This window comes from Necator americanus, chromosome IV (assembly GCF_031761385.1).
Source record: "Necator americanus strain Aroian chromosome IV, whole genome shotgun sequence".
Lineage (NCBI taxonomy): Eukaryota > Metazoa > Nematoda > Chromadorea > Rhabditida > Ancylostomatidae > Necator > Necator americanus.
The window spans coordinates 34,667,404-34,953,023 of record NC_087374.1 but is presented as its reverse complement, the minus strand read 5'-3'; the positions used below and the strand labels follow the sequence as shown (position 1 = coordinate 34,953,023).

The window sequence follows — 285,620 nt, the reverse complement described above, 5'->3', positions numbered from 1 at the left end:
TGTTGTTACACCTCCTTTTCTCCTTTTTTCTCTTTTTTGCCACCACTCATTGAGTTTGGTAAATAAGTAAACAAGTAAACAAATAATAATATTAGATAGAATGAACCGCTTGAATCAATGCATATTTTTTCTTTTTCCTTTTAGCTATGTTGACTTGGCACTTATTTACTACGGTGTCGAGAAATTGAATCAGGGCATACACCTGGCTCGTGAATAATATGTTGTTAATTAAGTATTGACTTATTTGGAAAATACTGCATTTTATTCGAATATACTGTGATTCCTAGTGGTCTGCTTTTTTTAGTTATTTTAGACTTCCAAAATTATTGTCTATTTTGTAGCTATCATTGTAATTAAGAATAAATAATTTTTAATTAACAATAAATACTACTTGTTTATAATACCTATGGCGATAAGTAAATATTTTAATAATTTGACAATGATTTAATTTTAGTCTTTTAAGTACGGGCAATAATAAGAAATAAAAAAATAATTACATGAAATGATAGCAGAGAAAATATTGAACAATTATAATAGAATTTATCTTTTCCCTAGTGAAAAAAGAAACAAATTCCTTGGCTGAGATGGATCCTATTTCTCTGGAAACCGTAATCACAACTCTGGAAATTTTCTCTGGAAATCATAAATCACAACTAATTTAGAGAATTAGTTTTTTGAAGGTGTTTTCAGTGACTGAACCCTAAAAGAAAAGCTCAAAAAAATAAAAGCGGAAATAGTCCACTAATTTTTCTTTCTACAGACAGATAATAATAAATAATTTTCCTATAATCACCAATTAAAGAGTTCATTATGGTAATTTCCAGTGTAGACAATTCTGCTAGTTGCTAATTTAATGCATCAGACACCGACTGAATTACGGTGACCAGTGAGATGCTCAATTAAGGACTTACTACTGTCTAGATGTCTTGAATGTCTCCTGGAATACTAATCCAATGGTTAAGATGAAATTATCGCACTCTACGTCAGTGATTTCATTATTGCTATGAAATTGAAACACACTAAAGATATCGAAAATTCAATTACCAGTCAATGAGATCAGAACGAGTTGCTATTGTTTACATGGTTGTTGTCATGTGACGATTTTGCAAAAAGGACCAATAATTCACAATTCTATAGAAAGGAACTTACTGGAGAAGTAAATAAACTAATAATTAGTACTACTAATAACTAGTAAACTAATAATTGTGATTCATACGGAAATAAATATAATTAATGGAAATATATGGAAATACAAACGGATTTCTACAAAACACAGAATATTTTATGTATTTTTTATTGGACAGATAAAGCGTGTGATCCGATTAATCACATTCGATTTCACTCTTTCAGACTCTGAATAAGAAATAAAAAAATAATTACATGAAATGATAACAGAGAAAATATTGAAGAAATATGCCGATATTGCCAGAACGCTGGCCAGAAATAAAGAACAATAACAACTTCGTATCTGGCTTAATTAATGAAATCAAATACTTTAACATCATTTATTTTTATTCCGGAGAACAGTTGGAAAAGAAGGCGAAGTGGGGCACAAGAAGACATATTGCATATCCTGATGCGTACCAGATGGACCTCCGATCCCTTCCAATGAATTTGATGTTCTTCTTTTTCCTTAGCATCTGGTGGCAAGGTCCGCTTTCCTGCTTAGATGTCACTGTCTCACTCGATCGTTCATTTCATGATCGGGATCGCTTCGTCTCTGCGCGAAATGTTCCTGGAAAGCGCTGTTTCGGCCGTCCTGTTGGTTGCTTTCTGGATACATCTACGTATGTACGTGGTTATCAAACCGTAGAATGTCAACGTACCATCCAAAGCGTGCTTCACGCGTTTTTTTTTTTCGGATTCACGTCTTTCTTGGAGTTCATGAGAGTCACATCTGGTCTCTGCTGGATTTCTTAGTTGAGGATGTACCTAAGGGGAGTGAAGTCAATCGCCCAATCTCCCCTTCGATCCCTTCCAGGAGACGTTCCAGTTCTTTGGATGCGGGACCGCAGCTACATACTGCGCTACAGGGCAATCAACGGTACTATATTTCATGGAATTGAGGCGGTCAGGCATCCTCTTTCATCCGGAAGAATAAGAGGACCGAGCAGTGCGATGGTTGCTCACCGCTTCAGCGTTTACTCAAGCGGTCCCATTCCACAAGCAAGACTTCCCTCCGACGCTATATAGCCCTACAGCCGGACGACGGTTCTGCGCATCTTCGACTTGAGGCGGTTGAGGATCCTCTTATCACAGAGGACACCAACGGTTGTTCGCCCTTTTACCCATGCAGCGTCTACTGAAGCGGTAACCTCACCTTTAAAGGCATCACTCCACCAATCTGACGTGGTATGGATTTCCGATGGACAAGCTCTTTACGTGATCGTAGATTGCGGGATCAGGAGTGGTTCCGCTCATCTCTCCCTTATTGTCGTTAAAAAAATGGCGTGGAAGACTACACTTTTTCACGACGATTTCAGTTGCAACGCGCCACCTTCGTACACGCGTCGCATCCAGCTGCGCAGCGGTCGAAAGCCAGTGAGCTCTCCTTGACTGCTTATTCAAGTGAAACTTGTGAATAGGTTGTTGAGGGGACCACAACGTATACATAGAGGATCGTTCTAACATTCGTCGTAGGGAATAAAACGGCTCTCACGCCATTTTAGGACGGTTGGGGAGAGGTGAGCGGAGCCACCCCTGGTCCCGCAATCCACAACACCATCTCTAGCTTTTGTCGTGTATTCCCTCAACACCTCAGATTCGTGTTATGCTGCCTTTGAGTCGGATTTGATCATCTAATCGAGATATTCGAAGGCGACGAGCGGTCCTCGGAATGCCTCCGTGGCAAGTACTGATGGATTTACTGGATTTGATAGCACCAAGGATTATTTTTTTTACTACTTATTTACTTTATTTATTTATTTATTTATTTGCTTGTTATTCCCACTCTTCAACTCAAATGTGTACAGTTTGAGAAATAGAAAAATCCTTCAAAATCCCCCTGAAAAAAATCCTTCAAAATCTCCTGAAAATATCTATTAAAACAGATTTTGAAGAGATGAAATATGCTAAATGAGAACACCTCATAAATGCGAAGAGTTGCTTTTTAAAATTCACTAAGAATCCACTAGGAGCGAAGACATTCCCTGCAAAAATGGAAAGTTCTGTGACAGTTTCCACGCTAGCCAAAATCACATCCCGTAGTTACCATGGAAAACTTGTACTGATCCCACAACGTTGCATTTTTCTATTTTTTTTCCCCGGAAAACCTTAAACGTTGCAAATTTCCAAGGAATATTGGCGAACGTAATAATAAAATACATATCCACAACACATCTTGTTTCCCTCAAATCTTATTACCGTCTCATTTATTATTTATTGTTTTATGGAGCATTTTCGCTTCCGTCGAGCTGTGTATTTGATTTGGATGCAAATGGATTGTTGTTCAGATCTTGAATATTTGCATATTTATTGTCCAATTATTTATTTATTAATAATTACTCATTTAATTACTTACTAATGAATTAGAAGAAATGATTTAGGGTACGAGTACGTCAGAGAAAAAAAAAACCAAAAAAAAAAGGCTAGATCGCTTTTGAAAATGTTCCAAACTTATTTAGTAATAACTAGAAAGGAGGATTTCTGATTGAGAAAAAAAACTTCAAATTTTTGACAATTCAAATAAAACAAATTTACTTTTTTAACAGAAAATTTCCTACTTTTGGATTTGTGGGGGCTCTTGCAGTTTTTCTTTTCTCTCCTTTCTGTCTCCACATTTTCTCTGCATATAAATATTATTAGATATGGACACGTTACAATGAATAGTTATTGGGTCCCATGTTTATGGAAACGAAAGACGAGGTGTTATTTTGAGGTATACTCACACAATGACGCCTCAACTTTTTTTCCGTTGAGATCCTTTTTACTTCAGTTCTTTGAGGCGTTAGTAACAACGCATTGAGTACTCTTACTTTTTACGAAAAAAAAAACAAAACTTCTTTGAAAATATACAGATTTCTTTAATGTCACTTGTTATTTTTTCTTATAAATAAATTCTAAATGACAGCTACTATAGCCCGTCATAAATAGCAGTGAGTATTTAAAAAAAAATGTCATAGGGCAGTCAAGAGGAACAAAATAGCTTAATTCACCGCAACTCAGTAGAAAGCAAGTACTCAGACACGCAAAAACTTTGGCTCGCTACGTTACACATTCGCGAGAACTGGTCCTCATTGAAATTGAACCCCATCTACATCTCATATAGAGGAGCTACTACATATGTACTTACACAATTTTACGGCAATGCCATGACGGCTACCATAACTACAATAATGTTGAAATAATCAAGTAAATAAGTTAATAAATGCGAATAATTCACTAAAGTCAAATTTTTGGTTTTCTTCGGTACCAGTTTTCGCTTCATAAAGGTCTTCAAAGAGAAATTTGTATAAATATACATTTCATTTTATTGCTGAAAAATAATCTTTTTGTTTGCATCTCTCCCACAACTCTATCTTAGCACAAGAAATAATGCGTTCTGTACTTTATGACAAATAGAAAAAAATAATGCAATAAATTCTGTATTGTTGCCTACGCGTGAAATAAAAACAATTGAGATTTAATGCCAATATCAGGTCATACGGTAAACATCATAAAAATCGTCTAACAGGGAGAAAAAGAGTCTGCGCGAAAAATCAGGCGAGATGTTTCCATTTATTTTGAATAAGTATAAACTTTTCAAACATTAAATCTCTTCTCGTAAATTCATTTCTATTGTACTTTAAAATTTACAAGCCTTCCAAGGAACATTTTTAAAAATGCAGGTAATTTGGCTATATAAGCAATCATCCCACGTTTTAGAATATCTGCAACTTTCAAAGACCTAATCGAATCAAATTTAAGACCTAGGAAAAAGAAACAAATAAAAATAAATAGGTAACGAGATTTTAAAAAAAGTAAAAAAAAATAAATAATGAATGGAATTTTTTGCTTCGAAAAATTATTTGTTTGCACGACAAAACCATGTAGATATAACCTATGATATTTAAGCTATTCTCATTACTGGAGTCAATGTATCCACTAGTGAAAGGATACTGTATGGCTTTCTCTGGTACAGTAAGATTTGTTCTTTGTGAGAAACTTTTGCTCGCGTGCGTTTTACCATCAAGAATTTGGTTATTTTTATGTAAACTCTCGCAATGTAAGCGTAAAATTTTCTTAAAGTTGAGTTTTTATTCTATATAGGATCTAAGTCGATAAAATCCTTGTTACTACTAATGGTTTACTGCTTTTCTTGGTTTTCCAGACATCATCGTGTCACTTTCGATCAGGCCCCAATCACATGTGTGTAATTACGGAAAACGCAAAGAATCTACAAATAGCGAACCCAAAACCGCGTCGAAAAATTGAGACCTATTTCTTTCTATTATTCCATTGCGTAGTTTTTCCTCTCTACTTCTATATTTCTGGAAAGTTAAAGTCCACAAAAAAACGCAAACTAAAAGGGGGATTTGGCTTTTTTTTTGGAACCACGGACATTTTCATCTGAAATGTTAATAAAAAATATTAAATCATTCATCATTTCGTAGATATCGGTGAGGTTCAAGAAAACATTATGGGTACGAACTAGTTAAAGTGAGAAAACGTTCCCCCATCAAGTAAATTTAGATATTTTTTGCAAAAAAGAGTAAAATTTTAAAGAAATTTTCAAAAGTTAAAATTTCAAAAACTACAGTGAAGGAAAAAAACGAAGAAATTTAGAATATTTTTTCCTGAAATTTCTCGCATCATGCAGAATCTTTTTGCTGCAAAAGAACCTTCCCCTCACGCATTTTGCCTTGCCGCTTCATAGAGACCTCCTTTGGGACCTTTATCTCTGAAACAGAAGTTGAAATGGTCTTCAATAAAATAAAATAAAATCCTTGCTTTTGAAATTTTTTCTGAAATCATTAGGTGGAAATTCCTCCTTCAACATCTAATTAGAGTCAGTTCACGTTGCTCGTGGAATGATCGACCATGGAATAAGACCAGTGCTTAATGTGATCTTATTTAATTATTCAATTAAGGCAACATTCGTATGGCGGACAACATTCTAACAATTCATTCACGTCATACTTTTAATAGACTCGTGGAATTCTAAACAGATCATAGGTCATTGGTTCTTTGAACATCTCCGAAGTAGCCGTAAGAAAGCCATGTGGATTTTCTGATTGGAATGGAATTTCAACGTCGTTTAAAATGCGTCATTTGCCTTCCCTGACAACCGCTTTTCTCAATAGGAAAAATTTTAGGATGTGTAAAGTATTGAATTGTTGCTAAATTTCATTGGTTGTAAAAAAATTGAAAATTTAAACCTTCAATTTCTAGCAGAGAAGTTAAGGATGCCGGAGGCCATGCTGTGCACAGTTTTTTTCCTGAAAATTTCCATTGCTAAAATAATTTCCGACGCAAAATTCTAATATATTAATAACGTTGCAGCTGGTTTTTTTTTTCTGAGAATCCTACAAAGTGTTCTCTAATTCCTGAAAAATTTGTTGTTTTCTTTTTAATTTGACAATTTCTTACCAGCATCATTGTTCCAAATTTTCTTGAGGCAGTGTAATGTAAAGAGTGAAGGAACCTTAGAGGAAACTCCAGAAAAATCTCAAACTTTTCGTCTTTTCTGACAATTTTTTCCGCTCTAAAAAGTTATTAGGAAAAAAAAACGACTCGACTTTTTTTCTTAATTCTTTTTATTTTTTAATACCTATAGCAATACGACAACCAAAAAGGCATATTTTTCAACAAAGTTATTTTTCAATAGGCCAAAATGATGAGGAGTGCTTATTGCTCCAGTAACATCTCGGCATTTTCTTAACTTCGGATTATTTTTTCTCCCTTTTTAGTTCAATTTTGAATGGTTCTTCAGATGTTTTCTCATTGAAGAAATTAATCCAAACGAGCGCAATTTATTTTCCCAAGCGAAGAAAGTTTTCCGCTCATTCTTTCTCACTAGATTTTTGGCTGTAACGTAATTCATGCTTTAGTAAGTGGTCATTTTTTCCATTTCCATTTCATCCGCTTGTGATTTTCTTTCAAGCTTGAGTAAAGATTTCTTTTCCACTTTTAATTAGTGGACTAAAATAGGACTGCAACGTAACTCAGTACTTTTTGTGATATACACACGTATGCAGATTTTAGCCGCAACATTTGTGAACGCCGAAAGAAAAAAACTAACTGACTAAAGTAACCTCAGTGAGTTTTGTTTGAGGTAAGTTAGAGTTGAAAATGGCATTCTCTATCGCAAAAAGTGAACGATCAACGGGTTCTGTAACGAAAAGGAAGTGAAAATTTTAGAATTGTGCGGAATCGAGGCAGACATGCCCACAATTCTCTTTTAACCCGTTCAAAGAACGAGTGAGGCCAAAAGTTTTTAAAGGACCTAAATCTCATATAACTTAGACGTTTCTTATTTCATATCCAAACAAAGGAAATTATGGAGTCTAATATCCTAGACTGTTTTTTTTCTCGTCGATGAAGCGTGCCAATATACCAACTGGGTCAGTCGACAAATGCATGATTTGAATTGTGAATTTTGGATTCTTACTTTGTTAATTTACTCTTAACTTTTTTAACTCTATTTTTTTAAAATAATTTGAATGCGACTTCAAAAGCGGAATCAGTATAAATAAGACTTTATGTCGAAAAAAGTTCTTTTTACTTCAAACTTCCAAAGAAAAGGAAATGTAGCAAAAACAAGTGCAGCGTGTTATTCTTCAGGATGACCTTGACGTATTTAAATTCCTTGAATAATCCGTATTTCAAATATTTTCAAGTATTTTCTTGTTTTCTAAGTATCTGGGAGTAAAAATTTAAGAAATAAACCAAGCTAATTTTTTGAGTGATCTAAATTCTAAGTGGTATAAAATTTGACTTGTAGAATCCACAAGCTAATCATTCTGTGCTTCACAGAATCCTACGGAAAAATTGCCGTTTTCAAACTTTCAAATAAACGTTTCTAAGTTGGAAAACTCGTTAAAAATTGCGTGGGAAACATTTCCACTACAATTAATTTTTTTTAATATAATACTTGGGCAAAGATAGCAAAAATAGTACACTCTGGAGCGAAAATTCCTGAAAAAGAGTGTTCATATAAAAACATTGTAGCGGTTTAGCCTAACCTTACGATACTGAGCCTTTTTCCAGGAAAATGCTCAACCATCTTAACAATCCTTGGACCCAACCTAAGATAATCTGATGGTATTTTGTACATTTCATGCATATCCTCCACAGAAACTCGTCCGTGAAGCGTGGGCGGAGAGTCGGATCGAGTCGGATCGTTGTGCAAATGATTCTAAACGAGGCCTCTTAGAATTCAAAGACAAGAGGTCATTCTCAGATTTCAAATGTAGACATATCTTCATTATTTTAGATGATATGCGCGGAAAAAATCTTCCAAATACATCCACGAAATTACGTTGAAAAACTATTTGACCTGATGGATAAGAATCTTGTGTAAATACTGTAGCTTATAGAACGCCGATAAATTAAATTAATTTTAAATGTTGATCGGATCAGTTTCTTTTAGAATTATTTTAATTACACGTGACCCAAATACAATCTACTGAAATTGCTTCAGCAAATGTCAGAAAGAGATCCGGCAGTGCAAAACATTTCTGCATCACATCACATTCATTTATTTCGTTCCACTCCGCCCCCATCCTAGCAGTCCGGCTTTGATGAAAATGAGGCCAAAAGTTCTTCTAATGCTTCTTCTTTTATGTATTTTAACGCATCTCTTCTGGATTATGCTTTTTTTTAACCAATTTCGATAGATCTCATGTTCACATTGGATTAGGACGAGTTTTTTTTTGCTTTTCCTTCTCGGCTATCTATGGATTGTTTTCTTTTACGAGAAAAATATTAGGACGATATAGAAGAAAATCAGATTTCTTCTATGCTTAAGTGCTGGTTTTTGGTGACAAATTAAAGAATTAAAGAAACGCAGATTTTATGGTCACAAAATTTCTTGGAACCAGCCTTGAGTTGTGCATTCTTTGACATTTCCCTGGTCCAACTGTAACTGGTCCCTATTACTACTGTATCGATGTTTCTTGCGGTTTAAGCGACAGTCTGGCCAAGTATGAACTCGTAGATGTAAATTTAAAGAAAATGTACAATAATGGACATTTGAACGTGAAGATCAAATTATTCTAGAAGAAAAAATTCGACTATTAAAAATTGGAAATACTAAGTTAGAATTTTTCATACACATTTTTGGAAAGTGAATGAATCAGGCTTTCCAAGAATACATAATACATGGTACAAAGGTCCTTTTTTTGCTATAAATAGTATTAAAACTAACTAAGCAGAGAAAATGCTTTCCTTTCGCATCAACTTAGTACAATTTGTACTTCAAACCTAAAATAGCTGCTCCTTTTTGCGTTTTGTATCGTACTGAGCACTTTCTAAAAATTGTATTGTACTTTTATTTACACTTTCCCTACACTCAACGTATTTATCTCGCAATACTGGAGGATGCTTACTGAATGGTTGGTGGGATGTTGAGAGGAGAATTTTTTCTGCATTTTTCATCGTCGCCTAGGATTAACTTTTGATGGAGAAAGAATCTCCTGCTTTCCAAGCAAGGGAAAGTGAATTTCCCACTCATCTTGTTTTTCTTTTCTTGACAGTCATTGAGAAATGAAAGAGAACTTTTTAAACACTACCATGTTTACTTAGTACAATCTTCCCTAAGATGTCCAGGATCAGTTTCCTCAACCAATTACGGGTTTTCATAAATTCTCCATCCAAAACTGTGTGGTGCTGTTAATAACTAGATAATGGAGGAATGCAGGTTTTCTTGACATGAAGATATTCTACCCAATACGAAAATTTTGTGTTTGTTTGTATCCTCTAAATTTGGTTCTTTTAAATTTAATAAAAACTATCCTCCGATATAATTTTTACTTGTCCAGATATCTCTTTCTAAATTAGCAGAAGATTAAATCTTTCATCTTTCTCTAAATTGAGTGACAACGATACTCATGCTAGAAGGGAATGAGGAAAGAAGAGCTAAATTTACTTTCACCTGCTCTTCGATTATAACGAGGAGGAAGTTCATTTCTTCTCGCCTCTGTTAATCAACATAACCGCTTCCTCGTTCCCTTGTCTTCTGTGATTTCCGTTTTTTCTTCACTGCCCTCCTCTTCTGAAATTTTTTTTGCTTCATTACTGCCAGTTTTCGTTTTGATACCTCGATAAATATTTATGATATTCGTCGAAATTCGATACAGAAATAAATAAACAAATAAATAAATAAATAAATAAATAAATAAGTAGTGACAATAAAAATGACTGTAAGCCAAGTAGAAATTGTTCTGTTTCTATACTCAACTAACTCCTCCGCTGTTGTTATGATTAGCGTAAGATTAAATTCCAACACAGGCAGCTCCAGAAATATATGTACGTTCAGTCGGAAAATTTCATGATCTATACATATTTACATAAACTTTGAGAAAAAAAAACTTGCTAAAAATGGCATTTAATGGTAAGAACAAACAGAACAGGATTTTATCCGTGTTCTAACATTTCACGAAATTACAGCCGTAAGAAGAAGAAGAAGCTTAAACTCTGCAATGCATCGCTGCACATGGTACATACAGCGATGAAAAACCCAATGATCTATGAACTTCTATGGTTAACAATATTGCTACGAACTAAAAAAAATTTCATCATAAAATTTGAGAAGCATTTCTCCGTTTATTTACGTCAGATGCGCTGGCAGGAAAGAGGTCTTCAAAATTAATGACGTAAGCACAGTCGCACGTCACGCAGTAAAAATCGCCTTTTTCCTCATGTGTTGCGCTTCAACTCTGGATATCTTATTCTGCAAATCCTTCACGGCTGCTCTTTTCCAATCATGCGATCTTCACAAAACTCTACGAAACTCAATAATATACTCGAACGTCAACAAACGGACAAGGTTGTGTTTTTTTCAATTACTTCAAGTAGTTTATCCGTGTAAACACAACATTCACGTCACAAACTAAAAACATATTTAGCATCACTAGCTCGTAAATTATTTATTTAGTTTCAAAGTCAACTAATGCAATGCAAAAACAGCGTAGGCGTGGGAAGCTTAAGCTGTTACTGAACGGGGTCATTGCAGCTTGACATAAAATGAATTTAATTTGCAGCTCTTCAATTATCCTAGGCAGTATGGCGCAGTAATTCTTTTTTTTAAATATAAAATCCGAGATTCGAACACGTTGATGTCAGCCTAAGCGTACTGGTACTGGTAAGCACTTCGTTCTTTTCATCTTTTCGTGGTTATTTGTGGGATATTGCATGTGAAGCGTCAATATCCGGGGTTCCAGACTTGTTGTGTTTCATGCATCGAATGCCGCACAAGTAGTGTGGACCTTCTGGAATCTAAGTGGACCAGCTCCGCCTACTCGGAACATAGATTTGGAATAAAATTTCATACAAGTCTGGATATGCTTGCAACATCTTGGTGGACATGCAACTCCAAATGAGGTTGCAACTCCCGGATGGACATGCAACTCCGGGTGAAGTTGCTGGATCAACTGGAATTGCAACTTCATGTGAAGTTGCGGCCTCTCACTGGTCTTGCAACGTCGAGTTTCGGGTGAAATCGCAACACCTATATGGATTTGCAACTCCAAATGAAGTTGCAGCTCTTTCTGTAGACGTGGAGCTCCATATGGTGTTGCAATTCTTACTGGTTTTGCAACTTCATCTGAAGTTGCCATTTCTAAGTGGACTTTCAACTCCGGACAAATTCGCAGCTCACTTGTGGATATGGAACTCTTGATAAAGTTGCAATTTTTATAAACTTCTATGTGGATTTGCAACTTCAGATGAAGTTGCATCTCACCGGTGGACATGTGATTTCGGGTGAAGTCGCAACTCCTGCACTGGGCTTGCAACGTCACCTGGAGTTGCATGTCCATTTGCAAGCCGCAAAACCACTCAGAGTTCCTGGTTCTTCCCGGAGTTCCAGAAGCAATTAGATGTTTTCAATTCTACCTTATCCAGAATTAGTTCTGAAAACTCTAAATCAATTCCCTTCCTTTCAAACCTTCTTATCCATTTATCCAACTCACTAAATCCCGCCCCTTGCGATTTACAACTGCTTCATTTCGAATGTTGGAAACCTCATGTGCCGCTTAGCTCATTAGGAACTCACTGGATCTTTCTTCGCTATGAGTTCGGAACCAATTTAGGGCATATTACGTTTTCTATGAGCACCGTCATCATCATTAGGAAGCAAAGAGTGTGAGTGATTGCTATTTCCATTCCTGAAAGACTGCATCAATCTGATCATCTAATGTGAACCATCGTTAACAGAGGACCTTATTGGTGCTACAATACGTGCTATAAGAAGTTTTTTTTCCAAACATTTATCAATCTTTTCTAAAGTGGTATGAAATTGAATCATTATCCTTAAGTTTTGACAGTATTTTAGAACTGTTGGTAGATTCCAATCAACACTAAGCTACAATTAAAAAAAATGTTAGTAACAGAACCTACATCGTATCAGATGCGTAGGAGTTTCGTCGGGGCTAAGCCTGGAAAACTTCACTTCTCGCAGATTTTTCTACAATAATAATGATGAAGTACTTGAAAAAAACTCTTAGCTTTTTTCTCCAAAACAGTTGATGGTTCAACAAACTTTTGATATATCCCAATGAATACTAATTCAACTACCTTAGCAAATTTTCATTCTTTGTAAGTAACAAAAAGCTTTAGTTGTCTTAAGTTATGCAAAATATTGTACTGGTAGTGGAAATTATTAGAAAAAGTTTAGGTCAAATATATTATTGTGTGCTCCGCCCCCTCTTTCAGTGTTGGTGACAGCTTTTACGCAGAGAGCGAGACACATTATGCTCATTTGCGGCTCACTTGCTTTTGTCAAGTCATTTCGGAGCTTCGGAGCTTTCCATTAGTTTTCTTTCCTTCACCTTTCTCTTCTTTTTTTAGCTTTTTCTTTTTCGATCTTATTTCAGCGAAAGTAGGAGAATTTCCTAGCAAGATTATGTTTCTATTGAAGCTTATGTAAGACAGTATAGTAAGAATATGAAAGAGACGACTGCGAAGTGATAAACCTATCCAAAAAAACTGCCAAAGAAGCATGATTCAGCCATGGTGTTGGGGGTTTCGGTGTGCTTAGTTCTGGAGTAGTTGGGAATTTTTGGATTTGAAAGCATCGCTGATGCCCAATGCTGAGAACTAAGTTCGTAAAAGTTCCCACGAAGTCGTCCAGGTAGGAGCCAGGAATGCCAAATGAATTAAGGAAAAGCAGAGGTAGCTAAGCCCCGTAAACTTTGCGGCCTGCAAGTAATGCAAGTAACCGCAGTAAAAAGTAGCTGCAGCAGATCAGCCACTTTTTCCTCTCTACACTATATGAACATTTTTGAGGCAATATTGATCCTTCCAGGAAAAGTTCCCAAGCCGAACTTTTTCTGCGTGATTCGTGTTTTTATCGTATAGTTTCCTTTATAGTGATAAGCTCCTCCCTAAGTTTATTAAATTTATAAGCGCGGGAGCACGTTGAAGGTGTCATTGTCATTCATTCAAGAGTACTTCTTTTTTCTCAGGCCTCGCCATAACATCTGCAGCTGCTAAGTGACTAGATTTTCTGGATTTCTTCTATCAATCTTAAATAGGTTGGAGACGGCTGTTAGCGGAAAGCGAAGTAGTTCCGTTCCTTTATGTTTTATTAAGTCATCGTCAATTGAATATTGATCTAGTGAGCTGTGTTCCATCTTTTTTTTTTTCGTTTTGTTCTATGGCACACTTGCAGGTGTTTTCAATAAATAAATAAATAAATAAATAAATAAACAAATAAATTAGCCACACGATCTTATTAATATAATTGCAGCAGCAGATCTAGGTAAAAAAAATTCTTGTATAGAGAGAAGATATTGTAATTCTCAGAAAGCGGTTTTTTTCCACTTCAAGGTGAATAGAGCGAGAATGTTGTTTTCTGTAATTGCGTACATCATCACTGATTTGGCACATTTCCTATTTCATTAGACGCATACAAGAGCAGAGGGAACTGTGTGTACTGAAAGCATCAAATAGAGAAAATTTTGAAGAGATCGAAATGATGTGAGAAAAACACAAAACAAAAACAAAACAACATGGTGAAAAACAATGCAAAGGATATCGAGTGTTAAGTCACTGTTTTTATCCTCCCGAACCAGTCTGGTACCGATTTATAGACTCGGGAGGGATGAAAAGTTTGATTTGCACTTGGGCGAATTCGAACCTCCAACCGATCACGCACCATGCACAGCGGAACCTCTTACCGTCTGCGCTACACAGCCCAAAAACAAAACAATGTACGGTATCGAAAATCTTTATTATAGTTGGGTAGGAGTTATTCGAAGCAACGAACAGTGAGCTATTGATTCTTTTGCATTGGTTTTTTTGTTTATTTCAAAAAAAATTGTGAGAAAATAAATTTTTAGTGAAATAACTTTCAATTTCTCAAACGTTGTGTGATCCTTCTTTGTGGTAAAAGTTCCCATTTTTTGATGGTATTTCTACTTGAATTGGGAAGCGGTTGTTCGCCAGGTCTAACACATGAAATGAGACCATATGATCTGACATTGCACCAACCTTAGCTTTATGGTGCTTATTGTACGTACCTTACCTTACGGTCTCGATTAACTTTTGAAAAAATTGTTGCCGAAAAATCTTTGTTCCCCACATATGGCGCTTAACTCTAAGTATCTAAAAAGCCAGAGAATTTTTTTTAAAAATTAAACCCAAATTTTTAAATTTAACTTTCACATATAACAAAAAGTGCTTCATAAAATGGTTCTATAACATTTTCTAATGTTTTCTATTTCTGTGTGAAATTTTAAGCTTAAAAGAAGTGACCACGAATTATTTCTCAACCAAGTACTTAAAAAAGTTTTACTCTTACCGAAATAGCTTTTAAAATTAATGTTTTAGAATGTTTTCCAGTTCTTTGACGTGTTCAAATCAGAAAACATTCAATTTTAAAGCTATAATCATAGGTATTGTAGGTATTCTACCTTGAACATAACTCTACCGTAATATACGGTTTCAAAGCACCAATTTTTTCCTCTTTTAATAAGAATCTTTTGTATTTCTTCGAAGAATCTAACGTAGTGCAAGTTCACCGCTAATTTTCGCCGAGACATCCCGAATTTGTTCCGAGAATTCACAAAAGTACTGGCAGCCATGAAGATTAATTTCTTCTTACCACATAATCCGTCCGTTTCGTTTTCAATTCACACAATTGCTAGTAGTAATGCTGCTTAGGAAAAAATTTTTATGAAATATCAAATTCGCACGCAACGAGAAGTTAATTATTTTGAGGAAAATTTGTTTACCCTTCTTCAATTTCATTGCACTTGAGTTGAACTTTCTTAACATTTAGAATAAGTCTACTAAATCTACTTTACTAAATTCTACAGTATTTATCCATTAATTAATTTATTTATGCACTGAGATCAAAGATACCCCAAAGAAACAGAAGGAAAGTACTATCAAATTCGACCTAAGAATTTTATTTTATTTGTTTATTTACGACTTTATATTGTTGAATGTTTATTTTATTTTTTTTATTGTTTATTGTTTTGTTAGGACTTTGTAAAATTCCCATACAACAATGTGACCAACAAAAAAGATCGGAGCTAAGAATACGAACTACATCAATAATCAATACGTACATCGTATCCTAAGGATATTTAGAAGAGAAAATTTCAATTTTTAAAATTTAGACGCTTATTTTAAGCTTCTTGACGGAACGATTAATTTGTGGAAAAATCAAGGATTTATCCAGGAATTCTGTACTAACTAGGATTAGGTGCTGAAAAAGATTTCAATATATGTATTCTTTCCTATTTTTCTCCTCTCGAATTATCTTTATCTATTTATTTTGTCTCTCTCCACAGTATCCATGTCTTGACTTCAGGAATAGAATCTGATCTAGTGGAAGAGGAAGAATTGAAAAGGGAATCTTTTTTTGAATTTTTAAACCAAAACGGAAATTGGATGAAGCCATTGAAAGAGATTTATTATTTTTTTCCTTGCGATAGATTCAATTTAACGGTTATAAAAATATAATTAACCCTATTTATTCATCCACATAACCGCTTTCAAACTGGTGATTTTAGTCGTTCTGCATTTTTTTTTCTGCAGAAAAATAACACTCAAACGACAATACCGTATTCTTTCTGTACGAATGAAAATGGCTAACCTACTATATAATGTTACTTCGGCGAAATTTTCGTTGTCATTGTGAATTTCTTTCGATGAACCGGCTAGGATAGTTCATTTTTCATGTATCCATAGTGATCGAATAGTCGGTTGACAAATTCCAAATGGGTTCTCTTGCACCATTTTCATCAAATGTGAAAAATGTTGCGATGAAATTAAAAATAGACGAACAAATCGCTCGGTATCCAGGTAGTTAGAGCGAAAACTGGTCCACATGAATGAATTCTTTATGATTTCTCCACTTATTTCATAAATTCTGCGCTGCAAATTTTTTTCTGGTTTGTTCTCTTGCACATTAGCAATAAATAAGGAAATAATAATTTATGGACAATAAATCAGAGAATAAGAAAAATTCTAGGAAGGAAAATCTGACACACTTAGTTTCACATATATAATTTATCTTGAACCCACTGAAGTGAAAAACCCACCGCTGATCGAAAGGACAAGGTTGTAAGGCCTTGAGGAATAGAAAATTTATAATAAATATACTGGTTATATTTTTGTTTGAAAAATATAAAATTAAAGATGCAAAATATAATATAGAGGACAAAAGTATAAAGGGGCTCTTTTATTTTATTTTCGTAAAGGAAATAGCAAGTTTTTTTTCTCTGGATTTTGAGAGCATATTCGATGCTGAGAAGATATGTATGTACGTCTGTACCTTAGACGTGATGGTTAGAAAGTAGAGGAAAAAATCCGAGAAATTCCCCTCTCAGACTTTTCTTCCGGCTGAGAATTTTTTTTATCTGTAATTATGTCCTAAGCTTCGCTTTTACTAGTGTATCAAAGTTATCAATCCTACTCCACCAAAGCTACAGTACTCGTTTCTATACCGTACGTATGTATGAAGAAAATACATGGGATGAGGAATTTTAAAACTATTTCCTTTACTTTTCTTTATTTGTAATTACTTCGACTTCCTTGCTCTTTTTTTACCACTTCTTTTTGTATTTCAAGTCTATTTACAAATTATATAAATTTCCAATAAATGAATTTTTACATGACAGTTGTAACCTATTTATCTCCTGATTATCCAGCAGAAAAATTGCCTTTCGTGCCTTTCGGAGAAAAAACTTGATCCACTATTCTTATTACTTTCGTCTTCTGATCTACAACTTATGCACCAGAGCCCGTGTTCTCCTGCCACGCCATCGATGATCATATTTTTCTCAACTCGCTCTACAACTGCCACTGACATATGTCCAAATAGAAATACCCATCCGATGAAGTGCCCTTCTTCAAAATTTTAATAAATTCTAAGTAGGAAAATTTGTAAGCGTTTCTTTGAGCGTTTTCCTTTATTCCTGTAACTTACATTTTCTGACTTATAACATTCGGGGATCTATCTCTTTTTTCTTTTCTCCAATATAAAGGTCTTGCGGAACGTCCAAAAAAGGGCCTACAACGGGAAACACTTATTTTCTTTGACCACAACCTGCGACTGACAGGAAAATTCAATCAATATAGCTCTGGATCAAATCTTACGCCTCTCTCCATTGGTTTTCCAGGGACGCGTTAGCGGAATCCCATGCCTCTTATCTACTTAATCAAGCAAAATTTTCCACGACTGTGAAAATTCCCAATATGATCGCTTGGCTCATTTTACCTCAAAAAACAAATTTACGTTAGTACATTTTTCTTTTTTTCTTACTACTTCTCTATTTCCATTTTTTTTTTGTTTTTGAAGTGAATAATTGAAACCATTCATAAGGCCTTTTTTCAGAGAAATTAGTTTTTATTTTCTCTTCTTAGAGAATAATCACTTGCTATTATTTCTATTATAACCGCAGCACCTCTGGTAAAAACAGCAAAAACAGCCACACAAAAATAGTAAAAGTCAAAATCTCAATCATTCCTGTATGATTTTCGCATTTTTCCTTCCTCAAACACGATGAAGAAGAGTGAATGTTGAGTTAGATCATAGCGGGGAAGACATCAATGATCCAATCATGACATCCTTGCCCCGCCCCTTCTTCTCTCACAGACCACTACATATGTAGCGTTAACCTCGTTTGACTGCAGTCAGAATATTTCGCGCTTTCCTAGGTTCAGATTTGAAATTTGTTTATGAGTTCACAGTAGCTTGCAGCGATTCGTAGCAGGCGTTTTTTTTCTACCTGCACTGCAAAGACCACCCGAAATTAAAAAGGAAAGAATAAATTCTGACTTAAATTAATTAAAATTAAACCTAATTCAAATTTAATTAAATAAAATTAATTAGATCCAGTTTCAGGCAAAATGCGCTAAACTCCTCAGCATAGGAACTGTTTTTTCTTTCTTTCAGATAGAGATTTTTATTCTATATTTTCTTTTCCAGAACCTTCCATAATATTTTGTCGAATTGCAGAAACTTCTTTTTTTAGTCAAATTTCCATTAGATAACTAACATATCTAACAATTTCTCAACATTTTTCGTTGTTTACAATTAACTGCTCGCCAGCAACGTTGTCATTTTAATAAGGACTTCAAGGAATAAATTTGTTCCTCCTATTCACAGACAGATACGGTAGCTGGATCTATTGAGTACGTTTCGAGAGTAAAAATGAACTCACGAGTTCTCCACCATCATACGAGGATTTGATCTGAATGGGTCTAATTATTGTATTCTTACGAAGAATTCACATACGTGCCGTTCCGTTTGCGCGTTCTTTGAATTGTTTACCAATATGATTCCTGGTAAATATAGAATAAATAAGCATAGTTGGTCAATTTCTATTGACAGATGTGTTGGTGCTGCGCTGCGCTCATGCACAAAACGTCATTTATGAGGCGCAAAGTTCGAGGTAGTGTGAGGTTTTGATTTTTGATTCGTCGCATATCTGAACGTGTCGGACATCTGTCACAAGGAACTGCGCAACTATTTCCGCTACTCTCAACAATTAACACACATTTCCGCTTCTTTTGAAGAGGTTAAATATTGTAAATAGGTTACGTCTAGACGGATGAAGGGCATAAATTATTCGGATTTTAGTTCCGCTAACTGTGCTGTCTTTTTAGTTCGAAAAATGTTGGGGAAAAAATAGAGGAAATAAAAAGATCAATTGGTGTGAAATTTTGAAATTTATTTACTGCCAGATGATCACTAAAGCAGCTCACAATTGAACTCCTACTGTCACAAATCCACCTATTTGACCAAATTTTTATGATGAACCAGTTCTCAGCTCGTAAACCTACAGAAATGTATGTAGAAAGAAAAGAACCACTGTGTTTTCCTCATTTTTTTCTCCTTTCGTGTAGGTACTTGGTTTTCTTTACACGAAATAGTGGAATTTTTGTCGGCGATTATGACGTGCTTGCTTTTTTTTTCACTATAGAACTATAGCACATTATATAGGTTGTAATCTACCGTAACCGCTCTATCGTACCAATTCCGACTCCACCAAATGTTTAACTAATTTCGTCTACATTTCTTATTGAAATTCTCAGGCGATAAAGACGTATTCGCGGTGTGTCCAGTGGATCAAGAAAAAAAATTCCTCCTGCTTTTGTTATCAGTGGTCGCAAGTACTATAATGAAGGGAAATAGTACGTTGCGCTTTCCGAATACATGCTTCTGGATACAGGAGTACGAATGAAACCCCATAAAAGGGGAAAATTACACTAAATCTTCACTTATAGCGGAAAATGCTCATCTCCGCTGTTTTTCCTAGAAATCAACGGACACTTATCGTCCACAGATCCAAATTTCGGAATCCAGGAATCTTCATAGCTTCATCTTATCGTCTCGCTAGCTAAATTGCTGTGTTTTTAACTGTGACGCTAATATACCGCCGCGATCTTCGACTCAACGTAATCACAAGAAGTGTGATTTTATTATTTTCTCTACAGTATTCCTTGAAGTTCATCCGTAAGATTCGTTTTATGGATGGCTTCGAGGTAGTATTTTAGTCTTTCTAGCATCGCAGTTAGTTATCGGATTCAGATTGATGGCTTATTCCCACTTTTCCTTGAATCCTTATTTGTTTATAGGTATAATTCTAAGGGTGCAGAGTTAATCAGTGTATCTTCTTGGTCTTATACATTTCCCGCGACCACCTGGTTTGTTCACGTGATTTCCATGCGGATACGTACTAGATCTACATTTTTTTTTTGGGGGGGGGGGGGGGGTTGCCGCTGTCGAAATAGCCACTTCGGAAGTTCAATGCTGATCCAGAGTCCCATAAATACTATAAATATGTCATTATGTTCCCTTTATTGGTAATAAACTCCGCGAATGTGATGCTATTACATGCTCATACCTCCTCAATAGGCTAACTACCCTCGTGTACAGCTAGTATCCATCCATAACCGTAATCCATACCACATTCTTGGAATTCTTTCTGAGGGTTCCTTTTTCCTTGGCTAGTGAAAAGTTCCTCGGATTACGCAAAAAACAAGTTTCTATCGATTCTTCGCATTCGATTTCATTTCAGCGAACTCCGACAGTTACACTCAGCACTATGTTCTGTACAGTATGCGGGTAACCGATGAACAGATAAAGGATCTACGATATGGTGGTACGGTACATTTGGGGTGAGAGATCAACGGAACTCACACAGATATCACATCATTGGTCTCCAGGGACATCTTGATGCTCTCTCAAATTTCTTCTGGGGGCATATTTTAGGGATTGGGGACCTACGTTTCCTCCTGGCTGTGGTGACGAGTAGTGGGTTGAAAGGTTTTGGGGACAAAATCTAGCCGATCTCTAATCTTTCCTCCTCCGGAATACATCCATGTACTTCTATATTCACTTCGTAACAACTTGCAATGAAATGACCATGAAAAGAACAGGATTTCAATGATGGAACATTGAGGAATGCAACAACAAAGTTCTTGAACACGAAAAGAAGAACTGGGATCTCCTGGATTCCATCCGAACGTCGTTGCAAAAGTCAACGTACTGCAGTCATACTTTCTAAGAAGAGAATTTGTGAATAGGGTTTCTCCGAGAAGTTCTTCAGAACACGCGGTCCCTGAATCTCGTCCGTATTTGTACAGCTTTAAGGCAACTGTTCACAAAAATGGTAATTTTGGAATCTTTCCACGAATAGATGGATAACAAGCAGAGATGTATCTCACGAATATGAACGTGAAATTGCGCAATTTTCCCTAGTAATCCAGGAGAAAAAACGTGTGAAACAGCCTTATGTGGTCTGGTCACTCCAACGACGCAACTTATTACAGGCAATAGAAAGGGGACTATTGGCAGCATATTTCCACGGCTAGTGCGAATAGGTCAATTTTTAGTGTTTATTTGAGTTATACTACTTGTGTTGCGGGCGTTGAACAATGACACAGTTACAAACACTGTTTTAAAACGTAATAAGTTGCATCGTTGGTGTGACCAGATCAACGATGCAACTTACTACGTTTTATCGTTGGGTTGATAGTCACACCTAACTACTATAAAGCAAAGTTGATGAGCCCTTGCGCTTGAGGTCCCCATACCCGTTCGCCCAGGGTCCCTAACGGATTCCTCCGTTCGAGGTTAAGTTGGTCACTCAAACCCTGGCATCCGTTTATCTACCGCAGTGTTCTGGGTCTGGGAAAAGGATCTCGCGTGAGGATTTCTCACCTTCTGTAGTAGGAGAAGGACCTGCCAACCCACCACTCTTCATGCTTTGAAGGGTCAGTCTTGTTGGAGAAGGACCTGCCAACTCATCACTCTTTATGCTTTGAAGGGTTGATGTAAAATTTAGGCGAACTTCTATTGAGCTCTGCTCCATCTTGTTTCTTTTTGTTTTATGGCACACCTGCAGGTGTTTTAATAAATAAATAAATAAATAATATGCGCATTTTCTGTGATACTAGAGGGAATTGAGTCGGATCATTCCTCTCATTTTCCTCTATATCTACCTGTTCGTGGGCAGCTCACAACATGGTGAATTCCGTGAGATGCCGTCGTTAAGATGTTTACGGCTTATAGTGGTAAATCTCAAAACGTCAATAAGAGTGGACTACTTTCACGATGCTTACGTCAATGGAATACAGCTTATGCTGAAATACTTTTCGCTTATTTCTATGTTGCTATCCAGCATATCTTCACCGTTTTCACCGCTTTCATCAACAAGTCTTCTCCTTCTCAGGTCTGTTAAAAATTTTTAACGTCATACATAGCTTGTCGTTCTTCAAGCAGATATTTCCCTGTAGAGGCAAGTACCAAAAATTTGTTCCTCCACATCTTGACCGGGCGTTATCTATGAATATTAGACAGTGCATAGAAGAAAGAAGAGAACCGAAAGGTTCTTCCTAAGCAGAATTATTGAGTTGGTGCAAAAATAATGCGCGTTTTTCGTTGCCTTATCTTCACGACAAATTTTTCCCATTGACACTCATCTTTAATTTTAAAAGCCGTACTGGGTTTTGTGGCGCACTTCGTTGTAGCTATTACTGATAAAATGAGTTTGAACGAGAATCAGTTTTGGGTCAAAACTAAGACTCAAAAAATAATATGTTTAGGCAAGATTTTCACCAAATTTTCTTCAAGGAGTTGAAGCGGGGCAGATCTGCGACGGGGAGAGCTGGGAAATCAACGCGTGTTTGGGGTGAGAGAATCATCGCCGAATTTATGTTGCAGCGGTGGCGATATGAGCCTTGAAGGTAAGAGAGATCGCGGCAGCATTTCTGAAGCTGACGACCATCTGTTAAAGGCAATCATCGGAGACGATCCGCTTAAAACAACACGAGACGTTGCCCAAGAGCAGTCGTTTATCATTCAACAGTCAACCGCCATTTGGAAAAAAAATGGAAAAGTGAAAAAGTTGAACAAGTGGGTTCCGCATGAACTGAGCGAGTCCCAAAGAAACCGCCGTTCTGAGATCTGCTAAATGCTTCTGTTACGCAATAAAATCTATCCATTTCTTTATCGTGTTGTTACGAGCGATGAGAGTGAATCTTTTACGACAACAGGAAACGTCCTGCTCAATGAATGGACAAAGATGAAGCTCCCAAGCACTCTCCGAAGTGCACCCAAAGACCATGGTGACTGTGTGGTGGTTTGCTACAGGTGTAATCCACTACAGCTGTATGGAACCTGGCGAGACCATCACCGCAGCGAAGTACTGCAAAGAACTGGACGGAATGCACAGGAAGCTCCAACTTTTTTGATCGGTGTTAGTGAACAGAAAGGCCCCGACTCTCCTACACGACAATCCTCGGCCGCACATTTCAAAGGTTAAAGGCATCACCCCACGAATGTGGAGTTTTACGGATTTTCAGTGGAGTATTCGTATACTGGATCGTAGATTATTGAGAGAAGGGTGATTCCGTCCATTTCTTCCTAACTGCTGTAGAAAACGGCCCGAAAGATACGGCTTCGGGCGTTCCGACGCACTATTTTCCAGAAGGTGTTCGATTGGAGCGCACCAGTCTTGAGCACGCGCGCATCTTCCGGACCGTTTTTTACGGCAATTAGGAAGAAGTGGACGGATTCACACCCCCCCTCCATAATCCTCCATAATCTTCTATCCCGTGTACGAGACCCTGCCTCCCCCATCATATTCGCCAGACCTTTTGCCTACCGACTATCACTTTTTCAAATATCTGGACAGCTACCTAAGAGGTTAGATCTTCCAGAACCAAGATGATGCCAAGTACGACTTCGGAAGTTTGTGGACTCGAAAACCTCGGACTTTTATACAGCTTTTGGGCGAGTTATGCCGCTTCGAATGTTTGCCTTTCGATGTTTGAGGCATTATTTTTGCTCCAACCTAATATTATGTAGCATGTTTGATAGTGGAGGGCTTACATTTCAAAACTTTTCATCAATTTTATGCACCACTGAACAGTGAATAAACCTGACAGTTCAGCGTTTCGAAGTGAATGTTTGAAAACGTGCACTAATTTTTCCACCAACCTAATAACTCATGGTTTCAGTCCAATCCTCAAAAATATTGGAGCATTCAGAAAATGAATGGGTCACTTTTTTGTGACCTGAAGAGCATATTCAATGCATAAGTCATTTTTTAGTGCATATGTCTGTCAATCAACTCTAAACGGCCGTTTTCACGAACTTCAGTTCACTGTTTCCGTCCGGTTGATGTAACACAGAATTTCCTAGAGCCATTTCCTCCAGAATTTCGTTTTAAAAAATAAATACTACTCCTTGATATGTCCTTCAATTGCACTGACGAGTACATCAAGGAAAATCCTCTCTGATTCTTGAACAAGAAATCATTGCATCATTTGACTGCAAAGTAGCTCCCATAGTAGGCGAACAATTCACCCTTTGTTCGTCTTTTTTTACGATGTATTCTAAGATTTTATATATTTGTAATTCCATATTATATTTGACTTCATATATTACCATATTTACGACGCCGTTGTTTCGCAATTGCTTTGTACTTAAAAAAAATCACTCATTCCATTCCACAACACATCCCACATTTGATTCTACATCTCCTTTTTGAAAAAAAAAACCAAAGAAATCACTGCTCAAGTGAATCTTGCGCTACACCTGAGGCTAAGCACAGCGATGCGTCTGCAAGGAAGCAAGTAGAGTCCCTGAAGTAGTTCGTTGACTACATTTTCTGTCTAAGCAGATTTAGAATAAATATATTCTCTCTCCCGTCTCTCCTCCCTCCAGATGTGGAGAAATGCTGACGAGAAAAATATCGATGGAGCACAACGAATTTTCTTTTCCATCGGACTAATATTCTGGATTTCTTTCTCCTTTGATCAATGTCTTCCTGGAATACCAGTAGAACAGCACCAGTTCATCGGTGACTTGTCGAAAGTTTTTACTTTGCTTCTGTTCGAATGCGCGATGTATCATGTCAACTGCAATTCTTTCTTAATTTGTGTTTTTCCAGATTTTTCTGTCCCCAAGCGTTCAATGTCTCGTTTCTTTGTCACAAAATTCACTTAACATTTTTTGAATGGATTTCAGGTAACATGCTCGGACCACTATTGCTGTCCGTTGCGGCTTTTGTACCCGTTCTCTCGTCAATAATCTCATCCTCGCAGGACAGTCAACTGATGAATTTGCTCGCGTAAGTTTATCGTTCTAGAAACAAATAAAGTGGAACTTCGAGACAGAACAAACATTCCCACTGAATGGTTCCTCCAAGCATTCGCTGAACGATCGATGTCTTGACACGGCTACATTCTCGTTTCTAAATTTTTTTGGAAAATTTCTCTTTTCTTAGCATTTGTGCGGTATTCAGGTGAACACGACAATTAGGGTTTGCAGTTTGTATCGGTTCTAACCTGCCCCGAATAAGTCCCGAATAGGAATAGCGGGCATGGGTGGGTAGGATCCGGTCACGACTGCTCCGATCCAGAGAGAACTGTGTTGGGCTAAGCCATTACATAACCCTTCCCCATTCATCCCCTCAGGACAAATGGAGGGGGCACGTGGCCAGTGTCCCGTCCCTTTGTCTCTGCGCATCTCGGCGTGATTAAGTGGTTAGGGAGTTCGTTCAAATTCAGAGTGATTTCTGCCCAGCTTTTTTCTGGTCCCTTTTCCCATGATAGTTCCCCAAGTTTATTTAATTTGTAACCCAGTTAGCCTTCTCCCTTTCTCATTTTTCAACTATTTTTTCCTACTTTGGTAGCTGCAGCATATTTCACACCTCTTCATCCACTTAGTTCGATCGCGATTAAGATTGGCCTAAAGAGCTTAAGGTGGTCGTACTCTTTATATCCTAATGACGCAAAAAGTTTACACACTACCAAACAACATTCGGGGAGTAAGCAAAAATTTAAACAAAATAGCAGTAACGTTTTCAAGTAACATGTAGCAAGAAATTGCCCAAATTTTCCTCCATTTTTTGCTCCAAACAGAAAAAAAAATCGAATCTAAAAGGGATGTTATGTTGTTCTTATTTCCACAGATATAATGCTTACTAATATACAATATTTTAGATCAACGCGACCTGCTAGCGAAGGTTATCCGGAATGGATACTACAATCGTCGAGAGCGGTGAAGAAATACGACAGAAATTGTTTCTTCAGCCCCGTCCAATGTATGTTGAGCTTCAATCAAGGACAGGAACAGCCAATCGTCTTCACTTCTAAGGGGAAACGTCTATTCTACTATAGAAAGTGACCATTCCAAAAGATCTGAACGGAATCTGAAGGATAACATGCCGTGTCGAGTGTGTCTGTGTGTGTGTAGTACGCAAGCTCACTTTTTCCCATTGTGTAAAATATTTGAATTGTTGAAATTTGCAATCAGCGAGGTATATGGTCGAATAGTGTTGGCAGCTATATGATCTCGTTTATCTATTGTCAATATCATTGAAGAATGAAGGAAATCCGGATTGTTAGAAACCTGTAGAGATAGAAATGTGTATAGAGAAAGAAAAGGAAATGTATGACAACTGGGACATATGAAATGGAGAAAAATGTTATTTTTATTTAGGCACCTAAATGCTAAGAATATGAGCGGTTCAGCAGATAAAATGACACACATTTTCACAGAAAGCTAAAGAGTTGAAAATCTGGCAGGAAAACCAAACACTAGTGGAGCTTAAAGGCATCACACCACGAATCTGAGGTGGAGTATTCGTATATGGGATCGTAGGTTATGGAGAAGTTATGTGATTCCGTCCATTTTTCCCCGTATCAGTGTATCAGTGGAAACGGACAACCCCGGAACGCTGTTTCTTACGACGTCCTCAATTGCAGCGCGCCACCCTTGCAAAGCCCCCGCCTGCGATTCGTTAGAATGCTTTTTCGACGAATCGCAGGCGGGGCGGGGTTGGGCTGAGAGCAAACGTTGCGCATTCCAACATAACCCGTCATAAGAAACAGCTGTCCGGAGTCATCCGTTTCCACTGATACAGGAAGAAATGGACGGAATCACCCCCCTCTCCATAACCTACGATCCCATATACGAATACTCCACCTCAAATAAGTACCACCTTAGAGTCGTGGGATGATGCCTTTAAGTCGATCTCTTGACAGACATGTATGCAATTAGGGCAAATTAGCTGAACACCTACGGGCTATGACTCTGTCCTGATAAATGCAAGCAAATGTTGGTTTCCTCAAGATCTTCAACAAGAATCGCTGTAGACGGACAAGTGATAAGATCCGTAATTGAGTTCTGTTATCTGTGCTGAACCTTAAACTTTAAACCACCTTAAAACGGCGGATGTTAGGGAAGAGATTGGATATTTCGCGAAGATATGCAAGAGAATATTCGCGATTTAATTCCTTGTAGGCAACACATCACAAAATTAACGATGTTGTGATCTCTCAGTGACGGCGTACGGTTCGAGGTGTAGGTTACGAATATGAGCGGGTTCACGATCATTTTCCTGTGATTGTCCTGAAAAACAGCCGTAGAAGTTTCCTATGGTGGGAGACCCCGAATCCTGAAATTGTGAGAGATTTTTACAGCGTGAATTTCATGATATCCTGCCTTTAAAAAAGTGTCCGTGGTCGACTTCCTTTACCAACAAAGTCAAGTTGCCAGTCTACCTATTCACATTTCGCTCTATCACGATCTATCGGATCAGAATTGTGGGCTGAAGTGATGGAGACGTTCGATTGCATCGATGAGAAGCTGCTTAGGCTGCTAGGCTATTTCTGACCAATGCCATAACGAAAACTTTACGCAGATGTGGATATGGTGCACCAGCAAACGACGCGAACAGAACATTAACATCTAACCCCTTGCTTTAAAATAGTTACATAAAATCGTCGTTGCCTCATTGGTCACCTTATAAGAAGTCCATCCTATCAACTTGTCCGATATGTCTTGAACATTCTCCCAGGCTCAAACTGGAAGGGCCGATAAGGTGAAGAAGTGAAGAAGAAAATTAGTAGGTAATCCATTAATGACCGCGCGCTCTTTGCGTTTCTGGCATATGGGACTGCGCTTTCCCAATATTCTGCGGGCGTGGCCCACCGGCGGCCCACGTGGTCCCACGATACCCCATTTTTGTATTGATTCCCTAATTTTGAATCTTTTGTAGATCATATTGATCAGAGATCATATTGATCAGAGATATTGATCAGAGATCAGAGATAGATATAAAACTTCTGTGCGAGGTAGTAAGATTAGATCTGAGGACAATTCTCATCTTCGATAGGCAGCTCAATCGGGGCGCATCTTCTCACAAACTATGGAAGAGCGACGGATAGATAGATTTTATTCGAGTTCTAGCTGAAGAGCGAACATGGACAAAGGCAGCATAACAAAAAATTAAGGGTGTGGGATCTCTCCACGAACAAGTATCGTAAACGCGCTGCATACACGCTGCGTCTAGTAATGCGCGTAGAATCAGTGAAGTGTTGGCGCTGCTTCTCTGTCGCTTGCTGATCGATATGGCGCGTATGTTTTTGTTCTCACATACGTGACACGTTGTTAGGCGTCTCGTAAGGTGGAAAAGCGGTGCTAGACAGACAGATATTTAGCAAGAATTTGGTGTGGTCACATTCATACCTATGAACCGTACCTCTATCATTTCTATTTCTAAAAAGATCTTAAGTTCCTCAATCTCGTGGTATGGCTTGAAAATAAAGAAAAAATTTGAAAATAATATGTAAGAAAAGTTTGGAAAGTTTGCTAAACGATATTATAAAAAAGATGGAAACTGAAAAGCAAATCAAAACTGTCAATGGTTAATCAAAAATAGTCATGTCATACCAGTACATAGTAGATAAAAAGTAGAGTGGAGCGAACAAAACCATCGACGACCGCCCAAGCAGAATGAAAGGGTTCAAACAGTAATTTTCCCCACAAGGAAATAAAAACTCTAATTATTAATTTCGGTTTTTGTTGTGAGATTTTTGTCCTTGAAAAACTAAATAGGAAATAATTTGTGGTCGTTTTTTTTCAAACTAAAAAAAAAAATGCACATAAAAAAATAAATATTCAATGCAAGATTACTCGCTCTAGATGGTTGTTGTGTTTTGATTTGTTAATTTTATTTCTTCTTTTTTTTCAGCTCATCAGGGATGTGATGTGGATAAAATGGAAAATTTTTGACAAATTTTTTTGAAGTGTTTTTTCGTTCCTTTTGTTTCTTTGCCTTTCTTTTTTTGTTTTTTTTTCGTTTTTTTCTGGATTCAGTCGAGGTGATAAGGTCGCTGAAGCTGAGGTTCCGTGGAAAAAGGGCAATACAGCATGAAAGTCTGCTCGTTCTTTGTCTTCGCGCTCCACAGATATGGATTTTGATGCGGGAAAATTTCATTTCTTCACGATTTTTTCTTCAACAAAAGGAAACTGCTGCGCTATACTAATATTAAATAATTGTATACTTTTATTTGTGGTTCCTTCTATATTCCTCCATATTTTCTGCTTATTACATTTCTCTCATATGTTTTTTTTGCCACACTTTTTTTGTTTTCTCCCCTTTTTTTGTTTTTGTTTGCCACACTTTTTTTGTTTCCTCCTCTTTCTTCGTTTTTTTTTCTGGCCGATTATTCATTGTCCTTCATATATAATCTAGATTTCACAGGCACGGTCGGGGGTTTCAATCCCTCGACTAAAAGCCACAAAAAAAAAACCCAAGAGTGTCAAAAATGCGACATTTTGTCTACTGGAAACTCAGTTTCTGGTAATGTGTGAAAATCAAGAAAAATCAATAAAATTAAAAAAATAAAATAAAATGTTTATAAACTTTATTGTGGAGCAAGAAATCTTCTATCGAATACTACTGTAACATCTTGCATTCCAACTTTCTGTGAAGCGGCCACAAATTATTCCTTAATCCATTGTTTAGTGGATCTATATGCACATATTTGCAAATATAAATTTGTTTTTTTAGAAAAAAAAATGAAAACACAGAAGATTGTAAAGAGTGAGTCAGTCATTTCAGTCACTAAATAACATAAATATTTTCGGAAAAATCATTCTGAAAACAGGTTATTCTCCGCAAATGATAAATTCTCCACATTTCTGTCTGTTTTCCATAGCATATGTTTGCGATTCCTTTTCGAAAGGAAAGAAGTGGTGACCATTGATTTCGTATCCTGCCGTGGTTGGTTACTGTAGCAAGGAAATTATGGGATATTCTGGATATTTTCGAGATGTTACCGATTGTTCTTAGAGAAATGAAGTTCAAATGTGTATCAAAGATGCAGGAACCGGTTCATTCAACCCCGTTGACATCGATGTAGCGCAGCGGTCATCGCTTTGATCCACTTATTGAAACACTACTTCAGCGGGATTCCCAGAACGAAATGGACTGAAGAGCTTATTTCTTGTAGGCCACTCCAAATCGCCTTCTTTGTACCTGTACAGTAGCCGACGTAAAAGATTTCTAGTGAATCCTAGCACAGCAGAAACAGAGAAAAACCTGGGAAACGGAAAAAAAAATCGTTCCCTGAATCCACCTACGTCTCAGGATAATCGCATTGTTTTCTTCCGTCTACGGCTGGCCCCGTATTCGCCATCCAGAGACATAGCCACTCGACTAACTGCTGACCGTAATTCCTTCAACGAATGATGATCCGCGGGTAGCGCATCGATCATCCAGAAGAGAATAACAACACAAACCACCTGGTTTTTTTCACTATTTTCACGTTTACCTCAGGATTTTTCCAAATTCCAAGCATGAGATAAACGCCATCAGCTAGTTTTCTTTATGGGAAAGAAGCAAAGAAGTAAACAAACAAGTTTTACTGAAAACTGAACTGATCGACAATAATTTCTTGCTTCAGAACTTGCCGCAAAATTGTTTCTGAGAACGTCACCTTTGGCAGGTTTCCAAGAAAATCTCTTATACACAAATTCGATTGGTTACATTTTTGTCATACTGTAAAATAAGAAATATGAAGAAGAAGAATCAAGGTAGGAGTAAAATGATTTGTAAGATGATTTTAGGACTTTCCTTCGATTTTTAGTCGATAAGTCTTTTTGTTGAATAAAATTAACCTATTCCTCGACCTTCGAGGAACCATATCAAACAGGAAAACGCAAAATTTCTTTGATTAGATGGTGATGTAATGAATCGATCGCAAAATGATCGTGTTTTTCCATTGTTTAAATTTCGTACAACGGCGAAATGCGAGAAATCGACCTTACACCTTAAACTTCACATACCATTTAGATTAAATTGTCAAAATCAATTTATTCAACTTATTCACTTGGTTTCGGGTAGGTGTAGCTTAGTTGGTGATAGGTTTGGCTGCAACTTCACGAGCTGGTGGTTCGAAATCGCCCTCAGCCAACTAAGCCCTTCATCCCTTCGAGGTCCAAAAATTGCTATCAAACTTATTGCGATAAAAATGCTGACTTGATACGTCACGTGGTCCCAAAAGTCCTGCAAGCTTAGCAAAAACACGATTTCATAAATTTAAAGCGATTTTGAATTAAAATCGAACCCGCGGTGCATCCCAGAGGGTCCCATTTGGTCAGTGTACACTATATCTTTTTATCCTTTCTTTTCGCATTAACCTCCATTCATTCCTCTTGAATGAAGGCTCGCTGGATTTTGATGAACGTAGTCAGCGGTAAATTTTTTTCTTAATTTTTTTTTAAATCAAATGATTCAAAATCTTTCTCAAAGATTTTCATTACGTTATTTGCACAATTTTGACAGTTAGTTTTTAGAAGTACCTAAAATTCTCTTCTCTAAAAATTTTAAAATTAAAATCTAATTGAAAATTTTAAAAATTTATTTTATCTAAAAAAACACAAACAAACACATTTTTACTACTCAAACAAATTTCTATTTATTTGTCTATTTACTTCATTACATCCATCTTAACCTTCATTATTATTATTCTATTGTTCACTGTGGATATCATTTCCACATTTCCAGAAATTTCCGTGTAATCTTTAAAAGGGACTCGAGACGACTGAACAGTGATCAATCACACTACATTTGGTATTTATCGAAAATTTCCACCATCTTTGCGTCGATCACGTTTGGATTCGATGCGATTCGCAGTCGCAGGGAACGTAAATTATTTGAGAAGTTTATCGCCTTATTTATGTCGCCAAAAAACATTTTACCAACTGTTGGACGTACACATAGGGGGAGAGGAAGGACATTTGTTACAAAACTGATCATTGATTCCACCAAATGGTGTGAATGGTGTGACTGCCCGTGCTATGCGTGCTTACGTGTTTTCAATGCGATCCGATGAATAGCACAGAGAAAACGTCGCCGTCGTTGAATCCTATGTCACAAATATGTCAGAAGAAATTATCGTTATTCCGGAAGATCATTCTCTTTTCCATTCCTTGTTTTTTATTCCTCCCGTCTCTCTCTCTCTTATACAACTATCATCTCATTTCTTTTCTCCAGAATTTTCCAGATTTTTTTTCCAGATCTTCCAGAAAAATTTTTCCAAAATGCATTTTCTTCCTAAAGATGAAGGATAAATAGTCCTTTTTTCAAAGGAAAAAAACTAATTGCTAAAAATGAGTGAAAAATTTTCAACCATCTATTCTTGAAAATGAACAAAAATTCTCTGTAAGGTAATCAACTCTCCGGAATTCTCTGGATTTATTTTACTTACAATTATCCAGAGAAAGCAGAGAACAATTGAGAAATTCCCCTATCAGTTGTCCTCTTACTTTTTTATCTTCACTTTTGCAAGCTTCTTCTTTCTACAAAGATAAAATCTCGTACTTAGAAATTTCTAAATGTTCGATTGTTATCAACAATCAACAGTAATGGTAGGTAAGTGCGTATATAATGATATTTATTGAACTTTACTGTTCTAAACTCGTCAAACTTCCTTTATGAATTCGAAACAGAACGTTCGAAGTTTTCCTTTATAAATATCTCTTCAAGTAGGGTAAAGGTTCGTATGGATTTTTTTTCAATGAAAGAAGTTTTTTTCTTTTTTTCCAGCTCTTCTTTTACAAGCACAACCTGGATATGAGGAACACAGCGTGACTTTATTAATTTTTCAACTCGCCCTGAAGCGTAAAGTATGCAAAAATTCTATCCTTTTTTTAAAACTTTCTTCCGAGTACTGGCGCCTTAAACAGGGAATTTCTTTTAGTATTCGGACTATCGCTTACTATATCCAGTTTCTTGATTCCTCCTACTTACATATTTGATTCCATCTGGCTATTTTTTGAAGGAAATGCTTCAACCGTTTACTTTTATAAAAACATTTTATATTATTTAAGCAGGAAAGTCTTGCACCGACCAGTTATTATCTTATTAATAGTTTTAAATTGGTGACTGCGCGGCTCAGCGGTGAGGTGCTCACTTTTCACCTAATATTTCCCATGATTTCCTTGTTTTTAAGGAAAGTTCTTTTGAATCTAGTGAATTTATTGTCTAATGTCTATTGGCTAATATTTCAATTCCAATGTAGGCCAGAAAAAGGAAAAAATGGACGTCGCCCGCCAAAAATGGACGGTACGCAAAATGTGGCTGTCATCACTAGGTTGCTTATCCTACATATACAATAATCTACAGTATGATCACCACCATCTCAACGACCTTCTCCTGTTTAATAGAGATCTCTTCGATCGCATTGGTTCAAAACTCGGAGACTGAGGAAATTTTTCTGCGCAAAATTTCTCTTAGCTATCGGAGAAAAGTGGTCAAATTGCCTGAGATCGGAAGAGGGTGAAGGGCTGATCAACAGTCGAGCTTCCTTGCTAATTTCCTCTCAATGTCCAATGCTGTCTGATTTCGTATTATCCAGAAAAGAGCTGAGCAGTTGAACGTCTCCGGGGTTTTTCTCCTGACGAGTTCGCCAATTTCTGGGTTAGTTCGTTGTAGCTGAGATCTGTGACTGTGCTGCAAACAAGGAATACATTCTCCTCCCTCACCTCCAGAGAACAATTCCAGAAACCCGTCCTAAGCTCACTGCTTCGTCTAGGTCCTATGTGGAACCAAAGCTGTTGACCCAGCGTTTGACCGCCACCGGGATTCGATTGGCTCCCCAAATGCGTCGGCGACATTCGAAGCTACCGTACTCGACCTGCTCCCTTCACATCACTCACAGAACACCATAGTTTCTAGGTGTTGTTGATCATTTGAGATCATTTGATTGTCAACCGACGGCGCAACAGCCTTTATGTGTCCTTCGACTCCGATAGAGTTTCCAGAGATTTCTTCAGATACTGTAACTCCTTCAGAAACTACGAGTTTTTCCTATATTTGTAGTGCCAGACCTTCTCCTTAACCTATTGAGGAGAATAGAAGGTGATCAATGTGGCGTTAAAGGGAAATTTTGTCATATGGACCTATTTAAATGCTTTTATTCCTAAGATTGTAACCATTTTAGACTTTCTACACGTACGTAGAACATTTTGGTTGGTGAAAATAATTCTTTGCATAATTCTTCTTTGCATTCTTTGCATTTTCTTTTTCATGGATTCTTCCCCATCTCTTTTGTAAGAATTGCTATCCGAACATGCCGATTCGACCGTGAGTAACGAGGCTCCCATGAATTTTCGAGTGTGCCTTCCTTGAGCACTTAGTAAAATTTTTTTCGATTCTTCAATGATCAGCAAAGTAAAAGGAAAAATAAAAGTGTTGCTGCAAAGTGTCCCCCGTAAAATACGGTAATAGAGTGGGCAAAAGTGATAGGTTCAGAGGCTACACTCGTTTCTGATTTTATACGTTCACCTACATAATTTAGTCCAATAACATATACACGAGAAGTCTAAGATAATTTTGAATTTTTTGAAATCAGTGAATTTTTTTCTGCATGGATTTCGACAAACATTAATTCCAAATATCGGAAAACTGAAGAAGAACTGAAGCTATTTGTTATTATTTCATTATTCTTACTAAAGTTATTTTATTATTCATACATTACGAAAAGAAATAGATATATCTTTACAAAACGTGAAAAATAAACTCCCTCATTCACGTTACCTTTGATGTTCGTTCCTTATAATGTATAATAAAAACTTGCAGTTACCTGTTTACGGGAGAACGAGCGCGAGGAAAATTTCTCGTTCATTTTTTGGTGGTAAAACGTCCAAAACGTTCACAGCTGGGACAAAAATATCTTCACTTCCCCACGTTTTCTCTTCGCATTACTTTGAACTGATATTGACTGACATTTCAGTGATTTTCCCTATACTATAACCTGGAAATCGTAGAATTTCTTCCACGCGGTTCTTTCTTGCAATTCTTTAGGTTTTCTTTGTGGATTTCTGTGACAAATCTTCTTCCACAGCATAATTTTCTTTCAATCGAAAGACATTACCAACTCTAATAATAAATAGGTGTGTTCGTTTGTCACAAATAAAACTGGTATTGAAACGACCCGCGCTCTCTTATCTACATTTTTGAGGATAAAAGAGAATGTGATAAAATTTATAAGAAACTTATAACTTATTTATAAAGTTTATAACAAATTCTCAATAGTTAACAAGCTAATTCTAGATGTTATATTCCAGAAAAAAGGACTTTTTTATTACTGCTGTATATTATGCATCATAATATCACGCGAAAATACTACTATTTGTTACTAGTGACGATAAGTAGATATTTTTATTAGTAATATACTAATTTTGTTTCGCCATAAGCTAAGTGATGCTCGCTTTGTCTCGTTCGGTGTCGCTTCTTGAGACCTGAAGTGAAGGCACAGTCAGTCTGAGCTGTGACACTCCACGAATTTGGTGTGGTGCGGGTTTCAGGTGGATTATGATTATACAGAATCGCAGATTATGAAGAGAAAGGTGATTTCGTCCATTTCTTCCTAATTGCTGTAAAAACGGCCCCGAAGACGCGGCTTCGAGCTTTCCGGGGCGCTATTTTTCAGAACGAGTTCGATTGGAGCGCGCCAGCCTTGTGCACGCGCCGCATCTTCCGAGCCATTTTTTTAACGGCAATTAGGAAGAAATGGACGGAATCACCTTCCTGCCCATCATCTACTACTCCGTATAGGCATTGCCCACCTGAAATCCGTACCACTCCAGATTCATAGGGTAATGCCTTTAAGTAGGTTCGTCACGTGGTGCGTTCCAGCTAAGCCGAATGGACACATTATGATAGGACCGCAGTGAAGGAAGACCGCCAAGACCCGATACCGACTCCTTCAACAAGTACTTCAAACAGAGATATGTTGCTCTTCGGGTCCCTCACAAGAAGAGAAGCCACCGTTTTGCCCCGTTTTTCGGGAGAAATGAAAGTATTACTGATACTCACACGAGTAAATCGACGAACAACGTGTGCACAGTTGATATAAGTGTGACGTGAAATGTCGTCGTTGATCGATGTGCCTTATTTAATAGCATTAAAGTTCTAAATTGTGTTTGTGCTGCAGATTTTCAACGTGAATCATAAGGATTCTGTAACACGTGTTCGGTGCTGATAGGAGTCATCACTTAGAAGGAAGCGGTGCAACGTTTTTCAAGCGCACAGGTGCATTCCTTCGTAGATATGATCGATGCTAGCAGGGCGAATGTGTTAGATGGTAACTTTCGTGGCCTCCATCTTCTTTGACTCTGGTCTTAATCATCTGAAGTGCAGTTATTTATTGCCTGGTCGATTTCCTTTGTACTCGTATATTATTCACATAGTGTGCATCGTGCTTATTCTCGCTTAGTTGCAGTTACCCTTTTTCTGTCACTTATGATAATTTCCGCTCAATCGCTCGCGTTATTATGCCATTTATTCCTGGTCTTGAACGTATAGCTTTAACCTTCTTCCTGCCTTATATTTGTAATAATTCACTCAGTATATATAAGGGCTTAAATATCCATCTTTGAGGGCTCTTCCTGTTGGTCAAACCGCGCGTCCACCAATTTTGGTTTGAGCAAGCAAACTAACGCGTAGAAAAGTCCCGTCAAGTGATTTAAAAAGAAACACTTCGTCACATATGTATCTAAGACATGATTGATAAAAACTTAAGCGCAAGGCGTTGATTAATCCGCATAGGGTGCGCCAACGCGTTCACTTCGATTCAGAATCGTTAGGGTTACGCACGTGCCTCAGTTACGCAACGACTAGCGGAGGTCAAGCGATGTATTAATTTATATTTTTATCCTCCTAGACAAGTATGACGATAGTATGTCAACCTTGGAGCGATGAAAGGTTTGGTTGTCCCCGAAGCGGTTCCGAACCACCGAGCGTGCAGTCACGGGCGAAATTCTGGACCGACTGCATTACATCCACCCAATCCAATTTTTGCGCGGCACATATGTGTCTAAGAAGTATTTTTTCGGGTCTATTCTTAGTGTTCCGTCGATATTTCAGAAATAACGACATGCTGTGTAAAAATTCCAATACATAGTGATGACGCACCGCTAATTTCAATGATACCAATTTTTACTAAGTTCTGAATTAATTAATAAATTAACTAGAATTGACAGAATTATTGTAAATTGAATAATTACTGACGAGTTGTGTCCTAAAAGAGGTTTCCGGGGCAATAATTCTGAGCTGAAAATTGCAATTTTTTTTGTCAACCCACCAAAGATTAGGAACTGCCAATCTTACTGCGAAAGAAGAGCAGACATGGTAAAAATTAGTCATGTCCGGTTACTAGTTGTATATGCTTATAGGCAAAAGGAATCACTTTGGGCTTCTATTATTCTTGTAACCGTTTTCGATCCAAGGATATCAAACCTACAAACCTATTTTCTAGCTTCTGGCCAGAAATCTTTTAAAGCTTTTCAAAGCTTGAAATCTCCAGGCTTTTTTCTTCGTGCTGCACGACATTTCCATTCTATTCAAAAACTGAGAAGCTGTCTCAAAATCATAATTTTAAATGATCTCACAGTTTATATCTCAGGATTCTCAATACAGCTTCATTTTTAGTTTCTTCAAGCTGCTAACCTCTTCTAAGCGAATCTATAAGTATCTGAAAAGAATCGAAAGTTTGGAAAAGTATGGAGAAAAGGAAGCAAAAAAAGAGAAAAAGAAATCACTGATTGTTCTCATTTTTGTTTTACAACGTAGCGGAGTGGTCTGAAAAACCGCTACGAAGTATGAAAGGGTCCCATTTGCCTTTATACATTTAGGAAAGAACAGTTCGGTTCATTTTTGACTCTACCAAATTTAACGGTGTATCATCCATTTATCAAAATATCAAAATAAATCCATGGGATATAAAATCCCATGGAAATAAGATATGGGACTCTAACGATTTTTTAAATTTAAATGTATGTCATATTTAATAATTTTTTCAAACAAATACTCGGTATTCCGCCAAATATTTTCTAAAATCATTAAGGAGCTTTTTATTCTTTTAAAAAAGATAAATAAAAGAATCGTATTGACGTTTTTAATGGCGAAAAAAAAGCGCGAAAGGATTCATGATTACAGTTCAGCACTTACAGATTTTGCCTAGTACTCCTTCTCCTGTTTTATTTACATCCGACTGAAAGAAGAAATGGGGTCGGAAGAAGAGAAAGGAAAGAATGAGGTGAGTTTTCGGAGGGAAGTCACAGGAGTTTCGTAAAATTAGCGATTCGAAAGATCCTCTGTGGTTTTCTTCAAACCTTCAATCAATCATTTCAAGCACAACAATCAATACCTGATAGGGAAGTGAAGTTCTTTTAGGAAACTACACAAACACGCCCATCGATGCTGGTACCGAACAACTTTGAAGGTGAGAGAGCGAAGGCGAGATTCGGTTTAGTTGTTCTTCTTCCATTTATCGTAAAGTTATCATCGATACGATCATTGACGGCCTGCAATGACGGCGCACTACAGTTCTCTACCCACATTATCGAAAAAGTTTTCAGGCAAGACGTTAGTCTTCTATTTTTCAAAAAGCAAATATTATTCTCATCCTCTTTTTCTCTGGACGTTCATTGTCGAGTGAGATGATCGAGCAAAGAAATTTCTATAGTGGTCTTTTTTTCTGCACTGCACATTTTTTCACAAGTTATGTACATAGTTTCTTTTCTGGACTAAGACGAGAATTTAAATAAAAACAAGTTAGATAAAAAAAAAGTGCCAAACGGACAAAAAAGGGCATTTTCGAAATGATTCGTTTTTTTGCACTCAATGTTAATTTATCTTCAACATTTTAATTACCGAAATGTTATTCGCTTGAAAAAATTACTGCTCACCGTTTTTTTCTGCTTTTTATATTCAAAAATGTGCATAGAACTGAAAAGTACGGGGAAAATTTTGCATACCTTTTGATGGAGAATTTCTCGCTTCATGAGAGGGTTTAGTAATTTTTCAAAATTTTATTTGTCCCAAGTCTTTTTTTCAGGTTAACGGAATTAGTCAAAAAAAGTTTTTTTTCTATTTCTCATCTTTTTACATAATCTAAAAGTGAAGATTTCAGATTTTTGGTTTTTTTTTTCATTTTATCAGTCTCTGAAGCCGAAATTGATGTACAATATGAAAAACAAATACTACTAAAAATATTACCGTTCGTTATTTTTCCTTCCTGCTTAAAAATGGGAATTTTGATTATAGAGATGGATTAACCATCAACAAAGTAAGAAAGTGGAATAAAAAAGTAAAAATAAAATAAAAAAAGAGTAAAAAAATTAAACTCGGCTGTAGTGGGACTCTTTTTTCCCTAGATTTTTCTCTCTAAATAAAAAAAACCTGCAACGAATTCATCAATAAAATATAATACTCCAATTTATGTTCCATCTAACGTTTCCATGATTTTTCACTCATCATTCGACAGGTTTTGTGACGGCAGTGTCACATTGTTTTTTTTACTTTTTTTTTTTGGTTTTTTCTGTTCTATTTTGAGCTAATCATGGCTTATTTGATCAAACACTAAAAACAGCTTCGGCGGCTCACGTGCTTCGATAAAATTTGCAATAAAAAAATTTGTCCACTCAACGCTTAATCCTAATGGTCTCAGAAAACAAAAATAGAAGAAATTCGGAAAAAAATCGAAATACAACTTTGCTGTAAAGCTAGAAATTTTCCAACAAATAATGGTGCAACATAAGATTTTACAAATACCCTTTATTTTTATGCCCATTTTAAATTTGAAAATTAAAACGTTCACGAAGTGATCCTCAGCCTATTAATCATATTCCTCCCTCATTTTCTAGCAGTCAATTATTCAACGAACAGAAAAATATATTGGAGGGATTTCTTTTTTCGCCGATTCCGCCCCTGCGGAACACTTCAAATTTTTTCTCTGTTAGGTATTCGCGAAGATGAAAATGAGCCCGATAGTGGTTTCCATACGATCGCCAGCAAAAGGGAACTCCGTGATAAAGGGAACAATCTCGCCGAAGCAGGGCGTAGATTTAGGTGGGCTTTTTCTCATCTCGGATTTGTGTCCTTGAAGACTACAGTATCCCCAATAAGTATGACCCATTTGTTCAGGAAATATCGCTCGTACAGCCTTAGTGAAACACCAAGTCATAAAAATTCCTTGATCTATGGAACAGCAAAGAATCGAGCGTTGCACAGTAGGAAAACGTCAAATGAGGAACAGAATAAAAATCGAACAATATCACTTCCTCAACATAGTGCCGAGCAAGAGAAAGCCGTAAATAATTACTATGATAGACATCCGCCAAGTTTATCAAACCGTAAGTTCTCGACAGGTGAAAAGAAACTTCTGGAACATCTATTAAATCCACGCTATTCGTTTAAAAATGCAAATTTTCAGAAAAGAACTACGACACCATAAACGGATTTCACGATTATCCGCTGAAAAGAACGATTTCCGTTGTTGATCCGAAGGATTCAGGAAAATCGCCTACCATGCCCACCACAAGAAGTATGTATGTCAAAGGAGATGTCAAAGAACTGCTGAATATTGAGCATCTAATGCGGTTTTGCGAGAATTTCGCATAGAGATACTGTAGCTGAGATTTTTATTTCTAAAAAAAAAGAAACACCTGAGCAGATTTCTATGAATTTTGGTAAACCACTTTCATAAACGAATTTATTTTCCAGCAAAAAAATTCGGCATAAAGGAAGCTAACCATAAGTCAAATTCATTATACTTTTTAAAACTGTTTATTTAAGATATTAATTGTATTATTTTTATTATAATTATTTATTATATATATTATATTATTTTATTATATTTATTTTTATTTTTGTTACATTTTTTATTATTTACTTATTTATTATTATTTGAATCGTCAAGATTTATCTCTAGCTTCTCTACTGAAGGTTATTAAAACTTTCCGAGGAGTAGAAATAGTCTTGATTTAACAAAAGAAACTTCTACTTCAAGGCAAAAAGCTAAAAGTAGAATCCTATCCTCAAAAGAAGTCATTTTCTATTTTGTTTCTTTTCTTTTAGGCTTTATAAAATTAATTTGAAAGAAATTAAACAATATATGATCTACTTAATTTTTTGCTCTTTTCTTCTTTCTTCTTTTTGAAGAATTCGTGCTTATTTTTTCTTGTGCTTTCCTTTTCGAATTCTTTGCTGACTTTTTTTATGCCAGTGAAAATCGATCACTACTCTAGAATTCCACAATTCTGTCTACTGGATTGTGCACAATCGAAGAAAATATGGTTTTCGACATGTTTGCATGTTGCTCCTTGTGCTCACCTACACTTTACTAGGAGCTGCTATGTTCTTCAATATTGAGAGCAGATATGAACGAGAGGTTTGGTTCCCTTTGATTTTTTTCTTTGATATTTCCTTTTTTTCGTTTTTAGGAAATCTCTAGACACCTTTTAGGTAGCCGTTTTTAGGGAATTTTTCGCGTAGAAATCTAACCACACATCTACGATATTCTTTTAATTTCGATTCTTTTGTTATCCTTTCATTCCTCATTCATTATTTTTTTATTTTCACATCTACATTATTTTTTTATTTTTGAAATTACATTTCACTCCACATTATTTCCTTTTCCTTTAGACTGTCTCTCGACGAAAAATCGCACTTGACGCTAAAGTTGAAGCAATAGCCGAGCAAATCCTCATATTTCGAAATGAAACCATAGAAATAGTGAATTTCTCGATGTTGGAAAAATTTGTTAAGGTACTTTTTTTTTACGATTTGGAAGCGTTTGAGGTTTTTGCTTGTTGCTCTAGTACCCTAACAACACATTTTCAGAAATCTTACATTGCATTGTTGGAGGAGGAATCTCTTTTCTCTGGAAGTACCTATTATAAAACTGCAGAACCTGATAAGTATAAATGGACATACGCTAGCGCTATATTTTTCTCCATGAATCTCTACACAACAACAGGATACGGTATTTCTACTTGTTTATTATTTATAACTATTATTATTTATTATTCCTTCTATTTCCTTGAATTTGTTATTGTCATTTATTTCTTATTTATTAGTAGTATTTTTATTATTTCTTATTTTTTCTACTATTGGTTTGTATTAATACTGTCGCGGATTCCACGCGACTCTTTTATCACAGCATTTTAAGACATCACTCCACGAATCTGGAGTGGTACGGATTTCAGGTGGAGTATTCGTAGTAGGTATAGCAGGTTATGGAGAAGGAGTGATTCCGTCCATTTCTTCCTAATTTCCGTTAAAAAAACGGCCCGGATGATACGGCTTCGGGCGTTTTGGCGCACTATTTTCTACAAGGTGTTCAACTGGAGCGCGTCAGCCCTGTGCACGCGCCGTATCTTCCGATCCATTTTTTACGGTAATTAGGAAGAAACGGACGGAATCACCCTCCTCTCCACAATCTACTATCCCACATACGAATACTCCACCTGAAATCCGTGCCACCTCAGATTCTTGGGGTGGTGCTTTTAAAGGACCGTGTACATGACATGGTGCTGCAGCGCTCCTGTATATTGCTCGCGCTTTACTCCCCACCCATTTTCGCCTCAACAAAAGCCGCAGAATCGCATTTTGTCACTCATTCGAGCAGTTGGGTCCAGTGAGCGGAACGCAGAATAGTGCTGAAATCAGCGTCACGAACAACAAGTGCAATTCTCGAGCATCAGCCATCAGCCAGATGAGGAGGAGCTGCCACAGGCCGGAGGTATCTAGCGTCCTCGAGACTGTCTGGGAAAGTGTAGCACACGTTCCCGCGTTCAGGTTTTGGTCATACTCCCAGCGATCTGCACTTTTTCGGCCCAAAGTGAGAGGCTGGTTAGGCTCTGCCCCTGTTTATATTGTAGTATGTATATATGCGTAAAGCGAGATGAACAACAACTAACAACTCAGCGTGTACTGTATGCAGTCGAGTACACGGGATCCACAAGAAAGTGGCTAAGCAATCCATACCTAGAGTAATATATGTGCGTTGTAAAGGGGCTGAAGGAGCCCTCCCGCGAGCGCCTGCGGGGCGGCGGTCGACGATGTCGCACAAGTGCTCAACCATGGTGTAGTTTAGTGGCTACCATGGGGATAAACTGTAGTCGCGATCATCCACACACATCGCTTTCCCTGGTGTGTTGGGATCCCACTGCCAGTTCCTGACGGGACTGGGGGGAATCTTAAGGCCTCGAAGAAGGTGTCCCCTCTAAGAAATGAAGTGGCGAGACGTGAACCACTGATCTCAAGCTTAGTGGCTACTGTAGTCCGGATAAACTGTAGTCGCGATCATCCACACATCGCTTTCCCTGGTGTGCTAGGATTCCACTGCCAGTTCCTCACGGGACGCACACATCAACTATCCTCTGCAATTGGACCTGGGAGCCTAGTACCCGACCCATAGCGACACATACACTTGTTATATTGATTATTTCTTTGAAATTTGTTCAGTTGGAGATGAAGTCGAGCGAATAACTCTAAGTAACTATGTACTTAGAGTTGATAAAAGAACAACGAAATTAAATAAAACCATTATTACTGCATTTAAAACATATTCAAACAAAGAAATTATCTGAATTTAAAGTAAATTTGAATAATAGGAATTTAAAAGATGTTGACCGGTGTTGAGGTCTCTATGTGAGCTTTTGCCCCTTGATTACCCTTCTTTTTTCTACTCTCTTTGAAATTTTCACCACCTTATTGTAAATTTCAAAAGAAAAAAAGCATCTCTAGGATAGTTTCAAATCCGTATTGAAAACTCTTTCTCATATTAGATTGATAAAACAAAAAAAATACTGTTTGAAAGCTCCATCGCTGGCTTAATTCATTACAGTAATTGAGTAAATACTATACATATCTCGAAAAATCTATTTTCGTTATAGTAAACTCAAAATAAAAATGAAACTTATAGCTAAACTCTCAACTCACCTAACGTATAAGTTTACATATTGAGTAAGTCCAAAAATTTCCAAGGAGTGATCTCCCAGATATCTTCCAAATAATCAACGAATGTGGGAGAAGCGACAGAATAGGAAGAAATCGCTTCTTGACACATTCAACTCACTTCCAAAACATCTTCTGCAAAATTAATGCATTTCTGTTTGGAAATTAATAGAATTTGGCATCTACCGCAGTGCATGCCAGATTTATTAAATTTTAGCGGATTCAGCGAAAAATAAAAAGAAAAAGTAAATAAAAATAAAATAGAAAACGAAATAAAAGCAACAAACATGTTCTAATTTATCTTTATCTGATTCGAGCTCCGAACAGAAACACTGGAATGCACAGACAGAGATGAGCAAGCCAAGAGAGAATGTAATTCATATTCCTATACATTACTCTTTTTAGAGACGGAAACAAAGAGAAAAAAATAGAAATAAAAAGAATGGAATGATACCAAAACATTTTCGTCTTTCTTAGATGTAAAAAAATGACTAAAAATAAAGGAGAAATTGAAGAGAAACGAAGATGAGAGAGATGTTTGAGAGGAATCGAAACAAAAATTACATCAAAAATAAACCAAGAAAAAAAACGAGAAAATTCATAAATGGCTTCTAAAAGTCAACATTACAAGTGGTAGGTTAGTAACTGAACACTTTGAAGATTCCTGGTCCTGCCAGGAATGAAAATGAAACACTAATTCAAAGTTGTAATGTAGAAATCAATACAAGACTAGAAGAAGGAGAGCGAAACCGCTCATGGTGGATCGTAGTCGGTAAATCTCACGGCATGGGGTGGTCATCGATTGATCCATCGATTGCGACCGTGACAGAGATCACGAACCCATCTGGTTGATCTACCTCCGATGTGGTCCTCTGCCGACTGCTCGGAGCGATCGTACTTGAAATCTTTGCCATTATTCGGTTCATGAAGCCTCTTCGACATATTTTGCTCGGATTTGGAGTGAAATTTTCAAAAAAAAAAGAAAAATAAGCATCTATTTTCCTTTTTATTATTCTTTCTTTATTTATTTTAAAAAATATCAAATTGTAGATTTTCTGTGTTTATACATAGTACTTGCGGTTCATTACTTCCCTGATTAATGGTGAGTGATATTTGAAAAGAGGAAATGACTACGATTTTTCCTCAAAAAGGAAAAATCGATATGTGCTAAGAAATTGATCTTCGCGTTTGAGTTTCTTTTCCATTCTTAGCACCAACGGATACTTTATTTGTTTCGTTTCTTTCTTCTTCCATTATCTTATTCGTTTACTTTTTTCACACTTTATTTTCCTGCTTTCATCCGGTCTCAAGAACTATTCCATTCGATTTCTTCTAGGATCTATCGCTGCCGATTCCAAACTTGGACAAATATGCGTAATTTGTTATTCATTGCTATCCATTCCTATAACGTTGGTCGTTATTCGTGATCTTGGTCAATGGACACTTGTTTATTTAACAAAAATCTACGCGCATGTTTTGGTTTTATTCAGGTAACTAAACAATCTAATAATTTCCACTCTAATTTTTTGAATTTTCTGCAATTTCCGTATCGAAGGAAAACTTTTCTTTTTGAACACTTCTTAAGTAATTTCAGGTATTCTCTAAACACATTACAGGGAATCAACTAGTAAATGTTTCGTTTAAAATTATTTAATATTTTATTTTTTTGTTTACATATATTTTATATCTCATTCTTCTGTTTTGAGTTTAGCTGACCTTTTTCTGTTCTTAGCTGTTTGTTCCTCGTTTTTTACTTCTTGTCATTTCTTCAGGACATTCCTGATTTTAATCTCGTGAACATCTATTATTCTATTTTCTGAAAATCTATTGGGTTGGGGTGAATAGATACACCAATAAATAAATAAGTAAATAAATAAGTGAAGTAACGAGTAAAAATCACTTGTTTTCTAATGAATGTTTTCTAGTCGAACCATAAACACGTAGACTGAAGAAATAATTTTTTTTTTCATTTTTTTTTATTATCAACTATCATCAATCATCTTCAGACGAGCAATGGGTTATCAGGAACCGCACGAGGACACAATGATATCACTTCCCATCAAATTTTGTCTCTCTCTACTAGCAGGTATATGAACGGGGTTGGAATTGGCAATCATTTCTGGAAAAAGAAATTGATAATTTCATCCTTTCTCATCCGTACTATCGTACTACCATGTCCGTTGGAATTTCAGGATATCTACTTTTTGCCGCCATATTTATTTATTTGTTTGATGATTGGTATGGTGATCAGCCAAATACTGGCTTACCATTCTTTACAGCATTCTATTTTTCGTATATTTCTATTGCGACTATTGGTCTTGGCGATATTATGCCAAATAATGCGACGGTAAGTGGGGGGAATTTTTGAGAAATAGTGAAAATATTATCGCAAACAGATCCATTCTTCATTTTCACTGTTTATTGGGTGCATTAATTGATTATAAAAAATAAAAATAAATAAAAATCTACACATCTTTCTCTCTGGTCCTTTTTTTAGTTCTTTTTTTTTCATCTAAATCTTTTTTTTTTAGTTTCATCCGATCATATCGGCCCTATTCTTTTTTGGTATGCCTATTATGAAGGTGGTCAATCGTGCTACATACGTTTTTATTGAGAACGGCGTCTTTGGTAGGTTTATTTTTTTAATTTTTTTTAAATGGAAAAATCAGAAATTAGAAAAGAAAAATAGAAAAAAGAAAATAGAAAAAAATCTTGGCCATCAAAAAACAAAAAAAATCGACCAAAGCTACATATTTTTATTCCTCTAATTTATTTTGGATCATTTTAAAGTGGTCTTATTTTATTTCTTTGTTCTTTGTGTTTTTTCGGATGTCATTTCATTGTTTCCGTTTCGCCGATGCTTCAGCGGTGCGACACGCAGTGGATTTCTATGCGTACTATGGCTGCGTCGCTAGTCGCGCACACTATTCGCAGCACATGCGTCCGCCACAATTTTATACAAGCAAAGATGTATCCTGTTAGATACGGTGGCGACAACGACGTGCTCGTGCCTTGAGGCAATATGTCCACTAACTTCTGACGTGCGACAATTAACAATTGAAAAATCATAGAAATTCTTCCAAAAAAAAGTAGGAATTAATGAAAATAAAATTACTAGACTGATACATATATAATGGGGTTTTTCTAAAATTCAAAGCCTCACAAAGGAAAAAAGTGTTTGGCCTTACATAATACATTATTTGAAGGAGCATTTCTGTCGCGTTCCCGGGTGCTAAGTTCCTAGGTCCAGTCCCGGAGGCTCATTGATGTGTGGGTCCCGTGAGAGACTGGCACTAGGACCCTAACACCCCTGGGAACAGCGATGTGTGCGGACCGTCGGGGCTAGAGTGTATCCGCACGTGAACATGGTAGCCAGCCGGGCTTGCGTTGGCATCGATGGTTCCGTTCTCCTCGCGGGTCACTTGTATGGAGGCCCTAAGGCTACCGCCTAACCTCACGTACTTCTTACTCTGGCTTCTGCCAGCACGTCTGTGTTCCGTACTTGCGGGCGCCTCTGGCCGCCGCCCCTCGGGCGTCCGCGGCGGGCCTTGGCAACCCCATACACTGTGGCTTGCTCGCCACCACTGTTGTTCCGTGTATTCAACCTTAGACTGTATTGACACTGAGTACTTACTCGCCTTCACCCAAACTACATAAATACACACATACAATGTGAAGGGGCGGGGCCTAACCGCCCCACTCGGGCCCGGCAGCACAAATCCCCGGCGTTGGGAAAGTCTCGACGTGGGGCCTGCGCTCCACCGCCGGACGTCCCAGGGACGCCGGTTACTCTCTATGGCGCCTTCCCTTTGATTGATGGCATTGATGAAGAGCGCAGTTGTTCGTATTGATCGCGTCCGCTCCTCGGCTCGTTCGGTTCCGCTTGCCGGTGACATGGTTGAAGAATGAATTCGAAACACGGAACGGCCTTTTAGCGGCAGAAAAGTGGGCGAGGATTGCGCCTGCGGCCGTCCTTTGTGTTATGAAAGGGTCTGAATCCGACAATTTCCCTCTCTATAAGATAGTGTCTTCGGTTTTTTATGCTGATTTTGATTTTTTTTAACTTTAGATCAATATTATAATTTAGTAGAGGAATAGGAGAGGAAGTGAAACCTGTCAGGGCTAGGATTGAGATTCGGGTTTTAGAAAAAGTAGTCCTAGTAGTTTCTTTGGGAGAAAATTCTCAATTATGTTCATGATCCAGGAGTCTAGGAAAGAAATATATTTTGTGACTGAACGAATCCAATTAAAACACGGGGCTTTTATGAGGAATTCGCTAAGAATGTCGAAAAAAGGTTCTAAAATGTTGACGATCGCTTGTTTTCGACACAATATCTGCAAAAGTTGGTGCAATTTAACGGAAATTAAATGAAGTACCCCGAAAGGTACTGGAATTAATTGGTAATTCTGAATTTGAAGCATACTGATAGATCTCCACTCCAATACCGTAACCGCTTCACCACCTGACGCATATGTTCTCGCGAATCATATCCACAATCCTTTAAACTCATCTTCTCTTGAATTTCCTCTGTTCATTGAAAACGGGAATTAACTAGCAAATAAAACAATAAAAAATGGAATAAAAATTAGAAAAAAATTACAGAAAAAATCGATGCAACAGAAAACATCTCGTCTTATCCTCATTTTTCGATCTCAAAAAGAAATGGAATGATCCGAAACTACACCGAATCAGATTTTTATACTGTTTCTTTTTCAGGAGCGTTCACGTTACTCGAGAGCTCAATTGACCAATTAACGTCAAGAATTCAACCTAAGGAAGAGGAGGTCTGTAAATCCAACATTGAAGAGAAATTTTTTCCAGGGAAAAAACCTATGGAAAAAACTCATATATATGATGATATAAGAACTGATATAAGAGGAAATATTTCAGCCGCAAGAGACGAGGACACGAACAATTAGTCGATGTAGTTACTGTTCGCATACGATGGAAAATCCGGAAGAGGTGAATCCGCTTCAGCTCAGCTCACATTTGATGACATGGAAAATTTTTTTTGTGGAAAAAAAATCTGCTATATTACAGGATAAGGCCACTGAGCTACTTAACAATCTCACAATTCGATCGTTGGCAACTTTCGCTCGAGCGAACGCCGATGTTTATGGTGGTGGATTTGGACGAGTGAATTTACGGAAAGGAGATCTTGTACACTCAAAAACCAATGTCGATCAAACATGAAATTAGCGCGGATATAGAAGATGAATCTCACTAAATATGATATATGCAATAGAGAAATAAATACCTCTTTAATTCCAGTACCTTTTTCCAGAAAAAAAAATTTACTGGAATTTTAAACAACTCTGGGAGTTCAGTAATTTGTAGCTGCTCCTGCTTTTTTCGGATAAATCGATGTATGATATTGTGGACGAGATGTGCACACGGCCGAGATTCGGAGAGTGCTGAGGTTAAAGAGTTAATGGATTTTTTAATGTCTTTTCTACCACTTTAGAAGGAAAAAAGCTTTTTAAGGTTTTTATTTTACGAGTGCAAATTAAGGATCATCAATGTAGTTACGATCATTAACAGCAACATCCAGCAAAATTCCCAATGAGCAAAGTTTTAAAGGCTTTATGTTTTCTTGTTATGCCAACGAGGTTTAGGTGGAACTTTTTTATTGGCGTGACGTTTCCTGACTTGGAGATTTTTAATGGTTTTCTTTCTGGAAAGAAAAGAGGATCGACGATAAAAAAAATCGTCGAGTAGTAGTTCTTGAGGTCATCGAGGTCCTTCGAAGTTTTTTTTTTTTTTTTTTTGCTGCGTGCAGATGCTGCTTCTCGTCTCGAAACGATAACTTTAACTAACTAACTAACTAACAACGATAACTTTCATCACCCGGATTTGACAAATTGGTACCAGACTTGGGTGGGGAAGGATTAGAACACCATCTTAAATGCAGCATACCACTAAATCTGGGGTGGTACGAATTTCAGGTGGAGTATCCGTGTACGGGGTCGTAGCTTATGGAGACGGGGTGGTTCCGCTCAACTCTCCCTTAATCACTGCGGGCAGCCTGACCCTGAATGCTGTTTTATACGACGCCATCTATGGCAAGGGGTGCTACGCGTGCAAGGGTGCTGCGATGGAATTCATCGTACAAAACGCTGCGATGGAATTCATCGTACAAAACAGCATTCAGGGTCAGGCTGCCCGCAGTGATTCAGGGAGAGATGAGCGGAACCACCCCGATCTCCATAATCTACGATCCCGTATGCGGATACTCCACCTGAAATCCGTGCCCGTGCCAGATTCGTGGAATGCTGCCTTTAATGTAGTCGAGTCAAAACGACATGAAGATGCAGGCTGCAGGTGCTTGCACGGTTGCGTTCGAACCGGCGCGATAGGGTTAGTGGGAGTGGTCGTGGTGGGACCATACCGGGACGTTGTATCCACCAGTGGTGCCGGCAAGGGTGCCGCGTCGATTTCGGCCGCTACGCTCCGCCGCATCGTTTCCGTCGAATCATTTAACGCAGTTGCACCGAGTTTCATTTTGTTTTGAATCCACTACACATCGGCAGGTCTCCACAATTCATTAAATAGGTCATATTCGCGTTCCACTCGGATTCATTCTACCGTACACTTTGTTTCCTTGTTCTTTACCCCACTCACAAATTACTCTTTTCATGGATGATGGCGCAATGGAGACAGCTGATAAATCGTAAGAATCTCAATACAGGGTGTTGGAAAAGATTTTATTTTATTCTATTTATATTTTGGTTTGGGTTTTCTCAAACGATTAGTTTTTTCACATCAAATGAATCAGTAAAATAACTTCCTCAGATAGAATTTCTACAACTTTTACCGAGAAAAATCCAGGCGATCACCTCACGCGATCATTCCGATATTATTCCATCGATTAAGTCATATAAGTTACGTAGAATGCCTTATTGATCCGTTACACGAATAGGTTACGCGAATCTGATCCAAATACCTCTGTAAGCTCTCGCAATGTTAACAATGCTCTGCCACTATAAATTTAAACACCACGAACCTTCCCAAAAAGAGTATCGAAAACACTAAAAGGGTACACGGCTTTGACTCTCGGATCACTACCACAGTATCCATGGACTCGATCCTCAACACCGTTAAATCTGTCAATCTATGCGTAACGTTTGTATTCACAATAAAATCCACTCTACAGTCCATGTGGCATAGAAAAAATTCGAGTAACCAAAGAAATTCCTTGAGACAGACGCAGACTCGGAGGAGGACGTCTGGAGTACCTCAGAGATTTTAAAAAACTTCATTTTTTTCACGAATCTTCGTTCAACCTTCCAGAAAATTCAGCGCTACAGAACGAAAACAAAAACTTGATCAACGCAAGAAAAAAAGCAAATGATTTTAATATCACATCAATTGTATCACATCACCTCGAAAAAATCAAGAATGGCAAAGAAAGGAACCTGAAAACTGAAAAAAAACAACTTCAACCCCTAACGGATACGAGTTTGAGCATGAAAACTGGCAAATAAACAAGGAAAACAAAGAGAATTGGTGATTTTCCTGGGAAAACTGTGTTAGCTTCAGGCATTAATGAAAATATTCCGCTTTAAAGCATCATGCAACAGTAATCCCATATATCCCCGTGGGACCACTTGCGCTATCCATACGTCATCTCCACTAGAAAACGGGGAAAAACTTGTGGAAAATGACATAGTTCGAGCGGAGTTTAGTGGTTCCACCACGAATTCATGCGCAACTTTTGGGACAACCTAGAAAAAAAAGTGGTCTAAAAACATATGACGTTCTACAGTGCTATTGGAATTATATGAGATACAACAGCAGAGCAAAAAGGGGAATGGCTATGAATATTTCCTTCACGAAAAAAAAGAAAAGAAAAAGAAAACGAAAACGAAAAAAAATACAATTAATACACGTAAAGCTTTGATAACAAGGTTAGTTTATAGTAGAATTCTAAGCCGGGAAAACTCGTCCTAGTAACGCGCCGAGGGATCACCGGCGCGACGCGTTGTTGACGAGACCGAACGAACTGTGTTCTCGTTGTTATGCGGGAGTAAATCGCCGCGTCTCAGGTTAACTCGTCCGAAATCGCCACCGTACACGTCCGATTGTGATTTCATGAACGTGGCAATCGAACGAATCGTGAAATTGTTCAGGAATTGATTCGCTTGACTCTCCTGCAAGGAAAATTCGGGAAGAATGAACGACGCGATCACGATCATATCCTAATAACGAATGTCCCACCTCATCGGATGATTCATCATCTCGTTCGGGGGTGGCGGTTCCACGACTTCTTATTGACGGCCGTGGAGATACAGCTTGTGCCTGAATCCGAGAAAAAAATACCAGGTGAAGGATTTTTCCCGAGAAGAACTCTTCAAAATGGCTATAGATTCTGTGTCAGCGAACCATGCTTGTTAAAAAAAAAAACTCCGTTCATGGATTATTAGGGTTTGGAGTAATTTAATTCAGTTAAAAATTAATTTTAAAAAATAAAAAAAATTAAAATATATAAAAATATATAAAAATTAAAATACATATATAAAATTAAAAATTAAAAAATGATCAAAACAAAGTAAAATAAATAAAGTTTGGATTCACATCAAAGTGCAATCAATGAAACTCATTGAAGTTTTTGTGATACTTCCACCATGAGTCTTCTACGCAAAAATTCATAAATTTATGAATCATTGCTTTAAAAAAATCATAAAAATGCATAACTCAATTCATAAAATTCTCAAGAATGTAATTCGTTTGTTATTTCATTAATAAATTTATAAAATTTTAATTCCTAGAAATAATAAAGCTAGAAGAAAAACTGACAAAATCTAACAGGAAAATAAAATTTGAAAGTGCCTTTTTAAAATATTTTCCTAATTGTTCCTTGCAAAGATGAAGTGTTTTTGTTTTGAGATATGCTGCAAAAAAACGAAAAAAAGATCCCGGATGAGGAGAGAATCAAAGATCTCTTTTTTTTCTGGATTTAGGTATCTTCTAAAAAAATCTTGCTGTCATGATAATTTATAGCACGTGTATATAGCTGTAGCAAACCATACCTCTGCATCATTCGGTTGTACCCCGGTCCAGCAACTGTCCAGACGATTCTCAAACACTGTCATTGTGCCTGCAAGCAGTTACCTATCTACGTACAAGGAACAAAACCAAAAAGAGGTACGGTAGGAGCAGAGAACCACCGAAACTCACCAAAAACTCCATTTTCCACGCAAATGTACGTGCTTCTGTTGACCACCTTAAGGATTGGCATGCCGAAGAAGAATAGAACAGTGATGATTGGGGCAAACTAAAGGAATACAGTACCTCTTTCAAAAAAAACAGTAGAGTTAGTGCTTTAAAAGGAGAAAGAAATTAAAATAGTGCATCACTTTTTTCAATAAAGCACTAGAGTCAGTGTCCTTAGAGAACCCTTTCTAGGAAAATTCCAGAAATAATTGAGTTTTTGGAACAAGAGAGAGAGAGAGTGTGGTAGAAAGAGACATTTGATGCTTGGAAAAATACGATAAAGAAAATTTCTCAATCTCTCTCAGATAGAAATTAAGCACTAAGATCTTAAGAGCGCTCTTAAGCTCTTTTCCGGTCATAATTTTTCAGGAAATACCATACATGCCGAAGAGATACCGTAAGCAAATGATGGATACATACAAAATTTGCAGAGAAAGTATCGCACAAAAGAGGTGCTGAGAAAAAAAAAACAGAAAAATTCTAAAAATTACCGTAACATTGTTCGGCATGATATCGCCAAGTCCTATAGTTGTCATTGATATAAAAGAGAAGTAGAATGAATGGAAGAAGTCCATTCCGGAACCAGCCGGCCCAGATAACGCATCGTATTCGTAAATGAACAAGCTGGCAAATAACAGGTAGCCTAGAACACAGGACATTTTTTCCGGGAATTTTCCTCCTCCATACAATAGTCAAGAATCGCGATTTTCCTTGGAAAGAAAAGGTCTGAATGAGAGATAATTCCAGTCAGGACTCTCATTCCACACAAATTTTGCAACCTAACCCAGCGAAAAAGGAACGAAGCTCAGGAAAAGACTATCGGTCTACACTTTCTGCGATCTTTATAGTCTACAACACTCTTGTTCGGCTGGGGATCAGTTTTCGTCTAGTTATTTTTTCAATGCAATATGCGCGAAATTCGGAATTTTAGCTGTATAACTGTTCTCAAAGTGTGAAAACAATTGATAAATTAGAAAAAATAGAAATAAGATTAAAAAAGAAAATTTGAAAACCTATTTCGAAGCAGCAACAATCCTTTTTTTTCGTAATGGAGTGGAAAATTTTATAACTTACCAAGCATTATTCCCATACAGAATTTTATCGGTAAACTGATCATTTCATCGTCTTTTGTTTCTCCGTAGCCGCGGGCTCTTCTGAAACACAAGTTCTTCCTTAAATTTTCTCTAAATTTTCTTTAAATTTTTTTAGAATTAATTAGCCTAATTGATTAACACTTGAAAAATCACTAGGGATAGACCCAAAAACTACTAATTACGGGTAATTATTACCTGAACATTATTAGTAGTCGAGCGTAAATCTTTGTTGTGTGCACGAGCGCCCATTGACCGAGGTCTCGAAGGACAACAAGTGTCAACGGTACGAAAAGAAAACCATAAACCATCACGCATGATTTTCCAGCAATCGATTCCGGTGCAATTGAGCCTGTACGTTAATTGTTCAAAGACAGTGTGGTGAATTATCGATTTCCGAAACTTCAAAATACTTTTTTTTTCTAAATTTTGTATTCATAATTATATAATTTTTTGTTGACCTATTATTCACACATATTTACACATTGTTTATCATATGTTCAGTATCACTTGAATTTGGCAGGAATGAACCGAATTTCAAGGAAAAATATGGAGAAAACCACAGCTATGACAAATCTAGCACTGTTTATGCTACATACTTGTTTTAGGATTCGCTTTATTTTATTTTATTTTTCAATTCTTTGTTTTTTGCTCATTTTAGGAATATTTTTTTAGAGTAGCAAAATAATTTTTCTGAATAACTAGCAAATTTTTAAAATAAGGAGTACGAAAGAAGAGCCTAGCAGGTGGAACAAGGATCAACATTTCTATAAAATTAAAAAAAGAAATATATATATACATTAGGAAGGGAAAATGCTCAATTTTAAAGGATTTTTCTCGTGGTCTTGAAATTATTGGAATCTCCTACCGTATCCAGTTGTTGTATAGACATTCATCGAGAAAAAGAATGCACTTCCGAATGTCCATTTATAGTTATTGTCTGGATCCTCGGATTTGTAGAATGTGCTACCTTTGTACGCTGATTCTTGTTGTAAAAGGGTGACGTAAGCTCTCTGGAAAAAAAAATTGAGTTGAAAAAGATTGGAAGTTGAAAGTTGGAAAAATTTTATGATTTTTTTCTTATTACGGAGCTTTAAATTTGACTACAGTATGACAAAAAAATTTAATAATGAGCCCGATAATTTTTTTTCTATAGAACAGACCTTGATATATTCCTCCATCATAGTCACATTTACAGTTTCATCCGGATCATTGACCTTATTTGTCATCTCGGTCGCAATTCCTAGGATTGTTTTGTCAAGTGCACCTTTGCGAATTACAACGGTCTAAAAAACGTTTCTTTTTTTTTCGTGGGCAACTAGCAAAAATTAATAAAAACAACATGGTTCAGAAAACACACAAATCCTTCAAAAGAAAAAATCAAGACGAAAAGCCAGAAAATTCATTGGATTTGCAAGAAATTCGCTGTAACCGGGTGAGCGATGTACGATCGGTACTCACGTTTTTTTTTCGTGGAAATTTTAAGAGATTTATTAAATTTTACAAGGATTTCTGTTAAAAACGAGTAAGTTCAAACAGCACTCACGTTCCTCTCGTAATTCGACTCGATGAGGTAGAACATTAAAGCGCCCAGCAAAGTATAAACGAGAACCAGCAACAACATGCAAATATGTCGAAAGCCAATCTTCTTGTGATTCGCCGCTATCCAGTAGAACGATTTGTTAAAATCTAAAAGTATAAACGTTCCATAAACTTAAAAATGGAATCAATAGAGCGAGATAAAAATAAATAAATGTTGATAGAGTGAGAAAACTCCTGTTTTTCAGTAAAAGCATTAAAAAATGGACTAAACAATTAAAAGAATACAAGTATGCATATTAATGAGCGAAAAACAAACACACACACACCTAAATAAAAGCAAATATGACAGTAAATGACAAATAAATGCAAAAGTAAATAACAATAAATGAAATAAATAAGCATACTATGAACTTCGAGAGGTTCTGAATGAAAAAAAAATCATATTAAGTTTTTTACCAGTGGATCTTTCTAAAATTTTGTGCAAACAAAGTGATTTTTGGAAATGACTAGAAACTTCCGTGGCAATTTTTGAGCAGGGAAATTATTCCCATTTCCCATACGGATCTTATCGTTCTTAACGAGCGTTCTTGTACACAAAAATAATTTGACTCTTTGTTGAGATTTCTAGAAAAGCCCGAGGATTACAGGAAGTAAAAATCAATACCTCCTCGTGCTATCATTAAAATGTACTGTAAAGAATCGTATTGTCCATACTTTTTCTTTCTCTGATGTTCATCGACGGCATGACCGCTTCCGATTGTTCGCTCCTTCTCGACGCCAGCGATACGGGATGACGTCGTTCCGTTGCTCGGGCGCGGACCGTATCCATATTCCGGCTTTGAAGACCTTAAACCATCCCCATGGATTTGTAAAATTCCACTTCTTGGATTGAGATCAGTTAGTGCTCACTATTGATCGTGGCCTGATTCCTCTGGTAGTAGCGTTCGATCACGTCCATCTCGTTAGTGCTATCGTTTATCGGCCGTTCAAGCGGTAAATCGAACGATTGCCGTTTTTCCATGATCGGTCGGATTTTCGCCAGCTGAGGATTCCGAAGTATGGAACGTTGACTGTCACGATCGTCATTCGCTTCACATTCGGATATACTTCGTGGTAGGAACCTGGAAAGAAATTATTGATTAGATCATGATCATTTGACCTGAGCATCAGCGAGTTGACTGCTGCCGTGAGATTATTTCTAAAATATCCTCTACATTATTTAAAATCAGACTTTAGTGTATGTATGACTTTAGTGTATGTCCTAGGAGTTTTTCGACGCAATGTCGCATTTCCACCAATCGCGTGGCTGTGGGCGGAGCTTAGCACACGCTTAGCTCATTGGTGGTGTCGCTGTGGGCGGAGCTTACAACACGATCAACTGGGTTACCATAAAAATCGTTCAGATTGACGCCAACATAACGATTCAAAACGAGTGTAACGAATCTCGATTTTGTTTTTTTTCTTTTTTGCATGCATCATGTCAAGCTCCGCCCATTTTTCAAAATTTTCGAAATGAGATTTGGGAGCAAATTAAGTTTTTAAGTGACGAAATTATTGCGTGTAAGAGTACCATTAGCTACATTTTAAAGAAAAAAAAATCACCTCTTAGGAACTTCCGTATTCTCGACGACAATCTCCGGATTTACAGCAGATTCCTTCACATCATTGACATTTTCAGCTTCAACTGAAATGAAACAAAACGTTTACGGGTCAGTTGGCAATGGGTCAACGTTATTTCGAATTGGAGCACACATTTTTCCAATACGATACGTAGTAATCCACCAAACATACCCGTAAAAATAAAATTTGTGAACTTAGATATGGATTCCTTATTCGGAACTATATTCACTTTTCCTTTTTGTCTTTTATTATCTATTCATTATTTTCTATTGGTTTTTATTACTGTTTTTAAAATTTTAATTTTTTAAAATTCTTCCAAAATTCCTGTCCTAGTTCCCTCACCAGGATTTTTCCCCCATAATTTTTGTGACTTTTTTTCAGGGAAAATTACACAAAACGAATTTTCTGGAACGAATGGATGAACTTTATTTTGTCTGATTCCATACCGATCTTCTGACCCGTCATTTCTCATATGGCTGCTGGAACAATTTCCCGAGCGATGGTCTCTCTTTTTATATCATATTTTTGTAGTAAATTGGGTAAATTTATAGTAAAAATCGTTTTTTTTTCCATTTCCTGAATTCATTCAAAGAACCGTACTTTATTCTTGAATATTATTTATTGCACGCGTCTTTTTGTTGAGGTCTGGGTTTCTTTCGGTTTCTCCATTTTTTTTCGACTGTCAATAAATAATAATTGTTTGTAATTTGTATCTGCCAATCCATTCTACGTCGGAGACGTGTTAAACACATCTTTGGCTAACAGCGAAATCACATCCAGTACTTTTTCACCTTTTCATCTGAAAAATTTTCTGGAATTTCTTTGAATAAATACAAATAAACTCTTAAGGTCACGATATCTTTTTTTAGTCTGCACTTAAACCGTAAACTAATCCTAAGCAACTCTGGAATTAAGTCAAAACACACCTTGGCATCTTAAATCATTAAAAATAAATCAGATCAAAGTTTTCAAAGAAAAAAATGAATCTAGCATTCAGATATTTAACAGATTAATAATGAATGGACCACAATTTAATTTTCTTCACCAGGTAACCATTTCAAAAATTGACTCTTTGTTCGGCTACAAGCGAATGGATCAACATGTAAGCTGAGAAGACGAGAAAAACGATAAAAATAAATTCCTCTAACTCACTCTTCTCCTCAATTTTACTTTTTTCCGACGTTGCCGATTCCGAAGTGCTCGGCATGATTGAATCTTGCGTACTCGGTGAGGTTGACATCCGAGAATTTGCGCCTTCGCTTTCCTCGCTGATATCTGAACTCAGTCAATTTTAACGGTTAGTTACTGTAACCCGAAAGAAATCTTTACGCAACCACCAGTGATTCATTCAATAATGATAAATCAATTAAATTAATTGATGATTCAATTTGAGTTTAGCTTTTTTCTTTTGGTGCCCACATTAGACATCTGGACAGTTATTTCTCATTAATGGCAATTAGCAACTGGTTTTCGATGTCAACGCCAACACGATTTGGATGTCGACGATTTCGTTGACGTCGACGTACGGGGAGAAATGAGAATTCACCTTTTAAAATTTCATAATAAAAGTTTTCTAATGACGCGAACTATCGGCGTTGTTGATGGCGCTGATCAACGAGCAACCAAACGAGTACATGCTGTAACCTCATAGTAACTTCATAGTGCTTACTCCACCCGAACATTATTTTTTAAAAATTCTTCTACACTTACCGAACACTTTAAAACTCGCGGAATAAATAAATTTGAAATTTTTGAAAGACATTTAAAAAATAAATTCACAAATTTTCATGCGTTCAATGGGCGTAAAAATCGTAGATAATTTGTACTATTTCATGCATTGGTTAAGCTTATTGATTTTTTCTGAGAATAGATTTTTTTAAGAGCAGCTAATCAACTAATAATTAATTACTAATTTGTAGTGTTTCATGTATTCACCAAACTTATTGATTTTTTCTGAAAATGGATTCTTTAAGAACATCTAATCGACTTTTTCTAAATCCCAACATTTAAGAAATCTAATAGATAAAATATCGCATTGGCCAGGTTGTAATCAATGGAATATGTGAGATAAAATGACCAGACAAATTTCCTCGCCATCAAAGAGTAAAATATGTCAAGAAAAAAATATACATAAAATCGGCAGAAATAAAAAAAAATTCCGTTAGGTTAATGGCTTTTTTCTTCCAGAAAAAAAAACTGCAAAAAAAAATCGCTCACATTCTTCACATTCACATCACAAAAATACTTTGCGTTTATTTGGACGCTGATCAGTATCGATCGCCCCAAAGCGCTAGTATAAACAAGCGATCAAAGCCGCGTTCGCCTAAATTCTCATCCTATCGGGTCTAGATCTCTTGGGTTGACAAATCAAACCTTCATCGGGGTCTCTTCACAAACTAATCACCAATCTCTGCTTTATTTTATTTATTTTACTGCTCTGGTTGTATTTTTTAAGAAATTTTTTGAGGGTTTTCACATTTATTCCCAGTAAAATATTTACTAATATCGTCCAGCATTAACGGGATTTTTCAGCAAGCCCTTTATTTCTTTCTTTCCCCGCCAGATCGTGTAGATCACTTATCTTACGGCCAAACATTCATTCTGGGACGATGATTATTAGTGAAAGGTGATTTTTGCCACAAAATCATTTTTTTCCGCTGTCGAAGTGATCCGAAATAATCAAGGCAGCAATGCGCGAAACAAATCGATAACGATTCACGGATCTCTACAGGTAGGGGAAGTTACAGGAAGTTTTGCAGCCGTAAAAGGCTATAGCAGACTTTTTACTGCAAAAATACTCGCTACCAGTTCCTTTCTCTTCTATTTAGTGTAAATTTAATGTGTAAGTGTGTACATATGTGAAGAACTGTAGATGGGAACGTTTCCGACAACGTAATGGCGTGACCATAGCTTTACAACGAAAAAATTTAAACATTATCTAAAAAGTCTCAAATGTGCTGAAGAAAAAAAAACAAAAAAAGCCAGCTAGTATTACGGGGATTTTAAACACATAAAAACAAAAATAAATAAATAACAGCAATAAAACAGAATATTTACGGTTTGCTCTACGTGTATCGAATATTTTCACAAAAAAAAACATAGAAATCGAGGATAGCAGCAGCAGCAGAGAGAGAGAGCAGTTCATTTTTTTTTTGAGCACTCGTTTTTTGGTCAACCAGCAGTCAATTGACTCCTCCAGCCTTGAGGTTAGCGTCTCAGCAATGAATAATTTGGCTTAAATTCATTTTTTTTCAAAAATTTTCCTCAACGTTAATGGTTCTGGATAACGCTTAACTGTCGAAACATTTTTTTAGAGTGACTGAGTAATTCCGCTGGAGAATTAACGCCATTCAAATGTTATTGAGTAACGGGAAGAGGAAAAAAGAGTATTTTTCTGATCAATTTATCCAGAAAATCCATTATCGGATGTCTCTGTGGTATTCAATGCTCAGTGAATTTAAGTGAATTTTTCCTGGCTTTCTCTTCCAGATCAAGCATAGAATAGAATCAATACAGTAATATATCGATCCAATCAGCTTAGCGTAGTTGATCAAGTTTTTTCTTTTGGGATAACACCTTACCGGAGAAACTGAGGAAGATGTAACCATGTCACCGTAAAATTTCACTCTATCAGTCATCTTCTTTTAATCACTGAATTTATCAATAATTCATCAATAATTCTTTAATTTTTCTTAAATTTCCAGAAAGAATAGTCTCGAAAGAAATCTTCAACCATTGAAAAACGCCCTTAGTTGCGTCTTTCACGGATGAATCTTTTCTTTCGAATGAATTTTCGATACAGTAAGCAAGCCATTTCCGATTGAGCGATGATCCCAACATCTTCTTCGGGTTTTAAAGATACTTCCCCGTAAGCAGCACGGCTACGTAACAGTATGATACGATCGGGCTTGGTCTTTGTTTCTTAGCCCCATCACATCATCGCCAACACGGACACATCCATCAATGTTATCAGTAACTTTTGCGCTGATGATGGTTCTCATCAGCTAACAATACGGCATTATTGTGCCCGTCATTTCGCTGTAACATAAGCCCGACCGTGAAAGGGTAACGGTCGAACCGAGGGGCTTGGGGGGAGGGAGAGAGAAGTTGAAGCTGAAGTCATAAGCGGAAGAACGGAAAAAGAAAAAATATCAAATAAAAGCATCCAATAAGACCTTGAAAAGGTCAGAGAGACGTAATTGAAAAAAAAAACACACACACAGACGTAAGCAAAAAGGCAGCAGAATCGGTTGGTAACTCGAAAGAATTTAACGCAAATTTACAGTCTACTCCGACCACGTGCTACCGTATGACGCACGACCGTTAATCAAAGATGGGACGGAAAATTTACGTAAACATCCTTCGGTCCTTCGGCTAGGAGTGAAAAAACGAAAAATACGTCAAATTTGTTTTAAAATAGCTCTGGAAAGAACAAGTGCCAGTAAGCCAGAAATTAAGGGATAACAATGGTATAGTATTAAGCAAAAAGAAGGTAGAAAGTGAAAGAAAGGAGCGAGAAAGAAGGAAAGGAGCAAAAAAATGAACAGAAATGAGCTGGAAAAGCGCTAGAGGGCAGAGTAAATGCATGAACTTTGGAAAAATTAAGAAAATAAGAACAAGAATATGATTCTAAACAATTTTATTTCTATAAATATATAAAATAAATTAATATAATATAGAGACATTTCGTAACCATCTCAAAATTATCAGAGAATTTCAGAATTACCGATTCATCTAATTCAGACAACTTCGGTGAGAAATGATCCATTACGGTAAAAAGGAAAAAAATCGCTGATCACTTCTTTCTGGTTGATTTCTAACATCCGACCCAACTTACAGTAAACTATGGAGGGAAATTCCCGCGCATGGAGAAAATTCCGTGAAAATGTTAATGTGTAAACGACAATAACATCCAACATTTGCACTTTATCGCACTGGGATTGATCGTTCGATTCCCCAGTTATTGATTACATTCTTCTTTTGTCACTTCGAATCAAATGACAAGGGAGGTTACATCCAAGAAAAAAAACATTCGGAGAAGAAAAATCGGCTGTCTTCTATTGATTTTTTCCATTTTTATATGAGTTCTCTATTCGAAACAAAAATCTCGCGGATCTTCGCGAAATCCTAACAGCCCAAAACTGACAGAATGGGCCACCAACCGGACTATATTATATTATATTATATTATATTTCATTAAATATTTATTACAGTTTGATAAGGAATCGTTTCTAAAGGTTTTCTCAAGTTTTTTTTTGGGTAAAAAAAAAACAGAGCAGGGCTTTTGGAAAAAAACCTGAAAAAATAGCTCAAAAAGTCCCCAAGACAAAAAGTTTTTAGACAAATCATACTCCAGATCATATCCGCCAAGAAAACGAAGGAAAGAAAGGTAAAAGGACCAAAAATTCTGAGAAAATCACCATGAATTTGAAAAAAAACAACGAGTAGATTACTTACAAGAGAATGTGTCAGCCATTATTCGAAGATGGAAACAACACGGCGACTGAGTAGTGCACGACCAGTAATGGTGACTGACCTACGCCGCGTGGGCGGCGCGCAGACCATGAACCCCGTCGTCACCGGCTGAGTGTTCTTCAACCATCCATCCTTACATCAATGATGATGTTTAATGATGAACGGTAGGTGTTGAAGGGGGCTGAGTAACTCAGAGCGTCAGACTTATCGTAAACAATTATTTATTTCTACTTATTTATTTCTTTTTTCTTCCTTCAATTTATTTATTTCTTGGGGAACAAACTTTAAATGACGTAATCTCTGATTATTTCCTACGATGACTGTCACGGCGATCAAAAAAACCAAATGGTTAGGGATATATGGCTCATAAGACGTAAAATTGTTAGATTTTTATGAGTTTTTAACTCCCAACCGCTTCCAAATCCAAGATCATCAACAAATTTTCCTCGAAAACTGGGAGTAATTAGGGAAAAATATAGAAAATGTATGTTTGGTGGCAAATGATTCTTAGAATAATTTTTAAAAAAGGCCCAAAAGAGAGTTCTTCATGGGAAAAATCCGAAAACCAAAAAGTTTCCCTCCATATCCAGAGCTGGGTATATTTTTATCGAATGATGTCGCTGTCGATTCGTGCATTTAAATCAGTCCATTTCGGTAAATTCGCTGTTGAACGACTTTTTTCCGGCGTAGTTTGGGGAATGAACGGAAAAGAGAACACTTTTACAGACAGGAAACGATTGATCGAAGCGAACAAAGTGGAAATTTGAAAAAGAAAATGTTCCGCAGATTTATATCTCCTCAATGATACGAAAACCGATTGCAAAGTGCAATTTGACTGGACAGTTTCCTTTTCGAGAACTTAACGAGAAGTTAGGGGCGGAAAAGAGGAAGAATTCCTCCTGAAACATTGTTTTTGTAATAGTTCAACAGAGAAAAATAATGCTTCAACCGTTGTTGTACGAAAAAAAAAATAATAATAAAATAACATAAATTGGTAGGGAAAGGGAAAATACTAAGAACCATCAAGAACAAGATCATAAATTTTTTCTCCCATTATGATCTACAATTCGAAACTCGAAATTTCAACAATGAATTGAGTGGAAATTGAATTGAATTTTTTCTATATGAACTCAGACTTCGGAAAATTTGCACAGCACTATACGTTCTACAACAGTAAAAATTTTTCGGGAGCAAATTAGGGCACAATTCGGACAAAACAATGGATCCCTTGGTGCTCTCAGTACTTGAATTATTTTTATTTTTCGTAATAACGTCAAATTCACACTCTCTCCAGCATCTTTCCTAGAAACTTCATAGGTTTTCTCGTAAACAGAATACTATCACCTTCACGTGTTCACTTTGCTCATCCATTGCTCTAAACGACCGCGACGCGCCCGCCGGAATTAGGATGCGTTACGATTGTCGTCGATTGCTGCTTAGCTGCTTCTTATGTGTTGATGTCAGCACACATTTTTATTGTACTATTTTAGAATATTTTAAAATTTAAATATATTTTTAAACCAGAACAGATTCTATTTGTCAAGCAATGCTAGAATTTTCTAAGATTATTTTTTGAATTTAAATATATAAAAAAATATATTTGAGGGTGGAGGGAAGGAGGGAGACAAAGCGAGGGCCCAACCTTCGCCGTTGTTTACAGACAGTGTTGACAGTACTCACTACAAAAACCCGACTTATGGACACTGTAAATGTTGTTATAGCATTCTATCTAAGAAAAAAATATTACATATGGTTGTTACGATCATTTTCATAGGAGATCATTGAAGAAAATCAGTAATAAGAAGGCATTTCCCTTCCGTTAATTTGGTCCGCTAAAAAGTCACCAATCATCGAGTTTTTTGTTCCCAAAGGATCAAATCTCTTTACAAGTGCTATTCAGGAATCCAGAGCAAAGAAGAAGAAGACTCTACCTTTCTTAAGCACAAGAGCACAACTGACCTTTTATTGCGTTTTAAAAACAACCGAGAATTTTCTAGAGCATATCGATCCATAGAGGATCCATGGAGTCGAGGAGTACTTCTCTTTCTTGAGTTCTTCAAAGATTTTCCCCAAGAGATCCAAAAACCCCTGAAGATTTTTCCCAACACCTCATTTGTCTTTTTTCTTCACAAATTTCGGCTAAGCTCTTCAAATTAAAATTCCATACCCAGAGGTTCATAGGTGGAAACAGTTCTCGGGCACAAAAAACTCAAAAAGCAAGAAAAACACTAAAACACTGGGGAAAACACAACGAAAAATTAAGAAGTTAAGTAAACGAATAAAACAAAAACAACATGAACAGACAAGAAACAAAAAACGAAAAACAAACAAAAAATACGGCGGACTCACCTCTAAATTGCTTCACTTTGGTCGATTGAAAACGCTTTTCTCGTTTCGATTTGCAATCATTCTATAAAATCAATAAATCTATATATACATAAGACTTTATATGATTGTGATTAAATAAAATTATTTAAAAAATTATAAAGAGGAGAAAAAAAATATAAAATACTACTTAAAAAATCCTGAAAATGTGCATACACGATGATGAAGAAGTCGGGTGAGACGGATGAGCGGCATTGATTCACTGTTTCAGATCCAATGATCTACGCGTCAATTCATTTGATCCACCCCCGGATAAACGACATCCGTTAATGTTCATATTTTATGTGTAATAAATACGAAACTATTGTTATTTTTCTATTTTTATCTTTATTTCCTTGATTTTAATTTAGTTGCATAGGTGATAAACTCCACCCACTCCGTCCTCATTGGTCAACTCCAAAAAATTGACCAATAGTAGTCTCTGTAAAGTTTTCAAAGGTCACAACTTTAACTTTAACCTTGTTCTCGTTCTCTTTCATTGTTAAAAGTCAAGGGGTAGAGGGTAGGAGGTTAGGAAAAATTCACTCAAATGGCAGAAGAAATGCCGACGAAGTTTTCCGAGAATCGATCCTGGAAGATCACGGAAAAAGTGCGCGCGCCACGAGTTTACGGCCACATTTCTGCTCATCCATCCTTTATTTTTATGGTTTTTTTTTTGCATTTCTCAAATTTTCCCTCTGTTTCCTTCCCTCGAAACGCCGCGACGTCAAATTGAAGTACTTTAGTAGAGATTTTTATGATTTTGTTTTTGCACGCTAAGATTAAAGGTCAAGGTACCGTCTCATTAAGGTTAACGTTTTCCTTGAAGGTCGTATGATGGGATTCTACAACGTACTGTCTTCATCCATGCTTTCCTGTTTTTTAAACTCATTTTAGTGACATTAAGCTCCCCATAGTACTCGAATTTTGTTTCTCGTTCTCATCAATCAATAAATGATCAGTACTGATCGCTTCTTCCTTTTCAATGCGCCTTCATTCGTCCACTTAGGATTTTACTAAAAAAAACGGGTTAAGCCGGACTACGATCATATTCGTTAGCTACACTTCCCTCGCAATCTATTCGCTTCGAGATCCCAAAATCCCGAATCGATTTTGAAGAGAAATACGTTTGAAATAAATCTAAATTTTTAGTTCGAATGTTCTTTTGTCTTGAAACCTCGGCATATTCTGTCTGTGTTTTGCTATAGTGCTAGCGAAAAAGCCGAAACGTCAAGCAAATAAAGGTTCCATCTAAAAACCTCGTAGGCACACTATAGCAAAACTCTAAATTTTTACTTTTTTTCTTTGGATAGAAAAATAATTTTTAAGAATAAATTTCAAGGATAAATAAACTTTAAATAAGGAAAACCGCCCAGAGGACTGTTTCTTCGATTTTTTCCACTATCACAGTCACCCTCAAGTGTAGAAATATTCAGAAAAAGAATTTTTTCACTTTTTCAACGAAATTTTTGAAACCTGTTAATTTTACTTGGTCCTAGAAATATAAGATATTTTTGTGCGCTGAGTTGTTCGATGATCGATAGGTCAAAAATCAGATACCCCTTGCTAACAATTCCTCGACTAGGTGTCTAACTAAATACATAGTGGGGAACCGCCGTTTTTTCCTTCCTTATTTTAATTTTTTATTTTTTTCTCTCAATTTTTTTACCTTACATCCACAGTCGGCATTGTTTTCTGGCATTAGCATCTCTTCTTTCAGAGTTTTTTTATCTGCTGATCTGGAAGAAGTCCATCTTGACGACATCACGAAGAATTAACGACGAACTAGATAGAAATTGTCGAAAATACAACTCATATCTTGAAAATGGAGCTAAACAGAAAAATCCCCACGCCTTTAAAAAAAAAAAAAAAAAAGAAAAAAAAAAATTTTTTTTTTAAAAAAAAATAAAAAATTAATTTTTTTTTTTTTAAGAAAAAATTAAAAGGGGGGGGAATTGTTTTTAAAAGAATCCCAAGCAAACTTCAATAACTCGTCTAGCTTATAATAGAATTACTTTTCCGTAAAAATATAGGGGATATGAAGAAAAAATTCGGCACCATCTGACACCTCGAGCGTGTAAACGGTGACGGTGGTTGCGATGCCATATCGACAACGTCGAGGGATTTGTGATGGTTTTTTACGCGTAAATCGGGTCATACAGATCAGAGTGTGTGCACACGATTTGCATCAATAAATAATGCTTAGATTATGAATCGATTTTTTTCCAGCCGTTCCGTGGGGAAAAAACACGGGCCCGCTGACGCCATTTGGTCTTAACCAGGAAGTGAATGATTATTTACGAATGCTGGGTAAAGTTGGATGATTTGAAGGATTCTTCTGAGGAATCCATGCAAGAATCGTTCGAGAATTTTCTAACGGCTTTCCGGAGAAATATTTGCCTGATTCAATGCCAAATTTAATGGATCTGGTCACTAGTCCAAGTTCAACGTTAGCGTTTCCCAGTCATGGATGAAACCGCACAAGCATCAGTTAACTGGCTAACACTCAGACCGCGGTCACGGTGGAGGCAGTTTCTTCCCCGAATTATCTTGGATCTAGGAAATCGATACGCACTTGCAAATCGATACGCTCTAAAAAATCGATGAGCATTTTTTTGCAGCCTTCCTTCGTTGCTTCAGGTGTTATCCAAAGACAAAAACGAGACATCACGGAAACTGCGACGCTTTACAATGTTTGGATCTATGTACATAGAACAGCCTAATTATATGGAATCGCCTGGCTGTGAGGCGATAAATTTACATTTATAAATTTTACTCTTTCAGATTTTTCTTCACAGTTTTGAGAAAAGGTCTCAAAGGCGTCACGAGATGATATGGGATTCCTTCCGTGATATCGTAGAAGGACAGCGATCATAGCGATGTTCGGAAACGTCATCGGCACGCAACATCTTACTTCCACGGACTGCTATCATTGATAATTGATGTTTCTCAAAGGAAAACCACGTCTCGGGTGCGATGCGAGAATTTATACTTTCGTGTATTTCTGCAGATTTTCGGGGTCTGATTATGAATAGTCTACATTTCTTGAATTTCTTGAACAGAGGTTGTGCAGACCGAGGATTTATATTCTCCAGAGTGATTTTCGGCTAAGGATTTTTATTGCGGACATTGAATGAGTCGTGGGATTGTAAAGTAATCCATGAGAATTGAGTTTATTGTTGTGCTACGCCGAGGTAATCACTAAAATGAGAACCTTTAGTGAGAAGGAAAAAGAAAAAAATAAAGCGCTTGGAATCAGTGAACACCCTGGGGGAAACCAGCGTGTTCGATTTCATTAGAGAACCAAAAAAATTAGAAAAAAAAATCAGAAAAAAAAATTCAGAGTAATGAATGCGTGTGCCGCCTAAAGAATGACTATAGAGCAGTATCTGTGGTATATTTATGCAATAAGTGTCCTTATTCTCTTAAGGATCCGTTGCCAGCTTGTCGTTCGCGCAGGGATGAAAGGCTTAAGGACGAGGTCGAACCTTTATGCTTCCAATTCCGCCTTTAAGAAGGTAATAAAGAAAAACAATCAGGATAGGTAGTTTTTAGTCAACTGTGTTGAATAAATATGAAATAAATACAAATAAATAACTAAACAAACAGATAAATAACTAACTAAAGAAGTTTATTCTAGCAGAGTCATGAAGCACTTAAGCCCTGCGCTTCATACAGTCTATACAGAAGAAATACGGTCAGAATAGCACCGGAGAGGTGTGAACCGTTACTGTTCAGTAGTTGTAACCCGTTCACATAACCTGCCTTTAGTTTTTTTCCCTGCCATCTCACCTTGACAGCAACAGTTCATGTTACGTACATGTTTATGTTCAAACATTACTGTCCCTCTGTGACGAAGAATCGCCAGAGGAGTCACCCATTTAAGGTGTGAGATGCCTGGCAGACTGTGTCTGGGCCGCGATAACCATTCCAGCTATAGAATATCGCCTGCTCTATAAGAGGGCGGAGTCAGTGTTAAAATTTTGAAGCTTGTAAATAAAAGTGAATTGAACATCATTCGAAAGAGCGTCTTTTTGTGAGAAGAACTTAGTATTTGAGGTACTGAAAAAATCCATAGAGGCTGCAAAAATTTCTGTTTTGTGAAAAAATTTCCTCAATTTGGTCACTCGAAAACCATGTCTAGCTCTCATCCAATGTTAGCGCCCAATTCACTTCTCGTAAAGGAAGGAGAGTTCTGGGCAAGTACCGAATCGCGAGACTTAAGCGTTCATTCTAAGCTGTTGACAGCTGTTCAAAAACTGGACCAAATAACGAAATAGAGTAATGTTGTAAGTTTGACACTGGAAAAACTAGACATTTTCAAAGCTAGAAGCTTACAATATGAACTATTGTCAAGTACAAGTTGTTTGCTGAAAAATTTCCGAGAAGATTTTTCACATCTTTGAAAGCATGACGTTTTATTAATCTTCGATGGAGCACTTTCGTGAATTTCTGAAGAGAATGGAAATTTCGGACCAACATATGATGTGGGGTACCAAAATGCTCTAAATAACCTCCTGATTACGGATGTAATAAACATTTTGTCCAATTTTAAGAAATAAGCGGAAATCCTATGAACACCCCTTCCTTCCATGGAGATGTATCCGCGGGATATGCCAATGGAAGGATTGCGGAGGTGTGAAAGTAATTAACGGGGCTTTGCCCGTTTTCAGGCCACACATTTGTCAAAAGTAAATTCTCGAAGTGTATTTGAAATCAGCAGCTCATTTATTTTCGAATGGTATTTTCAGAATTTAATTTTGCCCACTTCTAAGAATTCCGACGGTTTGCGACGGATTAATCCGTCGGCGACGGATTTTGGGACACAAGTTAGTAGCGGTGTTGTAATTTATAGTGCATATTTATTATTATTTATTTATTTTTATATTTATTTATAGTTATAGTGTAATTTATAGTTTATAGTAACTGAACGATTATTTTTAATTTTCGCAAGGAATTAGAGGAAATATCCAGAGGAAGACATCCAACATCTCGCTTCAAAGTCTTTTTTTTAGCGCTTTTGGTTGAAAACGATTCCTCATGCAGTGATCGAAGAAAAAAGGTGTATTAAAGCATTCTGTAGATAATATTTTATCTGCAGAGTAATTGATCTCAGAATTTATTCAAATAATACTTCAAATCTATCATTTTATTTATCGCTAAATTTGAATATTTTTATAATTTTTTAATGTTTCTAACTGTAATTGATTGGTTTCTTGATGAAAACCGGTGTCATAGGCTTTGCACTGCAAATATATATTCAGACGAATAATAGAGGAACATAAAAGATGGAGTGCACGTCGTTGACCGTTCCCTTCCCGACCACGCATTCCACTTCAAATGAGAATCATTTGACGTCTATGAACGTATGTACGGTTTATACAGTAACTTTGTAGGTGGATCAGTGGATACATCGTGCGTTTTTTATTCTGTCAGACAAATACGGTGCTAATTTATGGACCCTTGGGGAATGTGAAGGCTTGGATCGTTATAGGACGGATCCGAACCATCAACCGTGCAGCCTATCCTCTTACCTATTGTGCTAGACTCTTTCCACTAAAGAAATGACTTATTTGACTTGAACGACGAGCGGATCTTACGACTTCATCTTCAGCTAAAGCTCGCATAGAGTTCATCCATTCGTTGTTATTCCATAATCTTCGAGAGGTTACGACTCGACTGAACTCCCCATATAGAAATTAAGAATATTTATCATTTATCATTTATTATTACTCAATCATTTATGTCATTTATCATGAAGTTATCAATTTTATCGTAACACAGATTACATTGCTTATATATACGTCAAATAAATAGTTGACGTCGCTCTGCAACACAAATAAACACAACGATAGTTTCGAATAGAGCCGAACAGAGCGATTGAAGTGAAAAATGTGCCTAAACAAGTTGAAAAGCATGTGTTGCTGGAAACTGATGGCGCTCATCCGATTAAAGCCGCCGCAGGGTATGCAAACTTTGAAAATTTTCTTTATTTATCTCCAGAGTTCACCTCGTAAGCCTTGACCCCTTTAGCTGAAGGATATGTAGACAAAACTAGCTCGTAGATGTTTGAACGGATGCATAGGCAGTGATGCTGCAAAATAAGGATCAGATAGGAGCAACAATATATTCACCAAATAATGAAAAGAATATCCTCGAAAACGGCAGACCACAAAACTGAAGACGTTGGGATCTGCCCACGAAAAGATAGAGTTAGGAGTGTAGATTACTAGCATGAACGTGTTCACACTCAATTTCTCCTAATCATCCTGAAAAACGACAAGAGAAATTCTTCTCTGTGCGATTTTTCCTACGATACACCTTATAACGTTACCCTTTGCGTATGCTTCGGTCCCCTCAGCAGCTTACCTCTTCGTTTCACATGGATGGGGTGGTGAAAAAACTTCATTCGCTGTTGTCTGCTCTCTCAGCGATGCGGCACGTGCAGAAGAATGGAGCGTTAACAGGTGCCTCGTAGGGAAATTCGTGCAGGAAGCGCTTTTTCCACGCCTCTTTCAGAACGACTGAGGAGAGCTGAGCTTCTTCACGCTCGTACTCTCATAAGCTACACCTTCATCCATTCATTTTCGTGATGTGACGCCTTTGACCGGATTTCAATCGTTAGAAATTTTTGTTAACATGTGCAAATTTATATCTAAACAAGAAGTTTAGATGTCCTGCAATGAGTTAAAATTAACTAAGATTTTTCACATCATCCTTCCTAGGTTTCTCCAAATTATTTTGAAAATTTGTACTGATATGTCAATATAATTTTCTATCACGGTAACCACTGATTTGAACAGATTTTTATGAGAATTTTTTAAAAAAATAATATGCTGTACTGCTCTACCGCGCAATCTGCTGTACTGCTACATCACTGGTGTTGAGGTGAACATTCAAAGGAGCTAACAGAACGAAAATCTCCAGTGTCGGAGACTATAAGGTTACCTCAAAACCAAGAACATCTTTAATACCTAAGATTTTTTCGTTTATTTATTTTTAATTTCGTTTTTTTGTCCTAAAATCTACCTAGGATTTGTTAATGGAGACAGCCGACATCAAGGAAGCATCACACCCTGAAAATCCTAGATTTGAATTCTGACGCAGTATATTGGCCTGTCGAGATCGTTTCCCTGACAAAATCCAGAAAATGCTATAAGCAACATTATTGTGTCACACGCCTAAGCCGCCTTTAATCGCTATTTGTAGTGCAGGGTTAGCAAATTCAGGAGCAGAAGAGAAAATAATTCTCCATGAAATCAGGCTACCTGGAACACGCGGATGCGCGGCGGGAATCCCAGAAGAAATAGTGGATTAGCGTTTTATCAAAAAAAAAAAATTGTTTTCATAATTGTAGTGCATACAAAAGCGGAAGAAATAAAAAAGAACATTCGAGTGTTAGAGTGGTTTTCTTTTTTTCATTCGAAAATTGACGATCCTCCACAATAAATTGCACAAAGTTCCAAACGTCGAAGGTGTTGTAACCACCAAACTCTTTGTATTTTCCACAAATATGTGGATGTTTATTTCATTTTCTTAAATTTAGTCAAAGGATTTTAGGCGAAATTGAATTATTCCCATAGGCTGCGTTTTCCTTCAACCTCGCTTCTACAAGCTACCAATTATTTCGATCGATCGCTTCCATTTCCTTTGCGGGAGAATCTCTGAGAAGCCCCATCGATCTATGGCGCAACACGGACCCAGGTTTCAAAATTAAAAAAAAAAAAACTTTGAAGAATAAATAAAAAAAATAGTTGGAAACAAAATAATAAATAACGAAATAATAATGAATAATAGATAAATTGTTTAAAATTTTTAAAACCTAAATATAAGTTAAAACCACAGAAAATTTTCAATATATATATATATATATATATATATATACTATAATATGCTTACTTAAAGGCATCACTCCACGAATCTGGGGTGGTGCGGGTTATGCCTATACGGATTCGTAGATTATGGAGAGGGGGGTGATTCCGTCTATTTCTTCCTCACTGCCGGAAAAAAATGACCCAAAAAATACGGCTTCGAGCGTTCCAGCGCGCAGCGCAACGAGTTCGATTGGAGCGCGCCAGCGTTGTGCACGCGCTGCATCTTCCGGGCCGTTTTTTACGGCAATTAGGAAGAAATGGACGGAATCACCCCCATCATCCCCGCACCACTCCAGATTCGCGGGGTGATACCTTCAATCAGCGAGCGGGGGTTATCGCCTAATCCACATATTCGTCGAGACGAGTGGTTCTTCAACGTTGTTCTATCTAAAATTCTAAATTTAAAACAAAAACTCGCACAGAATCCATCCATTCGTTACCGTTCCATAGCCTACGGGGAGTGGAGCCCCCACGTGGACTGTCTATCAGCACTGAGTGACCCGAGTACCTCATGGGTGACAGTATCCGGCACAGTCTGCGTAACCAACCGCAGACTTGTTACCGAAGATTTCGCGCTCTCCCTCTGGGTATTTTACCCACTTGGGTTGTGGCTTGAAGGTTTGCCAGATAACGGGAACTTTTTTTCCAGTGTTTGGGTGACTTCTGCCATATAACCGTGCAAGTTATATAGTTCGTACGTGAACAGAACGTACAGAAACATTCTTGAATGGGCCTTGTACAAGCCACACTCAGACTCATGTACGCTTATTCAAAATAAGGATAGAAGGATAACGTTTCCGGCGTTAATCAATCCACTTGGGATCTTGCGCCTCCACGTTCACTTCAATCTAGGATTCTTTGGGTTCGGGTTCACGAAGATGTAACTGACTGGCCGATGTGCAAAGTCAGTGTTCTTATCCTCCCAGACAAGATTGGTACCAATCGATTTATCGATGGCTCGGTGAGCACTAGGGCTGATTCGAACCTGCGATCAATCGTGCAGGAAGCGGAACCTCTGACCGCTACACTACACCCATCCTATTTATTCAAAATATATTTATATTATTTATTATTTTATATATTATTACTACCTATTTTTCATGTATTATTATTTTATATATTATTTACTTTGGATAATAGATAGGTTTCTGCTTACGTTTGTAGAAGTTCGTGCCTTGATGGAGAATTTTCATTAGTGCAACCTCACCAAGACACAGCACCTGGTAGTGGGGGAGATTGAAAAATTTCAGTTTCTTTCCGTTTTCTTCGGTGTTTCTTCATCAGCTATCGATCTATCATCTTCAGTTCAGTATCGGTTTTATTTGCACACGGATACATCCATCATTTTCTCACCGGGGAGCACTATAAATAAATGTAGCATACGTTACACATTTCGTACACAACCACAGCATTTCTCCTTCGATAAACACGTCCTTACAGTAACTCTACAGGAAAAAAAAAAAGAATGTTTCGTGGAAATCAGCTGTATCTGTTAAAAAAACAAAACTAAATTAAATTTTTTGAAATATGTAGCTGATTTTTTTCAGTCAAATAAGTAATAACAAAGAACGTTAACGTATATTATTTGAGTGAGATTTTTTTCGGAATTAAGCGGGATTCAATAAGAGTCGACTTAGTGTATTTTTGTTAACAGTATTAAGTAGAAGAATGATTCCTGAAAAAATTATCTCTTACCTCAAATACTCATATGTATTTTTTCAGTACAAAGAGATAAATAAATAAATTAATAAATAATAAATAATAAATAATACACATATGTAGTTTCTATCATGGTCAATTCCGACCAATGCCCCTAACATTCAAGAAGATGCAACATATTAAAATATAAATAAAAAGACATTACATATAATATTTTAGTGCTGTCATATACTGAAAGACTTATGAGAAACTCTCATTCCTTAGAAACAGTTACAGTACTGAAAAGTCTTACAATTTTTTTGGATTTTATATAATTTCATTCTTTTCGATTTTATTTGTTATGCTTCGATCAAAAGGCAGCCAAGTATATTATTAGTATTATATATATATAGAAGTATATTATTATTTTTATATATTTATACAAGTATATTATTATTTTTATATCATTATTTTTTTATTACTTACTATTTTTTTTAATAAAACAGATTCTTGAACAATAATTACATTAAAAAAACTTCAACCATTCCTCGATTTTTCATGTTTATGCTGTCTATGTTCATATGTTTATGCTTATCTATTTATTTGTTCGCTCATTAAGGACACCTTCTGGTAGTCATCGAATCCTGGGAGAACAACAATGACAACGAAAACACGAGCGGAGAAAAACACAGAAGAACAAGTTTCAAGCGCTATCATTGAAGCGCATATCATTATTACACACAATCAATACACAAAATGACAAATGGAATAAAAAATTGAATTTGTCAGAAGTCGTGGTCGGCGTGGAAATGACAGATAAATCGATCAGTTAACAAATGATATAATTTTATCACGAGGACTCTCAAACATCTCAAAAATCATCAACATTTCTATATGTAATTTCTTTTATCTTTATTACTTTATTATTTACTTTTTTTTTTAGTTTTCTTCTACACGATTGTTTAATGCTTAGGAATTCTTTAGTCTTTATTATTAATTAAAAATGGGAAGTAACTGGGAAAACTTTGGAAAAACGGAACTGGATAATCGCCCAATCACCAGCTACATACCTACCTACTTTCTCCCATTTTATAATTCCAGAGCAATTATTTGTCCTAAATTGTAATAAAAAATATTTTATATTATATTATTACTGTCATTTTTTTATATTATATTATTATTTAATTTATTGCTATTTTTGTATATTATATTATATATGTATGTGGATATTCTATTTACATATATATATATATATATATATATATAATACTTATTACATATACATATTAATTATAGTTGTATATAAATTAAAGTCAGATATTTTAATAAACAGCACTGTACAAAGTCAGAATTTCTGTAAAGAGCAAAAAGAAGCAAAAAGGTTAGGAATAAATGAGATGAGTGCACGACAACTAGTCTCTATTTTTGTTTCTGTCTTTTTTTTTCCAAATTTTGTCAATGTTCTTCTCTACGACCTTGGAGAAAGTGCTAACTGTTTCACAATTCTAATTTATTTATAAAAAATGTTGTTTCCTACCCCCTTACCGTAGTTTTCCTGCCTCTACAACTTTCTTCTAGTATCTAAAGCTATTTTCTGTGCTTCTACAAGTTCTTAGACTTTTATTTTTAAGAAAACGGGTCTACTGGATTTTCACAGTGTCCGGTAGTGACCACGAATAAAACAATGAACGAAGTCAATGTATTGGGAAAGCGTTAACGTTAGCCATCATCATCATCATCGGAACGAGTGTAGCGTAGTCGGTAAGCGGTTCGGCTGTGACTGCCCGATCGATAGATCAGCTCGAAGCCGCTCTATGCCAACCAGGCTCTTCATTCCTCCGTGATCCCGCTCATAAACTGGTACATGGCTTGTCGGGAGAGAATGAAAGCAATGACTTCACATATTGTGTAGCCTCGGGCAAATCACTGCATAGACGGCTGCACACGTGTCCATAAATTTCATTTCATTTATTTTTCAATTAATAATTTAATTTTTTCCAAAAATTTTAGTTCGCGTTCGCGTTTCTCAAACGGATCCGAATTAAATTCGGAAGTGTACGCGCATCCGGCAAGGATTCGTGAATACCGAACCACCTCATCGTTCATCTTTTAAACAACGGCGATAAATACGACAATAATTTCTTTTCGCTTCTATATTATTCTTTTTTTATTCTTTTTTTCAAACGTGTATTGGCTCAGTGAAAAAGTTGCATAAATAATTTCACTGAGAAAAAATTTATTTTACAGCAAAAAAAAAAATCTGGAAAATGAACACTCAACATTGAGGACTAGATAAAGTAAATAATAATTATAAATAATTTCACAGAGAATTTTCTTCTTTTTTTTTCTTTTCAACCCCTTTGTAGCGAAAAAAAAACTTCGAGATATGATGCGTAGGGCTCGGTCGCTTTACATATGTACCTGCAATAATACTACCGCATCTTCACGAACTGGATAAAAAGTACAGTATGCTCTGGTCTTTTGTACTTTATCCAGTCCTCAATGTCAAGAATTCATTTTCCAGAATTATTTTTTGCTCTAAAATAATTTTTTCTCAGTGAAATTCTCTATACAAGTCATTCCATGACCCAATACACCTTTGAAAAACCTCTATGATTACGAAGTGCACCAAAAAAAACGCGTGGATGCATCCCAAATGGATGGATACGCCGGAGACTTCATCCTTTACTTCTAACTTCTTTCCTTTTTCCTTTTCTTTCTTTTATATTTATTTTTTTATTAGTCTTTCTGTTATGCTTTGTGTTATATCTGTGGATTATATTTTATGCCTTCTATCACTTCTGTAAATCATTGATAATCGGATGAAAAAAAAAATTCCGACGTTGAACTGTCGCCAACTATAATTCAATGCAAAAATTATTCAAAAATTTACTCTTTGACCGTGATCGAGTAGTTTCAACTTTGGAGGTTTCAATTATTCACGTGATCTCGACAACAAACCACAAACACAGCGAACCGGATGAAATTCGTTGAATATCGGGCGTCGTTAAAGAAAAATCGTGTGCTCAATTGAAAATTTTTTAAATTTATTACCTGTGACGTGTGTGGCACACAGTGGTAAAAACATCACAGCTGAATCCGCACGATTAATGGTTTGAACCCTCCGCTCCTAACCTGGAACTTCTGTCTGATCCTTATGTGATCCAGAGTTAGGACCGTAACCGTAATTTGAAAGCTTTACGTTCGAGGTGGGACCCAGTTGCCTAAATGAGGTTCTGAACAACAGTGAGAACAAGGGTCGGGTCAAAACGACCTGAAGCTCGGTGTAGTTGCATAAACGACTGCCCGGTGCACTTTAGCGTTGTTGTCGGAATCGAAAATCACAAATCATCGATGCAGTTCGTGGTGGTCCCACCTTGATCCCAACCGCCAAATCCACGCACCGAGCTCCATGTCGTTTTGACCCCGCCTAATGTCTGGTCTTCGGTTCGGTCCCTTCGCGATGTCGCTTCCTTGCACGTTTTCCTTCTATTTGTTTTTTAAGTATGTGACGCCCTAATGGGACCCAGACCCCGAATCGCTATACAACGTTTCATTGCATGTAGCTTAGTGAAGATGTGGTTCACTTTAACATATCAACGATCAATTCTCACACATTTGAAGCGAAAAAACATACGTCATAGATCAAGTGCAGATTCCATTAACGAGGCTAACTCGTTCATTTTCTACCCTTATTCAAACATCTCTTCAACGTCTGGGTCCCATGTTCTGGATGTATCGTCAGCGAAAGTTTTGGAATGGTCGTGGTGTCATCTCTGGATTAGGTACTAAAAATCTACTATCTCTTAGTTGCAGGTGAACCCCAGGCGATTGATCGGAAGCGAATACTCTTGTTTACTTTATTCTTTATCTTAATTATGATCTGTGTCCCCTAAACTCTGACCGAAACGGAATGCATACGCTTGGAAATTCAGAAGAAAAGATATTAAAAGAAAAAGATAAAAGAAAAAAAAAAGAAAGAAAGACGGAGAAAAGTTTAATTTTCTGTAAATTACGAAGTTGTTCCCTACTACGTCCTAATTTGCGAAGCGCGAATTAGGACGTAGTAGAGAAAGCAATGAGCTCGTTTCATATCTTGTTGGCATGAGAGATTTCTGGAATTTCTGAACGCTTTTATTGGAAATTAGTAATATTTATAGTAGCCTCCAGTTATTTCCAGCGCTGCAAGCGGCTTTTCCTTTGAACGAGCAGCTATCTAGGATAAAATGGAAGTTTTTTTTAACGCATATCCTAGAAAGGCTAACTTTTCCGAAGTTACATACGTAAAAGGAACAAATTCAAGGTACTTAAGACGTTTTCAAATAATATTTTTGTCATTTAACAGCGGAAATTCTCCAGAATTTTCGATTTGTCCGATGGCTATCGGTGCAGATTTTCCAATCTATGAAAAATCTATGGAAATAAATGTAATTAAATAAAATAAATAAAATAATACATCTCTGAGATCACTGTATCAGAACACATTTTCTGATATCCTTAGATCCGAAACAATTCCTTTCACCCTCTGTTCAGTTAAACCGAAAAGGAAAGTTTGTTTTCACAGACATCTAGGAATTACGACCCAAAGCTAATCTCTTCTAGACGTTTCCGGTTCAGTGTGGAAAACTCGTACGATTACGTGGTGGTGGTGGACGTCCTTCGGCATGGATTAGCTGCAATACGTAACATACAAATCTACCATCAGGTAGGAAATTCTTCATACTTTTCCTAACCATTTTTCACTCACTGAAGTAGTAATATTTATATTCTGACCGCAGTTCTCATACCTTTCAGTCCTTTAGTGGTGAGAGAAAAACAAACTAACGGGACTTACAGAAACTACAAGATTATAAGATGAGGCGGATCCTGTGCTGGCGCTTTTTTACTGTGGATCCTGATGCCTCCATTCAACAGAAATTTTCCGGACGATTTACTGTAAAGTCCAGAACTACGTCTTCCGTAAAGGACCGGCTATATCTGCAAATAACTTGGATTGCAACTTTTTCAGCAGCGCGAGCACGTTCCCAAATAAATTCACGGATTAGCTTCCAGAACGAGGAGTGGTTTCTGGTTTTCTGGTTTAAGAAGTGATACTGTAAGTTAGGAAAAAAAACCTTTTTCCACTGATTTTCACGCTCTTTCATGCATTTTGCATTCCATTAAAATTTCTTCCTAAAGTTTTTCGTTTCCCATAACAGCTCCACGTGTTATTATGCAAGAATTTCATCAGGATTTTATGAATCTTCGTATGTTTTTGCGATGAAGGAGAGGAGATTAAAAGATAATATCTTCTAGTAGCTGTCGTCAGTTAAGGATGATGGATCGTTGCCTTCCAATGCCAATATAAACATAAATCTTTAGAATCTTTAGAATCTTTAGAATCTTTAGAATCTATGCGAATCTCTCGCTAAAGATCGCCGCCTCAGACAGTTGTGCGGTTTGCTTTTTTCGTCGGCGAATCGTCGATGTTGATCGTCGCGTCGTGTCGTGAAAGTGGTAACGTTCGCCACGCCACGAAGAAGAAGAACCGGCTTCGTACGAATCTTCAGAAATCATGGTGATGCGACTGGAAGCGAGCGAACTCGGCGCCAGGAACACGATCATCGAGCGACATCTAGCGTTCATACTTCCTTTCTTTACACATTCCCTTCAATGAACAATGAATGACTCAATCAACAACTACGTGACACAACAACAACAACAACAACAACAAAAGCACTAGCAAGTTCTGGAAGTGGCCCGGTTAAATTGAATCATCGTTTCCGTCCCAGATGGGGCAGAAGGCGATGCTCCGTGGTGTTCTACTGGAAAAATTGATGTCGCCAGGAAGATTTCCCGATGTTCCAGTGACATCCGGGGATTTTTCGACAGCTCCCACAAAACAGATTTTTCCACTACTTTTTCGACGCGTCCATATGACTGAGCGCAACGTTTAGCTACGTCCGTAAGGAAAACAAGCGTAAGACGGCCTGCTTCCGTCGAACAAGACCGTCTCAGCGTTGGCGCACAACGCTTCGCCGAACGTGATCTGTGGTGCCAATACGGTGACACCGCCGACGAGCAAAGCAATCTTCGTCGTCGGTCGGTCGGTGGGTCGGACGGACGGACGGACGGTCGTCAACGACCGCCTATTGCTTCAAACGCATTCATCGGGTTCGGCTGCTTTAATGTAATGTTCCCGAATTTATTCGTCTTCGTAGCATTCCTACAGTGTTTAGGCGCACGTTCTTTTCAATTTCTTTGACCTGAAAGGAACTGTCATCACTATTTATTTATTTATTTATTTGTTTCTATTATTTACCCTATTTATTTACTTGAATTATAGTATAACATTCCTGTATTTGTCTGTTTTAATGTAATTTTGCACAATTTATTCGGGTTCACAGCATTCCTAAAATGTTTGAGCACGTTCTTTTCAATTACTTTAACCTGGAAGGAACTGTCATCACTAGTTATTCATTTATTTATTTATTTATTCTTAATATTTGCCTCATTTACTTGCTTCTACTTTACTCTAAAATTCTTGGACTTGTCTATTTTAATGTAATGTTTCCGAATTTATTCGTGTTCACGGAATTCCTATAGGACTTTAGGCACGTTCTTTTCAATTACTTGAACCTGGGATTAATTTTTACCATTATTATTTATTTATTCTTATTATTTACCTCATTTACTTACTTCCACTATACTCTAAAATTCTTGGATTTGTCTGCTTTAATGTAATGTTCCATAATTTATTCGTGTTCAGAGAATTCTTGTAGAGTTCTAGCTTCTTTTTTGAATTATTTAAACCTACAATGAATTGCCAGCCGTCGAACAAGACCGTTTCAGCGCGCATATTATTTATTTATTTATTCTTATTATTTACTTTATTTACTTAATTGTATTATACTCTAACATTCCTAGATTTCTCTGTTTTAATGTCATTTTCCACAATTTATTCGTCTTCGTAGCATTCCTACAGTGTTTAGGCGCACGTTCTTTTCAATAACTTTAACCTGAAAGGAACTGTCACCATTATTTATTTATTTATTTATTTATTTATTCATTTATTGGTTTATTTATTCTTATTATTTATCTTTCCATTATTCATCTTCATCTATAATGTCATATCATATTCAACTTCTCTTACTTACTTGTCCTATTTGTTTACGCCACTTATTAATTATCTTATTTATTTATTATTATTGCTAATATCTATTATTTTGTTTCTTCACTTCCCTATTTTATGGCCGTTACGAGACCGGTTTTCGCGAGTTTACGAAAAATTCCCATTCAAACCATGAAACGTGCACTTGACACTGGCTAACTACGTTTCAATGCGGATTTTATTAAATTTTTCGTCTACGGAGAATTTCTCCACCGTCTTCGGGCGGTAGTTCAGCAGTTCTACTCTGTACTATACGTGTAGTTGTACTGGTAAAAGAGAATAAAGTAAATTTCTTCCCAATTCTTCTCGGATCAGCTCTGAACATTATCAAATTTCCCACGGTTTCAACACGAAACGCGTGACCATCACAGTCCAGGGGAAAGAGGTCAAGTTTTTAAACCTACCTCATAAAAAAGGCAGCTGAAATAAAAAAAAAACTTTCTTATCAGCGTAGTGGATCCCAAAAACCCTTTCCCAACAGTTTAAGCCTCGATAAAGTTTGATTTTTCTTTCCGAACTTCCTAGATGAAGTAGGTTTTTTTTTAATTTCCTCTTTAAGAGAAAAATTAAATCGAACATCACAGAAATAATTCCACCTTAATTTGTTGTCTATTAATTATAATAGTAATTTATTTGATTTACTTAATTAATTTATTTAATTTTTTTCTGCTCTATTCTATATAAGTTCACTTTCATTTTTGTGTAAGAAACTGGTGTAGTTTTTTTTTGTAAATTTTTTTATTAAAATTAAACAGAGTAAAGTGTTGACTGGTGATAAATTCTTTTAAATCGACATCAATTCAGAATTGATCAAAGCTTACGAGCGCGTATCTGCCCTATACAGTAACTTCCTGAGGTCTGATCGACGTATATGCGGTCAGCGTTGGTCCTAGCTTATCGACGTAGGAGCGATGTCTACCCGGAGGTACGGATGGCTTCCTGGAAGCGGTTCCGAACTATCGGGTCGTGCACTCGCAGCTGAATCTCTTACCATTTGCGCTACGCTCGTGTCGCCTTCTTTGTAGTTTACAGAATTTCCTTAACAGCACATGTTTTCCTAATAAAAAGCGAATAAAAGAGATTTTTTCAAGAAAAAAATCAGTATGTTTCATTATTAAAAAAATTTTCAAATAAGCGGAGAAAAAATGCGGGAGGAAACACTCAGCCATACAAATTAAGCTCTACCCGGAGTTCCAGGGGGATTTCCTCTCTAATCACCGATGACTTGGAAATTTTACTCAGCTCAGCCAACCGTCAGGAAAAATTAGCCAATAATAAGACAATAAGTGGGAATTTCTTAAACAACACGTTTTTTGCTAATAAGAAACCAAAGAAAAGATATTTTCCAGAGAAAATCATCATATTTCATCAAAAATAAATTTTCTAATTATGTATAGAGGCAGAAATTTGCAACTGACAGTAACTTCAGATTAAATACAAGGAAAAGTCAAGAAAATGTAAAATACATGGAATCACACGAAATTTTGGTTTTTTTTCGGAGCTATTGGGTTGGAAATTTGAAAAAAAAAACCATCGGATCAAGGTGATCAGCAACAATAAGAACAAATAATACTTCTGAAAATTTTCTATATAGCTAGGGAATCAGTCTCAGAAACAGAACATTAGTGGCGGTTACGGTACTGTAGTAAAGCGAAAAAAAATGACATTTTACTAAAAATTTTGATTAGAATCATAAAACGTCGACTAAGGCGATGGAAATTGCATGATGTAGTGATTTCTCGGCTGCGTAGATCACAAGTCAGTCGATATTTCCCCTCTTCCTCCTGCCATACAACTTCGACAGCTATAGGAACGCGTTGTTTTCTTTCACAGTTCTTCCTCTTTCTAGTCGTTAAAATTGAATTTTCACGTGGATTTGATATGGGGTCCGTAATTCTTCTTCTGAAAATTTTTGTTTGTTTTCAAAGAAGAAAATGACCATCATTTATAATATTTTTATGTGATTTACGTGATTCGACACCCCATTAACGTAATCTGATTTATTAGGTCCCACCCATCACATGATTTTGAGTCAGATTTTAGCGAAGAAGCGTTCGTTAGGCGGTCCATTTAACGCATCCCTCTGGGACATTACCCGCATTACGTTCCGCCAACTGCTACGGATGTTTGGTGCTGTTTTTTTTTCTAAAATGTAATTACTATTCTATTACATGACTAACGTACGACCTTTGCTAACGTCGGCAATAGTTCCTTCAACGATTTGTGGCAGTTGTCCGCTTTGCTAACGGATACGAAGAATATATCTCTTTTTAAATCAACTTTACACTTAAAAACTATTGGGTTTCTAAAAATGAGGTGTACATCATATACTATATTTATTTATCTTACTTATTTTTATTTTTTCACATATTTTTTATCTTCCATATTTTAAAGAGGAATTACTAAAGTAGCAATAAATTGTTGTTGTTGTTTTTTTTTGCAACAGTTAGCTCTTGTAATTTACAGCTCTTTGATTGAACTTTTGTTCGGTCCCGGTACGAAAATATGCTTTTTTAGAGTGTTTTTAATTTTTATTCCTCATCTTCTTCTTCTTCTTCCTCTCATTCCCCTTTTCTTGCCAGAAACCGCTACGGTGACATTGTTGAATACACAAAATAGGAATTTTTGAGTTTTTTCCTGGATCTCCTACATGTTCTCCAAATTCCTTCCAAAACCCCTCCAAATAAAAAGGGTTCCTGCAGCGAAAATGATCGCTAATTGATATTTTGCTTTCGATGAACAAATGGTGTGAAAAAAAAAACGTATCCTGCTTTGAAGCGTGACTTCCAGTTAATCTGATTTAAATCTATTTACGTCTACGTCGATAAGTTCCACTAATTTTTCTTTGAATGATCGATGAATGAATGATTCGTGCTAACGTTCATTCGATTGCTGATTGGATTGTCAGTTTAGGGGCGACCTCGGGTCTAAATAGGTGATCGATTAAGAATTCCAAAAAATTTAGCAATGGAGCACGATTATATCGTACTATCTGTGTATAAGACTGATAGGGCGATGGCGCGGATCATAGCAAAAGCTTCAAAGATCGCTGAGCAGTTTTCAGGGGTGAATTGCCTTATTCCTGTTTTTCTTCCCGATATTTTCTTTCTCGCCTTACTAAGTGAAGGACTGAGGGGGTACAGTACTGTAGATAGGTATCGATTTCCCGGGTAGTGAACTTACGAATCTCAAAGTAAAAAATAAAATTCAATTAATTATCAAAATAAATTCTTAGGAGTAATATACCTACATCGTTGAGTTTTTCACCGAGGAATGATCAGTTCACTTCCTGAGAAATCGATACCTATCTACATACCTTTTTTGACGATTGATTTTTTTTTTTCGTAGCTCAGAAATGATTTGAACTGATTATTGCTCGGTGGAACTCAGTGATGTAGGTATATTACTCCTAAGAATTTATTTTGATAATAAAATTTAAAAATTTCAAAGTAAAATAAATTTTTAAATTTATTTTACTTTGAAATTTGTAGTTAAGGAAGTCTTATGTTGTATGCATGTATATCACTGCTATAGAAATTTTTATAATAAATTCTTTATTATTTTTTATTGTTTCGAAATTTACACACAAGGAAAGCTACTGTTGAGTGGTGACACCATTAATCTTCGGTTCATCATCGCTCAAAGTTTCTCGATCGCGTATCAAGTGAATAAATTCGTTAGATTCCCGGAAAATCCTATCGTTCTTCTCAAATTACTCCTCTAATTCCTGCTCCACGAGGAAAAACTTCGCAAGGCGAGAAATTTTAAAATAGAAGCGCCCGTCGCATGTTATCAGCGCCATGCGGATGAGGTCATGTTTATTTGATCAATTGTTCACGATCAGTTGATCTGTGTTGCCGAAGTCACGTTAAAATGATAAATGCTTTTGCGGGGATACGTTGTTGAGTTTTCTTCCCGTTTGCCAAAATTCTGTAAAAACTTTCGTATCCTTTTATTCACTTCTTATTCTTCTGTATTCTCTTCAAAAATTTCAACGTAGTCTAAATTTCAAGAATATTTACATATTTATTCTTGTCACTATTTTATTTTTGTTTATTTGTTCTATGTATATTAACATTTGTATTTACTTAAGTTCTAACCTGTTTCAAATTATGGTGTGAAGCTTATAATTATTTTGTTTAAAAAAAACGGTTTCCATAAAAGTATGTTTTTGAAAATCGCCGAAATTTTCCGGAAAAGGGTGATGGTGGACGAGAAAAAGGTACGGAGCTCAATAGAACAATATAACCATCAAAATAAACCCATAAATAAAAACAAAATGAATTCAGCTGGTTCAGCAAAGAAGCACTAATATTAATGAAGAAATGGTGATAAAATTTATTTAAAAAAAATAAAAAGTAAAACGTTAAGCACATGTTTCGAATTTGTACCCAGGAAATTTTTCCCAGTTTTTTTAAATTTTATTTGGCTATTTATGTTTAATTGAGGAGACAGAACCTCCGTTTCCATCAGTAGCATACAAATGTTTGCACAGTTAGGCCACGCCCACATTTTGAAATTAAATCAAATTTAAACGGGTTTTAATCGGGAATTCTAACATTACAGTTTGAATTGTGTGATTGGATGAATGTCAAAACATGCATTCTTAAATATTCCCTTCATTTATTTTAGCTTTTATTCAGTTCTATTTTATTTATTTTTATTCACACTTAGTTTTTTTTTATTCTCTGTAATATTCTTATGAGTGTAAAAGTTTTTTCTAAATGCTCAATCGCTTGAGGAATTCTCTTTTTCACCCCTACAGAAAATTCCTCTCTGCTTCAGTTTCCCTTGGTTTCCGGTCCGATCATTCCTAGCACAGCCGACGAATTCCCTCAGATCCAGAACAGGTTTATAATCAGATACATTTAATCGTTGTTGTTTCTATAAGAAGAGGTGTTCGTTGTGTGCGGCGAAATTCATTGCTAGAAATCATGCTAGTCATTAATGTAGGAATACTGTAATATTTTCTATTCAATAAATCATTTTCTGCACGGACGAAACGAAAACTAGTTCTCATCGGGATCTGTAACACCTAAAAACTTGCTTGTTGAATTTTTGGTTTCAAATAGATTGAGTCTTTTATTGCCGCTGTTGTTTTTGGATCAATAGACTGGATCGTTTCACAACGCGATTCACTGTAGGTGATGGTTGCAAATGCAGTGGGTGTGCACTTTGTGAATGAAATGATCTCTTATCTCTTTTTTTCGAGATTTTATCGAGTGTAGATTGGGTACAAATTCCTTGAATACGCATAAGACATTAGTTTCCAGAGAAACGGGTATTTGCACACCACGTTACGCAACATATAATGCCAGTTCCCAGCAGTACGTACGCAGAAATTTCCAGTTTTTTTTTTGCCATCCTTAAACTTAACTTAAGCAACAATCCAGTATTTGTGTTCTAGATTTTGGCTAAGCAAGGGTCATCATAGGGTCGTTTTCCTTCATCCTTGTCTAACTTCTTAGTGGGTTCGCCGTTTTCAGAGCCTGAAAGTGTGAAATCGAACGTGATTTATCCAATCAAACGCCCTACCCGCCCAATAAAGAAAATCCTAAGTCTGCTGCTACAAGCACATCTAGCTTATATGCTATCATAGCTACAAGTAGAAGTATAGACCATACCTCAGGATGGGATTACTTTCTTGCCGCTGCTATATGTCTGTGGTGAGGTACTAGCACAATAAAATATCAGCTTTGAATAGGTGGAGATCCCGCGTAATATAGAGGCATTCCTCTTGGCGATTCATCTTTGGGCCCTTGGAATGGGTCCAAAACGCTTCCAGAACCGCATCGCTACGTTCGCGCGCCAACATCGTGATGTTAACCTCGAAAGCTTCTTCGTTGTGACACCGCACCCTATGATCAGCTAATGCAGTAGGGTCGCATAATTTCTTTTTCTCGTCAGGTGTTCTTTACCTCAGAATCATAGGGGTCTGGCTATTTCTCCTATGTATTCGCCATTGCATACAGGAAATCAGATAAACAACACATAAACCCATGCTATCACCTTTCTTGCCGTCCGGATATATGTATTTCGCTCTCTCCGGTCTATTGAATTGAACCCAGTACTTTCTCTGAATGAAAATGCTTTCTACAGCTTGATATACATATTCAAGTTTAGGGTCATGTCAAACGACAATGACTATCGCTCCGTTCCTGCCGAGGAAAGAAAAGAGGAAAAAGATGCCGCCGTCATTCCCGTGAAAACGGTCGACGATTTCCTAAAAATGGGCAATTACTGTTATTTAATTCTATTGATCTCTGAATTTGTGCTGTTGAGCGGCGCTGGAAATATGCTTTATATGATCTTTGCTTGTGAGTGCATCATTTTATTTATTGTTTTATTTTAGTTTCTCTTGAAAGTTACACATTTCTTCCATTTGGAAAAGATTCTATTTTTTTTTTTCAGCAAGTGCTCCACGGGTCTCATGTCGGGGTTCTAATTTCACTATAGAGGACGTTTGTAAGAAACATATCAACATATCAGCATTAACTGATTGCGATCTGCATGTGCAGTATGAATTCAAATCTTTAAATGTTGAGGTTGGTTTCTGATTGATGTGTTTCCTTTCTTCATTTTGATGGATTTCTTCTCCTTTTGAGAGTTCTGTGGTTAAATGTCCACATTTTTTGAAATTTATTACTGAAAACAAGGATTATTTCAAGGTTACTATAGTAGACTCGGTTCTTGTATTCCAGGCACCACATCGTACAATTATCGTAGCTTAGTCCGTTGAGAGTTGGAAGTTGGATTGTGTTCAGTTGTTTGGTACTTTTTTGTAATCAAGGACAAGTGCAGCGATCAATTTATCTAAGTGCTTGATGTTTTCAACGATTAATGCTGTCTCGGTAAAGTATGAGGTGAAATCAGATCCTAGGAGATCTCGATATTCTTCCAGCATTTCGTGCTAGAACTGGCATTAGTCTTATTTATTTTCCATCATGAAACAGTCATATAGTTGCCACCGAATGTGAGCAACCGGGTGATCGCAATGCGCAACAGGTCAGTCCCGAAGAGGACGAAAAGAGAGCTTGTCTCAACTAGAGAGCATGACGCGTCGCGCTCACTCATCTGAACACAATCGATGTCGACCGTACACAGTTACAGTACCTAGAGATATTTTCTTACAAAACAAAGAACAGCACCGAAGTACAAGTTCATATTAAATCAACATGACACTGAGTTCTCGGTGCCCTCTTTTTTGCGCGGTGAAAAAGAAGATTTTTCGCGGAATCATAAATCATGGAATTTTTCAACATTCCATATCACTTTTAATCATTTCAGTTCGGTTACCTTTGCTCTGAAGGACGCTGGGTAAAAAGCAGCATCTCGGTGCAGATGATCGGTGTTTTGTTAGGAACACTTTTCTTCGGCACAACTAGTGATCGATACGGGAGGAAATCGGTAAGACTCTCCCGGTTGTTGCAATTTAATCATTCCAGTTCGGTTTTTATAAGTCCATCATGGCACGGCATAAGATAAGATCTGGGGGCTATCGATTTTTCACCCCGATCTAGCAACAAATTGTGTTGATTTTTTAGTTAGCTATACACGAAGTTGTTAAATAATTTTATTGGATCGACTCTTTCCTCAACTAAACAGAAAAACTCCACGCCTGCTCTTTCACAACCACTGGTCACGAACGTAGCGACAACACTGAATGCTCGCCTTGAGTTGGAGAACCCCAGTAGTGACAGTTGACTGATCAATCACGAGGGCGAATGATTCGAGTGTCCCATTCAATTCTCCACCGAGCAATTTGAAACGACAGCGTGTTCGTAATCGCTTGTACTGTGCTGCGACTCGGGGCAATGTCCCGTGCTATGAGGTTCTCTCTAGATGTTCAGTGTACCTGCTCCTACTATCTATTTACGCTACCTGGATGTTTCCCATCTCTTGCCCTGCGACGACTGCATTTGGAAATCCTCTCCAATCCCAGTAGTCCGGCATGATTCCATGTTTATTATTTTCTTTATTATCATACACCACACTATCTTGCAATGGATGGGAACTCATAGGGAACTACGTAAAAAAGGAAAGTGTTATATAATTGTGATCATGCCATCTAGCGCTGACCGCGCAGCACCAAGGGACACAGCGACGGCGCGGCTCTCCTTATTACCAATACAGTTGGGTTCCACTTGATTCTTCTCACGCTACTGTACTTTCCCAGCACGTGGCATACACGTGCGCAACGTTCACACCAATCCACGATACACAACGCAATACCGCTGCATGCACAATCTAGTATGCTGAAGTAACCAAGTCAACTGTATCACAAAATCGAAACGAAATAGAAACAGATAGAGGTTGCTGAGAACGACTTTTATTTATAATGATTGGGCTCAAGTGGGCGGAGCTTCGCGGGAGAAGGCGGCCGTTGCGCCGGCTCGCTGGTAAGGGCGCGAGCATTTGGCTACCGCCCACGGTTGAGCAATGCTCCTAGCCAGCCCTTGATCGAGAGGAGTGATACGAGTCGCGACATGCGATACCAGCTGCACAACACCGAACAGTTTGATTTGTCCAACTGTTATACCAGAAGACCGCTTGAGATCCGATGTAATCTACCTGACTTCTTGCACGAGCTGTGGCGATGAGTATAATGGTAAAACGGCACGACCGCTTCATTTTCGCACCGAACCGCACGTGAATGGAAAGAATTGGATGCGAGAATAGACACCTTTAGGCGCCCATAGAACACAAAAACACTACGGAGCCAGTTTTGAAATCAGGGTTCAAATCTTTGCGTATAAATCTGAAACTTTTGCCGGAAAGTCGAGAAGGCATTTTGGATCCAAGCCAAAAACCCTAAAGTAATTCGCAATGGTGAATATCTCTCGATAAAAGAGGAACTCGCGCCATTTTCGAATGGCTTTTTTGAATGAGACATTTGAATCATTCGCTCTCGTGAACGATCAGTCAACGGTCACCAATGAGCTTCTCCAACCCAAGGTGAACATTCAGTGTAGTCGCTACGTTAGTTGTTGAAAAAGTAGGCTAAGAATTTGCCCGTTCAAATGTGAAAAGATTTGATGATATAAATTGTGAATTGGGTCGCCCATTTCAGGCTCTTAAGATGGCGGTTTTGCCGAAACGGCAGCCAATAAAATTATTTAACAACCTCTTGTACAGCTAATTAACACCTTACCATGCCGAGGTTCACTGAAAGTCAAACTTTTCGATGGCAACAAATCAACAAATTATAGTCTGTTTATCAATTTGGAAAATTGCGATTCTCATAAGTGAAATCCTGTAATTTTCAGAGCCTCGTTGTTTCATTCATCATGACAGCATTGTTAAGTATTGCAGTATCTTTTTCAACGAATTTATTCAATTTTACTGTAATCCGTACAATTCTTGGCTTTTTCAATGGAGGACTTCTGGGGTGAGTCTATGCTCACTATCCAACCTTTTTTTCTTGTGATTTGCATTTTTTCTCAACATTTTGGACATTATCCAGAAAATTTCCCAATAATGTCTGATCTGATCATTTCTAGACTTCCACGAGATCAAGAACTACATTAAATGTTTTGCAGAGCGGTAAAAAAATATTTTTTGCTGTGATTCCTCTTCTCCTTCCCTTGTTTAGTAAAGAGAGTGGAAATTACTGTAGAACGCGTAAATTTCTTGTGATTGGAGGTCTAACCGTAAATTTTGACCAAAATAGATGAACTGACTTAAGTCTGTCTACGGCGAATTTTTAGCCAGCATTAAACCTCCTGTTCTCGCACTGTGAGAGGGTTAGGAAAGGTCCCACTATTAATGTGCGCATATAGTTTCCTACGATAGCAATGGAACAGAACTTAGGAAGTAGACTTCATGAATGTTTTGATGTGGTTTATTTTCAGAAACGACTTGAGCATGATTTTTCTTGAATGTTCTTTTTCTTTAGTACCTATGGCGTCTACAAACTGGAGCACGTGCCGAAAAAACATCGTTTCTGGGTGGCCACAGTGATTGCATGGGCGCCGAATTTTATTTTACTCAACGTGATCGCATACATCGCACATGACTGGCGAACATTTCAACGTGTGCTTGTCTTGATCGGCTCACCAGCGTTGATTCTGTTCTTGTGGGTTGAAAAATATTCGTATTAGATGACTGTCGTTCATAGACATCTTATATTCCAGTTTTGTTCACGAATCTCCGCGTTGGTTGATACAGAAAGGGAAAATCGAGGAGGCAAGGAAGGTTCTGCAACGAATTCAGCATCTCGATCGTGCTGAGGAAACGAAAAAGGATGAAATGGAGAAAATGCTCGATATCGCCTATCAAGTGAGATCGTTACAGTAGTTTTGTTTCTAAATTTTAGGATATAAAAAAATAATAAATGAGATAAAGCGGTGTGTGGAACTCATGAAAGCTCCGAGGTCAGGAGTTCCCGCCGAATCACTACAGCTCAGATCGTAGGTCCTGCAACGAAAGTTTCACACTCCGAAACTCGTCCACTTTTCTCAGTGCGCACGATTGAAATTGCATTGTGTGCTGATTTTTGTAGAATACACTTTTGCACTTTTGATCTGTTCGATTTCTGTATCTGCTTCAATTTCTATTTTTATGAAGAAAAAAAACATTGGCCCTTGTTGTGTTAGGGTGGTAAGAAGGTCATGTCAGTTACGTAATTTCTTCCTTCTTTATTTTTTTATTACGGCGGGTGTAGCGTAGTCGGTAGGATGCAGCACGGTCGATGGTTCGAAACCTTCCTGGTCCCAACCAGGCCCATCATCCCTGCGTGGTTGATGAATTGGTGCCAGACTTTTTTGGGAGCATAAAAACACTGACTTGATCATCGGCTGGTCCCCGCAAGTAATTGTAATGGCTAACACGCGTTCCAAAACCCCAACGATTACGAATTGCAGTAAAACGCGTTGGCGCATCCGAAGTGGATTGATGCGCCATGGATCTTATCCTTTATAATTTTTCGTTCAGCATACAATGGTATAATTGTTAGTCACCTTCTGCAGGAAATGGAAATTCCGGTACTGGAAGACTGCCCTTGGTGAAAGTTTTCTTTGCCAAGAAAGTTTTGATGGAGCGGAATAACTAGTAATCAGAGGGGCTATGTCAGGAGAATAGGGAGATTGGGTACTGTCTCCTAGCGTAGCTGTTCCATTTTCTTTTTTTTTTTGACAGATCTCTGTAGCTGTAAATGGCGTTTCGCTGTGTAGTGAAGAGGATGGATGCACCGAGGTTTTTCTCCGGGACTTTTCTTGAACACTTTTCTTTTCCGCGAATTCTTGGAGTTGAATGGCGTGAATGATGGCAACTGCATGCCCTTTCTGGAGCAGCTCGTAACGCACCATTCCTCTCAGATTCCAGGGGCGGCAGAGGACTCCGTTGAAGGGTATGTGTCTTGCCTCCTACTGCGAGAAACGAACAAACCAGTGTTTGGCAGTGGCGGTGCCTTTCCCCAAAGCGCTGTTGATGTTGAGGTCTGCTGTGGTCACTCCACTGTCGGGGTCCCATTCATAAAAGATATCGCTTGAAGCTGTTATTTTGAAAATGACATAGTGCTTAAAGTTAAATAAGGGTGTCCGACATATACAGCCATTCTACATAAGTTCTCACACGTCACATTCAAAATGACCGTGCTTAGCTTCAATACAAACATCCAATCTCTTCTGAACATTTTTGAGAATGCGCTCGATCATTTCCCATGGATCATGCCCTCTCCAGAGCTCTTTCCAGCAAATCCAGTGATTTGTGCTTAAAAGAGCATGATTTTTACTCTAGAATTGACCAAACACCAAAATCCAAAAGATTGATATCGACGGTGGAACACCTTCGTCCAGAAATCTGGAAGATTGGTCTAGCACCACTCCAGAGTCTTCTTTGCATCTTAACATTTTCTTTGGCCCAAGGAATCACCGCTGGACCCTGGATTTCATATGGTCCGTCACACTTCATGTGGACCATCCTAAATTATTTCTACATCGTCATTGTGAACTAGTAATTCTTTTGTTTTTTGCTTTTTCCCGCAAATATTTATGGAAGCAGAGAATTCTGCGATGACAGTGTATGTACGTTCCATTCCGTTCTGTTTGAACAACAACAAACAAACAAACAAGTTGGCATCGATAATCTAAAACAGAATACAACTAAAAGATGTTGAACGGTAAGACAAGTGTTTTTGTGCGAGCCAATCACAACACTCTTGCCCCGCCCCTTTTGCTCTACGACCGTACCTTATATTTTTATCCAATTATTATTTATCTAATATTCTTCATATTCTCTGGAAGAAAAATTGAAAAGGAAAAAACTTTTTTTTTTAGAAAATCCAAGCACGACAAGAGAAGGCGAAAAACTACAACATACGCCATCTTTTCTACACTAAGGATATGGCAATCGCGACGATCACGTATTGTACGGGAATGTGGGTTAAACAGTACATAGTTTCCTGCGTTTCCTAAGAAATTTCGGCTGGAGGAGAATCGTCGGAATCGCCGGCACCAGCAGCGACTAATTTCAGTTTTATGACAAGTATGATCAACTATGGACTGATATTTAATATTGAAATGTTATCTGGATCATTCTTTATTAACTCAATCCTAATGGGTTCCATACGGTGGTCGATCAATATCGTATTCGGTGTTTTGGATTACAAGTACGTTATCGATTTTTTTGGAAATATGGCTTCAATGTCATTGTTCTGCTATGTGGAAATTTTCTAGGTGGAAAGCGATGGGAAGAAAGGCGGTGCATTTCGTTTCACAGACTTCTATCGCTCTCTGCCTTCTTGCAATTTCCGTCACTTATATTTCAGGTCCGTGGGGTCACATTTATGTTATTTTTATTTTTTTTGTTTTACTTTATATAGCTATATACCGTATGCGATCGGTTCACTAGCAAATCACCATTGAAATCCCTTATGATGAAGTCAATCGTGACCATTTTCAGGATTAGACGATCGCTACGCCGTTGTGATTCGAGTTTCGACAATTATTGCAGCCGCTACCACAGCACAGGTACGTTTAGAAGTGATCTCCTCAGAAAAAAGTAAACCCGACCTGGGCGAGTTCTCCGTGGTGTACGAGTTGTTACTCTGACACAATTTCAAGGAGGGAAATACGAGTGAACTGACATGAGGGAAATATTTAAGCGCATATATTCTGTTTTCAGACGTAACTCACCTTTTTTCAATTCTACGGTAGTTTACCACAAACAAATAAACAATTTGAAATCGATGATTTCAAAAAAAATGCTACTGAAAGATGTTGAACGACTAAGAAGAAGACATTGAAGACGTGTATTTTTGTGCGAGCCAATCACAACACTCTTGCCCCGCCCCTTTTTTTATCCAACCCGTCCCACACACCTGAACTCGTGATTTATTCTTTTCACTTGGAACATCCGTAAACACAGCGGGAAAAAAACGCTTCCACATTCGACTCTTAATTAGTGCTTTTAGAATGAAATAAAATAAATTTTAGTCAACATATTTTAGGACTAAATAAATCTCCGAATCAACAAATGTTTTCCTAGTTCAGTGTATCTTTCTTCCTTCAGATTTTCATCACTAAAAGCATCTCCGGTATGGAATACTATCCTACGGTAGTGAGAAATTCCGGTATGGCATTCAAATCGACATGTAGCCGGCTGGGCACAATTCTTGCTCCTCAACTCTTTCTTGTGGTCAGTAGAAGTGGATTTTTTTTCTTTGGAAAAAAAATCCTAGCCATATACCATCGAATAATTGATTTCATTCAGAACGCTTGGCAATCTCTACCGTACGTGGTGCTAACCGTTATGGCCACACTCGATACGATCGCATTCCAGTTGGTTATTCCAGAAACTAAAGGGAAACCATTGCCAGAAAATATGCCGGAGAAACGAAAACGTTCGAAAGCGATGGCGAAACGGCAAAACTCGTTCGTTAATGCAAAAGTTTGATTCGTAATGTGGACTTTAATGATTTTTTTCTTGCAAAATTTATTTTTTTTCCACGCTACGGTACTGCTGCCACAGTTGCTGCACAATCAATCTATCGCTCTTTAACCGGTCTGTTCTTGCTCTAATTGCTCTAGCGCACTAATTTTTATCATCCACCTTCAATTTTTGGAGCATTTTATGTACTATTCTGAGTATTCCGTTCAAATTTAATTTTTTTTAATGTTAGGAACCCATATGCATAGTAGAATCTTCATTCCTGCTCTGTATATTTTGTTTATAATGTTCGTTTTATTGTGCAAATATGTTTTTTTTTTCTGATGAATAAAATTGGTAAACAAAATAGAATGAAAGCTGAAATTTGGTCAATAAATCGACTTCAATATAATCACACATGATCACAAAATAATAAACGGTTAGGAAGTTGCAACGCAAAGAAAAAATCATTTATTCCTTTCAAACTATTATACGATACACTCAACGTCTCTTTTCCTAACCGCTAAACAAAACAATGGAAGTTTTCGGAAATTTACAGCCGTTGGTGTTCTGAATGTACCAGGCATATACTATTCACTATCCAGAAAACCAGTGCATGTAAATTTACGAGGATTTCCCGAGCTATCGGTTGTCAACAATCCACAATGGGCTTCTATTCCCTATTCGAGACGATCGACATGGGTAAGATGGGCATCAAATCCAGAAGGAGTACCGATTTGCAGCGCCCACCAGGGAAAAGATGCAAAATATGGTTTTTCTTTTTTGATCTACGTAAAAATACTCTTTGATAGGTAAGAATTCATCCAGAAAAATGTATGGTAGTTATTTCTCTGCTTAAAAAGAAGAAGAGGGGAAAATATGAAAAATTAACAACGAATGAGAGTAGATCGTTTGTTAGATCCATGCACAATTACGTGAATATACAGTATACTGAGGTCCGGATCACAATTATGTACAAAAAATGAATACAATCACGTTATATGTATCTGGCCAAAAGCAATACGAGTAACAGTGGAGCGATTACAGTAACCAATCCGACCAGATTCGAATTTGAGAGATTACAAAAATCTGTGGCGCAACAGCACGTTTTCCCACCATTTTGATTGTCATAACAGCCAGATGTCTGAAGATATTTCCTTCTCTTTCGAGGGGAAGTAATTGAAATGGTTAAAATTGCGTTTTTTTTTTCTGATTATGCGAGAATTGTTCCCCAGCACATGCACAGTCTGCAACTAGAAAAGAAAAGTTTGTTTTCGAGAAGCAGCAGACAGCTGAAGGAGACTGTTTCGCCCAACTAGCTCCTTTGTCATTGGTTCACGTGCAACCTATGACCCCTCGCATAGGAAACTTTCCAAAATTTTTACAAAATATTGATCAAGGAATAAAGATAAAGGATTAATAAGGGATTTAAAGGGCATAAGGATATTGTTAAGGATAAAGTGGATAGTGACTGATGAATCAGGTCAGTGCTTTTATTATCCCAGACAATTTATCGTGGTGAAAGGCTTGGTCAGCTCTAGGGCGGATCCGAACCTCCAATCTCCCGCATTGCTGGCATAGCGTAGTCGGTAAGAGGTTCGGCTGCGGCTGGACGATCGATCGGAGATTAGAATCCGCCATGGTGCCAACCAAGACTTTTATCTTCTTGAGGTTAACAAATTGATACCACACTTATCTGGGAGGAAAAAAACACCGGCCTGACTCATCAGCTAGCCCTCCCAACTCATGAGGAGGCTGCGCAAACGTTCATAAACCTCAAAGGAATTCTAAATTAGAGTCCAACGCGTAAGTATAACCCCTTAGGGATTGGGTGCCATGCACTTTATCCGATATTACGCAGTAATAATAATATAATCAATACAATATAAATATTAAAATGATTGAAGTCGATCCTGGACTTCATGACCTACCTTGCATAAGCTGGCCGACTGATCGCAACCATATGTGCTAAGCGACACGGGAATGAATGCAGTGATTCTTCAAAGAAAACGACTACTTCAAATACACAAACGATCTTAACAAAAAATCAATAAATCAATAAAAAAACACTCACTTCGTGCAATACGCTACTATAGGACATGACAGTTGATCCGTTGGCACTGCAGTGCTATTGTAGACAACCCCTGAATCCGTTTGTAAATGAATTTTTTGTGCGGAAAAGAAAAAAGATTTTTCCAGGATACTACTGGTCCTTTCCTACTTTTTTAGTCTAGTTTTGAGGAAATAATTTTTGCACAACGAATACTGTGAGAATTCGCATCTTATCCGGGTTTCATCGGATGTGAAACCTTTTGAGGTGTGATTTTTAATTTTAGAAGGTAAAATCTCTTGCTTACACACCAGTCCTATGAAGAACTCAAAGAGAAAGAGTGGATACGAGTAAGAAACTTCTGGAGCAGTAATTAACACCAAAAAAAGCACTAAACGTAAGGATAACTGCGGTAATTATCTAAAGGAGAAAATATGAACTGATAGCTCATCCCTAACTCGAAGTTTGGAAGTGATGAACGTTTTTGGATACAATCCCAGGTGAATGACTAGTTGCTTATGATGAAAAAAAAAAACTAATGAAAAAGTTGAGAATAAATATGGGGCAAAAATAGCAGAAAAATAAATTATTCATTGAAATTAAGGAAATATTTCAACTCTTGGTTTTTTTCTTCTTTTTTTCTTCTCTTTTTTCTTTGAAAAAAGAGCTGTAACGCGAAAAAACTGTGCTTATTTAACACAAAACGTGACATTTTCAGTTAGCCTTACATTTATTTGATCTAAAAAAGGGCCCGAGAATTTCTTCTCTTCTCTTATAATCCTCAAAAATAATTTATTCATGAGAATAACACCAGTTCTCTAGCAATTGTTTTTTGTTTTCCTGCTGGTGTTTTGTTTTTTTTTTCAAGTAAAAGTTTTTTTGAATGAAGAATTGTAACGCCCATCTAAAAAAATTTACCTTTCAAAAATTTTTCCTTATGCGTGTGTACCAAATGAAAACGACAAAAATCGAGGATATTATTGAATGTAAATTCGATTCAATTCGGAGGAAAAATTACAAATATTCAAAAATTCAATTTTTCTCTCTTCAGCGAATTGAATAAAAGTCGTCTGTCTATAAAACGACGGCTAATTAATGTGTTAGGTAGCAGACAATTCTATTTTCCTGAAATCCAATAAATCCAATCCAATAATTCTTGAAGTTCTCAAAGTTCTCCGACAGTGTAACGATTGCCATTGCAAAGCGCCAAAGTTGTACTAATAACACCGTATTCGGGTACTTTTATAATACGGTTGTTAAAATAAGAAAAATCATAGGTTTCAATCGTATACGTAACTAGTCCTGATGGTGTTAATTATAAGTTCGGTCCGTGAATACGTACCTTGATAACAGTTTATGGCGTAGCTGATCGAAACGTAGCTTAGCAACACAATAAATAATCGTGAAAGCATTGTAGCTGCAGCTGAAAACAACGTTAAAAAAGTTTTCGTAGACGTAAACAAAGAAAAAATCGTATACATAGATCATACATTGTTAGTCGGATTACGGATTCTCAATTATTTTGATGTTTAAAAAATTAAGATAAAGTTAAGTTCATAAATTCATGGTTACTCTATCGAGACCGATTTTTTTTACCCAATACCATTGAGTAAATCGACTAGTCAAGCGGCAGAATTTTCGAATTATTCGAATATTCACACTGAATTTAATTCTGAATCATTCAGAATCTATTTTTTAAACTTCGATTTGTGCAAATTAGAATAATATGTACGTAAATAATGTAAATAGAATAATATGTAAGGTAAATAGAATAATATGTATATTTTCTTATGTAAATAAGAAAAAACAATGAAAATTTCCGGGAGAAAGAAGCAAGTTTACAATTTTTCAAGCAAATATGAAGGGCAGCGAAACAACAGCTGAGAACGCTATTAGGAGAGCAACATTATTTCCTACAGTATTCTACAGCAGTACTTACTAATTATGTTATTGAGAAATCCAGAAAAAAAGAGAAAACGAAGAGAAAATGAATTGATAAATTCAAAAAAAAGAACAAGTAAATGAAAAATAGTAATAAATGATACAGGTGATAAATTTATCCAAAAAATATTTGGGCAACTTTCTCCACGAGGTGAAAAAAAAGTCAGTTCAACGAGGAGCGGAAATGGCCAGTTTTCTGTCGGCTTAGTCGAAGCCAACGAACATGTTTCGCTTCCTTAGTGCGAAAAATTCAACATTAATAGGTTTAGGAGGTTTTTTTTTGCAAATACCAGACATGTTTGTTCAAAGAAATGAGCTTGAACCAGTCTATAGTGAATCAACAGTACATCCTGAGTGATCTTCTTTAACAAAAATTCATGATAATTCCGATTAGAAATATATTATTACATATTCTATTGATTAATTACTAATTTTTATTTACAAGTGTTTATTTTTAATTTTTATTTTGAATTTATTAAATTATTCATCCACAGACACCAATGATGCAGCAAAAAAGAAAGTCATATTCTGTCAAAGTCGAAATAAAAAGAAAAAAATCTGCGCCTGCTTTTTTCTGCCAAGAAAACTGTCGGTTATTTTTAATAAAATAATCAATAAAAAGTTGGGTATTCAAGGTCCCATAAATCAAGGACAGTCGAACACAGGAACAGTCATTTATTTATCTATTCACATACACCAATAGTGCATCCAAAAAAAGGAAAGCATATTTTGCGAGAGTGGAAATAAAAAGAAAGAAAATTTAATATTTATTAATGTTATTATTTATTATTTACTACTATTTCACAGTTATTTTTTGCAAAAAATGGTGCATTATTTCTCGGAGTAGGTAAACAGATGAGCGGAGTCTGTTTTCTTCCTTAAAAAAGAAGTTTTTCTCAGGATAAAGACTCTTTTATGATCCTTTCATCCCTCTAATCGAGAATGATCAATATTTATACAAACAATCAATATTTTATTATTACTGGTTTTTCGCTCTCTGCTGGAATCCGCACAAGTCGGTTAGAAAGACGAGGAAATGCATGAAAAGAGTGGAACGTGGACAGAACAGATGACTATCGACGACGACATGGTTCGATTCGATGTCCAGAAAAAAAGCGTTAACGGTGTAACCGCGCTCGGTATGCAGGAGACAACGTTGAATCGACAACAACGCAACGCGAGGAGAATTGCAGCTGAGAGCGGTAGCGGTCGATTGTAGTTTCAGGATAATATCCATTCGTTGTTAGAGCTCAACGAACAGAATCCATACATCCTGAGAATTGTAGCCAGCGCGGACAAAATGAGGAATGCTTCCTTTTTGTTTTCTTATCAAGTATTTTTTTTTCTTTTTCCATGCAAACTAGTATTTCTCCCTGTTGCTTAGCTTCCTGATTCCTACCACCAGGAACTTTTCGCCTAGCAGGACTTCCGTGATCTACAGCGATCGATTCTTCAAATCAAGGTCGAAATTACTTGTTTTTCAACCAAAAAATGCTGCCTATACTGATCTTTTTACTTCTAACAAATCTAGCAAGAATTCTGCTTTGTTGTTGACAGTGTTTTTCCTTTTTTGGCGCAGATAAAGTAACAATAAATAAATAATAAACAAAATATAATAAAGTAAAAGTAAGAAATAATAAAAACAAAAAAGTGATTATAACAAATGAATAAATAAAATCATTGAAGGATAAGCGCTGAGCGTTTTAGCCCAGCTCTAGGCATTTTAAGCTCAGAAATTCTACAATGAGGTTGGATAAGAGACTTGGAAGTGTTCAAATTCAAGACAGGTGCATAAGATCAAACAAAAAATCGTAACTGGATAATTTAGGTAAGTATGACCGAAGTTTACTCAGTAGAAAATGTCTCCCTCATAGAAAAACTGCTCTAAAATACATTTTTCTCATTTTTTAGTGCAAATATGGATTTATGGCTACCATCCTGAGCAATTTTCTTAATTCCAAAATGAGCCTGAGCACTTCGTCCTCATTGAACTCGAATGAAAAAAAATTCTGATGTTTCCAGGGATTTCGTGAGACTTCTATATCTTCAGTAGAAATCCGTAAAACTAGGACCACTGCAGGATATATGAAGATGTTGAAAGGGAAAATGTTTCAAGAAGAAAAAAAACGAGAGAAGCCGGCAGCGGATCGATTTTCAGAAGAAATCCACCGAACGTTCCCTTATCAGCGACTAGTTCTGTTTCGAACACATGTTCATGTCTAATTTGAGTGGAAAATACGAAAATGCTCGTAGACAAGTAGAAATATTTGATCTCTTCGGAAATTCCAATATTTCCAGAAAAGAATTCGCTCGAAATTATTCAACTGCGACTGCAAGGAATCAATCACTAAAGACCTTTTCTACTCAAATTTCTAAACTAAATAAATAAAAGAGTAGACTAATTAAAAGAAAAAATAAATAAAAGAGTAACTTAATAAAAGTTAAAGATAAAACTTAACTAGGATTGATTAAATAAGTAAATAACGCAAACAACGTTTGAAAATAAGCTCAAGTCAAGAGGTTAAGTTAAGGTTAAGCGTTAGGTAAGGAGGAAAGGTGTGCGACTAAAAAATGTGCAAGCGCTAGCTATTCGAGCAAATCCTAACTTTCAGTCGAGAAATCCTTCAACCTTTGATCTTCGGAACTCCTTCAATACGGCGGTAAGGTAACAAATAATCATGAATTCCAAGGGAATCACATGAAATCCGCACGGAAACCAATAACTATGATTCCCCCCCCCCCCCCGTTAAATGACATTCTTAGCGCACAATCATTCACGTGAACGTGAAGGCATGCGGGAGGAGTCAGAATGAGGCCGTCCATAAATATACTTTGAGTCATCAAATCATACAAAAGGAGGATTCATCTATGCAAATGAGTTGAGCTCGTAGCCATGTCGCTCATAAAATTGTATATACAACAGCAATTTTCTCGAAATATACGGAAATTCCTAGAAAAATTGGTTTAACACGGATTTATAGGGACACAAATCCAGGAATTCGTTCAGCAGTTAATCTGGTGTTTTTGGAAAAATGCATCGATTTTTAAGGAGTTTTTAGTTTTCAACAATTTTCAAAGGCACTTCTTAGGGTTTCTTAGGGTTTCACAGGAGAATACGGTATAAATCTGCCTTGCTAAAGGGAATCTTTGCGGGAAAATGTGAGGAACAACATGTAGAAAAGAGCCACAGGGTCCCATCGCATCCTTAAATCCACAATCAACGATCATCACCGCCGATAACACATGTTCTTTGGTGGCTGCAGCCCACTTTTTCCCCCTCCGTAGGGAATTTATGACTCTGCAGCTTTTAAGGACATTTTATAAAATGAGACTCTAGAGACATTTTATAAACAAGTTGGCATTTGCGGAGCTTTTTTCATTTTTTTTTTTTTGAATTTATTCTCGTCTTCATTCACATACACTAATTGAGCACAAAAAAAGGAAAGAAAAAACTAAGTACACTTTGTCTGAGTCAGAACAAAGAAAAAAAAACGGGGAAAAATAACTTCGGGAAAAAAATCGTTATCAAGTTTATTTTGAATAGATTAAGAAAAAACAAGGGAACATTTGTAAAAAAAAATTGGTTCAATTCTTTCAAAAACAACAACAAAAAACATTCTCAGAAGTTTAAGCAACTTTTCTTTTTGTGTAGATTACGATACGCTACACTATACGACTACGAGATTCTCATTGATAGTTGTGGTTCCCAAGGTGACGCTACGCAAATAATGAGGAATGAAGAACTCACAAACTCCCTACCTCTGTATGAATCGACTGCTTATGTTGAGGTTAACCGATAAAGTTAGGTGAACTGATAATAATAGCGCTTAAAACAGGAATTTGAAGTAGAAGCATTTTTTAAAGATTTTTTTAGAAGAAAAGAAAAAGAAGAGAATAAAAGGAAAGAATTCCATGAAGCACACTGCACGATGTGAAAAAAAATTTTTGCTCCTGGTTTGGTTTCTATATTGATTGATACTATATTGATTTGTATTTTTTTTTACCACATTAACTTGTTCACTTATTTTAGGTGAACTGAAGTGATCGGTTGATAGATGATAGGATTTCCTGTAAAACGTAAGAGACATTTCCCCGTACGATCGCACAAATCCGTACGATCGTACAAATCCAGAAATAGATGGATGCTATATTTTTATTTGAGTGTTTTTTTTTGTTTTTTTTTTATTCAATTTTTGGGAAGAACAGCATGTTGTATTATCTCAGGGATCCACAAATGTAATAATGTAGAACCTCAGGAAAAATTTCAAAAGCAAAATAAGAAAATCACATTCAATTATAAAAAAAAACGGGGCCTTATGGCAACAATCGATATCCAAAAACATGGTGAATTACCAGAAACAATTTGAAATATCCGCGAAAATTAGAAATTTATTCGGACAAAATCTCCTGAAAACATCACAAATTACATCTGAAACTGAGTATTCACAGCTGAAGTATTTCAGAATTTGGTGACTTTGGGAAAAAAAAATATTCATTTTTCACTAGTTTCCGTCAATGTTGAGGTGTTGATGGATAGATACTTGGTGTTCGACTACATCAGAAAAACAATGGAGCAGTCAGGAACCGGATGACCCGGAGAAGAAAGAAAAGAAAGAAAAATAAAGAAATTTTTACATCCATAATACCTAATTGAAATGTAAAAAAATCATAAATGATATAGCAAAAGATGAATCAATCTCATTTCCTTTTTTGAAAAAAAAAATCCAGTTTTTTGAAGATTAGCATTAAAATTAAAATTAACAAGAAATAGGCGGTTATTTTTGCACTTACATAGAGCCAGACAACACACATACATATAATAGCAATTAAAAGTGTGGAAATTGATCAATTAAGGAAAAAATCAATTAATCAATTGAAGCAACCACGTAAATTACTACAAACATCTGGAAATCAACGTCTCTTTCACATTACGAGAAAAAAAGATAACGAAAACAAAAAACATTAACTGGTTTTGGATTTGCAGTGGAAGACACGTAATGAATAATGGTTTATTCCGTGCAGAATTCGATAACACTGTGTAAATAAACGATATTTGCCGCTCCAATTCTTTTTTCGCCTTAATTTTGACAGCTGATTTTAAAAACAGTGAAAGAAATTGCAATGAAAAATTATAAATCCCCAACCACGACCCCAATCAGGATCCACAAAACTTTGATGACAGGTGAAATTTGCAACCAGTCGTCAATTATTCGAATTAACTTCGAACCTAAGCCAGAAATTATAGATTAAGGTGGAAGGGAGGTTTGAAATGAGAAGAAAGCTTCGAAAATAAAGAATTTACTTAGCTATTACCTGTTTTTCTGCAACCTAACAGAATTATTCAAGAGCAGAAAAAAATCAAAATAAAAAATTCAAGGAATTTCGGACGCCGATACCGATGGAAGCCTTTAGTTTCTACAAAATAAATAAAAGCTATAGTAATAAAATAGTATTAAATAATATAATACAAAGAAAACATTTTTTAAAAAAAATTCGAAGATAAATTAAATTTCAAATATCACTGCTAAATAAATGAAAACGAATAGAAATACGCTAATACGATGGAGTTGTCAACAATGAATCCCGTAGAAATTCGCTAATCCCACAAAAACATATTTCTGCAGCTCTGCGCGTGAAAATAATTTATACTAGATCAATAATAAATTAAATAACCAAAATAACTAAATAAACTGATAAACAATAATATGAAAATGGTTTATAATAATTTCAAGATGAAGAAAAAAAGGAATAAATATGAAATGTGAAAAAATTCGTTAGTCCTAAAAAGACGAAAAATTAACCTTACAGTTCCTACTTTGCAACGAAAGATAGGTAAAAAAAAATAAAATATCTGTTTGTAAAGCACGGTGACGGATTACGGTAATTCTTGGAGAAAGCTGGGCAGTTTATCCGGACAGTGGAAAACAGTGGAGGCGGGTTGGAGGCGGTGTTTCTCTTTCGTACCGATTATTGACAGCCGCACGGCAACACGTGCACACAAACGGTGATAACGTTATTTAATTAACTCCGACTGATTGGATTTTCTCCGTAAATGTTAAGACTTGGGAATTTTACAAAAACAAACGTTACTTTGGTTTTTTAGCCAATTCCAGGCATAGCTTACGTCCCATTTTTACACTTTTAAAGCCATTAAACTAGAAAAATTTACAATTTTTCTGGACGATAAATAATAGGTGTGGCTCTAACTCTTAATTTCATTTTTATTCTTTTTTAATTTTTAAACCATAATACCTATAACAACAACTTAAACTACTTTACTTTTTAAACAATTAAGGTTTCGCAAAAGGTTTGACTGTCGTTGAATCTTGGCATGCTGAAACGTAGTTTTTAATTGATTTTCTTGTTGTTTAATACGGGAGATCAATACCAATCTTGGCTACAGCTCAAGAAAATCAATTGAAAAATAAGGTTTCAATTTTTCGAAATTTCGGAACTATCCTTGAACAAAAACTTTTTAAGCAAAAAAAAAAATAGATCAAAACCTCGAGAACGTCGGGAGGAATTGGGAAATAGGAATAGATGGGATTGATCGTAATTAGGGATGTAGGAAAATGTAATATTATCCCCAGGGGACAAATCAAGGGCATGAATCAATCAATATTTTTGCACAAACGTTCACACTGATATTTTTCTAGAACAAATGCAGCGCAGATGTTTCTCTGGAAGAAAATATTTCCTAGAACATAAACCTTAGAGTAATAATTAAGAAACTTTTATTTCTTAATATTTAAAAATTTTAAGAGGTTAAGACGTGTGTACTAAAGGCAACAACACATTTGACTCAACATTACTTGACAAAGTAATAAAACGTAAAAATTAAAAAAAATAAAAATCATAGGACAGAGTACGGTGAGACGAGCTTCAATTCCCCACACATATTTGGAAATTAATTATATATCATGGGATAAAGTGTACACGAGTTCCTTATTGATCCAGAATAACATATAACTACGAAGGAATAACGAAAAATAAAATGCCGAGAGATTTCGTTGCTGTGTGTAATGTTCAGCCAACGGCAACCAACACAAAAAAAAATCCTTTTCCATGCTGTTCGCCCCGTTTCCGTTTCGTCGTATCCGTTCGTTTTTGTGTAATCAAAGCTCGTTCCGATCCATGCGTGCGCCTCCAAGATCTCTGGCCCTCTTCAGCATTTTCTATCTGATGCATGTAGATTACCACGCACCGCATTTAGTTGGGAGTGTAGCGCAGTTGGTAAGGCGCTTGACTGCGACTACACGGTTCATGGTTCGATACCGCCGTGGTCCAATTAAGCTCTCCATCAGTTCGTAGTCCAAAAATTGGTACCAAATGGTTCGTAGTCCAAAAATTGGTACCAGGCAAATATATTGCAAACACAATAATTAATTAATATTTGTTTAATAAAGGTGATCAATACCAATCTTGGCTACAGCTCAAGGAAATCAATTAAAAACTTCGTAATTGATAGTTATTTAATAACAAACAATAATTGGTAGTAATTAACTAAAAAGAATTTAATTCACTCCTAAGCAAATCAACCAAATGTTTGTGGAATTTGCCTTGTTTTCTCGATCAGGAAAGTGATGAAAATATCTATGATATGATGATGTTTGTAAAAACAATCGATTAGGATAGAAAAACAAGTAACTTCTACTTTCCTACCACTGCTCAAACTGATTGGTTGACCCCCCTCGTATGGGATACACCAACTCCGCCGACGTCCTGGCATTACGAATAGAGGACGATCGTGAGGTTAGCAAACCATCGTAAGAGGTTAATACTTTAGTTGCAAATTTTGAATTATTCAAAGATATTCTGAAGGTGTCTACTGATTTGATCTACAAAACCAACGGAGCTGCCGCGAACTCCTGGGCTGGAAGTCCCATGTTGTGCAGAGTGACCGCTGCGCGTTCGCTGGAATTTTTCTGCGCCTGCCTGTGCTACAGTAGTCACAATAATTCCTCGGAAGAGAAACTACAAGGATACGCTATCGTATCTCTGTCTGGCGCCCGCCATCTGCTCAATATGCGCTTGAACTGAGCCACAAGCAATAAATGCACTGAAAGAATTTAAGAAAAAACGAGATCCTACCATCAACCTTGAAAAAGCAAGTAATCGATAATTATGTCCGTTGAGCAAAAGCTGAAAGGCTTGGCTTTCTGACTTCGCTTTCGCTTCTACTTCTAAAATTTTCGAAATTTAAAACAAAGAAACGGTGGAAAAACCTCAAATACGACCCACAGTCCCAGGATTTCCCCTTTATGGAAGATGAATAAGTGTGAAATAAGGGAACAACATAAATATCAACGTGATCCTTTAAAAAGAAACTAATCAATATTGGTATCTGTTACATAGAAGCTGAATAGCTCAGTGGGACCTGAATTACTGTTTTTCAGCGTTAAAATCTTAAAAAAAAACTAGGATACGGTTAAAAACGTTCGGATATGATCTGCAGCGCCAACATTATTTCACTCGAATTTCAGGTGTCCCTAAAACTATGGAACTTACATTTATTCTCTTCTGGAGCTTTTAGTAACGTATATCGTGGATTTGTTATATCAGATACTAATGTACCAAAAGAAATTGTAATCAAAAAGACGTGGTCCGGACCGAGGGAAGGTGAAGGTGTTTCGTCCTTTTTTTCCCTTCCGAGTAACATTTATTATTTATTGTATGTCGTATTTATTGTATTATTTATTGTTGTTTATTTGTGTTTTAATTCTTATTCTTGCAGCGTCTGCACTAACCTGTTATGAAATTCAAATCCTAAAGATGCTCAGTCGACTTAATCATAAGAATGTGATACGCCTACTCTATAGCTACCGTACTAGATACTCGGATAACGTGAGTTCATACGCTGGTTATTTATTGCTTATTTTCTTGCTCTTGTTTATTTTCATTTCTCTGTCATTCCTCCTCTCATCGATTTCCATACAATGGAACAAAAATAACCGCATTCGTTAGACGATCTCGTTCGTTAGACAGCTCCTTCGTCTTTGATTCCTTCTCATGAATGCATTTATTTACGCCTGCTGCCCGCACCTCTAAGCAGAAAAAACTCATTGACTCATTAAAATGGGAATAAAACGAGTAAATTAACTGAGCTATAGCGTTTGATGGTCCAGTTTCACTTGAATTTTTGCGGATTTGATCCCCGAGCTTAGGTGGGTGTAGCAGGGTCGGTGACAGGTTCCACTGTCACTGCACAATCGATAGATGGTTCGAAACCAGCCTGGAGCCAACCAAGGCTTGCATCCTTCTAGAGGCTGATAAATTAGTACCAGACCTGTCTGGAGGATAAAAACACCGACTTGATACATCAGGTCACCCCACCCCCCACCGCTAAATCATTGTATAGGTTAGAAAACCCTTTGTAGAATTTAATTATTCTAAATTCAAGCATTGGCGCGTCCTAAACGGATTGACTAGCCTCAGATACTATACCTTAATTACTTTTATTCGAACATCTACATACCTCTTTCTTTTTTCTCTTTCTTTCTCTCTTTCACCTTTTTTCTTTTAGTTCGTGAATTTTTGTTTACCCAAATCACCGTCAAAATCGTTCAGACATGCTACTCGCTCATTTTCGAATTTTTCCCACTTAATCTCTATCAATATTTGAAAAAATTCAACAGAAAAATTGGCCTGGTTGAGACGAAAATGTTCGCTTGGCAATTGTTTCGTGGACAATATCATCTATTACGAGTATGTGCAGAGTAATTTCCGCGCTATTCATAAGAACCTCGCAGGTCAATAATTTCGCTTTCTTTCTAAAGGCAGGGATCTGTCATCGTGATATAAAACCACAAAATTTGCTTATCGATGAAGAATCCGGTCTGTTAAAAATCGGTGATTTTGGATCATCGGCAGTTGAGCCAAGAAAAGCTCCACAACCGAGCTATCATGTGACAAGGTATGCGGAGGTGTTCAGCTTCAACAACGTACCTTTCCTACTTTCTTACTTCCTACTAATCCCTGTTGATATCTGGAATACAATTACATTCCCACCCAATTAAAGGTATTATCGACCACCAGAACTTCTGCTTGGAGCGAAGATATACGGTTGTGAAGTTGGTATGCAAATTTAGTTTTTTTCTTTTTTTTTTTATTGGTATGAACAGACCACACAAGGAAAGGAAAACACAAATAAACACCATAAAAAGATGGGTAGGAAGATTTCAATCAATACACGCAAAAAAAACCTCTGTTACTTTCTTGCTTGAAGAATCCGCCGGAAATTCGTTATTACTGAAAATTCGCTGGGAGTGGGAAACTCTCAGCCAGTTCTATTCGTAAGGCAGCATATCCAGAAACTGACAATGTATGGATTTCTGCAGGTGAATACGGAGTTGGAAGTGTTGATTACGAGTATGAACGTGGCCCACTCATAGCCCCTAGTCGTCCTGAAAACGGCGTGGGAACGGCGTGCATTTGTTCCTACGAGGTACGTTAGAACGCACCCCTTGTACGCGGTACCGCTTCCCCTTGTACTTCCCGGCTCACTCAGCAGCATATTCATAGATTTTACATGAATAGGCTGGTGACAGAACCTCATTGATCCTGGATCGCTCGCTCGTGAACGCAGCACGTACACAAAAGTCGGGCGTACTCACATGCCTCGTAGGAAAAAAAACACGGTTTCCCACGCTACTTTTCAAGATGATTAGGAAAATTGAACGAGGCGACGCTCACACCCATAATCTAACAGCCAATCTCTATATTTGCCCTCAGAGATCCCAACATTGTCAGTTCAGTTGCTGGTATGCTGTTTTTGACGGAGAAGCTGTCGGGATTAACAACAACAACAACAACAACAACAACAAGCGGCGCAAAGTAAAAAAATCCGAAAATTGGGTTAAACCCACAAAAGGCGATGCCTTTCAATCCGGTTAGGACCCTTTGACCGGGACACCTGCTTTCACACCGAGGAGTTAGATATCAAGGGAATATTATATAACAATAATAGTACTATAATAGTACTATGATTTAATAGGAACATAGTAGGACCGCAAGAGGCTCGATCCGTGCGAAGGTAATTATTGAAAGCAATTATCCGGATGTGATGCTATACATGCTAATTTATTGGTTGTGACGAAGTCAGAAATTATTATATTTTCTCTTCTTACACTAAAAGCACTTCTGCTCGGCAACCTCTTTTATCCAAGTCACTATTATTGTTGAGGAAAATTTCCAGATATATGGTCATCCGCATGTGTTTTTGGAGAAATGTTACGCGGTGCTGTACTTTTCCCTGGAAAAAATACTTTCAATCAGCTTGAAGTATGGAATTTCATCTTATTTTTTTCAGTAAATTATCCTGTTTGCCCTAGAATAACATTAAAAATAAAGTTTTCCCTTTTTTTGTCTGTGCCTGCTCAGTTTTTTTTTTCTACTTTTCAGCTTTACATCGATTGCTTTGGCTTACCCACTGACAATGACGCGGATTCAATGAACGCGTCGAAACGTAAATGGAAAGAATTGAAATCGGTAGGAAACTAAGGGATTCAAGGAAGTTAATCAATAAATAATTAAATCAAAAAATTGAAATTAAAGTTAAAGGATAAAGTAAAGGATAAAGTTGCTGGTGTTGATCAATCCGCTTGGGATGCGCCCCCACGTTCACTTCAATTCAGAATCGTTTGAGGTTTATGAACGTGTAACTGGCCTATACAATGACTTGCGGTGGCTAGCCGATGTGTCAAGTCAGTGCTTTTATCCTCCCAGACAAGCTGGTACCAATTTATCGACCCCGGAGGGATGAAAGGCTTGGTGAGCACTGGGGTGGACTCGAACCTCCGATCGATTCTGCAGGCGTAGAGGAACCTCTAACCGCTACACCACACCCGCCTTATTAAAAATTATTGTTAATTAGAATTAAAGTTATAATTAAAAATGAATCAATAGTAATCATCTATAAATAATATGATAAAAGAAAATTTTTGCTGCTATTTCAGCGCTATACTGATAAAAAATGTGCAGGTCATCATTTAAGTAAGGTATGGGACAATATATAAAAACGTAGCGCTCTAAAGTAGTAATATTTCTCTTTCTTTTCGTAAAATTCCAGATATTACCGAACACGAAAGATTGTCCGGCGGAAGCGATAAGTATTCTGGAACAGATGCTTGTTTACATGCCTACTAGACGATTACATGGAACGCAACTACTATGCGATCCATTCTTCAAGGATCTATTTGATAAGAACACGAGGCGACCGTCAGGAAAACCGATCGGATGTCTGAGCAGTGCTGTAAGTGGATGTACATACATACACACATATATCGACAATACTTCTGAAACGATCAATTCCGTTCAGGATGTGAATGAAGTCCTCTCTGGAGACGTTTCAATGACCGGATCCATACAGTAGTACAATACAGAGGAACCACTAAATTGATCCAATTCAAATACTAAGATATTACTCGTCAATTAACACAGAAAAATTTAATAAAAGTTGGAAATAAATGTTGGGACACGGGTAGACAACAGAAATACTAACAGAGGATGCGTAAGAGATCACGCTAACTTTACAAAATAAAAATCAATTTATTTATTTTATAAATAATCAAATAAATACTCTTAGGATAATCAACACTGCGACATAAACTGCTCCGCTTGCTTTTACTTGAATGCACAAAGTAAAAACCGCTACTTCTTCTGCTAGAGTTAATTTTGATACACCGGGACCCTGAGGAACGGCTCAAACATGCTTTAGGGTACTACACACATACATATAAATATACAAAATCGGAAACGCTTCTCTGATCCGTTAGAAGCTGCATTTAATACAGTACTTATACGGATGTACGTATAAAAGGGCTATTGCAGCGTAATGTCGATGAGAGGTCCTGGTGCGACTGTACCGTCGATGGCTCGAAACCGCCCTAGTACCAACCAAGCCAAACATCAGTTCGGGGTCAGTAAATTGCTACTAGACTTTTTTGTGAAGGATAAAAATACTAGGGCTTGACATATCATATCAGTTCGCGCCTCCGCAAGTCATTGTAAGGCTGCACACGTATCGCATAAACCTTAAACGATTCTGGATTAAGGTCGAATGCGTAAGCGCATCCCAGAGATTCATCGATGAGTGCACTTTATCCTTTATAACCTTTAAATTTAAATATTAAATAAGTGAAAGCGTATTCCCCCTTAATATAGGATCTCCATCAACCAGCTAACAGATCATTACTTCTCATCGATCATTCACATGCAAGCGTAGACCTTTACGGGATTGACTCTTGACATCCGACGGGAATACCTGTTTTATTACTCCCGACGAGATTTGGGAGGATGAATGATCGATAGCAGCTTCTAGGCGAAACTATTGCTGTCTACATTGCTACAGAACAAAATAATATTTCTTTAACTAAAATAATGGAAAAATATGCTTTATTTACAAGAGAACAAAAATAAAAAACTTTCAAAAATAAAAAACAAAAATCACTTTCCTGACTTTCATCAACATTTGTTCTGATATTCATTCGCCAACAACAACGTATTCACATATGTTTCGCTCGATAATATCTTTTTATTATATTTCATATTTTATTTATTGTTTAAGATTTTATTACGAGTTATATTTTTTTACTATATTTTATATTTATTTAATTCGTATTGTTTGTTCGTATTGTTATTATTATTCATATTCGTACTGTTATATTCTTTATTTGAAAGCAAGAATCTTGAGCAGTTTCCTTTTTTCTTTCACCTTCTATTGTACTGTTCCTAAAAAAATTTCTATTTTGTCTTTTCTGGTTACGTTTTCTTCTCGTCTCGTTTATGCCACCTTTCGAATTTCCTTTCTTATGGATTTCAAATTTATAACGCTACAGAGTTACGCTGCTTGAGAAAAGTTGTTCAACGTTCCGAATTAATCTGAGAAATTATGCAATCCCTGTGCTCTTGTTTGATATTTCCCGAATAATTTTCCTGATCAGTGTCATTGCTACGAAAAAAAAAACTTCAAAAAAAAATAATTTATTCAATAGAAGATTATCACACTGTAATTAATCAATTAGGAACAAGTTGATGATATCCCTCCAGTTTTGCATTAAAACATCTCATTTCTAGATCAATTCGCTCTCAGCCCACAAAATCACGAGAAAACTTTAATGCAGAAATCGAAGAACTTTCGAAAAAAAATTACTTTTCCTCAAGTTTCTGCGTTCATCTGGATTTCTCTACATTTGTTAATATCCAGGCGATTTTCTTCTCTTACTCATCAAACTGCTTCAGCCGAAAGATGGTGGTTCACTCTCGTTTTTTTTTTTCAGCCACTGCCTCTTCAATTGGAGGTTGAATTTTATAGAAATTGTAGAATTTTCTCGAGATGGATGTACTTTTATTGATGTTACTACAGTATTCGAGAACATTCGCATGTATTCCAACTTTTAACGACGAGAATGAGGTTGTTGTAAACAGGTGGGCCGTTTGATTTTTTCATTTTCTGAGTGAATCCCATTTTTTACGCGTTAGCATCTCAAAATATTCTTTAAGATCGAATCAACAGGGGCAGATAGTCCTAGAACTATCGCCAACATCTAGTGATGTGACGTCAGTACGCGGTAAGAACCAGGACATCCCGGATAATCAATTGTTACAAATGTCCTAACATTATTCCATTAAAAAAATTTCCCGTGTTTTCCTCCTCATTATGTGGGTCCCCCTGTATTTTCAGGTGCAACCAGTTCTGTTCCCGGTTCAGTGATTACTATTTTATCCGACACTACGGATTCCGACATTACAGGTAAAATTTTCCGATTCATTTTATTTATTTATTTATTTATTTATTCCGGTTTTATGTGCCAACTTTCCAACTGTAACTGTAACTTTTCCTCAAGCTGTTACTGCCATCAGTCCGATCAAGAATCCTGCAACTATAACTGTCATCATCGTCGGTTCAACAACAGCACCTTCTGCCGTTTCCACAGCAGTTTCGACTACTGTAATCAGTACAAGTACCGTAACGATGATGATGCCTGGATCAACAACTGTTGGCATCGTTACAACAACAACGACTACCACAGCTACGAGAGTACCTACCGTAACAACAAGTACCACAGTAACCGCAGCACCCACTACAACTACAACCACGACTCCACGTAGGTTTTTTTTTTAAATCTCGTTAGTTAAGATGTTTCCGGAGGAAAATACCCGTTATTTCCACAATTTCTATATGTTCCTACAGCAGCCAGAACGACAACTACGACTACGACGACAACGACGTACCCTCCTGCTCCACCCGGCGCAGCGGCTCTGGCAAATCCAGTGGGATGAGATGGATTAAGCTCAACTGATGACATGGAAGATGATCTTCCAATCAAGGAAATGCCATGTTTTAAGGAGATCTGTTGGAAAAAAAACCTTTAACATAAATTTGCAAAGAATAAATCTTAAGGAATGGAAGATATTTGAAAAAAGAAGGGATAAATATTACAAACAAGTAAATTTCTACACGCATTAAAGGTCAAGAAGTTACTCACCAAGCATATGAAGCGTGACTCAAACGGGAGTTGGCTGATTTTTGTTTCGAGAGGATCCTTCGAGTATCCTATCCAGATAGTATGAAAAACAAGCAAATTTTTAGACTCGAATTTTTACAAAATAATTCTACGACGTTCTATCTGTTCAATTGTTTATTGAAGGCGCTAAAATAGCGAATACCGTGCCAACATGGGCGGAAAAATAGCTGCCAAAGAAATTTTTTTAAAAAGTAAACAGCCTTATTAATAATGAGATAGGCGAGAAGACTATGTGTTAGTTTCGTGCACGATTCCACCCCGAGAGACTTGACATGGTGATCCGAACAGATTTGTGGGGAAAAAAAAGATTAGGAAAGGAAAAAAGGAAAAAGGGATAAGAAAAAATTACAGATTTGTGGGAAAAAAAGAGAATTGTGGAAGTTTTATCGAAACACAAGCAAGCTCTAGATGTTTTAGCATCCATTTACATCAACCTATGTATTCAAATACTATTATCATTTATCTGATCTAAATATATTTCTTACAATGTTACAACGTCGGTTAATTACAGTTTTTTACAATAGTTTATTTTCTTAGCAATGAATAAATGAACAAATAATGATAATAAACGAATAAATATAATGTTAATAAATAATAATAACGAATAAAACACGTCCTTTGGATATTTTGATTGAATTATGCCTTTTTCATTGACATAATTATAATGTTATTAGTATTTTATTAATTGAAAATCATTTCTCTTTAAATCACAAATAAGGATTACTGTTATAATTTTCAGAGTGTAAATCTCCGTACGTACAGGGAGGGTGGCACAGGGAAACGGGGAATTTCAATTGCAACAGCCTTGAGGGTGTTGGGAAACAGGTGGGAATGGGATCCTTCAGTTTACAACTATTTGCCATCTGTTAATCATGGACCAATGGATCGGTTCACATCGTGGATTTGCTGTGAAATAACCATTACAAAAATGGTACCAGTACAACTGCTGTTCAACGGCCGCTCAACTTTCCCATAACTTTTACATACTGGATCTTCTTCAACAGATACCTACAGACACCAACAGATACTGTGAAGTATTAAGCGAACGACTGTTCGGTTTAGGTTCAATTTCCTGCCGCACATTCACAACAAACCACATTACGAACTGACCCTATGGTCCATGGTTACTAAATGGCAAGTAGTTGTATACTGAAGGATCTCATTCCGTCCATCAACACCTCAGGACCCACACCTACATTTTAAATCCCTGGTTTCCCTGCACCATCCTGTACTTCAACTGTGAAAAATAAAATGTCTGGCGTTAATCAATCCGCTTGGGATGAGAATCCTTTAAAAAAGGACGAAGCATAACCCACACGTATTTCTGCTACGTTAAATTACTCGAGACAAAACCACTATAAATTAGGCTAGTCGTTTCTTTCTACACACGTGTAAAGTTAAAGTTAAAGTTTCTGGCGTTAATCAATCCGCTTGGGATGCGCCACCACGTTCACTTCAATTCAGAATCGTTTGAGGTTTACGAACGTGTGACTGGCCTATACAATGACTTGCTGGGGCTAGCCGTTGGGTCAAGTCAGTCCTTTTATCCTCCCAAACAAGTCTGGTACCAATTTATCGACCCCGTAGGGATGAAAGGCTTGGTGAGCACCAGGGCGGATTCGAACCTCCGGCCGAATATATATATATATATATATATCCTATATAATCTCATTATGATCTGATAACTCGCAATGAGATTATATTAGGATAGATGCGAGCTTGAGAGTAATTTCTATTTTAAGAACAGATTACTACTAGATTAAATTGTTATTTTGGATTATTATTTCAAGAGTTTTAGATTACTTCTAAACTTTCTTCTGGATCAAAACACAAACCTCGACCCTGGAGGGATGAAAGGCTTAGTGAGCGTTAGGGTGGATTCGAACTTCCGATCGATCGTGCAGGCAGCGGAACCTCTTACCGACTGCGCTACACCCGACCAATTCTGTACTTATATGTACTAAATCAATTAAACTGTCGTTTTCTTAACTTTCAAACACAGAACAATTATGAAGAGGAATAACGACTCTGCAGTTCACCTCGTAGTTACATATGTACGTACAGAGATTGAAATTGGCGACGCTTGTTGACTGACCCTGACGATGACCATTTGTCAAGGAATTAATGGGATTCCCAACGATTTGTGCTTGTAATTAGCCTAGTAAGAACATTGTTTTGTACGAATGCTATAATACCAACCTATTAGAAGTGCTATATTAGCTAGTTTGCTATTTGTTTGTTTATATCCATCCCGAAAACTATTTTAAATTTTATTTTCTTCATCCAAACTTCCTCCAGAGTTCCTACCATGAACAGCATTTAATCGCAGAGCGGACACGTTTAGTGAAGGGAAGAAGTTTTTGCTGCGAGTTTTACCACTAGAAAGCACCAATTTATGATAGGAACTAGTCCAGAACAATTTCGGATATCGATCTACATTTCCTATCGATTTTCTTGCGAGAGATTTAACAAAAATTTCCAGGAATCTTTTGAAAAAAATAAATTGTAGAAGGAAGAAGTCAGAAAAATCACAATCTTTTGTTAGTAATTGTGTTTATTTCGTTATTTCCTCTGTCACCGGTGATGGACCCGTCAATCCCTATGATCTCCTCCTACTTACTGTCTTATGTATTAGTTCTTGCATGTATACCCACTTATGTTGATGAAAATGAAGTTCTACAGAGGTGAGTGCGGTGAGTTTCATGTGTTATTGGCCAGATATTCTCTATATGCGCTCTTCAGGAACATAACACTGGTAGAAAAAGTAACTCTGAAGCAAAATCAGCTCTTTCCTTTCGAAGGTAAGCTTTTTATGAGGTAAATAAAATTATTTGCTCCACAATTTTCGTGGAATATGAGACTCGAGTTTTTTTTCTCTCTTTCTGGCACGCGTCCACACGCAAGTTCTACCGTTTCCAGCTTGGAACGGTAATACTCCTAGCATCACCCCGTAAGGTTAGGCCATAGATAACGTTGCTTGCATTTCCCTCCTGTCTACATAGATGTACGGGATCGGGGAGTATAGACCTGTGGAAAATGATGACGCCTGTTGAGAAATGCTTGAGTTTGGCGCAAACTTCCATTACTCCTAAGGAATGTTCTGGATATCGTAATTTGATCTACCACTATTGCATTACATGGTCTCTCTGACTATTCTCTCAGAGTGGTTTTAAGTTGTTCACACAATGAAAATATTCGATCCCAAGGCCACAAGGGCTATCCACAGAGTTAGTTATTCCCAGTACAATAGATTTAAAAGAAACGTGACTTTAAAACACAAAAGTGCACGTTTCTTTTAGAAGTGGTATTCGAAAAAGAAATCATAGCTGAGGAAAACGGATCCACAACGATTCTCTCAGGCAAGTATTTATTCTCGTTATTTTTCTTTCAAAATTCAGAGTTTCAGATGAATTCTTAATTACTACGCTAGTTTTTCGTTAAAGCAGTATTTTTTAAATTTACATCTGGTAATAAACATTTATTGATTCGCAACTAGTGAGCAAAAAGAAAACTGAATTGTAGTCACATTCACGTCCACATCCACATAAAAATTTACATAAATACGTAGTTCTTTCAAAACGTGACGAAACATAAAATCACACCGGACTTCTGCTACGTTAATTTATTCGAGACAGAATAAGTATAAGTTTGGCCAGTGGTTCCTTTCTACACACGTATACCCTTTACAATTTCATAGCGCCTTGATCACACATTGATTATCATCCGTCAATGTATTCGCCATGAATGTCTATCAGTGTTCCACATTTCTGTGAAGGTTCCATCTTCCTGAGACCTGAAGCCGCAAAGGAGGAGGGAGAGAGAGAAGGAGCTGAGACACAAATCACTCCTGAGCAGTGGAAAAGTTGAGCAGTTTTTGCTTCGGGAAACGTTTAAGGGCCCGGAAGAGGTCGTAGTCTAATGGGGCAAGGTCTGCGGAATAGAGTGGATGAGGAGCCGTTTCCCAACCCAGTGCCTCAAATTGGTCAGCTTCTGGTTCTGGAGAGTTGGGATACTCCCATACAGATATAACTCTGTGATAGACGCTCAAGGTGAACCCACCTTGCCCCATTACCGATGGTCATCAATGTGTAAATAATAGACCATAAAATTGTAAAAGGTATGCGTGTGTAAAGAAAAATAAGTAGTCAACCCGATGCTTTCATGCGTAACAACTACGAGAGTACTTGTTCCTTTTCCGTGTAAAAGGCTAGAATTATATGGAATACAGGACCAATACGATTGATTCTCGAACAAAAACAACAAGTCATCGGAACCGTATGCTACGTGTGCAATAAAATGTAAAAAATCAAATACAATATTGAAAAGAAAAGTATGAAACGACGTCAAATAAGTTTGAACCGCATCAAAAGGAGAAAAGAATAGAAAGAATTTAGTGTTGGTCACCTCCACAAATGTCTTCGAAACTTCTCCCACATCAGAACCGTTTCCAGTTATTGTAAACACAACCATAATTCCAATTCCTCCAACTTTTGTCACATCAATAACGGGAGCGAACATTCCTCCACCAATTACCATCATAGTGCCGATACCTACTGAAATTCCTGGAATTCCAAACATAACTACGTCCGAAATAATACCAAGTAAGTGTCCTATGGTTATTACGGTGTTGTTCTACGTAGTTAGTTGATCTTTACTGTTCAGCTCTCGTCCCAACATTGATACCACCAACAGTAGTGCCTACAACAACCACCTCTGTAATAACTACGACTACTACCGTAACCCTTCCACCAGGAGTCACAACGGTTCCAACCACAACCACCACAACTGCGCCGATCGTGACCACTACTACGTTGCCGCCGATACCGACATCCACAACAACAACCACAACCACCACAACCACCACCACTACTACTACAACCACAACAACACGTAACTTTTCTTTCACATGCAATTACTTTATAGCATTTTCCTTTTAGAAATACTTCATTAGAGGGAATTTTTTCTAAATTAGAAAAACCAAAAAATAAATTATTTCCTCGATAATCTATACTGGGATCAAAACGACATGAAGCACAGTGCAGTTGCGTAAGCGGCTCCGCTCAAAGCGTTGCGGTGAAGCATACCTCTGAGGAGCAACATGGGACCTTGCTAACACCACTCGCTGTAGTTTGCTGTGGCCCCACGTCAACCCTAACCGCTACGCTCCACCGCTACGCTCCACCGCTACGCTTTGAGTGCAGCCGCTTACACAACTGTACCGTGATTCATGTCGTTCAGACCCAATTATGGAATCAAAAAAAAAAAAACGAAACTTTAGACAGAACATCTTTTTAGCGTGCCCTTCTGGAGTAGAAATTTTGCAACGCTCCTTAACTTCAAATTCTACTAATTACATGACGTCTTTCAGAAGACAATTTAATACTAACCTGTTTCCAAATTAGTGCAAAATGAGTTTCCAAAGTGACTTACCTCAGCTTGTTTGATGTGTAACGCGGGCTTGGTACAAGCTGTAGCGGCCGGATCGGTTATACCTTTGCCAGGATTTCTTGCTCGAATGGCTACAATAACGTGAGTTTCAATTATCAGGACAACAACAATTCTTATCACTGTTAAAAAGGAATTATTTTCTCTGTAACAATTTTCAATCTAGGCCAGGTCCTCCCGATGCCATGGGATGCACTGGACTAACGATAACGTGCCCTGCTGGAATGGGGAACTTAATGCTGGTAAGGTCAAGTACAAGTTTCCTTGTTACACTGAATTTCCAGTAATAACCACTTTTATCGTGATTTATAGCTACTTGATGCATACTCTCATTGATTTTTCAACAAATTTTATGAAACGGAGACACGTCTTTTGAAGTCGAAGCGTGCTTTTCTATGAAAATTAGAAGAAGGTCTTAGAACCACAGTGAAATAAAATCTGTGTGTATTTCGAAACCTTGTAAACTACAATACAACATTTCTGGTGAAAAAATGCGAAGTGAACCAATTCATACTTAAAGAGTAACGTCTAGAGTCACAGATCATCAGAACAATAGAATATAAACGGAAATTCTCGCGTTTTTCAAAGTAAATCATAATTCAGGAGAATAAAAAAAATGAACTGTGAAAGTTCACCACATACGCGTTTTCTTCTGACTCCTCTCATACAACACCTCTCGGCCCCATCGCTTTGCTGTTTAAAGCTTTTCAAAAAAAAAAAAAAAAACGACAAAGGCTTCGGAGCGGGAAACTTGAAAACGTTAATTTATTAGGAAAGTTTAGATCACCTTCATTTCTCTTTTGATACTAAGATTGGAAAGAATCCTTTGATGCAACCAGTGCTCAAGCATTTCTTTCTTTTAGATTACTAGTGAAGCAACTTGTTCAACACTAAACACAGCAGCTGAAACCTCAAGAGAAATTAATGCACAAAAAACGAGCATCATCACCTGATCAACTTAATCGAGCCGCCTGTTTGTTCTTCTCATTTCAGTTCAATCTTGGAGTACCTGCTTTGGTCGCACCTGTACTGGGTGGAATAACCGCTGCGCTCACATGTAACGCTGATGGTAGCTGGAGAACCAACAACCTTCCAATGGCGCAAATCGGGATGTCAATTACACGAGTTTGGTGCCTGACACCATTAGGAGTGCTTCCACCCGGTGGTATGCCAGGTATACCAGGTCTTCCGGCGATGCCAGCACTTCCAGGAGCAATGATACCGGCACCAGGATGACTTTCTTTTTATCCATTTATTTTTATATTTCTACGGACATAAAACAGTCAGGTCTTCATAAATCCTATAACAAATGTGCTAATCAGTCAACCCATGCATTATGCTAATTAATAAATGTAATTATCTCGTCATTTTTAGCCGCAAATTTTCTAGACAACCTAAAAAAAAGAGATAACACTCCATATTTTTCTTCAGTTTTTAATGAATTTGACATCCATTTGATTGTAGTTTTATTTATTGATCAAAGACACAACGTTGGCTTGTAAACCAGAAATAAGAAAGAAGAATCCCATAATGCAAAGAAACAAATTATGCATGACAAACCAAACATTTTGTAAAGTTGAATCATTTTCGAATCGTAGCCGTGAAAAGACAATAAGATCAATTATTGATGGAATAATCAACGAAAGCAACATTCCAGCCGTAATACCCACGAAAGGAATAATTTCTTGCAGATTCGGAATAGCAATAGCCCACAGCACTGTAAATCTTTTCACACCAACTTATGGAACTCTGTTACATGAGTTTAAAAAAACTGGAAGGAATACAAATAAAAAGAATGAAGTAGGACTCACTGGCAAAACATACGACGCCAGCTCTGAACAAGTACTCCAGAATGAGTATAGTGGTGTTTGACTTCTTTTTTAGTTCCAACTTATTTCTTAATGGTGGCCATAACATCTCAATAATGACGTACATTTGTAGAACGTTCCCGAAAAACACCACAAGCACCAGCAGGATTTTCACGGCTACGTTTAGCCTGCATCAAAACTAATCAATAAACATTACCATCGTCATTAAAATTACTTGGAAATTTGTTATCTTTCGAAAGGTACACATCACAGGAAATTTTCCGAAATGAACTCAAAAAGAAAACTGAAATATCACAAAAGAAATAGTAATCCTTAAATATCATTTCATGCGTTCACCTCATACTCGATAAAGGAAGACATAAAAAAAAACGGATCTATCAAAAAAGGAAAAGACCTATAAAAAAAGAAGAGTCTGTCGGAAAAAAAGATAAGAAAAGGTGTATCCAAAAAAACATCAATTAGACCACTTACCCTGAGTCAGGAAGATTCAATGTGATGCTACCTTGCACATTCTCTCCGTAAGTGATATATCCAAAAAAGCCACAATAAGTGTATATGATCGTCACGAGACTCATTCCTAGATCATTTACTATGCCTTTCAAAGTCCTCGTCATTTAATTCCACCAACAATGACTGCTAGGTAAAGTCATTTTTTACGCTTTTCCAAAGCTTGTATGAAAAAAGATAGGAGAAGAGGGAAAAATAGGTCTTTGGAAAGAATTCAAAACCTACCTGTGGTGAGCACTCCCGTCAATCCAAGCATATCTTCTGGATGTTTTAATTTGTTCTCCAGTGGGAGGACCTGCACAAGTTGACCCGGAAGTTGTAGTGGAAAAAACAGTATACTGTATAATTTTGTAGATAGAAAAGAACTAACCATAGCTTGTCCTTCAAACGAATACAAAAGGGAACCAGCTGATGCAACAACACCATCGAAAGAAGTAATCCATGGTAAACTTTTCCAATTATGTTCAGAAGTGAAAAGCTCCTAAAAAAAAACCCTAGGTTTCTCATTTATATGAAAGACAATATCTACAGTTATAAAGTCGAGAGGTATTTTAGAGTCCTAACCATTTCAAGTAGTAACATTAAGAACAAAAAAAAAACAGAAAATATTCAAAAACAACTCACACCAAGAATCAATCCTATGGAAGCAAAAATAAAAACATTGCCAATCAAACAAATGACGGTCACCGTACGTATAGTACGAACAAAATTAATTAGTATAGCAGGAATAGTATAAACCAGAAGTAACTCCTTTGTTGACAGTCCAACATTCAATTTAAAGTAGAGAAATATCTAGAATATAAAAAAAGCTGAAAAAGGGTATTTAAATTACATTACACGAAAAGAAGGAGCAAATCACAACATTTCTAACATTTTGAAATTGAACTGCAGAAGCAAAAAGTCGGATACTTGTTGTATCCCACTTAGAATCCTAAAATATATTTTGAACGGAAACCTTTAGAAATGTAAACGGTCTCATAAACAATAACTTCAAAGTTCATATTGCGTTTTTTTTTTAGTTCGGTGGATGACAGGCTGGAAAATGGGCGATAGTCGGGGAAAAAAACCGCAATGAAGCATGGCGCTGCTGCGTAAGCGGTTGCGCTCCAAGTGGCACGGGTGTAGCGGCTGCGATCTAGGCAGGACCATACTCATTCCTGCAGTCCGATGACGGCAAGTGAGGGTTCTACCTTGTTCGCAGCGGCTGATCCCATCGCGCCTGTTCGACAACAAACGCCTACGCAGTTCCACAATACTTCATGCCGTTTTGACCCGAATATGTCTTAAGGAGAGGTATCAAAATTTCAGAAAACTAAACAGGATAAAGCGAGAGTTGAATGAGAGAGTGGGCCATCAAATCTATGAGCCCAAACGCAGAGCGACTAACCCCAGAAAGCCTACGTACCATTATGGTGGCAGCGGGCAAAAAAAAACATTCACAAGAAAGAACTCTTGAGAGGACATAGTAAATACAGGGGGTAAATAAACTAGAACATCATTATCTGCGAAGTCTGCTTTAAGTACACGTATATATGATCAAAACGGCATGAAGCACGGTGCGGTTGCATAAGCGGCTCTGGAATAGAGATGGGACCACCGTGAACTACAGTGGAGTATGGTATCAGCAAGGGTCCCGCCTAGATTCTAACCGCTACGCAGGCCGCAACGCTTCAAATCGGTTTGACCATACTATAGATTTTGTGGCGTCAGAGAGGAAGTTTCTCGTGTATATTCGGTAGAGTCATTTAATTTGACGATAACATTCCGAATCTCTGGAGTTTTTTGAAGTTTTAATTCGAGGATTTTGGAATTCTATTTGATTTTTGGGGAATATTTCTGGTATTTGTACTTACATAACCATATAAATGCTATAGGATACCTCTTGGAGATGATCAACAACGAAGACGTAGGCAACACTGGCGACACCCACTTGAAATGCAATCAGACAAAAGTTCACAAAATATCTGGAACATTGCAGTAGTTGCTTAGGGTTCTGTGAGTTTTCTTCTTCTCACTCACTGTTCCAGAGGTCTACATACAAATTTTATAAAGCAATAGCAACAAAAGAGAAATCTTGGTGGACAAAATGTGCTCACCTTGCTTTTCGTTTGTGTCGTACAAAGATTTCATATTGACTGTGTTCAAAAGCGCTCTCCGCCATGTTACCGTAGTCCAAATGGTTGGTCCCAGTTCTTAGAACAAAAAACGAGGATTCGTATTGGAATGAGGTTGGGAACAAAGTTTTGACAACATTTCTTAGCTGTTTCTCTAAGTGTCATCACATTTTTTTTTTCAAATTGAAACAGCAGACGAGTTCCTAGAAATTCGAGGACTTCATGTCAGTGTCTGATCATCTGGTCTCTGCGTCGTTCGATTGATCACGAGATTTTGCGCTGTCATCATTTCACATTAAGAACAAATTGAGAAAAAGTTTGTACAATTCGATTTTTTAAAATCTTCAAATTCATAATTCAATTTTGATTGGCTTGCTATACAGGCAGAATGCTCTCTGACGGATGGATACGACCGATTTCAGCGCCATTTTAAATCCGACATGTTGATGATGTTGGAACTAAATGGACACATTTCACCACGAAACTCTCCGTAGAAGGTCGCTTCGACATTATTATAATTACTCGCTTATGAATACAGCAAATCTCGTGAGTTAGAATGGATTTCAATTACATAGAAGGATAAGACCGCGCACATGGCGTTTTTCTTCTGTAAGACAGGTTTGCACTCTTACTTCATCATTTTTTTGAAAATGTTGATATGTGTTTTTTGCTACTTTATGGACCGCTTATTTTTAACAAGGGGGCGAGTGTGGCGCAATCGGCTAGAGGTCCGTTGTAGCCACACGGTCAATGGTTCGAAACCACCCGATTGTCAACCAGACTTTTCATCTCTCAGGGTCGATCAATTGGTAGCAGACTTGTCTGGTAGGATAAAAACACTGATTTGATGGTCAGCCGGCCCCCACAAGTCATTGTATAGGCCAACACGCATTCCAAAAACTCCACGATCACGAATTGCAGTAAAACGCGTTGGCGCACCCATCGCATCGCATCGCATGGATTGATACGCTAGTGACTTTATCCTTTATCCTTTACATAGTAATAAGGTGATCAAAGCGATGACCGTGACTTTATTCTTTATTCCTTTTATTTTCAAATTTTGTCAATTCATAGAACTGTAGTAAGATATCGCTAATATTTGTTTCTTCACTACGGTTGTATTCCTAATTTTTGTGGCCTAAGAATTCCTATAAAAAGTCAAAGTAAAGTCACGGGGCCACCCGATGATCAAGTCAGTGCTTTTATCCTCCCAAACAGGTTTGGTACCTCTTTTCCACGTAGGGGTGAAAGGCTTGGTTGGCACTAGGATGGTTTAGAACCATCGAATGTGTGGCTACAGCGGAATTCTAACTGACTGCGCCACACCCACCCCAAAATTCGCTAATTCTGTTTTTCACAGAATTCGTATTACTCCACAAAAAATGACGAAGATGGTGATTTGACCGCAACCACCGAACGTGGTAGCAGCGATTGTCTGATTTGAGACTTTATACCCTTCGGTCTATACTATGGAAAGAAACAGAACTCACTGACGAGACAAAAACTGTGAGCACTTCACTATTTTATGCATCGATATTGTACTAACAGCACCCAAGAAGAAAACTAGGAAAAAAGCAGTCTGGAATAGGACTTTAGAAGGAAAGTCCTTATAAAAAATATGAAGGTTCACTTGCCCATAATCCACCTTGTTTAAAAGCCATCGCCACAGAAAAACATCCTGGACCAATCATTCCATTGAGAAAATTGATTAGGTTGTAAGTGGCACTAAAAATGGTTATCTATGACTTTTTTTTACACTGAATCTTTAGACAAAGACTCTAGATGAGTCCCAGAGAAACCCTTCAAACTAACCAGATTCCATGATCGCGAACTAGACGAGGTAATTCGTTTTGCAGCATTTAAGTGATCAACAATGATTGATGTCAGGTCCTGGGAACTTCGGCGCTTCCTGGCTGATACCTGATAACGGGGAACCCTAAATGAAAGGCGTCGACGACATTTGATACGGGCCTCCGACACGATTGGAACCTATTTACTGATAATTTATTGAAAACTTATGGAACTGCGTCATCCTTGGGGAGAATCGTTCGTTCGCAGACTTTGACATCATTTCCTCACGTAATTTCAATCCTTAAGAAGAAGACCGGAACATTTTTCTGCGTGTGTTATCTCTATCAAAGAAATGTACGGCCAATTTGTCCTTATGATCACTGAGTGATAATGTGCATGAGAGGAAGAGTACAGTTGTAGAATAGACGCATACCAAAATGGCCTGTGCAGTTCCGTGATCGTCTGCTCTCGAAGAGGCGAGCTGGAGCCAGCGGTTGCGATCCTGGTGGGACCCTTGCTGCAGCCATGCAGAGATTTGCAATGTCTTGTCTTCATCGCATCCCCAAGCTCCTCTTCTCTGCACTTCGAGCCGAGCCGCTTGGCTGCAAATGCACCAGAATCGAGATAGCTTTGACTTCGCTTCACCGAAATTCGCTGGCTAGATGCAAATCGGGGGTCGAGCCGGTGAGGTCACGATTGGAACGAAGGTTCGTCCTTGCCTGAATCTTGGTGCGATTTGGCAGTAACACCGAAACGACTAAGAACTAATCTAAGAGCTATCACTTTTATCTCCCAACCCACTACAATATTCTTATAAAAGGCCTCCGAGACTGCTTTTGAGATCCCGTCTACCCAACGATGAAACTTATTACTGGGAACAGAATGAAGTCAACTCGTCCATGATTGTGCGGTAGCAGCTTATGGGGGTTATTTGAGTTATGCTCGTTGGAATAACCGAAATAAGAAGCGCTGAGAATTTTGAGTCTTCTTTTACATACGTTATCCACATAGTGTTCAGCGAATAATCTGTCTGAGATGCTTAATAATGGGTTTATTAGTTGATTTAGACGTCTGGTCGCAGAGAAACGACCGTTCATCGTCAACTCTATGTTTTGCCTGGGATTCTCGTACCATGTCAACTTCGTGAAATGCTGCCCTTAAAAGCATTACCCCACGAATTTTAGGTGGTGCAGATTTCAAGTGGAGTATTCTTATAAGGGATAGTAGATTATAGAGAGGAGGGTGGTTCCGTCCATTTCTTCCTGATTGCCGTAAAAAACGGGCCGGAAAATGAGGCGCCACAAGGCTGGCGCGCTCCAGTCGAACTCCTTGTAAAAAATAGTGCGCCAGAACGCCCGAAGCCGTATCCTATACGTATACTCCACCTAAAATCCGTACCACCTCCGATTCGCGGAGTGATACCTTTAAACCAGTAATATTATTCGTAACTGTCAATTCTGCATTTCGTTTCAAGAATTCGCTAGCTTCTCGGAGATTTATGTGTTTGCTATGGAACCAGTCCCGTATAATTTTTTTTTTTGCTTTTTTGGTTCATATTCCCATACCTCCGAGGTGTCAAGTCTATATTTAAACGAACGTGAGCCACTCTATTGTTATGACCAAGTATTACTCGGGCCAATGATTTCTTTTGAACATTTTGATTACTTCGCGAAGGTGGTGCGAAAAGTCTTGAGAACTAAAGTATATCCGGATTATTCACTAGGGGAAACGAATTTGAATGAAAATGTGCTGAATTAATTAGTTTTTATTCCCCGGGTACCCACATTAACCCCGAAAGACGTTAGACTGTGTGAGTTTTGTATCCGACGCGTGGAATTAAAACGTTTCCAGAGTATTGTTACGGTATTTTGTCCCTGAATTGGTCGAAGATGCCAGAACCCTCTGTCAGATCCGTGCGTACGTACCGGTTTCTCAACGGTAGTGACCTTAACCTAGTCGAGAAGATAATTAGTAAGAAAAGAATGGTAGACAAAAGAGGTAGTGAAAGAATTGTGAGAAGAAGACTACTGGTGCAAAAAAAAATACATTTACAAAATACATTTAGAAAAAGAGGAACAGAATACACGAAGAAATGAGTTCAGCGCTCTGAATGGATAACTATGCAAGGAATTTTCCAGCATTTTATTTTCACTTTTTGATTTTTTTTTGGATTGGTCCTTAAATCGTAGTACAGACACTACTACTCGCGCGTATCATTCACTTTGATGGCAGCTTGATTTTCCCTTTTCCTGGAAACGCAAAAGACGTTGTCCCAAAAATTAATTGTTTTAAAACTTCAGGAGGGTTGAGAAATCTAGTGACAGTATTCAAAATTGAATTTTCCCTATGTCTAATCTGTGCACGGCCATTAACAGCTATTGATTTGCTCGTTTTGAATCATTTATCTCAATTAAAATCCATAAATACGAGGATAAAGGGTGAAAATTAGATAATCTGGATAATTTCATATGTCCCTAGGCGATCCTTGAGAATGGAATGATGAACACGGCTACTCATCCGATAGCAATGGTAGAAAAAAAAGAGAAAGATGAGTTCTCGAGGTGTTTTCTAGGGCTCGCCGAATCTCTTTCGTAAGGACAAAAAAAAAAATAAAATAATAAGAACGAAATTTAACAAAACATCAACTAAATGTTCGGGGTGAATTTGTTGCTACAATTTGAAGAATTTCTCAAAATATATTTCATTGTTCACTCCACTTACATTTGTGTAGATGATGCGAAAAAAAGAACTTTGGGCTTTTTTTCCTGGATACGTCCACCATTACGCTGATTGAGCTATCCGCTCTCCACAATAGTGGAGTGTTCTTAAAGCCTATGACGACAGACAGCGAGGCTCAACGGTGAGTTACACACTTTTTTAAATTAATTTTTAATTTTTTAAAAGTTTTTTATTATGTTTATTTTTTATTATTTTTTTACTATTATTTGTTATCATTTTTATGTTTATTTTCTATGATTTTTTAATTTTCAAAGGTTTTTAGTTATTGATGTATTTACTACTAATCGTTATTATTTCCTTGTATGAGCCGTGGAAGTCGATTTTCGCCAGATGCAAAAAAAAGTGCACTGTCTCCAATGAGTTAACTGAGCTCATTTCTCTCTTAGATCTAAAAGAAAAAAAAAGAATTCATCACTGATCATTTGTTATATAAGAATAACTATGAGAACGTTGTCCTCTGGAATTATCAAATGCGCTTCATTTCATCGTGCATCGTGTGACCTATGTTTTGGTTAGCCTTGAATATATGCGGCGATGCAATTATGCAATCGTCTTCGCTTCGCACGTACAGCACCGCTCGGCAACAAAACTGTCTTCGCAAGGTTTTCTTGAAGCATTTTTTTTTCCTGTTGATTCGTTGCAGAAATTTCCCCTGTAATTGATGTCTGCCTCTGAACCAACGTATGTGTTCCGTATGAAAAGAGCTTACATCGCCTTCCGTATTCCTTTCTTTTCTTTCTTCGTCCTTTACTTCTATTTCCTTCGCTTCTCCGTATACTTTTTCATCTTTCGTTTTCTTCCTTTATACATTCCCCCCAGCCATCTGCCTATTATGTAAAATCTGTAACTACAGTATGCTAAGGTGCAGCCAGTATTTTGTAATTTTCTCATTTGCGGTACTACCGCAATATAAACTTCTATGAAGGCGACATCTACATAGTGCAAGTTTTGTTGGCTCTTTTCATTCCGGATAACCACTAAGGACCTAACAATTATGGTTTTGTGTTTTTTTTTCGAAATATCCGATTCTCAGCAAAAATTAGGAAGATTTGAAAGGAAAACGTAGAAAGCTCCGGCTTCAATTTCACCTTTGATCTTGGAAAATCGATAGCGATCATGTCCGTAATTTGGGGAACCTTGTTTTTGGTATCCCAACTATACTGCCAGTAACGATTTGCAGCGTCTTAATCATACTTTTCGGCATCTAGTAACATTTTTTAAACAATATTCATAATTTTTTAAATTTCCTAACGACTGTTTAATTAGTCAAAAATTCCCATCTTTAGCACAATTAATTCATTGTCTTTTTGAAAACTTTTCAGGTGAATTATTTTATTTTTGTTGGCATGCTTTCGATATTTTGAAAGTACATAATCTAGAGAGAAAGGCTAAATAGAATTGAAGCCCAGAAGAGAAGCTTCGAGAATCTTTTTAGTGAAAAAATTGTCAATTTGTGGATGACGTGTTTTAAGAATTTATTTTTCGTAAAATTGCATTCTTGAACGATTTCAATAAATACTAAACAAATAAAATTAATACTAAACATTTTTTTCAAACAACAAATAAAATCAATACTGAACATTTTTTAGAGTTGGTTTACTGATTTTCGGGTATTTTCATTCAATCATTCATTCATTCATTCATTCATTCATCCGTTCATTCATTCGTTCATTCGTACATTCGCGTACACTAATGGTGCATACAAAAAAAGATGAAAACAAAGGAAAACGTAATTTGTTGGAGTCAGAAAAAAAGAGACAGAAAAATCCACGCTTTTTTTCCGGTCACTGGAACCTTGCATAGTCTTCTTGTGACGAGTAAACATGTCAAACAGTGCTTTGGAGAAAACCGGTGTTTACTCACACGGATACATACATCCATACGAATCGTAGGTACAAGAATTACACTTTTTTTTCTACAGATGTGATTATGATCGATCAAGCGAGGATCGCACTCTGATGGTTGAACTGGAATAACCGTGGATAACCTCCGTATCTCAAGGTAATGCTGCTTGACAAAATTTTATAAGGATTTGGTAAAACTGCAAGGAAAACTAGGTAAGAAAAAAAATTTTGTGACATATTTTTGCGTAGACAAATCTATTAACCTTAGCTAACCTGTTAGCTGAACGGAATGTGCTGATTTCCTCCCGATTTTCGATCGATTTTTTCCCCACCGAGGTAATGGAGGTGTTTTCAGCCTGTTCTAATTTCAAAGTTATGTATGTGGCTAATGCGATGTGAACGGGGCAAACGGTAAATTTACGAAAGGAGAAAAATGTTCTGCGTTTTTTTTTCTGTTATGAAGTTGAGGTATAACAATATATCACAATATTAATGCACTTATTTCACTAATGTACAAATTTTTATTTATTTATTTTTTATTTATTTTACTAATGTGCAAATTTTCAGAACCTCTCTTAAAGAATGGAATAGAATGGGCTGTAGAGTTTGAAATGATAAGGAATAGCTTTGTCATGCGCATATTTTCAACATTATCCTGAAATTTGAAAGTTCAAGAGATAAAAAAGCACAGAAAATTTTTACTAAATTTTTGATCTTTTTCTATAGGTCTATCTTATTCATCCCTATACATTCAAATTCATTAACTCGTATAAAAAAGGGGCCCATAAAAATATGTAAGAAATAAATTTCCATCGATCAACAATCTCGTATGTATATAGCTCGTAAAAATCAGTACGACATTTCGACCATTAAATTTCTATCGGTTTTACTGGGTCTCGTTTCTTTTTCCTAGAATTGGTGATTCTTTAAAATTACATCTTTTGATTCAGTTTTATATATAACGTATAGTTGTAATATTTTTATTTTTCTGATAAATATTTATAATATATATATATATATATATATATATTTTTTACCACCGTTTTTCACCACCAAATCCTTTGAATCCTGCGAAATCGCAGCGTAATGAACTTCTAACGTGTCTGACGACAATTGTCGGCGATGTTTCAACGATGGCCGGTTCTATTTCTTCGCTTCGCTTCACATGTAATAAAATACATATACGTAATCGTATTCCTATTATTCACACTTCATCCTCCGACATGACATATCTTCGAATTTCATCCAGAGAGCGCTAGCTTTGACGCTATCTGTACGTGGTTCGAGCATACGTATCCTAGCGGGAGTCCCAAGAGCGGGAGCGGGAGTGTAGAGACCAAAAGTCTGTCCTCTTATCTGCTGATTAAAAACCTCTACCTTAACGCTTTCTAGAGTTTTCTAATTGTTTTAGGTTTATTATTTATCATTTATAGATTAATTTTTTACTATATTATTGTATATTATATTGTTTATTATTTATTATTTTATAAATTACTTTAGGTTTATTTACATTTGAAATTTAAAATATAAAACTCCTTACTCGTTACGGAAGCTCCTTTTCCCTCTTCTCTCTCCTTTATATCTCCAATGTTTCTAATGTCACGAATCTCTCTCCCTCGTCACTGTTCTCCCTCTCCTTCCCTCTCTCTCTTCCTCTCTCTCTCTTTATCTGTTCTTGATAAAATAATTTAATTTAAACCACAAATTTTCAATGGAACTGTAATTTTCTCCTTTGGAATACCAAAACTTCTGCTTAAACTGGATTTTTATTCAATAACAACATGACGAGACGTTATAATTATGTTCTTCTGCCTCGATAGAAACACTGTACAACCGTTTTTACTGTAATTGCTGTGTAATTATATAGCTGTTATTGATTTTTGTTCTCTGAGAACATAGCTATATACACGTATTTGTATTAAGAAAATAATATTATTACCAAAATTTTTAATAAGTGATCTATTAATTTTTGCAAAAGAAGAATGCGTAGATTCTGAAATAATGGATTGAGTTGTTGGCGCTGAGAGAAATGGACGGAAAATGTCGTGGATCAGATCAGAGAAGGTCAGAGACCGAAAGAAAGGACAAGTAAAGGAACCTGGGGAACAGTTCTCGCGCAGCATGCTGGAGAAAATCAGCTTTTTCTAGCGCATACTGTTCGGGAACTTATTAACCGAGAACATTAGCTATCGTTCTTTGGATCAGGATATTCATGGAAAGCCGTATCAGGAGGAAGTAATATTCTTTAAAACGGTATTCGTACCGGAAAACATCACAAATTTGCATCTTTTTTCGAATTTTCTCAAAATAATGTAGCAAAAAATAAATCAAATAAACAGGAAAATCGGGCCTCATCAAAGTTCCTATTGGTAGTTTTTCATTGAAATTAAAAAACGTTTATATAGATTTAAGTAAGTATCTAAGTAAGTATATACATTTTAACCTTCCTTTTTTTTAAAACAAAAGATGGAAAATTCCCATTTTTAAATCCTGTGGAATGAGGAAAGAAGTAAAAGAATCGTTTTTTTTTGTAGAAGTAAAAAAAACATATATTTTAATTACTAATTGGCTTAATTTCTTAGAAAATTGTATATTTTTTATTTAAGAAAAGAGAGAAATAAACTTGCCGGGAGAATAGTCGCTAATAGTAAAGGTCCTAACTCGCCAATGAGTTTTTATTCGAATAACTGGCCTCGTTCCTGAAACCTGATGAGAACTGGTTCGCATTTTGAGGAGAATGTTGCAGTCGTGAACGTTCAAAACTTCTCTACGGTTCACAGCCGTACCCATTGGAAAATAAGTGAGCTCTTTTTAGCCGCATGTTAGCTGGTTTAGTCCGGTCCATGTCATCTTTGCAAGTTGGCTGCGTTCGCTGTTCTGCCTGGAAAAAAGTAGAATCCCTGCTCATGATAGGATCCTTCTTAAAAGTTTCGCATTGTTTTTCTTTGAAATCACACATTTTTCTTTTTATTTCCTTCTTTACTTTATCTGATTCTTCCGTTTCCTCCAAGTTGTTTAGTTCTTTCTCCGCTGAAATTTGTGTGGATTCGCAAGGTGATCCATTTTCTTTTCCGGTTCAGTGGAATCCAGCGCTACTAAAGGACCAAATCGCTAAATTAGCGCGTTCACGTATTATTGAAACCACTGTAAATAACAAAAAAATATTCAAAAAGCTCTCCCATCATTACTGTAATTATAAGTAAGCAAAAAAAAATATAAATAAACATATTATAACTCAGCCGCTGTGACTTTATGAAAATAAAACTAATTAATAAAAGCAAAAGTAATTGAAAAAATAGAATTGTGATTTTTTTCCACGAAATCACGGTAGTAGGTACATAACATTGACATCCAGAGTCTTCTGTACGTTCTTTAGAATTTTAAATGTTTATCTCCTCGTACAGACAGCATACACAGAGCTGGCTTTTTTTTTGTTACCGTATATATCCAGGTGCCGGTTGACCAATACTATGGATTATATGGATAAATACAGGATTTGGGGGGAGCTTCAACCGAAAAAAAGGCTAAAAATTGTAATTCAGCAGGCATTGAATACGAATGAATTTTAATAATAAATATAAATATAAGATAGCATGAACTCTGGAAGTTATGATTACGTAGAAATTATAGCGATATGTATAGTTTCTCCTTTTTAAATTATTCTTAATTTAATTTCTAAATGATTTTTTGAATGAAGTGGAATAGACCAAAAAGAAGAAGAGAAACTGACCAAAAACATAAATAACAGCTAACAATTTCCCGAAATAATCCTCCATAAAGTCATCTACGAGTTTTTTCTCCTCCTCCTCCTCGTTTTTTCCCACCAATTTGGCGATCTGAAATGCTCATCATCCACACACGTACGTATGGACGTCGCTCGTAGATCGCTAGACACAATCACGCTTCAATGAACGTTTCAACGCTCACGACACTTTAATCGCTACTTTGGCCCATAGAATCTGTCCGGCACCTGCGTACATCTACACTATGATGTGCACATCTTTCGCGCCACCGCCACCGCCGCCGCTTACGGTCATTCACATCATTTTTTTCTTCTCTCATTCGCAGAAGAATTAGATTTTGAAAATGAACTTTTTTCATTCGTCAATCCATTAAAGCTGCACTCACTGGATAGATTCATTCACTCAATAAATATGAAAAGAACGATAATAAGTCTCTAGTCAGCAGACAGGTTTCTTAATTTAAGGTGCCGAATCAGTGTAGTATGTGCGGTGCGATTCTACAGTTGCTGCTTTCGACTGGATTTCTTCTTCATGTGAGTTGATGTCTCCAACCCGTTTAGAAGTATGCCTTTCAATTAGTTTTTAGCTTTTTTGTAAATCAATTTTATAAGCGACTGAAATTTTCTACATCTAGCTTTTTTCAAAATTAATTTTGAAATCGATTCAAATTTCATACGTCCTAAAGATGTAGTAGATGCTGTTTTAATATTTTTTTCTATTGTATTTGAACTGCTTTTCGAAATATCAGCAAAAATAACAGACTGCTTTTCGGATTTTACGGTAACCGGTGAGAATGAGAAAATAACCCTTAACATTATTGATTTCTACTATAAATTGAGATTATTAAATTTTAAGAAGATCAGTATTGTTCCAAAAACTATGTGTTTGAGATAATAGGGGTTTTTTTATTATATGCTTATTATAATAATATTATTATTGTATCCCTCAACCTACCTCCAATAACATAACTGTAGTTACCAAGAAATTTAATCCATTTTTAAGTACTTTACTCTTCCCGAAAAAAATCTTCTATTTCCCCGAAAACCATAAAGTTTATACTATCTCGATGAACATTTTCTTAAATTCTCCCTGGAAAATTTGAAAGAAAGGACGAAACATACAGAAATATTTATCTCTATAATGTAATAAAGATTTTGATGGATGTATTAGAATTTTTTGATATAACCGAAAAATGCTGTGCTTTCAACTTTATTGACTAAAAATTTTTATTCGCTCTTTGATCGCTGGAAAATTACCAGAGTTCAGCCATGCCATAATAAGGTCACCATAGATTGCAGATTTCTACTCCGTAGAAAAGGAAAGAAAGAGAGGATTTTTTTTAAAAAGGATACTGTATTTAAAACTTTTTTGATATAACCGAAAAATTAATACTAGCCAAGTGAACGTCTAATTGAAGAGTGGTCTCGGCATCGTTGAGAACAATGAACTGGCTGGACCGCCAAATATCCAATGTGAAGCCGGAGCGATTGAAATACACTTCAGGACAACAAAACAGTTTAGTGGTAAGGTTTTTGAAAGAAAATTATTTTTGTGAAAAAAGCTCAAGAAAAAAATGAGAACTCATCGTTATATCGAAGTTCCTTTTCCTCTTTTTATCTTAGTTTTGAACAAAAAAAAAAAGATAAGAAACTATGTATTTGTCGCTTGCTAAGGGCTTTTTTTTCAAGGAAAAGTTTACGTAAAAGGCAGCTTCAATCGTCCGGAATGTCGGATGGATTACAGTTCAAAATCTCCGACATCAAATCAAGCTGGTGAAATCAGAATTGGTCATGGCTCATGCAATATGGATCGACAAAGAACGGTAGGTGTAGTTTTTGTTTTCGAAAAAAAAATAATGGAATAATTAATTTCTGGAAGAGAAGGAAGAAGGAGGAAGGAGGAATACGTACAGGAACACTTATGTATGTCAGTTGAGTTACAACAGGCAAAAAAGAGGATTTCCTCCTTTTTCCTTCTTTCCTTGAGAATTTCCCAGAACGAAGTGCTCCTGACTAGCCTTAGTCCTAGTCCCGGCCCCTATACATGTAATATTTTCATGTGTTGGGTTGTCTGGAAAGTGAAGGAAGATGATTTTTTAGTTTTAATTTTGTTTATTTATTCTTTTACAAAAACAGATTTGGTCAGTAGTAATTAAATGTGATGAATGAATGTATTCTCCATATAAATCAGCAACTTTTTCCTTCTTAATTCAGGGGAAACTAATGATTTCTGACAGTGTGTCTTTCTTTCCTGAACAACCCACTACATGAAAAATACTGCATATGCAGGGGGTCAGAACTAAGACGAAGGCTAGCACCTTAATCCAGGAAAACGTCTTTTGAACTCGATCTCCTTTGAAATACCCGTAGTGCGCCAGAGTAACTGGTTCGGATCGAGCTAAGATAGACTTCGTAAGTGAAAAAATACACTGCGTCAACTTCTATAATTACTAAGGACGAGAGAGTAGTGATTTTAAGGAGACCCCAAACACCGAGGTTAATTGCAGTAGCGGTTATGTACATATAAGTGCGTTCCTACACTAATTGCCAGTCGATAATCGACCCGGAAAATTTCGATGTAAGCATAAATTTTCATATGTTTGGGTATTTTCGCCATAATTTTCTCCGTACATGACTTTCGCTTTTTTTCATGCATCACCTCAATTTTTCACTTAATCAAAGACTTTTCTGTTATATTAAAACCTTCTTCTTTTAAAAATTGTCACCACTACATTAGTCCGTGGAACAGAAAAAATGGATCTTGTAGTGGTGATATTTTTAAAAGTGGTTCAAATACAAGGAAAATCCTACAAGAAAATGAAAAAATCGAAATAGTGCAAGAAAAAAAAAACAAAATGCATGTATGAAGGGGATTTTGGCGAAAATGTACATACATATAAACATTTATATCTGTAACGAATTTCGGGCAGTTGATTATAGGACGAAAAACAAGTGACTTGGTCTGCAACTACGGCCATCGCAGCACAAAGTCTTAGTTCCCTCGGTCACTCCTCAGAAGGTCCACCACAACCTTCTCGCCTGTGTCTGCTTTTATTTGTACGACTAGTGGTGGATAAGGGATAAGGAATGAAGTACCTTGTGGGAATACGCCTACGCATTAGACTTCAACCCAGAATCGATTGAGATCTACGAACCCTTTCAGTGGCCGGTGGAACACTATAGCGGGTTCGAACCATGTGCAGTAACGGTTGAACCTCTTTGCGACCCTGCGCTGCATTCGCTGTATGTATATGCGAAATTTGCAGTGTTTTTTCCATAGTTGCTTCTATTGCTTGCATTAGGGCGGTTTTGAACCAGCGATCGATCGCATAATTGTAGTTGAATCTCTCACCGACTGCCCTATACCTCTTAGTCGTTCCGTCAATAGTGGATAAAACTCAAAAAATTACCAAGAAGTGAAAATAATCGCATCGCACATCTATAATGTCTGGAACTAAAAAAAAAGTTATGTTTAGACTAGCTTTAAGGAGCCGTATTGAACAGGAATCAAATATTTACTGGATTTTCTAAGGAGACTACGGAGACGGAGCACAACGAAACGTCTTTTTTTTTCAGCTTGCTCCAGACGGTGTGATGTTCTCCATTGTTCTAGTGATTAGTTTTCATCCGGTGGGTTTTGCTTATTATTGTGATAGACTTCAGTTATGATTATGGTGAATAGTAAATAAAATGATAAACAATGAAATAAAGCAATAAAATTAAAATAATGACAGAATTTAAGAAGAATGGATAAGTACGTGATCGTTTGTTGCAGCTTTTATCCTTTGGACTTTTCGGTTAAACAACAACTTTTAGTGGATTTAATATTTGACGAGTCACAGTTGAGTTTCCCGAAAAACGTTTATCTCCTTATTATCAGTTATACTTGAGTGGAAAAACATTGGTTTTGGAATTATTTTGAGGATATATGTAGATAATGTTTTAGATCTTAATTCTGCAATGTTGATTCTTGACTGTTTATCACCATTTTACTTGACTATGAACGTTGCAGGAATTCTTCGGTTTATCCTGAACAAATAACTTTTTCCAGGTAAAGATAGAGAGAATATAGATGGAGAATAAAGAATCAGCTAATCAATAAGTTAGTGGTTTTCTTTTTAATGCACAACGAGGGCTCATATGTATATCTGAGCACAGAGCTCATATACCTGAGCATTCATTCGAATCGAACGGCTCAGCCATGGACCTATCCGAGTCTACGAGTCTCTCCAGCCGAGCCGTGACTATCCGCGACCTTGGCTTGAATTTCGCCAATGTTCTCGCTGATACAAATCGTTTGCTGAGCTATTATTCCAGCAATCCTCCTCCTCATGCACTTTTCGAGCTAACAGCCGTAATTTTCGACTTTTCTTTTTCGTTAATTGCGACTTTCTCAAAGTGAAAAAACCCCCGACATTGACTCGCGTTTTCTTGCCTGTTTTTCAGGGACTTGCTGAGATGTGAATCGTTAAACAATAAGGAAGGAAATAGTCGTTAAAGTAGTAGTAATAATAGTTAGGATAGCAATAAAATAATGGTAGTAAAGCTGTGAAGCTAATAATAGTAGCTACAAATTGTTTACAAATTTATTGATACGCGTGACTTACTCAACTCACTTTTTATGATGTGTAAAAAAATTTTTATTTCTAGTTATTCGTCACTAAGTACGACAAGATTTACAGCGTAAAATGTTTGTATCAAGAAGTGACCCACACGGTCAAAACGAGGCTTGATGTGAGGTTAGTCGGACATTTTTATGGTGTTTTATTTTATTTTATTCCATTTTTTCGCATCCAGCTTTGAATCTGTGATCGAGAAGAGGAATTCTGTAACAGCGAGTAGTTAGTTTAGATATTTTCAAATAAAACATTTATAAAGTTAAAAAATAGAGCATTTTATAGATATAGTATTCTTGAGGAAAAGTTAATGACACAGCTAATATTGCTATTTGCTGATTTTTTGGCTTTTTTACAGTATGCTCCCTTCTGAACCGTTAAACAACGATATGATTGTACCGTCGTGTTCGTATACGATCAGAAAGGATTCCCTGGATGGACCTATCCTCTCCTATGCGAGAGTGGGAGAACAAGTCGTTCACAGATGGAACTGTGACTCGGGTTAGTTAACATTCACTTGTATAGCCGCATCAGAACATCACAGAGCTCGGTGCAGTTGCATTGGGACCATCGTGGACTGCAACGGTAGGTGTTACTAGCAAGGGTCCCATCTCGATCCTATACGCCACGGTCCACCGCAGCGAGCTTCGAGCGCAGCTGCTTTACGCAACTGCACCGAACTTCATGTCGTTTTGAACCGACTATAGCGACAAAAGTTCTTAGCACGTGATTCTTCTGATGGTATTTGCGAAAAAAAAGAAAGAAAATCAGAAATTGCACTAAGATTAAAAGTTGTGGTTCGATTTCAATGAGTTGCCTCAAAAAACAAAATTAAAAAACAAAGGCAAAATTACTTTGTTCACTAATCACTCCATACCGATTAGCCGCCGTACCTTAAAGGCATAACTCCACGAATCTGTGGTGGCACGGATTTCAGGAGGAGTATTCGTATATGGGATAGTAGATTATGGAGAGGGGGTGATTTCGTCCATTTCTTCCTAATTGCCGTAAAAAAACGGCCCGGAAATACGGCTTCGAGCTTTCCGGGGCGCTATTTTCTACGAGTTCGATTGGAGCGCGCCAACCGTGTGCATACGCAGCATCATCCGGGCCGTTTTTTACGCCAATAAGGAAGAAATGGACGGAATCACCACCTCTCCATAATCTACTATACCGTATACGAATACTCCATCTGAAATTCGTACCACCTCAGATTCGTGGGGTGATGTCTTGAACTGCCTTTTCAAATAGTTTTGTCTTTACATTATGTCGTTGCGGATTCAATCTCTTTCCTTTTACGGTCCCGTCTCAATTTCGAAAACACCCGAGCAAGGAGTTGAACCACTTGAAACGGCAAAATCTATGGAAAATGGTATTGTCGGGTCAAACAGACCTATGGCTCATCGCAGTTGTGTGAACTGTTGCTCTCAAAGTGGAGGCGGGTATTGCAATCGTTATGGGACCTTCGCGAGCCCCATTCGAATGGCATAGATGACTAAAGATGTGACCTCGATTGCAGTCGATTACGCAATTGCACCCCGCTCCGGGATTTCTTTTTTTTTAGCGTTTTTACCAGACTATAAAATCAACGTTCTAGGAGTTCTAGCGAACGGTAGGGTTGTTTTAGAGGCTCAGTTAATTGCTTTTCTATGGGACTTCTACAATTCCCATAATAGCGTTCTTCAAAATTTTTAAAAAGAAAATAAATATAAATGAATGTAATTTACTTAGAATGATTACTGTCATTTGAGTTCACTGATAAGGAGACATTCAGAACAGTTTGGAATTCTCGTTCATAGCTGTATTGTCGAGGATGGACAAGGAGAACGGCAAACAATTATTGACGAAAACGGGTAAATTTTATGATTTATCGATAAATTTTCTCTTTTTTGTGTGAATAACCCATCGAATTACGACAGATGCCATACGGATCGTCGACTACTTGGAGATCCAACATACGCGGAAGCGTTAAATATGGCGTATCGTGAATCGTTCGTGTTCAAATTCGCCGATCGAACCGCTCTACGATTTAAATGCGGCATACGACTGTGCTTAAAAATTGACGGCGGTTGCGATGGTGTTACGGTAGGTTTTGTAGGTTTTTATATGGAATGTGGCCCAGTTTTGAGGAGAATTTACTCAGTTTATTTTAATAAGCGCAAGATTTACTGGAAGACTTTTATTTTTAATTCATGCAACGTTTCTCGTGAACCTGAAGTCATTCCATCGATGTGAGTTTTTGGCTTGGGGTCCCGTTTAAGCAGTGATGGAGATTACGTTTAAGCCAGAGATCTTGTAAAACATTTTCTGATATCGTCGAGGCTGGACTTGATATAAATCTACGACTCTTTCATTAATATTGAATTTTCCATTTTTAGTTTAATTTTCCAACTTTTTTTTAATTTTATAAATTGTGGTATTATTGGCTCAGTAATGTTTACAGGAGACCAAGGACTATTTGATACGGTAAACGAAGCTAATGGCCCCTATGATGAAGATATTTTTTTCTTTGGGAGACTTTTTTTAGAAAAAAATTGATAAATCTCAATGAGATAGTTACAAAGTCGATTTGTAGTCAAGCAATCCTATTGATTTATTTATAATTTTCATTTTTTCATAAGACGGGTGAGGGCTGTTCGTTTTAGACTGAAGGATAGTACAAACAAACTAATGTGTTAAAAATGAGAAATAATTTTTTTTTTTGAAAAAAATTCAATTATTGTTTGTCATTTCAGCCGCCGCTTTGCATCAACGAAACACGTTTGCAGGAAAATTCTATACAACGGAATGTTCTCCAATATAGGGTAGGTCTAAAATTGTAATCCATATATTTTTATGTATTCTTCTTTCTATTTTTTCAATTATTTAAGAAATTGAGACTACGCCGAAGCCCAGTATCTTCTGCAGAGAAGGATGCAGATCTACTCTCGCAACAACTTTACATCCTTGATAATTCTGATGAAGAGTTGACACAGCTTGATGGAGGTTTGTCAAGTAATTCCGACAAATAATCGTTAAATAATTATGTGGAACGAATTTTATTCTATTCTATGTGAAGGAGAAGAGATTTTAAAAGTAAAAAAACCCTTGGATGAAAAAAAAATTAGGAGCTGGATAATCTTTCCCTGGAACTGCATTGCAAACGACAGACTTTTTTTTGGATATTCATTTAAAATTCTAATTTTATAATTTTTTGCTGCTGAGTTACATACAGATTATTTTTTGTTCTTTTTATTTCTGGTTAGAAAAACTTTCCTCATTAAGGTCATGCTTCGCCTCCTCACATGCTATGCCTCAGTCTTTATACTTCCGCTTGGACAACTTACCTTATAGCAACAGGTTTCCTGGTGTCGTTAACGTTTGCCCTTCTTCAAGGTCATAAAACAGGTATGTGTTTATAACAAGTGTTTTTTGTAGTTTATCATGTGCCTGGAGTGTGTAGAGCGCAGTCGGTAAGAGGTTTGGCTGCGATCGCATTGTCGATGGTTCGAAATCGCCCCAGTGCAACCAAGGGAGGAGGCGGTGGAAAAAACGCCGCAAATTTCGCGGAAACTGTACTAACTTATCTGATTCTATATTTAATATTATATATATATATATATATATATACATGAATATATAAAAGCCCTTATGCAACGCGGGGTCGGCAAGAGGTCCCACTGTGATCGCAGGGTCGATGGTTCGAATCCGTCCTACTGTCAACCAAAATTTTCATCCCTCCGGCTCGATACACTACTATCAGACTTGTCCGGGAGGATAAAAACACTGACCTGACCCATCGGTTCGTCCCGGAGGTCACATTGAAAGGGTTCGTAAACCTCAATTGGTTCTAAATTGAAGTCGAACTCGTAGGCGTATCCCTATAGGAAGAAATCGCTGTTTTGTCCTTCATCTTTTGCTGCAATATGCTTAATTTCCTGATTTTTTTTTCTCGTTTATTTTTTCTCATTCGCTCATCTCGTCTGGTTTGGGAATGGAAGGCTGGGGTTCGCTCATGGTGAGGGTCGAGTCACCACGAGTCAGGGACCTTGAGTAACCCTTTGTATCCTTCTCCTCGCTCCAAAAATTCGAAATTTTTTTCTTTTCGATAGTTGGTTTCTTATTTTTTATTTTCTTATTTTTCTATGTCTAGGAAAAAGCCAAAGTATTTTCGTATGTGTTACCTATTCGAGGTATCTCTTCATTTCATTCATTTGATCCAAGGGTTATAATTCAAAGTTGGTCCTGGATGGATTTTGATGCATGTTTATTATAGTATGTTTCCTATTCAATTTGGATACGACATGAAAGCGAGGTCGGATGATGGATCCAGTAAAAATTTCTGTGAGCAGAAGGACGTCTAACAGTGATATGAATCTCGGCAAAAATACCGGTGTGAAACCCAAGACTACATTTTCTTCTTATTTATCCCGTTTCTAAAAAGTTCTGGTGTATTTTTCTTCTTCTTCTTCATAATTCCGATTCTTTTCTTTTGTATATTTGTTAGATGTTCAGTTTATTTCAATGATCTTTAAATATAGTGACTTGATTTCAAGTATTGTGAGCCCATATGGGACCCATGTGCTCCAGTGATTAGACAGGCGATTCAGTTTCAGTGATAAGACACTTATTGCCTTCTATTGATAGAAAGAACATGATTTAATGTTGTTTTCGATTTGGAGGAGTGTTGAAATTTCTTTCTTTTCTTCAAAAGGATTTTGATGTGTTTGAATGATAAACATGGACAAAATATGAAAGAATGCTCGAGTCGTAACAGGTCTAGCAGTAGAAAAAATTTCTCAGGTACTCTGATAGCGTTTAACGCTTTTCAGATGATCTCTGTGGGTCCCACTAACTAAACGTTGTGGAATGACAGCTCTTCCGAAGTCTTCCTACGTAATTTCCGGAATAGCTGAGAAGAGATGCAAGGCAAAGCAAGCGAAAAAAAAGTTAACCAGAAGAACCAGTTTTCCTGTCATATTTGAGAAAAGTCGTATCTGCTTCCCAGGCATAAACAGTTTTTCCCGGGATTCACCTCCCGTTTCAATCAAAATACCATCGAACGAACAAATTTTGATGATATTTGTTGATTTTAAAAGCTAAAGCAGTATTGAATATCATGGACTGCAAAGAATACATGGATTTTTTCTTGCCTACCTCGCGGAGTACTCCTTTTGAGGACAGTGGGCCAGAAAACGTTGAATGGCGAGAATCGATTTTGATCTACTTCCCTCCTAATATGAAATATGATATATCAGTTTATCATACACACATTTTAAATATAATTTTCTACATTTTTAACTTTTCACTAGTTTGTTATACAGTAGAATGTTAAAGGCATCACCCCACGAATCTGAGGTGGTACGGATTTCAGGTGGAGTATTCGTATACAGGATAGTAGATTATGGAGAGGGGGGTGATTCCGTTCATTTCTTCCTAATTGCCGCAAAAAACGGCCCGGAAGATGCGTGCACGAGGCTGGCGCGCTCCAATCGAACTCGTTGTAGAAAATAGCGCGCCGGAACGCTCGAAGCCGCATTTTAAGGGCCGTTTTCTACAGCAATTGGAAAGAAGTGGACGGAATCACCCTTCCCTCAATAATCTACGATCCCGTATACGAATACTCCACCGGAAATCTGTACCACCCCAGATTCGTGAGGTGATGCCTTTAAGCGTTTGGAGAAGCACTTCAAGTGCTAACTTGACGGGTGAAAACAACCCCGGACAAATTCCTTAAGGGAATTTCTACTAAAGAATTTGAATTCTGATAAATCATTTTTCAATTGCCCTATCGCTGTGGAAGATAGGTGTATGTAAATAACAAAATATCATTAATTAAATAAGTCAGAAACTAGAAAAGTATCTCTATTGATAAATGAGTACTACATAAACTCGTAAGGGCACATGTATGGTTAATACTAAGGTGAACTCTAGCTTTATTTCTTTTTTTTTAATTTCTTGTAATAATGTGCCCGAAATGACTACATAAATATTTTACTACCCGTATATTTGGACCAAGGTTGAAAAATTAGATTTGAATTGAAAGAGTGAATAACCAGTATGAAAAAAAACCAGAAATAAGCCGGATATCCGATAAATATTGATAATATAAATATGTTTATGGATAAATAGCAACCAGATCCAGATAGTAGAAATTAAAATCCGTTAACATAGTGTGAAAGTCTCCGTAATGGTAAACAAAAAACAAATCCCAATAGTAATTACAGAAGAATATGAACATTTCTGTGTCCCACACATCGTCGTCGCTTGCCCGCCAACCATTATCGACGTAGATCATTTTCTTGAATATCCCTGACGTAGATCATAATCAATCCTTCTTCGAAAATCTTTGGAGCAGATTACAGACACATGGGCCTACACTTAAAATCCACCTGTTTTCATAGCTTGTGACGTCATCAAGAAAAAATCGTTATTTTTCGAAAAGTTCTCATGCGTATTTCGTGCTTTCATATACCGGATATCTAAGGGTGATCATCTTAGGAGCGATCGATTTTTATGGAGAACCCAATATTGTGATGTGCAAGGAATTGCATCGGATTCCGTCTCCAATGCAGTTCACATTTTTTAAATTAAATTTAATTTAACCTAATTTTACTCTTTGTCTTTTTCAGTTTTTATCTCTTTCTATTTCTCAATTTTTATCTCTTTTCTTTTTTTCTCCTTTTTTCTTTCTCTCCTCATCAATTTATTCCTCTTTATTTTACCTTTTCTTGTTAGATAGCATTTAATGTGAATATATTAATGATGGAATAGTTTTTATAATGGCAAAAAGTATCCAGGATCGTCCCGCGCTACTACCGATAAGAACTGCTTCGACTACAACATCACTACTACCTTAGACGGTCAATTTGATGATGAACACGCCGAGAAGAGTTTTTCTGTTGTTAAATAAAATATTTTCCAATAATTTATTTTAAACAATGTAAAATGCGTCGTCTACATACGCTAATGTCGAATCTTTGCTCTTAAATTGATCTACGTTCACCATGAGACCTACAGTAAACCAAAAACCTATGGATAATTAAGCATATCGTAGCATTTTCATTTTAAGCGGTTCCTGCGAAGGTTCCTCGAGCTGGATCTCATAGGTTTCTGGCGGAGAAAATGTCGTATCCTTTGTTTCCGATTCTCTTCTACGATGTTCGAAAAATTGAGTGGCTGATGGATGGACAATGGGTTCTGGAAATATGTTCGTGGACGTAATTTGTTTATTTAATAGGGGGAATTTATTAAAATAAATTATTTGCGTACCCCATTCAGAAATTTTATCTTCTTCGAGTGTTGGTGCTGCTTGTTGTCGAACGGAACCTCGTGGAGGACATGGGCAGTAGTCGGCATCAAATCCTGGCTCTCCAGATTCGCCAGCCTTAAACAGATAGAATCATTTCCCCTTGTTAATTTTTTTCACCTCTAAGATGAATTGCTGTATAAATATTATAAAATAATATTCCTAAGTGTTTTTTCTTTTTCCCCTTTCCCTACGAACGAAAGAGAGTCATAATTCCTTGAAAAAAGCCAAACAGCTAACCGGTCCAGGTTTTCCAATAGGTCCCGGCATTCCCGGAAGTCCTTCTCGGCCCCGTGGCCCAGGCATTCCATCTGGTCCTTCCTCTGCCACTCCGGGAGGACCAGGAGGTCCAGGCGGTCCTCTAGCCCCTGGCATTCCTGGTAGTCCACGTGGCCCAGGAATATAGCGTACCCCATCGCGTCCTGGACTTCCTGGATGACCGGCAGTACCTTCGCATCCTAAACGACAACGAGTAAAATCTACAGTCAAGTGTCAAAAGCAACCTATGTCCTTACCTGCTGCTCCAGGATCTCCAGGTGGACCTGGTGGTCCTGGTGGTCCCGCACCGTAACCTCGACTTCCACGAGGTCCATCCGGGCCCTGCGGTCCAGGTGAGCCTGGTGATCCTGGCGTTCCACGAGGACCAGGCGCTGGAATATTAGCTTTGAGAAAGAGGGGTATTGGTCAGGAATTCTTCGGTTAAACCCACGTCCAGCAGGGCACTGTATGCAGCCGGTTTCGCGGTTGAAAGTGAGACCGGTGGCTCCATCCACTCCGTCAGGACCGCGTGGACCAGGTAGTCCAGGAGCTGAAAGTACTTGATACCAAGAAGGATAGATGGTCCGATAAAATCCAGTTCCTATCCAGAAGGAGAGGGCTAGGATGGTCCTCCCTTAGTTGTTAACCCAAGGTTCTACGGTCTACGTCACCGAGTACGAATAAATACTTTAAAAAATATTAAATAAATAAACACTTCTATATGCCTCAATACATCTCCCTTTGGTGAAAGTAGAATAGGCGGACTACAAAACGATCTACCACATTCACATAGAACAAATTTTCCACTATTATTTAATTGGCTGCAAAAATTCTGACCACTGAGCGGATCGAACGCCCAACCTTTCGATCTGGAGTCGAACGCGCTACCATTGCGCCAAGCGGTCCCTGATTCCCGAAAATTCAGCATTTGGAAAAACTACGCGGCTTCCACGTCTATCCAGAAAAGTATTGGGAAATTAGAGTTTGCGATTCGCTGCAAAACTTCTGACCACTGAGCGGATCGAACGCCCAACCTTTCGATCTGGAGTCGAACGCGCTACCATTGCGCCAAGCGGTCACACAATTGGTGAAACTCAGTCTCCAGAAAAAACCCTCGAGACTTCTACGTATATCCCAGAACTTATGCGAAAAATACAGCTTATGATTCATTGTGAAACTTCTGATAACTGAACGAATCGAATTCATTCAAGGTATCTCGGAACGAGTTTACATTTCGCAGTCCTTCCATAGTTCTGCCAGGAAAATTTCCATATATATGTGATCCCAAACCCACAAACATTCTCCGTGCTTTAGCTTCTTTTTTTTTATGAAGAATTTGTGGTTGCTATTTATTAAAATTCAGTTCATTCAGCTGGAAATTTTCGAATCCACTAATAAGATGTTTGTTTCACTTCATTTATATCATTTTTCTGGATTTTTTTGGATTTTGGGTAGATCCGTAAGAATTTGAAGCTACCGGTTCGCTAACACCTACCACCGTCGTCTCCATCGAGTCCAGGACGACCAGGAGCGCCCGGCGGACACATAGATTGTGCCATACAGCCTAAAATAGCGTGCGAGATTAGAATGGTACTGTTAGGATCGGAAGCGATCCGTGGAATTTTCTCGAAGAACTTACTGCAAAATGAAGGCAAATTCCATGCGTTTCTCTTGTCTCTTCGAATTAAATTCTCAAATGTGGGTTTCTTCGACGGTGGAAGATCCATCTTTATCACTTCCGTCCATGCATCGTCGGTAAGTACCTTTAACATGGTCGAATCATTAAATGGAGTACCTAATTCGATGTGGTCTTAAAAAGATGAAATTTAATTAAGCACAGGATGCGTTCCAGAGTAAAAAGTGATGCAAACAGATTCCAGTACTCGATCAAAGTCTAGTTCTTATATCAGTCGCCAAGATTCATTTTTTATCTTTAAAATCTTCTGGATTCTTTTTTTTTCTTTTGCTGCTGAACAGAACTCGAACTTCCAGAAAATATGATCAGAAAGAGCCTTTCCGATAATCATTCAAAGTATCAAGGCATCATATTTTTATGTATTCTGTAAAAATAATTGGATTCTTCGAAACAAAATGTTTTTTTTTTCGAGGGGAACTATCATCTCCTTCATGTATTCTCCTAAGGATATAAGTGGGATGGTACAGAAACCACATAAAAATTTACAAAAAAAATTCTACTCAGCAATTAATGTCGTTAACCCCCGTTCGCTCGAGCTCAACCACGAAAATTCAAGATTATTTCGAATAACAAAGACGATGGGACCCTTTTAACTTTTTTTTCATTCCGAAGAATTTATGCCTGCTCAACCAATTTACTAGTCAAATCTAGGATTTTGTACGAGTGTACTGTAGTGTTGCTGTAGTGAACATGGGTTGACTAAGGCCAGGAATTTTTTTAGCTCCTGATTGACCCACTCGGAAGTTCCCCGACACACCAAACTGCGCTGCAGAGCAGCAGTTTATGATTCCAACGAAGCAGGAAAAAAAATCCATGATCATACCTGGAATACTTTCAACTCCTTCATGCTATCAGCGTAAAAGTCGTTAATGTCATCGCAAATAATATTTGCAATGATTCCACATACGGCTATCATCCCGACACTTATCGTTATCGACAGGAATGTGGCCACCGTTGCCCCGTCCGGCATTTTATGCTGAGCAGAAACGAAAAAGACTGTTCAAAATAAAATTTCCGCAATAAAAAACTAGGAAGAAAAAGAACGAGATTCCGCATAAATTCTGAATAAAATAGACATTCAAGTCAGATTTATCGTCTGAAAGGTCCGAAAATTTTCAAAGCGCTTAGCAACCATTATTTGAGGTTTAAAGGAAAAGAATGGATGTAATAGCTGAAATTCCAGAAAACTTCCGATGTTCTTAATGAAATTTGCAATTGAAGTGTCTTCTAACCAAGAAAATACTTAAGAATAATGGGCTTCTTTTGCGATATATTCCAAGAGGCTCATAATCAACGAAACCGGCAGCAGTTTCGATAATTTCTCCTACAATTACATGGAAAGGAAGAACTATTACTATTTCCTAGCATATCCTTCTGACTACTTCTCCGGAGTATAGTATGGATTTAAGAATACGTTCACATCAAAATTTAAAGAAATTCAGTAAAGAAAAAAGAAACTGGTCGACCTCTTTGCAATTATTTTCGTCCTCGATTAGGTTCATAGCGGTTCATTTACATATGTATTCCTGGTTTTGAATCCTAGAGCTCAGAAGCGGTAAACCAGAGGGTTTGAGGAACCGATTTTATGATAAATTTAATTGTTAGTGATCCCGTAAAGTTCCTAGAAAACATGGAAAAGTTACCGTAGGAGCAGATTAATTCCCATAGGTTCTAGATTTTTCAGCTCAGCCATTCCCTCAACCATTCCCTTCAATGATTTGGTCTCGAAATGTTCAGCTATGGATTGGACAGCGATTTGGAACTCAAAACAACAATTATTCAGATGTCTAATAATAATATTATCATTAATAATCAATGGTAATATTAATAATTATTCAGATAACTTGCGAAAGCTGTTGACGACCTGGTAGTTTAGGACCTCAGGCTATAGAAGCTCAAAAATAGAAAAAAATTTCGAATGCGTAGCGATAGTATCCAGGAAATCTTCGTTGTGCGGGGACACTTTGCAAAATACCGAAAATTTCCGTAGAAACTCTGGACTTCTCAAGACTCTGGTACTAATCGAATTCGCAAAAGTAGAGCTTTTGATTTTAAAAAAAATTGCCGTTGTGGTCAAAAGAGTAAAAACCCTTTTCGAATTCTATAACACATTTTAGACTTTGAAAAAAGGATTATATTAGATAGAATAACGCATCCGCAATAAAATGATAGCGTACGGCTATCAGCGATCCGAAGAACTGCACGGAACAATGGGGGGGACGAGTATGATTTGACGAAAAAGCAGCCAGCTGTTACCCGAGGAGCGACCGCCTTGGCATCGAAACCTGTTCCGATCCGAAGCAGATTGTGGCGTCCGTCCATCTCAACGCATCCGACGATGATCAGGTTTGTTCGAAGACATTTCCGAGACATTGAAATTACCGTGGGAGAAGCGTTAAACTCGTACGGAAAGCAAAAACTCTTACGTTAGGTCAGAATGATTTGCAAGTGGATTCTCAGGAAGGAAATGGGGCCACGGGCTCATGGGTACACAGCTGGACGAGTTCGACTTGGTGAAATTCCAACTACTATAAGGATATGGTGATATTATCATAGCCAATGAATCCGTTTCATGTTTATTCTAACTGGGATCAGTTTCTCAGGGGAAACCATGGTCCTGACTGGATATCCTGAGGGGGGTCCAGGAGTTCCAACACACTCGCCTTTAAAAAGTGACCCTCTGTCGTGGACCTACACTGCTCAGAAAACCTGCAATGGTTAATCTTCATGTTTTCTCGGCATGTATGTAGTTTGGCTCTGTGTGTATGTGTTTTTATTTGTCAATAATGGCTAATACTGAACTCCTGCGGTAGTACGGTAATGAACATTCAAAAGGAGACCTCCTACCACAGCAATGGAGAAAGAGTGAAAGGTAATGGTGAGGTTATTTTTCTGTACCAGAGACTCATAAAAGAATTCCAGTGTCAGCTGAGGTTTTCCAGAAATTAATTCCCAAAATGTGAACAGATGCCTAAATTTCGAAAAATATGACCGATTTGACCGCATTCCCACTCCTCGCTCACAACCGAAAGCACGAAAATTGTCTTAATGGTTTGTAGACCTTTACGTGACAAAGTGAGGTCAACTGCTATGAATCCGGACGAGTTCTGGATCGTGATGCTTGAGGCTAAGTTGCTAAATTCCGCTGTACTGCTTCGGTTTAGCTGAGAAATAAATATCAAATTACCTCCGTTCCGTACGAGTTTGCAGCACCAGTGCTCACGGTATTTTCACGTGCACATGTCCGCGAGCATATTTGCACATCAACAAATTTGCATATTTGCACATCAAGCGTAAACAAACAGCGGAGAATGGGAATGTTATCACTTTGACCATTTTTTTCAAATTTAAAACTTCTTTCTCTTCAATTTAAACTTTTCAAATTTAATCACTTTTCGGCAGTTAATTTCTGGAAACGTCCAACTTACATTGAGAGTTTTTGTGACCTCTGGCACAAAAAAAATAATCTCATCGTCACTTTTCGCCTCTTCTAAGTATATAGGTCAAAGACATCTATAAAAATCCCATAGAAAGTGTCATAAAATTGAGAAAAACCAGTGAATAATAAATTGGAATAAAGAACGAAGGACAACGTGCCCGAGCAATCACCAATCCCTATGAGGATGCGACTTGAATATAAAATTATTTTGAGGTTCATGAACCCACTTGCAGCCTTATAATGACTTGCAAGGGCAAGCCGATGTGTCAAGTCAGTGTACCTATCCTCTCAGACGATTCTGACACCAGTTTGTCGACTCCGAATAGATTAAATGCTTAGTTAGCGCCGGAGCGTTTCCGAACCAACGATTGATGGTGCCGTCGTGGCAGAACTTCTTACCAACTACACTACGCTCGTCTAAAATGAGTTATTTTCATCGAAAAAATCCATTTGAAGGCGAGCGTAGCGCAGTTTTTGAGAGAAGGTTCGATTGTGATCGCACGGTCGATGCATCCATCGTCCACAGGTCAACCAAGTCTTTCCGATTTCGATAAATTGGCGTCAAGCTTATCTGGAGGAACAAAAACACTGATTTAATGGATTGCCTCGCAAGTCACTATTTCTTTAGGATATACGTTCATAAACTTCAAATGATTTTGATATGAAGTCGAACGCGTTGACGCATCCGAAACGGATTGTTCAACGCTTTTAATAATTCATTCATTTACTTTCTTCATCTGTCCTCAGTGGAAATCAAAAATGAGGTGAAAAACGAACAAATAATAAATAAACGAAAATAACAAATAATAAATAAACGAAATAAGTAAATTTAGAGCTGAGACTTTAGTAAAGTTGCCTAATAAATGACGTACTACTTAAAATATCATGTGACAGGCATCTTTTATCATATTATATTATTATTATCATATTATATTATTATTATTATTATTATCATTATTATTATTATTAGTCAAAAGATCAACTCAATTCATTTCTTGAAACTGATACTTCAGTAGAAAATTCCCTATTTTTATTGTGAAGAAAAGAAATATCTTCTAGGAAATCGTTTCTCAGGGAATCATGCACTTCCTTTTTCAAACGGCGGAGACATTCTTTGTGACTATAATCAAGCGAAAAAGTGCGCGCGATGTTCGCGATGAATGGAGGTCAATAATGAGTTGAACTGGAAGATCTCCATTGAAGATCGAGTAATGCCTGGTCGAAGACCGGTTTTGCGATCACATTAACGTTTTTCGTAGGGTTTTCAACAGGAGAAGAGGAAATGAAGAGGAAGAGGAAATTATCCACATAAAATAACTCCTTCAAACACCTCAAAATAACTGTTCTACGTAAAATAAAACATCAGAAGCTTATTATCGGGTCAAAGGATTCTCCAGCCCATACTTTTGCTCAGGAATAATCTACAAATGCAAAAATTTTCATTACTACAAGCACAACCAATTCAAGTCTGTAAATATTTCCTTACCGAAACGATTGAACTGCTTTTACTCAGACAATCCTTGTGAAAAAAGTGCTATTCGTAAAAAATGACTACAAAAATAACGAGATATGCTCGAAAAAAGGTTCTTTTTGGAAAATGACACTACTGAAGGGGAAAAAATAGTATGAAAAATTTATACCATGACGAAATATGTTGCAGTAACAATAATAATAATAATAAGAAGAAGAATAAGAATAATAAGAATAAGAATAACAATAACAATAGTAATCTCTAATTTAGCTTAATATCACAAAATCAAAACCAAAATAAGACTGAAACAAATTAGAACTAAGGATTGAAATTAAAGGATTCAAGTTAAACTCGAATATTCGTTGGATTCGTTGCATTCGTTGGCCACGACGGTTGTTTGGATGTTAACGACAGGTACGAAAAGTAGTGTTTACAGAGAAACTTACTGAGTTTTTACACTGATTATCAACTGCTAATTAAATTAAAATATACGTAAGTAACCAAAACAAAAATAAAAATAGAAATAGAAAATAAAGTAGAAAATAGAAAAATATCCGAAACTTCCAAATGAGTTAACTGACGGAAATTATTATTCTCCTGATTTTAGGCGAAGTAAACGGAGAGCGTTAATTGATTTCACATCGATTTGTCATAGATCATGACCAGTAAAGAGATCATACTGATCATGTGATTGACAGAAATTTACAGGAAGGTGAAAAAAAAATTGGATTTCTCAGTGAATCCTCCTGGAGAATCCGATGGATCTCAATCTCTATTTGAGCAAATCCCAGCTTATTCCTCTCATCCGTGTCTGTAAGGTCCCGACGAGATTTTTTATCCTGCAAATTAAAGTTTTCTTAGGTGGTTCTTTTCTTTTTCCAGAAGAAAACGTTTAACATCGTAATTACGTGAAATCTCCATTTCTTCAAGAAGTTTCATAGTGCAGGATCCATTAGTGTGAAAAAAAGAAAATGTCCTCCGGCACTTCCTCACTTAGGGGCAATCGATCGGAGGCGGTCAGCTTTTCTCGCCGTCAAACTATTTATTTATGAGTCTGCATCAATGCAAAGTTTTCATTTTTCGTTTTTTCCTCCATTACCTTTTTCTAAATTACCTCGAATTAATCGATTTGCAGCAAAATTCAGGTGGAAAGTTCCGGCGTTATTTTTCTCTTCCTTCTTCTTTCCTCGGGCAGATAAATTCGCTGAAGATTCGCTGAAAAAATCCAATTTTCCAGAAATTTCTAGATTCTCTGTGAATTCAATAAAGTAATTGTTCCATTCATGTACAGAGGTAAAGGAAAAAAAAACAACTGTAAAATTTTTAGAACATTTTTTCTCCTAAAAGACATGCTATTTCAGAAAGAAATCCGCTTCCGCTCGGCCAATTGAATTGAGCAATCGCTGCTCGTCGGACTCCAAGCCAAGCCGAATAATGGAGTTGGTTAGTTCGATGTCACATTCGCTGCTGATTTCTTCAACTTCGTAGACGTTTTTTTAAGGATATTTAAGAATATTTTCTTTTTTTCTACTTTTTCTTTACTATGGAGCTCCTTTCATTCCTTTAGTTTAAGTTTTTCATACACGTCTTAATGTCAATTACATAAAATTTGATTATTATTGTAATTTTTTCATTGTTATTCGGTTATTCGGTGCATTTATTTCTTCTCAAACCCAAATCAATATCCAAATTTTTCATTGCCTCCGACAGACTGAGCCTTAGGGAAAAAGAAAATCCTACACTGTTTCTTTTATCTCTCGTTATACAATTTTCTCTTCTTTTAGTAGATCAATGTTTTTTTTCTTCAAAAAAAAAGAGCCTTTCAATTCAATCATCAATTAATTTCTGTTACCATTTTTCCGATTTTTTTTTCTTCTTTTTCATTTTTTTCTGCACAAAATTGTTCATTTATGCAAAATCCATGTTTTTCATTGAAATTTCTCTGCGTAAACATACGTAGCCGTTCATTATTTCTCACTATCAAAGTGCAAATTTTGTCTCATGGGTATCAGATGTTGCTACGAAGTCGCAATGACGTTTTTTTCACGCTGAGCATTTTTGCTCAGCATTCGTCGACTTTTTTCCTGCACTAATTCGTTCATTTATTTCATCTTACATTATTATTATTATTATTATTATTATTATTATTATACGTTGTTTATGTTTATTGTGTTTACTCACCTTTTCACCTTCTAATGTTTGGTATTTTAAAGAGGACCAGACCAAAAATCCCATGTTTGTAGGATGAAATCTCGTAGGAACGTCATGTCGGATGCGGAAGAAAGGAAAAAGTTGGCACCGGCTGAGGTCGAGATTAGAGTAAGTTGAATTTCCTCTCAGAAAATCATCATAAACATCACTATTTCTGCTTTTTTTTGTTTTCTCTTCAATTTTTGTTTTTATTTAAAAGCTATGGAATTTAAAAAAAAAATTTCTTTGTCTTCTCCCATTACCAATAGGTACTCGTAACAAATAATTCTTCTTTTGTATGAATGCGACTGAATTTTCACTGTTCTTTTTCTTTCTTGAATTTTTGTTCTTTTTTTCAAATTTTAATGTTCATTTTTAATAATTTTATTAATTATTTTATTTCTTTATTTTATTGTTATTGCTACAGTCTATTTTTAATTTTAGTTTTTTTTAAAATTAAACTTAGACTTTTCAAGTTTTAATTTTATTAATTTTTTCCAATTTTTGGAAGTTAACACTGTTTCAAAAGCTAAAATCCTCCAAAGCTTTTAGGGTTCACGGCTAATTCTTCTCTAAGAAGCACCAGTTACCACTCAAAATAAAAAGAAAATGGAAAAATATTTGAAGAACCTGTTTTCGAATGATTTCACTGGGAAATTCTGCATTCAATCATTCATACAAAAAAAAAATCCAGCGATAATAGATGCCTGTCACATGATGTTTTAAGTCATACGTCAGTTATTAAGCAACTTTATAATAGTCTCAGCTCTAAATTTACTTTGGAAAATATTTTTTTCATATCCATAATTTTAATTGTTTTGATTTTCCTGTTTCTCGTAAAATTTCTCAATTTCTGTTTCCTTTTCTTTTCAGATCGAACCTGACACTGTTCATCTCGAAATTCCTGACGAACATCCTGGTACATCATCGCCGAACATGAAAAAAACACTATCGATGAGCAGTCTGAGAGCAAAATTACGAGATCAGAGAGCAAAATTCAGGAGTGGGTTTTTTTCCGTGGATTATTTTTGGGACCTACTCTCAGGGAGACTTTAAAGTTACTGTTAATCGTCTCAAGCTGCTCTGTGTATGCTTCCTACGGTCACTCAAAGAACCACCTTATCTTACTTTTACGGTCCCTTTTTATCAGAAATATTTTTTCCGCCATGTTTATCAAAACACTGAGTCACAGCCCTCTATACCAAAAATGATTCATGTTCATACATTTTAAAAAGGAAGAATTTCCCAGCTTCTTTTTCTTGGAATTTCTAAACTAAAACTTCAAATTTGGGGGAATTTTCAAATATACTGTAGTTGACAAACCAAAAAATGCGGGAAAGGGTGAAATTTAATTGCGTGGGACCCACTTTCTGTTATGATTTCTGTCGAAAACAATAACATTTGATAAGAACATGTGTAGTCGTGAGACCGATGATCGGACATATTAGCGGTGAGGTGAGGAATCGGTGAATGAACGTTTAAATAAAAACCAAACAGGTCACTAGAAAATTACATGGTTTATCCAGAAAAAAACATAAACAAAGTACAGCGAGAATATTGAAAATTTCATACCTAAAAAGACAATTGGAAGAAGAAAAAATACTACATATGCTAGAAGTTCTTTTCTGACATTTTATTTTCGATAAATCTTAAGATCTTAATATCTAAGCCAACTTAAACGAGGTCATCCATCTACACTTTTTTCTGCAAAACTCCGTAAATTACAGCTTCCTAAAAATCCTTTTATGGAAACTTTCACTCTTTGTCCTAGGAAGAGATAGTATCAAAATAATGATACAGTTGTGTCCGTTCATTTATTTTCAATTTATTTATTACATTATTTTCAAATTTTTGCATCCGTTCAAGTTTAAGTCATTGAGAAGACATGATTTTGACCGTGATTGATTATTTGCTTAAAAATCATCTACACCAGTGCCAGCCTGAGTCCAATTACACCAAGTTTGGGTCCCGCTTCATTTTTGGGTCCTCCATGAGATGATTTGCGTAGGTGGAAGGGACAATTTTATGCTATTTATATACCAGGATACCTCCAGTGAGATTTTTTTCAGTCCATCTTTTCCGTTCCACTCATCAATCACAACAAATTTGTTTAGAAATTCTATTTATTTATTAATAGAACACGTATGTACACACATAACTCATACACAATTACAGATAACAAATAACGTTCATAGATTCCGTAGATTCTGGAACTAAATCGAACCTCAAAATAAAACCCTGCTCTCTCTTCTACCTATAAACTATTTCGCATTATGATTGTGAAATTATTTGTGTGTGAAAAAAGGGGAAATTTATTCTCTCGTGTTCCAATTAGTGTTGCGCAGCGAATTGCTGTGAGACATCATAAATTTGTGGTCGAACACCCTTCTTCATGGAAAAAAACCCGTTGATCGGCAGACATTCCACGTTTCCTCGAATTCTAGTCACATAATCGAATGACGATATCTGGAAATTTCCGTGCTATATTTATTTTCTGAATACATCGCAATCTTCCTAAAAGAAATTTAAAAAAATAATGTTCGGTCAAAATAATTGATACGAATAATAATAATAATAATAATAAATAATAATAATAATAAATAATAATAATAATAATAATAATAATAATAATAATAGATAAAATAGATGAAATTCTCGAACCACTAACAGAATATGGTAAGGGAAAGACTAGTTATTAAGAAAAAAAAACAGATAAAATAATTAATAATAAACAAATGGTCAAAATTAATTAATTAACTAATTAATTAATCAATAATAATAATAGTAATAATAATAATAATAATAATAATAATAATAATAATAATAATAATAATAATAATAATAGTAGATAAAATAAATAAGATTTCCGAACCACTTTCAGACTACGGTAAAAGGAGGACCAATTATTGTAAATAAACAGGCAAATTAAATAAAAATTGGTCAAAGTAAATAATAATGATAATTAACCACTATAATCATAATAAAAAAATAATTATTATAATGATTAATCAAATAAATGAAATGGGACGTAAAACGTGTAACCGTGTGGTCAGATGAGCTTCAAAAATATACCGTATCCCATTTCCCTTGCGACAACCTTTACAACAATTGCCAATTGTAGAATAAATACAGCTATTGGAATATAATCGATGGATAGAAGTAATGCTATTAGCAATTCTGTCAACTGGTATATTATTGTTGACTTCCAGTTTAGTAGTAATGAGGTGAAACCAATGCTGGACGTAAATGATGACAGTAATGGTAGAAGTAGATAGGAAAGACTCATTCCCGGTTCCTTAATATTATCAGGTAGCGCTTCGCTTGCCTTATAAAGGGCCCACACGTCTTCGTTGTGTAAATATCCGTCAGTGAACTGTGAGATAAACACGTGACGGTTACACTTACACTCGAGGGGTGGTAACTGTATTCCCATCCTAGCAGTAGAGGACAGTAGGCGGAGCTAAGAGAGCGTAAGGTCGATGGACTCCGCCTCAACAGCGCCGATTTGCAAAGTAAACAATGATGATTCGAATCTTTAAAGAAAAAAACCTGTTGCCTCAGATGATGTCATCCCTACTGTTGATGCACAACCTATTTCAGTTGAAGCAACAAAAACAACAACAAAAAATAGCGATTTATCGGTAGCTGGTACCAAAGAACCCTCAAAATACAACAGTACAAGGTCCCACGTCTGCATTACTCTATCTGACAGATTCCACTTTTTTTTCAAAATTCCGCGGCAAAAAAAAACAAGATAGAGAGCCACACGCGGAACGCGTGAAGAGAATAAAAACATCTAATTCCTTGGAGTTAGCCAATTATCCTCGTAATTCCCAGTGAACGCATGTAAAATCACGAGAATCAATGAAATCCAGTAGGATAAATGAGTGGATCCGCGTCGTCTAATAAACTAAATAAAATAACTAAAAAGTAGATAGAAATAAATAAATAACAATAATAATAACTAATACTAATAAAAACTAATTACGTCAGCAAATTTGTCTACTGGGAATTACACAAAAAAAAACTTGGGAGGGATGGGAGGGGAGGAGGGGAGAGGGGGAGAGGGACAAGAAAGAAATTAAGGGGTTCTCCAAAACTGACCTAATCGAACTGCACTTAGACCACAGAAATCGTCCTTAACTGTCGAATCATTTCATATTTAAGAAGGCGACAGCTCATCGGTCGACATCATCGGTAAGTGAATATTTAGGTTATTCGGGGGCCTGGAACCTAAGCATTGGTCTTAAAGGACACATCGACATGTAGGCTAAATCTACTAAGATAATAAAGTAGAATAGAGGTGTAACTAGTAATCCTTTAAAGGCATCACCCCACGAATCTGATGTTCAGGTGGATTATTCTCATACGGGATAGTAAATTATGGAGAGAGGGTCGAGCGTTCCGATGCACTATTTTCCACAACGAGTTCGATTGGAGCGCGCATCTACCGGACCGTTTTTTACGGCAATTAAGAAGAAATGGACGGAACCACCTCCCTCTCCATAATCTATTATTCCGTATGAGAATACTCCACCTGAATACTGTACCATCCCAGATTCGTGAGGTGATGCCTTTAACTTTACCAAACCTTCAAAACTGTTCAAACTGTAAGTGAATAACTAAGTCATACCGTCAAGCACTTTCAATAAAAACAGTAAAAAAAACAGCAGATACAGTCTGAGCAGTGGTTTCTCCGCAATTCTCCGCATTTAACAGTAATAAGAACAGTCTTTGTGCTCTAACAACGTTTTTTCTTCGCTCTGAATTAACATTTGATTAGATCAGTGTCAACCGGCACCGTCAACTACATTCTACCACAGATTTTACCAAAACGAAGAGATAGAAAGAATTCCAATGATAAAATTATTAATGGCATTACTCCTTGCATGACGTGACCTCTACGAAAGTAAACAATCCATTCGACGAGCACTCATCAAAGTTCACACGTGTTTGTGGAAAAAGTTCGCTACTGATATCAGACGGCGGTGTTACAAGGAGTCATTGTGTTGGAGCGCGTGATCCGTAAATGTCTTCCTAGACACACGCGAATGGAAACATCTGGAATTTATCGTTGCTGGCGAATCACAACGTTAGTGGTTCGACTGCACAAAGTAAAAGGGACTTGGCGGCGAATCAACTGGTGTTAGTGGACGTTCGAATAGAAGTAGTACAGTCTCCTCAAAACGATCATCACTCATCGCTACAGTCCACGTGAAGCTGGTGATTAGACGGGTCCCACCTCGATCGCAACCACTAGCTCCAGCCGCACCACTTTGAATCCACTCCCCTAAGCCCTAACTGAACCGCATTTGAAATCGTTTTGACTCGACCATGAGTTAAGGGTGGTGCGCTGGGCTCTGCTCCCGCAACCCACGTCCTACACTTTTCAATCGACGCCTATCTTTGGGTTACGATAGGGGAACTTGGAGAGTTCGCTTTGGGGGGACTGGGGACTTTTTCGAGAGTTAAGGGGTGTAGAGGGTAGTGGCGTTGATGTGGAAATCGCTGTGTTTTTGATGGAAAATGGAAGAAATCAGGTCAAGAACAGTCCAAGAGTGCTATGAAAGAGTGTTGTTAAAATCATGTAAGCGAAATTACTTAGAAGAGTAACCCTAGTAGGCGGACGTATGACCAGATCAAACCAAAGACCCCAAGGTTTGTGTGCACATTCACCTTTGAGCTTTCGTAGCACTCGTTGAGGATGTATTTTTACAGGGAATCAATGTGCTGGCATAGTCATGTTCCTCGTGTTCGGTACGTTATGCAACGTTCTTGCTTACCTCGCTAGTGTTTGGTCAGCGCAGCTCAATGCAGAAGTGGTGAAGACTGCGGTGGAAAACGAACATACTTTGAGATTCAAGTTGAAGAAAGGTACGCATTCCATCTCGTTTCCAGGAGAATCCAGAATTCGTTATTTCCAACAGTTATTAATACGACCGAATTTGGGTTAAGGTATAGTGAGGAGGGCACTCAACCGCGCTCTTATTCCTGGAAGCAAATAACTAAATTAGTTACAACCTTAAAACTTGAGCATAAGCTTTAGAGGATCTATGACATGTAAGCTAAAGTTACCAGTAGAAAAAAAGGGAAGATAGAGTTTCCAGAAACAAGAATGCGCTTTACTGAACCTCCCCCACTACATTTCTCCTTAACATCATCACCGCACGAATCTGAGGTCGAGTAAAAACGGCCCGAAAGATGCGGCGTGTGCGCACGCCTGGCGCGCTCCAATCGAACCCGTTGTTGAAAATAGCACGCCGGAACGCTCGAAGCCGTATCTTCCGGGCCGTTTTTTACGGCAATTAGGAAGAAATGGACGGAATCACTCCCCTCTCCTTAATCTACGATCCTATATACGAATACTCCACCTGGAATCCGTACCAGCTCAGATTCGTGGAGTGATGCCTTTAAATTTGTTTGTGCTAATTTCGACAGCACGTAAGCAATGACAGGAAACAATATTTGCACCCCATAGTAAAACGTTTGCCACAGTTCTTGAGTCTTGAAGACTGTGACAAACTTTTCCTCTAGAAAAAAAAGAAACAGACGAACGAATAACTAAGACATGGTCCCTCCTTACTTCCTCTCACAACATGAGGATTATGAATGTTCAGCCTTGTCCCAAGCACCTTCAAAGTACCTCATTGGTTTGCTGAATTTCGGCGGACGAGTTCTTAGCGCTGTCGGTACGGTTATGCTTGTTCAGGTAGGTAAAGCTTCTTTAAAAAAAACGGTTTTTCATTACTATCACTGTTTTTATTTCGCTGAAAGCATCCTCGAAACTATTCTTATCGTGATTTCTTGAAGGTTGTGGCATCATGGTGTAAAAGACGGCGATATAATGTTGTAATGCGAAGCGCTGCTGAAGAAGCGGATACTGTCCTGGGCGACGCACATATGGGTGTCACTGATACTGCCGGTGAATGTTGTTTGAGTTGTTTTCAGGTCAGGTATAGTTCAATTCACTTCTCTGATTTATAAACTGAATTATTCTCTGAATTAATACCCTTTCCAGGGTTTCACATAATTCACATCACTACTGCCTTCTACGCATTATTTATCACATCCGGGAGCCATATGACTACCTCTGGTTCGGATCGTCGGTGATCTGTTTGATCTGTTTCGAGAAATTTGATCTCTCTGAGAAACTCTTTCTACGCGCAAGAGTTATTATTAGTGGATCACAGAAGCTGTTGAGAATCCTTAAAGGAACTTCAACAAGGAGTGGATCCAGAAATGGTCTCAAACAGTTTTAGCTCAGGCAAGAAATACATTCTCCTCGAAAATAGCAAAGCAGGAGGTTCCGCATAGCGTCAAAGTACGGTTTTCTCGTAGCAGTGGTGTGTGAGTCTTTGTGATTAACCCGCTTTTTTTTTTGAAAGTTTTCCTTTTTTTGAGGAAGAAAAATCTCCCTTGCTGAACTAGAACTGCTACGCCTTCGTAAACCAACTTCTTCTATGCCTAGATGGACCTCGATAACTTTTTTAGTTCCACTCTTCATAAAACTGGTCATTCAAAAGTATTTTATCATTATATCACTACTGGTCTTCTTGTTTATGAAAAAATGTGTTATAGTCTTCCTTGTGCCGTATGCATAGTTACTCTCATGGGCTCCAAGGGAGAATAGAAAAGTAAATCATCGCTAGTAGAGATTTTTCCAGAATTCGGAACTTAGAGTAAATTTTTGCGAAAGCTACCGTTTGCGCTTGCAAATGCTGCTGACAATGTCCCTCATGAGCAAAAGAGAAGGCGTCTCCCATCCATGCGAGAAATGCATACGGACCCTGGATGAGATCGAAATTCCAGTTTATGTTGTTTACCGTTCTCAGTGTATAAATGTTCGGATTAGTCTCTGTTTCACTAGTTCATGTGCCAAAGATACACAGTTCGAGCCATTGTAAAATTTATAAATAAGATAAAAGCCCACTACAATCAAGAAAACATAAGTTGAAAGGAAATAATGGTAAGCGAGTTGCTCTTTAGAACAGAATAACAACTTTAACAACTTTGGGTATTCTAATTCCAGATGCACCGCGTCTCAAACGTTCGCATAAGATGAGAATATTGCAGATATGAAGCGTGTTAGATTTCTTTTTTTGAATAGCTGGTTCAGTTTTTACAAAGATGTCTGTTTGGCTAGAATATCTCAAAACAGATTACGAGGAAACTCGAACAAGACTCAAACACTAACAGAATACGACCGCACACTAATCATATATGCGGGAAAGATGGAGAGAAACGATTAAATCTGTAAGGATTGCTTCCGATATTTGATTGTTTTGACAGATTAGTCGAGATCGTGTCGTTTATAGCGCTATAAAAAGCGCTATTGCATACATGAGAGAGTAATAATCTAGCTAAAGCTGTTTCTTTTCTGCGCTTCGATATCATCGTGGATGCGAAGGTAATTGTATATGTATTTATCTGCTTCGAGAAATAATATTATAGTCTGGTGAAAACGATCTGAAACTCCGCTTAGTTGCGTAAGCGGCTGCGCTCGAAGTGGGGTGAAGATAAGTTACGCAACTTGCGCATACGCTTACGCGATTGCACCGAGCTTCAGGTAGTTTTGAGCCGACTATAATACTCGAACGCGTTCAACCGATGGGATTCAGAGGTCTGAGTTATTTCTTTCTAACTATTCCCTTTTAATTTTTTTCCTTGATTTAGTTTCTTTTTACCTACTTAGCTACACGTCCCGTCTTCACTGAGCGTCCGAGCTCCAGCACCTTTTCGTACCTCGCCATTGTCATCCAACATGTTCTCAATTTCCGTGACTTTGACAAGGTCCTTGAACCATATCCAGCTAATCTCTCAGCTGGTCCATCCACTTAGAGAAGACATCGCACCATCTTGCTGGCGACCTCCCTGGAAGGTATTTAGCATCTCCAGGGATTCACTCTAGCGTTTTTCTATTCCATTAATAATCGATTCTCCTCATAATGTGACCAGCCCATCCATCTTTCGCATTATATATATATATATATATATATATATATATATATATATAGAGAGAGAGAGAGAGAGAGCAGAGCGCCGGAAGAACTATTGAGTCAAACAGATCGGCAAGGCTAATCATGGTCCGTCACTTGGGTCGTAGATTCCCTGACGAGTGCGAATGCTCCTCCGCTGCTTTTATCCTTCATTTAGTTCTTTATTCAAGTCGGTCCCCATATTCATACAACGTCTGAGGTGATAAGGTTCCCACGATTTGGAAGCCTTCAAGCTGTATTCCTCCGTACTGGAAGTAGACGTTGTGCATGAACTGAGTTTACTTCCGCAACCCTATTCTTTTCCCTGCTTCGTCCAATTCCTTGAGCATCGTCTCTACTTCATTGCCACTTCTCGAAAAAAGAACGATGCCGTCCGAAAAACGGAGGCTTGAGAGGAATCTTTCATCAGCATGTACTTCCCAAGCAAGTGATTATCCAATGTAATGCAGCCATGAACAGCTTCGGCAACTTAATATCGCTTTGTCTTACCTCTTTCCAATGGTGAGGGAGCAGTGGAAAAGCTGCATCGTGGTGGTGCATCGATCGTAGCAACTGGCCGATTTATTAAGATTAGAACAAGGGGCAGTCGGTATCCCCGACAAATTTCTATGACGACACGGTCTGGATGTGGTTCGTGCAGCTGAAACCCTGACGAGATGCAGCTTGTTCTTGAGGTTGTGCTTCGTCAAGCATCCTAGATATGCGCGCGAGAATGACATTGGTGAATACTCAGTACAAGATACTTAGCAAGCATACCGGACGGCAGTTCCGATAGTCTTCTCGGTCAGCTTTCTTGTAGAAGAACGATTGCGAGTTCTCCCATTGGTCTGGAATCCTTTCTTTCTAAAGATAGGACGTTATGTGCTCCGCTAGAATTACATGAACTGGATGTCCACCAGCAAGAAGAAAGTCTGCAGATATAAAACCAGGTCCAGGCCTGCGCCAGGTTTTATGCTCTTGATAGCGACTCGCACCTCCGCAGAAAGAATCCGTGGTGGATCTATACCAGTGGGAATGACCGCGCTTGACACAAGAGTTGATGAACGGAAAAGTTCGGGTAGAACCTTTTCGTGATGATTTCCATCTCCCCCGTCTTCGCCAACAATGCTGTTGTCGAAATATTATATTCGCGAAGGTCCCTGCAGACACTTTTTCAGGCTTGTTCATCTTTGTGCTGCTTCCAGAATCTTCTTCTGCCTGTATTTCCAAAGATCCTCCTGCAAAGTTTTTCTGCAGCTAGCGTTTGCTACTAACCGCTCAATGTGCGATGCATTCGGATCAGGCCTCAAAGTCCTCTTCCTTTCCAACAACTCCTTGGTGGTTTTCAGAATTTGTTGCAATCTTGCCTTGCGCGACTTCGAGGCGCGTTCAGCACAAAGCTCGTGTCCCTCTGAGCAGCAGGTCGTAGTCTACGTTTGGATCCCCTCGATGTGCATGTCACCGTGGGACAAAGATTTTTCTAGTATGCAATCGACGTATACGACCTCTTTCCTTCTTCGTTACCGATAGCGGGTTTTGTTTTCTATCGTGCGGCTAAGTCGTATTTTTGCACAAAGGGCGCGATGATCAGAACCGCTACAAAAGGATGGTACCACAGAGTTGTCAACTAGAGATCACATTCGGTTTGTGAGTATGTGGTCGATCTCCGCACGAGTCGCGCCATTGGGCGATTCCCATGTCCACCGACGATAATCTTTCTTCATGAAAGGAGAGTTCCCATGACGATAGCCCTTTTCATTCCACTTCCTTAGTCAAAATCTTCCAATCCTGGATTTTCTGTTGTCTTTCCTAGTTTTGCATTTAACTCCCCGACAACAAATGTGTAGACTCCTTGTTGCGAATTACTTTCCAGAGCTCCTCACAAAACGTGTCCAATTCGGAATCATCCAAGAAGGTCATGACTGTCAGCGTCTACGGACACTGTTCTCTGATTGTAAGTACAAGACTGAGAACTTGTACTTACAATCAGAGAACAGTGAATCTGAGAGTCAAACGAGTAGAAGTCTGAGACAGTTTCCGTGCCGTGCATGTCTCCTTGGTCAAGAATCGCCTTTCACCGATCGCCATACTGTCCGCTGTCTGAGACGGCAGAGCCCAGTGTGCAGCGCAGTGAGGCAGGATATATCCTGAAGTAGCAAGAGGACTTTTTTCCCAAACCAAGCACCCCAGCATTGGCAAGCTTAGCTTTCATCACTATACGAATCAGAGCCACCTTACGACATTTTGCCAAGACAGTGCTAAATCTTGGCAAATGTTTGCTCTAGGCTAGGCTTCCTATTCCAAATGTCAGGGGTGTCGAACTCCTTCTCAACTTAGTAGATCCTGTCAGAAGATTTACCTCCGCTCTGCATCGCGGTTTGACACCCAGAGTCACCTCCACGCCACTATCAGGCGGTAAACCGGTGTAGAGTAGTTATTTTTTAATTGACTGCATATATGTACCATGTTCCAACACTCAAAGTTACTTGCAAAATACCGAATAGCTAAAATAGACGAGACGAGAACGAGAAAAAAGGTGACGACGAAACAACACCACAACGTAAAAATTCACTTAGGTTTTTTTTTTACGGACGCCATTAATGTTCTGCTTGTAAGAAAAGGTGGAGTCTGCTTGCGACCGAAATAACTCGTTCTTTCCGGAGCCGAGATCAGACGGACCAATTATTTCAGCGTTGAAACCTTGGGTGATTATCTAAACAATTAACATCCATGTTCCAACACTCAGCGTTGCACTCCAAAATTCGAGGTAAAATGTGAAATCTTCTATCTTGATGAAAAGTTTCCGCTAGAAGCATATTAGCTGCCGACTATTCTTTGATGATCTGATCAGAGAAGGTGTGTTTTCCTTCTTCATTTTTTCTGGTGAACAATTGGTGTATATAAATGAATTAACAGAAAATTATTAAAACTAAGAACGGCTAGGTTTAAAAAGTACAATTTTCGGATTTTTTTTCAAAAATTAGATGCTGTTTGGCTGGAACAATTCATCTGCATACTACTCTTCTAGACCCATTGAACTTCGCATTCATTTCAGATCAAATGAAAAATACTTTCAGCTATGATTACTCTAAGAGTGATTGCCATTCTAGCACTAATCACTCTGGTAAATGGATGTGCCAAAGCTCCACGTACGTTTGAATCTCTATTGAAAGAAAAACAAAGAAATTAGTTACGCTAGGTCTCCATCTAGAAGTATTCAAATATCTCTAATTAACACTAAAAAGCGCCGCCTTCAGGCGAGAGCAATTTAACGTAAACGTCGGTAGTGGAAATGAGTGTTTGTTTCTTTAAAATTCCGTAAACGAAGCTTTAAAAGAAATATACAAAATTAAAGGAATTTGCATATATTTCTTACCTCTTAAGGAGTAGTTTTTAGGTAGCATGAAACGAAACAAAGGTGGAGCTAGCGCTGGTGGAGAAGCTAGTGGAAGTGTAAGTGGAGAAGGAAGTTCACCATCGGATATGGGTGGTACGACTGGTACCGGTAGCGCAACTGGCACAGGTAGCTCAACTGGCACAGGAGGCTCAACTGGCACTGGAGGAACCATGGGTTCTGAGTCTGGCTCGGTGGGAGGTAGTGTCCCTGCGGGCGGCATTCTCACGGAAGAGCGTGGTCCTCGAGGCAATGCATACGGTTATGGAATTAGAGGAGGTGTGTCATAATTATATATCAATTTTCGAATAATAATTCTCTAGCGGAAATTAATCAACTCAATCTAATTAATATTTAATTAATTCAAGGAATGGTTTCACCAATTATGGTGACAAGTTATATCCGTGGGATCCGCGACGTCCGTGGATCAGGTGAGCGAAAACCAGGTGATAGGGAAGATCGAATGGATGACATGGATAATATGAACTAGCATCATGAAATACATACCATACTCATGTTTCTACTCAGCTTTTTAAAAATGTTAGCACCCAAAAATGTGCTGCAAGGACCGATTTTCTTTCCCAGCAATTTTCATATGCCATCAGCCAATTTCCTAACAAATGGAATTAAGTACATCCATAAGCACAGCATGATACGGGTTTTCGTTATGTTCATCGCGTCATCCACTCCTCCCACGTGGAACGTCTGCGTGAATGATCGCACTCCAGCAATCAACGAAACGAAAACCTCGTTAGGAAACAAAAACCTCATTTATGATAGGTGAAGACTACGAATTCGAACTTTTTTTACGTAATAAAGAAGCATAATAGGAAAATAATAAGCAAAGAATCTAATTCTTTGCCAACTAACTGAATTTGTTGAAACTGCAAACGTTTTTATAGAATAGTGAAAATGGCTGAACAGATTCCCTTCGAATTACATGCGTTCTGTATGATGTACGTTCGTGTTATGAAACTCCACATTTCTCCATTATTGGCACTTTAATTTATTTCATTGTTTAATTTATTTTATTGAAAGATCTTGTTCTCACAGATTAACCATTTACATAATAAATATGTCAATGATAACTGCTGTGAAGATCATAAATGCATGAAAAAGGTGCTCTTCTTCTACTCTGTGAAAAATGTGCCATGAAGAAGCGCTTATCACAAGACTCCTACACATAATTAGCAATACGAGCAATTCTACGAAAGTTGGTGGTCTGAATACAGCAGTTTCTAAATCTGGAAACACCTTATCACATAGCAAATCACTTATCGAAAGTTTAAAGTGAATCGAAGGAAAACAGAAGTAAAAGGAAACTCAGGAAAGCGGCCAAAAAACTCATTTGGTTGCCTCAATTGTTCGATCAGTAGGGACTAGAAGGCACATCCGCCTTTACTAACGTTTACAGATCTTGTGACGTTGACGATTTCGATCCATTTCGAAAACATACTAGGTATAACATGATACAGAAAAAAGAGTCATTTGTGGCAATTTATTGAGGGAAACAAAAGTTTTAGAGAATTCCTTTAATCGATAGAAATGTCACCAAAACGTGGAAGACCAGTAAAGAAAACTTTAGTTGAAACAACAAAACATAAAACCCGTATCCAATAAGATTCTTCATGTTAGATGAACGCGCTCTAGCGGCAACGTGTGCCTCGTTTGGTTACGTTGCTATCCAATAAAAATCTACCCGTGCACAAACGTATCATGCGGCGGAAGTACGTCTTCACTCGTTGTAGCACTGGAAGTGTTTCTGCAACAAATGAGCTAGGTCCGTAATGCAACGGCACTTCAGTTCACTGTGGGACCCAGTCCATTTGTTGCAACAAACCCGAGCAAACCAACAAACAGTATTGGAATGAGAAAGAACTGACGAGGACTGTTAGGAAAGAAGTCCCGATGGTTCCGTTTCCATCGTATTTGTCCTTCCAAAGAGAGATATACTGAATGTAGGCCGAGAAGACAAACTAAAGTGGAAGAGTTTTTTCCGAGCAATCCACCTTTCCATTCGAGAAGAATGTGAGAATTCAAATCTTTAAGGATTTTCTGTCTTACAAGCCGTCTGTTCCCGTTGCCGACCGAGAAGAGTAGGAAAAACACTTTTCCATCTGCAGCTTGAACAAATGCCTTTAAAAAAAACATACGAAAACGAAGTAATCCACACTATTTTACGGAAATGATTTATTTCCCGTATAGCGTCAACTCTCCGATTTTTTGCTGACGGAAGAGATTGTGAATGCAGAAGACGTCCTTCGAAGCAGATTCTGAAATTACCGATCACCACAGACCAACCCACGCACTGCGCGGTGGGACCGTCGGGATTTAGAAAGACACTAGGAACACTCATTCCCTACGCACGACAAAAACTCTGAACGTATCTTTGAGAGAGGTAACTTTGCTCAATGGTCACTACTTACTTCTACCCTGCACTTGATTTGAATTGACTTTTGAACAAAAAAAGTGTGATATAGATGTTCTTTCTCTTGAAGAAATCAACGGATGTATATGTCGAAACCAAGCCAAAAACAAAATTACAAAACAAGAACATTCCAGATTGAGTGGAAATTTTTTCTCGCACTTTCCTTTGAAAAGTAGACAGCAAATCGCACCAAAAATTCAAGTTCCACTCACGGCAGAAAAAAGCTCCCTTGAAAAACCAAACCACTCGTCAATATGTCTCCTGCACATGTACCCGGTTATGGATAGTAGAACGATGGCAATTCTTATGCGATAGTGCAGCTGGTACACGTTCTGCTGCTTCTCGACTTGTAATCGGTTGAGCAGGATCTGAACCGCGGTGCAGTTGCGCAGGCGGCTGCGTTCAAGGCGGAGCGGTGGAACTAGCGGTTGAGGTGAGACCTTGCTAGCTCTACTCATATTCGCCGTCCGAGAAGGGCTGGCAAGAGTCCCGCCACGACCACTGCTGCCACCTCCTCCGCGCCGCTTCGAGTAGAGCCGCTTCCGCGGCCGCAAGGACCTTAGGGTCGTTTTGACCCGATTATATTTCAGCTAGTATGCGGAAATGGGCAAGAGCAGAATTGTCCATGTATTGTCACCTAACCGGCTGCACGGTAAATAATTACTCGGTTACATCCTTGCCGGTCGCACCGTAAAGTGCAAGAGTGCAACCAATTCTGCTTCTCACACCTTTTTTTCTGGATTACCAAGCGGGATCGGGGCTGATCACAATCATAGTCGTGAGCTGTACCTCTTCTCTATTTATTCGTAAAGAGATGCTAACATCCATTTTTTCGGAAGAAATTTCAGTCGGTTATTTTTATCTTCCAAGAGCTAATAAATCTGACCACAATGAAGGCATTTAAACGAACGCGGAAACAAATCCAGCGTTGGAGAACCGGCTCCAGCATAAGCGTATGATATTATGAAGATCTAGGAGGCTAATAAGACGAAGTCAAGTCTTACAACATAACAAGAAATACGAAGAAGATTGAAGGATGCATAAGGATTAGATTCTAAAAAGATATACGAGTACCGGTAATTACACGCCTCGATTTCCGATAAAATCGCCGCTGTAATACGAAGCATGACATAAATAGCTCGTTAAAAGTATGCTTTATGCTTGTGGCTATCTTCTAGATTTCGACTTCGAAATAAGAAGCTTCTAGAGAACTACTTTATCACCATGCTATCGAAAATGAGTTTGGCTTTGCTCATGGTAGCGATCGGCTGCTTCGTATTCACAGATGGGTGTCGACCGACAGCGCCGGGACAACGAAGCAAGAAGATTTTCGTAATTTACTGGAGCAAAGTTGTTTAGGTGTAATCTTACCTTAATTAATTTTCAGAGAAACTCGCAAGACAACGAGAAGCAGCAGCAGCAGCCGCCGCAGCAGCGGCCGCCGCAAGCTCCGGTTCATCAAGCTCTGGTTCATCAGGCTCTGGTTCATCAGGCTCCGGCTCATCAGCGGTCCCACCTGGAGGTTCATTGGCTGGCACAGGATCTGGCTCAAGTGAACATAGCTGTTTTTACATTCCTGCCTAGAGCTACTTTAAAAAAGTATTTCAGTGATGGTGTCGTCAATGTCGATGACAAGTTCTAAAGAAAAGATGGGAGATAACAGTCAAAGCAGAAAGAGAAGAGGAGCAGGATTCAGAAGAGTGATGTCGATTGGACGAATCGAATAGCCAAGTAGATGTTACGACGACATCTTAACTGCACTGGATTCCCATCTTTACAATAACGTAACATCGTTACCGGAAACGAGATTACTCAAATGATACTCAATGTAATAATTATTAACTTTAATTAAGTAGGTCTGACATCAACAGTATTTATTCCCCAGCAAAAATACTTGAGACTTATTCTATTTCGCTTCTGAGCTTCAAGTGGTGCAGTCGAAGTTACGCAGGCATTATAAACAGCTCGCAAACTCGAATAACATATGCTGATTTTTCTTTATTCTTGTGAAACTGATGTTCTATATTTATTGCTGTTTTTCTTCCAATAGCGAATCAGGTCGAAACCATAACACCGACTCTCACGCTGGCTGCTATTTTTCTTGTCTATTGATATATTAATTGTTCCATTTATCCAAATAAATATCTAAAAATTCCAAAGCAATCACTTTGGTGACAAGAGTAAAAATTGTCACGACATTTTGTGTTAATAACATCTTACAAATAATTCATGTCATAAACAAAGAGAATTAATGGAAATTAGGCAGCTAATCTTTACTGACGATTAGGGTAAAACTGGCCTACACAAGAATGATTTTTAAAAAATGAACTGATGAACCAACAAAAATCCAACAAGAAATCGGATAATTTAATCGGGTTCGTCGTCGCATATAGATACTATTATTTGGTTGCAGTTACACTTCCCTTTTTGGGACGATGAAATTTGTGAATGAGCCCCTACCTACAACAATACTAAACTTATTGGCCTATTCTAACTTGCACCTTCTATGAAAATTCTTGTTGTCAAGAAAAGATCGTGACTAGGATCACCTGCACAAACAGAAGAAAACTAAAGAAGCAATGTTCCAAAACGAAGTAAGTGAAAAAATAATGGGAACACCTACCCTTTAGTTCATACTTTGAAATGAAAATTTCAACAGTCCACCAGTACTGGAGGATCAGTAGCAATGTAAGGATTAGACAAATATTTCCTTTGATTCGCAATTTAACGTCACCTTTGAAATATTCAACAGTTAAAAATTGAAAATTTTATTTCAGAATAATTCTTTCACAATAAAGCGGCAGTACTTTGAGTAATCATGTCAAAAATAAAAATGTTAGCTGGCACTATGAATATGCTATCTATCGTTCGAAGACCACACAAGTGTAAAATGAAAAGGACAGCAGCATAAACATGGAAATATAAAAATGTGAAAATATGGTTGAAAAAAATATCGAATAACATCAAAAACTCGTTTTCATTGAATAGGCTTGTTTTCATTAAGTAGGCTTTTCGCGGCAAGCAGTTCGACTCTCCGGTCACGAATTGCTTTTAGAGCACTTTCATATTGCTCTGAAATGATGGGCTTATAGCGCAAAGGTATAGTATGTACAGTTATCAGCGAATACGAGTTAGACAAAACACAGGAAAGTAAATAAAAACATTTTACATACTTTGAACTTCTATTTTAGCACGCTCGATGTCTCTCTTCGGAACTCTAAACAAATAAACACAAGTATAAATAATAACACAACATAAAGACAAAAAAAAAATCGCAACATCGTTAGTCAATCAGATAAGTCATGTAGAGCGAAAGCAGGCCGAACCTATCAGTTTATGTACCCTACGGTACAGCTCTTTGCACCCCCACCGATAATAAAATTAAAGTACGTATAATGTGTCAATTGCTAACCTTTTGTTGAACTCATAGTAGTTTTGATTTTCACGAACAAATTCCGATGTAGCTCTCAGGAGAACATTCTGAAAGTACGGTTTTTGAGCATGTGACAACGCGCCATTGACCTTTTTGTTTTACTTTCTCACAACAATGGTAATCGTGAAAGCAACGAAAATGCGATGAAACCAGTTTCGTAAGTACGTAAAATATTTCCACAAATATTTGAATATAAAAAAATTCAACGGTCTAGGTGTCGATATTTACAATTTCATCAATGAAAAAGCCCTATTTTCGGTCAACAATAATGCAGACAAGGATCAGATCTGAATACGAAGGCACAGGAATTCAATCACAAATAAGGGAGTAAATTAGTAACTCGTATTAAGAAACTCTATGCGGTATCGAGGAATGCTAAATACCCCCGTCTTTGTCCTAGGTAGTCGAAACAAAATTGTAAGCATCCAATCAATGAAAATGGTAAGGTGGAGCAAACTCTTTGGGAAAGAAGTGCATTTTCAGTAGTGCTTCTCCACATTTACTCTACTTTTTAATGAAGTAGTAGACATTAATTTTTAATTTTAGTTTTAGACGATCTTCGCACGGATGGTAGTAGTTCCGCCAAATATATAAACAATAAAAATTTTGAGGATTAAAGCTGCAATTGAATCCCAATCGAACTGAAACAAGCGGTTAAAAAATAGACTGTATTAAGTTCGATGTATGTTCGTTGTCAAAAAAAAATAATCCAGAACTGTTCCCAAACAACTGTAGATTTAATTTAAAATAAAAATCTTTGCAAAGAAGAATAAAAAACTTCTAACAAACGAAGAATGAAGAAAGAATGAAAACGCACATCATTTAGCGATGATACGGCTCCATATTTCATGCAAAGAGCGTTCATTAGAAGGTCGCTGATGTCACAGTTGTCTTCCAGAAGCGGAGACTGGATGCGCATGGTGGGTCTGGAAATAAATAATATGAAATTTTTACTTATCACACGCGGAAACGTTGAACTGCAAACATCAACCGAACGGACAAAAGCCAAATCAAATATATGATTGAACGTTCTACTATTGACTTTGGCTACATCGTGGCTAACCGAGCAACTATGCATACTAATGAACGTCCTGGAGTCATGAACTATATCTGTATTTATATGAATATATGTTTATATATTGAAAACGTCAACATCCATCAGTAGTCCTTCACCGCTCTCCCAAATGTAAATGAAAGCGCAAACACTCTCAGTGGTCTGTTTTAGTAACTTACATGTACGAATTTATGCAGCCACAAGAAAAAAGGAATCAGAAACCTACTAGTTGGTTATATTGGATCCGACCAGCACAAATATCAACTACTGAAGTTTTGAAACTCGAGAATCAGGAGACCGACGATTTTTTCGAACGAATAAAGCCCAAAACATTTTAATAGCCCTTTGTGCTAGAACTTCTGTATTCTTGTGCAACTATAGACCGAACAACTAATAGTACATGCCCGGAGGCATACATTTGTCAGCCCTTTATCAGCACGCTATCTTAACGGGAACACAAAGAAATAACACGCTGATAAGATAGAAAAAGCATATGTTTTCCAGCCATCTAACCCATACAGTCCACAAAACCTAAATTGGCCCTAAATTGGCTCAAATTGATGCTCAGCTGTAACTCATTATGTACCTCCGTTTGTACCGAAGAGTTGATCTCTGTTAGGAGGTATAAGTTTGCTCTAAGTTTTTTTTTTTACTAACACACTAATTCACGAGGAACTTCACCAAGCAGAGCACTTATGATAGAAAGCAAACATAGTTGCGGATTATTTGGCGCAATCTGTATGTACGGTCGGGTCAAAGCACTCGACATCTGGTGGAGGGGAATTGGTAGTGAGTGATGAATGAGGTGCAGTTGTTTCCAGTCGACATCAAAGAATCTCAAAGATGACCAACCGCAAACGTTAGTCTTACTGTTCAAATTCATCGCAAATCCTATACTTTTCAGTCCAGGATCGGATAGTTACAAAATGACAAGAAAGCGTACCTCAAGTATGGAAGATTGGGTGATAGATGTTGCTGAAACTGTCTCTGCATGGTCTCATTCCACCTGAAATAATTTGAGTATTCATGATCGCTGTCTCAATAGAAACATCTTACGACAGTCATTCTGACGAGATCTTCGAGCAATTCAGTTCTTAAAATAGTTATACTACATGTACGGTAACAAAAAATCATGATTAAAAAGTCAGGGCAACCTCTGGAACCTTCAGAAGATGAAAAGGTGAGGTACACCTTATTCAAAATGTCTTGAAAGTCATCGCAGTTGTGGCGCTCTACGCTCCAAGCGACGCGTAGCGGTTGGTATCGTGAGGGGACCCTCGCTAGCGCCATTGATCGCTGCAATCCTATGGTGAAGCTAGCGATGGTCCCAGCGCGATGCGAACCTCTACGCTCCACTGCCCTGCTTGCGCAACTGCACCGAGCTTCAGGACGTTTTCACCCGACTAAACCCAGTTTGTCACCGTATCTCTCCTTTTGAAAGGCTGAGTGGTGATTTTCTGATTCTCCTTTTTTTCTTTTATATGAGTTTACAGTTCTTTGGAAGTGTTAACTTCTTGTTGTTTTTTTCTTCTGTGCGTTTGGTTGCTTTTTCTAGACACGATGATTTCCTCGAGTTTTATCCTTGTTTTGTTCTGCATGCGTTAGCCGACACTTCTGAAAAAGTAAGAGAATGTGATTAAATAATCATTACAAAACACCCCAAAGACATGGTTAGTAGACACCACCCATTTTAAATTTTCAACTCGTTTACAAATAGTCTGGTCGGGAAATAACAGTTTATGATGCGATTATGAGCGTAAAAACTGCTTCAGTTTCTAATTGATCGCAAGTTATTGCGTGCGTCGACTACCTTAACCGGAAGACGAGGTTAAAGCCAGCATACCACGAATCTGGGGTGGTACAGATTTCAGGTGGAGTATCCGTAAAAACGGCCCGGAAGATGCGGCGCGTGCACAGGGCTGGCGCGCTCCAATCGAACTCTTTGTAGAAAGTAGCGCGCCGGAATGCCCAACGCCGTATCTTCCCGTATACGGATACTCCACCTGAAATCCGCACCACCTCAGATTCGTGGTATGCTGCCTTTAAGTAGGGGCTTTCCGGCGCAGCAGGAGTTCCCGATGTGGCTTCGAGGGCAACTCAGCACGGTGCATTGCACAGTAACAAGGGTCAAGTGTGCGCTGGGATTCTCCCAGCAGGGGTGGAGGGATGGGTCAGGTGAAAAGAGGAGAAGAGGAGCGAGAAGGGAAGATGACGGGACGAGATCAGAAGAATGGAAGTTGTTAGTAGTACATATATATATTGAAGAGAAAAGAGAGAGAACAGAACACATGTTTCACAAAGAAGCTAATAGTACTTCCAGGGCTCGATCCACAATGCATCGATGTTTTTGCAGTGGAGGAAGAAACGTCGAACTGTACATGAAAGGTTAGTAACCAGTATCACCTAGTTTTCAGGAATTAATAGCTGAAAATTTAACTGTCAAAAATTTCCAGATGCTGTGAACATTGTTACGTTCGAAAGATCGTTGTTAACATATCGAGATGGGTTCTTTGGAAATATTTTTGGTTTTGTTCTGCAGAAGAAGTTTTTTCTTAATATGTTTGGACTAATATTCTGCATTTCTGATTTTTTCTTCACTTTCTTGTCTAGGGATTATGAGGATCAGACCACCTGGAGTGAAGAAACTCTGGGGTCGTGCAGGTTCAGATGGGTTATGCCTATACGAAGTCGTAGATCTATTTCTTCTTAATTACCGTAAAAAGCTGCCCGGAAGATACGGCTTCTAGCTTTCCGGCGCGCTATTTTCTACAGCAAGTTCGATTGGAGCGCGCCAGCTTTGTGCACGCGCCGCATCTTCTGGGCCGTTTTTACGGCAATTAGGAAAAATGGACAGAATCACCCACCCCTCCATAATCTACGATCCTATATACGAATACTCCACCTGAAATCTGTACCACTTTAGATTCGTGGGGTGATGCCATTAATAATGTCTAGTGATTCGAGCAACGCTTGATGCAAATCAGTCCGGTTCTTTGTATGTTGTAAGCGAGGAGTGTACAAATTTTACACTTCACATGACTTACTCATTCTTCCAATACTTAGATTGGATATATAGATTGGAAAATTACCAACTCTCCCATCAGTTTCCCACCTAACTTTCAGACGAGAAAACTGAGAGGTCCCAAAATAGTAATTCGAGCATTTTTTGTGAGAAAACCTTCTTCCACAAACTGTTTCCAAAATATTGTTCGAATTGTTCTTCCCCTTATGGCATGAACGAGTCTTTAAATGCAACAATATTTACACAATCCGAACGTTTTTCGTTGTCTCCGAGTTTACGTATGGACTGTTAGGAGTTAGCTAACGTTGAGTTGTTAATGTTCTTAGTTCTGAATGTTTTCGTCTTTTGTCTTCTTTTCTTTTTTCGTCATTTCGTTTGTGATAATTTGACACACCACACGGTTTCTTTTAATTGCTACTATAAGTGTAAAGAGTTACTTCGTCGGATGATCTGGTGCTTCTGATTTATCTGATTCTTGGATTTGTGGTAGGTTTTTGACGATTTCGTTATTTTATTTATAAACTAAGATCTGTCCCACCTACTGGGTAAGAAAACCCAACATAAAAAATTTCTTCGGACCCTCTCCAGCAGTGTCAATGTTAGTGATACCCGATTCGTAACGAGAAACGCAAGGGTTTTGACGATGTGGTTGCTGCTATTACATCTATGCCATGCTATTACATTTTCACTTATTTCAATTCTCACTAGTTAGTTTTCATTGCATCTGTGCCCAGTTTGTCAGTTTCAAAGTCAGAGTGGTTTTACCATTTACGGAGGAAATAATTTTGTTCATATTGGTGATATTTTCAGGAATGCTTCACTCCTTTCAAATTCAACGGGCGTTTTTCACAACTTCTTTAATCACAAATGCCTAGTGGTAAGCTTGACTTACGATACATATGATTAATAACACCTACACATGTGAATCTTACTAAATATTTGGAAATTTCACCGATTTTTTTCCCACAGATTCCAGCAACTTTTGATGTTCATTGACATTGACAATGTTTAACAAGTGAGTAAACTGGTACATCTATGTTCAAGTCATGCGAATTCCACAAAGCTTTCCAATTTATCTTCTCGTAGATCGATCTAATAAGAAGATATCCTAATAATCTTTTTTAGATGATCAACGTTAGATTACTATGACTACCAGGCTTGCAGAGGCGGATGTTGCCGTATATAAATACGGCCGAAGAAGGAAGGCAAAAAGAATCGTGTTGCTCTTTAGCTTCTTTAGCTTTTCTTTCCTTCTACAGCCTATTCAAATTACTACTTTTAGTAACACTTAGAAAAATTTAGCCTCTCCCGCCTGATTCAAAATGTTCTCCCGTACGTTCGTCACTCTTCTTGCTGTTTGTATTCTCGCATGCAATGCATGCCCAAGAACTACAAGTAAGTTCTGGTCTGGTGATCCTACTTTTCTTTCTTCACACTATCATTAATGTGAATTTTTCTAACCTTATTGATCAACCCAAATATCATTAACGCGGCCGTTTTAGGAAAGAGGACTGCTACCCCACCAGCTACTCCACCTGCCACTCCACCTTCCACTCCACCAGCTGCTGGTGGTGGTGGTGGTGGAAGCAGCGGAGCTGTCCCACCTGGAGGAGTGCTAGGTCAGTTCAAGTTTTTAAAATTCAGTTACTGTTCACATATTTCTTAAGAACAATGCAATTTCTTCAGCTCCTGGAACATCTGGAGCCACACCGACGGGAAGAAGATAGTTGATTATTTGCACGAATATGTCTACTACTTAACAGGATGTGGAATATTTATGGAGGCATGGCTTACTTGTGGTCCACCCTATTATCGCTGCTCAAGTTCCTCTACTCGTACAATACATAGAGAACGGCGAACGGATTAATTATTATTTATTGTATTGATCTTATTATTTATTTAATTGAATGAATAATCACTCTTTATCACCTTTGAAATTCACTCAAGTAGAAACTCGCAGTTAAAGCTGTTCAGCTTCGTTTACTACATCAAAAAATCTCTTTGCACATCAAGAACTGTATCAAAGCCTTTATTTCAATAATTATTTCTAGCTCGGCACGTATATGATCACTTTAAAATCATTACCTTCCAGGTAAAGATTTCTCTTACACAAAAATTTTTCAATAATCCTTATACAAAAGATCATCGAGACTGCCGGAATCATGCTGTGTAAAAAAGGTTAAAAAAGTTAGAATCCATGTTCACAATTAGTTTCGACGAATATTTACAGAAAATTTTTTAAAAGAGGAGGCTTTTTTGTTTATTTCTTGACATGGACAATGGTATCTATCAATGATTGAAATACAAAAGCATTTGAGAATGACTGAATCTTTTTTTCTCTTTAGCGGAGGTCCCACGAGAACGATTTATATCTTAATTTTTAAGTCTTTTTGCATGCGCTGAAACAATTTTTTTTAAGAGTAACTAAGAAAGAGGCTACTGTACATAGCGTATAGCGTGGGTCTAATCCTATAGAGGTCACCTACACTCCCCTTATGGTAGCTTCTAGAGAATTTTCCCGTTTTTCTATCGTTTTTGCTATTTAGGAGGAAATCCACATACACAAAAGAGAAAACGAATTCTTCTAATAATTTTATGGCTATGAACTCTGCCGAACCAATGCGAACCGCCCCAATCCCATTCAAAAACGATTGCTGATGATTTCTTAATAAGGGAATCATTCGAAGAATCAATAGAATTAATGGATTTTTCTGAAATTTTCCTCTATTTTCATGCAAATACTATTCAGTTCCAATGAAAGGGTATTATTAGCACCGTTTACAGGACAGTTCTATAAAAAAAGATCTGAGATTGTTTTTGTGTGCCAGAATTTCGAATCTACATTGTTAATTTTAGTGTCTGTATCTATATTTTAATCCATTTCTTCCGAATGTGGCAAAAATTTAACTATTTTACGTAGATAAAGATCAATCTGTAGCGATAACAAATCTATCAACGTTATAAAATGTTGAAAATAGAGTTATTTTGAAGGAAAAATCAATCGAAATAATTTTCATGCAAAGGAATTCGCCGTTGAATCTGAAGCACGCTAATATTTTTGGTTCTTTTTTTCAACTTTGAAATACTTTCCCTATGAAAAAATGTCTCAATGAAAAAAAAAATTTGCGATAAGATCCGCTCCTGCTTTATGCAAGGATTTTACCAGAATTCTCCTGTAGCCTCCGATTCGTACTCGTACAGAAACCAAGAACAAAAGAAAAAAAAAACATGCAAGAAACTAGATAATAAATGATGGTACCTCTTTTTATCTATGGGTGTTTTCTGAAAAAAAAAATAGCAGAGTAAATATTTCTGCAGTTCATTTGTTAACGGACAAAAAAACTCACTTTTGTGGAGCGAGGGACATTTTTCTGAAAAAAAAGATACTATTTTTTTCTATTATTTATTACATATTATTGACTATTTTTCTTTTGTTCAATCTGTTCTAAATACATAGTTGCTCAGAAGAAGGAGAAGAATGCGAAAGCATTTGTTATTCTTGAAATTTACTCAAATTTATAAATTCGAATCGCTTAAAGGGATTTTTTTTTTGCAAAGCTTCTCGAAAAATTCCAAATTAGATTTGTTTCTGTCAGAGCATGATAACGTAAGTTCGATTTGAAGTTAACTGCTAATAGTTTTCGAAAAAAAAATGTTTTTGAAGAAAAAAAAGAACCAATAGAATCTCAAAGTACCTTTTCCTGTTCAGTAGATGTATCCTTCCTCGTAAAGTTCATAAAGTTTAGGACCTTAGATCCTGCTTTGTTCGTAAATGCTTGACTATCAGTCCAGATTTTTGTCGCCATTTGACTAACACCTCCTTTATCACGGACCTATATAGAAAAAGGCATAGAAAAAACTGCTAAATGACTACAAAAGTGTCCTAACGGGTCCCGTGAGGAAATACCATACTATGTAGCTACCTCATTTGTATTGTCTTGGACTTGGCCTTGTTGTTCGAACCTCTTTGACGGTGTTGGAGATTTTTCCTGCTTCTTCGATCGTGTTGGGTGGAACTGCGATGAAAATTATGTTAGGTAACTTTTTTTTCTCTTCCCAAAGCGTGTAATTTCTTGTTTCAATGACACTGAATTCTTCACGTAGAAATATCGTAAGTTTTATTTTTATTTACTAGTAACGATGAGAATCTCCAGAGCGCTCATTCTGAGTGATGTATTTATTTCAAAGTTCACCATCTACCTCTTTTAATTTTTTAATTTTTAATTTTTTTCTCTTTTATTGAATGAAAATAAACGTCCTTTTTTTTCTTCATTTTCCCCAATTTTTTTTGGGATGAAATCATTCATTCACGCCGAAAATAGGTGAACACGTCAATATATGATCATCTCAAAATCCAGAAAATATTTCAAAAGGAGGTAAATTTACCTCAAAAGCCGTTCCAATTTTCCTCAGATTTGGTTCCAATGGTAACATTGTCATAATGCTTTTGTAAGCTTGATCGATTGTTCCCAATTTCGATTGAACCTTTTTTTGCTGAACAGTATAGAAAGAATAGAATATTTTGGCAAAATTTTCATAGAACTATTAATTTCTCCCAATTCCATACAAGAACAAATTTCTACTCTTTTTTTCTTTTCTTTTTTTTCTGCCGCAAACCATCATGACTGAGAAGTGTTTTTTTTTCAAAAATTCCCACTCAAAAATTTAATTTAATTACTGTGCTGGTTTAACCTTCTATGGAATTAAGTCACTGCTGACATTCCTGCTAACAAATCCTAGTAATTAACTGACAATTTCGTTTAAGAGTCGTGTGCCCACCTTGACCGGGCTGTCACTGTCGCTACTGTCGGAATCGCTCGTTTTAGATGCACACTAAAAACAAAAGAAGAACGTTGCATTCTTTTAAAGAAAAAGAAAGAAATTTTACCCGTTTAAGTTCTTTTTCTTCTGTTTTCTTATTTTTTGTCTCTACTACTGGATCACACTTCACAGGCGGACACGACATGTGGTCCGTAGCTTGATTTTCGCTTCTTGCTCCATCGCTTCTACTTCTTGTGGATAATGATGAAAAATCCGTCTAAATTTCCCGTTCTTCGTGATATCTCGTTCTCATTCTTATATTTAAGCCCAAAAAACATACCATCTCATCCAACACTAGGTCAGTTACAGCAAGTTCTAGAAAGAAACAAAAAATTGACAAAGCTGACATTTATGTAGCGCTTAACGCTTAACACTTCACTTCTTACCGGTTACAGCTTGTGACGCAATTTGTCCACCCCACGCTAGTGGAACGTATTGGGGAATTTTGAGCATAACATCAAGTAGAGATTTTTTAGCCTCAAAATATTTAATTATGAAAATAGCACATTGAATCAATTAATTACAGTGTTATCTTAGTACCTTTTCTTTATCTAATAAGAAATCTCGTATTTCATTGTCAACGTTAATATTGTGTTGGTCCTGTCGGAACATAAATATCTCGCAACAGCCTTCTATTGCTTCATTTAACGCTTCCATTACCTGTAGTCCACGAAAAATCAGAGCTGATGGGGAGACTGCTTAAGAGTTACAGGATGCTAAGCGAACGATGATATACATGGATTCATAAACATATATCAAAGACACGAGTGGGTGTAGCGCAGTAGGTAACATGTTCAGATGTTTATGCACGATCGATCGGAAGTTCGAATCCGCCCTAGTGCTCACCATGCCTTTCCTCCCTCCGGGGTCGATAAATTCGCGCCAGACTTGTCTGGGACGATAAAAACACCTACTTGTCCCCGTCCCCGCAGTCCTCGCAAGTCACTGTGTAGGCCAGCTACGCGTTTGTAAATCTCGAACGATTCTGACTTGAAGTGAATGTGGGGGCGCATCCCAAGCGGATTGATTGACACATCCCCACTTGGTCCTCGCAAGTCACTCTATAGGCTAGTTACACTTTTGGAAATCTACCTTTATTCTCAAGGCCATTGATTAACACCAGATACTCTATCTGTATATATATACTCAGTATATATATCCTTTATATATATTTATTTATTTATTATATATAAAATAAAAAAAATAAAAAATTTTTTTTTTTCTCCTTTACCCCAAAAAAAAAAAAAAAAAAAAAAGAACTTTTCCAGCCTTTAAACCTTGACTGAAAAAAGAAAGAGGTGCTCATTTTCCACAACTTGGGATTCCATTTTAATGATCTAAAGATTAGTAGAATTTACCTCAAATAAGAAGCAAAACATAGATCCCGGTAGAGTAAAAAACAGTAGTATTCTGTTGTGAATCGGGATCTAGTTCTAGAGGTTACTGATCCCTGATGATCAGTGTGTCTTACCATCTATCTACGCTACCTAGGTGCTTCCAGTCTTTGGCGTTGGGCCGCCTGTATTTCATGTATCTTCTCCTGCCCCAGTATTGCGTCGTTGCATGTTTATTATCTTCTCTATTATTACACGCTACAGTATCTCACAATGGATGGGAATTCACACGGAACTACTCAAGAGAGAAAAGCGAATCTTGTGAATTATGCCATCTAGTGCTAATCGCGTGCCACCAAAGCATACAGCGACGGCGTGACTCTCCCTACTACGTTATGATCCACTTCGATCTTTCCCAAACTACTGTACTTTCCCAGTACGTGTTACAGCACGTGTTGCGCAATACACCTATCAATCCACGATACGCAACGCAACACCACTGCGAATACGATGTTATATGGCAAAGCAACCGAACCTATTGTATCACGAAACCATTATGAAATAGAAACAGATAAAATCTGGCGAAATCGGGGCTTCTATATTCCCTGGGGTCTAGTCTGCGGACCATCGCGGGAGAAGGCAGCCTTTGCGCGAGGTTGGTCGTAAGAGCGCGCGCATTTGCCTACCGAGCGCGGTTACCTGTCTCTTTTTTCACGCAAAACTTTACGTCGACGGTTTGCGGGGTAAAGAGTTTCTCGAGCTTGTGAGTCTTTGTTAGGCCACGCGCTATGGTGAAATGGCGAGGGCTAAGCGGGGTAAAGAATCCCCTGGTGGAAACACACGCACATGATCCAGTTGGGATGGCCCCGGATTACTTCCAAGCTAAGAATTGTGGCAAAAAAAGGACGTGAGTGTGGATCCGGTCGGAGTGATACCTGTGCGCCACAGTAGTATTTAAGTAGCGATCCGGAATTTGACTTCCCAGCATCCGCTAGATCGTAACACACATGAGCATGCGCGGGAAATAGGGATCATCAAAACATTGGGAGGAACTTACTTTACAACCTAATATGTATTCTAATATTTGATCTACCTCTTTACTTGGGTTAACAAATCCGCTTTCAAAAAACTGTTTAATCAAGCTGTTCTTCTCCGGACTGAGGAAATTCTCCAACAGGTTATTTTGCCGTACTTGTGCCATTATCTGAAGTGTTATGTCGACCACAACAATCATGACTAGTACTCTAGCAGCTTTAACTAGTAATAAAAACTTGCGCGTGAGGCGATTCTGAGGTCGATGGAGCGTTGTAGTTTGTGGACGGCCTTGTTGCCCTGCGTAGGAACTCTAAGATCATGTGCAAAAAAAAAAAGCGAAATCTTAACCGTTATTGGATAAGAATTACCTCGACTCCAATTTCGCGACCAAACACATTTTCTTTTTCTTTTCTCATCGATTCAGCGGATGTTGGCTCAGCTTGGATTTGTCTGTCTTCCTAAGATTAGGAAAGAAATGATCGATGTTAATGATAAACGATGTTTAGAATTATCATCCAATAGAATATTATTGCAGTGCGTATATCTTTAAGATTTGGAAATGACGCGGCTCTAAATGGCTGTTGTGATTCCACACGTTCTATTGAAAAATGAATTTGAAAAAAAAACCCCTCTTTTAGTCTTATTTAGGAGTGCAAGAAGTTTTTTTCTAGCCTGGCAAGCGAAACTACTTCTGTTTTAAATGTATTTTTTCTTGTTAACAGAATTTTCAAAGTTTGTAGAAAGAAAGAAAGAAAGAAAGAAAGAAAGAAAGAAAGAAAGAAATAATATTCTTTTTTCGAATTTATGTGAAATAACGAACCTTCCATCTGAAGATGTGTGCTCGTTCGTTAACGATAGCTGGAGCGAATGGAGCACCCGTTTGTTCAAATATTGTCACTGGTTCAGGAATGATCTCACTCACAGCGCCACTGTAGATATTCATAGTTAAGCACTAACTCTAACTTGTTGATTTTATTCCTTTATGAGAACACGTAATTGTAGTGCTAAGACCAAGATCCTAGTCTAAACGCTCCTCTTGAACTCCACCGACCGACTGTCAGTGGAGCTACAGAGTGAGGAACTTGCAGAAAACACCTTGCAGTGATTTTGCCGATACTACAGCGAATAACGTCGTCTCTTGCCTCATTTTTCATAATTTTAAGCAAGGAATGGTGGTACATGAAAAATTCGCCTACGGCTCGACTTATCTTGGCGGCCTTTCTGCGCCTCTCTACACCAATTCATCAAAGATTTAGATCAAGGATGACTGCGTACTACGCTAGTTGAACTAGCACACTCAAGTAACTCGTCTGAAACTCGCTCGTTAAACTACTCGCTTAACGCTCGACTCCGGCAGACAACTTTTCATCCTTAACTATACATCCTAGGATTAATTAAACATACGATTTCCATACGCGATGACAGAACCATCTGTCCAGTCAGTGGTAGTAGTTTTGCGATAGATTTACTAAGGGCATAGACAAAGTTGTTCTTGCCAAGTGGTTGATAGTACGTAAAAAGGGTGGGCCAAGATACCCCGCTCCTCCACGGAAGACACAAGCGGGTTTCGTGGAAAAATTTCAAATATGTGATTGAACCAAAATATTAATGCTTAGTTAAATTACCACCCCTGGGTAGAAGCTGAAAACCCCAAATAAGGAGGTATCCCAACATTAACACCTAGACGCTCTAGCCTATTTTGGTAAATCCGCTACAGATCCTGAATGTTTGCGTCCTGTTGTAGTTGTCGTGTTGAGAGATTTTGCAGAAAATCATGCAGAAAATTTGTGTTTTTGATGCATATATGTAGCTGTACTAACGGAATTTACGTTTTTTTACGTAAAGAGCCTTGTAAAATGGTCCGAAGAAACTCACTACAATTCCTTTAGGGTAGGCTTGTGTTTACTCTTTTTACCGCCCAAAGCAAGTTCTTGGAACAGGTGCCGTACATGGACTCTTTGTTTTCTTGACGATCCTTACAGAAATGTTTCAAGTGGTTCGGAGTAAAAATATTAATTTGTGTTGCGGAGGAACTAATACTGTTATGCAATCGTTCGAAGGCGAGGATCACCTACTTCTTCCAATCTTTAAAATGTCCAACCGCGAACGAGCCCCCTCTGCCACAGACATGCTTGAGAAAAAATGAACCATACCGGCCTTGTTTGTTTAAGACTGAGAAAATCCTTACAAACACTGCGTGCAGAATATCAGAATAACAATATGAATGGTTTCTTAAGCATTGAATGAGATTTTTCTACCGCGTTGAGCACATCATTGTTTCGTAGTGGACGCTTCGCTACTACGATGCTATGGTTTCTATACATATGGTCTACTTTTCTCTTTCTATCAAACTAGCAAACCCTTCAGTATGCAGTGAATCCAAGCCCTAGTTTATTGCTATCATCACTCTTCAATGAACATGGAAGCCCAGCGTATCTCCCAGTCGTTGCTTTAATTCGTCATCTAAGATATCCTCAGGTTTCTTAAGCAAAGTTAACAAGGCTCTCGAGCCATGCCCTGAGCGCACAGCTAGTCCTTTCGCGCGAAGAACACATCGGCGCATCTCTTGGAGGTCTCCTTCAAGGGCGTTTAGCATCTCCTGAGAAGAATTCTAATGTTCATTTGATTCATCCATAAACTATTCTCCTTATTACGAAACTAGCCCATCTATGGCCTTCGACACATATTCATTGAGTGGGAGAGATGGAACATTTCTTTTAAGTCGGAGCCTGAAAAGGCGGCTGAATGGCTGTGCGCGCTGATTAAGCTTTAAAGGACACCTCTCAAGCGCTTTATAGGTATTGGGTAACTTCTAGGACGTGACAGCGGCGACTGAACACGTTTCCACTGCGTGACAAAGGGCTGGAAGAACTATCGAGTCGAACGAATGAGCACGGAGATCCTGGTCCATCAGTTGGTCCGTAGCTTCTGCGATGGGTGCAAATGTTGCCCATGCTGCTGTCAGCCTTTTATTTAGTTCTTCGTTCAAGTCATTCTCCATATTCATAGAATGTCTGAGGTGCGACGAAGTTTCCACCATCTGGGGCATTCAAGTTGTACTCCTCCGTCTTCGCAATGCACGTTGTTGACAAACTGTGTTTTTTTCTTCTTTATTCGCAATCCTATTCTCTTCGAGGTCAAAAAGTGGTCGAGTTTGTGATCGTCATATTCGACGTTTTCCTCTTTCGTTACTAGTAACCGATGTTCTTTTCCATTTTGTAGATGAGTCGTACTTTTGCACGAAGGAGACGGTGATCAGAACCCACGCAAAGGTATGGTAATATAAAGGCGTTAAGTAGACACCACTTGCGGTTGGTGATGTAATCGATTTCCGCACGAGTCCTGACACTGGGCGATTCGTGTGTTCACCGATGATGATCTTTCTTCGTTGAAAGAGGATTTCCACAAAAGAGGCATATGGCGAACAACAGCTGAGCAAGACGTCTACATTGCCGTTTTCGTTCCGACCCACTAGCAAAAATCCTTCAATCATGTATTCTCGTCTGTGATATTTCCTAGCTTTTGCGTTGGAGTCTCCGACAACGAATTTGTGTTAGCACTTCTCCTTACTGATAACTTAATCCACCTTCTCACAAAATGTCCTTCGAGCTCATTGGTTGCTGATGTCGGTGAGTAGCAGCTGATGATGCTAATAGGTTTTTAGCACAGAGAGTAGAAGAGAAGATTGAACAGAAGAAATGACAAGATCTCGTGAGAATCGACGAGATGGATGACAGATGGATCCACAACCAAACCAACGAAAACTCTCTCACTTTTACAAATCGTACTTTACTTCCACTGCAAATTGTTCGTAACGTAGCACCTTCCCATCGATTCAGTCACAACCACGGTTGGGAGAGCGCCTTCCGTATATCAATACCGCAGAACCTCAGGGAGAAGATTGCTTTAGTGACGTCAAATGGCAGAACACAATCATGCAAAGACGAGAAGACATAGGAAACAGTATGAATTCACAACGTAATTCCTTGCAAATTGCTGCACACTGCAAGATATATTCCTCGCCTCACCACCTACGATGAGTTCCGCTTTCGTAAGGTTGACCCTGTGTTTCTCTGCCGGCTTACTTCACTCATTAGAATTGCTCGATGTCGGAAAAAGAGAGGACAGTGGATCTGCATCCACTTCGTATTTTCTTTAGAGGATAAATGCGACGTAAGTAAAACGGTGCATTTTTCCCAGCAATGGCAATATCGTTGGTTGATTTCTTAACATCAACTCGGCGCACTTCGTTATGGGACCTCGGTAGCGCTTTTGTATTCGCACTATATGGTGCTTTGCCGGTTATCTAGTTTTATTGCAACATACAATCCAGAGACATCCAATTGAATAAATGATCTTGAGTACAGGACGTGGTCAGGGTGGCAGTAGAGCGAAAACGAGAGTAGAATGTCCATCGAAGTACAGAAATTCCACAGCTGATCGCGGGGAACGAAAAGAAGCTTTCCGAATAATCGGTCGTCCCCTCCATTATGTGCATTGTTTTTCACTCATAGCACGTTTTGATCACGAACAGAAATCAAATAATCGATAACACATCTCAATGTTTTATTCGATGTGTAAATTACGTTAGTACTGGGCAGAATGTCTATTTGGAAACGTTAATTCAATTTTGTCTATTTTACTTCGAAATCAAAGGCTCCGATGGCTTGCTCACTTTCACATGTTTCGAGAACACCGCACTCGATGGAGGTAACGGTAACAACGTGTCGTAATTCTTAGCCCATGGATCTGCCAATGTTTTCTAGAAGAAAGCACAATAATTATGCGCTCAAAAATAATCTCTAGAAGACATACCGTGTCTTTTGGTGGCCGCACAATCAACGCTGTTTTCACATGCGAAGTTGGTTCGACGTCAGACTTTTTTTCTTTTGATTTCTTCCGTCTCGCATGTGCTATTTGGCGTGTTAGCGGTGCTGCTGGCGTTGAGACCTTTCGTAGAGGCGACGCTGGTGGAGGAACAGGAGAGGAAAGTGGTGGTGGAGCCGTTTTAGCCGGCACTGGTGGTGGAGCCGTTTTAGCCGGCACTGGTGGTGCAGCTGTTTTTGCAGGCAGTGGTGGTGCAGCCGTTTTCGCTGGCACTGGTGGTGCAGCCGTTTTCGCCGGCACTGGTGGTGCAGCTGCTTTTTTCGGTGATACTGATGGTGGAGGAAGAACTTTTTTAGCTTCTTCATCATCAGGTGGTGGTGGTGGTGGCGCATTAGTATCAAGATCTGGTACTATCTAAAAGTATACTAGGTCTTGACATTTATGAAGATTTTTATTCGAATTATTAACGAAACAAAGCAAGCTGAAACTTTTCGAACCTCGTATTGAGCACTGTCGAGTTCCTCGCCTTTATTTGACTGAGGGAGTTCCTGAATAAGTGTATGTCAAATTTCGAACAGTTCATTTGAGCGGTACAGTATAGACAGTCTCTTACTTTCATTATTTGTGCATCAGGGGGCAGAGGCTGAGAAAGTGAGACTTGAACGGATGGTGCCGCCCCCATCTTGCTAACTGAATGAAAATAAACCTTACCGCTGTTAGTGGTCCTAGATAAAATATTGTGTGAAAACAACAATATTTACTGAACTTATGTCATTAGAAATCATGCGTAGAGATCAATTTATCCTTGCGGTGGTAACTAGTGTTGAAAATATTCCCTCTTCATAGAAAATTCACTAAAAATTCAGATTTAAGATGTAAAACCACTAGATTACTATTTCTCAAGCGAACTGATTATTACCAAACACTACATCCTCCATGGTTTGTCGTTCATGTAGTAAAAACCTAGCTGTTATTCTCATCAAACCTAAAAAGGACACACCCAGTAAGATTAGAAAGATCACTACTGGGTATATTTATTTATTTTATTAAGTTTTATTAATTTATGTGGAGCACTCCCACTTAAATCGACAATAAACCCAATAATGATGATTTTAGTGAATTTACGTGGGATATTTTCGCATAAACTAACAATAAAGCGGCTTGGCTTCAAACAGATTTCATCTGGAAATCCACATAGGCTTTTCCCTGGGTAATTGACATTTTCCTGGGAAAAATATCCACTTTCACGTCAGAGTTTTTTTTGATAAAAAGAAATCGATTCTCTCAAAGTTGCACTGTATTTCCTTCTAATTTCTGTTTTTTTTTTCTCGCACAAAATTTTCAAAAATTAAAAACATTACTTTATGAGAGAATTTTGCACTCCAGCTCTTGGTGTTTTTTTTCTTTCAGGATCCGGCCTTTGAGCATATAAATTCTTCCCGCTTTTTTTCCCCCATAACTCTTACATAAATGTAAATATGGCATCGTCAAAATTCGAACTATTTTGTGCTGTTCTACTGGGTTTGGGTCAAATGTGCATTATGATCGGTATCGATACACAGGTGAAGTTTTATTCACTATTTTATTTTTGGAATTTTAAAGGAATAAGTAGAAAAAAACAAACAAATGAAATGTCACATGATAATCTTAGATCATAATGTAAATAAACACATACCAGGAGAGGTTTTAGAAGGTTTTTCTTTTCTGGATGAAAATTAGAGAGGATATTTTCAGACGTTTGTCGTTGAAGCTGTAATTCATTCTGTTCATAGGCGAAATCCTACGCTAGTCAATATGTACGCCGGCTACTATGGGTAGGAAAGTTCTTTTCTTTTTGTAGTATTTAATAAAACACATGGGTAGAATTTGTACCGGCTCCGAAACCTTCTTTAAACGATTATTCTCGGTGACTTTTGATTTTCTCAGCTCCTTATTTATTTACTTATTTATTTATTTATTTATTGAAACACCTGCAGATGTGCCATAAAACAGAAAAAAGAACAAGATGGAACAGAGTTCACTAGAATTTCGCCTGAATTTTACACAACAACACACACTTATATTTGGTATAGATTTTAATTATTGTTTATTTGATCTCCTAACAATTTCCATTGACAAGGATTCCACCTCTCCCATTGCTTTTGCGCTTCCATGTCATTAAAACTTCTCTGCTTTTTTTCCATCTTCATTAAGAGATTTTTTATCCGTAACTCTTCCAAACGAGAGCATCTGGAATCTAGCGTTGGAATTTGGAAGTTTTGGCGTTCTTTTTATTGGAGCTCAAACTCGAGGATCAGAACTATACCATCGTACGGAGCGAACCACAAAACTGATAAGTCCTGGATCTCACCGCGAATAGAAAGGAGAAAGGATTTAGTGCATAAAAATGAGCATGATCACTCTTAGTTTCCATTAGTAATCCAAAAAAATGTGTGAAACAACACATTTTTTGCATCCATCTTAGCAACAGTGCGACTTGTTACGGTAGCGATGGTGCAGTTGTGTGGATTTGGGGCTTCTAAGGCTTATTTGAGTTGTATTTGTTAGATTACGAACGTGGGAGAACGATGGAATTTCTTGCGTTCGATCGCGTAATGAGTTGCATCGTAGGAAAGATAGGTGCAACCAAGGCTGTTTCTCACCCTTTTCTTCTGGATAACTAGACGGAATTGAGCGTTATTACTCTCGTACTTGTAGAACTATCACTATGGATTCGTAGAGAGATTCCAACGCCGTCAATTTTGTGACATGTTGTTTTTAAGGTCGAACCTGTGTCTGTTCAAACTATTGTATTTAAATATAATTTATAAAAAGTGTATAGTTTTAAGGATGACCTTACGATGCTTATTTTCTTGACTTCTGATTCATTACAAAATTCGGTATTAGTTTTGAAGGATCTTCACACCGTCATGTTCTTCTCATGCAACAAAAAGAAAAAAAGAAAAAAAAGACTAAAAAAAACCGTATACACAACACAACAACCGTATACAAAACTGTATTTTGTTACCCGGCAGACATTATACCGTACGGATAAAAATTAGAAAATTTCGGAGATGTGTGAGAGATATGACTAGCCGCATTTTCCTCTGATAAATACTGTTTTATGTGCGATCTACATATTACAGTAACCCAGTTTTTTTGTTCGTTCTTTCTTTTTTTTTATCGACATGTCTCAAACGTTTTGCATGATTTTCAGGGAAGCGATATTATGGGGTTCATTTATGCTATCCTGTATTATTGCACCTGCTTTAGTTTCTATGATTACTGCTAAATGGGCGCTATTCTTAAGCTCCATATGTTGCACACTTTATCTTGCCGCATTTCAATACCTAAACAATTATATATTATATACAACGTTTGTAATACTGGGTTTTGGACTAGCATGTGAGTTTAAAAAGTGAAATTATTTCTGTATACTGTATTTTGATGTGGTCATTTAGTATACTACGTTGCTGGTGGAATATATCTGGCTTGTCATTCAACTAAAAGAAATATTGAGAAAAACACTTGTATCTCATGGTCGTTAATGAGCTCATCGTGAGTTTATTTGTTTGTTTTGTCATTTGTTTATTCTCTACGCTTAAAAGCGTTACCCCACCCGAATCTGGGGTGGTGCGGGTTTCAGGTGGAGAGTTACTATACGGGGTCGTAGCTTATGGAGAGGAGGATGATTCCGTCCATTTCTTCCCAACTGTCGTAGAAACCGGCCCGGAAGATGCGGCTCGCGCACGAGGCTGACGCGCTCCAATCGAACTCCTTGTAGAAAATAGTGCGCCAGAACGCCCGAAGCCGTATCGTACGGGCCGTTTTTTACGGCAATTAGGAAGAAATGGACGGAATCACCTCTCCCTCCATAATCTACGGCTCCGTATAGGCATAACCCACCTGAAACCCGCACCACCCCAGATTCGTGGATGATTCGTGGGGTGATGCCTTTAAAAGTGTGCCAATACATTGTGAAATAAAGCAAAATTCTACGAATAAGCCATCTTTTTGTATTTTTGAAATTGTGGCCATGGAACAAACCTTCGCTCGTTCATTTCCCGTTGCTTTCATGTCGTAAAATGGAAGTTTCCCTTGTGTGGAACGTAAATTTCTTTTGTACTGCCGGTATATAGACAACTGTTGTATTACATGTCCAACGCAAATCGATATGGGCAATTCCTTTGATCTCTTGTATAGGTAAGAAGGATATACAAGGTTTGTTCGGGAAAAATCGAAAGATCCTATTATCCTGTTTCCCAATGTCTAGTTCCATTTGTCCAGAAGAAATTCGAAAACAAAGCACTACCAAAGAAAGGATTGTGAGAACATTCCTTTCTTTGGAATGATCTCACAATATATAATATATGAATATTGATTATCTGCTAAAAAATACCGCCCTACTCAGCTCTATAATGGCAAGAATCAAGAATCAAGGAAAGACGAACATGGATAGGGCTTATTCACCTTTCAAGGATTTCCATAAGTTATAGCGCGCACTACGTATGCGTATACAAAATCGCATCGTGCACAAAAGTATTTCAGTTCACGTGCACTGCATAGTATAATGGCAAATTCACGTGAATATGAGACGGTACGGTACAATGCATGTGTATGTATCGACATTCTCAAGAGTAGTGAAGAATAGCACTTCAAACTCGTCCACAACTCGACTTCAAATTGATCTTTCGATTTTCCACACTTTGACACTCGTCCTCTTATCCCCTAATTATTTTTGTGTTGGATCTCCTAGGAAAAGTGGTCCATCCAACTTTTCAGAATCTGAGAAGTTCTCTGGATGACATGCATACGTACTTCTATGGCCGCCATCATTAATTTCTCGCTTTTCCAGTGCGATGCTTGGCAGCATTGCGCTCTTCGTTGTTGCTGCCTATCACCAGGAGAGTAAGGAACCTAAAGAAGAAGGAAGAAGGGCTCCTCGACAACGAGTTTTCTCTGAAAACGAGATTAGATGCATGTATGGAATTTTTGCAGTGATCGCAGGTGTTTCAAATGTTATTTTCGCGTGCTTACCCAAGAAACCGGTGGAGAATTGTATTGAAGATGAAAACGAAACGTCATTCAGAGGAGGTGTACGTACGTTTTTTTTCAAATATCGCGAAGAAATTTTGTGCCCACAGGAAAAAAAAACGACTTTAACCGACCTGCGATCATAAATGTATTGAGTTTAATTTGTTTAATTTTTGAAGATTCTTCTTTTGATAATTTCATTCTTACCATTTATTCATTATATAGGGATTTAGCAAAAGATCTCTATTTGTTGATATTTCTTAAGCAAAAATTTCTAAAATCTACTGAAGTGATTACTGTAAAAGGGCAAGGGAACGTAAGCCTCATTGAGATCTACATCTCCGATAATTGAAATTTTAGTTTGAAATTTTTTAATCCACAAAAGCAAATGTAGCGTTTTCTGTCGACCTTTAGTGTCTTATGAAAGAGCATAACCGCTTATTTCAAACTTTTCTTGACTTACCAATTTTTTCTTGTTTTTAGGTTTGATGCTTGAAGCGTTTACCGACAGAAGAGTGATAATGCTCATCCCGCTATCTCTCTATTCTGGTCTTCTCACATTATTTTGGACCTCAGTGTATCCGACTTCTCTTCTTTTCACCCGTACACTCGACACTCATATATACTTACACGGATTTTACAGCTTAACCGTTGGCTCAGGAGAGGTTCTGCGTAGGTTCCCTTATTGGTTCAGAGATTGTTTGTATTTTGTTTAAAGACAGCACATCACGGTTCCTACGAGATACGTTAGAACGCAGCTCTACGTATGTAGACATTTCGGTCCCCTAACCAGCCTATTCATTGGTTTTATTTGAATAGGTTGGTGAGAAGATCTCATAAATTTTCGACCACTCGCACGTACACGCGGCACGTGCACAATGGCGGTGTGTTGAGGGAACGTGCATCAAGATGTGCGGTCTAAAGTGTCTTGTTAGTAAAGCCGTTCTTATGCCGTATTTTACGACGATTAGAGAGTGATAGACGTAATCACGTAGTCTACAACCTCACCTCTACCTTTTTCCGCGGATTTCCGCTATCCTTAAAGGCATCACCCCACGAATCTGAGGTGGTGCAGATTTCAGGTGGAGTATTCGTATACGGGATGGGAGACTACGGAGAGGGAGGTGATTCCGTCCATTTCTTGCCAATTGCTGTAAAAAACGGCCCGGAAGATGCGGCGCCGCACAAGACTGGCGCGCTCCAACCTCTTGTACAAAATGGTGCGCCAAAACGAATGAAGCCGTATCTTTCGGGGCGTTTTTTACGGCAATTAGGAAGAAATAGACGGAATCACCCCCCTCTCCGTAGTCTCCCATCCCGTATACGAATACTCCACCTGAAATCTGCACCACCTCAGATTCGTGGGGTGTTGCCTTTAACCACGTCAGATTCCATTGCAGCGCGCCACCCTTGCACGCGTAGCGTCTCTTACTGCCTATCGGAGGAGTCTGAATTGATTTTCGACGAATTGCAGGGCGGAGGCGGCGCAAGGGGTGGAGCGTTGCAATAGATGGCGTCCTACAAAACAGCATTCTGGAGGCGCCTGTTTTCAGTGATCCAGGGAGAGATGAGCGGACCTACCCTCGTCTTCATAATCTACGACCCCGTATACGGATACTCCACCTGGAATCCGCATCACCTCAGATTCGTGGTATGCTGCCTTTAAAGGAAATGGATCACGAAGTTGACTATGTTAGAGTCTCTCCTGGCAGGAGTTTACGAAAATGAGCGTCATCACGCTCAATTCTCCTCAATAACCCCGTAAGAAGGGCGTAGGACAGCCTTGTATGATCTAGTCTCCCCAACGATGCAACTTACTACGGGTGATGGAGCACGATCAATGGGCACCGCTTCTGCGGCTATCCAAGGAGCGCAGCTTTCACTCCTCTTCATTCGAAATCCGCAATTTCCACTGCTCAATCGCGACGCAAGTATCGCACACGGCGAAGTAGGTTCAAGGATGTTGAGGGGTCTAGGGGATCCAGAGCTGCCGCGGATGCTGCCGCGCTGAATTACGCGAAGGCGCACGGCCCTGATGGTAGCTCAGCATCGATCAGCCGATTTTCGCGGCTACGTCTTGACCCGCACCCACCTTCCACTGTTTATTTCAGTTAAATTAATTGGATTGCGAATGTTGGACAACGGCCAAGTTGTCTGCGTTCTATAGCGTAATGAGCTATGTACATCGTAGAGAGAAAGCATCGTACGAAAAAATTTTATTCCTTTCTTTTCTTAGTAAAGGAAACTGCCCATTAACTGCACTTCCAGCCCTGTCTAATCGTTGCAAAACCCCAATTTTTTTTATCTTTGTGATGCGTAGCCTTTAAAGAGGATTTCAGTCGGTTGCTTCGTGGCAGGGATGTCGAAAAAAATCAGAAATTTTGGTCTGACGCCTAGTATGTGCCTTGGAACCGTACTGTCGATAGCAGCTCTGACGGCCGCTTTGGCGACTGTTCCTAAAACGGCTACTTACGAGATTTCATCGGAGAGAGCTTTGTTTGTACAGCCGAGGTAAACAGGAATATCTTCTTGTTTTTAATTATAGATCACATCCAGAAGGTAAGTTTCCCTATTTTTTCAAACAAAGAAAACACAGGTAGCCTTTTATTGATTTCCTTGAACTGTTGCCAAGATTGGTACTGATATTTATTAACAGCTAACGTTTCGGCGGTTTCGCCTTTGTCATTTGCAGTTGTGGTACGTGGTTGTCTGTAGCGTTACCAAATCCAGCAAATGAGGTAAGCACTAGCCTATGTGTTGCTGTTTGAGTTTACCTGCAGTTTGTATGTTTTCCGTGGGTTGATAAGGCGCTTGAGAGAATAAATCACTGTTGGCTTTGATTTTTTTCAAGGTCCGACGAAGGCGAAAGCGCCGAAGCGTTGGCTGCTAATAAATATCAATACCAATCTTGATCACAGCTCAAGCAAATCAATAAAAAGCTACGTATTCACTATGCCAAGATTCAAGGACAGTCGAACATGGACAATACTAAAAGAAAACATAGTTATACGGGAAAACCTTGTTGCAACAGATACAGCAATGGTTGAGGTATCGTTCGACATAGTCATCACCAGAATTGAGACACTTGTCATGTAAATCCACTTTTGTGTTCATTTTTCGTAGAAGTCTGCCGTCTGTGAACGGAACCAGCGTGTGACAGTCATCTACAGCCCTTCGTCGTTGTCAATACTGACCGCTGACCAGAGGACAGGAATTTCTTGAGATGCGACGAAAGGAGGAAAAAACGAAACCAGTATACCCTTTTACTGAACTGCCGGTGCTGTAACTACGACTATGGTGAAGAGGACACCCAGATGGCTGATGTGAATGAATGCTATTAATATCTGTAGCGTGCCTGCACTTTGATAACCCCTCCGATCCTAAAGGCAACATACCACGAATCTGATCTGGTACGGATTTCAGGTGGAGTATTTGTACACGGGATAGTAGATTATGGAGAGGAGTGTGATTCCGTCCATTTCTTCCTAATTTCCGTTAAAAAAAAGCCCGGAAGATGCGCGCGTGCACAAAGCTGACGCGCTCCAATCGAACTCTTTGTGGAAAGTGCGCCGGAACGCTCGAAGCTGTATCTTTCCGACCGTTTTTTACGGCAATTAGGAAGAAATGGACGGAATCACCCCTCTTTTCATAATTTACGATCTCGTATTCGAAAACTCCACCGGGAATCCGTACCATTTCAGATTCGTGGGGTGATGCCTTTAATACGTAACTTCCTTAGGTTTGGATGCGTTTGAGTACCAAATTATCTCTGTGGCCGAATCGTACACGGGGCTACTAATCTCTGCTCATTGTATTCTTTTTTTTACACCTTTTTTACCATGTATTTTCTCTATTTGTTTGTATTGATCCTTGGCACATCCTTTTAGTCTTTGAACGTATTAAATGAACAAGTAAATAAACAGGTAAATAAATAAAAGGTGGAAATCGCAGGGAGCAGGATTAGGACTGTTTGGTGGACGATCAAACAGCTACCTGCCAAACTTGTACAGAACATTTTTTTTTTTGCTGGGCTGTGCGCCGAGCCGTATGTGGACGAGCATAGTCATTACGACACAGGAATACAAAAAGTTGATTCCACGAATTTTTTTTTGATTTCCTATGGCAAGTGTCTCAACTATGGTTATGTCAAAAAATAGGTCAAACATTACTCTACCTGTTGCCAATAAAGTTTTTTTTTTATGACATAACTATATATTCTTTTTTTAAATAGGGAAAGTTACTTTCTGAATGCTGAACGTATTTATTTCTTTAACGATATTTTTATATATTATTTTTTACATACGATATTTTAACGATATTTAACGAATAACGATATTTTTCCAGTCTTTCAACTACGATCATAACCGCTTTTCTTCTTGGCGCTGCTGATTCCTGTATACAAAACTCTAGAACTGTTGTTCTATGCGTTGCTGCAAAACCTGGACAACGTTTACACGCGTTTGCTATTTCCAGACTCTATCAGGTGATATTTCGGAGACGTAAATACACTTGCTGTGTGAATACGTGACTAGAAATTTTAATCATTTAGGGCTTGTCAGCGTCAGCGTTAATGTTTCTAAGTCCATACATGTCGATCTATGTCTACTTTGTACTACTAGGATCTTTTCTGCTAATTTCACTGATTGGTTTCCTTAAAGCCATCAAACAGCCGAAACAACCTTCAGAGGAATCCGCCAACTCCGCACCAGACGTACTACCAGAGAAGCAGAATTACGACGGAGATAATTTTAAGAATGAACTAGACCATTAGCATTAGAGCTGGACCATTCCGTCCATTAATTCAATTGTAATCCACATCTTGATTTGAATGATTTTACCGTATGTGCTGTGTTCCCTCCTCTCCTTTTTCTCCTTCACTTTGTTCTGTCGTTTCTAGGAACGGGGTCATTTTTTTCTCTTTTTTTCGGGGATTTTCTTAAGGTTACTATGGCATATTTTACGTTATATTGAGTTGTTCATTTTGACCGCAAGTTACAGTTTGCAGAACTATACTCAGAATATTGATTCGAAATGGGAGATCACCAACAGTCAATCAATATGATCAATGTAGCCATGACATCAATACACAAAAAACTGACTTGAAGCAGATAGTAAGGTATCGCATGGTTTCTTAGATTTAGATTGAGAGGGATTAGATTTATACTTTATTTACTTTTTTATTTATCTATTTATATGTTTAGTTAATTATTTATTGTGTTAGAATTTTACAAGGACATTTAGAATCTTCAAATTTATTACTCAATCGTGGACGTTAGATATAGCTCGATTACATAATGATTGGTTTTTTTTTGCTTCATTTTTTTTCAAATTTGTTATTTTGTAGATTTGAAGAAGTAAAAAGTGTTCATTCTTTTCTGCCCTCATTCATCCCGTTCACAATTGTTTTTTTTTTTGCTTATTATAGTTTATTTTGTTTTGCTAGAAGCTGTTCGTTCACTCGTTTCTTTCTTTCTTTCTCGCATAACTCATCAATTAATTACAACTCCAGTCAAAAACATGGGTTTCTAAGAACATTTGTATCCTTACAATTTTAAGGAATAAACATTAGAGAACTTGTGTGTATGCTGAGTTTTATACTCTTTTTCTCATTATCGATAATCTAGCAATAAACCGTATGCAGTTTGGAATTTCCAGCAACACAAATATTTTAGAGTTTTACCAGAAAACCTTCTCAAAAAAAATTGAAAAAAAAACTTTATCACTACGCATCATAATCAGTCTCTTCTGTTATGTTCAAAAGTAAGGAGTCAAGTACAGCTTCGACCCACACAAGAAGTGGGTCAAAGACTTTCATGCCGTGGAATGCTACGATAACCGAAACAGTTCAAAATAAATTTATTAAAACGAAGAAAATTGAGAAATAATAAAATAAATAAAATGTAGTTTGTGTCTGGCGTTTATCAATCACAAAGCGAAGTGGATTCCTTCTGAGGACTTCTCCATAACCTCTCTCGCGTCGTACTGAGATTTCCTTACTTTTAAGAAGTATGATACTCTAATATTCTAATTAGTATAGAATGATAAAGTCTCTTGCGTATTAATCCGCTTGGGATGCGCCACCACTTCAATTCAGAATAGCCTGAGGTTCACGAAAAATCGTGTAACAGGACTATAAAATGATTTGCGGTGGCTAGTTGATGTGTAAAGTCAGTGTTTTTATCCTCTCAGAGAGGTCTGGTACCACTTTATCGACCCTGGATGGATGAAAGGCTTAGCTGACACTAGGACGGCATCGAACACCCGACCGTACGGCTACAACGGACCTCTAACCGACTTCTCCTAATGAAATAAATAATAGAAATAAATAAAAATAAAACAAGTGATGAAATTGAAGATGCTGGTGAAAACACAGAAAGAAACAATTGTTCTCATTCAAAAGATGTACTCAATGACTGACTCTGGAAGCTACCACCTAACATGACCACCTGAGTTCTTTTTTTAAACTGAGACTTAACTTAATAACTTAGGAGAATTCAAACTAAATCCCAATGGGACTGGAGAAGTGAAAAAATGCGGCTGAAACAACAGAACAAAAATTTCAAATTCTCAATTTTCACTGATCGCTTACCTTTTTTTCTATTTGTTGTTTTACGGGAATACTGGAAAAAAATGCAATAGTTTGTTATAACATTTTTCAACCAATTTTTTTTCTAACCAATCATTTTTTAACAACCTCTGAACCTCTGTTTACTCTGAATCACGAGTTTAGTGCAATGTTTGTACGAAATCTATTGTTAGTGGTCCACAAATTCCCATCGAAAATTGTACCGATATGAAATTCAATGAGGGTTGAGGCGATTCGGTCATAGCACACAGTTCATCAGCATCGAAAACGAACGATTTCGACTACGATTTATAATTCTGTGCAATGTATGGTTGGAAGTTTTGCAAAGGGAAAAAAAACACAGCTTACCCGATTCTCCTCATTATTTCCGTATTTCTGCAACACTCACCTTACCTCATTTTTATTATTTGTGTTTGTTATTGTGATGATTTTCGTTGTTTTAATGTTTTGTTAAGTCGGATATAGAGGTCGTAAAAAAACGATGTGCTGCAAAATAATTCGAGTAGAAGTTCAGGAATCATTGCACGCATTGCGCAGGTTCATTCACACTGGGAAGAACCCACAATGGGACCCAGATTGTCAATATCCTCAAAAATCCCACGATACATCCTGTCATCGTTTCATTACCTGCATCTTCTTTTCCATTTTGCTTTTGTCACGCGCAAATTCTTTTAAAATTCATTCAGTACGGTTTTATACGGCAGAAATCAGGTGTTATTTGTTTTTCTTCTTTTCCAGAAGACTCTAGAAAACCTTCAGCTTTTAACTCACTGAAATTATTCGAAATAAATAACGTCGTGATCTCATTCGGATTTTATCGCATTCGCATCTTTGCTAATGTTGCTTTAAATCTAATTTAGCTACGTTAGAGCATTTAAACTTTAAACTTAATCATTAATAATGTACTGCGGAAGCACTGCAGGACAATTGAAGCAAGGTTTTCGATGATAATATTCGAAAAATTTATCTTCGAATTATCTGGACTCTTTTAGCTTTTTCTTTAGAATTTTATTTCTTCAAAGAACCTAATTTGGTATCGAAGAAAATAGTAGAAATAATAAAAAAAACTAATTCAGAAAAATTTAAAAATTATTCGTTTAAAATCATTGCAGTGGGTATGGTCTCGTCAAGAAGACTTGAGCGGCTATCGATAGTCCTTCTAGGACTAGGACAAATGTGTATAATGACTGGATATGATACTCAGGTAATGGTACCCGGAATTTTTTTTTCCTGCAAAATTCTTTCTGAAGAATTACAAAAAAAAAATGCTAATCTCTCCAGAAATCTCTCTGGGTTATCGATAAATAAAAATAAGTAGTGCTTTAATGTGGTTTCACTGATATTTTTGCCATAAAATTCAAAAATTCCATGGAATTCATGGAAAATCTTTTTTCTAACAACGAAGCATTAAGATTTCCTCTACGATGTTTAGAATTTTAAAATATTCTATGATATAATAATTATGTAGAAATAAAAGTATGAATATTAAAACCTTAAATATTAAATAATAAAAATAAATAATTAATTAATATATATTAAATAATAAATAATAATAAAAATATTAAATATGAAAATATTAAATATTAAATATAAAAATACCTATTAAATTTCTAATCATAATTTTTGCAGTCGTTCGTGGCTGAGTCAGTCCTCCATTCGGTGAACGGTCGTGAACCAACAAGGATTGATGCATTCGCCGGCTACTATGGGTACGTACGTGCGTTGCGGATGTTGTTCTGGATTTTTCCTGTGACCAATTTAGCACTAATCAATAATTTCGCAGACAAGCCACTTGCTACGCTGCTTACATGATCGCATGTTTATTTGCACCCACCGTACTCTCGATAATATCACCAAAATGGACGCTTTTCTTCGGTTCCCTCTGCTATACCGTATATCAGATAGGATTTTTGTACTTGAACAATTATTACTACTATATTTCATGTGCAGTGATGGGAATGGGATTTGCATGTGAGGTTTTTTTTTTCCTCATTTCGAAACGGGACCCTACATAAACAATGGATCAATGGATACTGTAACGTTCGTTTTTAGTTTATTACGCTGGTCATGGAGCGTATTTGACATCACATTCGACACGATCGACAATTGAACAAAATTCGGCTATTGCGTGGACGATCGCCTGCTTATGGTAATTTTAAGCTATTTCAGCACATAAAAAAAGAGATCAGACTAAAAGATAATCTATTTTTGTCTACTGATCCAGTGATTCGTGAAATATCGAATCAGAATCTCTAAAAAAAAAACGGGAAATTGTTAAAAATGTCAAAAGAAAACGTGTAGCAGTGACCTCAGATATCTTTCTCGAACGACAAAAAAAGGACGTGAAACTAAATCAGTTACGTCGAAAAGTTAGAAATCAGATGAATGGATGGTGGTCCGGGTTAGACGGGAAAAAATAGGGCGAAAAAATTAATAAAGAAAGAAAAAGTTGCCAAAATAAGTGTGCATAGGACAATTATAAAAAAAGGAAGCTAGAAAAAAAAATGAAGTATGAGTTTACAACCAATTCACTCAAATTGTCAAGAGATTCCTAAACTCCCTCTCTCTTTCTCTCTCTCCCTCTAAAGGTTTTCCGAGAGAATCCACGAAAAATTAGGGTTTTTTAAAGGATATTTTCCAACCAATCGTTGTTGGGCATGAGTCCATTGGTGCTACGCTGCCCTAATGAAAAAAAACAAATAAATTAAAATAGCTCTTCATGTAACTTCTCCGGGAATTTTTGGCGATTTACGTCGTTCCCGATTAATTTGTTTTGAAGTTCTGCTCTATAATTTTGATTATAGCATGATCGTTGGTGCTGGTATCCTGGCTGGAATATTCTCCTTAAATCACAACGTTCCTGATTTATCAGTACTGTTATCTAATAGCACGGACAGTCATGAACGACATTCCTATCGACGATTCTCTGACATGGAAATTCGAATGATGTACGGTGCATTCACGGCGATCACACTATGCGCGAATTTGATTTTTGCTCTGGCTCCATCCGAAGATATTCCGGATTGTATCGAAGGAAAGCATAACAAGATCCAGCGGACTTTCAAAGACCAGATGGGTGAGGTTTGGCTAGTTAGGAATAGCTCAGGAGAACGATAACAAACTCACAGTGGTGCAATTGCAGACCAAGTGCTGGCAATTTTTGTGGACAAACGAATGATCGCCCTCTCACCGTTGTTTCTTCATTTGGGTTTTTATACCTCGTTTTGGGTTTGTGTCTATCCAACAACACTGATATTCACCAAGTCACTATCAAAATATATCTATTTGCCTGCATTCTATAGCCTTGCCGTCGGATTAGGAGAGGTTGTAAGTGAGTGAGCTCCGAAGTGGTCAAGCATGATCCTGAAATTCACAAAATCGACGATGTTGCGTTATTCAAGCGAAAAGATAAGTATAATATTGTAGGCTACGATTACACGTGTGATAACGCTCAATTCCCCTTACCAATCCAGAGAAAGGCGTGCGAAACGCCTTCTGAGATACCGTTTCCCCAACGATGCAACTCTTTACGGGTAATAGAACGAAGGCAAGCCGCAACGAGTGCGCAATTGTGAGAGCAGAGATTGTGCTGCTTATTTGTGTTGTATTAATTGGATTACCGATGGAGACGGAGTTACCCGCATTCTGTCGATCAACTATCGATTGAATCATCCATCGATCTACTACAACTCGCTAATCGTTGGGAACAGAGGCTGTTTTCCACGCTTTTCTTGGATTACTAGGATAAATTAAGCATGATCACGCTTATAAATCATATAATTAACTGCACCGCTACATCTGTTTATTCCATGGAAAAAAATCACAACATCGTCAATTTCGTGATACGTTGACTTTAAGCCGGATGTAACCTGCTCGTTTAGTGGGTGTTATTATCAGCACCGCGTCAAAACGTATCAAAGACTTCGGTCTCAAGCCAACTATGTACATTGCGTTTGGTTTAACTACAGTAATACTGGCCGGCGTAGTGGCTACCGTTCCAAAATGGGCAACGATGGGACTTACAGACGAGCCAGCATGGTTGATTCAGCCGAAGTACGGTAACTTGCTTTCTATGAGTAAAATTTGACGAACAGACAAATAAACAAGAGAAAACACTCTTCTTGTGGCCCCATCCTCACTCAAATTTCTCACTGGTGTTTTGGGAGCCATTGCGATTGAACAAATTCGAGTTGATTTTCGAATAATTCGATTCTGAGCGATTCACTTCATAGAAAGCTCAGATCCACTACGAACCCGTTCCGAAACTGAGGACACAACCAAAATTCAAACTTTTCCCTAATCTAATAGGGAAAACATCAACATTCCAGAAAAACAAATCTTGCAGAAAACTTTTCCTGTTCAAAGCAAAGCCATAAAGTTGGCTATTTTCAAAAATCCGTAGTCAAATCTTTGATTGATCAGGAGGAAAATCAAGGTTCTTTTTGAAGGAAAATCGATGTTATTGAATGAAGGTATGAAGGTTCTTTTTGAAGAAATTAAAGGTTTTCAATCGTGATGCCGGCTGTGTCTGACCTGCGGCTACTGAAAATTTTTCAAATTCCACTGACTTTTACTCCTTAACGACGACACTAACAGTAAGCGTTCCAGTGCTGCTCTATCGGTGTTAATCGCCTTCTTGTTTGGCGCAGCTGATTCTTGCGTGAACAACGTTCGGAATGTGATTTGTGCTTTAGCGTTACCGGATCGTCGTGCGGAAGCTTTTGCTATCTCGAAATTCTTTCAGGTAAGCATGGCATGCGCCTAAAGGTAAGATTTTTTCTTTACGTGCCACTTGAAGCAGAGTTATGCACCTTCCGTTCCTCAATGGATGGAACACGGCTGGCTTAAATTTTAGAGGAATATTTGTCATAGAGTTCATCTATAAATTATATATATATATATATATATATATATATATATATATATATATTACTATGTTGCTATATTGTCACATTACTTATATTGTTTTATTTAAAAAGTATAAAAGGAAAAAGCCAGTGGCGATAATCAATCCGCTTAGGATGCGCCACCACGTTCACTTCAATTCAGAATCGTTTGAGGTTTACGAACTGGGCTTGCGGGGGTAGCCGATGTGTGAAGTCAGTGTTTTTATCCTCCCAGACAAGTCTGGTACCAATTTTTTCGACCCCGAAGGGATGAAAAGCTTGTTGAGCACTAGAGCGGATTCGAACCTTCGACTGTGCGATTACAGCGGACCTCATACCGACTGCGGTACACCCCCTCTCTCTCCATTATTTCATTTGAAGGCATCACCTCACGAATCTGGGCTGGTACGGGTTTGGGTTGCGCTTATACAGGGTCGTAGATTGTGGAGAAGAGGGTGATTCCGTCCATTTCTTCCCAACTGCCGTAAAAAACGGAAGATGCGGCGCGCGCACAAAGCTGACGCGCTCCAGCAGAACTCGTCGTAGGAAATAGTGCTCCGGAAAGCTCGAAGCCGTTTTTTACGGCGATTAGGAAGAAATGAGCGGAATCCCACACGTTTCTGCGGAAGGGGGGGGGGGGAGGAGAGGGGTGATACCTTTAATATTTATGTAATATAAGAAAATTTAGAATATTTTTGTTTTACCTTTATTTCTAATTGAGTTACAAAACTGTCATTATGGTTTAGAAATTTAAGCAGATTTTCTGCTATGTTTATACTCGGTCGCGTTCAGCGCATACGATTAACTACTACCGTATATTTGCACTTTATAATTCACGTCGGAGAAAGAAGTTATACAGTAATCAACTCGCTCCTTTTTCAGGCACTTGCCGGAGCAATGCTGATGTTCCTCAGTCCATACCTGTCAATTTTTCACTATACCGCCTTACTTTTCATCACCCTATCCGCTTCCACATTCTGCTTCGTATATGTTGCGGGAAGAACAAAACGAATGGAGCGAAAATTAACAAATGATCATCTGAACGTGAAAAACATCGATTCATCCGAAAAATATTGAGGAAATTAAATAAAATCAGTAGAATTTTATAGATTATTCAACAATTTCGTTCCGAAATGACGTTTACATAACCCGTGATCAAAATGAAGTGATTAAAATTCTCCTGCACAAACAAAAAATCCTTAATGACACCAATAATTGTTTAAGACGATGCATCTATCGTCTTCATGGATGTACACGGGGTTTTCCTGAAATTGTCCTAAAATCATCGTTTTCTTCTGAAGGTTGAAGTGAAGATATGAAAGGATCGATATGTGCTTGTTTTCTTTTTGCTTTTCGTTGTTTCTTTGATTTTGAACCTGAAAAAAAAACCTAAAAATTCATTTTCATTCTAAAGAAACTACGATATATGAATTAGTGATTGCATAATTAACTCTCGAATAGATAATTAAGTCCCCTAACCTTCGGTTTTTTTCAATAGATCCAGGTGCTGATTTTGTTTCATCTGTAAATCCTCAGCGAAACGATTCACAATACAAACCGCTAGGTCTAGTCCAATCACTTCTTCACAACCTCGTAGGAGTTCTTCTTGGATTGCTGGATGGACATGCGTTCTGAGAAATAATTCCGAGTACTTCTTATTCGATGCATGCAAATTGTGCACAGTTTTTTGAGCTTTCTGACTTTTGTGCGTGACGTTTCCTGGATCAGAATACTAGCTTCTAAAGAGTTATTAATCTACTGGCGCATGATCTCCAGGATTAGAAAATATTCCACAGAATTTTCTTTTGACACCAGCGAACTTTGGGAACATACAGGTTACGTTGAGTCATGAATAACTTCCGCACAGGTGCATGGTACCTTTTGTTATTGTTTACACATGTCACGGGTTATCGAAACAAGGGATTTTTGTAATCGCTACACAGGCAGCAGAACTTCGGTGTTTTGAGAGCAATCCAGTGCCCTGCACGTTACTTTTAACTTTTCTGTTCATTGTGAAAATAGAGAATTTAAAAAAATGCACCAAAAAATGCACTATGTGAAGCTTTGGGAATCTAAACGACGTACTAGTGCTGCGCAAAAAAAAATATTCAATGTGTATGGTAAAAGATAACCGATCGGGCGGTTAGAAATTCCATTGTCAAATTTCCATTTGAGAGATGTGACCTTGAAAGAAGAACTCAGTGAGAGGGAGGGGGTGCCCTTCAAACTTCGATTTCAAAATTTTAGTATTTGAGCAAAATCCACATCAACATCAACAAGAGGGTTAGGAAAGAACCTCATTAAGTCAAATCAACTTTCCTCGGGTTCGTGGAGGAAAGTATGAAAAGTAAAACGATTAACTATTTATGATCCAACCTCATTCAAATTTTTAACGCATTCGAATCTCCCATAAAACACTGTATTGGCGAATTTTCATCGATTTGCTAGGTGAATTTTAAATTAGTATTATTTCCGGATTCACTCAGATATTTTTCAAAAGTGTGATCTGTAGGATATTTTCAGAATCGCTCAGGAGTAGAGATTTCAAGCACAAGATTATCGTCGTGGATAGCTCTGTATCGATTTTCTTGAGCTGTAACCAGGATGTGTGTTTATGTTTGTCAACAGCAGACATTTCCTCGTTATCGCAAAGTTTGTGAGAGTCTGGAAAAATCGAAGCCGTAACTGATTCATACTCTCAAATGCCTCATCATCCTACAAAAAAAAAACATTTGAATTAATTTTAGATTTCATTTTTCACATTTCACAACATTTAGACAACTTCCGTAATCAATAAAAATTCAAAATTTGTCCCTACAATTGGTCCTTGTTCTCTCCTAATGGTGGTTAGCCGTTCAAAGATAGCAAAGTTCGTGAGCACTTCCGCTTGGGGTTCCCCAACCCTCAGTTCGCTCAGTGGAGCTGACCGACACGTGGGTTAAAGACAAACCACACGAATATGAGGTGGTACGGATTTCAGGTGGAGTGTTCGTATACGGGATAGTAGATTATGGAGAGGAGGGTGATTCCGTCCATTTCTTCCTAATTGCCGTTAAAAAAACGGCCCGGAAGATGTGGCGCGTGCACAAGGCTGACGCGCTACAATCGAACTCGTTGTAGAAAGTAGCGCACCGCAGAAGCCGCATCTTCCAGACTGTTTTTTTTTCGGCACTTAGAAAGAAATGGACGGAATCACCCTTCTCTTCATAATCTGCGATCCTGTATACGAATACTCCAAATGAAATCCGTACCACTTCAGATTCGTGGGATGATGCCTTTAAGTTGGTCACCCAAACCCAAAAGGATCTCGCGTGAGGACCTATCAATGACTTTCTTTAGCAGAAGAATGACCTGTCAATACATAGTGTTGTGAAGGGCCAGCCTAGCGTAAAACTTAGGCAAAATTCTAGTGAGCTGAGTTTTTGTTCCATGGGACACCTGAAGGTGTTTTCAAATAAATAAATAAATAAACAATCAAACGACCCATGGTTAGCTCATGCCATTTTAAAATGTCTAAAAATTCACTTAACAAACCTCTTCTTAACACAACTATCATTCAATCAATCAGTCAATCACAAAGGTTTTTGTAAGGGATTTTTTCTTTCAAATAAGAAGTTCCAATTGCCAATCCTGTAGCTAAAATTGGCGACGGTCTTAATATGAAGCTAGATCGTCTATGATCGTAATGCACTCGTCCTTTCTTTTCATGTTTCGGACTTTTGGCAGTTATCCAAAATGTCTCTAGTTTTTTGTGTACCAATGCTGCAGTTGGCTCGAATCCCAAGGAAACGTTTGTAAACAGAAGCTGAATTCCTTAGTATTCATGACATATTTCCTCCTGACTCCAGAAAGGAAGAATTCCTTTTTTTTTTTGATTTGCAGCGTTAACAGCTACGTGTTCGACGTAGCAAACAGAACTCAAGGATTATCGAACACGGATGGGAACTAGTAAATGACAATTTAATTAATGAACCAATTCTTACTGTTTTGACGAATTTCCGTCCTTCTTCATTTCGACGTTGATCTGATCTCCAAATATGGAGGATGGTAGGTGTAGTAGTAGTAAAGGAATTACAATCACTACAGCAATAGGCATCTATTGCAGTGGATTAACTCGATGAATGGATAATGCGTCGCTTAATCTAAGAAACTTGCAAGGGAAAAAAGGGAGGGAGAAAAGGGAAATTCGCGAGGGAAAAAAACCAGATGTCAAGGTGTGGTAACAAGGAATTGTAGTAGAAGCACAATGTCACGTCTAGCAGCAATACAACAAATGAAAAAGACAAAATTTGAAGTGGAGCCGGAAGAAATCATCGCGCTAATTCGAATCATCTACGCTACGAGGTTTTGCAGTTAGGTTATAGTGGATCAAGAAATAATCGTAGGAATGACTCGTAGTAAGAAGGTCATCTGATAGACGCCAACAGTCTGGTCAAAGAAATCTGGTCAGTGGAATCAATCACCAGTTTCTCTTGAATAGAGATGGATTTCTTGATTCGAAAAAAAAAAACGATATCACATCCTCTCCATACATTAAATATTAATATATTCAATGATCCGTGTGATTGTCCCTTAATATAATTCACAATAATCTGTAATATTACATATTTCCATAATATATTCAATTGCTCTGTGTACAATCCCTAGTTAATTTTATTTCTTAATGTCAAATCTGTCAATCAAATACAAATAACTTATTTTACGTAAGCTTAGCATTTCAACATTCAACTAATTCTAGTAAATATTTATTCCATAAAATATCCCTTTAAAAAATTCAATCATTAACTAGAAATCCACAATGAACTTGTAGGACAATTCTTTCCTTAGCACACGCTCCTGTACGCCACATTTGCCAACCATCAGCCACTCGTTGTGTGTTGTACGTGTGAAATCTACGATTTGAAATGTTTCAGAAAGCAAGAAATTTTTACCAAACAGAAAAGAATGATAAATAAACATGGCAAATAAATAATAAGAAAAATAGCTGCCTAAAATTTTGATGAGATGAACTAAAATTCAACACTGTAACACTTCTAAAAACAGTAAAGAAATAACTACGGCAGCATTCAATTCATTGCAAATAATCTGGCATTTAGAGAAATTTTAAGGATTCTAGTTTCTGCGACTACACGAATTCAGTTAAGAAAATCAAAGAATTCTCCTAGAGCAAAAAAAACATGCAGAATGTATGACATTCCAAAGCTCCCAAATTCTCTAACTTGTTTTTTATCTTCTAATGTTCTTATTGAAATTTTTAAACAGAAAGTGACAGATGTTATCTGCGGCAGACCTACTTGAGATTACTAACCATTCCTACATAGTTTATGTAGATAGTTTAGGAATACAGTAAACTCACCTTATACACTCCCTATTCGTGGTGGGACTCTTCGAAATTACTGAATCTCGATCTGCTCCATCGCATTCAATATTACAGCTATGATGAGAATCAGCTGAAAATTTGTTTTTCTCACTGATAAAAAAAAATCCTAGAAAAGCAAGCTTTTTTTTACCGTGAATTGTACAGTCTGCTGATTTGAAGGTGTCATTGCGAACCGCTAATTTACAAATGTCAATGTCACATTGTAGGGTGCGTTTTTCTGCAACGAATATCGAATATCGATTATCAATTTAGGGGTGTTGTTGAAGTCTAATGAAGATAATTTCAAATTTATGCGATAAACACTCAAATTTTCATCAGCATAACAGAGATGAGAGGCATTAATTAGTAGATTTTTGTTAAAGACATCACCCCACGAATCTGAGGTGGTACTGATTTCAGGTGAAATATTCGTATACGGGATAGTAGATTATGTAGAGGGAGGTGATTCCGTCCATTTCTTCCTAATTACCGTAAAAAAACCGCCCGGAAGATAAGGCGCGTGCACAAGCCTGGCGCGCTCCAATAGAACTCTTTGTAGAAAATAGTGCGCCAGAACGCCCGAAGCCGCATCTTCCGGGCCGCTTTTTACGGCAATTAGGAAGAAATGGACGGAATCACCCCCCTCTTCATAATCTACTATCCCTGAATAATCCACCTGAAATCCGTACCATCCCCGATTCGTGGTATGCTGCCTCTAACGGATAAAACGAGAACAAGAATGTGTTTAGCGTAGCAATAACGTATCAACGTTTATGAATTCGTTCATCAATCATCAATTTATATTATTATTCGTAGTATTCTATCACAGTATTTTATATTATTGTTTATTCTTATCCTATTTATTTCTTCTCGTAAAATATTGTATGTATTACTATATTTTATTTATAATTCACACTCAAGTATATCCCTATACTATGAGATTCTGAGAAAGTGAAAGAGAAGAATTTAGCTCCTCAGAAAAAGGGGAAGAAGGGGGAGGAGGGAAATCTCTTCCAGAGGAGGAGATTAGACAGAAATTCCCAAGGAAATGGTTGCAACCGTGTATATTAGGCATATACTATATTTGTCGATCAAGCCAATCAATCAATCGAATTGGATAGTTTCCGTTTCCTTGACTATGGTATCCCCGAAAGAAATCATGCCAATTTGAAAAACTCACCCCATCGAACCACAGCAGAGACAACTAGCAAGAAAGCTGTGAAGATGGATGCCCGGAACATTGCTGAGGAGAAACGAGATAGTTCATTGAATGCGAAACATTCTTGACCCATATAGATAACAAATTCGTGTTTGTCGCTTTTACATCGTTGAACGTGAAGTAAATCCAATTTTTGCTCTCCGAAAATGCAATAGAAAAGTATTACAGTAACTTGAAAAGTGAAAAAATGTTCTTTTATCAGGCAAAATGGCCGCTAATCCAGTGGTAAGCCTTCATCTCATTATTTTGCACTTTGAGCTTAGCGTCCGAAAAATTCTCATGTAAAACAGAATCATTCCTAATCGGATAGTGGATATTGATCATTCATTTTACGGCCTCCGAAGCATCTATGTACTTTTCTAGCGTGAAACAAAGGACAGATACCATAACCAAAATCTGTGGAATAACATTATCGTCTAGGGTTTAGTTAACTTTAGGTTTTAGCGAACTTTAGCTCAAAACACAAGTACATTCATCGTATACGGTGTAATAAAGCACATGCTTGAGAAGGATACGGTAACGTCACGAAAAACAAACAAAACGATCGTGGTATGTTGAATCTAATCCTTACTTAACTTTAATTTCTGTAAAATCACATGAAAACATTACTCCTATCCCAATTTCTTTTCATGTGCATCACATCGACCAAACTAATCGCATTTCGTCCCGTTTGGCTACAGGCGAAATAGCGTCAAGTCTCGATATGGGACTCTCTCACTTACTGAAAGAGAACGATGACTACGAAACAACTTAAAGGGCATCACCCCACGAATACGGATACGGTACGGATTTCAGTATTCGTATGCGGGATCGTAGATTATGGAGAGGGCGGTGATTCCATCCATTTCTTCCTAATTCCCGTAAAAAACGGCCCGAAAGATACGGCTTCGAGCGTTCCGGCGCGCTATTTCCTACAACGAGTTCGGTTGGAGCACGCCGCATCTTCCGGGCAGTTTTTCACGTCAATTAGCAAGAAATGAACGGGATCACCCACCTCTCCATAATCTACGATCCCGTATACGAATACTCCACCTGAAATCCCTATCACTTCAGATTCGTGGGCTGATGTCTTTAAGCATTGAAGAGAAGCTCCATAGTTTTCCCCGAAATACATCGGTTCTACATCTGGAGAGTATTCAAACTTGATTTTATACCTACATTCCTTCGATACCGGTACAATTTAAAAAATTATTCGAAGTATGAGTTCCTCTATTTTGCTCAATACTTAGCACAGAATGATGTGCTAACATAACATGACCATCGTACTGATAAAGATAAGGTCTTATGTCGGATCACGTAAACTGTTAGCTACTATTTAAGCAGCCGTTTGCATATTTCCAATTTCTAACCGATGATGAGGGACCAAAAACAAATTGATGAAGAAAATGTGTGGGGGAACAGACACGATTTCTGGGGGAGGTGTACATAGAGGTGAAACTCAACATATGAAGTTTTCAAGGCTATAAAACTGTTCACAACGTCTAATTTACTTTTTGACAAATTCACTTAGAGTGATTTTACTGTAGTACCGCACCGCGGAGCACCAACTCGACGCAGGACCCGTCTCACCCCATTTTATAGATTTCTTGCGCTGAAGCACCAATTCGATGCCGTGGACTCATCTCAATCCATTTTATAGCTCTTCGTTTTCGAAGCACGAATTCAATGCGTCGGTACCAGCCTCACCCTATTTTACCGCTTTCTGGTGCAGGAGCACCAATTCGAATCCGTTGGACCCGTTTCACTGTTTTTGGGAATCTCGCGACCGACACACACATGTGACAGAATAAATCCGTTATTACATAGTATGATTATTAGTATTTGCGAATATCAGCTCTCTATATTTATTACAATAAGTGCTGATAACCAACAAGTATAAAAAGAGTCGATTTGTGCGTGGCTGTTCTCATTGTAACCAATCGCACTCATACTCATGGGCGCACTCCTTTCGTTATTCAATGAGGAAGTGGTAGGACTCGTCTAAGTTCTATCAAATTTTTAATCCACCTAACTATGACTTTTCCAGAAAACTGATGACAAGAAAACAGCAACCGATGAAGCAGAATCCAAAGTATGGACACGTTTTCAAACCAGAGAAAAGATGAATCTTAATATCTTAAATGGCGCGCGCCTAAGCACAAAGTGCACTGCACAATAGCGGCATACTGAGTCCACATGCGAGTAAACACGTGGCCGGTGCATAGAAAGATAAAGAGAATCAGTACATGTTACCCGCAGGAAGGCGTATGCCTTATTGATACAGGTTGAACAGGAGCCAATATGGCGTTGGCACATATGTTTCGCTACTATCATAAGATGATGGGGTATCTCTGAGACAATATAGAGTTCGGATTCTAGATTACGAGTATTAGCGTGGGCACCGCAATCCCCCTCCATCCCCAATCTTCCTGAAAAACGGCGCGGGAAACGGCCGTAGTTCTTACGTGGTGCGCTGAAGTGCGTTGCCATTGCACACTCGCCGCGTCTACGAGCGGTTAAAAAACAGTGGGTTCTTTTCTTTACTTTCTGATATTATTTTCTGATGCGGTTGCGCGCATCTTCGCCGAAAAGTGTAACTCTTGATCACAATTCTGGCCAGTGCTCTCAACAGCAAGGGCATGCACACATTCCATTCATTTGTCACTGTTCCATGTACTGCGAGATCTCGAGAGAAGTGTCTATCGACACCACATTTTTAGTGATTCTAGTACTTCAGGTCGACAGTGTTCAGGCTGCACACGTGTTTTTGACCCTCGAACGAATTCGAATTGAAGTCGAACACATAGACGCATCCCCATAGCACCGCCGTGCACTTTGTCCTTTATCCTTTAATAGTTACAAACTTATAGCCAATAGATAGTTTCATGCTAAGCTTTCTGCAATCATCCATTTTCATTTCAACTTTATTTTTCAGATATCCGCCGAACGCGTCTGGTCTGGTGAAATAATCCAACCTATATCTCCTATACCTCCTAATGAACTTTCACCTGCAGCTCTCATAGAACCAACTTTCGCAAAACCTTCGGAGCCTGCTCCTACAAAACTTGAAAAAAGTGACATAGAAAAACCATCTCCCGAGATTCAAAGCGCCCCAGCAGTAATGCAAACTCCTTTGGGTCCAGAAAAGGCGCTTGTGGAGAAGGCGACGATTCCAGAAGCGAAGCCATCTTTAAAGAAAAGAACACCTCCGATAGAAAAGAGACCAACAGAGGAGAAGAAGGCTACTTCAAGAAAAAAGACTCCTCCAGTGAAGAAGGAGCCGCCACCAGTGAAGCTACACATCAAGGAGGAGACACCTCCCTCAGAAAAGGAGTCTCTCGCGAAGGAGGACCAACCGCCCAGGAAGAAAACTCTCCCAGAAGGAAGTGAGGTTAGAAAAGAAAAACCTGCACCTGCAGTTGTAATAGTTGCTCCAGAAAAGAAACCGTCTCCAGTTACTGCCTCCGCACAACTAATACCTCCTGCAAAACATCATGACGTTAAAGTAGAAAAAATTGAAAAACCTTCGAGTACTTCAACAAGTCAGGTGAAGAAAGAAACAGAAAAAGTGGTGGAAAAGACTGAAGTGAGTGCTCAGCCACAACCTTCTCGATCTCCATCCAAAGTGGTTGTAGTTGTGAAGGAAGAGAAAAAAGAAGTAATTGAGACGGTAACACGAACAGAGGCACCTCAAGTTCTTGCAGTAACAACACTACCAGAACCTACACCGCCTATAAAAGCAACTCCTTTAAAGCATCCGCCTTGTCCTGAAAGAAAAGTAGACAAAACACAAGAGCCACTGGAACCAGAAAGTGAGGCGGCAACCCAACCAACTCTACCTTTGGAAGCTAGACCTATAAAACCTCGTGAAAGCGGACTTGAAAAAACACAAGAGCATTCAGCAGAAAAAATAGCTTATACAATTCCACTATCAGCGCCGAAACCTGTGATGAAGGCTCCAGGTGCACCTCCCGCACCTCCATCAACTGCTCAGATTGGAGTACCCACCGCTCCCCAGCTAGCACCTGCTCAAGCGAAAGCACATCCTCCTGTTGTTGTGAAACCTCCTCCATTGCTTTCAAAACCAGATGTTAAACTTCCTAAGACTACTGAGAAAAAAGCAGCTCCCACTTCTCTATACAAAAGAGCACCACCGCCAGAGAAGAAGAGTTCAGCAGAAAAAATAGCTACGCCAACGAAGAAAAGTTCGGATGAGAAGTTGCATACAGCAGAAAAGAAAAGTTCCACATCTAGTCCCGATAGGAAAGGATCTGCTGACAGAATAATCACTCCAGGAAAGAAGTCGGCCGAAAAGATTCCGCAAAGGAGGAAATCCGCGGAGAGGGTGGCACCTCCAGGAAGAAGGACATCAAGAAGAGATACAAAATCAGGAGAAAAGATAAAGCCATTAAGTGCTATGCCTAGCGCACTACCGATGTCAAAAGAAAGGAAAGAAAAGTCTTTGATAAAACCTGTTGTTGAGCCCAAGAAGGAAAAATCACTAATGAAACCTGTTGCTGAGCCGAAGAAGGAGAGATCACTCATGAAACCTGTTGTTGAACCCAAGAAGGAAAGATCACTCATGAAAGGAGTCATGGATCCGAAGAAAAATGCAAATGTAAAAAGAACGGGGTCCAAAATAGAAAAGCTAACTCAGAGCTCATCTAGTCAAGATACGAGGAAGAGTTCACAGTCTACTCAACCATCCGCAGAAAGAACGGGATCGAGCGGAAGTAAGCCAAAAAAGAGGACTTCTATAATGTTGAACCCAGTTGAGCCAAAGGTATAGAAACTCTTTAATCTCTTATAATAAAGAAAAAAAAAAGAAAAAATCAAGATGTTTAGAAGACAAAATCTGCCGAAAAGATAAAAGGAAAACGTACCAGTTAGGAAATCGTTGTTCATGCACTAATGCACCAGTAAAGTGAAGGTCAGTACTGTTCCTTAGCGAGAATGCAGAAATGGAACAAACTTTGTGTAAATACCGTTCATTTTAGATATGTCGCAACGTTTCAAATGTATTTGGCAACAATAGACTTTTATCATTTTCTGCTCACCTCCTATCTATCGTTGTGATTCGCTTCTCAACGAAGTCGAGAAAAAAACGACGTTTAGTTTCGATTTACATATTGTGTGTATCCAGATCGCCACCTAATTCGCTAATAAAGCGTCAATAAAATTGAATCTTGAGCAATGAAAAGAAATGAGTGAAGAAAATCTGTGAAAGTAATTCAGGTTTTAACCGAAAAGATAAATAGACAATAAATATGGAAAGAAGACAAACCTGGATTGGATTATGTTTCCAGGTGTTGCCATCGAGCCTTACTGAAGCTTTATTTGTAGCCTAAAGTGTTGACATTATCATCATCGAACCGTTTTTATCAAAAGCCTAAAAGTGGTTCAATGCTTCTGAAGATATGTAAATCCCATCAAAACTCCATTGGTAAAACAAGACAACATAAATCCAGTTCATAATGCCGAAGTTTCAAGAAGAGAAGACTTTGGAGATTGTTGTAGAGCAAACCTGCATTGATCCAGAGTGTGACAGCTGGTCAAATTTTTACGATAAACGTCGCACCTGTGACTTAGTTCGGCGTTTGAGCAGCTCAGATTCATTTCTAATTTCAAGCTACAGCCCTCAGCAAACAAGTATAAACGATTGTAACTCAGCAGGATTGTAGGAGATACAACTGGTAGCAATTTCCATTCCACTGGTGCAATGACTTCACCGTTTCTGGAGAGATTCCTGAGAAACAGTCGTTTTTACAATTTCCAAGATATACAGCAATCGCAATGTGCCTGAATAATTGTAAATCATACAAAATATCGCAACTGGATCCATTCTCAATCCTTTCTCATACGTTGTGAAGTTTATCCGATACCCTGAATGAATCATTTGATCTATTGACAGACGATTTAACCCATAGTCATCTGTGTCATCTAACTGTTTTTTGTTTTATTTTCGTCATAAAGTTTCATACAGTAGGGTCAAAACGCCACGAAACACGCTGCAGTTGCGTAAGCGGCTGCGCTCGAAGCGGTGGAGTGTAGCGATTAGAATCTAGTGGAGACCCTTACTGACACCACTCCTTGCTGTTATTCGCAATGATTCCACTTCGATTCCAACCGCTGCACCTCATCGCACCGCTTCGAGCACTGCCGCTTACGCAACTGCACCGTCCTTCATATTGTTTTGACTCTACTTTACGCAAAAATGATTCCAACATGTTCATTTCCAATTCGTCTTCATCTGGCAGGAAAAAAAGGAAAAGGATAAAGTCCCTGGTGTATATAGTCGCCTGGGACGCGTTTTCCTACAGTTTCTGGAATAGACCTATAGAAGTTGCAGGATCCAGCCGATCATCAATGTTTTTATCCTCCCAGACAAGTCTTGTACCAATCTATTGAGCCCGGAAGTATGACACAACTGGCCATCTGCCGGAATACATCACAAAATTCGTTGATAATAAAACTATGACCGTCGGCCCAACTACGATTCCCATCAAGTACAATATCTTTCGAATGGACCTCAAACGGATTTCGGTAGAGGTTTAAAACGCACTTAACCTCTAAAATACTTTTGACTAGCAGGAAACAATACACAATGAAATATTGATGTGCGATAATATAGAAAACGGTAAAGAGACTCCCGTAGACCTTCCCTCCGAGACATTACGTATTCGGTGGATATGTCCTGTGAGCCAGAAACATGCCTCGTGGAAGCAACTCCCCGATCGTTCATGGAAATACAGACAACCATCTAAGATGCTCTCCAGCCAGAGTGACGCAGAGAGACTTATACATTTAAAAGCGGATAAGAAAAGGAAGATAGTGAGAATTGTCGGAACTAATGAATCAATTAAAACGAGCAGTGCACCTAAAAAATACATGACATATTTGTGTGGTGGTTTACGAGGAGCGAGGAGCAACTGTTTTCTAGAAATTACCTCCAAGAAGTTCAGAAATTTTATTAAATAAACCAAACTTAATAAACTAATACTAAACTTTTTTCTTCCAAGAGGTCAGAAAGTTTTTCTTCTTAAAGGCATCACCCTACGAATCTGGGGTGGTACCGTTTTCATTTGGAGTATTCATATGCGGGATCGTAGATTATGGAGAGAAGCGTGATTCCGTCCATTTCTTCCTAATTGCCGTAAAAACGGCCCGGACGATACAGCTTCGAGTGATCCGGCGTGCTATTTTCTACAATGAGTTCGATTGGAGCGCGCCAGCTTTGTGTGCACGCCGCATCTTCCGATCCATTTTTACGGCAATTAGGAAGAAATGGACGGAATCTCCCTCCTCTCCATAATCTATGCCCAAGTATAGGCAGAATCCACCCGAACCACACTAGATTCGTGGAGTGATGCCTTTAAGCACCCATTTTCCATCAATGCTAGCAGCTTTTTATCAGTTTCTTCCATTCCTATTTACCTGTTTCATAAGCAGCAACATTATTCAGAAATTTCACAACTTAGGCTGCAAAAAGTCCTGGAACTTACAGAATTCGAGAATAAAGAAGATAACGATAATCTTCACCCTCTTTATTCTCGAAGGTTGGAATCCCCGTATTTTCAACGTGGATTCTTGTACACGTTAATTTGAAATAATTTAATGCATTTCTCCCTCACATTTCACGCAAAGGGCGGTATGGTGGGGTGCAGCTGGATTGGTATGAGGCTCGGCTGTGACTGCACGGTCGATCGATGCTTCGGATTCGCTCCACTGCCAATCAAGCGTTTTATCTCTACCGGGCCAATAAATTGGCACCAGACTTATCTTCGAGGATAAAAACACTGACTTGATACATAGGTTGGTCCGCGCAAGTCATTGTATATGCCAACACCTAAAAAAAGTAAGAACCTCGGCGATTCCGAATTGCTGTCAAATTCGTAGGCGCATCCAAAGCGGATTGATACGCCAGAGACTTTATCCTTTATTCTTTTAATCATTGGTCCTGATCCATTAAAGTACCACCCATTTCCATTGTTTCCATCCAATCCTTTCAGTTCTTAATTTTATGTTTAACCTGTTTACAATATCACCCCTTTGAAAGATATTGAATGAATGGAAAGAGATAACAAACTATTGTTCTGGATAGGATAACATTTCTATATATAAGTGCTGTTCATCAGCAGGTAGGTTCATCATTTCGCACCACTCTCCACCACACTATGGGAGGAACCTCAAGCAAAGCGGAACCTGAAGAGGGAAAGGTACGCTTCTAGTTTGTTTGGTGTTTTTCTGAATGATACATTGTTCAGAGCGATGAACTCAAGTCACCACAAGAAAAATCAGACGGCACTCCGGCACGTCCGGTACATATCTCTCGTAACCATAGAATTCCTGAAAAACTGCAACAAAGACTGTTTCAGCAACCAGTTGGTGTCGGCTCCGACTCGTCACCCGTTTCTGGACCTGTTGAAATATCTCTTCGCAGTCCAGATGCAGATCTAGAAAAGACGCAAGAGCTGCCCGATATGGTTGTTCAGGCGATCGAAACGCACTTGTCGGAGAGAACTCAAGAAGCCCCTACTCCTACAAAATCGCCAAAGAAACCAAAAATGAAAATCCGTGAAGTCCCCATAGTACAACAAACAGAACCTTCGGATAATGGCGACGTGATAATTGCTCCACCAGTAAAGAAACCACCAAGAATAGCAAGTAGAATACCGACAATCCCTCGTGTTCAAAAAGAATCTGAAGAGAAAAAAGCACCCAGTAAAGAAATGGTGCCACCAAAAAAAGCAGCGAAAGAATCAGAAGTAAAAGCGAAAGAAAAGAAAGAATCTGCTGGGAAGATGGCTGCACCCCCACCACCTGCAAAACCTTCTGTCGATTCCAAAGCTAAAAAAGGGTCCGCTGAGAAAGTGCCTCCACCGGAAAAAGAAAAGAAAGGGTTAATAGAAAAGGTTGTACCACCATCGAAAGAGAAGAGAGCATCCACCGAAAAGATGGTCCCACCGGCGAAAGAAAAGAAAGAGACGGTGGAAAAGGCTGTACCACCGTCAAAGGAGAAAAAAGGATCTGCCGAAAAGATAGTCCCATTGGCGAAAGAAAAGAAAGGTTCCGCAGAAAAGGTTGTACCAACATCAAAGGATAAAAAAGGATCTAACGAAAAGATAGTCCCATTATCGAATGAAAAGAAAGGGGGGTCAGCAGAGAAGATCTCTGCACTCACCAAGTCATCATCTTCTACGGACAAAGTTCCAACAAATCCCGTGGCAGGGAAGACGAGTTCCTCTGATAGTGTGCAGCAGGATAAGAAGAAGGAAAAATCAGCGATAAAAGCAGTAGCAGCACCTAAGCAGAAATCACAAATGAAACCACCGGTGGTCAAATCCAAAGAGAGAATTGCGACGAAAAGTCCAAATAAAAAATCTGTCGAAAAGAAGCAAGCTCCTTCACCGCGTGGAAGAAATTCGGTTAGTCGTCAAGGAAGATTTTTGTTCAGGCTTCAAATCTGATAAAAAGCAAAAATATTGTTCATTTCTATAGCAGGTAATAGGTTCAATTCACATCTCAACTCGTTCTGTTTAGAAATCAAAACCGGGCAACAAGAAGAACAACAAATGATGTGCCTGGAAAAGGTCAGTGACCGTGTTTGATCACCCTCTTCAACGGCTAGAAGTGATCTACGGAAACTGTTAACTGTTTTTGGTTTTCAGGCACACTATCATTCCATAGCAACACTGCCAACATACACATCATTTTCGAAGCAAACCGTATAAATAGTGCTCTATTTTGTATATAATAGCATCTCGTGGTAGATTGCGTTTTCTGACATCGAACAAGTTATCTCGCTTCGATTAACAAATTTCGTACGCACTTCCTTCAGCCTCCTAATAATAAACTTGGTTGCTTGTGCACAAATGTTCATAGTGTCCCACAAATGAAAAAAAAAGTACGATCTGATCAAACCAACCTGATTTATGGTGCCACGACGTAAGTGACTGAGTCGGAACCCAAATGTATCAGTACACCGCGATTAGGCCTGCTCCCAGCTAGAGCGCGAATATAGGCGAAGGTCCCGCCACGACGTCATCTACTGTGAGCCCTTCGGGCACAATGGAGCCCAACGCGAACATCACTGACGTTTTGGCGGACCGCAGAACTGGATTTGCAAACTCGAACTCAAGTTTTCATCGAGGAGCTTGGTTTCCTGATATTTCACCTCCAATTCAGACATGTATAGTAGGGTAAAAATGACGTGAAGCACAGTGCAGTTGTTTAAGCGGCTGCGCTCGAAGGGGGTAGGAGGCAAGATGGAACTGAGGTGGGGAAAACTGCGAGCTACAGCGAGGAATGATGTCTGAAAGGGTCCCCGCTAGATCCAAACACCACACCTTGATCGACTGGCGCTGACAGTATTGCATTCGTTTCTATGCTGTCGAAGGTTTTTTCATAGTCAGCGAAGGTTAAAACAAGGGGCAGGCGGTGTTTCCGGCAAACCTTTGTGATCCTCGACACTGTCTGAATGTGGTGACAAAATCCAGCTTCTCGAGATTGACCTTTATCCAGCATCTTAGATATGCGCGCGAGGATGGTCTTGGTGAATACTTTGTACAAGCATATCGGACGATAGTTTCTGAGGCCTTCTCGGACACCTTTCTTATGGATAGGAACGGTTCGCGAGTTCTTCCACTGGTCTGGGATCCTTTCTTTCTCGAGATAGAACGTCATGTGGACGCTAGAATTACATGAAGCGGATTACCACCAGCCTGAGGAAAGTCTGCAGATATAAGATCAGGTCCGAAGGCTGTATCAGATCTTGATATCGACTCGCACTTTCGAAGGAAGTATCCGTGGTGAACCTTTACCAGTGAGGATGATCAGGCTTAAAGGCATCACCCCACGAATCTGAGGCTTAAAGGCATCACCCCACGGATTTCAGGTGGAGTATTCGTATACGGGATCGTAGATTGATCCTAGAGAAGAGTGATTCCGTCCATTTCTTTCTAATTGCCGTAAAAAAAACGGCTCGGACGATACGGCTTCGAGCAATCCGGTGGGCTAGTTTCTACGACGAGTTCGATTGGAGCGCGCCAGCCTTGTGTACGCCGCATCGTCCAGACAGTTTTTTTTTTCGGAAATTAGGAAAAAGGAAGGACGGAATCACCCACTCTCCATAATCTATTATCTCTATAAGAATACTGCACTTGAAATCCGTACCACCTCAAATTTGCGGAGTGATGCCTTTAACACAGCAGTTGATGAACGAGAAAGGTTTGCGTACAATCTCTCCGTGATGGTTTCCATCTCACGACGGAACGCGATGATTTCTTTCCCACAACGGAAAGAGGTGCGGATCCTCTCTTTGCTCAGCAAGGCTATTGTTGGAATGTCATTTTGGGGGTCCCGGAGGCACTTCTTTTTGACTTGTTCTTCTTCGTGGTGCTTCCAGAATTTTCTGCCTACATTTCAAAAAATCCTTCTGCAGAACGTTTTTGCAGCGTGTTTGCTACTGACTGCTCAATTTGCGATGCATTTGGATTAAGCATCAAAGTCCTCTTTTTTACAAAAACTCCTTGGTTGTTTGCATGGTTTTCAGCTTTCGTATCACCACTACCGACGTTGAAAGTCGTACACAAGAACATTAGAAAAATGGGAAAAAAAATTACAAATTCATGCACTCAACATCTTAGAAGAGCATTTCAGCAAAACAAACGGTGAAACTATCCAAAAAGGCTGGGTTAGGATGAAGTAAGCCTGTAAGAAGAAATGTGCTCAATTCATTCACATTCACAAAATAACAAACGTCAACAAGCATCTTTAGAGACAATAAAACCGATAGTACATCTTTATTGGTGATTATCTTTATTACTTCCAACAAATGAATAATTAATCAATTTATTGAAGAATGTTGTTTGAGATATTAAGATATTAATCCGGCCTCTTTTCACCAGTAGGTCACTGAAAAATAAGTTTATAAGAAATTACGATTTTTTCGAAGAAGTTTATTAGAACAAAAGTTTTTCTTGAAGCGTTATCATAAATATTCCTCCACACTTTTTCGACTTCTCCCAAACAACTCCTAATCAATTGAAACTGGATGGTTCAGGTCAACTTTCGTTCTGGAGAAAGTCCAAAAAGTTGTAGAGTAAGAGGTCTTATCCTTCACAAATTTCTACGTTGTGCGGAGCCAAAGATAACTTAGATAACGCCTTAGAACGTTTGGTTTCAATAACTTCAGAGTCAAGCTTGTTAATAATTTAAAATTGGGCTGTGAACCACCAAATTGATTTTAAAAAAAACCAAGCAAGTAAACATTCAAAACTTACGCTTTTTGCTCGTTTGCTCTTGGTTTGTCGACCTAAGATTTTGGTCCTACTTTTTGAACCCGAAGTTCTAACATGTTCGCCATACTTCCCTTCCCGACTTGATTCTGCTTTCTCTCCTGAACAAAAAACTTCCTTACACGTTGTTGTAGAGTGACTTATAGTAAACGCACTTGACGAAGTGCTTTTTTTCCCTTCCTTTGAGCCAACCGATCTAGCTGTTGATTCCCTCCCAAATGAGCTTGTCCTTGAATGCGATTCTGCGGATGAGCTTGTTTTTCTAATTGATTCTTCAGACTGTTTTCCGCCGGTTTTCTGGAGCAATGATTGGAAAATAGTCGGATTTAAGCCGCAGTGTCAACGGTCTATACGGGAAGAAGTAGATTTGAAGTCAATTCAGTTTAAATACTCTAAAGAGCTACAAAAACTTCCGACCGCGAGCTAATATTGACATCAACCTAAACCATAAATGGTAGAGTCAAAACGACATGAAGCGCAGTACTGTTGCGTAAGCAGTTGCGCTCGAAGCAGTGCGGTGGAATGTAGCGGTTAGGATCGACCGACGACCTATGCTACTACCGTTCATTGCTGGACTTCGCGACCTCCCACCTCGATTCTAATGGCTATCTCCACCGATGCTATTTTACGCGATTTATCTCCCATCTCACAGCACCCGACGACGTTCCATCGCAAGTAATGGAGGACTGTTGCATTTCTCTATCTAGGACCCATCAATGTTTTCATAATGGACATTTGATGTCTCTTGCCAGATTTGAGAATTCCTTCTTTTTCCTTCTCCTTTTGGGAGGTTTACCGATTAATAAGACGACAACGAAAAAAAAGAAACGGAGGTTCCACCTACAAAAACGAGGACCACCTACAGTGATATCAATCTATTTGTCAGCACCGGTAAACCCTTCTTGAATAGGTTACATCTCTACGTCCCCTTGCAGATTGTCCTTATTGTGGAGCTCTAAGAAAATCCTACGTCTTGCCTGAACTGTCTGTCCACATCGAGTGTCCTCAGGTACTCCTTCACTGTCACAGCAGAGAACATCCGTTTACGACCAGGTAGCCTCTTCTAACTCGAACCCGAAAAACTCCTCAGAACACTTTGAACGAGGCGGTTTACTGGTCTGCTCAGTATATAACTGGAAGAATGGGGAGGCGATTTTCTATGGTTACTTTCGGCGGCGATGCAAGATTTTGATACGTTCCACGTGGCATCCGCCTGTACACCACACCGATTTCAGTGTAAAGATCTGCATTATGGCATACCCTAGGCTAAAAGTAGCCAAGCAGCCGTCTATGTAGCTTTCTTTCCGTGCAATCAAACCTCTCCATCAACATAGACAGCCCAATTCTCCGATCCATACACCGAATCACTCCCCGATCGGCATGAAAGACGCCGTTTTTTACGACGATTTCATCCACATGCGAGCGGTGGAAGAGGAGTGATCTCTTCCCACCAGCCTATTCAAGTGAAACCAATGGATAGGCTGCTGAGAGGACCGGGGTGTGTACATAGAGGGGCGTTCTAACGTACCTCGTAAGAACCAAAACGGTTTCTACGCTTCCTCAGGACGATTAGAGAAAGATAACCGAACTACGCCGTATCCCGCAATCTACAATGCCATCTCTAGCTTTTCCTGAGGATTCCTTCTCCACTTCAAATTCGTGGTATGCTGCCTTCAAGTTAAGTTGAGTAAGTCAAATGGTGATAGCGATAGCTGTAGAAGCACAACGCTCTTCAGCAGACAGAAATTATCCGTTCCATTATATACCAAAAATGCTGGAATAAGCCCCAAACCGCATTCTAAATAAATAAGTTTCAAAAGTTCGAACAAACAAACAACAACGAACAAACGAACAACAACGAACAAGAATCTACTATCCAAAATTTTTAAATTAAATTACCATACCTGTTTTCCATCCTTGGTTTTTGAGTACTTTTTCCGCATAGCTGTCCATACGTTCTCCATACTGCCTGTTCTGTTAGCACTTTTATCTGACTCGGAACTCTTCTTTTTCGTATCCTCGTCCGATTTTGACACCCCCGTACGGTCATGATCACTTTCACGTCGGGATTTCCCACCTCGTGATTTTTTATCTTTGACCAACTCATCTCTGCTATCAACGCTACGAGATTTACGCAAGGCAATAGCCGTTTTGAGTTTCATCTTTTTTGGTATTTCTTTGATTGATCCTTTTCCCACCGATTTATTTCGTAGTAAACTTGTACCCTTCTGGAAGAAATACATGAAAGTAAGTAGATTTTCGAGAAATTTCTTGTATCTCCCCGAAATTACTTGTTTCGTTCTGCGTGTACTTCGTCTTCTTCGAGTCGTACCCTTTTTTGTGAATCGATTCCATGGAGGTTTGCTTTCTTTCTGAAGTATTAATATTATAAAAGTATCTCTGAATCTGAAGAGAAAAACAATGTTGACGTATGACCTACGCCGTTGGATCCTTTAGCTGCAGGTTTTACAGCATCATCTATAATGACGAAACAGTACATACTATAGTATTCTACGGAAGAGATTCCAGAAATATTCCTGTGCATGTTTGAGAGAAGTTTTCTTTTTTTTTAAACTTTGCTCTGGGTACATTTTAATCGGCCGCATTTCTATTGCGCGTCGCGGTTACTTTCTGTGCGACTTCGCCGCAACCAGCCGCGTGCGACCGTCGCGCGGCGCTTAGGAGAGCGTGGGTTTTTTATCTTTTTTTTTTTGGTTTTTCACTACATTTCAGCGCCTCAAGTTCTAGCACGAATATTTTGCATTGCTCCAGCTAGCAGCTGGATGTTCACTGACAAGACTGCGCTTGAATATTTCCACCAAATGACACCATATGAAAGCAAATCATACACAAACCATGAAGAAAAGATTGAAATATTGTATCAGTAGCTGAGAATTAAACATTTTTTTTTTACCTTTTGAAGGGATCACAACGCTCTCACCACCCCATATTAGCGGCACGAATTCGGAACAAATCATCACCACATCCAGAAGGCATTCTTTCGCCTGTACTTTTACAAATTTAAATCGAAAAAAATTATGAAATTAGAAAGTGTAGATAGATGCCTTCTCCTTATCTTGAAGAAATTCCTTCATTTCGGGATCAACCTGAAGATTTTGACGTTCTTGAAGAAGTTCGAACTCCTCATAGCAGTAATCCATAGCTTGATCAATTATATCGATTATCTAAAGAAGTAAGTAAGTGTCCATGAAGTAAGCAAGTAATAATTAAGTAGTATCAGTAAGTAGTATCCATTAAAGGGAGCGTATCACGAAATTGACGTGTTGCGGAAACCGCAGAGAAAACGTAGAGGTCGCGTTGTAGATTGCAGAAATGAGCGTGGCCAACAATTAACCCCTCTATTCATCCTGAAAACAGCGTAGGAACCGCTTTGGTTCCTACGATTTACGTGAGGACGAGCACCATTGCACGCGTACCTATCCAGTCAGTGACCTATTCATTCGTTTTACTTGAATAGGTTGGTGAAGAGACCTGATTAATCTTCAACAGCTCGCTCATAAAAGCGGCGCGTGCACAAAAGTGGCGCGTTACAGCCGATTTCGTAGGAAAGAACAGCGTCTTTCATAACATCCAGACGATTAGGAGAAGATGAGTGGAGCCTTGTTTCCATAATCTTCAACTCGAACTCTAGTTTTTCCATACCTTGTCAATTTCATAATACGCTGTCTTCAGGTATCTACAGTAAAGTATATTTGGGAGACGCAGAAGTATACTAGGGTCAGAACAACGTGAAACCTGGTGCGGTTGAGTTGACGGCTGCTTTCGGAGCGCCACTAGCAGTTACGATGAACGCTGGCCCCTCGCTAGCTCTACTCATCTCTGCTGTTAAATTGGAGCTGACGATGGCCACTCCTACTCTACTTGGTAGAGTGCAAAGATGCGATGCGAGTCGGAGCCGCTGCTCTGATGCCTTCACTTTTGGACGGTTGGCGATGGGACCCTCTTTTAGTTCTGGACGGTTGGCAAAGGGACCTCCTTCACTTCTGGACGGTTGGCGAAAGGACCCCCTTCATTTGTGCTGCACCGTATAAGCTAACCCCCTTCACCTTAAGAGGGACCGGCTCCCACGTTTCCTGGCACTTGCTAGCTGAAACCGTTGAGGCACAGCTGGAAGACACGACTAAAGTTAGGGGAGATATGAACGGACATGTCTCATCACAGTAAAATGTACCTCTTTAGTGGGATGATTCAAATCTTCTTTGAAAAATCGTTGAATAACTGGAAAATCTTCTTTATCCGCTGCATCCTCTAGTAGATTATTCTGCCGTAACTGTGTCATTACCTGCAAAATTTATCACCTATTCAAGTCTTATCACTTCTTTGAATCTACCATACCTTCTTAGCTAATTGGAATTCAGGCGTCTTTTGGAGCTCATCGATGTCAAGCTAAAATATGTAGAATGTCTTGATTTGATAAAAGAAATTGCTTTTCTTGTTTCCAGATTTTTGACCCCTCGGAATTGCGCTTCCTTTTCTATGAAGTTCAAAGTTACCGGAGAAGACAAAGGAGGTCAAGCAAAGTGAGCATAGGAGTTCTGCTTTGATTTTTTGTTTTGATTTTTTTGACGAATTAGTTCTCTGTTCCCTTTGTTGAGGGCAGTTCCAGGAAGGTTCGTTCAAAATCAGGTGAACTGAATTACTTTGACTTGTCTCATTATATAGTTGCTTTTTTTCCATGATTTTGTGAAAAATGTGGAAAATATAGGAAAATGATTTCGTACCACTTCGCGGAATCTTGGATACAAGATATTATAACGAAGTTTATATATGCTGCCCTACGCCATGATAAGCACCTGGGTCCCATGTCAAAGCTATCGAGAAGAATATTCCCTTCAAACGTTTCCAAAAAAAAAAACGCGCCCGCTGTTTTAAAAACAAAATAAAAACAATAATCTGAGTCGAGACAAGAATTTCGTGGCGGTTTAAGGCGCTTTACAACGCGAAGTTAAGCGGCCAGCAACCGGCGTGGTCTGCAACAAGGAAAATTCCTAACTATTTCAAGTCAAAAGTAAGCAGAACCATCTTTGGCCTGTAGCGCTCTATGGCGTCGAGTGCTGGCTCAAAACTCAAAACTCTGGGTGCACCCGTGAAGCGCCCAAGGAGACGGCCAAAACAGCGTTGGCTTGGCACTAACATGATGCTAACTAGTATCTCCCCTGAAAAAACGTACAAACGAACTGAATGGCGTGGTCTGAACAGAAACGAGGCAAGTGCACTCCGCCACTAAACGAGAAAACGCAGTAGGGGAAGAATTAGACAGCTTATCAAAAGATAGATTGATTCTGATTCTTTTCCGCAGATGGAAACTACAAACATCAAACCTTTTCTGAATCATCAATCTTCTCAATTTTTTCCTCTGGGTGAGGATTCTGAAATAATATTTGAAAAATCAAAACAATCTTTATTTCCAGGAAATGGATGACATACAAAAAAACCCCTCCCTCCTAAACGAGTTTATATATATATACACATATATATGTATATATATACATATATATATATACACATATATATATATATATATATAAAGTCGGATCAAAACGACATGATGCAAGAGTGTAGTCACACGAGCGGCCGCGCTGCAACAACGCGGTTTTTAACCGCTCGCAGTGTATTGCGAGCGGTCCAATCGTGAATTTGCCAAAGTGACGTGAAGTGACGTTACCCGGATTGATATTGGGCGCAATTTCCCGTTTGTTCACTACGCTGCGAGAAAGGTAGCGTACCACGAATCTGAGGTGGGACGGATTTCAGGTTTCAGGTGGTGTACGGGGTCGTAGACTTTGGAGACCGGGATGGTTCCGCTGATCTCTCCCTGAATCACTGCAAGCAGCCGGCCCCTGAATGTTGTTTTATACGAAGCCTTCTACTGCAGCGCGTCACCTTTGCATGCGTAGCGTCCTTTACTGCCGATCGGGGCAGTCCGAATTGATTTTCGTCGAATCGCAGGGAGGCGGCGCAAGGGATGGAGCGTTGCAATAGATGGCGTCGTACAAAACAAGCATTCTGCAGGCGGTTGTTTGCAGTGATGGAGGGAGAGATGAGCGGAACTATCCCCGTCTCCATAATCTACGACTCCGTATACGGATACTCCACCTGAATTCCGTACCACCTCAGATTTGTGAGGTGATGCCTTTAAAAAACCGCGTTGTTCCAGCGCGACCACTCGTGTAACTACACTCGTTCATATCGTTTTGACCCGACTACAAATGGTGCAGCTTTCATCGTTAACATTTTTGTGAGCATATAAGAAGGAAAACACGTTTTAAGAAATCGTAGTGAGTTCGAACCTTCCATTTCAGTTTGTACTCCGTTTCGATGCTGATAACAGGTCGTGCTGGAGCATCACATGGTTCAAAAATCGTTTCTCCTTGTGGATCATTGGTGGTGCTGAAATAAAGTATTAGTCACAAAAAAAAGTGGTAAGAACTTCCATGAAAGTGATTCTCGATTGCAGCTGTAAAATTGCATATGACTAAATATTTTCAGCTCTGGCTCAACGAACGAATTAGTGCCATTGCTGCTGACTTTACATGAGCATTTTTTTCTCTTTTTTTTTCGTAGAAGGTCATGCAAAACCAACAAATAATTCGAGTTAGTTATTAGCATTTCAGAATTGAATTGCTGAAGTTAAAACTTTAGAATCTTTTATGGATAACTGGATCATGATGAGTGCAACAACCAGGTGTTTATCTTCTCTTCTCATTGATCTTCAGTTTTCTCGACCTCTGTCCCAGAAATGCATCCACACGCCCATTTCGATGATGTGCTAGCATGAAATGTCACCATCGTAGTGATAAAAATAACGTTCTACGTCAGACAGCTGGCTATGTATTGTATTTAAGCAGCCGTTCGCACGTGTTTCCTCCTTTTGAGAAAAGGATTGATTGATCCTTTTGAACGTTAGGGAGACATGCTGGAAATTAGATATGCGAAGGAACCACAGAAACCCATTCTACTGCGTTGAAGCTTCCGAGCACAATACGACGGAGAGGAAACCGTCTCTCCCCACTCTATAACTTTCTGGCACCGGCGCACCATTCCGACCCCATGGGACCCGTCGCACCCCATTCTACAGCTATCTGGCTTCGGGGCACGAATTCGTCGCCGTAGGACCCGCCTCACTCAATTTTACCACGTTGAGGCTCCAGCGCACCAGACCGATGCCTTTGTATCCGTCTCCCTCTCTTTTTGGAATTTCTTGACTGAGACACACGCACACATACACGATATACACATACGTGACAGAATAAGCCCGTTATTATATAGCATGATAGTTTGCAAATTTGGAAGTATACATTCACATAAAAGTTTATTTACCCCCACTGACATATGAGGAAAACTAATTTTCCTTATCAAAGCCAACATAGATGATCATGTAGGTTCGAACAATGGTGAAAAGGTAGAGTGCTCCTCTCATCAGGTGCATGGAGATGGTTCGGGAACTCAGCGGTGCAGAATTTTGCATCATTGTGGACTATTTTCGTGATACCCAGACAAACACACACACTCGGACTAAGCGCGTTATTATATAGCATGATCTGTGCTACTGTTATTAGTCATTCAAACCTCATTCTCCATGGTCCTTTTTTGGTACAGCTAGGATCATTATAGGACCGAACTGCTACTTGAGATGGCCCCTTTTCTCACAGAGTTCTCTACCCACCGTTACTTGCTTCAACTGAAGATCAGGGTAATCTTTTTGACTCATTTCGGCGCACTAAACTTGCTCATTCCACAACGTTTTATCAATTTTTCTCCGATGAATTGAGGACACTCGTTCCTTTAGAGAAGCGCACATTGTAAAGCTGTCTCATATGCTTCCGTTGTGGGAGATAACTCCCAGAATTGCCGATCCCCACTTCATTTTGCATAGATATTGATCGTGAGAGGGGTACTTGTCGTTTCAATTGCTGCGATCGGTACTTAAATGATCAAAACTTTCCAGAAATGAAGTCGCCAACTCCAGTGCTGTTCAGCATTTTAGACGGCGGTGGAGCATAGAGGTGGGTTCAGACTTCTCTGACTAAAGCTACACCATCCTAGAGTTATTCTTCAGTCAACTGATTATTTGACGCAGTTTCACATCGTTTTCGCTTTCATGCATAGTTTCCTGTAGTTTTTTGTGATAATTTTTCTGTAACGCACTGCTTTATATGTTGTCTCATCGCAAGTTCAACCTAATTTCCTATCTCAAATTATATTGCAGAATATTTCTTTTTGTTTTTTTTTCTTTATTTTTCTCCCAAGGATAGTTCTTGACCTACTTCCACATCTAGGATTCGAACGAACGAACAGCCACAAATCTTATAACCGTCAACTCTCTTTTCCTTTCATTCGCTTATTCTCTTCTTACCAAAGAATCAATTAGTGCATTTGAGGACATTGCCCTCATTTTTCACTGTATTTGAAGTTACCCACAGTCTCTCTGATAACCGTGCACTCATTTTGTTCCATTTAACTTTTCGCCGCGCTCCTGCGACCAATGAATTCTTTTCCTCTGCATTTAGATTTTGTTCTATTCTGTATTTCTGCTGTACTGCTGATCTATGTAGATAATATTAGTTTTGCTTCTTCAAGCGTAAAGCGCAGGAAACAACTCTGGATTCGCTTGTAGAGATGGTAATCATGGTTGGGTTTTTTTAGTAGATTTTTACTGTTATCCAATACCGCTCCCGAAAAGTTCCCGCCGATTTCTACTGGTATAGACGTCATTAATGTTATCGTTTTTGTTAGATGCCATAGTCCGAACTGGTACTCCGACCCTCTTCACTTTTAGACGGTTGTGGTGGGGACCCAATTCACTTTTGGACGGTTGGCGAAGAGAATCCTCATGACTCGAGCTACATCCCATGAGCTAGACCCCACCTCACCTGAGTAGGTTCCGGGTCCTACCTATCGAACCTGACGTCATCTGGGATTGTCAGATTTCGTTGGAAATCGCTTTTAAAGTCAGTCATCGTCTGGCGTATCAATCCACTCGGGATGCGCCAACGCGTTTTACTGGAATTCGTAATCGCTGAGGTTTTGGAACGCGTGTTGGCCTATACAATGACTTGCGGGGGTCAGCCGATGATCAAGTCGGTTTTTTTATACTCCCAGACAAATCTGGTACCAATTTATCGACCCCGGAGGGATGAAAGGCTTGGTTTGCACTAGGGCGGTTTCGAACCCTCGACCGTGTGGCTACAGTGGACCTCTAACCGACTGCGCCACACCCGCCCTAATCGCTCTCAAGTAACTGGTATTTACAAACAACGATAGGAACAAGAGATAGGAAAAGACGATGCAATCGGTGGGTTCTGTTGGACCCGAGTGTGTTCAGACGGATAGCCGTGACGCTTCTTCGATTGCGTTGCCGCGGAGGGAAGAGCTGAACGCAGCGCAGAGAAGGTGCGCGTGAGTGCGTCGCGGTCGCCCAATTTTGAAAATTTGTCGCCAACTGTAGTCTCCCATGCCGCGAACCACAGTTTACCAGCGATCATCGCCCACGGTACTCAGAGTTTCAAGTATTTGTGGAATACGGTGGTTAAACGTACCAGAAACGTACCATTCATCCTTTTTCCTGTTTCGAAACAACGTTCTGAACAAACTCATACCTTTCTGCCGCTTCTCATTTCTCGTGATCAGAGACTCTGAAGTGGTAGAATTTTACTAAATGGGACTAGATCGGTTTTCCAAAAAGACAGCTTTAAAGAATGTTTGAAAAAGCAGTGAGTTATTGATGTCGTGTCAGGACCTCGCTCACATCTCTCATTAACTTACGCTTTTGTTGTTTTCGTCGTGATGCCATTAAAAAGCAGCTTCACCGCTGAGATCCTTACAAGAAATGAAGCATACCGCTCATATTTATTCCGATAACAGGGAGTTGTGAAAATTTTGATATAAGAAGTTGTTCAACGACAGTTTATACAGTACTTCCTAAATCTAACCTATTCCGTCTATTGTTTTTGCTATCAATAAGAAAAGCCAAGCAAGAGAAGTAAATTTCCTGCGAAAGTGGTCTTGAATCAAAATTATATAACATAGATTTCTAAGCAAAAAGTTGAGACCCATTCTTTTCCAAGGCCTTTTTTAAATTCATGGATAAGAATGATAGAATAGAATATCATGGATGTATTTTTAAAATTCTTAAAAAGTTTAGGAGTTTTGGACGGTTTATGAAGTTTTTTTTTAGGAAAGACTTTTTAGAGCTTCACAATCGGAGAAAAAGTTTACAAAGAGTTCCTTTGGAAGAACACCGCCATCATGCCTGAAATTAGAACAGTGCGAGAAAATATTAATTATCGAGTAATCAATATAATTGTTATAATTATTCACTATTTATCATAATTATATTAATTAAATATAATTGTGCGACGAAATTATTCTGTCCCTTTTTTCCGGCTTCTCCTGGTAAAGCACTGGCTCTTTTTCGATCCTCTCGGATTCGTTCGTCTTCGATTTCGGTAACATCTCAATGTCAATATTTGCCGCTTTAATGTCTCGCTAGAATAACATGGGATCGGATCGTCGCACGAGCTGAGCTGAGAGATTCTTCGAGAAAATAGCTAACCTGACGGAGAGGTGTGTACATAGGTTTGAGAAATAGTCGGAGAAAAAGGCAGGAGACCTGAAAACGGTTTTTTTTTCCTAGGTTTTTGGAATGGAGTAGGAAGTAAATTTCCCCGTCCAATTTCTGGATGTCGAAATTTCCTACTCGGTAATCGTGCAGAAGATTGCAACTTGCTCCGCCCACTGTGTTTGAACCAATCATAGGTGCGATACGATAGAGGAAGGTCCAAACCATGCGCGATATTTCTATCCTGTTATACTTGCCATTTTAAGAGGAACTGACCCTAAATTTACTGCGAATTCTCTCTAACTGTAAAAAGACGTAGAAGATCCATCGACAATTTTAATTTCTTCTCTACTGATCCAGAACTGACCACATATATGCTGAACTTGTTTGACACTACTTCATAGCGGGTTTTCCCTCCCTCTTCAACTGGGAAATCATTTCACCATTAAAGGATTTTCTGTCCACTAAAACACTCACAAGAGGTTCCTGAGAGAAATGCACTTATGGACGAGTTTCAATTATTGTTCTACGTACACGGATCCAACAGGTCTCCTTAAGGAGTTCATTTAGATACATCACCGTTGTCAAAAGGATCAATTGGACCATATACAATTGGATAATAATAATAATATTAATAGTAATAATAATAATAATAATAATAATAATAATAATAATAATAATAATAATAATAATAATAATAATAATAATAATAATAATAATAATAATAATAATAATAATAATAATAATAATAATAATAATAATAATAATAATAATAATAATAATAATAATAATAATAATAATAATAATAATAATAATAATAATAATAATAATAATAATAATAATAATAATAATAATAATAATAATAATAATAATAATAATAATAATAATAATAATAATAATAATAATAATAATAATAATAATAATAATAATAATAATAATAATAATAATAATAATAATAATAATAATAATAATAATAATAATAATAATAATAATAATAATAATAATAATAATAATAATAATAATAATAATAATAATAATAATAATAATAATAATAATAATAATAATAATAATAATAATAATAATAATAATAATAATAATAATAATAATAATAATAATAATAATAATAATAATAATAATAATAATAATAATAATAATAATAATAATAATAATAATAATAATAATAATAATAATAATAATAATAATAATAATAATAATAATAATAATAATAATAATAATAATAATAATAATAATAATAATAATAATAATAATAATAATAATAATAATAGTAATAATAGTAACAATAATAATAATAATAATAATAATAATAATAATAATAATAATAATAGTATAATTTTGCCTTTTTAATCGTCTCATACCTAACGAATCATACTTTTTATTCATTTTATACCTAATAAATGCATAAGGAGTAGGATTCACCAGGCTCCACCCCCTACCAGTAATCCGCCAATCACGAACGTGGTTTTGTTGGGTCCTGCCACGAAGTTGGCACCGCTTCCGTACTGTCACGAAATGTGAAATGTACAATAAGGTCTCTGAGGGGATTCGAAAGAGAATACGAAATGATCAAAAGAAGGTCGTCGGAAATCGTAACGTGTTTCTGATGTGATGAGTTGGCCTCATATCAGAGTTCACATTCAATCCATAAACGTTTCGTTTCTCAAAGAAGGTACTGCGACACGAGGAGTGAAGGGAAGAAAAATGAAGGGAAAGCTGTCGAACGGCATCAAATCGTTCTTCTTTTTCAGTTCCTTAGGCGTGGGAATACGTTCTAGAACCCTTTCATATTGTTCTTCTTTCTCTTTTTTTTTCTCTATCCGCATCCTCCGCAACGAAGTCCAAATTTGTCGTTGATTGTTGAGTGTGCATACGTCTGTGGGCCGTTTTTGTGCTGACCAGAGAATCCTGTCCGCGCCGCCCGTTACGCGAAACGAGCGGCCCGAGAGTTGGGGAGCGAGGAGTGGAGAGGTGGCGGCGACAAGACAAGGCGACGGAGGTCCGCTACCGGATCCATCCGGATCGCATCCGGATCAGCTCGCTATCATTGAGTCTCGGTCGATGCGTGTCAATTTACGAGAAGTCGCAACTTTTTAGCTCCCGTTATTTCTGCCACTTGATGGGCAGTCGAGTGATTCTTTCATCTCTCAGGATGCTCCAGAAAAAACGTTTCCGTTGTTTCTTGTATTTCTCGATGATTCTTTTCGTGGACATGGAGGTGATCCGCAGATCCGATCAGGGCATTCATTCGGTAGCGGTCGGTCATCACGCGTGCACTATTCGAATGTATCCCTCCAGAAATTCCTTAACGTGCCATATCGTGACCTTTTCGTTGCATTCATTCCTTTTGCCCTGTGCCTATTCTGTAAAATTTTTTGTGCTGTTTCTCAAAACAATATCAAATGGCGTGCAGGACCGAGGGAATTGTAGAAAATTACATGATTTCTACCAGAAGATTTTTTCCAGCCCTATATTTTATCGCTGAAAAATTACATGACTAAATTTACACTTAGACCAAACAAAGTTTTTTCCTGTAGCATTTTTTTTCTCGATAGCATCAGACCTTTTTCTCTCAATCGGTTGAATTCGCCCTTAGCAGAGAGTTGATTTCTATTTTATTTTTCCTAAAAAAACTTGCTTCTTATTTATCTCCTATTTATCATTTATTTTCTCTTTTTTCATTTTCAGCATTATTTTCAAACAGAGAAAAAGTATCGAGCTCAATGAAATTGGAGAAGTTCTCAGTTTGAACCATTACTGTCTACCTACGTTTACACAGAAGAAAATTGTTCTCGCTAGGCTTAGTCGTAGGATAAACTGGGTCTTTCCCTCAAATCTTCTTCCAATGTCGACTAGGGATGCAATCATCACTGTGATCTATGCAGGGTCCATGCAATTCCATGGCTCCCTCTCATGGACTCCCGTAAATTTGGAAAAAAAAAGTAGTCCAGGATGATTTTTAGCGTTTTATACATACTATTTATATACTATTTATTTTATTTATTATGTATTTTATAAAGCTCAGAGTATACATCACAAGAAAAGCATGGAATAGAATGAGGTCCGGATAAAATGACTAACTCCAAAATCTTTTTGGAAAATGATCTTTTAGACAAATTGTCATAGAAGAGGGCAACTAGAAAATGTTCAGGCAAAGTTAAAACGTTGTTTTATTCGGCACGGCTTATTCCCTAAACTGGATCCATTTTGCTGTCTGTCAAAGCTTTCAATTAGTTGTTCCTACAAAGAAAAGAAAGGTGGTTAATGCTTCATTTCTTCACTTTTTCTAAACTCCTGAAAAACTGCCTAAATAAGGAATTATGAATGAGTTCAACTAAATTAATGGACGAAAAAATTTCTCTAAGAGCTACAAGCTTAAAAGGTTCTCTAATAGGATTGTAATTTTACAATAATATATTGTCTCAGTTGTAATTTTTAGTTTAATTTTAATTTTAATTTTAGTAATGTTTTGTGTAGGAGTAGGGACTTAATTCTAATCTCTCACCATTAAAATATTTGTTTTATAAAAAAATAGATTTATTTTTAATGTCTTTGGTTTTTTAACGCGTATTCTGTAATTCGACAACTCGACAACACTGGATGGAACCCCGAAAATTTGATGGACCTCTTTTTTCGTCGATTTTTTGAATAATTCATTCCTATCATCACCAAAATGTCTATTTCACGAATTGAACGATAATCAGATCCTTGATGTGGATTAGAAATACAATTTTTTCCTGAAAAACGTTTATCGAATCACTCTTTGAAGTATCCGGCCAATGTTTAAGTTGTAAAGGCATTTACTCTAATGAAATTCGTCAGATTGATGATTTTTCAAGTTGTGTCTTTCTGAAAAGAAATAAAATGAGAAAGAGAGAGTTTGTCTCTTTTAAGGAAAAGAATTTTCTATACATCATTCTGCAATTCTTCTTACTGCTAATTTAATTGATGGCAGTATCTTTTAAAGGATCCTTCAGCATGGAAATTTGTAGTTTCTTGAAACTCTGAACACGCCTCGAAAATTCTCAAAAAGTCAGAAAAATTGAAGTACTGTATTATTTTTTCTCTTTTTTTTTGAACCTTTGCCCTCCAGGAACAGTTTTGTTATTTTATTAGACAATAAACTAACTTCAAAAGCGGTTTTTATTTATTTTTTGATATCGGTATCGGTTCTTGATGCCTCTGGTCCCTAAATGCTTACCACGACCTCTTCTCCCGCAAAAAAAAAAACTCATCTCTACTAATTTGTGCACCACACACTCACGGCTCCAACTCCTTTATTTGTCTCTCCTCGTAGTGTTCTGATGTTTTTTTACGGATTAGGACTGTTTTTCCAGAAAAATCCTCGGAAGGAGAAAAAACATTCCCACGCGAAAATATTTAGGGTGTTACACGACTTTTCCTGTCTCATCAGTTCTGTCTGATGATAACTTTTTATCAAGTGAAAGAAAAACTTCTTATCCGGTGAAAAAGTGTTTTTTTTTATCAAGTGATGTCACGAAAGCTCTAATGAATTCTTTTTGCGGAAAATTATCGCCGAGTCAAATTTCCACTTCGGAAAAGTGTTGTGGAGTCCATAGAGAGAGCTGGTCGTTATATTTGTTTAGCGCTTAGCATGAGAGCAACGCTATTGTAGAGAAGGTTGCGTACGAACGCTGAAGCATTTTCAAGGGAGGTCAAATTTTTACCGCTTTCGTTTCGTCTCGGGACCTCATGCGGATATCTTGAGGACCTGTTACCTGACATAAATGGTTGTAAGTCAATTTAAGGTAGTTAGTTAAGCTAAGTTGCTTGGAAGGTCGAAATTACACAAATTCCAAGATTTCACATTCCAAATTTCCAACGATCTTGTGAGGCGATTAAGAAGGTCTTTAAGCGCTCATTTCTCACTCACGGGGCGCATCCAGAAAGTATCAAATCGTCAGCGATTGTGCTATTTGTGCATGGAATCAGCAGCTGGCTGCGTTCGCTCGGTTCCTCTAATCGGACCCGCGCTTCACCACCACCACCACCGCTACGGTTTCGAGACGACCCACACGGTGGTCACACTTCAGTCCTCGTCTCTCGCTCCTCGCTCGCTCGTAGCCTCTTAACTCACGCACACTTCAAGATACACAGATACACCAGCTTTTAGATATTACGTTTCTTTCTCCGACTCTCTGTGACAGTGATACAATTCTTTAAAATGTGTTTTTCACATAATCCTCAACTTTCCGCTATAATTCTACTGCCTGTCTTACGTCACGTTACGTCTTACGGCATATACATCGCTATGGTGCCATTGCAACCATTTTTCAATTCCAAGCAAAAAAAAAATTTGTCTGAGAGGAGGTTTATTGGGTTAGATTGTGCTAAACTGCATAAAAAATACTGTCACGTTCAATTACTCCGGAAGTTCCAGGATGCACTAAGCTGTTTCAGTGAAGACCTGCATTTTTTGCTGTTGTTTACTTTTTCTCAAACAACACTATGCATTTTTTTCTTCTGTTATGTGAACATATTAAAGGACTGTTTAAGGACGTGAAGGACTTATTCTTTATGGGACGTTAGTGATAGAACACCGCTGATAAACTTTACTATTTTTTTCAAGATGTCTTTACTTTTCCCATTTTACCGTAATTCAGAAGCACTTAATTTGGTTAGTGAAAATTGCTGGGTTCACCTCAAGAATTATTTTGTTTTCTCCAGTGCCCATCAAAATTTCCTGAAAAAATTCTTCTGTAGTATTTACAGTATTTATTTACAGTATCTTTTTTGGACTATAAAGTCTATCTGAAGTCTATTTTAAGACTATAAACCTATAGAAGACTATAAAAATTTTTCTCCTTTATTTCCTTTCCATGTAGGTCTTCTAACAACCTTATTGTTCCACTGAGCCTACAGTGGCTGCCTTCTCAAAAATGAACAGCTGTAACCTTCCAAACCACCTAACCCTTAGTTTGAAATGGACCTAAGATACGTACTGTAGGTAAGCCACGCCCTCTTCCCTACGGGGCAAAAGACGTTCTTTGTTCACGTTCTTTTTTGAAGTGTGCGTGTTGAAACTGACAATATAGGAGTGTTTCTGGAAAATAGAGTGTTTGGGGTTTAGATTACGAATATATCCGTACCCCCACTCAATTTCCCCTAATCGTCCCGAAAAACGGCATGAGAAACGGCGTTTGTTCCTACGAGGAACGTTAGGACGCGATGTCCTAATGCACGCGCCGCATCCACGAGCGAGCGGTCGAGAATCAATGGGGTCTCCTTGGCAGTCGCTTCAAGTGAAACAAATAAATAGGCTGCTGAGGAAACCGGAGAATGTACATAGAAGGGTGGAATGTCCCAACTTACCCCCTAGGAAGAAAAGCTATTCGTAAGTCTTTTTTAAAAGACAATTTCTGGAAATGAAACGGGACCACGTCATATTCCCAATCTACACCCCCGAAATTCTATATTCACCGTCAGATTCCCAAACTACATCAATTTCGTGATACGCTGCCTTTAAGAAACAAAATTTTTATGTTTTTCTGATCTTAATAAATATTGAGGCTTTAACTGCGGCTGTGCAGAAGTAGTATAGCAAAATACGAAGTAATTTTGAAAAACTCTGGAGTACAACTTTCGCCTTGTTGACTAAACTTTATGCTAAAAACATACCGCTAAATTACCCTTAAAAGGCTGCTGTAAATTCTTCCAGGTCCTCTCTCTGGAAACATTTCTCTTTGACCATTGAAAATCACCCACTTGAACACAGAAGAAATGCAACTAGATCCGGCAATTCTGACCAATTTTCTCGTTTTTTTTTTCGTTCTTAGAAAAAGCTTTGAGATTCTATAGGCTTATATTTTTCTTTAGAATATTACAAAACATCGGAGTGCATAACCCGTTAGGTACATTCACATGAACAGGTTCTTCTGGATGTGTGGAGTGAACTGTGGCGATCGTTGAGTGGTGGTTTCTGGCTTCATGTCAGGAGGGAGAGGTCAAATTTTTTTTCCGCTACGCTATTTAGTTCATTTTAAACTCGTTGCGGGAAATTTTCCTTTTATATGTACATACGTACCCTTAAACGGTCGGGATGTGTTCACTTTCTGCTTGACGGAAAACTTCTAGTAGGTAGTTTTCCATTTTTCCTCTATTTCCCCAATTTTCCTCTAAATTTCCCACCCAACGTTAATGTCCACTCCCTTTCTTCTGGAAGATTTAGTAGACTAGTGGATTAGAATTCTCGTCAACGTCCAGGAGTTGTTTTACAACATTCTCCATCCCCATCTGTTTCATTTTATGTACCTCTTCACTCTTATCCTTCGTTTCATTCCATAGAATTCATTTTTTCTTACCGTTAATGTCCATTCCCTTTTTTCTGGAAGATAGAAGCCTGTGAATTGACAATGCGCCATGTAAAACACCGATAAGACCTGTTGCCTTTCTGCTTCGGTTGGAGATGACAACATTTCTTTCTGTGTGATTTTCTAATTAGCCATAATTACGTGACTATCATCCATTTCTCCGTTTTCTGGATAATTGATAGCTAATTAGTCGCGGAGAAATGTTAACGCGCAGAAAATGCGCTTGTTTTAAATATAGCTGGGATTTAGAATTTGAGAACTTTTGAGATTTAGAATTTTAAAAATAGAAAAAAAGAAATGATTAAAAAGAATATTAAATTAATATATAAAAAATTAATTACATAATAATATAAAAAATTAATATTAAAATTAATACTTAAAAATAGAAAATTTTAAAAACATCTTGAATCTTTCAGACCGCTTTAGTAGACAAAGCACAGCTACAGCAAAAAAAGTTAAGAGCATTCAAGAAATAACTATTTTGAAAATTATATGTTATTTGTTTTTAGGTGGGATGTTTAGAAAAAAAAACTTACAAACATGGCTCTCGCAAAAAGTTGAAAAGATTATCGAGGATATGCATTTATTTCTATGGTTGGAAAATTTTACGTAATTTTTTTTAACTGAATTCTTTCTGGAAAAAAAGAAACAACAATAAAGTTCAGAATGGACCTTAAATATACGAGATAAAATAGCTTAGGGAAAGATTGTTCCCCTTTATGAAGGGAATTAGGATTCTGTTTGGAACAAATCCCTGCGAATGTATGATTACACGCTTCACCACTACTTCCATTCCCAATACAGGAAATGAGACAACTCGTCCGAAACTTCACACATCGTGAATCTTTTTCCTGCCATTTTACAAGTTTTTTTTTAAGACACGAAGTTCCTCCGCAATTCCTTAATTTCCCCTAAGTAATTTTGGTTATAATCACCTGAAAAATCTGAATATTTATACAAATCATAACTTTCTTCTTTTTTCGCGACTTTTTAAAAATTCTCTGGCAAGAAATTGCGATCCTCTTCTGTAAAAAAAAACAAATCCTATTGGCATCGCTTAGGCCAGCCCCTACAGGAACCAATGAAAATTTTCTTGAATTAAAAATTTTACAAATTATGTATTAACGTGGACAAATAACTCAACTAATAAGCAAAACTCTTACATTCATACTCAAACTCAAAAATTGTGGAAAATTTCCCGGATTGAATCAGTTAATATGAGAGGCAGCGCACAGAAATTCTCCTAAAAAATTTTGCTCTTGATCTGTGTCCTATACTTCGTGGAAAAGGATACAATTATGTCGTTACCCGTTAATCATAGTCATCTCACGTCGCATCGTTCACGGTACGACCCACAATTGGATTTGAGCCAAGATTTTGGGAACAACTCCACCTCTACGGCTATCCGCGAATGTCCATCGTCGACGTTCCTGGGTGAATTCGAGTTCTTTTCGAATATTCTGTCGATTTTTCCTCACAAAAATCAATAATTCATTCGGATCGATAGAAGAAGTTCACTTTTTAAGGAACCCGACCACAAAACCCTCACTGTCAAGTGGTTTTTGGCTCATCAGCCCATTTCTTTGTAACGTCTTCTCTGCTTTTTTCCTAACGTTCACTATTCGTGCCCATCTGCAGGTGCATCCAGAACCCTTTAGAGTTTTTTTTAGACGTAACTCCGGGAAAAAAACCTGCTTTTCGTCTACAAAGTCCCAGTATACAGCCAACCAGTCATCCTAACACGCTGCCAATGGCTGCCAAACCTGTTGATGTCAATGGACTGTCGTCATCGCGTGGTCGTCGACGATACACTCAAGGCAGTTCGAGATCGAAAACGATCGAGTTGGGCACGTTATCCGAGGTTGAAGAGGATATCTATCACAATAAGGAAGGTTTGTGACGGATTTGCTCGAATTTGTATCTTTTTCCTGACGATGACCGTATGCGACCGTACCGTATATTCCCGTAATGAAATTTCTATCTTTTTTTTTTGACAATGACCGTATGCGGTATTTTTCCGTTTGACTAATGGGACTTTTCCAGGATATGAAGCACCTAATGATAAGGTGACAACAGCGGCACACGACAATAACGGCACAATACGCCGACCCACTAACGGAACGGTACGGAGTATAGCCAGACATTTGAGCGAGCGACAAAAAGTCGAGAGAGGTCGGTTAGGAGATTTATTATTATTTATTACACTTAGTGGATAATTTTTTTGTTATTCGATCTCACCAGAACCGCTCCAATTTGATCTACGTCCTTTAGCAAGAGCTCCAGCAGGAGCAGCAGCTACGGGCCCAGCCACACTTCACCACCAGCATGCCGAGCATGATTGTCCCGGGGTCAGCCATGAGGAGGTTCAGTCAGCTGTGAAATTTCGACAACCTCCCTGTATTCACTTAGATCAAAGAGCTATTCGATGCTTTTCGGAGCGCAATGAATTGAGAGGGGTGAGTCTCGTTGGGGAATTTTTAGAACCGCCAGATGAAACCCTTCCGCCAACCCGTATTTAGAATTATTTTAAAAATCGGACGAAACACTTACGTTAACCCATGTTTAAAATCATAATTGTGAATAATCCAGGCCCTGTTGTTTTTTGTAAACAATTTGTTTTTAAACTACCTCAAAAAGAGTTCTCATTCTTCATTTTCTTTGATACAAACTGAATAGAAATTCTAATCGCCAACGTTCCACGAGAAAATCTGAATAGCAGCTTTTTTGGGACCAGTTCTCGCTTTGTACAAGAGTATCACTCTAACAAACTGCTTATTTTTACTTTTCATTGCATTGATCGAAAAAAACGACAACATTTATTCTCCGAAGATGATTGAAAGCATGTACATACCTACTTAATTTTATGGATTTACGATCTACGCAAAGTTTTTTGCATGTTTTTGTAACACCTATGCGCGAAAAAGATTTTTTTGGGTTCTGGCACTTGTTCTCGTTTTGAGTAAGGTCTGAGGAATGTATGGTATGTGAGATAGTAGAATGTTTTCTTTAGAATGAACCTCAGCAGCGAAATTCCTCCACGAATGAACATCGCGAAGTAAAAGGTTTAGTGTTCCGCATTAAACCTTCTTGCAAGACAAGTTTTCCCGAGTTCGAGAAGATGTGGACCAGTTCTGGCAATGAAAAAGAGGATCCATGCTGTTTGTTTAATGTTACATGCGATAGATGTGACATATAAAGCATATGTTCCTCTTAAATGAGTCAAAGCGTTTCAAAAAGGGATACGAAAAAGTTCTGCTGGAATGTGTCCAAGTTTTCCAGATTTGTTTTTTTTTTCTCTTCTAGCTAATTGCTGGATGATTTCAAGAAGGTGAAGCTGATTAATCGTTGGTTAGTTGGAGAGGAAAAAGTCTATTTTCGATTCTCCTTACCTCATAATTTCATGGAAGGAGATTCAAAGATGTTCAACAAAATTTTCAGAAAAAAGTTTTTTTTTTTTGAAATCGACACCATTCAATAGATCCCTTTCTCCTGAAAAAAAATATATCAACTTGATATTTGAAGAAACTTCCAACAAACCGTAAAAAATAAGTTTTCTGGAAAAGCACATGAAAAGTTCTATATGCTTGATTAGAAAAATTTTAAAATTCGATAGTTAAAAAAAATACCGAGCTTGAGAGAGAAAAGGATTTGAAGCTGAATTTCTTAGGATCTTTAGGATAAAAACTGGCCCTTTTGAACGGAGTGAAAAGTGTAAAATCCCTTTGATGACGGAGGTGTAAAGATTTTTGCAGCTCTACGATTCAACTCGAAATTAGGATACGAACACGAACCGAAAATCTTCGAGCGAGCGGTTTCTCTTGACCACGTGCTAATTTGCGATAATTTACAACGTTGAAACGAAATGTGGAGTTCCTCCATTCAATCACATTTTTCAACAACAAATCCTCCATAATTGGTCTAATTTCTTTAATGTCCGTTAAATAGCTGTTTTATCCGAGAAAACCTATTTTTTCTGGAATCAAAAGATTCCCAGATATTGATTTATTTTCCCCTAAAAATTCTCTAACGGATTGTAAAAGGAACAAAGGCCCCTGGTATCTGGAAGATGAATACAGCCACCTAGCCATAATTAGGCTTTCGGTCGGGAAGCGTTGCTACGAGGGTCAACGAGAGGTCACACCCCCTCGTTAGGCCTCCGCCTCGCTACTCGTTTGTGAGACACCTTGCCGCGCCAGGTGTGTTCTGGCCACATACCATGTCGTTCGATTATTCCACATTGGTAAGCGTATGGATATTTTCGATTTTTCTCCCCAAAATTCGATTATTCTGGAAACACTAGGGCTGGTGAGAAACTTCCCTCCACAAATACAGTATCTACCATCTACAGTAATTCGACCAGTTTTCCTCCTCGTAATGTAACCGATGTTAATGTTTACAGCCGTTAGCGAAATGGAGCCCGACGCCAATGATGCATCATTTCGACGAGAAATGCAATCCTATACCGCATCCTTCAATGTCTGAGTTTCATCCCCGTGCTATATCGTCCGTGTCGAGGTTTGTCGAGGATTTAGTGCTTATGATAGATTTTATGATCGTAATTTTCGGTGATCTCGTTTAAAAGGATTGGATTTTCTTCGCATCCTGATGAGAACAATGCAAAAAGACAAAAAAAATCCTATAATTTCCTTTTTAATTCCTCTTTAATAATAATTTATTTAAACGAATTCAATAGTTCAAAAATCCTATAAATTCCTCTTTAATAATTTATTTAAACCAATTCAATAATTCTTCTTTAATAAATAATTTCTTTAACAATAAATCCAGAATTGGGTCCAGAATGTGCGTTTGGAAGTGTATTCGGATTCGAAGGAAGAAGGAGTATCGGTGGTCAAAATGGAAGAAAAAAGAGAGGAAAAGTTTTAATTAATTTTTCTTATTAGCAATTTCTTGGTTAGGTCAGAAAAATGTTACCACCGGTAAGTCCCAATCGTCCTTACAGCTTTTTCTATAGCTGGAATAATATAGTCCGGTCGAGTCCGTAATTACAGAAATATTTTCAGCCTACAAAATCCAGTCCTATAGTGCTTGTTTACGGTCAATATTGAATATATGGTGGACATTATTTGCATCATATTTTCTTCTTACTAAAACTGGTTGACATTGCATACCTTCTCAACAATTTGTAGGAGAATTTGCTGTATTTTTTACTTCTTCAAAGTCTTTTTCAACTAATTATTTTTTCTTGTTGTGGATTTTTTCTTTTGGTCCTTATCCTTTGTCTCCCTTATCTACAAGTCTCATCCAATCCTCTGTTCCCACAAACCGGCTTACACTGCCACTCACAACTGATTTCGTTAGGTCACTCGATATTTTACAGTATTTTACTGTTTCGTGCTTGTTTTCAAACAATTGTTCTCAAAAAAATCATTTATTTGTGCGCATCCTTAAATTTTCATCAGAAACGCTGGAGCATTAGGTCATCAGTTTTTTTTTCCTTTCAGGAAAAAAAATCCTCGTGAATTTTCGAGTTTACTACTTCTTTTTCGTAATTCAGACGACATTATTCCATTTGGAGACGTTCTAACTCAAAAAATACTCTTTTTAATAGTAATTGCTTCCCTGGAACCGTTGACCGTTTCACGATTTTTCGGTTCAACGCCCTCGCTAAAGTTTCGAGTCGTGTTGGTTGCTCGGATTTCGAGTTCCTCACGGGTCTTTCGCTGCTCTATATTTGTCAAACATTAGCACTCGTATTTGCTTATAATAATCCGTTCGATGAGGTCAGCAGCAGTCAAGAAACCTCATCGGAATTTCCGTAAATACTTCACGGCTTATGTAGAAGAACATTTGACTTGGTAACCTACTATCTGTAGAAAATAATTTTCATTTGATCAAAGATTCATCGCCGCATCCAGACGATTTTTCACGCCATCCTCTTCGGGAGAATCCTTGAAAAGGTGTCGATCTTTACGCGCGTATCTCTTCCGTTGTTTTTTTTTCGGTCACTTTTTCATCGATCTGGGTAAGGAGAGTTTTTGACCGGGTTTCGTCCGCAATAAAGACATGTTATTCTCAAGTGGCGCCGTTCTGGGCTGTTTAGAATCGTGGATCATGGACGATGAGAGTGTTTTCATGTGAAAACTCTAATGAAATGCTTATTATTGAGGGAAAAAAGTTTCGGGCACGTAAGATTGTTCATTTTACTCCGAAAATCCGTGATCTTTTACGTTTTAACGGATTCAATCCACTTAAATAGCATAATACTTTCTTTATTCTCCTTTTTCTCAGAGAATCTTTCATTAAAAATGTTTTATCCTTGTATGTACATATGCCTGAAGCTTTTCTATTAATTGTAAATTTACCCCAATCTTCACCTTTTTTGTAAGAATTATGATTATCATACTCAAATTCCCTGATTTTCAGGAGATAGGATCCAACCGAATACACATATGTGCATGTACTCTCTGAAACTTGTCACTTAATCTTGTAAAATCCTCCGTCTTGCAATATTTTCCTCTTTTTTATTTTCTTAAATCGTTTTTTGTTCTGAAAAAATCACACTATTTTGTTTTGTCTATTTTTATATCATATTATATTCTATTTTATTATTTTGTATTTTATTTTTATTTAATCTTGTTTCTATTTTTTCGCATAGACTTCTGATAGAAAAACTATGTGAATTTTACGTATTTCTTGGGATCCTTCAGAAATCCAAACTTCTTTCTACCTTTCAAATTTTTCTAGAACGAAAAGGTGTGACGCGAAGTTTTGATTTCTCTATAGACCCCCTTGTTTTACTCCGTGTTTGTTTAGCTTATTTCAACAGTTCCAGATTTTGAAAAAAAAAATTAAATTTCGTTCGTTCCTGCGGTTTTTTACACTGCATTTTCACTTTTTCACCTTTTTTACTTCGTTAATTACGAGAAGAAAAGAAAAAAACACTGTGTTGTATGTTCAAACAAATAAGAAAAGGGAAAACGACGCGAGACTAGCGAGTTTTTTGATAGTTGTCCTGAAAATCCTCGAATAAATCTGTGCGACTGCTCGACAAAAATATCATACATTGAGAAGTTTCAAAATATAAACAATTTATTTTGTAACCATTTCATAATGAAAATTCGATAGTAATGGTGTCTACAACAGATAAACAGTAAATAAATAGTGAAAGTAAAATAAATTGCTATAACTGTATTTTCTTCTTTATAGGATATGTTTCCAAGGGTTAGAATAGGATTTGCAACGAAACACTGCTGAAATTGCTTGGGTCCCATGTGCCTGTGACTAGACTGGCGTGCAGAGGGTTAAACCTTTACTATATTACCCATATTCCATTTATATTTTAAAGAAGGTTCAAGTTTATAGGTTTAAATGTATATTTTGAAAAATTTTCAAGTACAAGTACTATAATAATAATAATAATAATAATAATAATAATAATAATAATAATAATAATAATAATAATAATAATAATAATAATAATAATAATAATAATAATAATAATAATAATAATAATAATAATAATAATAATAATAATAATAATACACTTCACTAATATATTTTTTTTCCTGTGAGTTATATTACGGTCATGCTGTAATGTTTCAACTCGCATTTAACGCGTTGCTTCAGCCGTGCAAAGGTCACTTTTTTTTATAAATAAAAAAATGTGTCCTTCTAAACAAATATGCATAATGATTGATAATAATAACAATAATAATAATAATAATAATAACAATAATAATAATAATAATAATAATAATAATAATACAAAAATTCTGCACAAATATGGAAAGATCACGTTTTCTTCAAATATGTTTTCCTATACAAATATGCATGATATGCAGAATTTTTGTCGCAACGCTTCTGAAATATGAACCTTTTGAAATATTGGCCACCGTAAGTAGCCAAATAGGTTTATTATCTTTAATAGGTTTACTATCCTCCGTTTATTGCTCCTTAAAATTGAAAGCGAAAGTGAAAGCAAACTACATTTTGGATATTTTATTATTTTTTCAATTTTCATCGCTTACCTACGTTTATTTTTAAAGGCATCACCCCACAAATCTGAGGTGGTACGGATTTCAGGTGGAGTATTCGTATACGGCATAGTAGATTATGGAGAAGGGGGTGATTCCGTCCATTTCTTCCTAATTGCCGTAAAAAACGGCCCGGAAGATACGGCGCGTGCACAAGGCTGGCGCGCTCCAATCGAACTCCTTGTAAAAAATAGCTCCCCCGAACCCCCAAAACCCCCTTTCCCCCCCGTCTTTTTTTCAAAATTAAAAAAAAAAAGAAAAACCCCCCCCCCCCCCCTTCCCCCCCCCCCCCCTTTTAAAAATACCCCCCCCAAAACCCCCACCCCCCCAAATTTGTGTGTGCCTTAAACGTGAAACTCATGTGAATAGTCATTGAAGTTCTTAGAAAAAAAACCATCATTTATCAGAACTTTTGTGATGTTTGATTTTTCAATTATTGTTGAAATTATCCTCAGCTAAGCAATACTGTAGCTCCGTTGATGGTCTCAGCAGGAATTCCTGGATTCTCTGGGTTTTTTTTCGTTTTGTAAATTTTTTTGAAGCGTGTTTGTTTGTATCATTTAGCGCTGTCCTAAGGCGCTGTTTTCATCTAATAAGGGAATTGAAACAGAAAAAAGAACCTTCATTGACTGTATATTTATTTTTTAATCAATTTAATCAATTAAATTAATTAGTTTAATCATTCTGGCGGAAAATCCTTCAATTCAATGCTTTTTATACGTAACGATCACACTTTTAGATTTATCTCAAGACTGATTCTCCCAATAAAACTTGTGATGTTCAATGTTTTTGTAAAGAAAAGTCGCAATCGTGTACGTTGAACGTCAAAAGGCGGTGGTGACCTAATTTGAGTCCCGTTTTTTTTTTCTTCTTTTTCGGATGACGATTCCCTTTATCACGCGGCGGAAATCGACATAATTAACCTATCGCCATAAGATCTTAATTATACACATCGTATTGTGCCTATTTACGAATGAGAATACAATGATGACGTAATAGGGAAGGATTTCCAGAAAAAAAAAGAAAGCTGACTAAACTTTAAAGTCACTTCATCGACCATCTCCCATCTGTTCTTTCCAGGACCCCCTCAGTGCACGCAGTTCGCAGCATCTCACGATCCTCGTCGATGGCCGGCGGCCTTCTGGTCTACGATCCTCGTTCGATGTCGTTGATGGATCCTCGTCTGGCAGCAGCAGCGGCGGCGGCGGCGGCTGAGGTACAAATCCCGGATTATTCGGTTCCGCTATGGTATCCGTTGCCAACGCCACAACCACCGCCGATTTATATTCCGCTCGGACCACCGGTGATGCCGTTACCGCCAAAAATGCTGAAACCACCGAAAAATCCGTCGATCTGTGCCGAAATGTGTTGTGGTGGGCTGGCGCAAATGTTGTGGACGTTAATTTGTATTGTTCTACTAGGAGTTGTTGGTGTTCTCATTACGGCTTTACTATATTTGTGAAAATTTGTCTTTCTTAATAAAATTTACCTATTTTCTTTGCTTTTTGTTGTTTTTCCACGGTATGTTAAAGAAGATTGTGGAAAGGAGGTTCATTTTTGCTCAGATCCTTCAACAAAAAAGTGGTTTTCAGGGCATGTATGCAATTTCTTGAGCTTTACAGAAGAAGAAAAGAGGGAATGTTCTTTTTTTTCATGATACCTGGATGGATCTACCTAACATTTATTAATGTTTTATATTAATTCGGTTAAAGTCTTGAAGGAATCAGAATTAATTATTGACAAAAGAGGTTAATTTTCGAGCACAAATGCCTCATAGTACTAAAAAACCTATCCAACAGCTAATATAATAGCGGAGATACATCTTATTAGCAAGAAAAATCTGAAGAAAATGGTTTGTGGATCGGCACAGAGATAAATATGAGAAAGCTTAAGAAAGTTTGCGTAAACAGTGCGATGTTGAATAGTGAATTTTTCCTAAAATCCCATCCTAAAAACCCACTGTTCCTAAAAAGCGTGAAATGTTGAACGGGTCCAAAAAAATATTAACTATGAAAGAGTATTTTTGAGGTAGAACGTCTCTAAATGCAATAAAGTCATCTGAAGTACGAAAAAGTAGAATCGTAAACTCATGAATTTACCTCAAGGATTTGGATTTTTCTTATAAAAGGAGAAAGACGGTTTTCGAGAAAGAATCTCTCTAAATAGATTTAATGTCAATCGAAGCCACCATCAATATTCAGGTACCACCTACTGAAGACGTGAAGTGAGTACGTATGTAATACATTTGTAGTTATAGTATGTAAAAGAAATTATGCCTACACTTACTCCAATTCACAATACATCATCAATATTATTGTAGTAATCAGCAGAGAAATTGGTGAGCTTTTAATATTCTATCTATTTAAAGGCAGCATACCACGAATCTCGGATGGTACGGATTTCAGGTAGAGTATCCGTACGTTACGGGGTCGTAGATTATGGAGATCGGGGTGGTTCCGCTCATCTCTCCCTGAATCACTGCAAGCAGCCGGCCTCTGAATACTGTTTTCTAAGATGCCTTCTATTGCAGCGCGCCACCCTTGCACGCGTAGCGTCCCTTACTGCCTATCGGGGCAGTCCGAATTGATTTTCGACGAATCGCAGGGCGGAGGCGGCGCAAGGGGTGGAGCGTTGCAATAGGTGGCGTCGTACAAAACAGCATTCTGGAGGCGGCTGTTTACAGTCATGCAGGGAGAGAGAGGCGGAACCAACCACGTCTCCATAATCTACGACCCCGTATACGGAGATATGATACCGGATACAAATAGATAAATAAATAATGATGACCGAAGGTTTCTGTTCAAAAATGTATGTTTCGAATTTTCTATTTAGAACTGAGCCAGAAAACTAGTGGAACTATTCCATGTAAAGAATAAATAAGTAAATAAATAAGTGAATAAATAAATAATGATGACCGGAGGCTTCTGTTAGAAAATTTATGTTTCGAATATTCTGTATAGAACTGAGACAAAAAATAGAGGGAATATTCCATGTGAAGAATAAATAAATAAATAAATAAGCAAATAAATAAATAAACAAATAAATAATGATGACCGGAGGTTTCTAATCAAAATTTATGTTTCGAATATTCTGTAAGGAACTGAGCCAGAAAACTAGTGGAACTATTCATTTCTAATTTTTTTTTTGAAGGCTATGCTGATAAGGGGTAATCCGAAGAATAATGAGGTCATAATGCCACAGAAGAGTCACAAGTACAAGTGGATCCGAGATAAAAGTACAAAGTGTAAAATGTTGTATGAAGTGAATATATGTGATGTGCGTACTGGCACTGGCTCTGCAGGGATTTTGTGATTCATTCAAGTGATCGATTGTGGATCATGTGGATCAAAAAGTTTATCTCTGCTTCCATAGTGTATAGTGTTGTGTTGGACCATTTTAGGAATGATAGGATCTTATCCTACTTGTAAATATGTACATGGTGCTGCTTCGTTTGAGCGGCTGACTCCAACAGTGAACGACGTCGAATTCGAAAAATTAATTTCCAGGGAAAAATTCCATGGATGAGTGGATTGAAAGTATTGAAGAATTGAGATCATGAAAGCCTTGATTATCCAGTACCAAACAACCAATTTCGATTTTTTTTTAATTACTGGGAATATTTCTTATTCTCATCCGTCTCCTTTTCATCTGGATATCATCTGCTCCTATTTTTTGGGTCCACGATTTTTTTGGGCTCCGGGATTTCAACTTCTTCACTGATAAATTCCTTAATCTCTGAACTTTTTCAGGTTACATTAAATAAATGGTTTTGTACTCTATCGCAATAATTATTGTAATGGGAAAGAATTTTTTCAAATGGTTTATCTTTTTTTTTCAAATTTCATGTGCACCCTATGGAGATCGAAACAAACGATCGTCTTTGGTAGAGTTTATTCGATAAATCTAGCGTATAGTGCGCATGACGAATGTTCCAGTCTTGCTCCTGGCTCCGTGCCAACTGCGTGCACAGCTAAAGTGATGCAATTTGAACGTGCCGTAAAAGCAAACTGCATTTCCTCGTGATGCGATTAGTATTCAAAGATTTTTTCACCATAAATGTACTCATACTGTGTTACTTACTTTGTTTATTTTTTTCATTCAACTTTTCACCTTCTTTTTTTAGGCAGTATTTTTTAACGCTAATTTATTCATTCGAATACCAGTTAAAATGTCAATCCGCAATATAGTTTTCGATGCCGGAGGGATTTTTGTAAGGTGATCGAAAAAATCAGTTAAAATGAGCAGCAATGTCTCCTTAGTAGTATCTGAAAGATTGTAGTGGAGTCATCGGAAGAGCTCACGGTTCAGAGAGGTGAAAGTTTTTGCTTTTCAAAGAAGTGAAGGAAAAAATCTGTTGGGAATGATATGGTGCACAGCAAACACAGCCAGTAAACAGCGATGTCTGTAAAAAATTCCACCATTGAAAACAAATTTGAAATTAATTTTATTTAATCTGATTTAATTTTTAATAACTTTAACTTTTTCTGATTGTAGAGAGGTAGATTTTTAATCCAATTCAATCTTTTTAAAATTTTCAATCTTTTTTCATTGTGAAAAAGTAGAGAGCAGTAAAAACATTGCAAACAATGCTTAGATCTATGCTTACCTACAATGCTATGCATAAACATTGAAATACTGACGGTGAGTGACGGACGGTACGGCACGGCACCGCCGGCTCTTATCTTATGGTCACAAAATGAAAATTATATAACAATTCATATATTAGATTATTAGATATTGGATTCTTCGAGATCTATCCGAAAATTTGCGTATTGTAGAGAAAAGGAGCAAAAAATGGCTTCAATAGTCCCCCCAAAAAAACAATAAGTTCCAAAATACAATAATTCGGGGTACAGTTGAAATGTTTGTATTTAAATACTTAAAAAATTTTCATATTTGTTCAATTCGTAAAAAGACTGCTGAAGGCAATCTCAAGCAAAACGTGGAGTTATGGTTTTTCCCTCTCGTTTCTGCGATTTTGATTATGTACGTATAGAAGTGCGATTTACTTCGATTTACCTTCTTGCAACGCACATATCAACAAATCGTTCAGGGAAAAATACGGAAGACTGGATGTATACATAAATTCACTTTTTTTTTAAATTGCGAAGAAATCACGTATAATAAGTTGTAAATTCGTTTTTTTTTAGATTGCAAAGAAATCAAGTATGATAAGCTACTAACATAAATGGGAGCATTTTTCCTAAAAAGAATAAAGTACAACCTGTAGAAATTCTTCTCAGACTTAATTAGCATCCACTTTCTACTTGTTTCCAACTTTTCCACCCATTTTTTTCGTTGGTGCATTCTTCATTTACTTACTATGTTTTTATTCTATGAACTTTAGACCTTATTTACGTATTTTCCATAGCCTTCCTTATGATTATAAAAGTTAAAGCAAAAAATAGCAGGTGGGTGTGGCGCAGTTGGTTACAGGTCCGTTGTAGCCGCAGGGTCGAGGGTTCGAATCCGCTCTAGTGCTCACCAAGCCTTTTATCCCTCCGCGGTCGATAAATTGGTACCAGACTTGTCTGGGAGGATAAAAACACCGACTTGTTGATCGACTGGGTCCCGCAAGTTATTGTATAGGCCAGTTACACGTTCGTAAACCTCAACGATTACAGATTGCAGTAAAGGAAACGCGTTGGAGCATCCCAAGCCGATTGTAACCCCAGTGACTTTATCTCTCATCCTTTAAAGCAAAAAGCCTTATAATTGAGGGGAGTGTTTATTATAATTATTAGTATTTAATAATTTAATGGAAATAAAGAGGCGGCATAGGACTGCAGACGGAATTGTATGGAATATCGACGATGTATGGGATTTTTTGAGAACCTTAAGTTAGAGGAGCCGAAAGCTGTACCATCTGTTTCGATAAAGAACAAGCAGCGCATCAAAGATACATAAGAATTCCTTAAAAACGTTGAAAAGTGTATGTTCAATCCGTAAAGAATTGTTTTCCAATCCAACAGTATTGATCTATCGGAGATCACAACGAAATCAAAATCACAATCAAATAGCTGACCTGATTTTATTGTTACATCCTTTAGAGTCTTAGTTTTTTCTATGTTAATGTTTATTTATTACAATTTTAACAATATTTTCTTTGAATTGGTCTTCCTTCCCTGCTGAGGGAGCTTTAAGGGAGACTAATCTAAAGTGGATCGTCCACAAGTAGAGGCGAAACGATCCATCCTTTTGATGTGACCCTCCAAACTTCTTTTCTTTTTGTGAATGTTCTGTGAATGACTAGGAACCGTTCCAGTTCTTCACGATGACCTCACGATGTTGTAGCCATCGAAAACATTGGCTCGTTATCTTTTTGATAAGAGCTCGTCAACTGCATCTATGTGTGTGTGTTTTTTTTCTGCCGAAATAATTCAATACTACTTTTTTGCAAATGAAATTTTGTTCTGTTATAGTAATTTACTCCTTTGCTCGCTTTCGGAGATTTCCTTTCACGTTTCCTGATTCGAATAGTTCCCTTTAATTGCCTCTTTTAAACAATTTTCACTGGTTTTCGTGTCATTACGGCGTTTTTCTCATTGTTTCACTCATTTCTACGTGGATCTCCATTTGGTGGAAATGAAATGCAGCCCTCAAATAGGGAGTTCAACGGCTCCTTATCTTTTTCTTTTGCTTCATAAAAAAATTCAGATGTTCGCTCTGCTCTTCTTCGTGACGTTTATTGCCGTCGTATTCGCACATTTACTCCTAAGAAGAGCAAAACTTCCTCCAGGTACACCTATTTTTATAACGCTTTTTGGAAAAAAAAAACTATATTTTTATCTGTAGAAAAGTAAAATCTTTATGTTCATTTGTAACACAAATCGTTACGCTGGGGTTTGTACTTCAAAAAAAAAAAAGAAATCAACGTTGATCCATTACTCTTTGGATTACCTCTAAGCCGCATAGCCTTCAAAAAAAAAAACGAAATAGAAAGAAATGGTTCCCCTAGTTTTCTGGTTAAGTTCTATTTTGAGTGTTGAAAATATAAATTTTTCGGTATATTTCTCACATTTAAATGTTTTCTCCGGTTATCACTATTTATTTATCTATTTATTTATTCATTAGGTAGGTACTCTTCCTGTGTTTGCATTTAATTTTCTCCAACGTCAAGTTTTTTGTTGTATCTTACCTTTAATATATTTTATTTTGATCTGCTATTCCTCCCGGTTTTTTTTTTCAGAACCTAACTCCATCAGCAGAACTCCATTCATAATTATTAATGTTTTATTTTAGGATTCTATTAATTATGTTGTCCACATCTGAGCAAGTCCTTTATTAAAGCACTAGCACCATTCTCAAAAAAAAAATAGATATAACCATAGAAGTTTAAGAAAAGAATGTATTTCAATAAAAATGACATTTTATCAAAAAAAAGCGATACTGTATTTCATTGTATTTTGTAACATCAAGAAAACGCACAAAAACTAACCACAACCTCAAACAAAAGGCGGATTTTAATTCTTTGCAAGAAAAAAAAAATAAAATCCTTGAAATTTCCGTTTATTCAGGTCCTGTTCCCCTTCCACTGATCGGAAATATTCCGTATCTTGTCTATTTAGCCGCTGTAAATGGTGGAATCGTTGGCGCTTTGCGTTTTTTAAAAAAGGTTCGTTGCCATTTTTCTCGATGCAGGTAAACGGTAAAGGAAATTCTCTGATTTCTCAGAAGAAACACGTAAAAATACTAGGACACGCATGTATAGTATACATTTTTGCATTTTTCTGTTTTCTGTCTGACTTTCTCTTCCTTTCCGTATTTCTTGGCAGGAAACGACAACTAAATCCAACTATAAGAAACAAAAATTAAATCTTCACTGTTCAGCGCTTTTCCTGTGAATCTTTCTAATTTCTGTCTTCCTAGGGGTTTCAGGTTTCTCCATATTTAACTGATTTCCCAATTTTTCCGATCACCATTGTTCACTTCCAGAAATACGGCTCAGTGTTCACGGTTTGGTTTGGTCCTATGCCTACCGTACACATCGCTGATTTCGATATTGCCCAAGATGCTATGGTTAAACATGGTGCAAACTACAGCGACAGATGGGTCCCAATGTTATTTGACGTACCAAGAAGTTTGTCATTGAATTGTACTCTCGCTTTTTTTGCAACGGACAAAAAACCCCCTCACCTAGACGGCCTCGGACTGATCGCCTCCAACGGAAAAGTATGGCTGGATCATAGACGCTTCTCTTTGCATACATTTAGAAATTTCGGATTCGGGAGAAATATTATTGAAGAAAGAATAATGGAGGAGTTCAATTTGAAGTAAGCGGAATATCGCCCCATGGATGCCTTTGGAAACTCCAGAAAATTTCACTCACAGAGAAGACGCAAGAGAAAATGCTGGAGCATAAGTTTGTATCCAAGTAGCCTACGTGAAATTTTATTAAGATTCGATGCAATTGACCGTCAAATCCAAGAATCCGGGAACAGTATCGTCGATGCTGTTCCGCTGTTCGAAGTTCTTGTCGGAAGCATAATTAACCGATTGCTTTTCTCGGAACGCTTCGATAGTGTGGGTGTTTTATCCATCCTATTTACCACACATTCTTTGCTTCTTTATAACTTAGATTTACAAAAATGTTATATTTATTTCTATGCAGCTAGTGGCTCGTGAAAACATATTTTATAAGTTGATGCAAATTTCCTCAGTCTTTTTTTCCACGCGAGATGTGGACAGGGTTTTTAAAGTGAGTACGAGCGACCAGCCTAGATTCTCCCTAATGTCCAATAAAAAAAGGCGTGGGAACGACCTTGTCTATTTTTCCCAGGCACCTAACAACGTGCCACGCATGCGAGCGCGGACATATGTGCCACTTCTGCGACCGGTAAGAGAAAGGAGAAATGAGTGGGTTTTTTATACTCACTCTCGCGCTCGCTGGAAAGCACAGCGTATACGCCTGGTTTCGTAGAGGTGACACTTTATTAGGTGTCTCGTAGGATGTGTGATAAGACCGTTTCCGTCGTTCTTTTTTTAAGGGAAATTAGGAGAATTAAGGGTAAACGCGCTCATGATCGTAATCTGCACTGCCGACCCTATCGTTTCGTGAAGAGACTCCGACATCATCAATTTTGTGATTTATTTATTTTTTGTGATTTATGCCGCTCCTAAGAAGCTGTGTAAATTTGCTGATAATGGTTGTGTGCAATCGTTGCCCGGAACCGTGATAAAGGTCCTGAAAACAACTATTTAGTGAAATTTTTATTTTGTTCCCGAGGATAAGCATGAATATGGTTGATCCAGTGAGAATAATTGAATAATAAAAAAAAGACAAACGAAAAAAAACAATTGCCAAGAAAAAAGGAAACAAAGAAGGAAATGTAGTTTTTCTTTTTCTTTTTTTAGAATAATTTTTTGAGAATAATTGAATTATCAAAAAAAAAACAATTACCAAGAAAAAAAGAAAACAAAGAAGAAAATAAGGTTGTACTTTTTCTTTTTCTTCTGAACTTTTTGGCTTCGTTGTCACTGAAACACTTCAAACAGGCGAATCCGTTATTTGCTTTAACTTAGTTTTTTTTTTCTTTCAGTCAAGTGACCATTTCTTCGCTATGAAACGAAAAGTGGATGAGATCGTGTCCAGAGTATCATTCTTGGATTTGTTTGTCTACAAATTTATGTTGTACCTTCCTATACTTCGAAAACGATATGGCCAACTTCTCGAACCGATGTTTGACTTAAAGGATTATCTCCGGCGACAACTTGAACAACGGTAAAAATTGTGGCGTATTTCTAGATGAATTTTTTCACGATTCTATTAATTTTTGGTTATTCAGCAAATCAGATATAAAACAGGGAAAACACTTGCTGGAAGAGGAGGGACGTGACTACGTTGACGCTTATCTCATTAAGATGGCTGAGGAGAAGGCGATTAATGAAAAAGAAACACTTTTCACGTGAGTGTACTACACATATACATATAGTGCTTATTTTTTGGTTTTTCGAACGAGGATTAGATAAAACATCATGTAAACGGCCTCCAAGTTCCGACAAAACATCACTCGAATCAAAAATTTTTAGCAGTAGGAAAAAGTTTAACTTGATTCTGAGAGCACTTTAGCAAAATTTTAACTTAATTACGGGAATACTTTGAAAAAAAATTCTCCAATCAGTATTTGGTCAAGAAAGCATTTGAGGTATTTTTAATGCTGATTCATTTCCTGTTGTGAATAAAGTTTAGAATATAACCGTACGTACCTTCGAAGTATTCCAAATGGAAGCCTAAAATACAAATTCAGGGATCAGAGATGTTATGGGCGCTCTGCGCCTTAATTTATCCAAATCTTTTTGACAGCCGATGGGCTAACGAAATGATTAAATTTTATTGTTTACACGAAAGTAGATAGTTACTTCAATTGGCACGTCTTCACTTATACACCTTACGTAGTTTTCTATAGTCAGTCTTACGGGTGTGAAGAGTTTCTTCTCTCAAAAATGGAAAAGAAAAAAAGTCAGTAAAATCGAAAACTTCCCCAAAAACTGTCCTTAGACAGGTCTCTGAGTTTTCTTTATTTGCATTCCTTAAAGACAAAGCTAACAATCTGCTTTAAGAGAAGAAGCGCTATTGGTAAACCTTCTCGATCTATGGATCGCTGGACAGGAGACAACAACCACTACTATAGTCTCTGGCCTCATAAACCTCATAAACTATCCTGAGGTAACCGTTTTGGTGTTTTCTTGACTTCCCATGATACATTCCATTAATTGCCCCAAGATAGTCATGCTCGTGTTACCTGTGGTCATCAATTAAAATAATTATAGAAAATATTGATTGCTCCTCACGGATCTCTCTCATTAGAGGGATCACAACCAGTTAGTCGTGGCGCGTCCCCAGGTGGCGGATAGGAGGCTAATCGCCGACCGAAACCGAATTGTGACTGCCTTGGGACCCAGGTGGGAAAATGCAACGTTCTCCCAAAAACTCATGGAACTACAAGCTGGGAACTTGTCCACGTGTTTTAAAATCAAGTGCATCTTACAGTAATAAGAAAAACCCTCTTTACTCCAACGGAAAGCCTGATGCGGTAGCGTAAAGGAAGACGGGGTTGCAGGAGTCTAGGAGTGGCCTGGTGCAGTAGGCTGCGGAAACGGTGAAGAACTAGGATGGCAATCTGCAACCATTGAAGATCTGATGATGCAAGCCAGGAAGTTTAAGTACGACGTCATCGGATTAACCGAGACGAGGCGACGCCACCTACTGAGTATATGCCCACCGTATATGAAACAGGAGAAGATTTGTTCTCAGAAACCTGCGACAGTAGAGGAGTTGGTGGAGTTGGTGGAGTTGGTGTCCGCGTCAATACTAATATGGCAAAAGTAGGAGAGGCTTCCCGAGTTTGCAATGACAACTAACACCATAAATGGGAACTCGCAAGAAGTCCTCCCCTCTACGCTGAACGTGGAAGTCACCCGGTGGAGGGTCACGTAATAAAATTGACCAGATCATCGTCAGCAAAAGGTTTTGATAGAGTTCTATACGGAACCAAACCATCGCCTCCTCCGGGAAAGATCTTCCTTTACACGGTGGGAAGAGAAACTCGCGGGAAACGTTCAGAAAGCGAAGTCCCAGAACTATCATTACTGCTGCTCCACGCTGGCGTATAAACTCAAGAGCTTCAGGAATTAAGCGTCTCCTGCCTGGGTTTAGGACACTGACCCTTCCTCGTACAGTCATGAAGGTGTTCAACGAGCCGATCGTTGATGCTGTCCATTGCGGAACCTTTCCAAGAGTCGGGTAGTGTAGCGATAAGATCCCAGTTAATGATAGTTCCGGGTTTTCGCTTTCTGAACTTTTCCCTTCCTTCCGTGTGAAGGAAAATCTTCAGAACTACATGTAATCATGTCCGTAAGAAATCGTGCGGCCCTCGATCCCAACAGGATAAAGTCTGAACATCTGATGAATCCTCCGCCAGTTCCTACCAACACTATGGCGAGACTCTTCACACGTTACCTGTCGGAATGCAAGGTTCCTAAACAGTGGAAAACCAGCAAGACTCTGTTGTTGTGTAAGAAGGGAGAATCGCACGACATACACGGCAACTATCGCCCAATCTGCTTACTATCCGTCATCTATAAGATTTTCACAAGAGTGATCCTTAACACAATTGAAAAAGTGTTAGATGAAGTACAGCTATGCGAGCAAGCAGGGTTTTGAAAGGGATTCAGTACGATTGACAGCATTCACACTGCTTCAAAACTCATCGAAGAATCGCGAGAGTATGAAATGCCGCTATATCTTATCTATCTTTGTCCACTTGTATAAGACGTTTGACTCAATTGAGATGGTCATGGTGGCCTTGGACAATCAAGTTCTCCCTACTCACTTCATAAACGTACTTAGAGAATTGTACAGTATCTTCACTATCAAAATTTCCCCATTCTACAGTAACGTTATTATCGACGTGAAGAGAGGGGCTCGTCAGGGCAATACAACCTCACCCAAAATATTCAGTATCACCCTCGAGAACGTGATGCGAGGATTGAGATGGGATAACAGATTGGAAAGGGAGTGAATGTTGACAGCCGGTATTTACACCATCTTCGTTTCGGTGTTAACAACGTTCTTATAAAATCAAGCATCAATCAGGTGGAATGGATGCTCTCCGAATTTGGTGAAACGTGTGGAAAGACCGGTCTTCAGCTGAATCTAGACATTACGACGTTTATGAGGAACAGATGGGTTTCTGATGCCTCATTCACACTCAACGGAACGAACATATCCGATTGTTCCAGCAATGTATATCTAGGTCGTACATCCAGCTCCGTGCTCACCCAAAGCAGATCATTCTCTAGTTAACTGTAGTCATCAGTAAAAATGAATAACAATAATAAGTAGTAGGAAACCAAGTGCAACTAAGTGTAACTCACGCTTTAACTGGTCGAAAATATAACACATAAGGCGAGCTGAACAAGATAGATATTAATGTTAGATGAATAGAAAACAGATTCGAGGCATGTAATTATGGGCATGCTTCGAATCCGACGAAAACGACCGCGACCGCGAAAACTGCCGCGACGCACCTAGCTCTGCTGAGCAAGCTGTGCCTCCTTCCTTCGTTCTGCACCAATCGATAGCGCTTCCTGCACAGCGATTGGGCGCGTTCGGTGGTGAATCCCATCAAAGCTGGGAAGGATAAATGTTGCCAGATCTCTCTCAGTTAGGCTCCGTCTTTACAGTGTGACCAGGATCAACGCTACACTGGATGAAGTTGTTAAGTTATGTTGTCGAGAAGTAACGTCCAACCACCAAAGTCTGTCGAACGAGATCAAAATCCTAATAAAACGACCTCTTGACAACCGCAGGACATTCGGATATATCGAATCTAATCCTCTTCATAATTCTATGCTCAGGTTGTGGATAAAGTACGTGCAGAAATCAAGGTTGTCACCGGTGACAATAGGCCGCTGTCGCTGCAGGACCGCTCGTCAACTCCATACCTCCTCGCTACGATTACGGTATGATTTGCATCTGTGGGTGTTTGCATTTCGCTTTAGTTTTGTCGTGAGAGGCACTCACTCATTATGCGCTTCGCATTTCCTTTTTTCGAAGTATGAGTTACTTCTTTTCTGGACACTGTGAGACCATAGTAAGATCAAAACGACATGAAGCACGGTGCCGCGGCGAAAGCGGCTGGACTCTAAACGGCATGGTGGGGCGTAGCGGTTGAAATCTAAGGAGGACCTTTGCTAGCGCCGTCCGTCGCTGCAGTACGCAATGGTCCCTCGTCGATTCTAACCGCATCTCCATCGCGCTTCAAGCGCAACTGCACCGTGTTTCACGTTGTTTTGACCCGGTTATACTGCTGGACAGGCCTTTCGAAGGCATTTGGCCGCAGTTTTCCGTACTTTCCCGAATCTGAAGGTTTCGTGTTTTATGGGTCTCGCATAATTTTAGGAAATCCAACGTCTGGCTTCTATTCTGAATCTGAACTTATGGCGAAGAAGTTCCGAGGAGTCCAATGTCGGCGAATTCACCATTCCAGCGGGAACCACAATTACCGCTCAACTATCGGTGTTATTCTCCGACGAAAAGCACTTTAAGGATCCAGGAAATGCAAGTTTTAACTCTGCTTCTATTCTATTGACAAGAAACCAACATTGGTTTCGGTTGTTCTTCTTGTTCAGTTTGACCCGTCGAGATACATGAATGGCGGTCGTCTTGATCAACACGTGGTTCCCTTCGGGATTGGAAAGCGTTCTTGCCTGGGCGAGTCACTGGCAAAAGCTGAGCTGTACCTGGTAAGAGGGAAATCCATCCTGGATATATCTACAGTACCAAATCAAAGCAGTCTTTTCTGGGAGTAGGGAATTCAAGGGTTGTTACCTTATCTGCACTCTTAGGTAAACGTTATTTCCTTAACAATTTCACTCGCAAGTAAGCGAAGGATATGAAATCTTGGATAGAAGGGTAGGTTAAACTGAACGTTTTCAGGTTCATGAAGGTTGTCAGAGAAACTGAAAAAAAAACTTTAAGTCTAGGCCTTAGTTAGATTCCCCATTAGCAAGTGAATGGAGCAACATAGTGCTCCGGTCCTATCGTCTTCATTTTCCTCACAACCACCATCACGATCATTTTTGGATGACAGAAGTCTTCGGATACTGTAAGACCCGCTCCGTGCGATATTTTAGCTAACAACTAGTATGATGCTTCCGTTTGTGTTGCAGAAGTAGTTTGAAGAAGACTATCAGTCAACTGTTGAACAAAAGGTGTAAAGTATTCAGTAGGGTAGCTTGATTGTTTCTTAGAAGATACTATTGCACTACGTCAATGCTACATACCTTGGCCTCTAGCCGAAAAAAAAATTACAATTGCTGGAAAGGTGCTCTGAGATATGAAAAGAAGAAGTCTCTTTAGTTTTTTTCTGGTGTTTACTTGCTCTTTTAGATTATTGGCAATCTCATCCAGAGATACGCACTATCCTCGGCTGGGAGTCTACCGTCACGAGATGAGAAATCCCCATTCGGTCTGCTAAGGCGACCTAAGCCGTTCAAATTTGCACTCAGCAAGATTACATAATGAACTGCGGAGAATTCCACATTGCTGTTGCGCTGTAACGATACTCTATCTATTATTCAATGAACGTTTTGTGCCATGCGCTTTTCGTGAGACTTATTTGTCTGGTAATCCATGTACTACAATGGACATTTAAAAAAACTCGAGTTGCACATGAAGCTCATGATGCCGTTGTGTAAGCAGCTGCGCTCGAAGCGGAGCGGTTGAATTGGCGGTCGGGATCTAGGTGGGACCATCGCAAACTGCAGCGATGAGTGGTGCGATGCTAGCAAGAGCCCCACCCCCCTCCCCTCAATCCTAATCGTTTCGCTTTACCGCACCGTTTCGAGCGCACCCGCTTGCGTAACTGCACCGAACTTTATGTCGGACTGACCTGGCCATACACACAAAATTTATTTTACATTCTCTGCCTCAGGATGTCCGTCAACAACAAAGTCGGCTTTATTATTCTTTTTCCTTTCAGTACGTGGTGTCTGCCCTAAAGTGTGTTCATCCAGGCCAACGCAACGTGTCTGTAGCGAAGGCTAGCATTACTGCTACGATTTTCTAAAGCACTTGACGATCGAACGAGTGCTCATAGTAGTTATTCAGATCCTCGCCCTTCCCTCTCCTCTTCCTCCCTTCCCCGTAATGCCTCCTACGCAAAAGTTTCATCTAAGTAACTCAAGCAGTTATATCTTACCAGTTCCACTTAAAAAGAGATCTCTCACTGGCTTAGAATTCCTGCGGACTCCAAGCTCAGTTGGTTCTAACCTGGAGGCGCAACCAAATTCAATAGCTCCAGTCGGACTAGTGGACCGGAGTACAAACAAATAGGCGCCTAAAAAGTATAACAAGTGATGAAACTGAAAGGAACGGAAACAGAACGGAAAGGGGTTTTGTTAGGTATTATCCGTGTACTACTGTACGAGAGATGACGAAACACTATCAGAAGCCGAAAGGAAGGAGGTCTGGGTATTTTTCGTCATACTGTAGAAAGAGCTGAGTGCACGCTTTCACCAAAGACGCATCGCATTAACACATTGCTACCGTTCAACGAGGCTTCACGGTGGTACCGCTATGAACTCGCATAACGAATTATTTTGGCTTGTGTTCACCGAAAAAATTTGATCAAATTGAAGGAGTATTGTTCGGGATCAAATTATACATGAGATTTAGTATATACTTAAGTAGTACATGGGAATTGGTACATATCCGTATTAACTCACAGAGGTGGTTTTTTTTTCGGGACAAACAATCAAAATCTGGGCTGCTCAAGTTGTAATTAAGAAAAATCTTATTTCATATAGAATTATTATTGCGTATTAAACATCATAAATGCACTGGCATATCAAAATACAAATGTTATATGGCAAGTATGAGCGAATCGAAGCACCTTACAGTCATGACTCAACTTATTAACTCGTACGTAAATACACTAGACACAGAGTGAAATCACAGAAGTTCCTAATAATGAGAAAAAAAAACATTCGTATTTACAAATGTCGAACAAATGACAACGACGTCGACTAGGTACCTACCAGCAGCAGCGGTGGTAAGTAATACCGAGAGGAGTCAGATTGCATAACCGTGCATCCGCGCCGATTCACGAAGCTCTGGAATAATAGACACGTAATAAGTAATAAGTAGCGTAACACGTAATAAGTAGTGCCAATTTTCAAGCGAATTCCTCTCTTGACTACTTTATTGCATATAATATCCGTAACATACTGATTATTGCATGATGGATTTTCTTTCGAGCACCAATTGTTGAAACACCAATGTCCTTGAGATTTTGTTCGTCCAACAGTAGGAAAGCATGCATGTCGATCTGAAGTTTTACGAACATTTATCGATTCGACCAGTTTCTAAGGTTATTTCTTTTTTTTTGCTTTTGCCGCGATGCGTCACATAATGAAGGATTCGGAAACTATGCGGAAGTACGAACTCTCCGAGTCATTTCCCGAAACTGGTTTGTTTCGTATGACATTGCACACCGCCGTACGATGATTGTATTGGTTCTAAACGTTTCTTTCTAGGATTTTTACAGGGAAATTTCTGTGAACGACTTAATGATTCTTAACATGGTTACTACAATTATAAAAGTGTACCGCAGCGCCTCGAGAGAAGCCGTGTACGCAATTGCACCGTGCTTCATGTCGTTGTGACCCTACTATAACTCCTCACCCCTTCAACTCAATCACCACCTTGTATTGGTCGATTCACAGAGCTATTAACAAGGTCTACAAGTGGGAAACAAGCGACGCAACATCTTAGAGGAGAATAAATCCGTTGAGAGCCAATCATTTCCAGTCACCTTGATCACCTTGACTCCCGTTGATCTTCGAACTGGTCGAGCGGGCGCCAGTAATTCTTCCATTTGTCCCGATCGCGTGCCAGAGTAGCCCAGTGGTTCCTCCTTTCGCGTGGGACACGAAGAGCATCATATTTTTCTTTCAAGGACTTCGTGAAGAAATCTGACCATCGGGTCGGCGGTCTTCCTGTAGTGCGCTTAATATCGCGGGGAACCCAGTCGCTCACGGCTCTGGTCCAACGGTTGTCATTAAAGCGCATCACGTGTCCGGCCCACCTTATTTTACTTTCCTTGGCAAACGCGGCAGCGTCTCTAATCTTCGATCGCTGACGTAGGAGAGAACTTCGAATCCCGTCCCTCACTTGCGTGAAACGGGATACTCCTAGCATCACTCTCTCAATTGCGCGTTCAATGACGCTCACCGCGTTTTCTTCCTGCTTGCGAAATGCCCAGGTTTCCGAAGCATAGGTCAAAGCAGGAAGTACGGTGGTGTTGAAGAGGTGAGCACGGAGCCGGGTGTTCCTGGTCTTCTTCACTACATCCTCGATGCTCTTGTACGCTCCCCAAGCCGCTCGTCTCCTCCTGCCCAGCTCGGGGGTCAGGTCGTTCATCATGTTCAGTTCCCGACCCAGATAAACGTAGCTGGTGCATTCGGATATGTTCGTTCCGTTGAGCGTGAATGGGGCATCCGAGACCCATCCGTTCCGCATGAACATCGTCTTTTGTAGATTCAGCTGAAGACCGATGCATCCACATGTTTCGTCGAATTCGGTCAGCATTCGTTCCGCTTGGCTGATGCTAGGTGTTACCAGTACGATGTCATCAGCAAAGCGCAAATGGTGTAGCTGCCGACCATCAACCTTCACTCCCATGTCGTCCCATTCCAACTTTCGCATTGCGTTCTCGAGGGTGGCTGTGAATATTTTGGGTGAAATTGTATCACCCTGTCGGACCCCCCTCTTCACGTCAATGACGATGTTCTTGTAGAATGGCGAAATTCCGGTCGTGAAGTTACTGTACAACTCTCGAAGTACCTTTATATATTGAGTAGGGACGCCTTGGTTGTCCAAGGCTTCCACGACCGCTTCCGTCTCAACCGAGTCGAAAGCCTTCTTTAAGTCGATGAAGGTGAGACAGAGCGGCATCTTGTACTCTCGTGATACCTCGATGAGTTTCGAAACAGTGTGAATGTGGTCAATCGTGCTGAATCCTTTTCGAAACCCTGCTTGCTCGCATGGCTGTCCTTCATCCAAGACTTTTTCAATCCTATTAAGGATTACTCTTGTAAAGAGCTTGTAGATGACGGACAGTAGGCAGATTGGGCGATAGTTGCCGATGTCATGTGGATCTCCCTTTTTATACAACAACACGGTCTTGCTGGTCTTCCACTGTTTAGGAACCTTGCATTCCGACAGATAACGTGTAAAGAGCCTCGCCAGGGTGTTGATGAGTACTGGCGGAAGGCTCTTCAGGTGTTCTGGTCTTATTCTGTCGGGACCGGGTGCCGTACGATTTCTTACCGACATGATAGCATGTCGTATTTCGGACGGGAGAACCTCTGGAATGACTTGTCCATCTTCCCTCAGATGGTGAGGAGGCAAGTGGACATGGCTGTCGAAGAGATCAGAGTAGAAGTCGTAGATGATTTTCTCCATCCCCCTTCTCGATGCAATGGCTGTTCCCTTTGGGTTCCGGAGAGCAGTCATCCTCGTCTTGCGACTGGCGAAGTCTCGACGGGCATAGCGGATGCTTTTCCCCGCCTCTGCAGCTTCAGCCAGCACTTCTGCTCTTCTCTCTTTAAGGTCTTCCTTTATCGCCTCTCGGCAAAGCCTTGCGAGCTCGGACGTGAGTTCTTGGTTCCCTGCGGCTCGTGCTGCTCCACGCTGGCGTATCAGCTCAAGAGTTTCAAGAGACAGACGCCTCTTGGTGGTTTTAAAACTCTCAGCCTTCTTCGCGCAGTCGTGAAGGTGTTCGACAAGCCGGTCATATTCCTCGTCGATGTTGTCCATTGCAGAATCTTCCCAAAAGCCGACTAGCGTAGCGAAGAGATCCCAGTTGATGGTAGTCCTGGGATTTCTCTCTCTGAACTTGGCGGCTTTCTCTGCTCTCCTTGTGAAGGAAAATCTTCCTCGGAGGAGGCGATGGTCCGATCCCGTATAGAACTTTGGTACAACACCGACGTCCGTCAGGCAGAACCTTTTATTGACGATGATGTGGTCTATTTCATTACGGTACCCTCCACCGGGTGACTCCCACGTCCAGCGTAAAGAAGAGGGCTTCTGAAATTGCGAGTTCCCATGGATGGTCTTAGTCGTCATGATGAACTCGGAGAGCCTCTCTCCCTGGTCATTCCATTGTAGGCCGTGGGTCCCGATGTGAAGTTCCTCCGGCGTTCTTCTTGGGCCAACCTTAGCGTTGAAATCGCCAACTATGACCTTGTAGAAGGCATGATCTTCTTGGTAGAACTTCTCCAGGTCCATATAGAAAGCTTCGACTTCTTCTTCTTCGTAGCTTGATGTTGGAGCGTAAACGACGAAGATAGTCAAAGCTGGTATTGGGCCACATCTTCTCATCCGCAGACGTCCGATTCGGGTCGTAAGTTGTTCAAAAGAGTCGATGTTCTTTGCCATACTCGTGTTGACGAGGACGCCAACTCCACCAACACCTCTACTGTCGCATGTTCCTAAGAACAGTTCTTCTCCAGTTTCATATACGGCGTTGAGAGGGTGACGTCGTCTCGTCTCGGTCAGTCCGATGACGTCGTACTTGATCTTCTTGGCTTGCATCATCAGATCTTCGATGGCCGCTTCCGATGCAAGCGTACGTGCGTTATAAGTACAGATCGCCATCCTAGTCCTTTTCCGTTTTGGTAGCCTACATGACTCCTGCAACCCCGTCCTACCTGGCGCTACCGTACCAGGCTTTCCTCCGGAATCAGGAGACTCTTTTCTATTACTGTGTTTTGCTTAAAATTTTAAAACCCATGGGCAGGTTGCAAGCCTCTAGTCCCATGAGTTTCTGGGAGAACTTTCGTTCTCCCGGTGTGGACATGTGGAGCTTATTTGTTGGAGGCGACTCCAAACCGCCTCCCTTGCACCTCCCAGTCACTTGATTGCAGGCTTTTGGCCGGACCGACGTGGGATACAAGGATGTCATGAGTCAGTCCTGGCTCAGCAGAAACAGGGAGTCCATCCCCTGAATCCACCTGCGTCTCTGGGCAAGCGCAAGGTCGCTTTTGGTCCGCGTTTAGCCCCCTATCCGCCACCCGGGGACGCGCCACGTAGCCTCGCGACTAACCGGCTGTGATCCCTCTAGTGAGGGAGATCCGTGGATCATTTCCAGTACCAAAAGAAATGAAAGGAAAAATCCTCGGTAACAGCAAACAACAAAGAAAAGATAGACATATGGTACTTTGTTCGATTTAGCATGCTACTAGTTTGCTAAAACACTTCGCATCATCCACTGTCTGTTTGTCCTACACCACTTTTTTCTGCTTATTACATTTCTTAAAAGTTTTTTCCTCTTACCTCCTGCTCTCTCAATTGTGTCATGTATTCACTGCATCCCAATTGTGCCAGCACCATTGCTGGATCCGAGAACACTCGAATATCCCATGTGAATTCCGAAACAACCGGAGAGGAATCGAAAATAGAAGTAGAAGCGGAGAAAGCTAAACTCTTCAGAATCAGCCATAATTCAGGAGTGACGAAAAGAAATCAAAGGTAGAGTAATCGCGTACCGAATCGATTCTTCCTTTCAAATACACGATTAGCAGAGTTCATAGAGTTACTACTGAACGAGCCAGAAAATTCGGACAACTCGTCCTCCTCACGAACAGCGCATAATCCACGTGGAGGCTGGAATGATGTTTGAATACAGGGTCAAGGTGACGAACTTCAGCTATTCGGAAACTAACCGTTTTCGCATCCCTTCCTAAAATTGGTCTGCCTTCGGGCACCTCATTTTCTTCGGATATCTCCAGTATACCTTTGAGAAGATCGGCTGGCAATGAACAGCTAAATCCATAACCTGCCCAGAGGTCGGTTGGATACCTGGGTACAGACTTTGTGAGCGAAGTGTCGTCAAAAATTGCTGAAAATCACGGTATTTTTTTGGATGAACTGGGAAGAAATTACGGGCTTAAAAACCTTGTGTGGCCTTCATTAACATCTGCTCACGATCAGCTCTCGCAGCAACAGTTTTGTTCCAAAGATCACTAAAAATTGACAGAAGATTTTCTTGAACAAATGCAGTTCTTCCAACGATGGAATGATTTAAGGATTGAAATGGTTTACTTCTTCTTGTTGTACTCCTTGGCACCTTTGAGGATCGAGGAAGCTATCGGAGAATCGAGTGGGTCAGGGCTTTTTGGGGTCTCCGGAAGTGCATCAAATAATGAATTCATTGGCATTATTAAATTTTCATCCGATGCTGAAAAGAAAGAAGGAACTTCAAAGCACCTAAATGCTCAGGATATTATCCATAAACGTTGAACTGGTTCTCATCCAAGGACATGTGGCAAAAATCATAGCGTATCATAAACGCAGAGGCTATTCCTCCGCTTCATATTTTCAATTTCGGTACCATCTCACTCCTTATCTTTTCCAACACTCTCGCAAGTCAAAATTTCGCACTTATAAGCATTGTGTGAGTGAAACATCTGTCATGGCCGTTGTTCTTTAGTCTCATCACTTTTTTCTAGATCAAAACACTACATCAGTAATGCTTGCACTGGTAGTTATCAGAAATATGTTCTGGAGCGTGGTTCACGTACCTTGCGGCGCCTCTAAACCAGTATATTCATTGTCTATATAACTGGTTAGTGTTAATCCAAGCAGAAATTCTCTGGCACGTAGAATATTGAGCATATTTTCCTCCGTAGATCTGATTGAAACTCCCTGAAATATAAAAATAAATCTGAGCGGAGAATCTGAACACCTTTTACGTTTTGGAGAAAAAAAAATATGTTCTAGAAGTTTAAATTAGACAAGAATCAGAATTGCTTTTCAATTCTATTTCTTTGAAAGCTGTTAATGTTTACCAACAAATCATTAGCGTTGTTCTTCTTCTTCGAATAAATCAATACGCCGAAGTCTTTCTGTGTACGTTCGATATCGGATCGAAGCTCACCGATGTGCACATCAAATGAGAGTACCACCGGCGATAATCCCTGAAATAACCTCTTAGTGAAAACATATAAGTCGCTTTTCTCAAAGTAGGAGAATGTTTTCTATTATAAACTTATCAAAAGTGCTCTACCGCTTTCGCAAATACTACCCTTTAGGGTTCACGGGAACCCACGGATAACTCACTTTATTGTCACCCATAGTGGACAAAGTGAAGTTTTTTTTTTCGTTAAACACGATTGTAAACAACCTCTAAATTAATCCGAATATCCAAAGAAAGTAAAAGCCCAGATCCCTTCTAAGAATAAGTCTGCGCTTCAGCACAGGCACAAGACCGTGCTTAATCCTTATTTGTCGCAACTTTAAGGCTGGGAATCTCTGATAGAGGTACACGAAATGAACAAACATATTTGAAAATTGTAGAAGTTCAAGAAATCCATCCACGAATAACTAAAAATCTACGACCAAAATAAACTTTTCTGGACTAACCATTATGAATTTGCGCACAAGTAAAACTCCACTCGAGGGTCCATAAATAAGAACAGGTTGCGAAACTTCTGGTAGTTGTAGATGGACTCCATACCGATGAGCAAGCCTCTGCAACCTAAAATATCCTCTTACGGGTAGAACAGCCGAATTTGTTAATGAGAGTGTTCTTCTGAAATGGAATACACATATAGTCGGGAGAAAACGACCTGCAGCCTTTCTGCTGTTCTCCTTGTTCTGTTGCATAAGCAGCTGCGCTCGTAGCGGCATGGGCCAGAATTCGGTTGGGAACGGGACTGAACCATGGCTAGTTCCACTCATCGCTGCGATCGAGTGAAGCTACTGATGGTCCCACCGCAATCCCAACCCCTACCTCTGCCGTGCTGCTTCGAAAGCAGGAGCTTACGCTACCGCCTATTACTGCTTCGACACCGTTCAATCCCCTAATCGTTCTGAAAAACGGCGAGGGAAACGGCCTCAGTTCCTACGAGGAACGTTAGAACGGGCCACCCTTGTGCACGCGCCGCTTACCCAAGCGAGCGGTCAAAAATCAATAAAGTCTTCGCGACAGCCTCTTCAAGTAAAACCAATGAATAGGCTGCTGAAAGAGACGGAATATGCACAAGGGTGGCGCGTCCCAGTGTACCTATCAGGAAGAAGGGCGGTTCCAACTCTGCTTATCATGACTGTCAGGGGACTTTGACCAGAACCACGCCCATACCCGTAATCTACAACCCATTCTCTAGATCTCCCCACAAGCACCCCAATATCGTCAATTTCGTGATATCCTGCTTTTATGTTTGCAACACGGTACCTCTGCGAATCTTCACCATTCCGTAGAATCTGAAGCATTTCCTCCTTAACACTGAATGTTGTGCGAACCGTCAAAGGAAACTCTTCCTGAAAGAAGCAATCTGCACGTAAAAAACCTAAACAGCTTATGACTAATTGACTTAGTTCACCAAGAAGGAACAAAAAAAAATCGAAAAAAAATCTGATTTTGAAGTAAAGGTTCAATTACCCAGGTTTGAAATTATAACCCCGCCCGGCACTAGACTTGGCAGCGGAGAAGAGATAGCAAACCCGTCCTTCCTTTTTACCTCCCTCTATCCTAACCGCTGCGCTCAACTGCATCGCTTTGAGCTTAGCCGCTTACACAAAAGCATCGAGCTATTCAGGCCAGGGTTTGACCGGACTACATCGACTAGTGCTTTCCGCATGCGATAAAAATGGTACCATGACAGACCACAACCTCGAATCAGAAAGATTCATTTTCATAAGGGACTACAGCGGGTTACTTCGTAGATCAAAACCAACCGAGGTCTTCATATGACGCCAACGTGGGGTAAAATGTGATTGGGGGGAGGCATTTAGTGATGTCCCTCATTTCTCGAAGTAAATAACTAAATCAGTCGGGGCATTAATCCTGAGCATTAATCTTAAAGGATCTGTGACATGCTAAGGTTACTGAAAGAAAAAAGCAAGTTAGAGCGTCGAGAAATAAGGGTGCCACTGAGTGCAGTTAACCTTTCTCTTTTTTCGGACCCTTGGCATTAATCACTAATTTCACATGTATTTAAATACTTCTATTAAACATACTGGAACATGAAATTGAGCCATTATGACGTTGATTGCTTGTAAAATCATTAGATCATCACCAGCGTTAGCCCTTAGTACACAAGAATATAACGTTGGAGTGACAGCTCGTAGCGTTAGCACCACCTGAAAATATTGCTCACTTACGCGCTTATTTGTGATTTGGTAAACAAGCTACTAAAATGATAAACATGTTAGAAGAGTTCTATAAAAGAAATTCACTTCTGAGGGAAATCGCGATACTTCTGGTTCTTTCGGGAAAATCCATGGCAGGTCAAAGGTGAGCACCAGTGGAGATATAGCCTGAAAGCATTTAAACGAGGCTTTTTTACACCTGAATGCGAGAAATCTTGAAAGAAGGGAAATTGGCATAAATACTTAAGTGATTATTATAATGACAAAGGCACAATAACGATAGGATCGTTATGGTGGGAAGTTCAAGCGATCAGTCAGCAATAGAAGCTTAAGATTTGGAATTATCGTTGGGATAACTTACTCGAAGATGTTTGCGAGCATTCTCGATATTTAGCGGTGGACCGGAAATCGACACTTGGTCACTTTTGTTGGCTGAGTCTCTAAATATAGTAGGATCACATTTCTATGTCTAAATTTAAAACAACCCCTCCCACGATCCCGATAATAGTGCCAGCGCTATACTCTGAAAGGACAATTCTGTGCGCTACATCCCACAAAAGCGTGGACAGAAAATCTGTCGGTTTTTGTATCTGCAGTGATTCGAGTTAGGACCCACATCACCTCTGCACCCTGATCAAAACACCTGAACTTGGCGCAATTGCGTAAGCGGTTGCTCGTTCTAACGTTCCTCGTTGGAAGAAAGCCGGCTCCCACCCCGTTTTTTAGGACGACTGTGGAGAATTGGACGGGGTCACGCTCGTTTCCTGAATCTACAACCGGAACTCTACATTCTTCCGGGTTTCTGTATCATGTCACCTTCGTGATACGCTGTCTTTGAGTTGCGAGCGACAGCAGAGATGAATAGAGCTAACGAACTCCCCCACCTCGACTACAACCGGTAAGCCCACCGTGTCGCATCGTACGCGTCCGCTTACGCAATTGCACTGAGCGTCAGGTCATTTTGACCTGATTCCACCACTTACGTGTACTTGTTTGAATCCGGGAAATGTATGTGACAGCCAGTTGATCGCATCACCTGTTGAATACCTCGGCCAGCTTTGCCAATGATATGTGAATGGATCGAATGGTGAATCTCCATTTTCAGCGTCACTCTTTCCTTCTGGAAAATAAAACTCATTGTATGTCTTCACATCGATCACTCCTGCTGAGTTCAGAGCCGCACGGGCGCGCAGTTTAGCGGCTCTGCGGTTTTCGTGGTTATTGAATATTCACAACAGTGGACTCAATAACCACTAAAACCACAGAGTCGCCAAACCGCGCCGCTCTGAACCCTGCGGGCAGCCAAAGACGATTTGTTCTACGTGCCATTAGGCGATTTTGAAACCATCTCCTGAAATCCTGCTTTAATTGAGCATCTAAAAAAAGTGATTCTCTATTTATTCAATTCTTAAAGAAGTAATTATCTTTCTCGGTCAAAAAAAAATGACTGAAGAGTATTAGAAAATTGGTTGCGATTTATTGTGCAATAGTGCGTAATTTGAGTAATTTTTCAAAGCGATACATCTCTGAAGTGTTGGCGCCTGTTTGCGAGAGTATAACTGCGTGACTTTCATATCTAAGTGAAAAATAAAGTGATTGTCCTGCCAGCCAAGGAATAGTAGGGTGAACCAACGCTAAGCACGGTGTACTTCCGTAAGCTACTGCGTTCGAAGCGATGCGGTGGAACGTCGCAACAAAGATCGAGAGGCGACCATTGCTGACACTATTCTTTGCTGTAGTTCGCAGTGGTCTCACGTCGATTCCAACCGCTGCCTCCACCGCGCCGCTTTGAGCGCAGCCGCTAACGCACCGCTTGCACCGTGCCTCATGTCGTTTCGACCAGACTATAGTCGGGTCAATACGACATGAAGCACGGACATTTGCGCAAGCGGCTGCGCTTGAAGAGGAACGGTGGAGCGTAACAGTTGGGATCGCGTTAGGACCCTCACTGCCGCCACTCACCTCTGCAGTTCCCCATGGTCCCACCTTGATTCCAACCGCTGTCTCGACCGCACCGCTTCCGAGCGCGGTCACTTACGTAACGGTCCTTCCTTCGTGTCGTTTTGACCCAACTATATATCATCTCTTCTATTTGCATGCCGCGAAATGCTCAGCAATCCGATTGACACGAAAGCCGCTCCACCAAGAAATCATCGATTCTTTCCAAAGTTTTTGCTGACATTGTTTAATTTCCCACTACTTGACACTTTCCTTGTTAAAACTGGCTGCTTCAATTGAAACTGCATATGAGAACTTCTCTCGGAAGAGTTCTTGCAGAGAAAAAAAAAAAACCTCAGAAAAATCTCAAGTCTCCTTCTTTTCAGCGAAAATTGAGGTCAGATGAAAATTCAGCGAAAATTGAGGTCAAATGAATAAAGAGAATAATAATATTCGCCATGTAAACAATACAAAAACAAATAACACCAGAAACACAGCACATGGATTTTTGCTAGTACCCATAAAATAACACTTAAGAAATAAATCTTTCGAAGAAATTTTCAACATCGCTATCGGTTATCCCGTACCTTCACCTGTAACGTTGCGCTGATGTATTTCTTCGCCAATTCAATCTCTTCAACCGTTCCAATAACCTTCACAAATGGATCTGAAATTTCATAGCATTACATTCTCATAAATCATCATCTTTATCCTTCTATCATGCTCGAGAACCTTTTTTCGTCTTGGCGCCAATTTTCAATTGCGATGGCCAGCATACCTCAGCGCCAGAATGTTGTTTAACCTGATGAAAAAAAAAACTATATTATCCAAGCAATAATGTATAATGATTCCAATTCTCGGATGACATGCGGCGTACCTTGTTGAAAAAGTCCTCCGCATTAATAAATATGAAACCTGTTTCGGTCGCGGGAACACCTGAAATGAACACCATCACAATACTGTATTACAGTAAAGAAAAAAAAAAGATGTTCAAGAAGAAATATTGAAATATTTAATGATTATCAGACAGAAAATCGAATTCATACACATTTATCGTACACATTGCAAATACATTCTTTTCTGTCCTTAAAAATTACTTTTACTTTTTTTCAATCTTACTTTTACTATTTCATCGAATTATCAGACTAGAATTTTACTGGATTGGTTCTGTTTCGGATCCGATATCCTTCTGCCGGTTCCCGTTGTCACATACCAAGACTCCATAAACCTACCGTAACCGCTCACATGGTGAAATGTATGTTTACTCTGCCCTCGCGGACAAACTACAGCACGCGACGCCAACGAGCAAATCAGAAACCGCTCCGGTTCGTCGGTTCCGTAAGCCAAACGGTTTTCGTGATCGGAACATTCTCATTTTCTCAAAATAAAGCTACATACGGTTCTATTTTCAATTAAATCCATGCTTAGGTTTGTATCCAGATGATTTGAGAGGATCGTAGTCCGTAATGTCGCGTCGCCCAGTCGCTTAATTTTTCTGTCCTTACTCTGGTTCATACTTGAAAGGAAGAAATCGCGCGCTCTTTCATTCTCTTCGCTTTGCACGTAAGAGTTTATCAATCATGAAAAATAAGTAAAAACTTCCGAATGGGACTATGTTCAGCCTAGTGTTGCCCAAAAAAGTGGACAGATTTGTGACTCAAAGCAATTAATGTGATTGTTAGAGACACGATGATATCAAGCAGTGTTTGAATGGCTAAAAAAAACCGTCACGGTTACAGAGAATTGGCTGAAAGGCGCAGAAAAGTCGTATTTCAAACAAATTATTTTAAAACTAGCGGAAATGTATGAACGTTTTGAAAGACATCAGGTAGAAACGATAAATTTTGTTGCCTTAGGGCAGAGTAAGGCGCTGCCGAGCGAAAAGTCCCTAAACCTCACCCGTTATCATGGCCTCAAGCCTTCGTCGATCGACTTGGATTTTCTGTTCATATCTGCCGTCCTGCAGGAGGACGACATCGTCAGGTATCATCCACTGAAAGACTGTCCTCAAAAAATGATCCTCAGAGGAATAGAAGTATAAATTCGGGAACGGATAAACGATAATACCTCATTTTATAACGAAGTTTTGGGTTAAACGTGAATTGAGCCCAATAATAATATTTTTCTCGTGGAATTCAAAACTTCTGGAGCTCAAAAATGTTCACTAAAAGATGAACGTAAAGAAGAATCAGATAAATATCAGCCCAAAAATTCATGTTGCATAAGATTTTTCCTGCGGTCCCGCATCTGCATACGCAAACGGCTAGAGTGCAGACGACACGGGCACAGTGAGAACAGCGCTACCTCCGGAGACGCAGTGAATGCATAGATGCACAGACGTAGCCGGGATACTGTCGGCGAACATTTCTCGTGTAATGGTACATCCTAATATGTACGGAAAGAACTTGAGAGACGATCAGAACAAGAAAATGTGACTAAGTTTGAAGAAAAATTAAGATATTCATTCTCTAAAGATCCATGAAAAACAAGGACGGAAGACTAGCCTCTTCCTGTAGCATTGTTTTCAAAACGTGTTTCAAATAATATTTTCATGACATGTAGTGGAAAAGCAGCTGCGTTAAAGGTACGGTAGGCGATCTGAGGAAACCGCGACGAATATCGAGTTGTTGACATGGAAAGTTGAAATACAAGGATCTTTTCTCCAAGCAAAAACGCAATTCAGCTAGTTCATAGGCAATTTATCCACAAACTGAATTTTTTAAAAGTTTTCTTCTGAGTCTTGAACAAACATTTCCCTGGACACTTTGTTTCCAAACCGAGAGAAAAAATAGCCGTCGATGTCTGGCTACAGTTCCATGCGTTGATGGATGCCGCGGATGAACAGGTCGAAACTTGGGAAAATGGCTCGAAAAACATCTCTGCCTTGGAAAAATCGCTTCTGGTTTTCAAAATTTGAACTGTAATTTCCGTGTCGAAGTTTTGTAAAAAAAAATAAGTTCAGTGTGCGACTGTGTTTTACTATGATTTTACTCTTTATAAGTTCACCAAGTTTACAGTTGGTACTCTCTTTTTGTTCAGAAAAATACCTCGATCAAAACCCACCCTCTTCTATTCAGGAATATGAGGATTTTTTCTGAATTTTGTAAGCAGCTTTTCTAGAAATTTGGCATAGAATTTTCTCAATTTTTTTTATCACTTTTATAATTTTAAAGTATTTACTTCGGACATGTACTCTCGTTTTCCGTAATTTCTAACCATAACCTATGCTCAATTTTTAATAATCAATGATTTTTTACTCCTCAAGTGAAGTTATTCGAAGAGAATGCACTTTGCTGGATTCCTCTTGAAACTATGTAGGCGTTACGGACTTGAACAGAGGATGAACTTGAAATTAGAGAAAAAAAAAACTTGTACTGAAAATTTATAGGAGACATCGAGTCAAATTAACAATCGTAGGATGATTTGAGAACAATTAAAGCAGGAAATTGTTGTAAAATCGCGATAATCAAGAGAACAATCTTGAAATACTTGGGAGAAACCGGTTTCAAATCATGGGTCAATTAGGAGATGATTGGCACATGAACTGCACGCAACTCACAGCAACGCAAATTCAGCGAATAGGTCATGGAACATGGAATGATAGAATCGAAAAAAGTAGACGAAAAAGTGAAACCTGTAGGAATTTCCTTGAACAAAATTTTTTTCACGGTGAAAAGAAACATGTATGCAGCAGATGATGACGTGCTGTACCTTCGTACCTCTTGTAGGATGTAACTGAGACAAAACAAGGAGATATATTGGTAGGTACATATTTATGGTTTTCGATGCATTCACCCCTATAGATCCACACATCGGCGAGTCCGGTTCTCTCGAATGCAAAAAAAAGAAGTGATAAATCCCTCCGAGGGATTATCCGTAATTTGGTGGGACGTGGGCAGAAATTTGCAACAGTTGATTCATATGGCGAAAATTTCTCCTCAAAGATAAATTCCCTTTTGGAAGCTTCATGTAAATATTTGACTGATACGATAGAAAATACTATATTTTGCACCGGATCTACTTAATTTTCACATTATCCATGAAAATGTGGAAAGCTCTACGCTGAGGACACTGGTAAAAGAATGTTGACTTCCGCTGTTCTGCAGTTTTCAGCTGGAGTTCCTCGCAATACATTGTAAGTTCTTGCTTGTAACTCGCTCCAAAGGAGAAAGTCAACGTCCTAAGCAAGGTAGTATCCTGATAGTAGCATATGTATCTGTGTTATGATCCTATACAATGTCTTTTTTCCCTAAAAATGAGCCTAATGAAGAGGAAATGAGGACAAGGTTTTAAAAACTAGAAAAAGAACGATACGAGAACAAGGTCAAGCCGGTGATCAGTGATGCAAAGCAACACTTAACCCCATCAACAATTGTTCCAATCTATTTCATCGAAATACGAATGGATGATGTGGAAAATCCATGCTCCCCTTCATATCACTTTGTCCTCACAAAAAATAATTTTTAACAAAGCCGAAAATAATTTTCTAACTGGTAGTTAATTTTTGAGTTCTTCAGATATTTGTACTGAAATTTTCCCAAACTTCCTCTTTCTTATGGTTTCGATTTTTGCATAGGAGGTCCTGTAACCTTAGGAAGAAAAACAAATGGTCCTGTTTATGCAGCAAGCGTTAGTGGAAATTTTCAGCTCATTTTATTTGAAAGAATGGGGAAACCGCCTAGAAATTACTGTATTTCTGTAAATTATCTATCATCGTCATCTCAATCCGTACCAAGTCGTTCAATCATGTTCTGTTTGTAGGACATTTGACATAAAAATTCAGCAATTGTAATTCTGAATGTTTAAAACTCAGTAATAGTTGAAATTTACTTTAAACAACCGTATTAGAGGGGAATCTCCTAAAAATTATAGAATAATTAATTATAAAATAGTTATAGTGTAGAGGTACTTGATCCCTTGATCAATCATCTGCGAAAAATGATGTCTTTAATCGTAATATAAACCTACTGGTCAATTCGAGCGATCCTCTCAGGACCTACTAGCAATCTAGCAAGCTCTAGATGTTAAAAAGGAACAGTTTCTGCACTAATGAAACGAAGTGTGGCAGTTTGTACCAGCACATCTTTTTTATTAAAAAAAAAACCTCGATGATGGACTTTTCCTAACCTCACGTTTAAAACGACCATCACTAAGAGAGAACGATTAGGGAAGCGATCGATAAATCAATAGAGTAGTGAGAAAGTGGAGAAGATAATATGACAGCTTTATAACAGCAGTAGCCTAACAAAAACCATTGACAACGATGTAGTTCGAGGAACTTATCCAGTACAAAACTAGTACACATTATTCCTATTGATTGAGCATATTAGAGGAAAAAAATCAGTCGATCACAATAGGATTGAGGAGTCCGGATCGAGTACATTCATGGATATAAATGGAAGATATGTAAAATATTATTGAGATTGATAAAAATACGATTGGGGAACGATCAAGTATGTAGGTACGAACGAACTAGCTCGGAACCCTAAAACTTGCAACCGGTTCCGCATTTGATCTAATTAACCAATGTCACGTGATGACGGCGATTTTTCGCGTGTATTCACAAAGCGTAAAGGACAGATATTTTAGGAAAAATGAACGATTAACGTGAAATCGCGCTACTCAAAGATATGGGAAGAATACATCGTAATATATTGATTCACATCGATGACAGAAAACAGCTCGACGCCTGTTGGTATTTCTCACGAAGACGACGGAACCGGTCGAGAGCGGTAGCGGTCGGGTCGTGACGACGGCGATCGTGATGCGCAGCGACGTCGACATCGAAGTGTGAGGATGACTTTGATCATTGTCGCTAGGTTCTTTTTCAAGCCTACACCTGGCGATGTTATGAATTTGCCGAATTAGTTTGCACGAATCACACGGTTGCAACCTGGAAAGGGTCTTGCGACAAACTACAGTATCGTATCAGTACATAGTCGGATAGCAAATGTGATCCTTCCACTGTGCTCCAGGGATATTGATGTTGATATTATTGTGATAGTGGTATGGTGTTGTGAAGCTAATCGAAGGATCTGTTCAGGATTTGTAGCGAGCGCAACTCATTGTGAAAAAAGAAACGGCGAATCCGTTTTAAAAATCCTCTCATCGTCGATCTTTGAGAACAAGAGGGTTGTAAGTCACAGCAATGCACTTTTAATATTGGCGAACGTATTCCTACAGCTGCACTGAATTTTTTGAATGGCTTATTTGAGTATTTGTGCAAAACAACACCATTTAGTTGTTTTTCAACACGAAATCATGTATGCAGATTCTTTTTGCAGTTTCTCTTATTTTTTGTGCACATAATTTTTGAATCTATGATTATCCTACCGTCGAAGTGGTTTTCGAATGTGGAAAGAGGAAAATGTTTGTATTTTATCAGGTTTATTCATTAATTTATTATTAGGCCGACATCTAATTTCTTCTACACTTTGCAACGTCTGATTTACAAATTGTTTATTCTCACACACTTAATATTCGGTAACTGACGTATCCTCCATCTGTAACGACGATAGGTTGCGCCTGACGTCTGCGGAGTTTTTAGATTCCCACCTTGTAGAATCGTCGAAGTCCGGGGACGTCAATTCTGCGGACATTTCAGATCAAAGAATGAGTAAAGGTCCGTTTTGAGCTCACCTTCATCAAGGAAGTAGCAGCGTTCAAGGTGATAGGAACAGATTGTAGTCGGACGGTGGAATGTACGGACTGTATGGCTGATGAGAAAATATGTTCTAGTTAAGACTGCCCAGCAATATCCGAGTCAACTTTACGACTTGTGGACACGTCGTCAAACAAGAAGAAGAACTCCCTTTTCGTCACCTCACGCTTCCCAGTCGCTTGTCCCTGCTGCTAGTTGTACTTTTCAGAATTGATAGTAGAACCGTATGTCAGAAGCTCCCAAAAAACGTCTCCGTTG

The 285,620-nt window shown here is 38.2% G+C and overlaps 34 protein-coding genes across 50 annotated transcripts; 19 read left to right on the top strand and 15 right to left on the bottom strand.

Annotated features, from left to right (window-relative positions):
* Nucleotides 1-11,372: 11,372 nt before the first annotated feature.
* Nucleotides 11,373-11,957, bottom strand: RB195_003697 (uncharacterized protein; the record flags this gene model as incomplete). Its single annotated transcript, XM_064201457.1, has 1 exon — nucleotides 11,373-11,957. One exon carries the CDS (start codon nucleotides 11,955-11,957, stop codon nucleotides 11,373-11,375), a length of 585 nt encoding a protein of 194 aa, XP_064057338.1.
* A 10,875-nt stretch (nucleotides 11,958-22,832) lies between these two features.
* Nucleotides 22,833-26,293, top strand: RB195_003696 (uncharacterized protein; the record flags this gene model as incomplete). Of its 2 annotated transcripts, XM_064201456.1 has the most annotated exons (4): nucleotides 22,833-23,014; nucleotides 23,252-23,418; nucleotides 25,133-25,235; nucleotides 26,110-26,293. In XM_064201456.1, the coding sequence occupies 4 exons, from the start codon at nucleotides 22,833-22,835 to the stop codon at nucleotides 26,291-26,293; spliced, it is 636 nt and encodes a 211-aa protein (XP_064057337.1). The 2 variants fall into 2 exon arrangements, with proteins under 2 accessions (XP_064057337.1, XP_013302819.1); XM_013447365.2 differs by lacking the exons at nucleotides 22,833-23,014; nucleotides 23,252-23,418 and having other exon boundaries at nucleotides 25,138-25,235.
* Nucleotides 26,294-38,466: 12,173 nt separating this feature from the next.
* Nucleotides 38,467-49,398, top strand: RB195_003695 (uncharacterized protein; the record flags this gene model as incomplete). Its single annotated transcript, XM_064201455.1, has 15 exons — nucleotides 38,467-38,499; nucleotides 38,637-38,685; nucleotides 40,205-40,313; nucleotides 40,389-40,597; nucleotides 40,678-40,788; nucleotides 41,492-41,634; nucleotides 41,889-42,011; nucleotides 42,087-42,228; nucleotides 45,541-45,694; nucleotides 46,211-46,290; nucleotides 46,397-46,551; nucleotides 46,736-46,832; nucleotides 48,922-48,989; nucleotides 49,096-49,167; nucleotides 49,246-49,398. 15 exons carry the CDS (start codon nucleotides 38,467-38,469, stop codon nucleotides 49,396-49,398), a joined length of 1,698 nt encoding a protein of 565 aa, XP_064057336.1.
* Nucleotides 49,399-52,151: 2,753 nt separating this feature from the next.
* Nucleotides 52,152-67,275, bottom strand: RB195_003694 (uncharacterized protein; the record flags this gene model as incomplete). Of its 2 annotated transcripts, none has more annotated exons than XM_064201453.1 (16): nucleotides 52,152-52,355; nucleotides 52,423-52,503; nucleotides 53,235-53,302; nucleotides 53,383-53,479; nucleotides 53,910-54,061; nucleotides 54,493-54,572; nucleotides 54,708-54,861; nucleotides 55,378-55,522; nucleotides 55,673-55,795; nucleotides 56,056-56,198; nucleotides 56,766-56,897; nucleotides 56,961-57,172; nucleotides 57,654-57,735; nucleotides 58,824-58,946; nucleotides 65,496-65,556; nucleotides 67,180-67,275. In XM_064201453.1, 16 exons carry the CDS (start codon nucleotides 67,273-67,275, stop codon nucleotides 52,152-52,154), a joined length of 1,953 nt encoding a protein of 650 aa, XP_064057334.1. The 2 variants fall into 2 exon arrangements, with proteins under 2 accessions (XP_064057334.1, XP_064057335.1); XM_064201454.1 differs by lacking the exon at nucleotides 67,180-67,275 and adding an exon at nucleotides 65,688-65,726.
* A 3,523-nt stretch (nucleotides 67,276-70,798) lies between these two features.
* Nucleotides 70,799-71,078, top strand: RB195_003693 (uncharacterized protein; the record flags this gene model as incomplete). The annotated part of the gene is made up of 2 exons (XM_064201452.1): nucleotides 70,799-70,876; nucleotides 70,947-71,078. The coding sequence occupies 2 exons, from the start codon at nucleotides 70,799-70,801 to the stop codon at nucleotides 71,076-71,078; spliced, it is 210 nt and encodes a 69-aa protein (XP_064057333.1).
* Nucleotides 71,079-88,299: 17,221 nt separating this feature from the next.
* Nucleotides 88,300-96,065, top strand: RB195_003692 (uncharacterized protein; the record flags this gene model as incomplete). Its single annotated transcript, XM_064201451.1, has 12 exons — nucleotides 88,300-88,489; nucleotides 88,584-88,717; nucleotides 89,460-89,579; nucleotides 91,439-91,560; nucleotides 92,068-92,247; nucleotides 92,306-92,450; nucleotides 94,448-94,548; nucleotides 94,645-94,779; nucleotides 94,847-94,938; nucleotides 95,073-95,140; nucleotides 95,682-95,807; nucleotides 95,883-96,065. 12 exons carry the CDS (start codon nucleotides 88,300-88,302, stop codon nucleotides 96,063-96,065), a joined length of 1,596 nt encoding a protein of 531 aa, XP_064057332.1.
* Nucleotides 96,066-97,035: 970 nt separating this feature from the next.
* RB195_003691 (uncharacterized protein) lies at nucleotides 97,036-99,500 on the bottom strand (the record flags this gene model as incomplete). Its single annotated transcript, XM_064201450.1, has 4 exons — nucleotides 97,036-97,182; nucleotides 97,970-98,036; nucleotides 98,113-98,182; nucleotides 99,431-99,500. The coding sequence occupies 4 exons, from the start codon at nucleotides 99,498-99,500 to the stop codon at nucleotides 97,036-97,038; spliced, it is 354 nt and encodes a 117-aa protein (XP_064057331.1).
* Nucleotides 99,501-107,724: 8,224 nt separating this feature from the next.
* RB195_003690 (uncharacterized protein) lies at nucleotides 107,725-112,399 on the top strand (the record flags this gene model as incomplete). Its single annotated transcript, XM_064201449.1, has 11 exons — nucleotides 107,725-107,781; nucleotides 108,513-108,648; nucleotides 108,764-108,873; nucleotides 109,597-109,734; nucleotides 109,806-109,942; nucleotides 110,048-110,103; nucleotides 111,224-111,309; nucleotides 111,430-111,516; nucleotides 111,984-112,025; nucleotides 112,097-112,279; nucleotides 112,346-112,399. 11 exons carry the CDS (start codon nucleotides 107,725-107,727, stop codon nucleotides 112,397-112,399), a joined length of 1,086 nt encoding a protein of 361 aa, XP_064057330.1.
* Nucleotides 112,400-114,361: 1,962 nt separating this feature from the next.
* RB195_003689 (uncharacterized protein) lies at nucleotides 114,362-115,308 on the top strand (the record flags this gene model as incomplete). Its single annotated transcript, XM_064201448.1, has 5 exons — nucleotides 114,362-114,453; nucleotides 114,529-114,596; nucleotides 114,710-114,778; nucleotides 114,873-115,133; nucleotides 115,220-115,308. The coding sequence occupies 5 exons, from the start codon at nucleotides 114,362-114,364 to the stop codon at nucleotides 115,306-115,308; spliced, it is 579 nt and encodes a 192-aa protein (XP_064057329.1).
* A 4,163-nt stretch (nucleotides 115,309-119,471) lies between these two features.
* Nucleotides 119,472-122,234, top strand: RB195_003688 (uncharacterized protein; the record flags this gene model as incomplete). 3 transcript variants are annotated; one of them, XM_064201447.1, is made up of 6 exons in its annotated part: nucleotides 119,472-119,535; nucleotides 120,005-120,154; nucleotides 120,216-120,443; nucleotides 120,989-121,082; nucleotides 121,165-121,240; nucleotides 121,992-122,234. In XM_064201447.1, 6 exons carry the CDS (start codon nucleotides 119,472-119,474, stop codon nucleotides 122,232-122,234), a joined length of 855 nt encoding a protein of 284 aa, XP_064057326.1. The 3 variants fall into 3 exon arrangements, with proteins under 3 accessions (XP_064057326.1, XP_064057327.1, XP_064057328.1); XM_064201446.1 differs by lacking the exons at nucleotides 119,472-119,535; nucleotides 120,005-120,154; nucleotides 120,216-120,443 and having other exon boundaries at nucleotides 120,997-121,082; XM_064201445.1 differs by lacking the exons at nucleotides 119,472-119,535; nucleotides 120,005-120,154; nucleotides 120,216-120,443; nucleotides 120,989-121,082; nucleotides 121,165-121,240 and having other exon boundaries at nucleotides 121,923-122,234.
* RB195_003687 (uncharacterized protein) lies at nucleotides 120,104-126,979 on the bottom strand (the record flags this gene model as incomplete). Of its 3 annotated transcripts, XM_064201444.1 has the most annotated exons (11): nucleotides 120,104-120,115; nucleotides 120,984-121,072; nucleotides 122,008-122,238; nucleotides 122,665-122,715; nucleotides 122,810-122,994; nucleotides 123,299-123,404; nucleotides 123,560-123,629; nucleotides 123,705-123,815; nucleotides 123,959-124,126; nucleotides 125,214-125,298; nucleotides 125,431-125,495. In XM_064201444.1, 11 exons carry the CDS (start codon nucleotides 125,493-125,495, stop codon nucleotides 120,104-120,106), a joined length of 1,173 nt encoding a protein of 390 aa, XP_064057324.1. The 3 variants fall into 3 exon arrangements, with proteins under 3 accessions (XP_064057324.1, XP_064057325.1, XP_064057323.1); XM_064201443.1 differs by lacking the exons at nucleotides 122,008-122,238; nucleotides 122,665-122,715; XM_064201442.1 differs by lacking the exons at nucleotides 120,104-120,115; nucleotides 120,984-121,072; nucleotides 122,008-122,238 and adding an exon at nucleotides 126,939-126,979 and having other exon boundaries at nucleotides 122,465-122,715; nucleotides 125,431-125,526.
* Nucleotides 126,980-136,047: 9,068 nt separating this feature from the next.
* On the top strand, nucleotides 136,048-144,467 carry RB195_003686 (uncharacterized protein; the record flags this gene model as incomplete). Its single annotated transcript, XM_064201441.1, has 12 exons — nucleotides 136,048-136,098; nucleotides 136,983-137,088; nucleotides 137,254-137,387; nucleotides 139,141-139,194; nucleotides 140,215-140,303; nucleotides 140,539-140,681; nucleotides 141,955-142,033; nucleotides 142,100-142,265; nucleotides 142,916-142,984; nucleotides 143,051-143,165; nucleotides 143,445-143,567; nucleotides 144,436-144,467. 12 exons carry the CDS (start codon nucleotides 136,048-136,050, stop codon nucleotides 144,465-144,467), a joined length of 1,161 nt encoding a protein of 386 aa, XP_064057322.1.
* A 2,734-nt stretch (nucleotides 144,468-147,201) lies between these two features.
* RB195_003685 (uncharacterized protein) lies at nucleotides 147,202-150,392 on the bottom strand (the record flags this gene model as incomplete). Its single annotated transcript, XM_013447374.2, has 8 exons — nucleotides 147,202-147,359; nucleotides 147,432-147,546; nucleotides 147,709-147,926; nucleotides 147,984-148,118; nucleotides 148,178-148,276; nucleotides 149,222-149,290; nucleotides 149,366-149,489; nucleotides 150,246-150,392. 8 exons carry the CDS (start codon nucleotides 150,390-150,392, stop codon nucleotides 147,202-147,204), a joined length of 1,065 nt encoding a protein of 354 aa, XP_013302828.2.
* An 8,570-nt stretch (nucleotides 150,393-158,962) lies between these two features.
* Nucleotides 158,963-159,955, bottom strand: RB195_003684 (uncharacterized protein; the record flags this gene model as incomplete). Its single annotated transcript, XM_064201440.1, has 2 exons — nucleotides 158,963-158,988; nucleotides 159,595-159,955. 2 exons carry the CDS (start codon nucleotides 159,953-159,955, stop codon nucleotides 158,963-158,965), a joined length of 387 nt encoding a protein of 128 aa, XP_064057321.1.
* Nucleotides 159,956-162,152: 2,197 nt separating this feature from the next.
* Nucleotides 162,153-163,552, top strand: RB195_003683 (uncharacterized protein; the record flags this gene model as incomplete). The annotated part of the gene is made up of 5 exons (XM_064201439.1): nucleotides 162,153-162,180; nucleotides 162,241-162,396; nucleotides 163,140-163,231; nucleotides 163,333-163,470; nucleotides 163,541-163,552. The coding sequence occupies 5 exons, from the start codon at nucleotides 162,153-162,155 to the stop codon at nucleotides 163,550-163,552; spliced, it is 426 nt and encodes a 141-aa protein (XP_064057320.1).
* A 3,784-nt stretch (nucleotides 163,553-167,336) lies between these two features.
* Nucleotides 167,337-169,381, top strand: RB195_003682 (uncharacterized protein; the record flags this gene model as incomplete). 2 transcript variants are annotated; one of them, XM_013447376.2, is made up of 4 exons in its annotated part: nucleotides 167,337-167,451; nucleotides 168,575-168,646; nucleotides 168,895-169,170; nucleotides 169,260-169,381. In XM_013447376.2, 4 exons carry the CDS (start codon nucleotides 167,337-167,339, stop codon nucleotides 169,379-169,381), a joined length of 585 nt encoding a protein of 194 aa, XP_013302830.2. The 2 variants fall into 2 exon arrangements, with proteins under 2 accessions (XP_013302830.2, XP_064057319.1); XM_064201438.1 differs by lacking the exons at nucleotides 167,337-167,451; nucleotides 168,575-168,646 and having other exon boundaries at nucleotides 168,900-169,170.
* A 159-nt stretch (nucleotides 169,382-169,540) lies between these two features.
* Nucleotides 169,541-173,046, top strand: RB195_003681 (uncharacterized protein; the record flags this gene model as incomplete). Of its 2 annotated transcripts, XM_064201436.1 has the most annotated exons (4): nucleotides 169,541-169,671; nucleotides 172,498-172,637; nucleotides 172,707-172,871; nucleotides 172,928-173,046. In XM_064201436.1, 4 exons carry the CDS (start codon nucleotides 169,541-169,543, stop codon nucleotides 173,044-173,046), a joined length of 555 nt encoding a protein of 184 aa, XP_064057317.1. The 2 variants fall into 2 exon arrangements, with proteins under 2 accessions (XP_064057317.1, XP_064057318.1); XM_064201437.1 differs by lacking the exon at nucleotides 169,541-169,671 and having other exon boundaries at nucleotides 172,544-172,637.
* Nucleotides 173,047-174,296: 1,250 nt separating this feature from the next.
* RB195_003680 (uncharacterized protein) lies at nucleotides 174,297-176,799 on the bottom strand (the record flags this gene model as incomplete). The annotated part of the gene is made up of 5 exons (XM_064201435.1): nucleotides 174,297-174,391; nucleotides 174,493-174,536; nucleotides 174,732-174,799; nucleotides 175,570-175,678; nucleotides 176,750-176,799. The coding sequence occupies 5 exons, from the start codon at nucleotides 176,797-176,799 to the stop codon at nucleotides 174,297-174,299; spliced, it is 366 nt and encodes a 121-aa protein (XP_064057316.1).
* A 1,340-nt stretch (nucleotides 176,800-178,139) lies between these two features.
* Nucleotides 178,140-178,553, top strand: RB195_003679 (uncharacterized protein; the record flags this gene model as incomplete). Its single annotated transcript, XM_064201434.1, has 3 exons — nucleotides 178,140-178,191; nucleotides 178,260-178,331; nucleotides 178,417-178,553. 3 exons carry the CDS (start codon nucleotides 178,140-178,142, stop codon nucleotides 178,551-178,553), a joined length of 261 nt encoding a protein of 86 aa, XP_064057315.1.
* Nucleotides 178,554-180,150: 1,597 nt separating this feature from the next.
* Nucleotides 180,151-180,555, top strand: RB195_003678 (uncharacterized protein; the record flags this gene model as incomplete). The annotated part of the gene is made up of 3 exons (XM_064201433.1): nucleotides 180,151-180,223; nucleotides 180,331-180,447; nucleotides 180,515-180,555. The coding sequence occupies 3 exons, from the start codon at nucleotides 180,151-180,153 to the stop codon at nucleotides 180,553-180,555; spliced, it is 231 nt and encodes a 76-aa protein (XP_064057314.1).
* A 653-nt stretch (nucleotides 180,556-181,208) lies between these two features.
* On the bottom strand, nucleotides 181,209-188,148 carry RB195_003677 (uncharacterized protein; the record flags this gene model as incomplete). 2 transcript variants are annotated; one of them, XM_064201432.1, is made up of 17 exons in its annotated part: nucleotides 181,209-181,227; nucleotides 182,088-182,110; nucleotides 182,176-182,199; nucleotides 182,524-182,661; nucleotides 182,752-182,844; nucleotides 183,215-183,322; nucleotides 183,608-183,661; nucleotides 183,717-183,866; nucleotides 183,930-183,964; nucleotides 184,036-184,126; nucleotides 184,190-184,309; nucleotides 186,077-186,187; nucleotides 186,259-186,315; nucleotides 186,387-186,476; nucleotides 186,839-186,947; nucleotides 187,894-187,993; nucleotides 188,094-188,148. In XM_064201432.1, 17 exons carry the CDS (start codon nucleotides 188,146-188,148, stop codon nucleotides 181,209-181,211), a joined length of 1,377 nt encoding a protein of 458 aa, XP_064057312.1. The 2 variants fall into 2 exon arrangements, with proteins under 2 accessions (XP_064057312.1, XP_064057313.1); XM_064201431.1 differs by lacking the exons at nucleotides 187,894-187,993; nucleotides 188,094-188,148 and having other exon boundaries at nucleotides 186,839-186,961.
* A 682-nt stretch (nucleotides 188,149-188,830) lies between these two features.
* On the bottom strand, nucleotides 188,831-189,058 carry RB195_003676 (uncharacterized protein; the record flags this gene model as incomplete). The annotated part of the gene is made up of 1 exon (XM_064201430.1): nucleotides 188,831-189,058. One exon carries the CDS (start codon nucleotides 189,056-189,058, stop codon nucleotides 188,831-188,833), a length of 228 nt encoding a protein of 75 aa, XP_064057311.1.
* A 1,599-nt stretch (nucleotides 189,059-190,657) lies between these two features.
* Nucleotides 190,658-191,527, bottom strand: RB195_003675 (uncharacterized protein; the record flags this gene model as incomplete). The annotated part of the gene is made up of 4 exons (XM_064201429.1): nucleotides 190,658-190,780; nucleotides 190,834-191,259; nucleotides 191,343-191,393; nucleotides 191,459-191,527. 4 exons carry the CDS (start codon nucleotides 191,525-191,527, stop codon nucleotides 190,658-190,660), a joined length of 669 nt encoding a protein of 222 aa, XP_064057310.1.
* Nucleotides 191,528-192,323: 796 nt separating this feature from the next.
* On the top strand, nucleotides 192,324-200,629 carry RB195_003674 (uncharacterized protein; the record flags this gene model as incomplete). Its single annotated transcript, XM_064201428.1, has 9 exons — nucleotides 192,324-192,407; nucleotides 192,580-192,659; nucleotides 194,042-194,229; nucleotides 194,286-194,382; nucleotides 195,680-195,924; nucleotides 196,342-196,530; nucleotides 198,198-198,369; nucleotides 200,203-200,341; nucleotides 200,408-200,629. The coding sequence occupies 9 exons, from the start codon at nucleotides 192,324-192,326 to the stop codon at nucleotides 200,627-200,629; spliced, it is 1,416 nt and encodes a 471-aa protein (XP_064057309.1).
* A 2,932-nt stretch (nucleotides 200,630-203,561) lies between these two features.
* Nucleotides 203,562-208,407, top strand: RB195_003673 (uncharacterized protein; the record flags this gene model as incomplete). Of its 2 annotated transcripts, XM_064201426.1 has the most annotated exons (9): nucleotides 203,562-203,648; nucleotides 204,074-204,153; nucleotides 204,228-204,415; nucleotides 204,497-204,593; nucleotides 205,249-205,520; nucleotides 205,587-205,775; nucleotides 206,326-206,497; nucleotides 207,053-207,188; nucleotides 208,213-208,407. In XM_064201426.1, the coding sequence occupies 9 exons, from the start codon at nucleotides 203,562-203,564 to the stop codon at nucleotides 208,405-208,407; spliced, it is 1,416 nt and encodes a 471-aa protein (XP_064057307.1). The 2 variants fall into 2 exon arrangements, with proteins under 2 accessions (XP_064057307.1, XP_064057308.1); XM_064201427.1 differs by lacking the exons at nucleotides 204,228-204,415; nucleotides 204,497-204,593; nucleotides 205,587-205,775; nucleotides 207,053-207,188; nucleotides 208,213-208,407 and having other exon boundaries at nucleotides 206,326-206,531.
* A 165-nt stretch (nucleotides 208,408-208,572) lies between these two features.
* RB195_003672 (uncharacterized protein) lies at nucleotides 208,573-211,426 on the bottom strand (the record flags this gene model as incomplete). Of its 2 annotated transcripts, XM_064201424.1 has the most annotated exons (3): nucleotides 208,573-208,706; nucleotides 208,810-208,961; nucleotides 211,314-211,426. In XM_064201424.1, the coding sequence occupies 3 exons, from the start codon at nucleotides 211,424-211,426 to the stop codon at nucleotides 208,573-208,575; spliced, it is 399 nt and encodes a 132-aa protein (XP_064057305.1). The 2 variants fall into 2 exon arrangements, with proteins under 2 accessions (XP_064057305.1, XP_064057306.1); XM_064201425.1 differs by lacking the exon at nucleotides 208,573-208,706 and having other exon boundaries at nucleotides 208,805-208,961.
* A 678-nt stretch (nucleotides 211,427-212,104) lies between these two features.
* On the bottom strand, nucleotides 212,105-213,930 carry RB195_003671 (uncharacterized protein; the record flags this gene model as incomplete). The annotated part of the gene is made up of 4 exons (XM_064201423.1): nucleotides 212,105-212,222; nucleotides 212,687-212,780; nucleotides 212,841-212,927; nucleotides 213,870-213,930. 4 exons carry the CDS (start codon nucleotides 213,928-213,930, stop codon nucleotides 212,105-212,107), a joined length of 360 nt encoding a protein of 119 aa, XP_064057304.1.
* A 1,911-nt stretch (nucleotides 213,931-215,841) lies between these two features.
* Nucleotides 215,842-219,064, top strand: RB195_003670 (uncharacterized protein; the record flags this gene model as incomplete). 2 transcript variants are annotated; one of them, XM_064201422.1, is made up of 6 exons in its annotated part: nucleotides 215,842-215,877; nucleotides 215,935-215,979; nucleotides 216,823-218,670; nucleotides 218,733-218,766; nucleotides 218,813-218,817; nucleotides 218,885-219,064. In XM_064201422.1, the coding sequence occupies 6 exons, from the start codon at nucleotides 215,842-215,844 to the stop codon at nucleotides 219,062-219,064; spliced, it is 2,148 nt and encodes a 715-aa protein (XP_064057303.1). The 2 variants fall into 2 exon arrangements, with proteins under 2 accessions (XP_064057303.1, XP_013302835.2); XM_013447381.2 differs by lacking the exons at nucleotides 218,813-218,817; nucleotides 218,885-219,064 and having other exon boundaries at nucleotides 218,733-218,777.
* A 2,997-nt stretch (nucleotides 219,065-222,061) lies between these two features.
* RB195_003669 (uncharacterized protein) lies at nucleotides 222,062-223,618 on the top strand (the record flags this gene model as incomplete). 2 transcript variants are annotated; one of them, XM_064201421.1, is made up of 6 exons in its annotated part: nucleotides 222,062-222,103; nucleotides 222,152-222,205; nucleotides 222,263-223,219; nucleotides 223,306-223,312; nucleotides 223,428-223,477; nucleotides 223,556-223,618. In XM_064201421.1, 6 exons carry the CDS (start codon nucleotides 222,062-222,064, stop codon nucleotides 223,616-223,618), a joined length of 1,173 nt encoding a protein of 390 aa, XP_064057301.1. The 2 variants fall into 2 exon arrangements, with proteins under 2 accessions (XP_064057301.1, XP_064057302.1); XM_064201420.1 differs by lacking the exon at nucleotides 223,556-223,618 and having other exon boundaries at nucleotides 222,263-223,312; nucleotides 223,428-223,463.
* A 2,179-nt stretch (nucleotides 223,619-225,797) lies between these two features.
* Nucleotides 225,798-235,997, bottom strand: RB195_003668 (uncharacterized protein; the record flags this gene model as incomplete). The annotated part of the gene is made up of 14 exons (XM_064201419.1): nucleotides 225,798-225,800; nucleotides 226,169-226,284; nucleotides 226,339-226,480; nucleotides 228,088-228,411; nucleotides 228,475-228,555; nucleotides 228,624-228,661; nucleotides 229,098-229,188; nucleotides 229,249-229,368; nucleotides 230,376-230,486; nucleotides 230,540-230,590; nucleotides 231,526-231,573; nucleotides 232,495-232,594; nucleotides 235,755-235,839; nucleotides 235,970-235,997. 14 exons carry the CDS (start codon nucleotides 235,995-235,997, stop codon nucleotides 225,798-225,800), a joined length of 1,338 nt encoding a protein of 445 aa, XP_064057300.1.
* A 1,361-nt stretch (nucleotides 235,998-237,358) lies between these two features.
* Nucleotides 237,359-238,186, bottom strand: RB195_003667 (uncharacterized protein; the record flags this gene model as incomplete). Its single annotated transcript, XM_064201418.1, has 2 exons — nucleotides 237,359-238,122; nucleotides 238,174-238,186. The coding sequence occupies 2 exons, from the start codon at nucleotides 238,184-238,186 to the stop codon at nucleotides 237,359-237,361; spliced, it is 777 nt and encodes a 258-aa protein (XP_064057299.1).
* A 7,223-nt stretch (nucleotides 238,187-245,409) lies between these two features.
* RB195_003666 (uncharacterized protein) lies at nucleotides 245,410-253,567 on the top strand (the record flags this gene model as incomplete). Of its 2 annotated transcripts, XM_064201417.1 has the most annotated exons (6): nucleotides 245,410-245,545; nucleotides 245,782-246,003; nucleotides 246,155-246,283; nucleotides 246,383-246,567; nucleotides 248,511-248,626; nucleotides 253,186-253,567. In XM_064201417.1, the coding sequence occupies 6 exons, from the start codon at nucleotides 245,410-245,412 to the stop codon at nucleotides 253,565-253,567; spliced, it is 1,170 nt and encodes a 389-aa protein (XP_064057297.1). The 2 variants fall into 2 exon arrangements, with proteins under 2 accessions (XP_064057297.1, XP_064057298.1); XM_064201416.1 differs by lacking the exon at nucleotides 245,410-245,545 and having other exon boundaries at nucleotides 245,862-246,003.
* Nucleotides 253,568-258,762: 5,195 nt separating this feature from the next.
* Nucleotides 258,763-267,130, top strand: RB195_003665 (uncharacterized protein; the record flags this gene model as incomplete). Its single annotated transcript, XM_064201415.1, has 12 exons — nucleotides 258,763-258,844; nucleotides 259,623-259,720; nucleotides 260,041-260,185; nucleotides 260,246-260,378; nucleotides 260,505-260,628; nucleotides 261,645-261,826; nucleotides 261,891-262,010; nucleotides 262,666-262,771; nucleotides 265,465-265,569; nucleotides 266,009-266,167; nucleotides 266,239-266,352; nucleotides 266,999-267,130. 12 exons carry the CDS (start codon nucleotides 258,763-258,765, stop codon nucleotides 267,128-267,130), a joined length of 1,500 nt encoding a protein of 499 aa, XP_064057296.1.
* A 2,298-nt stretch (nucleotides 267,131-269,428) lies between these two features.
* Nucleotides 269,429-280,691, bottom strand: RB195_003664 (uncharacterized protein; the record flags this gene model as incomplete). 3 transcript variants are annotated; one of them, XM_064201414.1, is made up of 18 exons in its annotated part: nucleotides 269,429-272,305; nucleotides 272,948-273,090; nucleotides 273,160-273,277; nucleotides 273,337-273,512; nucleotides 273,569-273,636; nucleotides 273,716-273,851; nucleotides 274,195-274,318; nucleotides 274,462-274,590; nucleotides 275,036-275,150; nucleotides 275,847-275,932; nucleotides 276,632-276,754; nucleotides 276,851-276,931; nucleotides 277,125-277,203; nucleotides 277,747-277,883; nucleotides 279,289-279,368; nucleotides 279,434-279,503; nucleotides 279,579-279,637; nucleotides 280,601-280,691. In XM_064201414.1, the coding sequence occupies 18 exons, from the start codon at nucleotides 280,689-280,691 to the stop codon at nucleotides 269,429-269,431; spliced, it is 4,692 nt and encodes a 1,563-aa protein (XP_064057293.1). The 3 variants fall into 3 exon arrangements, with proteins under 3 accessions (XP_064057293.1, XP_064057295.1, XP_064057294.1); XM_064201412.1 differs by lacking the exon at nucleotides 269,429-272,305 and adding an exon at nucleotides 272,842-272,895; XM_064201413.1 differs by lacking the exons at nucleotides 272,948-273,090; nucleotides 273,160-273,277; nucleotides 273,337-273,512; ... (12 more) ...; nucleotides 279,579-279,637; nucleotides 280,601-280,691 and having other exon boundaries at nucleotides 269,429-272,269.
* Between the last annotated feature and the right edge of the window lie 4,929 nt (nucleotides 280,692-285,620).